General features: G+C 40.4%; 1 protein-coding gene across 1 annotated transcript; it reads left to right on the top strand.

Moving 5' to 3' along the window:
* Positions 1–132,215: 132,215 nt before the first annotated feature.
* Positions 132,216–282,750, top strand: LOC126145541 (cytochrome P450 6j1-like). Its single transcript, XM_049915565.1, has 7 exons — positions 132,216–132,340; positions 207,360–207,816; positions 242,164–242,288; positions 254,247–254,651; positions 268,982–269,191; positions 278,069–278,320; positions 280,511–282,750. The coding sequence occupies exons 1-7, from the start codon at positions 132,316–132,318 to the stop codon at positions 280,675–280,677; spliced, it is 1,641 nt and encodes a 546-aa protein (XP_049771522.1). The 5' UTR covers positions 132,216–132,315; the 3' UTR covers positions 280,678–282,750.
* The last annotated feature ends 5,608 nt before the right edge of the window (positions 282,751–288,358 follow it).

The raw sequence follows: 288,358 nt of genomic DNA, 5'->3' as shown, positions 1-288,358 counted from the left end.
GCGACAGCAATCAAAACATAAATAAATTGATGTCACGAGGTGACAAGATCTTTCCAACCATCCAAAAATTGCTGTGCATCCACAAATGACATTGTGGATTTGTCTGGGTGAAGAAGACATCGTGTATGACGAAAATTTATTTTTATTTCCCAACGTCTTGCAATCAATGCTGAACAGAAATGGCAAAGATAACGTAAAGTTCTACTGCGTGACACATTCAACTCTTTGATTTTTTGTGTCATGCAAGTGTGAAAAATATCCGCTGGCTGGGTAAACCAGCTATTGTTTGTTCCTTGGGAGAACACTCATGGGGGAACCTCTACGTATAAAATCTCGTCAAACAGCAGGTGTCATCAACTGACATAATGAACGTGGACTGCTCCAGGAGACGTACTGGATAGCCTTATGGTAAAAAAAAAAAAAAAAAAAAAAAAAAAAAAAACATACAGAACAAATAAAGTGACTGACATCCAAAAATCGGAAATCCAGGTTAGAGCTCTGCAATGACAAAAAATTTTATTTATTCCTACAGATGAATTACAAAAACTCTTACATTTATGGGAATATAGCGACTTACAGAACTACCGCAATAGTAATACATTATAAATTAATACATTTATTTTAAGACTACTTGTGAAGCAGCGCCCACAATATTCAACACGCTCTTATCTGTATTAATACGCTAGTATCCATAACTTCAGTCTACATCCACACCTGTACTCAGCAAAACGTTGTGAAGTGCATGGAACGTCCCATTATTCCACATATTAATGTTTCATCGAGTTCTATTTATGCACGGAGCTTTGGAAGAATAAATGATAAAATGCTTGTGTGCGAACTTCAGTCACTTTATTTTTGTCTTCAACGTACATACGGTAGCAAGTGGCAGAATTGTTAGTGTAGTCCTATCTACACTGTCCAGTCACATTAACGTGACCGCCCGTCAAAAGCCTGAATACTCACCTTTTGCGTCACGGATCGCTGCGAGACATGCATGAAGAGAGTCAGTGATGTTCTGGAAGGTACCTACAGGGATGTGGAGCTATTCCGATTATTGCTTTGGCCATCCATGCTAGGTTTCTCGGTTGAGGATCCACGGCGCGAACAGATTGATCGAGGTGGTCCCACATATTCCCAGTTGGGTTTGAATCCGGATAGTTTGGTGGCGATGAGAGTACGGCAAACTCATCCTGGCATTCTTCGAACCACTCAAGCACACTGCAAGCTATGTGACATGGTGCATTGTCCTGCTTGTAGATACCATCGCACCGCGGAAAAACCAAATGCATGTAATGGTGGGCATGGCCCCCATGGATAGATGCATAGTTGTTTTGATCCATTGTGCCATCCAGATCGAGCATGGCATGTCGTGAAAACATTCCCCAGACAATAGTGCTCCCACCTTATTTGATTTCAGACATTTCACGCCGTGCACGCCAACGGCCATCTCTTCGATGGAGCATAAAACGTGATTCATCCGAAAAGGTCACCTGTCGCCACTCAGTGGACGTCCAGTTGCAGTAGTGGCGTCCAGATTCCAGGCCTCGTCGCCGATGAACAGTAGTCAGCATGGGTCCTGAACCAGGCGCCTGCTAAGGCCGTCAGCACACGGACCGTGCTGTCGAACGTTAACGTCGGGCGTGTCAAGTTCAACGTGCTGCTGAACGCTCAGGAATGATGCGACTTGTGCATACGGTACTCGGGCCCCAACGTGGTAGACGCGATCGCAACGCACTCCAGCGGCAGTTGAGGGATGTTTCTAGTTCGTAAATCACACTGTTTACTGAACGGGCGCGCGTAAAATTCCCACGTTTGCTCTATTAAAACCCACATTTCCTCCATCGTCCACGAAAAGGAAAGTACAATGTCCAATCAATAAGGACACAAGCTTTTAAAAGTTCCATTACAAACAGTGCGGTATAAATTTGAAATACTTCTCTGCATAAGATAAACATTATTTCATCATTCCGACATTTTACTAAAACCCCAAGGTCAGTCTTACATGATCACTGTTCCTACCCAGTGGCAGAATCTTTGCAACATGTGAATTACGAAGCGTAAAAGAAAAAGGAGCAAAATATCTTTATACAAGTAGCGCAAGCTGTCCTGTAGATTAAGCCACTCGAACAAAGTCACCCCTCAAAAAAAGGTGAACTTATATTTACATAACATCAAATATTGTAGTACATACTTATATTAAACTAATAATAAAGTATGAGAACCTAATAAAAACGCGAATGTTACGAAATAAAATTTGTATGTGTTGGGACGCGAACCACTGTACGAAGAAAGATTTATAATCGAACAGAGACGCTACACATTACACTACACCACCAACAAATTCCTTGTAATCTATCACATTGTATTAGCGCTTGCTATAAACGTTAATCGTAGTTAATTAGGTTATTAATTGAAATATAACTATAACAAATTGTACCAAGAACAATTCGTTTTGGGTGGACCTTCTGTGTGTCGCTGCCTTCAAATAGCCTACTCTCATAATACGCAAGTTACAATAACTATTTTGCCACAAAAATGACGTTTCTTATTATTTTATTGGAACGAATCACACACCTAACAACGGATTTTCCAGTGATTCTCAATATGCTGGTGCTCAGAAACGGCATATATACATGTAGACTTAAAATGAATGCCAGTATGGCGCCTCACAGCTCTGTACTGTACGGCGTGCGTGTGACGTAGGTGGCGTTGTACCATCTCATTGGTCAACGCTCAGACGCACGCTCAGAATATCTGACATGCCAGATATTGCTCTGCACGTTCGGAAAGACTCCCGAACGTCCTATTCCACGCTATGACGTCAGAAACTCGGCACGCTCAACGCTCAACGTTCGGATGCACGGTCCGTGTGCCGACGGCTTAAGGAGCCAAAGACAGCAACTATCGCAGAAAGGTTAATAGTATTCCCATGGTTCATCCGGGCGGTCAGCTGCTCAACAGTTGAACGTCTATTCGCCGGTGCACATCTCCGCAGCAGCCGCTCATCCCTGTCATCTAAGGCCCCTGGTGCACCACAGTTCTCTCGATGCCGGTTTTGGGTAGCGCCACTTTGCCATACACGGTATACTTTAACCACGGCGGCACGCAAACAATTTACAAACCTAGACGATTCGGGAATGCTTCTATCCTTTGTCCGAAAGACAGTGATTACGCCCGTTTGGACTCAGATAAATCACTCCGTTTCCACATTATGACAACGACTTCACTGTTTCCCGTGTCTCTCCCGACACGCTTTATATACCGTCCACTGCTAGTGGTGCACCTGCCGTCTAAGAATGGTTATTACACCCGGACGTTGAACACAGGCCTTGGTCATGTCAATGTCACTGCACCCTATGCCTTGTTTAGTAATTGATTTTGAAACTATGTAAATCGGTTTTCGCGTGACTGCTAGCATGTCTGCCATCTCCAGGGTTTCAGTACTCTTCGTGAATTATACAAATCTCTGATTATTCGAGTTGTCCATATTTTTATACGCTCAATATCTCCTTTGAGTTCTATTTAGTATGAGACACACACGCTGCACTAATATTGTAGGACATGCCGCGAAAGTGTTTTGTAAGCTATCTCCTAACTGGGTTTTTCTCCGTATTCTATCAACGAAACAAAGTTTGTCTCCTGCTATACCGTGTCAAGATGTGATTCGATATTTATGCAGGTTTTTCTACATCTTATTTCGTGATAGGTAGCTGCACCATCTGCAATCGTCGGAAATTAGTTTTAACATTCTATACCAAGACATTAAAATAAAACAAAAAGTGTTCTAAAAGACTTCTCTAGTACACGCCTGAAGTTGCATCATCTGTCGACGATTCTTTGTCTAGGATAACAAGCAGAAGGAATTATAGTGCGGTCGTTGGGATTTACAATTTAATTATCCATTTTTATTAATAAATGTAACCGTGAACGCATCGGAGTACCCGACACCATGTTATAACCAAGGTTCAAATACACTTGGTGATAACATTTCACTTTCGGGTGTACTTACTGATAATTTGCAAGTAGAGAGAAAGAAAATATCAATGATGACTGGGAGTCTGACATTGCTTCGCTTATGATGTAATACACACAAAAGTTTTGCATCAGCTTTGTACCGCGAGTTCTCGAACCTGCACAGAAAATTGGAATAGAGATCAAAATAAACATCATTTCCGCCCTTTTTATTGCTCATAAAATCCACACATTGCATGTTCTACCGCCATACAGCGAGACCTTCGGAGGGGATGGTCCAGATTGTACACACCGGTACCTCTAATACCCAGCAGCACAGCACGTCCTCTTGCGTTAATGCATGCCTGTATTCGTCGTGGCATACTATCCGCAAGTTCATCAAGGCACTGTTGGTCCATATTCCCCTCTCCTTAATGCCGATTCGGCGTAGATCCGTCAGAGTGGTTGGTGGGTCACGTCGTTCATAAACAGCCCTCTTCAATCTATCACAAGCATGTTCAATAGGCTTCATATCTGAAGAACATGCTGGCCACTCTAGTCAAGCGATGTCGTTATCCTGAAGAAAGTCATTCTTAAGATGTGCACGATGGGGGAGCGAATTGTCGTTCATGAAGACGAATGCCTCACAGATATGCTGCCGATATGGTTTCACAATCGGTCGTAGGATGAAATTCACGTATCACATCCGTTATGGCGCCTTCCAAGACCACCAGGGACGTACGTCAGCCCCACAGAATGCCAGCCCCAAAACAGCAAGGAACCTCCACCTTTCTGCAGTCGCTGGACAGTGTGTCCAACGCGTTCAGCCTGACTGGGCTGCCTCCAGACACGACTCCGCTGATTGTCTGGACGAAGGTATATGCGACACTCATCGGTGAAGAGAACGTGATGCCAGTCCTGAACGGTCCATTCGGCATATTGTTGGACCCATCTGTACCGCACTGCATGGTGTCGTGGTTGCATAGATGCATCTCGCCATGGACGTCGGGAGTCAAGTTGCGCATCATGCAGCCTATTGCGCAGTTTTGAGTCGTAACACGGCGTCCTGTGGCTGCACGAAAAGCATTACTCAACATGGTGGCGTTGCTGTCAGGGTTCCTCGGAGCCATAATCAGTAGGTAGCGGTCATCCACTGCAATAGTAGCCCTTGGGTGGCCTGAGCGAGGCATGTCATTGACAGTTCCTGTCACTCTCTATCTGCTCCATGTCCGAACAACATCGCTTTGGCTCACTGCGAGACACCTGGACGCTTCCCTTGTTGAGAACCTTTCCTGGCACAAAGTAACAATGCGGACGCGATCGAATCGCGATATTGACCGTCTAAGCATGGTTGAACTACAGACAACACGAGTCGCGTACTTCCTTCCTGGTGGAATAACTGGAACTGAACGGCTGTTGGACCCCCTCCGTCTAATACTCGCTGCTCATGCATGGTTGTTTACATCTTTTGGCGGGTTTAGTGACATCTCTGAACAGTCAAAGAGACTGTGACTGTGATACAATATCCACAGCCAACGTCTATCTTCAGGAGTTCTGGTAACCGGGATGATGCAAAACTTTTTTTTTATTTGTATATATTGTAGCACTAGCGTCATAAGAAATATGGATGTAACTCATACTATCTTACGTACGAATTATGCTACTAAACATGAACTAAGAAATATTGACATTAACATAGATGACATTGCGAGGCTAATGAATCTACGATCAGAGCGTTTGTAAAGCAACTATATATTTTAGCGTCAAGCTGCGAGTAGCAGTTAATGTACGTTACAATAATGAGTTATAAAAATATTCAGCAACAGAAGTTGTCTGCACCGTATTTAATTACTGAATTGCACAACGTGAATGAAAAGGGCTATTTAGAAACGGCACTTTACAAACAAATAGGACTTGACTAGATTGTTGCCGTAGACGTCGTGTTTCAGTGGCAGATAAATAATTTTCATATTCTCCACTGTTCCTTCCGTTGTAGTGTTATATTAATTACTTCATAGTGACTAACCTCTTCCGGCATCTCCATTATATCCACACTCTAGGCATTTTTCCACATGTTTTTCCTCAATCATCACAAACGCACACAGCTATACATAGAGTACTCATCGCAGACTACTACTCTCGATACCGTTATGGTATCTAGCGCAGTTCTCTTACAGACATAATAAAATGTTTTACGTACTTTGTTTTTCATCGAACCTGGGTCTTCTGCACACTAGACAAATGAGCTTACCACTACGCCACCCTTGTACAGTGGCTTTGCACAATGCGCGCTTTACCGTAGGAGGGAGACGTGCTAGGGTTGTCCGTGTTGTGCAAATCCAGTGTGCAAGGGTGCATAGTACTCGCAGTTATCATATGTGCCTAGTCTGCGGGGGACCCATGTTCGAATCCCAGCCATGGTACAAATTTTCACTCGTGGCTTCGGTGTACATATATGGTAGTGGAAATATGTTATGAATCCGTTTTAAAAATCTTGTACTATATTTTGAACATGACAGAGATGCCGCCCAATAGAGTTCCATGACTGCTCAAGCCGATTCAGAGAGACCGTCGAACCGAGGCAGCAGGGGATACGTTAGGGCTGTATCAGACGAATGCAGATCACTTTTTTAGTCGCCTAATCATCATGGACGAGTCCTGGGTGTATCATTATGATCCCCACATAAGGGAGAAAAGCAATTAGAGGGAACATATGGACTCACTATCGTCGAGAAAAAATGGTTCAAATGGCTCTGAGCACTATGGGACTCAACTGCTGAGGTCATTAGTCCCCTAGAACTTAGAACTAGTTAAACCTAAATAACCTAAGGACAACACAAACATCCATGCCCGAGGCAGGATTCGAACCTGCGACCGTAGCGGTCTTGCGGTTCCAGACTGCAGCGCCTTTAACCGCACGGCCACTTCGGCCGGCTATCGTCGAGAAAGACAAAGGCTCAACCATTATCCAGCACGGTGATACTAAGTGTTTTGGGGACTGGTACGGTGTGTAGTGCTAAAATGTTATGCTACTCAGGGGCCAGTCATCAGAGGAGCATGCAACCGAAATTCCTGACGACGTTACGAGGGGCTGTCAAAAGTGAAGTGGAATGTTCCCCCCCCCCCCCCCCCAGCTCATTCTCTAGTATTAATTCAGCCCAGATATCCACTGCAGCAATAAAGTGATTTGCTGATACAGTTCATTAAAGGTGGCAGATTGCACGCCTACTAATTAAACACCTGCTTGTCACGGTGGCATTAGAATAGAAATGTGTCAACACGTAATATACGGGGTGATTCGCTTGATCTGTCATAAATATAAAAAGTTACATTTATCAAGTTAATATGTATGTTACCGGCATTGTGTAAAATCTCGATATTCTACAGAACACCAAGGTAACGTATAGAACGCCGGATTTTTTTTTTTTTGTCAAAATGTTGCATACTTTGCCTAGGCATTCTATACAATTCTTAGGCATTATGCAAAGTGACCAGTGTTGTCTACGCAAAAGTATTCAAATGGGGCAAGATGAGAAGTTTTTATTGGTTTATTGGCATTTGAAACTGAGAGAACAAAACTATGAAATAAGTCACAATATATTCTCAGCGGAAAACAATGAGAGTAGAACTGAGATTGAGGTAATAGTTACAGTAAGTACTCAATTTCGTCTTCATAAAAAATACATTACTATTGGAAATTTGACCTTCTGTATACATTCACGACTTACATAGGAATTCAAAGGGAATAATATTACCAGTAAACACAAAACAGGACTGGCATGACCTACTTGTTGCATCAGAGAAGGCCAGAGTGACATTTTGGATTGTACTTAATTTTCTTCTTCAAGCAATTCTGGCATTTCGTGTTGCACGTGCACCTGACGAATCCTTGGCCACTTCCTGTGGACTGATTGTCAGAAGTAGCTGCAGAGGCATTTCGTGATAAGGAATATCTTCAGTTCTAGTTAATTTGTTTGGACATACGATGAATTCTGATCTTACGTACAGCTGCTTCAAGATTCCTACAGCAGTTCCAAGTCGGTAAAAGCCATCTTCCAACACGTTCATAACATTTGCCAGCAGACTGCGCCTGTCACCTCGCCCTTTGTCGACATCGGGAACTGGAACTCGCACATGGCACCCAAAGGCACAGGAGGTTCTTTTTTGACAGAACCCCATTTTATTTTTTTATTTTTTTTTTTTGCCTGAATCTCAAGGTTCAATTTCGATTCCATTTTACTCTGGATAGTTATCACAAAAGTTGGAAAGAAAACCGTCGGTACATAGAAGGTAAGTGCGAAGAAACCATGGGTAACAGAAGAAATACTTTCAGCTGATCGATGAAAGAAGGAAGTAAAAATATTTTCTAGAAAATTCAGGAAATACAAGTCACTAAGGAATGAAATAAATAGGAAGTGCAGTGCGCAATTGCTGTATGAAAAATGTGAAGTAATCAAAAACGAAATGATTGTGGGAAGCACTAACTCAGCATATTAGAAAGGCCGAGCAACCGTTGTTGTAAAAAAAAAAAAAAAAGCAAGGGTGGTAACATTACAAGTGCAATGGGTATTTCACTATTACGTGCAGAGAAGTGAGAGGGAGAGAGAGAGAGCAGATAGGTGGAAAGAATACACTGAAGGCCTCTATGAGGGACAGGATTTGTCTGATGACGTGACAGAAGAGGGCCCTGCCCATAATGCTAGTAACTTTCTCCATTGGGGAGATATCCGGCGTCCTTGCTGGCCAATGTAGGGTTTGGCAAGCACGCCGACAAACAGCAGAAACTCTCGTCGTGTGCGGGCGGGCTTTATCTTGCTGAAATGTAAGCCCAGGATGACCCGGCAGACAAATGCATGAGTCTAAATGAGGCGAATGTGGATTATAATTCAGTTGCGGTATGGCTTTTCGTGTCGGGAGTCTCCCAAGAGATGCAGGGTTCGCCTTTGATGCAGCTCTTTTCATTTAAGCAGAGAATGGTTCAAATGGCTCTGAGCACTATGGGACAACATCTGAGGTCATCAGTCCCCTAGAACTTAGAACTACTTGAACCTAACTAACCTAAGGACATCACACACATCCATGCCCGATGCTGGATTCGAACCTGCGACCGTAGCAGTCGCGCGGTTCCGGATTAAGCAGAGAGGCTGCATCTTTAAGGAAATTTGATTCCTACATCTACATCTACATTTATAGTCCGCAAGCCACCCAACGGTGTGTGGCGGAGGGCACTTTACGTGCCATTGTCATTACCTCCCTTTTCTGTTCAAGTCGCGTATGGTTCGCGGGAAGAACGACTGTCTGAAAACCTCCGTGCGCGCTCGAATCTCTCTAATTTTATATTTGTGATCTCCTCGAGAGGTATAAGTAGGGGGTAGCAATACATTCGATACCTCATCCAGAAACGCACACTCTCGAAACCTGGGAAGAAACGAATTCGGAATGAACTGGCTGCGGCCCGTAGTAACAGACCAATCCCAGCATTTGCCTAAACTGAAAATGGGAAATAAACCACAGAAAACCATTGTCAAAGTTGTCGGCGAATTGATTCGAACCATTCGCCTCTCGGACCAGCGAATTCGCCTCAAGTCAACTCAGTGCCTCAATGCGCAGAGCCACCCCTGTGCGTCGAGAATTTGGAAAACTGATTGCTGTAATTTTTTTAAAAAAATGAAATAAAATGTATCACAACAAAAGATGGATTTCTGATATTCCATGTTTTCCTTTAATTGTGCATGTTCAATCATTTGATTATGCATGAATTCATGCATATTTTAAGATTTAATTGTGCATGGAATTCCAGGCTCAGTTATTATGGTAATAAAAGGGCGTAATTAGATTTTGGACGAAAGGAAACTCTTTTAGAAACGAACGAAATGTAGAACTTGCTGTCATCAAATACCCCTTTCGCTCTGTACGAACACTTCCCCGTCGTTCCGTATCGGAATAGGTTTTCATAATCTAGTACCACTCACGTGATCACATTGGGCGATATTTTGCCTTTTCACTACTAACAATAGAACTGTGAGCATTTTTTTTTTAAGAAATGCAGCTATCGCCGTTTGGGCGATAATTTTCTGATCGACGCGATTTTTGGGTGACACAAGCAAATCCAGATCTATTTTGAAACACAGATATCCATTTTAACATTATTTCGAATTATGCTTACTGCTCCGCTGTCTTGTGAAATTCTAAAATGTTGCAACCCTAAACTGCTAACAGTCTCCATATAAAGACTCCAGTGCTAACATTAAACTACTATAGATGGATAATCAGGCTATCAAAGTAGCTCGTACAAATTTTTCACTCGCCGTAGCGCTGGTGTACCCATCAAAATCGTTTTTACCCGCTTTCTTGTAATAAAGTTATTAGGAATCACAAATTATCACAACACATAGCACAAAACTATAAATTCCAGCACATTAAATTCAACTGCAAGTAGGACCGGTGGGCTTCTTGACTATCGACACTGCGTATCTTGTTTTTGTCGTATGACTGAAAATCAAAATATCTTTCAGTTTTACTACAAGAGAACTAAGTCGTGTGTTATTTCATTTGGAATATAGGGGAGTCCAAGGTTTTCCAAGCACTAAGACGTGGTGGAATGACAATGACAATAATAAACTGTGAATTTGTGGAAAAAGAGTTGAAAGGATGAGGATCTCTCTAACATCTTCTCCATCTTTGATGACCCTCATTTTGTTTATTCGCCATTCCCTAACATTCACGAACGCACTAACATCACTGTGCCACCGTTGGCTCCCGGGTTCCAGTACTTGAACAACATACCATAAACAGAATTCAATACACCAATAATAACACATCAAATGCAACAAACACTCCACAAAAAAGGCAACGCAATCTCTGGTCACGACCACATTACCTAGAATGCCGCCTCTTCTTTACAGTCACCCTAGAAACCCTTTAAACCATGTGCTCTCTCAACTATGGACTATCTCCAAGATCCAACGTTTCCTCAAACCACGCAACCCCCTACTGCTACCTCCTCCTACTGCCCTGTCTGTATCACGCCAGTGTTTAGCAAGGTCTTCGAATCCATCCACTCCCGACGCATCCATCAGCACCTGAACTAACACTTCCTCCTCTCCCTTAACTGGAGAGGCTTCCATCCCAGTTTTTCCTCTGACGACCAGCTCCTGCACCTCACCCATCTCCTATCCTACCATATCGACTATTGTAGATCCATAACTTTTTGTCTCCCTCAACCGTGGGAAAGCCTACACCGTTGTCTGGCGTTCTGATCTCTGATTCAAAATCCACACAGAAACACTTCCAGTTAACTATTTTCGCCTTATTGCATCCTTCCTATCTGATGACCCATCTTTTGTCACTATTAACAATACCAGTTCCTGTACATTCCATACTACTTCAAGAGTGCCTAAAAGCTCCGTCTCTCTCTTTTATCGCCTCTACACTGCTTATATGCCCAAACCATCTCCACCAGTCCACCTCCTTCAATATTCCGATGACACAACTTTCCATGTCCTCTACCCTACACTCCAGAAATGCCAACTTTCGTGCAAACCCACCTCAGTCAGTTTACCTCCTGGTGTAACCACTAGCTGCTCAACATTAACCCTTCCTAAACCCAGGCAATAATTATAGAACGAACCACCACATGAACCTTCCATTTCCATTACTTTCACCTCGGCACTTATAATCATTCTATTTAGTTAAATGACACACTAAAATATACTGAACAAGTCCTTGACTGGAAATTAAAAGGAAACATCACTTGCTGACCATCCATCAGAAACACCGCAACATACTAAAATACTAACTGGACGAATTTTGGTATTACACCCCTCCACTGCTCTACACACCTACTAAACCCTGATGCGACCCATCCTCTGCTATGCAAATGTTGTATGGATCTTCGCCACACCTTGCCAAGTCCTCGAACGCCATGCACTCTGTCACACTTTCCACATCCCTTTACCTTTCCCCACATGGATCGCCTATCATCTCATCAAATTCCCATCCCTCTTCGCCCACATGTAACACCTTTGCATCTCCTATATTACCTCCAAACTAGATGTCAATAGCTACATTGTCTCCTTCTGATCACCAATCCTGATATGCTGCCACGCCTTCACAAACACAACCCACTGTCACTACATCTACATAAGTTCCATATCTTACTCATAAACAACTTCAACCAGCTCCCTGTCCCAGACAATGAGATCTGCCCTGATATATGTCCCTCCTACTAACTTTAACTCTGCCTCTCTGTCCCAATCCACATCAGGGCTACTTCTTGCTTTCCCTCTCCATCCATCCCCATCCATTCCCTGTTAATATCACTACCCTACCCACACACCAAACTCTTCGTCACACGCTGTGTTTTCCATCTTCTGTCTTCCCACTATCTGCCCCCAACACGAAGCTTATCTCCATAGTTCTCTACCTAACAGACCCATGTCTTTTCTAGCCACACCGTTCAACCCTATGACACATTATCTCTTCTCCCGAAGTCCTCCTCTCCCGGTGTAAGTCCTTCAGATTTTAAGTTGAAGTGCAAATTTTTTTCTTAGAAGAATTTCTCCATTCTGTGATGTGCTTCTTAAATGTAATATTTTCGCTTCTTAGCTGTCTGACTTTTGATTTTTGTTTTAAAGAAGAAACCAATCGTAATTTTTTTTTATGAAGACGCCGACAAAATACATCCTACTCATAGTTTTTAAAACCATGTGTAACGCTTCTTCTTTAATAACATTTCCTCTCACTTTTCTCCTATCAAAAACATGCTCTTGGCTGAAAAGTGGCATATTGTACAGTTGATAGCCCATGCGCCACCCATTTGGGAAGAAATAATTTGTTGTTGTTTCTGTCTTCAGTCCAAAGGCTGGTTTGATGCAGTTCTCCATGCTATTCTATCCTGTGCAAGCCCGTTTATCTCCGAGTAACTGCTGCAACCTACATACTTCTGAATCTGCTTGCCATATTCATCTCTTGTCTCCCTCTACGATTTTTAGCCTCCGTACTTCCCTTCAATACTAAACTGGTGATCCCTTGACGTCTCAGAGTATGTCATATCAACTGATCATTCCAGCTAGTCAAGTTGTGCCACCAAATTCCTTTCTACTCATTTCTTTCCAGTGCCTCTTCATTATTTATATGATCAGCACATCTAATCTTCAGCGCTCTTCTGTAGCACCACATTTAAAAGGCCTCTATTCTCTTCTTGTCTATACTGTTTATCGTATATGTTTCACTTCCATACATGGCTACACTGCATAAAAATTCTTTCAGAAAAGACTTCCTAATACTTAAATTTATATTCGATGTTACCAATTTTCTCTTCTTCAGAAACATTTTTCTTGTCATTGACAGTTTATATTTCATATCCTGTCTTCTTCGGCTATCATCATTTATTTTGCAGCCCACGTAGCAAAACTCATCTACTATTTCAAGTGTCTCGTTTCCTAATCTAATTCTCTCATCATTCCATTACCCTTGTTTTGCTTTTTGATGTTTATTTTACATCCTCCTTTCCGTTCAACTGCTGTTCCATATCCTTTTCTGTCTCTGACAGAATTATAATGTCGTCGGAAAACCTCAAAGTTTTTGTTTCTTCTCCCTGGATTTTAATTTCTACTCCAAATTTTTCTTTGGTTTCCTTTCATGCTTGTGCAATGTACAGATTCAATAACATTGGGGATAGGCTACAATCCTTCCTCACATACTTCTCAACCACTGCTTCCCTTTCAAACCCCTCGACCCTTATAAGTCACGTCTGGTATCTGTACATGTTGTAAATAGCCTTTCGTCCCCGCTACCCTCAGAATTTCAGAGAGAGTACTCCAGTCAACATTGTCAAAAGCTTTCTCTAAATCTAAAAATGCTATAAATATAGGTTTGCCTCTTCTTAACCTCTTTTAATAGAAGTCGTAGAGTCACTATTGCCTTGCATGTTCGTACATTTCTCCGTAATCCAAACAGATCTTTCTCGATGTCGGCTCCTATCAATTCTTCTATTCTTTAATTTTATTTAACTTTAATTTTATATAACTTATTTTATTAACTTTTTGCAGTCATGACTTATTAAACTGACAGTCCGGTAATATTCAAACCTTTCAGCATCTGTTTTCATTGGAGTTGGAATTATTATATACGTCTTGAAGTCTGAAGGTATTTGTCTGTCTCATATATCTTGCACACCAGATAGAAGAGTTTTGTCAGGGTTGACTCTTCCGAAGCTACCAGTAAGTCTGACAGAATGTCGTTTACTCCTACGGCCTTGTTTCGATTTGAGGTTTTCAGTACGCTGTCACATTCTTCTCGCAGTATCATCTCTCCAACCTCACCTTCATCTACCTCCTCTTCCATTTCTACAATATTGCCTTCAAGTACATCCCCTCGTATGGAGCCTCTATATATTCTTTTCACCTTCCAGCTTCCCATTCTTCTTAGGACTGATTTTCCATCTGACCTACATTCATACAGCTCCTTCTCTTTTCGTCAAAGACCTCTGTAACTTTCCTGTAGGCGGTATTTATTTTACCCCTAGTGAAATATGCTCCTAAATTCTCACATTTGGCGTCTAGCTATTCCTGCTTAGCCATTATGCACTTCCTGTCAATCTCATTTTTTAGGTGTTTGCAATCCCTGGCGCCTGCTTCATATACTGCATTTTTATATTTTCTCTTATCATCAGTTAAATTCAATATCTCCTGTGTCATCCAAGGATTTCTACTAACTAGTAATTCTGACATAAAGTCACGCAGGAAGAGCGTCACCATATTGGAAATCAATAGGCGTACTGCGAAATTGCTGTTTTGATCACTAAATTAGAAGCCACCAGCAGATGTCCCAAGTACTTTATTTAAAGAGTTTCAGGTAGAACCCATCATCCGGCTGTCACGAACATCTTGGTGATCAGATATGTAAAGACAGTATATAACAAACGTTTTACTTGTTGCATATTGTCTTTATCTACCTGATCACCAAGATGTTCATGACAGCCTGAGAATGCGTCCTACCCGAAACACGTCAAATAAAGTCACTGGTTTATCAGGTGGTGGCTTCTTATTTAGTGCCCAGTATAGCGGTTGTACAGTACTCCTACTGATTTTTACTAGGCCTTGTCTTTTTACCTATTTGATTCTCTGCTACCTTCACTACTTCATATCTCAAACCTACCCGTTCAGCTTCTACCATATTTCTTTCCCATCTCTTGTCCACTTGTTCCTCTGAAACACTCAACAAACTTTGGTTCTTTCAATTTACCCCATCTCTTTAATTTCCTACCTCTTTGCCATTTCTTCAGTTGTAATGTACAGGTCACAACCAATTCATTGTGGTCAGAGTCCACATCTGCACCTAGAAATATCTTATAATTTAAAATATTATTTAGAAATCTCTGTCCTAGCATTCCATAATCAGTCTGAAACCTTCCGATGTCTCCAGGTCTCCTCCAAGCACACAATCTTCTTTCAGGATTCTTCAACCAAGAGTCAGCGATGATTAAACTATGCTCTGTGTAAATTTCTATCAGGTGGTTTCCTCTTTCGTTCTTTTCCATCTAGTTCATATTCACCCACTACTTTTATTTCTCTTCCTTTTCCTACTATCGTATTTCAGTTCCCATCACAAAGTTTCGTCTCCTTTTACTAACTGAATTACTTCTTTTATCTCATCAAGAATTTCTTCGACGTCTTTATCATCTGCGAAGCTAGTTGGCATATAAATTTGTACTACTGTCCTGGGTGTGAGCTTCGTGTCTATCTTCGCGAGACGGCCACTGTGGCCCAGCGGTTCTAGAGGCTTCAGTCCGGAACCGCGCTGCTGCAGGTTCGAATCCTGCTTCGAGCATGGATGTGTGTGATGTCCTTAGGTTAGTTAGGTTTAAGTAGTTGTAAGTCTAGGGGACTGATGACATCAGATGTTAAGTCCCATAGTTCTTAGAGCCATTTGAACCATTTTATCTTCGCGACTATAATGCGTTCACTGTGCTGTTCATAGTAGCTTACCCGCATTCCTATTTTCTTATTCGTTATTATACCTACACCATGCATTACCACTCTTTGATTTTGTATTTACAACATCGCGTTAACCTGACTTAAAGTACTGTTCTTCCTGTCACCGAAATTCACTAATTACCACTATATCCAAATTTAACCTATTCATTTCTTTTATTTAAATTTGCTAACCTACATGCCCGGTTAAGGGATCTCACATTCCATGCTATCGTCCGTAGATCGACAGTTTCTCCTGATGACGACATACCCTGAGAAGTCCCCGCCTGAAGATCAGAATGGGGGACCATTTTACGTCCGGAATATTTTAACCAAAAGGATGCCATTGTCATTTACCCATGCAGTACAGGTGCATGCCTTCGGGAAAAATTACGGTTGTAGTTTGCCCCTGATTTTAGACATTCGCAGTAGCAGCACATCAAGGCCGTTTTGGCTGGTGTTACAATACCAGATTGGTCAATCATCCAGACTGTTGCCCTAGTAGCTATTGGAAAGGCTGCTGCCCCTCTTTAGGAATCACACGTTCGCCTGGACTCTCAACAGGTACCCCTCCATTGTGGTTGCACCTACGGTATGGGCCATCTGTATCACTGAGCCTCGCATGTCTCCGCACCAGTGGCAAGCTCCATGTTCCCTGAGGAGGGAGGGGGGATGGGTTATGGAATAAAAAATTAGATGTAGATAAGTGTCAAGGAATTCATTTTTCATTCCTTATCCGATGGCAGTCTCATTTCTCAATTTGTTCGTATATTACTTTTGTTCCTGAAGTAGTGACGTACGCTGAAATTCCGAGTACAGTTAACTGTATTTTGTCTGCTTGTGACATTAACCGATTTTCGACCCCGGGTTTTAGCGTAAATTCCCTATCAGGCGTGGATAAATTGTTATGCATGGCTAGGTAGATACATTAACACAATAACGGCGACATTAATCGCCATAATTACCACAATACCCACTGACAAGCTATATTTCCGAATTAACAATTGCTTTTTACTCTTTTCACATACATAAATGCTACTGAAGCAGAATAATGAATAGCAGGAGTTAAATACGGATATACACTGCGATGATGTGATAGATACAATGGCTTCAAATGTAGCTGAGCATGAAATCTGCCTGATTATTTTCTGTCGCTGCATACAATTGTATCAAGTAAGTAAAATTCAGGTTATGATTAATTAAAATGTGAACTTAAAAAATAACAGCGCCATCTGGTTCCACTGCAAATCCACTCCTACGCGTCGCTGCTCGTGCAGTGAAGCACGTGATAATTATGTCCTCACTATTTTCCATTCATCAACAATTTTAGCTGCGTTCCAAGCTTTCATGCGTGTAAGTAATTTAGGCCATTAGCCGTAATTCGTAAAAGTGTGAATATATTTCATACAATATTAATGACGTGAAAGTAAGAGGATAATATTTAGCACTGTTCGATGTTCCCCACAATTTAATTCGCGAGGGTGTTGGAGCTTATCTGCCACTAATGAGGTAGTTGTCACTTAAGGTGTCATTTACATGTGAACCGTCGAATTTGAGAGTAATAATTCGCATACATGCTGACGCCATCGGATGGTGCTCTGCGTTAGATTAGCCATAACACTACTGCCATCCGTGCAACACATGGCATCTACGTTCTCATCTTTACATCTCCGTTCTTATCTTTACTTACGAGGATAGACTTAAAGTTAAGTATGACCTCAAAAAAAAGTTACCTAATTAATTTTTTTTTTCTGTACAAGTGTGTTTCTGCAGCACTGGAACACCCTGAAATTCCCACACCACAATTCTGCATCATGCCGCTTGAGCAGGGGTTCACAAAGGCTTCCTCTGATGGAGAACTTTTGAGAATCGTGTTACTTTGATGGAACACTTGTTTATTCTGAAGGATAGTAAAAGTTTAAAAAAAAGACACCAATTTGTTTTATTCAGTGATTATTTCAATTTTAAATCATAACTAGTAACACAAGAATTAAAATAAAATTTTAAAAAATGTCGGAAAAAACCGCCATGTTCCTGATAGTTTTTTTGTGAAGTACTTATTCACTCTCCGAGGAACACCAATGCTTCGCAGAACACAATTTGGGAAACACTGCAATAGAGCAGAGTTTCACCAATGTTTCTGAGTGCAATCACACGTTAGCTAGTAGTAGCCCCCCTCTCCCCACAACGATCGACATTAGTGCCTAACTATACAATGAAAAAGAACTTTCTTTGAACGATTTTGGCTTTTAATGACGAAAGATAAATGAATTATGATTTGTCAGTGTTTTAATAAACTTAATAAACCACGTGCTAATGAGTCAATGAGACTGTTAGTACTGATTCTTACTTTTTTTTAAAAAAAAAAAAGAATGAAGAATCCATTCTCAACGAATCGCGAGTGATGCCTACAACTCATTCTCATAAAAGAGAGCTAGGCATCCACATTGAGGGTAGTCTCTTGTTACAAGACATACTTCCGTTACATCACATCTTTCTGTAGGGATAATTGCTTCATTGCTTCACAAACGCCCTGCAGCCACATTTTAAAATTATAATACTTCTGCTCCGCTTCAGAGTTAATCACAAAAATAAAAAAAATCAAGACGTTATGATAAAGAAAGTGAAATGAATAAAAGTTTTGCTTTAAAATCGGGATATCTGGTTTTCGTGGTTAGTCATTAATAGTGTGACGTTAGCCCGTGTATCGGTGACAAAAGTTTGAATCGCCCATGCTGACGTGCATAAAAATGCGTACAACAAATTGTAAACGGACTTCATAATCATGAAAAGATAATTAAGGCAGGTTCTATGATTGATCCTGCGAATTTGCGTATAGGCTGCTAAAATGGCGGCCGATCAATTCCAACACCTTATCAAGACTTCACGTCGCCTCCTCTCAGATTGATGCTGATACAGATAAATACAGGTTAAGACAAGGTAGATGCAGTAGTTCGCTTTAAATAAGAGCCTCTCAAAGTTGAAGTGATATATTAACATTAAATACATAGACATTAAGAAAGCACACCTCCTATGAAAGCGTGCATCTACATCGGAAGCTAAGACAGAAAAGAATGAGAGAGACAAGATCCCTAGCTAAACAAACTAGAAACATTTGTTTCAACAGACATTCGTTCACATTTGGAGAGTCCCAGATAATGTTTACATAATATTCTTTCTACGTCGCATCGTTTCATCTTTGGAGCGGTCGGTTGTCCAATCAATTTAGAAAAGGGGTATCACAAAATCAACTAAGTTAAAATATGTGCACTATAACTGTGGTTTGTAAATTACTGGACTGATGGACTCCTTACTTCTGAAAGGGCAGAAATTGCAAGGCTTCGGGCTGCCAATGATTTGTATCTGAGCACTGTCACTGACAGTAACAATAATAATAATAGTAATATGTAAAGGAACCACGGCAGAGTAGTAGCTATTACACAGTAACTATTGTGTTGCGCCGTCAATTTCGTCCTTCATTGTTGTGAAAAAACACTGAAGCACAGCACTTTCCAAAATCTGAAGGTCTTGTACTGGGAGAGAAGGATTTTGGGAGCAGAAAATATGTTGTATACGGACGAGGGGTGTGGCTAGAAAAGATCTGGGTCTGTTAGGCAGGAACTATGGAGATAAGGTACGTGTTGGAGCTGATAGTGGGAAGACAGAAGATGGAAAAGACAGAGCGTGACGATGAGTTTGGTGTGTGGGTAGGGTAGTGATATCAACAGAGAAGGGATGGGGATGGATGGAGAGGGAAAACAAGAGAGTAGCCCAGATGTGGAGTGGGATAGATGTGGGAAAAGTTAAAGTTGGTAGGTGAGACATATATCGGGCCAGATCTCATTGTCTGGGACAGGGAGTTGGTTGAAGTTTTTTATGAGTAAGATATGGAACTTGTGTAGATGTAGTGACAGTGGGTTGTGTTTGTAAAGGTGTGGCAGCATGTGAGGATTGGTGAGCAGGAGACAATGGAGTTATTGAAATCTAATTTGGAGGTAATATAATAGATGCAAAGGTGTTACATGTGACCGAAGAGGGTTGGGAATTTGATGAGATGGTAGACCATCCATGTGGGGAAAGGTAAACAGTTGAAGAAAGTGTTACATAGTGCATGGCGTTCGAGGATTTGGCAAGGTGTGGCGAAGATCCATACAACATTTGCATAGCAGAGGATGGGTCGCGTCAGGACTTAGTAGGTGTGGAGAGTAGTGGAGAGATGTAATCCCAAAATTCGTCCATTTAGTAGTTTTAGTCTGTTGCGGGGTTTCTGATGGATCATTAGCAAGTGAGGTTTCCATTTTCGTTGCCAGTCAAGGGTTAGTTCAAGATGTTTTAGTGTGTCAGATAACTGGATACGATGATCGTAAGTGGTAAGCTAAAAGTCATGAAAACGGAAGGTGCAAGTGGTTCGTCCTATAATTATTGCCTGGACTTTGGAGGGTGCAGGTGGTTTGTCCTATAATTACTGCCTAGGTTTTCGAAGGGCTAATCTTGAGGAGCAATTGGTTACACCAGGAGGTAAACTGATTGAGATGGATTTGGAGGGGAAGTTGGCATTTCTGGAGTGTAGGGTAGAGGACAGGGAAAGTGTTGTCATCAGAATACTAAAGAAGATGGATTGGGGGAGATAGTTTGTTCATATCAGCAGTGTAGAGGAGATAAAGGAGGGGTAAGACGATGGAGCTTTTGGGCACTCCTGAAGTAAGATGGAAGGTACAGGAATTGGTATTGTTAATAGTGACAATAGTTGGACGATAAGATAGGAAGAATGTAATAAGGTGCAAATAGTCAACTGGAAGTGCTTATGTCTGGAGTCTGAAACAGAGACCAGATTTACGAGAGTTGAGCTGGTAGGGTAGGAGATGGATGAGGTGTAGGAGCTGGGCATCAGAGGAAAAATTGGGATGGAAGTCACACAAGTTAACAGGATGGAAGAAGTGTTAGCTCAGGTGCTGGTGGATATGTTGGGAGTTGATGAATTCAAAGACCTTGCTACAGCAAGCTCTGAGGTGGGTCAGATGGGGCAGTAGGAGAAGGTAGCAGTAAGGGGGTTGTGTGGTTTGAGTAAATGCAGGATTTAGGAAAATTTCACAGCTGAGAGTAGTAGTAACCTCTAGACATCATAATGGTGTAAAAAGTTGCTAGGGTGACTGTAAAGAAGAGGTGGCGTTCTTTGAGGTGTCAGTAGGTAATGCAGCGATGACCAGAGAATGTGTTGCCTTTTTGTGGAGTGTTTGTTGCATTTCATGTAATAAAATTGATTTACGGTTTGGAGGATGATTGTCATGAATTTGTTGATATCTCCAACAATGGGCATTGGATGGAGGGAACTGTTGAGGTGAATGGAGGTATCAAAGGGATGGACCAGGACAGTGAGTTCAGGTTTGGTGGGTTGAGGCTTGGCTTTGTATGTTGCAGAATAGGTGGGGTGGAAGTCTTTGCAGGTAGGAAGTGAAGCAAGGTCAGGGCACTGTTTAATAAACTGTGGGGACAAGTGGAGGGGGGAGGGGGGGGAGGTTCTCTCTTTAAGAAGATGATCTATGGTGGAGGCAGATTCAGTAAACACACAGATGGGGTGAGTGTGATCAAGGTCACTGTTGATCCAAAGGGCTTTATGGACTTCTAAATTCATTTCGGATCCTGCTTCCTGATTTATGAGCTCAAGGTCGACTTTGGTGATCACTGCAGTGAGGGTGGGGGGATCGCAGGGGGTTTGGGATTGTTTGGCATGGGGTGTGATGGTGAGAGGTTTTAAGGAGGCTTTGAGACCATAGGTGACATGAAGAATATTCGAGAGGAGATCGGGAACTTAAGTAATACCGAGTCTTTTTTGTGATGATTTATTGGATGTAGAAACTTGGTAGGTATGTTTTTTATTTCGAGGTTGAGGGGTTTGGGTTTGAGGAATTTTGTCTCTGGGATGGAAAGTATGAAGGTGTGGTAATAGGGCAAGATGCTGGAGGAGGAGGAGTTGTGTCCATATGGTGAGTGTTGTCAGGTTCACTTTGCCGTTTCTTAGGTGTGTAAGTGGGAGAGATGTCAGTTTTTTGATGTTTCGTTGGTTTCTCAACCGCTATTGGAAGGAAGTATGCTTGTGGGATGTGGGGTGGCGGGATGTGACGTTGTAGCGAGTTATCTGTGAGTTGTGCAGGTCCTTCAGCATGCCTTATGTTGGCTGGTGCAAAGAGGTTTGAGCAAGTGATGTTTCTGTTGTAATCTGTTGCAGCTATTGCTCAGCAGGCTGTTAAGCACGTGGCAATGGAGGATGTGCTGACTGGTGAGTCGTGACTGAAACAGAAAGGATAGGGAGAGATGGGGACATGGAGAGATGCGTGTGTTGCTGCCTTGGTGCAATACTGTAGGTAAGCGAGGACAGATGTAAAGGCTGGGTTAGAGGATGTGCTCCATGTGGGGCCAATGAGAGCAGGAAATGGGGAAGTATAGGTGATGACGTTGTGAATGATTCATGATTGCGGACAGTGATGAGTGACGTTAATGGTGTGGGCGATGCCGAATTTGCGCTAGTGTGACAGTGACGAACTGTGGTGGAGTTTTGGTCTATGAGAACGTCTCCGATGTGACTAGCTTGACAGCAGCGATGCCCGGGACGGTGTGGTGGTGATGACAGACAGAAGGAAGTGGGGGTGACGAGAAACAGATGGAACTGACAGCAGCGGCGGCGACGGTGGCGACAGCGGCGGAGGCAGCGGAAGAGTGGGTGATGGGAATCAACTGCGGTGGCGCAAGCGCGCGCTCGCGGGCGCGCGCGCGCGCGCACACACACAGAATAAGTCTTAAAAATGCAAATAAACTACACACACTAATAGGCACCGACGTGAAGCATAGCCGTTACCAATCTATGCAGAGCAGTAAGACAGATGACAGCAAACAATTGGTATAGTATCTGGTTAGGGAGCCAGTCTGTTCCAATGGTTGCCGAAAAAATACGTAACTTCTGTATGTAACACTTTGGTTGTCGCGCGATAGATGGCGCTGTAATCGACGAATAACATAAGTTCCAAAACTGCACTGTTTCGATGAAAATACATTGCATCAAAAATGAAAAACAGATTTATGTGATTAAGAATTCGTGGAGCTGTTTTGACACATTCATACGTCGATTATTTGACCTGATGTCACTGCATGCACGTCGTTCGTCACACGCTAAAACAAGTCCCTTCGTTACCTGACTGATGTCAATACTTTACTTAAGCAACAAATCCGACCTTATATTTTAAATTATGCAAATGAATACAGATCTTTTTACTATGTCAATCATTTTGTCAACAGCTGTTTCCAGTCTTATAATATGTTTTAAACTCGTAACTGTCATATGGCTGAAGAGCGGCGACTTGCATCCGCTGACAGCCAACCCCTCACCCACATGAGGCGAGGCGAATGAAATGAAAGTAAAGGAGAAAAAACCTGATTGCGTTGTTGGTTAGAATTCTCGCTATTATACACTGAAGCGTAAGAAAATTGGTATAGGAATGTGTATTGAAATACAGAGATATGTAAACAAGCAGAACGTGGCACTACAGTCGGCAAAGCCTAAGTAAGACAAGTGTCTGGCGCAGTTATTAGATCGGTTACTGTTGCTACAATGGCAGGTTATCAAGATTTACGTGAGTTTGAACGTGGTGTTATAGTCGGAGCACGAGCGACGGGACACAGCATCTACGAGGTAGCCATAAAGTGGGGAGTTTGCAATACGACCATTTCAGGAGTGTACCGTGAATATCAGGAATCCGGTAAAACATCAAACCTCCGACATCGCTGCGGCTGAAAAGGATCCTGCAAGAACGGGACCAACGACGACTGAAGAGAATCGTTCAACGTGACAGAAGTGGAACCCTTCCGCGAATAGCTGCAGATTTCAATGTTGGGCCACCAACAAATGTCAGCGTGAGAACCATTCAAGGAAACATCATCGATATGGGCTTTCGGAGCCTAAGGCCCACTCGCATACGTAGATGACTGCACGACACAAAGCTGTACTCCTCGCTGGGGTCCGTCATCACTGATATTGGACTGCTGGTGACTGGAAACATGTTGCCTGGTCGGGCGAGTCTCGTTTCAGATTGTATTGAGCTGGTGTACGTGTACGGGTATGGAGACAGCCACATGAATCCATGGACCTTGCATGTCAGCGGGGGACTGTTCAAGCTGGTGGAGGCTTTGTAATGGTGTGGGGCGTGCGCAGTCGTAGTGATATGGGACCCATGATACGTCTAGATACGACTCTGACAGGTGACACGTACGTAAGAATACTGTATGGTCACCTGCATTCTTTCATGTCCATTGTGGATTCCGACGGACTTTGGCAATTCCAGCAGGACAATGCGAGACTCCACACGTGCAGAATTGCTACAAAGTGGCTCCAGGTACACTCTTCTGAGTTTAAACACTTCCACTGGTCACCAAACTCCCCAGACTGAACGTTATTGAGCATATTTGGGATGCCTTGCAACGTGCTGTTCAGAAGAGATCTCCACCCCCTCGTACTCATAGATTTATGGACAGTCCTGCAGGATTCATGGTGTCAATTCGCTCGGGCACTACTTCAGAGATTAGTCGAATCCATGCCACATTGCGCTGCGGCACTTCTGCGTGCTCACGGGGGCCTTACGCGATATTATGCAGTTGTAACGTTCCTATGGCTCTTCATTGTGATAGAGAGATAACTGAAATTATTTACATTTACGTAGAAAGTGATAGGAATGCTGATAATGCTGTAATGCTTCATGCTCAATGTTTTCCAAACAGGGTGCGATGGTCTTCTTTTTGTCAGGTTTTTCGACGGTTCTCTACCGACGCAACTAAACCATCATGAAAAAGGAACTGTCGAAGATCGTTTGCTGGATAGAATAATGAAACTGCAACATTATCTTCAGTGATTCACAACAACCACATTAGCACTGTACTGTTAATTCGTGACTCGGGTATTAGACTACTGTTTGCCGAATTTTGAAACGTAGTAAATATATGTTTCATAAATATTTCCCTCCATCAGGAACTTCACTGCAAAGACTTCCGGTGGTCGCTTCACCAAACACAGAGAGATCCCAATTTCTTTGCCCATGTATTGGTTCTGACGATTCGACCTTCACGAACCATAGCATGATTAATCGACACAACATGTGTTATTGTAATATGGAGCATCCATATTTGGTACCCTAAGTTGAACATCAGCGCCAGTGGAGAACGAATTTTTAGTTGGGAATAACTGGTGACCAACTCATCGGTCCACTCTTCATCGATGGCAGCTTAAATGGTGATAAATATGGAACATTTTTGGAGGACGCCTTCCAGCATTGCTTTCAGACCTCCCCTTGCGACAAACAATGAGGTTTCAACATGATGGTTGTCCAGCACATTCTGCAGCAGCACGGAAATTATTACATCGCGTGTACAATCGTCGGAGTATCGAAAGAGATGGTCCAGTATCTTGGCCTGTAAGATCGCCAGATTTTATTTTGCCCTAATTTTGTTTGTGGGGTTACTTGAAGAGTGAAGTTCACAATGAAGTGCTGACAACGCGCGATAACGTCGTTCAGTGTATCACCAATGCATGTCACCAGGTTACATCAGAAACACTTCTCAGCTGTGTCGAATCACTCCATATGCGGATAAATAAGTACATCGAAGTGAGCGGCGAGGTTTCCAAGCACTTAGTTTTCGAGCACTTACGAACAAGCACCTCAATGGTGTGACGTGAGACGACATACCTCAAAGGAGCACACCGTTGGCGAAAGGACATACCTCAATCAAGCTTTTCTCACAATTACTAAAAACGTTTGGTTTTCTTTTTTATTTTTTTTTTTTTTTGATCCAATACGTTTTTCTCGAGATTTTACTGTTTTGGAACTTAATTCTGTCGATCAAAGCGCCATCTATCCCGCAACGTCAAAAATGTTACTTAAAAAGTTACGTATTTTTCGCATAGAATCCGAATCTACAATTAAAATAAAGTGTTCGTATTTAAGATTTGAAAGTTGTCTTCCGCCCCACCCCCCTCCGTGGGCGGGGCATCATAAAAATACCGAACACGTATTTTTTCGGTTTGTAATCGAATGCGTAGTTTTTGAGATATTTCGTTGTCTCAAGACAAAAAACTCATTTGTTGAAATAATCAGCAACAAGTTTCACAAAAGAAATTTCATTTCTCAACCGGTTTCAGGAACCTAATGCCCTTCCTCAGAAGATTTTAAATATCGCATTACTAGCGAGTGTCAGAAATAAGCAGGTGTGTGCAGCATATTATTTTGGTCATGTGAATCATGGTGACTGTACAAATATGGCACAAGGGAACCAAACAATAAGTGTAGACATCATGCCAGAACTGGAGCTAATTAACTAATGACGCTTGCAATAATATACATTTGTGCGACGACCCTTCTTGAAAACGGGAATGACGCAAACATTTTTCCAGTAACTTTGTAATCTTCGGTGCTTCAATTTTCTTACATATCGGCTCTGTAGAATCTCACAGGTATATCATCTGGTCCAAATACCTTTCCACTCCTGACCGCTTTTATTTGACTTTGTATTTGGCAGTCACTTACTTCAATATCTGCCATTTCAGCACTGATACGACTGTTAAAAGAAGAACCGTATTAACTACTTCCGCCGTGTAACAGTCTCGGAAGTCTGAATTCAGTATTTCGACATTCCCTCTGTCATTTTCCCTTTCCTGCCATTACAGTCATTGAGCAACTAAATAAACGATTTCGCTCCGCTTACTGACTTTAAGTAGGACTAAAATTTCTTATACTTATATGGGTATGGTGTCTGTTCTTTCGGACATGTCCGGAAGAACCATTGATGACCTGGAGCCATCTAGAACGAAATTAGAATTAATTTTTAATACCTTCAGCTGCTGACGGGCGTTGATATGTATCGACGGGGACAGGTGAAAATGTGTGCCCCGACCGGGACTCGAACCTGGAATCTCCTGCTTACATGACAGACGCTCTTATAGTTCGTTGCGTTTGGTCTGGGCGGACGACGCAAGACATCCGTTCAATTTGATCGTTGATTTCTCGACCCCGGTTTTTTTTTTTTTTTTTTCCAGAGAGCATGCAGCTCTCTGGCCGTACACGCTGAGCTACCACGCCGACATCCATCTGAGCCACCGAGGGCACAGAGGATAGTGCGACTGCAGGGACTATCTCCCGCACGCCTCCCGCGAGACCCACATTCTCACCTTGTATGTCCACACACTACATTCGTAGTTTCCCACCCCAACACACTCATTACTCGTGGAAGACATCCTTACCAAGTCCCGTAAGAGTTCGGGCAATATGTGTGCCTCCGCACAGAAGAAGAATGTAGTGGCTGGTATTATCAGAACTATATACGTATATGGATATGGTGTCTGTTCTTTCGAACATGTGAGTCGGTAAAACGCACCGCATAAGAACGTCGAAGCTACAACGGTAGACATCGCTGGGGCGTTCGCTCATTTATGGTGGTTAATACTTTTTGACCGCCTGAGTGACTTGGACTGCTCACGAGCGTTATGCAACTGCTCTAAGAACTCTTGCCAGAACAGACGAGCGACTATATCGTACGGAGGAGAGACCCTTCAAAAAGAAATATCCAAAGGCTGCTCACTGGGGTCCGTAAGTGGCCCTGTCTTCTGGACTCTGCTACGCAATACAAAGTTACAAAAGCTGCAGGGCAACGAAGCGGTCGTTGAAATAGTGGTATGTTCCGATGACTTGATGATTTCTGCTCCTGAAGGGAATCTCCACCTCTAAACTGGAAGAAAGATGTAACATAGTGCTTCAAAAATCACATCAGCAATGTCAAAGAGTTAAACTGTCTGTTGCACCAGAGAAGGCCAAGTGCGTGTTGTCCAAAAAGAAACTTTTTACGAGACACTATCAGTAAATAAGCAAGAAGTTCATAAAGAGAAGGTCCGTCAGTAGACACCTAGGGGCCTTTTTTGGGCGAGTGACAGAGGTACAGTGAAAATACTGAAGAAATAAACAAGATTTGCAGGAAAATGGAGAACGAAATTATTAGCCCAGTCGGCTATAAACTACCAATGTAAACAACGAGAATATTTCGTAATGCTATTCTATCTGCTACCATGGGATACTGTGCTAGAGTTATTCTCATAACACCGAAATAGGTAATTAAGAATACGGCATACTTCTTCATTTGATGGGAGTTTTTGGTCTTGCGTCAGTTGAGTTAATACTTGGGATATATCCACTCATCTCCAGGTACGATAAAAGCAGCGGTATATTGGCTCACGAAAGAAGAACGATATGAAACGCAGAATTTAATAAGAATAGGGGCCATAAACTAGCAGTAAATTCGCAATCAGAACATCCTTCTGTGTCGAAAACGATGAGGTTATGCGCAAACAGCAAGACACATTCATCGTTTTCTCCAAAACATAAAAAGACACTGGAAATGAGGCACCTAAATCCCTCAAGAGACCTGACACCCAGCTTGATGAGTAGTGGGGCTTATGTCCACTACTGGCATCGAATTCGACGAAGCCACACCAGAACATGCTACCTAGAGCTGACTGTTATAATTACGCCGATGTTGACATTAAATTGTCAAGGAAGGCTCTATGTCACAGATATATTGTCCAGCGAGAAATAATGGTAGGTTCTGACAGTTGTTTATTTAGTTATTTATTGCTGTTGCCATTTAAGAATGATCTGCCAACTTGTTACTAAGACAGGTGGTACTTTCACTACATGAAATTATACTTGTACAGAATGTGATACTTATTTGATATTTCTTATTTGTAATAGGGATTAGTAATACTGCAGCTTTAAAAACTTGTAGATATAAAAGTAATTAAGAAATGAAAACCTTAAAATTATCTGTTTATGAATATAAGATAGAAATTTAGGGAGATGGAAAGAGGTTATGACGTATTGTCACTTTAAGACGTATTACAAATTCAGAAAAAATTTCTAAAAAAACAAGAATCTTTCATTTAAGGAAGAGAAATCTTTCCTATTAGGAAAGACATAGATTTGTATTAGGGATCCCACCGCCTAGCTATCTCGCGTGTGAGGGCTCGGCAAATCATCGAGCCTGTCACATTCGAAGTATATCTTTAATACTCATTTGATACATTTATTTGCAGAGACTTGTATTACATAACTCTTATGTTACATTTGTTACAGGTCGTATGTGCTTTACACAAGGCCATAATCAGTACATTATTTCTATTTGTTGTGTGTATGGTTTTGCACTTTATCTAAATTTAATAACCAATTGCATCATTTCGTTACAGGTATTTTTACATAAGTTTAATAACAATTATAGCATTTAAATTACACTTACTACGCATGTGTTTCTTTATTTAGTCTTACCTTTATCTAGGTCTGTATATTAATCTCGCTGTTTGTATCTGTTTCGGTATCTGAGTCTATTTCTGTGTTTGTGTCTGTGTTATCCTCAGTCTCCTGTTCCCATGTTTGTGTGTTTCCTCTTATTTGTGTATGTGTTTGTCCTTTTCTACATCTACATCTACATGATTACTCTGCTATCCACAATAAAGTGCCTGGCAGTGGGTTCAATGAACCACCTTCAAGCTATCTCTCTACCGTTCCACTCTCGAACGCCACGCTGGAAAAACGAGCACTTAAATTTTTCTGTGCGAGCCCTGATTTCTCTTATTTTATCGTAATGATCATTTCTCCCTATGTAGGTGGGTGCCAACAGAATGTTTTCGCAATCGGAGCTGTCTCTCTACCGTTCCACTCTCGAACGCCACGCTGGAAAAACGAGCACTTAAATTTTTCTGTGCGAGCCCTGATTTCTCTTATTTTATCGTGATTGTCATTTCTCCCTATGTAGGTGGGTGCCAACAGAATGTTTTTGCAATCGGAGGAGAAAACTGGTGATTGAAATTTCATGAGAAGATCCCATCACAACGAAAAACGCCTTTGTTTTAATGATTGCCACTCCAATTCACGTATCTTGTCTGTGACACTATCTCCCCTATTTCGCGATAATACAAAACGATCTTGTTTGTATAATTCGTGTATCGTATGTCACACTTTATCGGTTGTGTCATTCAGTGTGTTCCAGTAGTCCAGCTGACGTAGGATTTGTCCTAAGTTGTCATACGCAGTTCGGGGTCGTATGTGCGTGTGAATCTGTCACAGCTTACAGTGACATGTTCAGTTCTTCGTGCTCCACAAGTGCACATGGGTGTTCGGCCGAGACCAAACTGATGGAGGTGTTTTTGGTATGGACCATGGCCCGTGAGGAAATGGATCATGCCACATGCGCAATCTGTATGTTTTAGCCTCAATCTGGACAATATCACGTAGGCCATTTCAAGAAAGGCGTGGATAGGGCTACGGGTCGTCGCAACGGAAGATCGAAGATCAACATAGCAAAGGCAGCTGAAGTCGACATCGCGGCAGGTGGACAGTCAACAGTACACCTTTGGTGATCGTAACTGCCACACCAGGGCGGAAGCGCAGGCGTGGGCCTTTGTCTCGCCACCTAAGCAGCCACGTCACTGTTGGGGTGAGGTCTGCCAGCACTGAGTGTGCTCCTCGTCGACAACTACGATGCTCCCTCGTGCCAGTGCGGTAATCGCTTGCAAGCAGAGGCTCAGCACACAACAAACATCAGAGGCAGATTCTACCACAACGCATTACTTGGTGTCCACCAAACTGGCACGTGTGCCTAAGGACAAGAGAGCGTTGGAGTGAATTGTGAAATGTGGCAGAAAGAAACTTTTGGTATTGTGGTTTATAATCTAATTCATTAGTTACGATGTATATTAGTGACAGGTAGAAGGTAACCAGGTCGTAAGTTAATAGTGGTGGCAGATATCTGATCTATATTAACTACATAGGAGACAATCTGAGTAGCCGTCTTAGATTGTTTGCAGATGATGCTGTCATTTACTGTCTTGTAAAGTCATCAGATGATCAAAACGACTTGCAAAATGATTTAGATAAGGTATCTGTATGGTATTAAAAGTGACAATTGACCCTGAATAAAGAAAAGTGCGAAGTTATTCACATGAGGACTAAAAGAAATCAACTAAATTTCGATTACGCGATAAGTTACACAAATCTGAGGGCTGTAAATTCAACCAAATATTTAGGGATTACAATTACAAATAACCTAAATTGGAACCATAACATAGATAATATTGTGGGTAGAGCAAACCAAAGACTGCGATTCATTGGCAGAATACTTAGATGGTGCAACAGGTCTACCAGACTGCTTACACTACGCCTGTCCGCCCTATTCTGGAGTACTGCTGTGCGGTGTGGGATCCGCATCAGGTGGGACTGAAGGATGACGTCGGAAAAGTACAAAGAAGGGCAGCTCGTTTTGTATTATCGCGAAATAGGGTAGACAGTGTCACAGACATGATACGTGAATTGTAGTGGCAATAATTAAAACAAAGGTGTTTTTCGTTGCGACGGGATCTCCTCATGAAATTTCCATCACCAGTTTTCTTTTCATATTGCGAAAACATTCTGTTGGCACCCACCTACATAGGGAGAAATGATCATCACGATAAAATAAGAGAAATCAGGGCTCGCACGGAAAAAATTAAGAGCTCGTTTTTCCCGCGTGTCGTTCAAGAGTGGAACAGTAGAGAGACAGCATGAAGGTGGTTCATTGAGCCCTCTGCCAGGCACTTTATTGTGAATAGCAGAGTAATCAGGTAGATGTAGATGTAGTTACGCGAAAGATAAGCGAAATTGGTGACCCGTTATGTGTACACCACGTGATTTCAAGTCTCCACAAAGCTATCAATGGACATTAATATGGATTGTGTCCATCCTTCTGCTTTACAACTGCTTCGACACGGCTGAGAGCTCTTTCAGTGAGGTGTCTGTGGAGGAGTGCCATCCTATTATCACTCAAGAGCCGAGATCAAAGAAGGTAGCGATGAAGGACGCTGGAGTTCGGAGCGAAGTCGCCGTTGTAACGTACCAAAAGTGTTCCACTGGACTCAGGTCGGGATTTTGTGCAGGCTAGTCCACTGCCTCACAGATTCCTCTTTATCACACAGTGCTTAGTCACACTGGCCGGTCGCGGTGGCCGTGCGGTTATAGGCGCTCCAGTCCGGAGCCGCGCTGCTGCTACGGTCGCAGGTTCGAATCCTGCCTCGGGCATGGATGTGTGTGATGTCCTTAGGTTAGTTAGGTTTAAGTAGTTCTAAGTTCTAGGGGACTGATGACCACAGCAGTTGAGTCCCATAGTGCTCAGAGCCATTTGAACCAATTTTTTAGTCACACTGACATTGTTATCGTCTCCGAACTGTTCCTCTACACAATGTTGTAAAATGTGTTCATATCCTTCTGCATTTAACAGTTTCTTAAGCGCAATAAGGGGACCACATCCTAACCACGAAAAACACCGCATACCATAACACCAAATCCTCCATACTTTATTATTGGCATTACACATGCTGGGAGGTACCGTCCTCCGTGCATTCGCCAAATCCAAACCCTTCCTTTTTTAAGCACACTGCCACTATTTGAGTGTAAATTCCTATCCTTTATTTCATACAATGTTTTATACAATCATAATTTCGGCTTTATAGCTATTCTCAAGTACATGTTGATGTCGATATGTTTCAAAACATCTGACCTGTCTTAGTGATGAAGTGGCCAGAAAAACATTTTTTGACAATGACATTAGACAGGTCCTATATACAGGGCGGTCCATTGGTCGTGACCGGGCCAATTATCCAACGAAATAAGCGTCAAACGAAAAAACTACAAAGAACGAAACTTGTCCAGCTCGAAGGGAGAAACCAGATGGCGCTATGGTTGGTCCGCTAGATGGCGCTGCCATAGGTCAAACGGATATCAACTGCGTTTTTTAAAATAGGAACCCCCATTTTTTATTACATATTCGTGTAGTACGTAAAGAAATATGAATGTTTTAGTTGGACCACTTTTTTCGCTTTGTGATAGATGGCGTTGTAATAGTCACAAACATATGGCTCACAATTTTAGGCGAATAGTTGGTAACAGGTAGGTTATTTAAATTAAAATGCAGAACGTAGGTACGGTTGAACATTTTATTTCGGTTGTTTCGATGTGATACATGCACCTTTGTGAACTTATCATTTCTGAGAAAGCATGCTGTTACAGCGTGATTACCTGTAAATACTACATTAATGCAAAAATGCTCAAAATGATGTCTGTCAACCTCAATGCATTTGGCAATACGTGTAACGACATTCCTCTCAACAGCGAGTAGTTCGCCTTCCGTAATGTTCGCACATGCATTGACAATGCGCTGACGCATGTTGTCAGGCTTTGTCGGTGCATCACGATAGCAAATATCCTTCAACTATCCCCACAGAAAGAAATCCGGGGACGTCAGATCCCGTGAACGTGCTTCGACGACCAATCCACCTGCCATGAAATATGCAATTCAATACCGCTTCAACCGCATGCGAGCTATCTGCCGGACATCCATCATGTTGGAAGTACTTCGTCATTCTGTCATGCAGTGAAACATCTTGTAGTAACAACGGTAGAACATTACGTAGGAAATCAGCATACATTGCACCATTTAGATTGCCATCGATAAAATGGGGGCCAATTATCCTACCTCCAAAATTCCGCACCATACATTAACCCGCCAAGGTCGCTGATTCCACTTGTCGCAGCCATCGTGGATGTTCCGTTGCCCGGTAGTGCATATTATGCCGGTTAAAGTTACCGCTGTTGGTGAATGACGCTTGGTCGCTAAATAGAACGCGTGCAAAAAATCGGTCATCGTCTCGTAATTTCTCTTGTGCCCAGTGGCAGAAATGTTCACTACGTTCAAAGTCGTCGCCATGCAATTCCTGGTTCGTAGAAATATGGTACGGGTGCAATCGATGTTGATGTAACATTCTCAACACCGACGTTTTTGAAATTCCCGACTCTCGCGCAATTTGTCTGCTACTGATGTGCGGATTAGCCGCGACAGCAGCTAAAACACCTGCTTGGGCATCATCATTTGTTGCAGGTCGTGGTTGACGTTTCACATCTACTGAACACTTCCTGTTTCCCTAAATAACGTAACTATCCGGCGAACGGTCCGTACACTTGGATGAAGTCGTCCAGGATACCGGGCAGCATACATAGCACACGCCCGTTGGGCATTTTGATCACAATAGCCATACATCAACACGATATCGACTTTTTCCGCAATTGGTAAACGGTCCATTTTAACACAGGTAATGTATCACGAAGTAAATACAGTCCGCACTGGCGGAATGTTACGTGATACCACGTACTTATGCATTTGTGACTACTACAGCGCCATCTATCACAAAGCGAAAAAAGTGGTCCAACTAAAACATTCATATTTCTTTACGTACTACACGACTATGTAATAAAAAATGGGGGTTATTATTTTTTAAAAACGCAGTTGATATCCGTTTGACCTAAGGCAGCGCCATCTAGCGGACAACCATAGCGTCATCTGGTTTCTCCCTTCGAGCTAGACGAGTTTCGTTCTTTGTAGTTTTTTCGTTTGATGTTTATTTCGTGAGATATTTGGCCCGGTGACTATCAATGGACCACCCTAACAATTCATAATGCACTTGAGTATGGCTGTAAAGCAGAAATCATGATTGTGTCAAACAAGTAAACTGTAACTTCCAGTCAAATGGCGAAACTTTCTTCTAAAAGTTTGTAAGTAGGCTGTTTATGTTTTCTTATTGGCAACGTTACGTAGCGCTCTGTATGAAAATCACTGGCTGTGCTGTGTGCAGTCTGTGGCTAGTTTGCATTGTTGTCTGCCATTGTAGTGTTGGGCAGCGGCAGCTGGATGTGAACAGCGCGTAGCGTTGCGCAGTTGGAGGTGAGCCGCCAGCAGTGGTGGATGTGGGGAGAGAAATGGCGCAGATTTGAAATTTGTAAGATTGGATGGCATGAACTGCTATATATATATATTATGATTATTAAGGTAAATACATTGTTTGTTCTCTATTAAAATCTTTCATTTGCTAACTATGCCTATCAGTAGTTAGTGCCTTCAGTAGTTTGAATCTTTTATTTAGCTGGCAGTAGTGGCGCTCGCCGTATTGCAGTAGTTCGAGTAACTGAGATTTTTGTGAGGTAAGTGATTTGTGAAAGGTATAGGTTAATGTTAGTCAGGGCCATTCTTTTGTAGGGATTTTTGAAAGTCAGATTGCGTTGCGCTAAAAAAATATTGTGTGTCAGTTTAAGCACAGTCTTGTATAATTGTTCTAAGGGGACGTTTCAAGTTCTATATGACCATGTGCCCCTTGAAGGAAGAACCAAACCCTTCCATCGGATTGCCGAAAGGTACAACGTGATTCGTCACTCCTTTCCAGTTATCCACTGTCCACTTTACACCAACTCAAACATCGCTTTGCACTGACTAGAGAAATGTGTTGCTTATGAAGAGCTGCTCAACTATTGTACCCAATTTTTTTTTAAATTCCTACGCACAGTCATTTGTTAGCTAGACTGCTAGTAGCACGTTTGAACTCAGGGGTGACTCTTTCCGCTGATTCCATACTATCGTTTACAACCACCCTCCATCAGTATGTGTCTGCTTGGTCATGGTTTAACAGTGGTTGTTCCTTTGCGTTTCCACTTCACATTCGCATCCTCGACAGTCGACTTGGGCAGCTTTAGAAGGGTTAAAAATCTCGCTGACAGATTTGTTACTCGGGTGACGCCCAATGACTAGTTCATCTTCTAAGTTACTGCTGTTATTGCTTCTCTACTGACACCACAATATTCCTCACCTTTTTCCATACTGAAGGGTCCGCCTCTGATGACATCTAGTGGTCAGTTCCGCTTTGCATAGGAATGTCAGGGTAATTTTCATCAGATAATGTGTGTTTCCCCGTTAGTCATGGCTAAGCTGTACTAATTACTTGTCATACCTTTCCTTTTGCTTGTAGATTCACTTGAAGGGGGGCTGCTCTCATAGTTATCTTTTGTAAATTTAATATAAGATTGAGTTATTTTCTAACATTCTGCGTGGTGTCTGTTTGTTCTAAGTCGTGTCTCCCTCCCACTTTCGCGCAACGACGCTCTGAGCGTGTTTTTTAGGGAACTGACTAGTTTGAACCTGGGACCTGTTGCTGGTAAAGAGACGCCAGACCACACATGACATGTAGAGTTCAGTGAGACTAGCGATGATATAATCAAATACTTAATGATTTCAGCGTCGGCTCCACTGCACTCCCTGTAAAAGAATCTTAATACTAATTAAATTTAGTGGAAGGGGTTCAAGGCTTTCCTATTTTTAGTTAGCTGTTAAAATAACGTCGAAAAAGCAGTTAAGTTTACCATTGGGACTTTTATTCTACTCACAAAACATTGTTTATAAATTGTACTACTGATAAAAGGAAATATTTTAATACAGGATGATAAAAACCAATTGCGTTCAACAAAAATGTGAACGAATATTCCCTGAATGGGTTTCCAAGTTCTTTAATGGATCGAAGGATGACCTATGCCATATCACATCTATAATCTAGGTTTAAATTAAGTTTCATAAAAGAGAAAACCATCAAAAATGGTCTACAGTGACCCTCAATTATCTTTAATTACTTATTTAACTTGTCGTAAATTACAGTGGCTGATGTGGCTTCTCAATAATTATATAACAGAACAATCATCGCGTTTCAGATTTTAACTTCAAGTAGCAAATGTGAATACCACGAAGTTTAATTGACGATCGACACTCGTATTACGTAAAAAGGGGATGTAACAGATGAGACTTCTGCAGTTATGAGTGAAGCCTTATGCGCTCTTATGCAGCATCGCGTGCGTTCATTACCTTGTTGGTGGTTAGGCAGCGTCAGGGGCGACTGGCGGCACAGCTCCACACACCTCGCCACCTCGGTAGCAACTCTCTCGAATTTGTCCTTACTACTGTTTACCGAAGTTGATTTAAGAAAAAGGTATCTGGCTGTGTTTTCAACTGACCAGTCAGCGTCTCAATGTTAAACTTAAGCTCCGCCAACAAAAATTCTGTCTATCCAATGAGAAGCATTATACTTTTTGTGGTGGGCCAATGTTTTTAATGTTTGCTATGTAACAGAGACAAGTATAGTCTCACACCAAAACTTGCAGCTGGCGTGGCCCTTTTAGTGTTATCGTAAGATCTACACTGTTCTTCTGGAGGGCTCTATCTTTTAACATGGGCTGGGGGATGGACCTTTTGGCGGTCGGTCGGTGATGCGGGTGTCCCCTCTCAGCTTCTGCTATCGTTTCTCCCCTCAGAACTGCGTCTGTTTCACGGTGGGAAGGTATGACATGCATTTAGACATTCTTGGGTTAGTCTGTGGTATTCCATTTGCTCACTCGTTGTTCGTATTACTTTGGTTAATTTAATGTCAGGATTTATTCAGAGCTATGTGACATATTGCCGGAGTTGCTATAATGTCAGGGTTTTCATGGAAGGTGTTGGATTTGCCTGACACCTTACAATTTATTTATGAGTGATGGAATTTATTTTTTTATGTTTTTTTATATCGTCCTGACTTGATCATTCGTTATAGCACGCCCCAACCTTCATCACGTACTACCAATCTCCTTGTTATTCAGACTGTAAATCTCTAAATTAAATGAAGTGCACTATTTGATTAAATTGACTGAAATACAGCTGAAATTCTGACCTAAACATTGAGGATCAATGAAAGCAGTGGGAGCCGGCCGCGGTGGACTCGCGGTTCTAGGCGCTCAGTCCGGAACCGCGGGACTGCTACGGTCGCAGGTTCGAATCCTGCCTCGGGCATGGATGTGTGTGATGTCCTTAGGTTAGTTAGGTTTAATTAGTTCTAAGTTCTAGGCGACTGATGACCTCAGAAGTTGAGTCGCATAGTGCTCAGAGCCATTTGAACCATTTGAAAGCAGTGGGGGTACATGCATTTGGCCAATGAAAGATTTTTTTTTTTCAAAACACCCAAGAAAATTATAAAAATAATTTTTTTATCACTGCGTACTGTACAGCTCCATTTGAAAGGAAAATACATCCTTATTCAGATCCAAATGAAATTTCAACTAACATGATAGTTTGGCTTTTTTTTTACCGTACATGATATTTCTTAGTGGCCTCACTAGCACACAAATTTAGTTTCAATTACATGCTCATTACCAAATGAATAGGAAATGGGAGATTTTGTACATTCAGACTTGCTTACTAACAAACCTACATGCAGTATGCCTTAGCATGTACTCATTCCAATTCAAAACGATTTTTTTGCAAAACTGTGCAACCTTCAGATAGCGGGTGAGTTACTTGCGCTTGTGGACAAAGCAAGGCTCTAATAAATACGTAGTAATCGGTGAGCGTACGCCACTGAAAGTAGGACAGGGCTAGGAACTGACTGTGTCACATGCAGACATTTAAAACTAATTACTCTTAACTCGTGCAAAAAGAAAGGGAATACACTGATTGATTTATTTTTTTTGATTACGCACAGCTACTGCACACTGTGGCGGCTAGTAATCAAACACGTGTATTACCGTACTGAAATTCGTGACCGCGTGGGTGCGTTTGCTTAGCAAACAGCAAAAAATGCTACAAGTTATTGAAATCAAACCCCCGAATATGCATTAAAGGAATAGTAATTTAGATCTGATACTGCCCCCCCCTCCTCCCCCCCCCCCACAGATACTACGTTAATATTTGTCTGTGTCCCGCACTGAAGAATACGGCCAAGTTCATCACAAACGAAAGCCCCAAAAAATATTGAAAAAAATTTATCGTACAGCTTATACTACACTTTGTCCCGAATTATTGCTGGAATGTTTATCGTGGATTTCACTGTAATAGGATAGAATCTGGCAACAAAATCGCAAACGAAAGTGAGGCCTCCACCACGTGTTCTAACCCCCAAGTTGTCATAAGTTCTTTAAACAGAAATACACGAAAATCTTATTGAACCCCCTTACAGGTTTGTTAACGCACTTCGTTTGCTTCGGAAAACTCACGCACACATAGTGAGCCTTTGTTGATAACCACACTTTTCATCGCTATAGTAATTTCGCGCCACAAACATTCTAAGTCCGAATCGACAAAGAAAAGACCGAAATTCTTGAACTGAACCCTATATAATTTACATCAGGTCATTCCTAAACGAAAACACAATTAATTTTCAAAAGCATGACCCCAAGTAGCGAGCCTAAAATTCTTAGTCTAACATTTCCTTTGCCATTCACACACGCTATCATCACTGGAGTTTTATATCCCTTCTTATGACTCAAGAATTGAAATTTACACTTTATATCTTTTGTCGTGGAGCATTGTGGTATTCATACTCAAATTAATTTCCAACAAAACACAAATGCACCACAATTTTTGAAACTGTTACCCATCTTTGTGCGATACTGCACAAGCTCCGTCCTCCAGCTCTGCCCCAGTCAGTGACCAAAAGCGCGCCAACCACTAATCGTTCCGCGACTTCAAAAGACAACCCTCCAGAGCGGGAAGACGCCCCTCTAGCTGTTGCCAACTTGACTGGTCTACCTGCTAACCGACACTATCTTTGACTCTCTAACAAGTGACAGTCATCTCACCCTCTCTCTACGGTTGGCACCGCGCACTACAAGTCACGTCTACCATACGAAACTACACCCGCAAAATTTGACTTACCCCATTCACACAAGTTCATTCACACGAACAGGATGGAATGGGAATGGTAATGTAAAAATTGTAATATGATAAAAATAGTAAGTCAGTACATTGTTTGCCACCATTCAGAATAGCCACAGGGCTGATTACCGTAATGTTCATTGAATATAACAGCTGGAGAAAATTAAGAAATTAGTTAAACGTCTGACTAAAGTTGTCAAATATCATTTTAACACACATGAAGCGGCAATTAAGCCACGCTTTGTTCAGCTTAATATGAAATAAATTCAAGTTGCCAGAAGCACCCATTTCCGTACTGGCACAGTTTATACTCTAGCACCCCTGAGCTCATTTGACGGCTTCCCCCAGTCTTACTTGGGCTCGTACGTCCCTCACGTCTTAACGATCTGTAAACCGAGACGCGACGCCACTAACGCGGCCTCGCCGTATTTCGGAGCTGTTGCACCATATACGACAGCCGCGGCGTCGGCGAAAGTCTTGAAGGACGTGCCGTGTTTGCAAATGGCGCTTGGTTTACTTCCACTTCTTGCCGCCCGGGCGAACTCATTTACAAGTTGACAGGAAAACTTTCGTTATTATCTCGCGCCAAAGGAAGATATCTGAGGAAAAGGGCGCACTCAGACAATGCCGCTACCCCACCAGGCTGGGCCGTGTTCTTCGGTGCGTGTTCTGATTTTTGCGTTTGGCAGAAAATCACACACTAGTGTAATTCAGTATGTGAGGCTTTCTTAATGGCTTTCATTCGGCTTTTTGCCGAAGATAAAACAGGGTGGCCAACGGGATGTAGTACATTTTCATTTGGTTATTATGAGGTCTAGCGTATATTTACATCAATATATCTCATAGATAACTGTCCTACGCACATTGCCATTATCGTCAAGTAAAACATAAGTTTACTTCTTAAAAAGTACGTCACATAAATGGCTTCCATCACTGTCGATGCAATGCTGAACACGCTCGCGTAGCTTCCGCATTACGCTCTCAGTCATTTCTTGAGGATTAGCCTTTATCTCTTCCCGGATTACAGCTTTCAACTAACCAGTTTTATGCAGTCACCGTGGAAAAACTTTGTTCTTGAAGTGACCGTACAGAAAAAAAAAACTGGGGCTGAAATATCAGATGGTCTCGCCGACCATGAGACATCACCAGATCGTGAGAGTAACTGACGTGGAAAATTTTACCTCAGTGGAGTTATTGGATACAGGCCATATGGGCTGTAGCACCATCTTGCTGAAACATTATCACATTTAGACGGAAACGTTCCTGCAGCTATGGAAAGAACAAATTGTTACTCACGAACGCATACTGCTCGGAATTGACACTCACTGGCCGGTCATTGTTGTCTTGAAAAACGTATGAGCCAACGATTCCATTGGACTATCCAGTACCACATCAGACGAAGACCTTCGGGTTGCCATGTGCCTTTCCATGAATGGGCTGTGTGCTTGTGTCCGATAAATTTCAGGAGGTTTGTTTTTGACAGACCCATTCAGATGAAACTTAACCTCATCATATGTCTAAAGATTTGTCAGAAATGTATCCTTCTCGTCGATTGTATCCAGTAATGTTGTGCAGAAGTGACGCCTACTCCCTTTATTTCCCGCTCATAACTTTTGAACCATTTGTAGCTTATAAGGATGAAACTGTTTCACAGTGCTCTGTAAAGATGTGCGAGAGATTTGAAACGTTCAGGAATGGCGACGGACACATCGCTGTGGATTTCGTCGTAAAGCTGCACGAACTCGACGGATATTTTCCGCCGTTCGAACTAACATTTCAGGTCCCTTATGCACAGAATTCGTCTTACGCCATTGTTTTGTCCACTTTGATATTGTCGTTAGGTCTGGAACGCGGAAATGGCCGTCTCTCCCGCAGCGCGTAGCGCGTTGGAAACACGCAACGATCTGCACACGACAGAACTCCTCCCTTCACTGCCTCAATACACAGCTGCACTGGTCGACGTTCCTACTGAACTTAATGGCATACTTTGTGGGTCCGATTAAATCCGGTAGACGGCACGAGCGTATCTGCATTCTAGCTGGCTGCCCAACTGAAAATGTACTATTTCACGTGGGCCACCCTCTATAAACTGCCCGATGAAGTTTTGAACCACCTACATGTCTACGAAGGTATGTGAGCTTAGATAAAAGCAGACCATCGCATAAGGGAAAGCTTTATGAAACTGAAAGGACAGCTTTTCTGTGAAAAAGAAACAAAACAATAACCAACGCAGAGGCAGTCTGTTCGAAAGTACGACTCTGTGGGATCAAAATCTGCCTACTGGTTAACACTGAAAACCATATTGCTCCGTTCCATGCGACACCATCAAAGACACCAACCACTTTCTCGAACGCCTGGAATCCCTACCCAGTCTGTTACCCCCGGAAACCATCCTTGTAACCACTGATGCCACTTCCTTATACACAAATATTCCGCATGTCCAGGGCCTCGCTGCGATGGAGCACTTTCTTTCACACCGATCACCTGCCACCCTACCTAAAACCTCTTTCCTCATTACCAAGCCAGCTTCATCCTGACCCACAACTTCTTCACTTTCGAAGGCCAGACATACCAACAATTAAAGGGAACAGCCATGGGTACCAGGATGGCCCCCTTGTACGCCAACCTATTCATGGGTCGCTTAGAGGAAGCCTTCTTGGTTACCCAGGCCTGCCAACCCAAAGTTTGGTACAGATTTATTGATGACATTTTCATGATCTGGACTCACAGTGAAGAAGAACTCCAGAATTTTCTCTCCAACCTCAACTCCTTTGGTTCCATCAGATTCACCTGGTCCTACTCTAAATCCCATGCCACTTTCCTTGACGTTGACCTCCACCTGTCCAATGGCCAGCTTCACATGTCCGTCCACATCAAACCCACCAACAAGCAACAGTACCTCCATTATGACAGCTGCCACCCATTCCACATCAAACGGTCCCTTCCCTACAGCCTAGGTCTTCGTGGCAAACGAACCTGCTCCAGTCCGGAATCCTTGAACCATTACACCAACAACCTGAAAACAGCTTTTGCATCCCGTAACTACCCTCCCGACCTGGTACAGAAGCAAATAACCAGAGCCACTTCCTCATCTCCTCAAACCCGGAACCTTCCACAGAAGAACCCCAAAAGTGCCCCACTTGTGACAGGATACTTTCCGCAACTGGATCAGATTCTGAATGTGGCTCTCCAGCAGGGATACGACTTCCTCAAATCCTGCCCTGAAATGAGATCCATCCTTCATGAAATCCTCCCCACTCCACCTAGAGTGTCTTTCCGCCATCTACCTAACCTTCGTAACCTCTTAGTTCATCCCTATGAAATCCCCAAACCACCTTCCCTACCCTCTGGCTCCTACCCTTGTAACCACCCCGGTGTAAAACCTGTCCCATGCACCCTCCCACCACCACCTACTCCAGTCCTGTAACCCGGAAGGTGTACACGATCAAAGGCAGAGCCACATGTGAAAGCACCCACGTGATTTCCCAACTGACCTGCCTACACTGTGAAGCGTTCTATGTGGGAATGACCAGCAACAAACTGTCCATTCGCATGAATGGACACAGGCAGACAGTGTTTGTTGGTAATGAGGATCACCCTGTGGCTAAACATGCCTTGGTGCACGGCCAGCACATCTTGGCACAGTGTTACACCGTCCGGGTTATCTGGATACTTCCCACTAACACCAACCTGTCAGAACTCCGGAGATGGGAACTTGCCCTTCAGCATATCCTCTCTTCTCGCTATCCGCCAGGCCTCAATCTCCGTTAATTTCTAATTTCAATTTGCCGCCGCTCATACCTCACCTGTCTTTCAACAACATCTTTGCCTCTGTACTTCTGCCTCCACTGACATCTCTGCCCAAACTCTTTGCCTTTACAAATGTCTGCTTGTGTCTGTGTATATGCGGATGGATATGTGTGTGTGTGTGTGCGAGTGTATACCTGTCCTTTTTTCCCCCTAAGGTAAGTCTTTCCGCTCCCGGGATTGGAATGACTCCTTACCCTCTCCCTTAAAACCCAAATCCTTTCGTCTTTCCCTCTCCTTCCCTCTTTCCTGACGACGCAACCGTTGGTTGCGAAAGCTTGAATTTTGTGTGATGTTTGTGTTTGTTTGTGTGTCTATCAACCTGCCAGCGCTTTTGTTTGGTAAGTCTCATCATCTTTCTTTATATATATATATATATATATATATATATATATATATATATATATATATATATATATATACGAAAGGATGTGGGTTTTAAGGGAGAGGGTAAGGAGTCATTCCAGTCCCGGGAGCGGAAAGACTTACCTTAGGGGGAAAAAAGGACAGGTATATACTCGCACACACACACATATCCATCCACACATACACAGACACAAGCAGACATTTGTAAAGGCAAAGAGTGCCTTTGCCTTTACAAATGTCTGCTTGTGTCTGTGTATGTGTGGATGGATATGTGTGATATATATCGACCTGCCAGCGCTTTTGTTTGGTAAGTCTCATCATCTTTCTTTTTAAATATATTTTTCCCACGTGGAATGTTTCCCTCTATTATATATATATATATATATATATATATATATATATATATATATATATATATATATATATATATATATATATAATACAGGCATGAGCTTGCAATAAATTTCACATTAGTTAACGTGAGAGCATTACAGTTTGTGTTGCTTTTATAATCTTAGATTAATTGTTCAACAATATCTCTACCTGAATGAACCTTACCATTCTTAACATGAGTTGGTACACATAACATACTCACCAAGAATATGGGAGTTACAAAGAAAAGAAACTCAAAAAATTTGTTTGTCAAGTTGGCTTTACACATATACAAATGCAATACTCCTTCAAGAATGTGGATACGTCCAGATTAAACAAAATGTAAATTGTAAACTGCACTGAATGATTCTCAATTGTAACAAATATGTTGAGTAATAAAAACACAGCTGCAACTTCAGGTGCAAATCTGTATATAAGTGGAAAAACAGTTATGTATAAAAATAAATAATCCCAAATCTAAGATGAAACTGTAATGAAAAATGTACTCACTAGAGTTAATTAATGATATACATAACATATAATGGGAAAATGCAGTGTTTGTAGTCAATCTCATGCAACAGATTCCCCACAAAAAGGCATATGTCCACAAGTACTAAGATATGGTAGAGACTGCTCCTGTAAAGTATCTGTTTGTGCTGAATGTACTTAATTATTAGTAACCAAAATTTTCTGATTTTATTTCTTTTAACTTGATTATACACAAACCTAACTTTACAATTCCTAATATCGGGTGGACGACACCAATAAAACAAGCTGACTGGGAATGGCCACGGACAACTGTAACTCTCAAAATTTGAGGCTGCTGGTGTTGAAACAAAAATGCCCCAACTAAGCAACTCATATAATGTAATTTTTATACTTCAAATGGCTTTCCTACAATAATTAATTTCTTACACATATTTTTATGTAATCATAGTCTGATATTAAATCTAGAAGCCCTTCATTAACATTAAGCAATATTGATTTGATTTTCTTCCAAAACTTGGACACATATTTTCATGTGTTTTAGGAACTTGAAATAAACTGATACACAAATCACAATTTACATATTTGTTCTTTAAAATGTACTTAACTGCAGTTTGCAACCATCCCAAAAATGTCAATGTCAGTTTGGTGTGGTGTACCACCTTTTGCTAAATTTGAACGCACTTCCATTGATGATTTTGTACAATGAAATTAAATGAAGACAGCTGTAGTTTTAATTATCAACTTATGGAGGTAGAAGATAAACCCGTAAATCATAATAATTGGAAAGTAAAATGCTCACACCAGATCACCATGTACTGTAATGCTGTCTCTAGTTCCTAACAAATTATTTGACCAAACTCATAATGGATGAGACGAGACATACTGATTGGTGAGACTACAGACTGCTCTTGAAAATTCAACAATAATCGAAGGAATATTTTGTAAATGCCCCGGGAAAAACAATGTAGGGCCTGTAGGTTCAGGAGATGAAAGATACCAGGAATTAATGCCCTATTACTACTATATTTGCCTTATTTAAAATACTATTCTGGAAACTGTTTAATAAAGAAAATATTAAAGTTTTAGATGAGAGTAGCACATTAGGCACAGGCTTTATGAAGTGCAAGTCTGCGCACAGGAAATAGTATACTTTGTAATGGCTTGCAGAAATATTGGATGAATCAGAGTACATTTGTGGCTTATTTACACATCTTTTTTGTTATTCAACTGTGTATGCCAAAGTGGGCTATAACAATGACTATAGTATGAAGAGCAAAACTGCAGATTTTATGAAACAGTATGTGGAAAAAGTAGTAAAGACAAAGCATAATACCAACAATACAGACACAAATATATGTATTCTAAATTTACACTAGCTAAGCATCCTGTTCCACATCAGTTCTGTAGCCATTCCTATTAATATCGGATATAAATTATTTGTTTCAGCAACTATCAACAATGTAATAAATTATACAAAGAAAACATTAGGTTAAGAATATTTATTTAGGGTAAGTTTAATACTGCGGTGATTTCAAGATTGCAGTCAACTAAGTGCAGTATCGGTGTTGTATGAAGTGATATCTTTCTCTCAGTTTGCTTTTGCTTGCAGTCTTGTGAAGTTGTATATTACTAATAATCTGCTAAAAGTGTACAAATCTTCAATAAATTGCTGTTATGTTTTACGTCATTTCCTCATTTGTGATTAGGTTAATAGTAAAGCTTAAACCCTATACTCATGAAATACCAACTAGAACATGTAAAAAATTTAATGACGGAATCAGCATCATCATTGGCACCAATAATGGGGACACCATCAATGCCACTTATTACAGCACATAAAGAAGAAAATACATTATTCTTCGCTCCAACCACTTCAGCTAAGACTACAGATGTAACATTGAGTTTCCAGAGCAATCTGGACTGGTAAAGTACTTTGGATCCTCTAAACATTGGTGATGTGAAACTTCCTCCATTTTGATCAACAAATGGTGAATTGTGGTTTCTTCAAATGGAGTAATTTTTGATAAACACCAAGTCCACAGCAACTTTGACAAATATGTGTGAGTGCTGTCAATGATCACATAAAAAACATTAATGATATGTTACTTGAGCTATCATATACTTGTGTGAACACTGTTTCTTGAAACATAAAAATTTGAAAAATCTGCTTTCATTGCATATTTATGTCCAACTGAAACCATCTGAAGTGCTGAGGAAACTGCATCTGTTTGGGCATAAGGATCTCTTGACAGAAACTGCATTATGCCTAACATGGCTTAACAAACTTTCTGCAAAAATATGATTCTGTACTGGCAGTGGATACTAATCTGCCATTGGCAGACCTAGCAAGGAAGGTCTAGTTACCTAGAAGATAATGATTTTAGTGACCAAATTTCTTCATCTTCCGAGAGCATCCCCATAACACGCATGCTGAAGAATGAAGGTGCTCCTAGCCTCAGAATATGCATGACAACCTCAGCAGATGCTACCAGTGCTGCATTGTGTGACTTTATGAGGAAGATGGCTGTAACTGCCACTAGCCAGCATCTCACATAGCAAAAGTCAGTGGCAGTTCACACACAGGTCAACACCTACAAACAAAACTCGTGTGCACAAAGAACAAAGGTTTGATAGCAGTACAATTGCTTCACATAAAAGACAAGTTGGGTCCACAAAAAGTTTGGACAAAATGCAAGCCAATGCACAGTACTACAAGATTACCCAAATGGGAATAATGAGCATTAGCAGATGTCCATGCTAGTTCTACAGATAAACACTGCCCTGGCAACTACAAAAACAATCACAGTGTACAGCACAACAACAATACAGTTGCATGCTAAGACATTCTAACTGGCTGTTTATTACAGACACAAATACCGGATGCAGATTCCTGGTAGATTCCAGTGCAGAAATTAGTGCTTGTTCCATGCCACAAGTGCTCTGAATCAAAATCAGCCACTCAAAATAACTGGACAGTAGCACACAATACCTGCATTAACATGTAAGATGAATGGGAGATTTAATTACATTTCTGCCCTACTTTCCACTGATGTGGAAGTTCCTCATTCTGATGTCAGCAGCTCGGTCATAGGAGCTGATTTCCTAAGATTTTCTAGTTGATGCCAGATTGGGTTACCAGCTCTTTAGTGAGTTCTGACATAAACAGTTTCCTACCTGTCATGTCAACCATGTCTGTTTGTAAGAAGTGTGTGGAGTCTGCTCTGGCCCATATGAAGATTTCTGTGATGTGTTCAGTGGATCCAAGAGTCTCATTCTTTAGCAAATGCAGACTACACACACATGTGGTGTGCGAAAAGCAAGCTGTTCCTTCCACTACAGCATCCATGACAAGCGAACTATGTGCCTTCTCCAGTGACACTATCTCTGCACAGTTATTGAATGAATTTCTTGCACTGAAAGGGCCAGTCAGTGGATGGGAAATATGCTGCCACACCATACAGCATCACATCAAGACCCCAGTCTGTATTTTGCTGTGCATATTATCCAACTCCAGAGACTCTTGCAGTAGCACAAAAAGAAATGAATGATGCCTCCGTGCTCAGGTCACGAGAGAGGTCATGCCAGACTTAGTGCTCTGGGCATCGGCGTTAGTTAAACTGCCAGTCAATTGCTTCCTCCTACCATAATCATGCAAGGATAAACTATGGTTGGCTAACCAGACATATGCAATTATTCAGCACCATCGCCTACTTTCCTTGGGCAGTGCAGCATCTGCTACTGAGGATGGCGACCCTCAGTAGCTTATACTTCCTCTGTCGGCTGGTAGAGGTTGGATGCAGGCTGAACTTGAGCAGTGTAATGAACTTCAGGCACCTCTGTGGCCAGCAATATGAACCACCAGTTATTTCTCACAGAAGTTTACTGACTGCAGCTGAGCCAGTGCAGAACCCCTCTCCACTTCCTTCTCTTGCTTTCGCAGGAGGGGTAGCGGTACCAGCTGCCCGCAACTGCCAACTACCCTGTGTGTTCCTAAACATTTCACACAGGTCACAGTAGGTGCCACAACTCACAAATGATCAGTGGCTGAGGACATTAAATTTGTATTGGTATTTGCAACTCAAAAAAATTAAAAATTTGATGAAAGTAGTAAAGACATTTGTACAGAAGATTCAAAAATGGACAAAAATAATGTTGGTAGGATAAAGGTTGAAATGAAAGAACTAAGAGAGAAATTTATTTGATAAACATTGTCGAAAAAATCTTGGATAAGAAAATAGAATCTACAGAAAACAGTTCCAAAATAGGTTAAGGAAACTGGTAAAAATGTGGAGGTAAATTTAAATAATGTTAGCAGAATTTGTAAAGCTAACAAAGGGGTAACAGTAAAAATATGTGAAGAGAGACTGTAAACTGTTGCTAATTTACATTATAATAATTTACAAGTATCAAAGATATTTTTTTCTGGCCATAGGATGAAGGTCAAAATGATCAATTTAAGTCAGCTGAAAGCAAATGTGTAGCCATTATGAAAAAGAAAATGGAATCAGTTAATGAGGATGCAGATTCTAAACTTATTCAAATTGAAAAGAAATTCAGAGAACACAAAATGTTAAACATGGTGTTTCTATGGCATTTAATGGAGCTTCTTTTGTTATTTATAACAAATTTAACAATTTGAACCATATGGTGATGTACTCTCCATTAGACAATTTAAGATCTGCCTGAAAATTGGAGTGATGAAGAGAAAATGTCTTTTCTGAGTGGTTTTTGAAAGAAGATTCTTATAGTTGTGCAGTTGAAGTTGTGCAGTCTTGTAGTTCATGGTAGGAGTTTAAGAAATTATTTTTGAATGAATATTGGTCTAGAGAATTTTAAGTGATATATATATATATATATATATATATATATATATATATATATATATATATATATAATAGAAGGAAACATTCCACGAAGGAAAAATATATCTAAAAACAAAGATGATGTGACTTACCAAATGAAAAACCAAATGAAAACCCACATCCTTTCGTCTTTCCCTCTCCTTCCCTCTTTCCTGATGAGGCAACAGTTTGTTGCGAAAGCTTGAATTTTGTGTGTATGTTTGTGTTCGTTTGTGTGTCTGTCGACCTGCCAGCACTTTCATTTGGTAAGTCACATCATCTTTGTTTTTAGATATATATATATATATATATATATATATATATATATATATATATATATATATATATATATATAAAAGATGATGAGACTTATCAAACAAAAGCGCTGGCAGGTCGATAGACACACAAACAAACACAAACATACACACAAAAATCAGCTTTCGCAACAAACTGTTGCCTCATCAGGAAAGAGGGAAGGAGAGGGAAAGACGAAAGGATGTGGGTTTCAAAGGAGAGGGTAAGGAGTCATTCCAGTCCCGGGAGCGGAAAGACTTACCTTAGGGGGAAAAAAGGACAGGTATACACTCGCACACACACACATATCCATCCGCATATACACAGACACAAGCAGACATTTGTAAAGGCAAAGAGTTTGGGCAGAGATGTCAGTCGGGACGGAAGTACAGAGGCAAAGATGATGTTGAAAGACAGGTGAGGTATGAGCGGCGGCAGATTGAAATTAGAAATTAGCGGAGATTGAGGCCTGGCGGATAGCGAGAAGAGAGGATATGCTGAAGGGCAAGTTCCCATCTCCGGAGTTCAGACAGGTTGGTGTTAGTGGGAAGTATCCAGATAACCCGGACAGTGTAACACTGTGCCAAGATGTGCTGGCCGTGCACCAAGGCATGTTTAGCCACAGGGTGATCCTCATTACCAACAAACACTGTCTGCCTGAGTCCATTCATGCGAATGGACAGTTTGTTGCTGGTCATTCCCACATAGAACGCTTCACAGTGTAGGCAGGTCAGTTGGGAAATCACGTGGGTGCTTTCACACGTGGCTCTGCCTTTGATCGTGTACACCTTCCGGGTTACAGGACTGGAATAGGTGGTGGTGGGAGGGTGCATGGGACAGGTTTTACACCGGGGGCGGTTACAGGGGTAGGAGCCAGAGGGTAGGGAAGGTGGTTTGGGGATTTCATGGGGATGAACTAAGAGGTTATGAAGGTTAGGTGGACGGCGGAAAGACACTCTTGGTGGAGTGGGGAGGATTTCATGAAGGATGGATCTCATTTCAGGGCAGGATTTGAGGAAGTCGTATCCCTGCTGGAGAGTCACATTCAGAATCTGATCCAGTCCCGGAAAGTATCCTGTCACAAGTGGGGCACTTTTGGGGTTCTTCTGTGGAAGGTTCCGGGTTTGAGGAGATGAGGAAGTGGCTCTGGTTATTTGCTTTATATATATATATATATATAGTTATAATAGAAGGAAACATTCCATGAAGGAAAAATATACCTAAAAACAAAGATGATGTGACTTACCAAATGAAAGTGCTGGCAGGTCGACAGACACACAAACGAACACAAACATACACACGAAATTCAAGCTTTCGCAACAAACTGTTGCCTCATCAGGAAAGAGGGAAGGAGAGGGAAAGACGAAAGGATGTGGGTTTTAAGGGAGAGGGTAAGGAGTCATTCCAGTCCCGGGAGCGGAAAGACTTACCTTATGGGGAAAAAAGGACGGGTATACACTCGCACACACACACATATCCATCCACACATATACAGACACAATATATATATATACTTTTTTTTTTTTTTTTTTTTTTTTTATGAGACGTTAGGTATGATCCAAGGGGAAGTACTATTGTAGGTTTTTGTCAGTTTTGGATTAATAAACTTAAATATTTGGAAAACAACTGGTTAGTGAATAAATAAGTATGGGATTACAAAATTAACTTCCTTGGAGGGTTTACGAGCTGCTTTTTCCTGCTCCTAGGAGTAATATCAATAATTTTCTGTACTATGCAGGAAAAGTAAAAAGGGTCAGGTCCACAGTACAAGATAGGAGTATAAATTTTAAAGATAAGAATTACCTGAGGTGTGATTTCGATATTACCACGAAAACAGGGTGAACAGAGTAGATTTTGGAAAGAATAGTGAAGGTCCAAGGAATAATTGTGTGGCCAGAAGTTTAAATGGAAATAAAAATGGCAGAAGGAATTCCAGTGTCAGAAGTGTTGGGGATAGTAGTAATTATGGACTCAATCATTTAAATTGGAAGCTCTCCAGTTCGGGTTTGCACTTGGGCAAGACATAGTAAAGAGCCATCTGTAAATAAATGCACTTTAGTTTCAGAACCTGTCAGTATTATTAGATATTGTAGGGTAAGTAAAGAACCTAAATCATTTAATATGGTAAGTAAAATTATTTCCAGTAGTATAAAACCTAAAATATCAATAGAAGTAGGTATAATAACAGAGCACATTAATTATTGAGGTCAAAAGTGTTTCAATTGTGCAGTCCACAGAATATTAAGAGAAGAAATGTCAGGATATCATGAAAAAGTGTAACAACTGTAAAAAGCAATGCAATTTAAGTGGGTTCCTTTATGGCTAAATAGTGCTAGTAGAAAAGAGCTCATTAGCCAACCCTTTTAAGGTAATGATATTGACAATAGTTCTGATTCAAATGCCAGTTTAAGTGGTGGCAAAAGCAGTGAAGAGTCAGGTAGTAGTGAAGAGTTGGAGAAAGCAGAGATATTTGAACTTGTCTGTGATAGTGAGAGTAATGTAAAAAGTAAAGAGAGAATAAATGAAGACCTAACATACTAATAGTACTAAAGACAAAAAGTTATGTTTTGAGATACAACAAGAAAACAATGTTGTATGATATATGAAATTAGCAAGCATGTCTTCATAGTATTAACAATTTATTATGACCCAGGAAATATAAACTGTACTGCAGTTCCACAGAAAATTGCATTTAATTGTCCAGAGAAAGAAAATTAAAACTTCAGGGCACAAAATGTCCCTTGAACATTGCCTTGCCCAGGCCAAATGGGCTATGTCCAACAGACATATCATACTATAATAATATCTTAATAAATGTAAACAATACAAAACAAAAATCATGAGTTTGCAATATCATTAGACAAATCATTAAAAAATGCTAGTGGTGATATGGTATAAAGGGTATCAAAGCAAGCAAATCCTTCTTTTTCAGCAGGTAATATTTTGCTCTACTGAACTCTGTGTAGGAATGAAAATGTCAGTAGTTTTGCCTTTCTTTAGGATGTTTACACTTTTCCACATTCACTGTCACTGAATGTTCTTTTGATGTGATTATTCCGGTTGAGATGATTATAATATGTGCAGGACAACTGATGTGTAGCTTTGTTGTGTTGATGATTATCAGCGGCAGCCTGGAAGTCAATAAAGCCCTTATCCTCCAATCTGGGAATGTTGAATTGTAAAGAAGGATTTACTGAAGTATTATTTCTTGTAAATCATCAGGTACATAATATAACTACTTTCTTGAACTTTTCTGTTAAGGCAAAGTTCTGTCACAAGAGAGGAAGCTGTAGCCTAAAACCAGACAGCTATGCTCTACACAATCAAGTGGGCCATGAGACACTATGAACACATACATGTACATATAAGTACATGGCTTTTTTGTCCACAGGAATTATCACTCCAAATCACAAGTTTCCTTTTGTTACCACTTCCACTAACAGTACTTTTAGTGCAAGTCAGGGTACGGAAGAGACATGACGCTATGTTGTTAGGTCCACAAGATCCTTCATCCACATATCACAAATACAGTATTGCCTCACTATTGTCATGAGCATGAACACAGAAGTTGTAACATGAAAGCTTGTGTAAGTATAACATAGTCAAGTGTGTGTAAGAGTTGGAACAAACAATACTTGTTATACATTGCTTTATGAGTAGTATATTGTCCTCAGTATATTCGGGGTTGTATGAATAACAGTTATGGCACAAAACTTGATCCATCTTCAGTTTATTGTTTAATATTACAATCCTCCTCCATGAAATACAAAATATATCCATGAATGTTTTACAGCAGGCTCTTAAATGACCACTCTTTCCATCAGGAACCAAATTGATGATGGCTGAACTCAGGTTCATTACATTTACCACTGAGTCAGCTGGAGACTGGTAGTATTTTTATTAAACCCATTATAAATATGCCTTCAGTGTTTCCTTTTGCTTATATAGGATGTGAAATAAATTTCTTCTTGTTTGATTTCACAAGGGCTTGCATGACAGACTACATCTATAGTTCAACTGAAATGCAGTAGGATATGGCTTTACTTTAGTTTCAAAATATATATAAAAACAGTTTCTTATTATGTTAAATACATCTGTATTGTACATGTTTCACTAAAATAAATACTTTAATGCATACATTCTACATTGTTTCCTGTCATGTTAGAGTCAAGCATATGAGGGCTGTTCAGAAAGTGAGGTCCAAACTATTGCAAAATGGAAACTACTGTGCATATTAAAAATGTTTTATTTGCAACAGTTAGCTACACCTTACAACTACTTTTCTACATAGTCACCAATCTGACTTAGACATTTGTTGTAGCATTGTACCACCTTTCCAATACACTCACCTGTGATGTCCACCAATTCTCTACACTGATCTACATCTCATTGTCTGTGCCAAAAGCTTGTCTTCATAGCCAGCGGTGGGCAGAGATGAAACTCAGGGAGAGCCATTTAAATGTTGTATTGTGGATGATTAGACAGCTCCCATCAAAAACCCTGCAAGAGCATCTTCATTTCCCTTGCAGATTGTAGCCAAGAATTGTCATGAAGAAGGAAATACATGACAGTTATGTTATGTGGGTTGCATGACATCATGCAAAATTTCTCACCAGGCCCTCATATTTGGTAGGAGATGCTATTTTCTAGGCATATTTATGTGCTCACTGTGCACCCAGAACTGAAAAGAGTAACATGACATGATTGATGGGCATACTAGACACTGCTCAACACATCTGAGCAAAGCTTTCTTGGATTTTCATTATGGTTTCCAGTTCATGCTCGATTGGACATTACTTTCTGGACAGTCCTCATCTTTCTGATAAGTATGGAACCATACAGCATATAAATAAAATGCATACCTGTTTTTTTTCCACATTTTGCTGGTACTGTTTTCCCAGAATACAAAATATATTCTGGCCCTTGAACTCACCTATGATAGTGTCCAGCTTTCACAAGTAAGCAATGTTTTAACACATTACTAGCATCATTTTGTTTTCCTACAGTGGAAGCATGACCACAACACAAAAAACTATATGGCAGCTATTATATTCACACATTAAACTGATATAATTCAATGTTGATTGTCAGGCACATTTAGACTGAAGAATACACAGCATTTGTTGGTCACTGTTGCGATTCATTACTTTCATCATATGATGAAGCATTTTTAGTATAATATACTTGCATGGATGTAGCACATTTAGAGTGAATAAAATCAATTTTGAAAGACATGGTACTTAGCTTGTTTAGAATATTAGATCTTCAGATGTCGTAAGTTAGTAGAGTAATAATGAAGATGAATTCAGGAATGATGAAGATTCAAGTAGGGAAGAGAGTCATGCTATTTGTCATTTCACTTTAACCGGAAATAAATTTGGTGCTCAGGATGGTAGTTTTTCTAGGGAGAGAATTAATGAGGGTTTGTTACACAAAGAAGACATTATGGTAGACAGTAATGAAGCATGGTATCCTGTAGTTATGACTAATACTCCAGATAGACCTGTGAAGTGTTTGCTGGACAATGACAGTGAATTAAATGGCATTTCATAGGTACTTTCTGAGTCATTTGAAAATAAGGAAGGAGTAGTGATCAAGCACATTTCAGAAGCTATACTGTAAGAGCTACTGGAAAAATATCCAAAAGTGTGAAGCAAGAGGTGTTATTGACTGTTGTATTGGCAGGGCAGTGCTTACAATATAATTTTTTGGGGATACTTGACCTCAGCATAGATGTTATTTTGGATACAGAACATAAATATTGATTCGACCAGTGGAAAATTTAGCTTTGTTTGTAATAAAAATTTATATGAAATTTCTTGTTTTGAAGAAATATCTACAGAAGTATATGGTGAGATGGATCTTCAATTAAAGTGTTTAACCACTGAAAGTGACACAGAGGAGTCTGAAGAATATAAAGTAGTATAAGAGATAAAGAAAAAAAATTGAGAGTATTGAAGGTATAAAAGCCAGTAAAATAAGAATCTAGAGAGTATGCTGCTTCAAAATAGCAGAGTATATCCAGACATACCTGACCTAGGGAAGCATTGTGAGTGTAAATTAAAATTTGTAAAATATGAACCGTTTTTGTGGACACCTTTTGTTATCCCATTTTCTAAGAAAGAAGCTGTGATGAAAGAAATTTTAAAAATGCTTGCATATGGAATTATTGAATGATCAAACAGTAGGTACAATAATTAATTGCTGGTTGTCAAGAAGAAAAATTTAGATGTTAGAATTGTTCCAGATGATATGGAGTTACATGAACTAGTCTTGACAGAAAATGACAGCCCATCTAATATAGACGAAATTTTACAAAAATTCCATGAAACTAGATTTTTAACTACTTTTGATGTAAGTTACCAGTATTGCAACATTTGTTTCCCAAAATAATATAGGTGTTGTGCCATAATACTTAGCAACAAAAATTTTATTATAAATGGTCACACTGAAAACATGTAGGAAGAATCATGTATTTATTAGAGAAATATAATTGTGACTTGTATAACAGACACAGTCTACTCATTTAAAACGTCACAGAGTCATTGCTTCATTGCTGAAAAAGAAAAAGTGAATTTTTATGGTTTTTGATAACATTTCTGAGATGGTCTCTTCTCTTGTTCTGATGACAGGGATGTGAACTGTACAAACCTCTTGATCTGTATGAGAAAATGGAATTGTATTTTGTGTAGCATACATGCAATATACAGTACAAAATATAAAAATGTTTTTCAGTTAGTTAATCACTGAATATTTCAATTCAAGCCAGTTCTGAACCAACATTACTTAGCAACATTAATATCCAGTTTGCTTCTGTGATAGCTAACATGGGAACATCTATTGATAGGAGGAGAGACCTAATAGCCCTTACAAGGATCACAGGAAAATAAAAGGTAAAAATTCTAACTTTGAAAAATTTACAGATAATGGACTGAGTGGTTGTGTCAACAAACTAATGTCCAAAGCTAAGCAAGATAGGCAACTCTTAGTATCATGTAAAAATAACATTTCAATTAATAATACATCATTTTCTTTTATATACAAACTTTTTCCTTGTAAGGTCATCCACAACCTTTTTATTATTTTACTAACTCATTGCATGTGGCAACTTTACAGGGCCTGTGCCTTTGACAATAGTCACATACTTATACGTGTTTCTAAGAGACTTATTATGTTTATAATAATGGATGTAAATTGTATTTCTGGTTACCTGCTAAAAAGAATAAGAGAAATAAGGAGAAAGAAGTATATGAAGGGAAAAACAGGGGAAACGAGGTTTTTACAGAATTGTAATACAAAGAATAAGCAATATTTGAAATGGCAAATTAAAAAGATGCCATCATTCAAGGTAAGACAAAGGCTTGGTATTTATTTGTATATAGTCAGTCAAATGATGTGCAATTAGATTCAACAGCAAGAATAGGCCAATGTAGTTTTTCTAGTAGCACCTTTCAGTAGTACATAGTATTCCATGTTAGCAACCTTTTACTACACAGAACACTCTCATAGTAAGTAGCAGCTATCTTATTGTGCATGAATCCCGCACCAAAAAGTTTCCACTGTAAAGAATAATTGCAACTCACAGTAATATTTTTGTGTATGAACATTAGTTTAGCTATTAAAAATGGAACCAACAAATAGTGAACAATTTAATGCAAATATTTTAAATAATCAGACTCAGGAAATAGTAAATATTAATGTGCCAATGCAGATAATTCACATGGTATGTCATCTGAATGATGACATTATTAATGGCAGTCACAATATGGATTTGACAGAAAATATACATGAGAGAATTTTCTGAGGTTATATTTCAAAGCAGCAGCAGACAGATTACCACCATACTCAACACCTGAAAGTATTTTTTCCCAGAGCAGTCATGAAAGAGGTATCGCAAGACAACAGGAAAATTCAATAGTCCTGTGTTGTGTGAACAGGGAATGTTTATGAGTGGGGCTGCATTACAAACATTAGGAAACAGTGTCTCAGCTGATGCAAACAGTTTGAATGGAATGATGCAATTCATATAGGATATGTTTCAAAAATTTGATCAAAAATTTAAAAGTCTTGATCAAAAATTTGATCATAGATCGAAAATGTGATCATAAATTTTCCCAAACATTAGAAGAACAAAAGAAAACTGCAGCTGGGTTAGATAAGCTAACTGCAAAACTAGACAGTTTGCAAACTATACAAGATGAATTAGCAAAAACTGTGATGAAAGTTCAGACAGAAGTTTCTGAACTGCAAACTGTTTGTCAAGATACAAAAACTGTCAGAGGAGGTTGGATATATAAAGCGTGAACAAAAACATGTTACAACCGATCTAAAGGAATGAAATGACTGTGTAGAATTAGGAATGTTTGACAGTGATACCACACTTGCACAAAAAATTGTAATACAGCATTGAACTTATTAATGAGATAGAAAGGCTGATGTCCAAGAAAGGAAAGAAAATAGTTGATAAAGTAGACATCAGTATGAAAAATGCAGTGTGACAGATTCATTTGCAATTGAATTCTGATACCCCTTGTCTCACTAGGGGTAACATAGATACTGCCTACAGGAAAATTAAAGAGACCTTTGGAGAGAAGAGAACCACTTGTATGAATATCAAGAGCTCAGATGGCAACCCAGTTCTAAGCAAAGAAGGGAAGGCAGAAAGGTGGAAGGAGTATATAGAGGGTTTATACAAGGGCGATGTACTTGAGGACAATATTATGGAAATGGAAGAGGATGTAGATGAAGACGAAATGGGAGATAAGATACTGCGTGAAGAGTTTGACAGAGCACTGAAAGACCTGAGTCGAAACAAGGCCCCGGGAGTAGACAACATTCCATTTGAACTACTGATGGCCTCGGGAGAGCCAGTCATGACAAAACTCTACCATCTGGTGAGCACGATGTATGAGACAGGCGAAATACCCTCAGACTTCAAGAAGAATATAATAATTCCAATCTCAAAGAAAGCAGGTGTTGACAGATGTGAAAATTACCGAACTATCAGTTTAATAAGTCACAGCTGCAAAATACTAACGCGAATTCTTTACAGACGAATGGAAAAACTGGTAGAAGCCGACCTCGGGGAAGATCAGTTTGGATTCCGTAGAAATGTTGGAACGCGTGAGGCAATACTGACCTTACGACTTATCTTAGAAGAAAGATTAAGAAAAGGCAAACCTACGTTTCTAGCATTTGTAGACTTAGAGAAAGCTTTTGACAATGTTAACTGGAATACTCTCTTTCAAATTCTGAAGGTGGCAGGGGTAAAATACAGGGAGCGAAAGGCTAGTTACAGTTTGTACAGAAACCAGATGGCAGTTATAAGAGTCGAGGGGCATGAAAGGGAAGCAGTGGTTGGGAAAGGAGTAAGACAGGGTTGTAGCCTCTCCCCGATGTTATTCAATCTGTATATTGAGCAAGCAGTAAAGGACACAAAAGAAAAATTTGGAGTAGGTATTAAAATTCATGGAGAAGAAGTAAAAACTTTGAGGTTCGCCGATGTCATTGTAATTCTGTCAGAGACCGGAAAGGACATGGAAGAGCAGTTGAACGGAATGGACAGTGTCTTGAAAGGAGGATATAAGATGAACATCAACAAAAGCAAAACGAGGATAATGGAATGTAGTCATATTAAGTCGGGTGATGCTGAGGGAATTAGATTAGGAAATGAGACACTTAAAGTAGTAAAGGAGTTTTGCTATTTAGGGAGTAAAATAACCAATGATGGTCGAAGTAGAGAGGATATAAAATGTAGACTGGCAATGGCAAGGAAAGCGTTTCTCAAGAAGAGGAATTTGTTAACATCGAGTATAGATTTAAGTGTCAGGAAGTCGTTTCTGAAAGTATTTGTATGGAGTGTAGCCATGTATGGAAGTGAAACATGGACGATAACTAGTTTGGACAAGAAGAGAATAGAAGCTTTCGAAATGTGGTGCTACAGAAGAATGCTGAAGATAAGGTGGGTAGATCACGTAACTAATGAGGAGGTATTGAATAGGGTTGGGGAGAAGAGAAGTTTGTGGCACAACTTGACTAGAAGAAGGGATCGGTTGGTAGGACATGTTTTGAGGCATCAAGGGATCACAAATTTAGCATTGGAGGGCAGTGTGGAGGGTAAAAATCGTAGAGGGAGACCAAGAGATGAATACACTAAGCAGATTCAGAAGGATGTAGGTTGCAGTAGATACTGGGAGATGAAGAAGCTTGCACAGGATAGAGTAGCATGGAGAGCTGCATCAAACCAGTCTCAGGACTGAAGACCACAACAACAACAACAACAACAACAAGTTTAAACAAATTAAATACAGAGGGTTTGCTAGGCAGATGACGGGATAAATCTCCATCCTTGCAGATTCATGTCATTAATGAGAGAAGTCCTGGCATATATAATCAGTTGCCACCTATACTGATAAACAAAACAAGTAGCCATGCACTATCACAAATGTCAAAGTTAGATTCATGGTGAACAGATTCTTATCTTTTGTTGATATTAGCTGATGAAAGCCTTTTGGAACACAGACAGTTTCAGATATTTACTTTTGAATTGAAAAATTTCTCCCAGTTGTATTCATAAGAGCATTTCTTGATGTACTGCCACATAGTTGGTCTGAACAACAAAAGATACGCTATGTAGTGTGGTTTACTGGCCTTGACTTGGGCTTTAGATGTAGGAGACCGATGTTAAATGTATGACCACTGGACACATTTTGGTTGACAGCTGTTTAGGAATGATTATGGTGGGAAATATTTGACCCACAATCATTCAAGGGTTAACAGGGAGAATTAAGAAAATATTTGGAAAAATATATTGACAAAACAAGATCTCTGAGCAAATGTATATCCCACATGGATGTACTGAAAATTTTGGAAAGGTGATTGCCACTAGATAGTTGAGAAAAGCTAGTCACTATAGCCTACTGGAGACAGACTTGGATTACTTTCTTTCCATATTGTACGCTGGTGATTTAATTTACAAGGACAGTCAAGACCAAGTCAATAACTCAGGAGGGCATACAATCACCCAATAACAGCAACAATAATGGTCATGTTTGGCATCTGTATGTGCTATCACAAGACAGTAGATACAGAAACAGTAACCATCAAGAAAATAATCATTACCAAAGAAAAGGAAATTGGAGATATTATCCTGGGTACCAACAACTCAATCATGATAAGAAAAATTGGTACAACCATTGGCAAGGTAATATAGATAATAGACAAAGAAATAATGAAACACATATGAGTACAGGCCAATGAATACTGTACCAATACAAGGCAGAGGTTAGAATATCTACCAAGATTTCCATAGCAACCAAGAAACAACCAGTACTTGTAGTGAAGGTGGTTGACAATAGTAACACTGCTCCACTGCCGCCAGCATTAAATTCCAATCAGTAATGGTAGGCCCTCCAACAGTAACTGATAAAAGTAGTGAGGGCATGTGAAATGAGCATATACATTTTTGAGACACGACCATGTTAAAGATATGAGAGATGAGTTGTATTCTGAAATGAGAGGTAATAGGGGTGGGCAGATGAACTGATACAGGCAATAATAAATGCAAAACTAGAAATTTATCTTACACATTATTTCTAACATGAGCACTTCAACAAATGTAATGTCAGTAACTTTATTCAAAGAAATCAAAAGAAATATATATGTAGCTATCTTACATATGCAAAACTGCAGAACTCTAACACTAATGGGTACCAATCACAAGTAGTGAAAACACTAGTACGTAATGTGTTAGGATAAATTATACTACAATTAGGTGTGATTTTCTTATCATCATAAAACTAATAGTCAACTGCCTTCTGGGTATGAATTCTTTCCAACAGCGTGGAGTGAAAATAGACTTAGGTAAAGACAAGTGTCATTTTAAAGTTGAAGATCATACAGTCTCTCTTGATATAGTCAAGATGAGGACAAGTCAAGAAACCAGTTAACATGAAACTGATTTACAATTCATTTTTCCAGATATATTTTCTTATATGAAACATGTTCTAATCATTCATCAAATACACCTACTGATCTGCGAGTTATGCAGGATAAGGTGCAACAGTCTCCTTGCCTATCTATAGTCCAAAGAAATGAATTAGTTGAACTACTCTTACAACACATGCACGTTTTTGAAAAACATCCTGCTAACATTATAGATTATGTGTATATGACAGAGGTGTACCTCCACCAAAACTTTTGTCATTCTTTGTATGCAAGGTAAGCATTGTGTAAAGAAATACAGAGAATAATAAATTTGGAAATAATTGAACTTTCATAGTAACAATATTGTAGCCCTCTATTGGCAACTGTGAAATTTAAAAAAATTTCCAGCACCCTGAAAGAAAAGTCACCTCAAAGCATTCTTAGGCTTAAAATCCTGTATCAAGAAGTTCTTGACAAATCAATTACTAAACAGTGACACTCTATTGAACCAATTGAGGAAGAACAATATGTGGTTGAGAACAACAAAATGCCAGAATGATTTTGATGCAATTAAAGAGGCCCTAGTCAATGGTAACTTGTTACATCATCTTGATATGAGCCAAGACTTTTGTCTAAGCAAGGATATATCATTACAGTGAGTGGGGGCATGCCTATTTCAAATCAGAAAAATTGATGGAAAATCTACAACATGTGTGATTAATTCTACAAGTAGCACCCTGACAGAATGTGAAAGATTTCATTCAGTAACAGAGCTCAAAACATTGGCAGTCATTTGGACATTTAGAAAATTTCAGTACTATTTATTGGGTAAGCATGCAATAGTGCTTTGCAATCGTCAAAACCTGTCCTTTCTACTAACCTGCAGACTGTTGCGAAGGAGTATTGTCCACTGGTGCCTTTTCTAGCAAGAATTCAGTTTTGAGATAGTATACATAGAAGTAGAGCAGAATATTATATCAGATGCACTTTCATGATTTCCACAAGTTGTATGTGAATTTGGCAAGTTTACAGAACAAACATACAATTTTTGCATTTTTATTATGTACAATGGCACCTACTGACTACTATATTACTTACGGATGTGTCAGAATATCAGTAAATTACAGGAGGAATATGCACACTGACTGAATGAAAAGCAGATACTACAAGAAGACAACAATGAAGATCTAGGTAAGTATTATACTCTGCACCAAAAAGTACTGTTTTATCACTGAACAACAGAGTCATCCTGGTGGTCCATATGTTTACCTGATGCATACGTCAGTGACTTTATCAAATACACCTAACACACTTGGGAACACTATTAGTTATCAAAGTGCACAGACAAGATCATTTTGTACTGTTATTTTCCTAATGTCCACTACAGTGTACATGGAGGTATAAGAAAATATGACATTTGTGAAAAGCTGAAACACGCAAATCAATCCAGTTCAACAGAACTACATTCAATTATTCCTGCTAAACATTGTTGGTGTCCCTAGATGAATCTGGCACACTAATGCAAATAGGCAAACATTTGTGTTGCTATTCGAAAGATAGAGAGACCATTGCAATGAGGATCATGTATTCACATGTAATGAAAGTATTACAAGTTGAGTGGTGCAAGGAATACCATACCATAGTGGAAAAGACAGAATGATGTGAGTTACATTGTCATCTCCTATATGGAGCCACATGTGTATAAACGTGTACATATCATAAATAGTTATTAGGTAAATGTTAAATTTCAGTTCTATACAGAACTTTAATTTTTGTTTCAAATGGCACATTTGCATCATATTTAAGCAAAATCTTTTTCCACTAGTAGTCTTTGTATCTATCTTATGTTGATTCTCATCTTATCCTTCTGATTCTGAAGAATAATTTAGAAAACAATGAAACTCATTGGAAAAAGTAAAGCGTTATGATTGCAACAAATGTTTATGAACAAATTTGTGTAATAAAATGAAATTCTGAGGATGTGTGAGAAGAGGCAAGTGAGACTGAATGTGCAGAGTGCATCAAAAGGATGATAGCCAATGCTATAAGGGAAACTACATCAACGTGAATTCCAGACATGTGGCATATTTATTGAACCAATTTCTTGCCAACAAATGCCGTGTCTTGTGTCATCTTCAGTTTTCACTGTGCCACAAGTGAACCATTGCAGGATCATGGGGAAGTAACTGAAAGGCACAGGACAAAATACTGTGCTTAGGTTGAGGGGACTGCTGCACACATTCACTTAGGTTACACTGAGAATTGACAATGCTGAGAATTCCAACAGTCAGCTCAAACAATGCAATAACATGAAGACCAAACTTGAAAACAATGTGGTTCAAAATATCATAACCAAAGTGTTTAAGTGACATGAACTGACCAAAACATAAACAAGTCAAACTAATCAAATATGACAAATAAGATTCAATAATAAAAACAGTGCTTGTTATAAGTCAGAATGAACATATGGATAATGATGAATACCTAATATTAAGTATTTTCTCTCACTGTATACAGTGCTTTGTATAATGTTACTTTCTGTACAAATAAGTTGTAGTTTTCAACTGGGCAAACACACAGCCCTCATCAGAAGAAAAATACAATAAATTGTAAATTGTTGATACCCTATCCTCTCCCCTGCCCCCAAAGTAATAGGTACCTCCCTGGAGAGTTTACATATATTACTCAAAGCTAAAAACCTGTGATTTTCAAAACCATATATGCAACCTGTGAATGTTATAACCATGATAACAACTACTACTGCCTGCTTTCAGATGCAAGAACTAATGAATGCACTTTCAGCAGACATGAGTGGAGGTAGATGTGATATTGCTTAGAAGGTGATACAAATTTTGTGAGAAAAGGTCATTCCAGAAATTTGTAAGAAGAAGTACATGTTTATTAGAGAAACATAATTACAATTTTATATAAGAAACACAATATAATCATTAAAATGTCAGAGAATCACTATAAGAAAATAAAAAATGATTCTTTATGATATTTATTTGTTACCTTTCTGAGGTGGTCTCTTCTCTTGTTCTGATGATAGAGATGTGAGCTGTACAAACCTGTTGCTTTGTGTGAGAAAATGGAATAGTTTTTGTATAGTTTACTTGCAAAATATACAGTATAAAATACATAAATATAAATATATAAATACATATGAAATATACAAATATTTTAATATATAAATATTTCAATCCAAGCCTGTTCCAAACCAACAATTTTTAGCAACATTAATGTCTGATTCACCTCCATTAGGGCTAACATGGGAACAACTGAAGAAAGGAGTGGCAACTCAACAGACCTTATAAAGATCACAAGAAACTAAGAGGTAAAAAGTCGAACTTTAAAATATAAAAGGACAATGGACTGAGTGATTGTATCAATGAACTAATATACAGAGCTTCTCAAGATGAACAACTCACCATAGTCTCATATTATTATGTAAAAATATCATTTCAATTAATAATACATAATTTCCTTTTACATATAAAAATTTTTCTTTGTAAGGCCAACCATCAACCTTTTTTATTATTTTATTAATTTTCTCCATGAACATGTTACCATTAATGTGTGGTGTCCTTTGGTTTAAATTTGTCTGTTTATGTTTTCATTGGGGCTCTTGATAAAGTTTATGGTGATGAATAGATTAACAAAGTAAGTGTTTATGTCAGTGATATATTGGTTGTTCATTCTGATTGGTTCAAGCATTACAAAATTCTGTATGAGGTGCTGAATGCTACTTACAGATGGAAATGAAATTAAAGTTAAATAAATCTCAGTTTTTCAAGAGTTAAATTTTATTTTTTGGCCCATAAGATTAGTGAATACAGGATAAACACTGACCCAGACAAACATAGCACTATTACACTTTTTATACCACCTAGAAATGAGAAAGAACTTATCTTTCTTGGGCCTATTTGGATATTATCAAAAATTCATAGCAGATCAGTCACCGAGGCATCCTTGTTTGAGCAATTTATTGAAAAATAGGCCTTGCATCTTCAACAATTGAATCTTGAGATTAGGCACATCAAAGGAGAAAATAATACTGTAGCTGATGTATTTTCGAGGATGCCAGCAGGAAGAAGGAATGGTAAAAGTAATGAGTGCAATGGAGGTCAGGTTAAATTATTTTATTTACAGGTAATAGAAGATGATAAATTAGCTAGACAAATTTGTAAACAGATGAGAAGAGAACAGAATGAAGATCCAGATTTAAGGCTAGCTAAGCAGTATTATGACTCAACTGAGGAACGAAAAGTAAGACAGCACTACACAATACTCACAAGATTACTTTCAGTGGGAAAACTTTAGGCAAACTGGAGTAGAAATTTCGCTTCCCAGGAAAAAATGTTGACATATTGATTGATTACTGTTTGGCCCTAGGTAAATTGTAGCCAAGATTCAGAAAAGTAATATTCAACAACTTATGGTAAAGAATAAACCCAAAGATTGGATGGGTGCAACAATAACAAAGGGTGAAAACTGCCAGGCTACCATCTAAAGGTCTAATGCTTTCAGTTATTCCTAATGAACCCAAAGGATTAATTGCTGCAGCTTCGTTAGGCCCCTTCCAGCAGCTACAGGAGGTTGTAGACATATTTGTGAAGTTTTAGACACATTTTCCAAACATGTCAAATTTTATCCCAGGAAGAGAACTAACACCAAACCTATAGTTGGAAAACTGGAATCTAGTTATTTTTACAGAATGGGGTATAAAAATTGCTTTTGTTAGATTATGGACCCTGATTTAATTCAGGAACAATACCAGAGAAGAAAAGTTGCTACTCACCATATAGCGGAGATGCTGAGTCACGATAGGCACAACAAAAAGATTCACACAATTATAGCTTTTGGTCATTAAGGCCTTTGTCAGCAGTAGACACACATACATACGTCTGCAGTCTCAGAGAGCTGAAACCACACTGCCAGTTCTCTGAGACTGCAGACATGTGTGCAAGTTGTGTTTGTGTGAGTGTGTGTGTGCATGTGTGTATGTGTGTCTGCTGCTGACAAAGGCCATAGTGGCCAAAAGCTATAATTATGTGAATCTTTTTGTTGTGCCTATCACGACTCCACATCTCCACTATATGGTGAGTAGCAACTTTCCTTCTCTGGTATTGTTACATTCCATCCTGGATTTTCCATTGTTTGATTTATTTCAGGAAGTTTTATGTATTGTGTGGGGATGCACAAAATTAACCACATAAAAATTTCACATATTTTCCACAATGTAATGTGAGTGAAAGGGTCATGAAGGAGATCAATGGCTTGTGTAGAACATACTGTGGTGAGGAACATTTAGTATGAGCCATTCACATTGATTAGTTTGAGTACATAATTAGTAATTTATGGTATGGATCCACTGGATTTGTCCCATGTAAATTTAAGTTCTGAGAAAACATTAAGGAAGGGGTTAAGTTTCTTGCCATTAGTGAATTAACACAGGATGTAAAGGTTAGACTGGCTAAAATATGATGAAAGAGTTGGCATCAGGGAGAAAGAAGATCTATGAGCCAAATGTAAAACTCACTAGTTTAATGTTGGAGATTTAATCTTAGTAAAAACAAAAGAACAGAGTAATAAAGTTAATGATGAAATACAGAAATTTTTCTCGTACATCATGGTCCATTCAAATTTATTAGAGTGCACATGATAGTGCCAATGAACTGGCTCATAAAAATGTAATGGAATATTTGGTTTAAAAATATAACTGACTTGAATTTTTATGTACAATCTGTACGATGTTTGACTATTGATCCACAGCAGTTTGAACTATTTCTAAATTTTGGTAATATAAATCTTCCTGAGAGAACAAAAAACATTTTAGGAAATGAATAAAATAATTAGGTAGGGGGTCTGCTGACCCTAGGCAGATTCACCCAATGGTTAATAGTCCCTTATTCTAACTGTGTGTTTACCTTCTTCATCTCTAGTACACTCTTATCTACTACTTTCCTGTCTTGGGTTCCATGGTCCCATCCCACCAGAGCTCTTCATTTTGTTCTATCCCATGGTCTATCCAGTTTCTGTTTACATTTCTTGAGCAACAGGAGCTCTTTCCACATATAGGGTTGTCCCAACTAGTTGACAATATTCTTTCTTGCTTTTGCTACCCTTCAAACAATTGTTATGCACCACTTTCATTGAAAGAATGAGAAGCAGAGACAAATTTTTGTGTGGCATATGTTCATATGCAGTGAGTAGATAGGTCATTGTCCTTGAGAAAATTCATGATGTATTATGTACCTAATTCCAAGTTGGGAGATGTTATTTTGTCATTGACCATTAATGAGACAAAAATCTTGCAAATTACATTAAAATTTGACTTTTGAGTTCAATAAGGTGAAATGTTATTTTGAGCTAAGGTACAAGGGGATGTGAAGAAGATTCCATTCTCTTGGCAACACTGTAAATATTTTCTATGTCTACATCTACATCTACATCCACACTCTGCAAACCAAAAAACAACCATGAAGTGTATGGAAGAAGGTACATCCCATTGTACAAGTTATTAGGTTTTCTTCCCATTCCATTCATGTATGGGGCATGGGAAGAATGATTGTCTGAATGCTGTAATTACTGTACACTTGTCCTCACAATCCCTATGTGAGTGATAACGGGGGGTTGTATATTCCTAGAATCATCATGTAAAGCTGGTTCTTGAAACTTCGTTAGTGGACTTTCTCAGGATACATTATGTCTATCTTCAAGAGTCTACCGCTTCAGTTTCTTCAGCAATACTGTAACACTCTTCTACAGGTCAAACAAACCTGACGTATTCATGCAGCTTTTCTCTGTAAGCATTCAACATCTTCTGTTAGACGTTTCTTCTTATGAGACCCACACACATGATCAATATTCTAGAATTTGTCACACAAGTGATTTGTAAGCTATGTCTTTGTAGACTGGTTGCTCTTCCCCTATATTCTGAGAAATAAACTGAAGTCTACCATCTTACCACCTGCTTTACCCACAAATGAGTCTATGGAATCATTCCATTTCATATCCCAACAAAGTGTTACACTCTGGTATTTGTGTGAGTTGGCCGATTCCAACTATGACTCATTGATATTATAGTCATATGACAGCTTCCCATGTCAACTTGAGAAAAATATATAATGTGCACTAGGTGTACAAGTGTGAAATGTGAATTTTTGTCTAAAAACATGTTAAATTTAAAAGAATGATAAATAGTGCTTCATTCAAAGTGTGCTCCATTGTTTATTATACATTTTCCCCATATTTTGTGTAATTTGTGAATATCATGCCAGAGAAATTTTCCCCGTTAGTTGCAGACTTTTCATTGAGCCATTTTTTCACATCTTCATACAAACCAAAGCACTGCTCAGCCAGTGCTGACCCATCAATGCAAACTAGTGGTAACTGGAAGGAGTCAGATCTGATGAGTAAGCCACATGGGGTAGAAATTCCGAGCCAAGTTTTTCCAACATGTCGCAAACTAATTTATGTGAAGAAGAAAAGTAACTCTGTGTTGCCTCTTTCAGTATTGTGGCCTTTTTTCAAGAAACAAACAGTTAAAATCAGTCAAATGTTGTTGGTAACATTCAGTATTAACTGTTTCCTCTGGTTTTAACAGCTCGTAATAGACCATGTCCTTCTGGTCCCACCAAACACAGAGCATCATTTTTCTACCAAAGCAATTCGGTCTTGCAGTCATTGTGGATGGTTTGCCTGAGCCTACCCATAATTCTTAAAATAAATCCACTTGTCATCCCTGTAACTATATGATGCAAAAATGATTTCCTTTTGTACCGAGCAAGCAAACTCTCACATATGTTTTTGCGCTTTTCCATTTTCCTGTTGTTCAACTCGTGGTATCCATCTACTGGTCTTCTGAATCTTTGCCATCTCTTATAGCTGGTTGGAAACAGCTTGTTGACTGATTTCTAATGGCTTGGCAAGCTGTTTTTGTATTTGCAAATCATCTTCATTCAACAATGCTTCCAGTTCCACATCTTCATATTCTTTAGGCAGTCTTCCACATTCCTTGCCTGCAACACTGAAGTCACTATTTTTGAAATGCTGGATCCATCATTCACATTTATCATGTAATGGAGCATGTACACCATAAGCTTCTCAAGGTAATCAATATGATTCAGCAGCAGTTTTTTTTTTTTCAAATTAAAACTAAAAATTAATGCTGTCTGTGAATGCTCTTTGTTTGGTATAAATTTCGACATATTGAACACAATAACACAACACTATGCACACACTTTTCCAATTTATCACTCATGCATGTCTGTCACTTGTTGATGACACAATAAAATGACACAGTGTCAAATCTTTATAGCACAAACCGCATCAGAATGACATACTTTGTCTGAAATCTGCATTTCATACTTTTACGCCTGGTATGTTGGTTACTAGGCCATAAGAAACATTTTCTTTTAATTTTAGTTATGATCAGTGCTGTTTTTTTGGGGGAACATTGGGGGATGCATACCCCTAAACTTTCTCATCGACAAAGTAATTTTTTTACGATGTTGAGAACTTGGAAAAGTGCCAAAGATTTATTTCAAGGACGTAAATTGTTTATTTGATTTTTTCGTGTTGGCAATTGCAATACGAACAATACCAGTGCAGTTTTTGGTGGGAAAAGAGATGTCATTGATTGTTTCAAGCATTTCGAAGCTGCGGCAACTGAATCGCTGGCAGCCAGTTTGACAAGCATGTAGTGCCATCGCCTGCTAATAGTGGGTGGTGGTAGTGCTAAACGGATATGCATAAGCTCAAACGCCGAGGTACCGATAGATGTCTCTACGGTCCCACTACTATGATGATTTTGATAACGTCATGGCTAAAAGCGTATGGTGGTATCCCATGCTTCAGTTATAAGTAATTTTCGCTGCATTATATCCAATGTTGGAGTACCCTCAAACTTTTTTTTAGAAAAAAAGCACTGGTTATGATAATTACTAGTGTGCTAAAGTATGGTATTTTGTTTGTTTTTCTTTGCACCATTTTCTTTTAATTTTAGTTATGGAAATTACTTGTATGCTTAAGTAGGGTAGTTTGTTTGTTCTTCTTTGTATGTACAACGTTGAGGGTCACCACGTTCAAGGATGCTGGTGTAAGTGATGGGACATTAACCCGCTGGGTGGACATGTGAAAGTCAGCTGGACATATTTACAACTAAATGTTTCAGTGGGAGATGTTTGTGCAAATGAACAGTCAGTTACTGGAAAAATTGTAACCATGTTGTTTTTCTGTGTTTTTTGTGCTTTCAGAAACAGCAGAGACTGAGTAATTTTAAAGAAAGGCTTAACAATGGAATATGTTTTTTTGTATGAAATACGATTTTCATATAGGTTTGAACATATTTTGAAATTTGTTTTCTTCTTAGTAATTTCTTTTTTATTGTCTGTATAATTTTGTAGCATTTACTAGTGGCCAGTTTTAGCATATGGTTGATTTACATATGAAATAATTTGAATTCATGTTTTCTGTCATTCTTGCCGAAATTTAAATTGATAATTTTCTAGACACTACATTCTGGCTGCAGCGGCTGGAGATAGTGGTGATGTGTATATGAGGCACGGCTGCTTTTGTGAATGTGTGTATTTATCTTCTTTTTTGAAAAAGGCTTTAGCTGAAAGCTTGATGTCTAACACCATTTCTGTTGTGTCTGACTGCTATTCAATGTGTCATCTTTACAGTGAGTAGCAATCTATCCTTTTCACAATATTGTTTCTAGACATTGGATTATATAGTCAGCTATTTGGCAATGTACGTCAACAGAACCCAGTAGGGGATTGTGTGACAAAGGAGGTGGGTTCTTCCCTTCTCTTATGTTTTTCTGCTCCCAGAAATATTGTCTTTCCTAAAGTTTATCTTGCTTTTGAAACATTTACCTCATGACAGGAGCCACTTTTCTAAAAACCTCAAGTGGTTATCTTGACTGGATTTCTCTGGAACTCACTGCTCAGATTCTCATTTCAAGTGTTCTAGTTCTGTTTGTATAATGAGGTCTCATTAGGGCATTGTTAATTAAACGTTACATTTACTTGACGTTAGCAGTGTAGTTTGAACATTTAAAAATTATGAGCTAATACTTATATTTGAGAAAGCAAACTACACTATTTAAAAGTTAAGCATTCTAACTTAACTGTAAAATATTTTAATTTGCCTAAAATATATTAATTTGGTGAAAACTAATCATCTTGCAGCAAAATTATTTTTGAAACTTCACCAAAATCACTGTTATATTCTGGACTTCAACTATATGCTCTTGTTACCTTAATTTTTCCTACAAATTGCCATACATTATTGATTAGTTAACTTAGTTACTAATTAATAGTGTCATGTAATTGAATATACTTTTCAATATGGCACTCAGCCATATGAACAAAGTGATTCACTCTGGAGTGAGGATAATAGATCCATGTATTTTTCTAAATTTCTGACTAGCAACATTTTCTATAACTCAGAATCATATTAGTTCTTGTAGTTCACAAAAAACAGTAAATTGCAACCTTTCAATGAGTAGTTGGACATCACCCAGAATGGCCAACCCATGGTCTGACAATGAACAAGTAACATCTGTGTTGGAGATACACTTGTTGTGGACTCACGCTACCATCATGAAACTTTTGCGTGTGAGAATACACATTCATGTCACCATGGAACTCAAGAACTTTAATATTTAATTACTTAAAAGTGATTTCCGCAACTTAAAATGATGTTTGAACAGAACTGTGTTGTAATTAGTAGGAGTGTGTGATGTAAATGTCATCAGACTTAACTATTGTTGTGCTTAGTGATTTACATTAAGTACTGACTTAAATGAACTCTGAAAGGCAATCATCTTTAATGAGTTACCAAATGACTGTGCCAGATGTGAACTGTGTCATTTTTAAATTAATTTGAACTGTTTAAATTTCCCACTATTGAACATTAATTTTACCACTGAATTGTGCATGCTGGCCTGAAGACTTGTGTCAATAATTAGCTTGTAATGTAATAAATGAACTTTGAATGGAATAAATTGTGTATGTTCATGTCATCTAAAATATGGTGTCATGTACATCATTCATGAACACTGTAACACATTCAATTGAACTTTCAGCTTTGAGGTGATCAAGATTGGTGCTACCCAGGTCAAGACTATGAAATTCAGGTCAGTTTCATTGCATGCTCGACACTGCACTAGAAATCATCCCTGTCTAATCCAACTAAATCAAGCATTTTTATTGAGCCATAGAATGTCACCACACTGTAAAAGAAAGGCACAGAGCATACATCACATAGAACCACTGTGAATATGAGCACAACTACTAGCACTTTTTTAACACACAGGAAAATAACTGTGAACACTACTCACATATGAGAGAAACTATACCAGATCTCTGACACAATAGGCAGAGGAGGATTTTAAGAAAAACAACCCAAGAGACCTCTGTAGGGGACCTCTGAAGCAGACAACTCTGTATGCAGCCCCCACTCTTCAGCTTTGTGGTGCCTATTGGAATCTTCATTTAAACAATAAAGACTGCACCAATACCTTTTCAGGGTATTTCAAAAATTTCCTCAATACAGAGGAATCTATAAAGAGACTTAACTTCCACGAGCTCCAGATTGCACACCACCAGCTAGGGATATTATCAAGAGCCTTAAGAATAGTAAGGCTTCATGTGCAAATGGAATAGTAGAGGACATGTGAAAATGTGCAGATGAACAATTTGTATAGAGCATCCACCAAATAATACAGACACATGGGTAACAGAAATGTTACCAGAAGGATGGACATCAGCTGTGAACCATCATCTTCACGGAAAGGGTAGTAAGACTGACCTTGACAACATGAGAGGCATATCTTTAATATCTGTCACCTAAGACTGCTACTAAATAGAGTCACCAACCAATTTGACTCCCAACTATGTGACCATCCTTACATGCTGGAGCCACAGCAGATACCCCTAGGTAATCACCCAAGCGGACTTTCAAAAGGCATATGATGCCATACTCATGCAGACTCTGATGTCCACACTATTAGGACTAGGCCTAGATGAGACCACCACATTAATCCAGACCATTATGATGAACACCACCTACAATGTTGACCTGCCTACTGTAGAAGATTATCAGGAAATGGACTGGCACACTGGGAACTATAATGAAGATTGAATTTGAGAAAGATAACTTCAGTGTGCCCATCCTAGCCTTTGCAGATGACCTTGTCTCGTTAACCATAATATATAGGAGGTTACTCACCAACAACAGAGAGAGTGAAGCACAGCAGCTTGGAGCAATGTGCCATGTGCCACACTATTGCCTAGGTTGGTATTAGCAGCCCTAAGACATAGGTTAGCTATACTTCCTAGCAGTTTGTGTTCTTCCCTCTGTAGTTGGGGAAGTATTCATCTGCCAGCAGTAAGGATATAGAAGGGAGAGTCAGCTCCTGCTTGGAGTCACTATGGAAGGCAGTCACTTGCACACTCAGGTGGAGTTTTTCTGCAAACTGTGAACACTCTTTGTTTGTACACACTGAGAAACTGTAGGCAGTAGTAGTGTGGATTCTGGAGGCAGTGCAGAGGGACTTTACAACAGTGATTATAATGTTTCAATTCAAGTTTGAGTCATGGAATGAATCCATGTATGCTTATGACTGAAATAAATACTGTGTCTTGGCATGGCCATATCACCATTTTCTAGCTACCGCACACAGATTAAGAATTAATTGATTCGGCCATATATTATGTCCTCTGGTGCTATATAATGATAGGCTTCACATGAGTGTACATCATTAATGAACAGCTGTATGTTTATGTTTAACCATTTCTACCAATTGGATGGATACTTTGTTGTTTTTCTGTAAATGTTCTGTAACTGTAGCCTTGTAAGATGGCACGTTGTTGATGTGCAGTCAGTTTATTAAACTCACACAAAGTGCTGCTATACTACCTGGCCATGTCAAGAATTCTTAGTTTCGTATTGATAACACTCAGATGTTTCAGGGTAGGCTGTGACCTTTCCTTATATATGTATTTACTGGTAGACTGAGGCTCCAGTACCAGCGTTATGTGACAGTGTTATTCTGATTGGAAATATCCAGACTCCTGCGAATGACAGTTTCTTTCCTAATTGGGAATGGCAACTATCCCTCTACAGGCATTTGACCTTATAAACACTGAAGGCTCACAAAAAGGATTGTCACCATAACAGGTGAACAGATAGAGGGAAATTCTCCAAGAAAAAAGGATCACCACAGTGAAATCAGATCTGGAGCAACTCAAAATTCCACAAGAAACAAAACAGGCTGGTCTGCATTCTGACATATCACTCCACATAGGGTATTCCCACTGTCTGTTACAAGCAAAAAGAGCATGGCAACCAGCAGACCGAAGTGGATAGAGGAGAGGCAGCATGCTCACAGCCAGAAAATGAAAACTTTCTGTGCTAAGTAGAAACAGAAGACACTTGTAAAGAATCAAAACAATCTCCATGGTCCTAAGTAGCCCAAATAAGAAGAAGAAGAAGAAGATGTCATTACTAATATGACAAAGCTAAGTGAAGTATGATAAGCACAATGGAACTTGGCACTTCACATAGACTGAGGAAGATGTAGGGACCAACTGTAAGTTATCTCCAATTTCCACATATACTAAACTTCAAGGACAGGCAGCATATAAAACAAGCATACATTTGTGTCTGTATTAGAGCAGAGGCTACACAGGGCATTAACAATTGCTTAAACGAATTTTTGTAAACTAAAATATAAATCCTGTTCTACTAATAGTGAAACACTATTACACAATGTTTATTAATTCCTCTACTTACGGCATACCTCGCAAGAAGTGCCAAATTATAGTGTTTTTATTGTAATGTAGTCAAGTTGTAATCAATAGTCAGTATTTTATAAAGAACAGTCACAAATTTTTCATCACTTTAGAGAATATAATATAATTAAGTGTGTTACTAGCACATTAGTTTTGAGGTACCTTCACTCTTGAAATGCGCAATTTCAGAGATGGCATGTCCATACAGTTCATAGGCCCGCTTATAGAGGCCACCTTGTTCAGTTCTCTGGTGCGATGTGATGAATCGCCAAAGAAACAGGATTAATAAAACAATCAAGAATGACTGCTCAGCCTATTCTGTAACCTGTAGTACTATTCTCCAGTCAACATGTTCAGTGGTACACACAACCTGTCCTTCATAGTATTTTACATGTTGCTCTGTATAATACTATGTTCCATAAATCGTGTTTGTTCTTGCTACACCAAACTTGGTAAAGAGTCAGGGTTACATTCTCCATGTGTTAGTGTCATTGCTTAGTCATCTGGCAAACTTCTTGATAGAAGAAATACTCCAATGTATCATTGCCCAGCAGCAAGCTTTCAGAGAACAAGAGTAGGCTCTTGCCACTGCTCTCAATCAAGTGGCATCTGCATGTTCACAGCAGGTTACTCTCCCATCAGTGCAACTGTAACCCTTTCGGAATTTGATGATTCAGCAGAACATTGGGACTCCTACTACAAGACATGGTAACACCAACATTTCCAGGTTTTTTGTGTGGGCAGTGCAAACCTGCATAGGCCTTTCTTTCTTTCCTGGCTTTTACCATGCATTTATCAGTTGTTGTGCCAACTTGTACCTTTGCAAGAACCAGCCAACCTGTCATTTGATGAAATGTGTGAGCTTCTCTCAACCTATTTCTGAGAAAGTATGCACCATTGCGATTCATGTGGAATTTTACTGTTTTCAGAAATGTCCAAACCAATCTTACAAAGCATGGGCTGCAGAATCACATAGGTTGAGCCATTGTAAATTTGTCACTAGTACTCCTCAACAATCCTACGCTGATCACATGGTGCATGCTGTATTTATTTGTCTGCTGAAATAGGGAATTCCATGAAAAGGTATTTCAGTTTGAGAAGCCAACACTTATGAATGTGCTCAGTAAGTAGTTCCATTCTTTTACATTCCTAACTCTGTCCGGAACATATTTTCCCCTTTTTTGTGCTATGATAAGAGTATTTTCCATGATGGTGGCTTTAATATATGAAAATTATGAGACACTTATTTGCATTAGGCACATGGTCAGGTTTATTTCATAACAAAGCATGTTCTCTATGTAAAACTCCCATACATGAGTCTGGTAGCCACAAAAATTAATCTAAAACAAAGAAAAAAAATACATCATTAATGCAGTGCTTAATTTAAAATTGTAGGCACCAGAACACACATCTTCAACTATACAACCCCACTGTGCCCCAGCAACAAAAATCATAAGTATTGAATTTGGAAACTTTTGATAAAACTTACAATGAGCAATTTTTTCTTATAATCAAAACAACAAAACTACAAGATATAATTTAAACAACAATTGCCATCGACTCCTTGTAGCAGTGTCACTTTGCTCTCTAGTTCTGCTCAATACATAATGCTGCAGCATCAAATTACAGTTACGTTGCAATGTAATACATGTGTACTATTTTAAATCTCCGGTGACTATTTCTTCCACAGAGTCTTTAAAAAATTCCATGGGAGGTTCCAGAATGACGTTCCAGGTGAAGTTAAGCTCCAGAATTAAGGAGACAGAAGCTTTGCACCCAGCAACACATGAAAGGACATCTGCTCTTTGATGAAGAATAATACACTCCTGGAAATTGAAATAAGAACACCGTGAATTCATTGTCCCAGGAAGGGGAAACTTTATTGACACATTCCTGGGGTCAGATACATCACATGATCACACTGACAGAACCACAGGCACATAGACACAGGCAACAGGGCATGCACAATGTCGGCACTAGTACAGTGTATATCCACCTTTCGCAGCAATGCAGGCTGCTATTCTCCCATGGAGACGATTGTAGAGATGCTGGATGTAGTCCTGTGGAACGGCTTGCCATGCCATTTCCACCTGGCGCCTCAGTTGGACCAGCGTTCGTGCTGGACGTGCAGACCGCGTGAGACGACGCTTCATCCAGTCCCAAACATGCTCAATGGGGGACAGATCCGGAGATCTTGCTGGCCAGGGTAGTTGACTTACACCTTCTAGAACACGTTGGGTGGCACGGGATACATGCGGACGTGCAGTGTCCTGTTGGAACAGCAAGTTCCCTTGCTGGTCTAGGAATGGTAGAACGATGGGTTCGATGACGGTTTGGATGTACCGTGCACTATTCAGTGTCCCCTCGACGATCACCAGTGGTGTACGGCCAATGTAGGAGATCGCTCCCCACACCATGATGCCGGGTGTTGGCCCTGTGTGCCTCGGTCGTATGCAGTCCTGATTGTGGCGCTCACCTGCACGGCGCCAAACACGCATACGACCATCATTGACACCAAGGCAGAAGCGACTCTCATCGCTGAAGACAACACGTCTCCATTCGTCCCTCCATTCACGCCTGTCGCGACACCACTGGAGGCGGGCTGCACGATGTTGGGGCGTGAGCGGAAGACGGCCTAACGGTGTGCGGGACCGTAGCCCAGCTTCATGGAGACGGTTGCGAATGGTCCTCGCCGATACCCCAGGAGCAACAGTGTCCCTAATTTGCTGGGAAGTGGTGGTGCGGTCCCCTACGGCACTGCGTAGGATCCTACGGTCTTGGCGTGCATCCGTGCGTCGCTGCGGTCCGGTCCCAGGTCGACGGGCACGTGCACCTTCCGCCGACCACCGACCACTGGCGACCACATCGATGTACTGTGGAGACCTCACGCACCACGTGTTGAGCAATTCGGCGGTACGTCCACCCGGCCTCCCGCATGCCCACTATACGCCCTCGCTCAAAGTCCGTCAACTGCACATACGGTTCACGTCCACGCTGTCGCGGCATGCTACCAGTGTTAAAGACTGCGATGGAGCTCTGTATGCCACGGCAAACTGGCTGACACTGACGGCGGCGGTGCACAAATGCTGCGCAGCTAGCGCCATTCTACGGCCAACACCACGGTTCCTGGTGTGTCCGCTGTGCCGTGCGTGTGATCATTGCTTGTACAGCCCTCTCGCAGTGTCCGGAGCAAGTATGGTGGGTCTGACACACCGGTGTCAATGTGTTCTTTTTTCCATTTCCAGGAGTGTAGTTTGAAAAGAAATTTATTTATTTATTTATTTACATTTTCTTTGCGTGGAGCCATTATAATGATGGCTTTTGCAAGCGTCAGACTTAATACTATGGTTATATTCATATTTTTAAAATACACTATATTCTGTAGCTGTTGCTTCTTATGTCTATTTTTTACATTTATCACATTACAACTGATATGCTAAAGGCTCATGGTACAATCACTATCTTAAAATTCATTGAAAGAATATAAACATATTTCTATTAGAAAAGATTTTAATTTTGTTTTAAAATCATTTCCTGTGTACGTTCTTAGAGTTTGGTAGCTTGTTATACCAAATCAAACCACTGATATATGGACTTCTATCAGTCATTTTTAACGTTGTTCTGTTACGGAAATAGTTACACTTGGTTCTAGTGTCGTGATCATGTACATCACTGCCCTTGATAGCTTCTGTTGGTTGACTTATAAAAAATACAACTATTTTGAAGATGTACAGAAAATATATTGTCAGATATTCATGCTGCACAAACACTTCACGACATGAATCTCTATGTCCCATCCCATGTATAAGTCTTATTGCTCTTTTCTGTAGTAGTAGGATTCTTTTTAAATGTACATCAGCTGAACAGCCCCATAGTTCAATTCCATAATTCAGGAAGGGGTAAAGTGTTCCATAATATACCAATTTCAGTGCTTGGCTAGGAACTATCTTTGCAAGCTGGCTGAGGATATATTTGGCACTACTGACATTTCCGCATGCAAAATTAATGTGGTATGTCCACCACAAATTTTCATCAACATATACACCCAGGAATTTACAGTTACTATTTTCTGTTGCAGAGATATTACATACACTATTCATATTGTTGTGATGAGAACTGCCTGTTTTAAATGTCAGTAGTTGAGATTTGGTGACATTTATCTTGAGCCCCTGATCATTGAAGTATTTTGTAGCTTCTGTTACACCACTAGTAGCAAGAGATTCTAGCTCTTTAGTTTTGCTTCCATAGAATAAGATTGATGTGTCATCTGCATAGCTTACAATATGGGAGTTAATGAGTTGTGCACTGTCATTAATGTATATAAGGAAGAGAAAGGGTCCAAGGATTGACCCTGTGGTACACCTTGTAATACAGGTTCACTGGTGGACTGGGAGTTCATGATTTTGTTATCTAGTTTGTATGACAATTTAGTGCTTTGCTTACGATTCAGCAGGTATGTGGTTAGAAGATTCATGGCTTGATCCCCAATAATGTAAGATTTTAGCTTTTTAAGAAGTACCCTATGGTTTACCGTACCAAATGCTATTGTCAGGTCCAAAAATATACCGGTAGTCTGCATCTTCTGTTCTAACAGACAGTAAACTTCATGGCTGAACTGTGTAACTACTGTGGTTGAACTTAGCTCTTTTCTGAAGCCATGCTGTGAATCTACAAGCAGTTTATGTTTTGTGAAAAAGGCACTTAGCTGAGAAAGGATAGTGCTTTCGAATATCTTACTAAAAGTTGGAATTAATGATATTGGTCTATATTTGAAGACTTCTTCCTTACTTCCCTTTTTATACACTAGTTTCACTACATTCATTTTTAGAACTGTTGGATACATGTTTTCTCTAATGCTGCAATTAATCAGATGAGTAAGAGGTTTAGAGATTTCTTTTAAGCATGCTTTAATAATAAACTAAAGAGATATAACTATGAACAGCAGAGCTATGAGTCTACATGCAAAGAAAGTAATAAGAGTGTGCCATAGTCAGCAAAATATATGTGAAATGGAAATCTGCACCATTTTGTATTGCAGTGGTCTGAGACAAGAAGAGGAATTCTACAACATTTTGGATATCAGTGGTTCAAGACAATCATCTCAGCAACACAAAGGCAACAGTTTGCAGCATCACACCACAGCATAACAACTGAAGTACCAGGTGATAGTGTTGTGGAGAATTGACCCAATAGTGCAGGGATCAAAGATTACAGTTTTGAGAATGTGACTAACAGAGAATCAGTAGACATGAATTATGTGTGAGTAAAACCTCATGCCACTGACAGAAAAATGGGAAGAACTAGAGGGAACTCCACTTAGCAGTAAAGCTGAAGAGCAGTCACCTCTAGGTAGCACTCAGTGGGATATGACGACACTACTGGAAGTGATAAGAGAAAATCAAGAGAAAAACCATCAAAGAAATACACTCCTGGAAATTGAAATAAGAACACCGTGAATTCATTGTCCCAGGAAGGGGAAACTTTATTGACACATTCCTGGGGTCAGATACATCACATGATCACACTGACAGAACCACAGGCACATAGACACAGGCAACAGAGCATGCACAATGTCGGCACTAGTACAGTGTATATCCACCTTTCGCAGCAATGCAGGCTGCTATTCTCCCATGAAGACGATCGTAGAGATGCTGGATGTAGTCCTGTGGAACGGCTTGCCATGCCATTTCCACCTGGCGCCTCAGTTGGACCAGCGTTCGTGCTGGACGTGCAGACCGCGTGAGACGACGCTTCATCCAGTCCCAAACATGCTCAATGGGGGACAGATCCGGAGATCTTGTTGGCCAGGGTAGTTGACTTACACCTTCTAGAACACGTTGGGTGGCACGGGATACATGCGGACGTGCATTGTCCTGTTGGAACAGCAAGTTCCCTTGCCGGTCTAGGAATGGTAGAACGATGGGTTCGATGACGGTTTGGATGTACCGTGCACTATTCAGTGTCCCCTCGACGATCATCAGTGGTGTACGGCCAGTGTAGGAGATCGCTCCCCACACCATGATGCCGGGTGTTGGCCCTGTGTGCCTCGGTCGTATGCAGTCCTGATTGTGGTGCTCACCTGCACGGCGCCAAACACGCATACGACCATCATTGGCACCAAGGCAGAAGCGACTCTCATCGCTGAAGACGACACGTCTCCATTCGTCCCTCCATTCACGCCTGTCGCGACACCACTGGAGGCGGGCTGCATGATGTTGGGGCGTGAGCGGAAGACGGCCTAACGGTGTGCGGGACCATAGCCCAGCTTCATGGAGACGGTTGCGAATGGTCCTCGCCGATACCCCAGGAGCAACAGTGTCCCTAATTTCCTGGGAAGTGGCGGTGCGGTCCCCTACGGCACTGCGTAGGATCCTACGGTCTTGGCGTGCATCCATGCGTCGCTGCGGTCCGGTCCCAGGTCGACGGGCACGTGCACCTTCCGCCGACCACCGACCACTGGCGACAACATCGATGTACTGTGGAGACCTCACGCACCACGTGTTGAGCAATTCGGCGGTACGTCCACCCGGCCTCCCGCATGCCCACTATATGCCCTCGCTCAAAGTCCGTCAACTGCACATACGGTTCACGTCCACGCTGTCGCGGCATGCTACCAGTGTTAAAGACTGCAATGGAGCTCCGTATGCCACGGCAAACTGGCTGACACTGACGGCGGCAGTGCACAAATGCTGCGCAGCTAGCGCCATTCGACGGCCAACACCGCGGTTCCCGGTGTGTCCGTTGTGCCGTGCGTGTGATCATTGCTTGTACAGCCCTCTCGCAGTGTCCGGAGCAAGTATGGTGGGTCTGACACACCGGTGTCAATGTGTTCTTTTTTCCATTTCCAGGAGTGTATATTAAAAACCAAAAATCAAGAAATATCATGAAAGAAACCATAAAACCTTGAGAGAGTTAAAGAAAGGTAATAGGAAAATGGGGAAGATGAGGCTGGAGAGGAAATGGCAATGATGTTTGAAGAGAGACAAGAAGATAATCGCAAAGACATATACAAAGACATGCAAGAGATACCTATTCTTACAGAGTATTCATTACCTGTGAAGTCACAACTAGAGGTTGTCCAGGAAACAGGGACAAATATTAAAGTTCTATAAAACACACAACATTTATTGAAAATGTAATTTTTTTTTTTTTTTACAAACACATTAAGTAACTTCTCCCATATTTTTATGAAAAACTATATTCTCCATATGATCACCCAAGGCCATGCAGCAATGAGCAATGCATTTATTGAAGTTCTCAGTGATGCATTCACAAACATCTGGTGGGATGCCATTAATAAGCCTTTTAATTTCATCGTTCAATTGGTGTATTGCTTGTGGTTTGTTCAGATACACTTTTGATTTCACAAATCCCCACAAAAAAAGTCACAAGATATAAGATTGCATGATCTAGCAGACCATTCCTGGTTCCCGCACAAAGAGATAACGAGGAAACTTTTCATTCAGCACAGCAATCGTTTCACGGGATGTGTGACATGTCACACCGTCCTGTTGAAACCAAAAATCATCATTTTCACCAACAAGAGGGAAAAGCTAATCAGAAAGCATGTTTTGTTAATGGTCACCATTCACAGTGACAGCAGCTCCCTCACCATTTTCAAGAAAGTATGGGCCAATCACTCTCCCGCCCAGAACCCACGCCACATAGTCTTCCATTGTAGATGCATCTTATCTTCCACTGTCATTTGGAAATTTTTGTTAACGCAAATTCTGCAATTCTGCTTATTGGCATACCCATTGAGATGGAAGTATGCCTCATCTGAGAAAATTATTCTTTTTGTGAAGTTCTTGTTTTCTGCTTGTCTAACCAAGATCTATTGAGCAAACCAATATCTCTTTCCATGATCTGCAGACTTCAACTCTTGTGTAAGTTTAGTCTTGTATGCATGGATTTTCAGATCTTTTGAAAGGATTTCATACCATGAACTTGGTGATAAATTCAATTGTTGAACTCATCGGCAACCCAATTTTCTAGGGCTTACAGACACATTGTCATGCACAGCAGCAACATTTTGAATGCGGTAGTCCTGTTTTTCTTAAAGTTTAAAACAGAACCCATGGTCTCAAACTTCCAGATCCACTTCTGAACTGATGATTAGGTTGAAGCAACACTGTGTATGAGTGTCACACATATTTCACCTGTGGTTGCCATGGGACTTTCACTGTTTTTGTAGTAACTTTTTATCACTTGGATGCATTGCTCATTTGTCATCTGTTCCATGACATAAATAAACATTGTACAACAATGCTCATGACACAATAGCCATGAGGCTACTAATGGAAAGGATTGCAGATAACAAACATGGAAAAACCATGGCTGCCAACTGTTATATGACAAAATGGTGCAAAATTCAAATTCCTTAGAAACACCAACTTGTTAACTGAGATAACTAACTTTGACCTTAACTTGTCATGCAGAATGGCAGATACTGTAGTGTTAGAAGGCAAAACATCTAGTACATACACAGATGATAACACTACTGTATTGGATGCTAACATTTTTGGTAAGGGTGCAGATGTCTTTTCAGGTGATAAGGAACATACTTCAGAGCAGAATATTCAAGAAGAGGATATGGAGTTCACTGTCACAGGAAAGTTCAAGAAAACTGTTACAAAACAAAAACAAGATTCATAAGAGAAATGTTTGAGTTTCATGAGATCGTGAGAAGAAAACTGAAGATATGCTTATTGGAAAGCAAGAAGTTTGAAAGGTAGGAGACGAGATACTGGCAGAAGTAAAGCTGTGAGACCGGGCGTGAGTCGTGCTTCGGTAGCTCAGATGGTAGAGCACTTGCCTGCGAAAGGCAAAGGTCCCGAGTTCGAGTCTCGGTCGGGCACACAGTTTTAATCTGCCAGGAAGTTTCAAGAAGAAGGAAGTTTGTCATACAAGAAGATGATGTTCTTAGATAAATGCAAGTCTAAAACCACAAAAGCTGAGAGTTAAAATTTTATTTGCAACAATCCATACTACCAGATATTACAAAATGCATGCAGAATTTCTAGAAAAGGAATTAGGAAGAAATCAGTATTTTGAAGTATGGTATAAAGAGAATAACTCTGAATACAGAGCAAGGCAATGGCTGACGCATCAAGTTCTTAGTGTTGTGTCTAGCCAATAATGAGAACTGTAAGGCAGATGTGAAGAAGATCAACACAAAGTGGAACAGAGAAGAAGCAATGGAAGTCAAGAGCAATTGCTAGCAAAGGGAACAAGAGAATGTGTGACTACCATTGCGAAGATGCGTAACTACGGTTCATCGACTTACGTATGGAAATGTAGGAAGAGATGGAATGACGGAAGTGCAATCTGCCAGTGTGCACAAACTGATGCCAAGAAGGATAAGCAGAGATGAAGTGACACGTAGTGATTTGATCTCTTACAAGTATGCAAAAATATTATGCAGTGGAATAGGAGAAGAAAAAATGAAAGAGAAGTCTGCATGATGGTTTGTGCCTATTATATGGCTGCAAGAAGTGTGAGTGGCACTTACAAATTAAAAAAACTGTCAAATATTTATGAATAAAGATTTGTCTCATAATTTTATATCATCTGTGTTCAATTACTGTATATATCTAAGGCTAGCAGCAATGTAGTCGATAATTGCAACAAACAGCGAAATTGTCTTTTTCTTTGGCATTTCGTAATTGCAACACTTATTTTTTAATTTCTTGTCAGGCTTACAGATATTGAGCCACACATTATTTACAAGTCTGAGGAGATGCTGAAACAACAGCAGAGGAGGCTATGGTGTTATGTAGCTCCTCCCTTCCACTTGGCCATGTTCACTGCAGCCTGAGGGGGTGGTGTGCTGCCCTTTGGATAGTCAGTGACCAAAACAATCCAAAACAATGTCCTCTGCCTGCTGCTGTAATACAAGAAATGGCAACTTTTGGAAGCGCTGATAACTATCTGGCTACAGCCACATTTGCATTTTTTGAAGCTGGACACTCAGCGTCAAAACAATCCACAATTATAGGCAGGCTGGAAGGGGCCACTGGTGGCCACAAACACACAGCATCTTTTTTCTGCCAAAGTCAGACAAGAAGGAACATCCTCGAGGTTAGACACTGGTCAGACAGGCCATGGCCCATTTCCCGGTGTCAACTGACATTGCTCACATTGCGCCCCCCCACTCAGCAGTCTGTACAACATATACAGTATACTGCATGTAGTGAAATGTGAAACTAAAGTTGTTTTGATTTGTGCAATGGACAAAATGGAACCTGATAGTGAATGTACAAATTTTGAAGTTTGTGTTTGACCTTTTTTACACAACATTCAAAATGCAGATAATAAAAACAGACAAAAAAAAGAAGAGATGGTTGTCTAGCGGTGACACCCAGTGTTATTAGTGAAGGCTGGGACAAGATGGACAAATAAAATAAAGAAGCTTTAGGTAACTGTAGTAAAGATATTTAATTATGGTAATAAATGCATAAAAAGATCTAAAAATACATTAAATTTAATATTTAGATTTTATGAAAGATATCAGGTAAATTACTTTAAGTAAGTACAAGAAGTCACGATATAGTTACTTTATTAATTTACAGAATATTAGAGATGTCTGTTATGCCAGCAGTCTTCTTTTACTCAGTAATATTTGTATAACACTTTTGCCTGGGTACAGAACATGCAGCAGAACAGAAATATTCAGCAAACTGATGTCTTGTTTGTGTTCCTTTCATGGTCCCTCCAGACCCCTGTGTCAGAATGCTGACCAAAGGATATGATAACATGTTCTCAAAGTTGTAAACATAGTTTCCCTCACAGAGTTGTGCAGTACACAAGTGGCCTCAACAATTATATCAACCAAATCGATAATGACTTCAATTGGATGGTGGAATATACGCCATCTATTGTACCAAACATACATTCTATGTATCCCTGGCACTTGACGAATGGTAGTTAAAAATTATTTTAATGTTAATCATATTCTTACCAATGTACAGTCATAGAATGTTTTCACACAGAACAATAGCTTCATCTCCCAGGAACATATATGGCTGCAGGGTGCAGGGGCGATTCTAGAAGTCAGTCAGGAGGGGGGGGGGGGGGGGGGGGGGGGGGGAATGGAATATCGCTTAACAAAAGGAGGATTGGGGTCCTCCATTGACAAATTGGTAAAATATGGTGTTGCTTAAAGTAGTTTTTGGTAACTGTTTTGGAGTTCAGAGTAAAAAATACATATTAATAAATAATAAGACACCCATTTTAAGTTAAATGATATATATGAAATGGTTTACATAGTAAGCTATTTGCCAGTCTTATTCTTTTGTTAAAATGTGTTTGAAATACATTGCAACCTATATTATTGATACATAATTATTCAAAAAATGATTGAATCTGTTGGAGTAATATATTCGCTGATTTCTGAAGTCATTTTATCCAGTGTAATATGACACTCCATGGGAGGGGGGGGGGGGGGGCGATAGACCCCATAGCACCCCCCTCCCCCACCTTGCCACTGCCCCTGTATGGTTGTAATTGACCAGATGTATTGCTTGGTAAGATGCCTCATTGTGGTAATAGTAAGTTATTGGAATACAGCTTCTTGCCAAAATTAGTAATTTTCAGGATGTTTGAATCTGCTTCGGATTCAAAGGCCCCAACATCTATATATCTGAAGCTGTAGTCTTCATCAGCTACTGCCATTAAAACTATTGAAAAATACTTCTTGTAATTGAAGTATTAACTGTTCAGTTCACATGGATTAATCACTCTAATGTACTTACTACCAACATATACCACGCAATGTGGAAAAATATCTTTTTTTTTAATATAAACTAATATTCAACCAATTTTCAACAGTTAATTGTTTCATGTACTGGCCTTGCATTGTTCCCCAGGTTGTTGAAGATGTCTCTCAAATAATCTTTGAAATTGTTGAACATCCAAGCAAAAATTAAACGTGTAGAGATGTAATGGAATTGCTAGTTGTGAGATACCTATGATGCAACATTTATAGTGGCATAAAAGTAGACCAAATATCTACATTAAGTGTTCTTTTAGGGAAGGATATGCAAAAAAATTGGAAGTGCATTGAGGATTTCCACGACAAAAATTTGAAACATCATGATGGCAAAAGCGAAGATCTATCAAAAGCCAGGAAACATTACATTTATCACAAAGAGCTGTTATTTCTCCTATCTCCACATGTAGAAAGACAGTGAGTATTGCACATTTGTAATGTTGGTAGATTTTTAGGATCCTATCCATAAGCAAATATCCTAAGAGGTTTGAGATAATTGCATTCTTTGAACAATTTTAAACTGGAGGGGAAATCAAATGATGAAGCAAATGCAGCCTCTCTTACAAAAATATATTGCACAGTCTTTATGAAATGCATAATATGAAATGGATAGAATAAGTTATAGCATCATTATATATAGATAATCCAATAAGACTCTTTATTTAATAAGCAATCTAAAAAAAGAACAGTAGACAGTTTGCTCAGTTGCTAAGATAATATCTTTGTGCGAATACCAGTATATCCTTCAATTTTAGTTGTATTGGTAACATATTGGTGGTTGCATGGGTGTAGCCAAGGGGGGGGGGGGGGGGCAGGGGGTTGTTTGTGGGTTTAACAACCCCCCCTCCAAAAAAAATGTTAAGAAGACAAAGGTTTTGAAGTGATCTTATAGTCAATTTCCAGAGTTTCCTAGTTCTCTCTGTGTGAGTGCCAGGACAGTTTATTACTGCCATTTTGTATTCCATTATAAATCTACTTTATTATTCTGTCTTGGAACCATTCTCCCCCTCCACCTCTAATGATAGTCCTGGCTACACATTTGGTTGCCATGGTACCAAGGTAGTATACATATAGGCCAATATATTTTACACACACATGTGTATATATAAAACAAATTATAAAATTTTACTGTGGACAATTAGTTTTATCTTTTTACCACAGGATGTCTGGGAATATGGCAGTTGACCTAACAGAAAGTATGCAAGACGCCAACAATAACACTGCATAACAAGAAGGAAACAGGCCAACATCTGCAATACTACATACTACATACTCTGCTCACAATGCTCAAAGGGTGAAGGAAAGTCTGTTTCTGAACAAATGGAAACACCACAATTTTGAATAAAGTTTCTTGGGCATGCTGCAAATGAGTTTGCAACAACCACAACCAAAGGAATCTAGAACTGATGATCCAGAAGAAACATTCTTGCTTTCACAAATGCCCCTTATTAAGAACTTTAGCCCAGCTGACATGATGGATTTTTGGTAGAAACATTTACAACTGATTCAGTCCTACACAATGCACAGCTGTCCAGAATTATATCTGCAACTGACAACCATTCATTCAACAAGCAGCACACCTACAATGCACTTCAAGGAAGAATCAATCCTGTCAATTTTTCCAAACTTTACTTATTTGAGTATCATTGATAGTTTTTGTTTGGCCCTTACACAATCCCACAGTTGAGTGTTTTTACCACTGATAGTGCTTGACATATTAGATAGCAGAGTTCCACATAATATAATAGACATCCTGTAGTACCAAAAAAACTTTTCAGGGCTTTCTTTAAGTTTGTTGTGTAGTAGATTTAATTTTCCTCTCTCTGATCTGTCTTCAACTAGTGGATGAATACAAAAGTGCCTTCTCTGTCTACATTGTCTCTGTCAAACCAGTAACAATGCAGCACACATTATTATTGCAAATTGTTTATTTAATACATTCGTTTCTATATTTCAAAGCTGTGACGTCATCCAGACACGTCTGAAATGCTACTGAGCCAGACATGGCCACATTCATATCTATGGATGTTAGGACACATTGTATTGAAGAAGGTACTATATAAGCAGCCGAGTGAGGTCACCACCAAATGAATTTTGAAGCTGCTTCATTTGACGCTGATCATCCTGCTTCAAAAAACGCAAGTGTGGCTGTAACCTTATGCAAAAAATCAAAATTTGTTGCTGTCTTCTGCAGAAAAGCCAGAATCAACTCTTATGTCCCCCCATCACTGAGTTTGTCTTTGCTAACAGTGTTGTGTGAAAAGTTGACATATCAGTTACACATGTGTTTGCCAGTGTATTGTTTCAACTGACTAATTTTCAACTTGAGTTTTTTGTGTTAAAATTGTTTCCAGTTTCAACTTTAAGTATTAGGTTCTTAAGCTATCTTTACCAAATTGTCTTATTATTATTTATTTAGATCCCTTAAATCCAATACAGGAAGACATTCACATGGATGCAGAATGTATCAGATTATTACAAATTGTACAAAAAGAACACATCAAACATCCTCTTGCAAGAGGAGATATAGATATAAGACAAAGTACACATTCATTGGCATGGACAAAATTACACTTAAAAAAATTAAAATAAAAGTAGATCTTAATAGCTACATAAAAACAGTAATGTTAACAAAGATTCCAACTATCATAATGCATAACAGTACATCAGATTTAATTAAAAGAAAACATCTATTAGATAATGTTTGAGTTGTTTTTTAAATTTGGGAAGCTCATGGACAAGTGGTTTCAGTCTTGGTGGGAGGGCATTGCACACATTGCCACTCATCTGATGGATTCCTTTTTGTACAATACTAAGGTTTTTTAATTCATAATGGAGATCCACCTTTCTCCTGGTATTGGGGTTATAGTATGATTCATGAGTTTTGTATAGCTGCTCATTTTTATCAATGAAACATGACAGGGAGCAGATATATTGACATGCAGTTGTTAGTATCCCTAATTTTCTAAGAAAGGTTGCTATAAGAATGTCTAGACTGGACTCAACTCATTATCCTAATAACTCTCTTTTGGGCTATGAATATCTTTTTGGAAAGTGGCTGATTACCTCAAACAACTATCCCATACAACAATAGTGCATAGAAGTAACTAAAATAAGCAGTTTTTGTGGTTTATTGGTCACAGACAGTGGAAATAATACAAATAGTAAATGTCGCTGAGCTAAGTTTTTTGAGAAGTTTTAAAATACGTTGAGACCATTTTAGATTGCTGTCAGTGTTCTAACTTTTAGTAACTCACTACCATTACATTTAATGTTTAATTGATCTTCTACTTTTTACTTACTTGGAAATGAATAAACTGGATCTTGTTAGCATTTAGTGATAACCCATTATTTTCAAACCAATGATGTACCTCATTAAAGACAATAATGGTCGATCGCTCAAGATTGTGGTTGAGGGTTTTGTTGGTGAGGATGGAGGTGACATCAGCAAAAGAGTAAAGTGAGTTTTAAGGCCAGTACACAAGGTAAGGTCATTAATAAAGTTGAGGAAGAGAGGGGGACCAAATACAGAGCCCTGAGGAACACCACAGCCAATAGAGCCCCAGCTAGAAGTCACATAGTGCCCCTCAGAGTTGTTCAACATGACCTGCTGCTTTCTTCCAGTTAGGTAGGATTTAATCCATGAGTCAGTTGATCCACTTATACCAAAATATTCAGCCTTTGCTAAGAGGATTTCATGGTTTAATACTATCAAAGTCCTTAGAAAGGTCTCAGAAGATACCAGCAGGAGATAATTTACTATTAAAAGATTCTAAGATTTGATGAGTGAAGGAGAAAATAGCTTGTTCCATTGATACACCCTGCTGAAATCCAAACTGGGTACCGTTTAATACCTTGTAATGAATGAGATGGTGAATAGGTCTTTTGTGAACCAATTTCTCAAGAATTTTACAAAAGTTTGTTAAAAGGAGATAGGCTGGTAGTTGGTAACATCAGTTTCATCACCTCTTTGTAAAGAGAGGTTTGACAACAGCATACTTTAGTCTCTCAAAAACAATCCCATGCTGGATGGATTCATTGAATATATGGCACAATATTTTGCTTATTGGCTTATAACATTCCTTCATTAATCTTTAAGAGATACAATCAGTGTCAACAGAATGTTTACTTTTCATCTCTCTAATTATGTTCATCTACTGTGACAGGAGACATTTTAATCTGCTTGGTTTTTTTTATTAATAGCTTTTTCAAGGGATAACACGGTTTCATTAACAGAACATGTTTTTCTAGTTGGGGCTGTTGATGCCAAAATGTGGTTGTTAAAAATTTCGGTAATTATTTCAACATTTTGATGAATGATATCATTTGTTTTAATTTCTATGGTGTTTTCTTTGTATCAAATTAACTGATATTCTTGAAGTTGATGGCACAGCATCCATCATAGATCTATAAATTCTTCTTTTTCTTATTTTTTCCAGTTTTATTATCACACAAGTAATGATATTTTCTTGATTCCTTCTACATACGGAGCAGCAGTTATCTAGGTATATAATGACATTCATCTTGCATAGGCTAATCAGTGCCTGAGCATTGAAGTATCATAATTGCTGAGAATAGGGAAATATGTTTGAATGGTTTGCCAATGATACCATTTTTTTCTGAGCAACTTGTACTCATAATTTCTGTAGACTTATTTCAAGATACATTTAAATGGGCTGCATTACATGTTTTGGCACCATTTTCATGCATGTCTGTGCATAAGAATTTCAGTATTGTTCTTGCTATTTAATCTAGTTATTTGACAAATTTTACTTTTATGTATGTTCATTGCCTGTTTATCACATATACGAACAAAATTGTAAAGACTGTAATTTTCAGTGTAGGGATGAGATAGCATGAAATGTGTGTGATATACCAGTTGTATTTCATTATAATAACTCAGGAGGAAACCATTGCTCGGTTGTTCATTGGGTATTTGTTTTGTGGGGATCTTGTTGCTGGGTCAATATTTTTGTGAGATTTCTATTTTCTTTTTGTTTGGATTTTTTTTAAAAAACTTCTTTCTAGGATTTTTGAAAAAACATTCTGCTTGGGAGATGTAAGGAGTATAGTCTTCTTTTATGTCATAATTTTCTAATATCCTTAGTTATTGCTGGCTTCTTGAACTTTCAGAGCCGACTGGACCTTTTCTCTGAGGGAGCATTATCTTGCTGTATAATGACAACAGAGCCCCAGTGCTAGTGATCACATGCCATCTTGGAGAGTCTGTGTTGAGCTCTTGCATGGATCATTCACATGCTGCCATGTCATGGATAGATGGTATGAATAATTTGGTAGGAAGATGAATAGGAATTAAAAGAGTTATATCACATCATAGAAGAAACATGGTTGAGTAATTCAATTATTTTACAGAAAGGCATGAGGGTTACTTATGAGATTTATGGCTGAAACAGTGTCAGCTTTGTGAATCAGTAGTTACTGTGAAGAAATATATAGTCGAATGTGAATGTGTAGGCTTCTGTGATCAGTGATTACCTGTTTAATTATTGTGGAAATGCAATGTGGCAATAGTAATTTCAGTGTAAGTAAGAACCAAGCATAAATATTAAATAAGACTGGCCAAGCAAAGGCATTGTTTGGGAAGTGTGTTACATGTATATGGGACAATAAAATATAGTAATTAGACTTGCACTGTTATTATTTCAAAACAAAATTTTCCATTGTTTAACTGAATAACTTTGATATTTTAAAAGTATAAAGGACATTCATATTAGGTGCAGGGTCAGGTTTATTTCACATGTAAGCATAGTCTCTATGTAAAGCTCAAATACTTGAGTCTGATAGCTCCTCAGATTAACCTAAAGCAAAAGAGGAAAGACATCATTAATGAGACAAGAGCTTTACAAGCTCTGTCTTTCAGATGAATTTATCCTAAAAAAGGCCTAGTGAAGAAACTATATGTTACTGGGATAGGATGAATACTGCTTTGGTCAGACTGGATGCTTCTGACAATCAACCATGCAAGTAGCATCTTAGCAGAAGATTTCAGATGTAATCCATGCTGTGTGTCTTGTGACAGAGTGTGGGGCAATGAAACAGTCCCAAGCTGAGTGATATTCCAAGATCTGCCTTAATACTTGGCACAGAAAATTTCATCTACAGTTCATCATGCTGCTCAGAGACTGACACGAAAATCCACACTACTGCAAGGAACATTCTCAGCAAAGTGCCTAATGTCATCCTCTGTATAATTAAGGTTATTGTTCAAACTGTCGTCTGCACTCCCTACTATTATTATGTCACTTTATTTTCCAAGATCATTCTCCAAAGAGCCTACATCACACAATTAGGTTCTCTGAAAAAAACAGTGCAAACAGTTTCCCTTTCCTGGGGCACATGTATCAAATGAAGACCTCTAGTGTCCAGTTCCAACAGTGTCTACACAATTCTGACTTACAAAAGCTTTCTTCTGCCTATAGCATTTATATTCTGGCAGAGTCTCATGCACAAATTTATCTACAGAATTCTGAAAGAGGGAGGAGGGGGGGGGGCATACAGGGTATAACGCAACAGACCAATATCACCCAACTGAAGAATATGATACATGCAATTAGTTCACATCATGATACACTTTCATTTTTCATAGCTACTCTTTCAGTTCTTATATACCTGATTTTATTCACAGTTCTTATTTTCTCAGCAACTGTAGTATACTCTGTGTCTCAGAAGAAAATTCAGTCATCAATTGCACCAATATTTTTATTTTGCTTTTCTGGTTTGAATAGATCAATCTGTCATCTCCAGAAGCTTAGTATTGGTTTAGCAGGTGTCAATATCTTCTTCACAGAAGTATTATTTTGATTTGATTTGATTTATTGCGCACCTGTTTTATCATGTACAATAATATGGGATTTGTCATATGTTACATACAGAAAAAATATGAATAACAACATATTACATAAAAAATATCAGTGAACAGTCTGAATTAAATAGATAGGCAAAAACAATTATAGCTTACATGATATAAATTTGTAACAATATAGGACACAAATCAATTACATATATTCTGTGTATAATGGACAGCGACAAGAAACAATGATTATAACACTCTATATTCACAAATTAATTAATTTTTGTGTGTACATAAAAGAGTCTACCCCACGACACAAGTTTGTATATGAGTGACTTATAAGATAGGTGAAGGCACACTATCTTTCTGAAGAATTCATGTATTAACTAACACTATAAAAACTGTTACTAATTAACATTCTTTTGAGTTCACTTTTAAAACTGCTCAGCTTTTAATTTTTGAAGGGAAGAGCACTATAGAGAATTGTTGGGTGATATATTGCACTCTTGTTGTACTAGGCTTTCTTATGCACTTCTCTGTGAAAGTCATTACTCTGTCTTGTTGTATAGTCATGGTACTCACTGTTTAAAGAAGAAAACTGGGGGTGAGACTTCAGAAAGCATATACTTTCATAGATGTAATTGGATGTAAGCGTCATGGTTTTATATTCCTTGAAAAATTCCCTACATGGATCTCTAGGTGCAGCTCCTTTTATGACCCTTATCGATCGTTTTTGAATAATGAAAGAGCGTTTTGCCTGACTTGAACTGTCCCAAAATATGACACCATATCGCAGAAATTTTTGAGCATTCTAAATACATAGCAACATTTACTTAATTTTTTATTGAGCACATCTATATGCTTGTCCCACTTTATATGCTCATCTAACCAAATTCCTAAGAATTTTGTATTTGGCGTTTGTAGTATATCCTGTTGGCCTAGCTTCACAGTTATATTGGGCTTCACATTATTTGAAACATGTCTGTAATTCATCCATAATGTTTTTTTCTCATTCACAAATAAACTGTTGTCCTGAACCTTTACTTGCTTCAACTGTTGATGTTTCGATTTTCCTGTTAAGGTCTGTCTCATTCTGAGCTTTGATAAAGAGACTTGTATCATCACAATCAGCTTGTGTTAAATAGTTTGGCAAGTCATTTATAAAGATCAAGAACAACAGGGGTCACAACACTGAACCTTGGGGCACCCTATAACTAACTTCCTTATAACCAGAAAAGTATGATTTTCCATCATGAACTATTTCTATTTTCTGGCATCTGCCAGATAAGTATGACTTAAACCATGCATGAGCAGTACCACGGACTCCATAGCAACTAAGTTTTTCGAGCAGTAGTTTATGATCAATAACGTTATGGGAGCCTTTATATTTAATGAAGTAACAGCTTTTTCATGAGATGAGAAAACATTTTATTTTCCAAGCACAGATCAAAAACTCACAAGAATAAACAACTCGTAACCAAGCCGACTACGGCAAAGATAAAAATCTGTCAGCTACAGCTTTCACCCTCTGTTTTTGGCGCAGTGGATAAATGACGTCACCACATCAGCCCCCCTCCTTTTGAAACCGGGTGCACCAGATATGTGGGGAAACTTGCACTTGATTTTTCTACCAGCTCTCGTGAAAACATCTGGTGCAGGCAATGGCTGCTCCTGTTCTGCACTTGCTGCTTCGTTGTCCTCTTCTGAAACCGAGGGCTCGGCAAGACTATCTGCTGTTTCTTTGGCCTCCACGTTTGAGGGTGATTTTGCAGAGCGAGGAAGGAGTGTACCCTCTTTGGTGTAAGCAGGCTTAAGCCGCTCAATTGAGACTGTCTCTTCTTTACCATCCTTATCGATTTTGAAGCTGTGGCTTCCTCTTGTGATTACCCTGTATGGTCCAGAGTAAGGCGAAACAAGCGGCGGGCGCACCGTATCATCCCTAAGCCACACGTGGGACGTTGCTTGCAGGTCTTTATGTACAAACACTCTCTGGTCACCATGTCTGACAGGGTTAGTGGGTTTGATGTTTCTCATTCTATCGCTGAGTTGTCTCGCGAATTGCGTGCATAGCTCAGGGGCGAATGTCTGTGTAGGTGCTGGAACGATAAATTCTCCAGGAACCCTCAATTGCTCGCCATAAACCAATTCTGCGGAAGAGCATTGTAAGTCCTCCTTCACGGCCGTTCTCAATCCGAGTAGGACCAGCGGTAGTGCTTCAGGCCATGACGTGGAACTACACATTAATGCAGCTTTGAGCGTGCGGTGTAGTCGTTCCACCATTCCATTACTAGATGGATGATAGCTTGTGGTGCGTAGGTGGTTGCACCCGCACAGTAGTAAAAGCTCATTGAAAAGTTGGCTTTCAAACTGCCTTCCGCGATCTGTTGTTATGTTTTGCGGAACGCCAAACCTGGAGAACCATGAATGCAACAGTGCTTTTATGAAGTAACAGCTTTTTCATGAGATGAGAAAACATTTTATTTTCCAAGCACAGATCAAAAACTCACAAGAATAAACAACTCGTAACCAAGCCGACTACGGCAAAGATAAAAATCTGTCAGCTACAGCTTTCACCCTCTGTTTTTGGCGCAGTGGATAAATGACGTCACCACATCAGCCCCCCTCCTTTTGAAACCGGGTGCACCAGATATGTGGGGAAACTTGCACTTGATTTTTCTACCAGCTCTCGTGAAAACATCTGGTGCAGGCAATGGCTGCTCCTGTTCTGCACTTGCTGCTTCGTTGTCCTCTTCTGAAACCGAGGGCTCGGCAAGACTATCTGCTGTTTCTTTGGCCTCCACGTTTGAGGGTGATTTTGCAGAGCGAGGAAGGAGTGTACCCTCTTTGGTGTAAGCAGGCTTAAGCCGCTCAATTGAGACTGTCTCTTCTTTACCATCCTTATCGATTTTGAAGCTGTGGCTTCCTCTTGTGATTACCCTGTATGGTCCAGAGTAAGGCGAAACAAGCGGCGGGCGCACCGTATCATCCCTAAGCCACACGTGGGACGTTGCTTGCAGGTCTTTATGTACAAACACTCTCTGGTCACCATGTCTGACAGGGTTAGTGGGTTTGATGTTTCTCATTCTATCGCTGAGTTGTCTCGCGAATTGCGTGCATAGCTCAGGGGCGAATGTCTGTGTAGGTGCTGGAACGATAAATTCTCCAGGAACCCTCAATTGCTCGCCATAAACCAATTCTGCGGAAGAGCATTGTAAGTCCTCCTTCACGGCCGTTCTCAATCCGAGTAGGACCAGCGGTAGTGCTTCAGGCCATGACGTGGAACTACACATTAATGCAGCTTTGAGCGTGCGGTGTAGTCGTTCCACCATTCCATTACTAGATGGATGATAGCTTGTGGTGCGTAGGTGGTTGCACCCGCACAGTAGTAAAAGCTCATTGAAAAGTTGGCTTTCAAACTGCCTTCCGCGATCTGTTGTTATGTTTTGCGGAACGCCAAACCTGGAGAACCATGAATGCAACAGTGCTTTTATGAAGTAACAGCTTTTTCATGAGATGAGAAAACATTTTATTTTCCAAGCACAGATCAAAAACTCACAAGAATAAACAACTCGTAACCAAGCCGACTACGGCAAAGATAAAAATCTGTCAGCTACAGCTTTCACCCTCTGTTTTTGGCGCAGTGGATAAATGACGTCACCACATCAGCCCCCCTCCTTTTGAAACCGGGTGCACCAGGTATTTGGGGAAACTTGCACTTGATTTTTCTACCAGCTCTCGTGAAAACATCTGGTGCAGGCAATGGCTGCTCCTGTTCTGCACTTGCTGCTTCGTTGTCCTCTTCTGAAACCGAGGGCTCGGCGAGACTATCTGCTGTTTCTTTGGCCTCCACGTTTGAGGGTGATTTTGCAGAGCGAGGAAGGAGTGTACCCTCTTCGGTGTAAAGGCCTGGCCAGACAGAATCCGGCCTGCCGCTGCGACGGACGGCGCAGCGGTGGGCCGGGCCCGTCAGCGGCCAGGGACGCCACACAGGCAACGGCCGGCCGCAGCGACTCTTGAGACGTCAGCTGTGTTACGCTGTGGAAGGGGCCGAACCCCATTATTAAGCTGGCATGCGTAGCGCGATTGTCTTGGCGTTAGACGATTTGGAATTCTCACTCAGGACGCGTTATCTTTGTGCGAGTTTATTTATTTATTTTAATTGCAGAAATGAGTAGCTCGCACTAGCGATACGAAATGGCACCAAGAAGAGATGTTGGGTGCACGACATTAATAGCAAGTGAGAAAGCTTAGGAGAATACCATCGTCTGTGTATTGATCTAAGAGTCTGACGAAGATAGGTTCTTCAAATATTTTCGTGTGTCGCGAGAATGTTTCGAGGAAATGCATCGCCTGATAAAAAGGTAGCACCGAGAAGTGCACAACGAACTGGAGAAAGCCAGTTGATACAAGGCACAGGCTAGCCATTTGTTTGAGGTACGTTTTACCGTTTGCGGCCTCTTTGTGCTTCAAACAGAAATCATATAAATTATTCCGTTTCAGTTTTGCTGTATCATATGAAAGGTTCGCCGGAAGAAAGTTCTATCTCACAACGTAGTTACGAGTGGAGTGATAAATTTATTTGCAGTGTTTACGAATACAGCAAACGATAGTAACATCTAGTTCCGTATGTCCCGCTAGGGAGACCTTTCTACTTAATAGATTGTTTTGTTCCATTGTATTCATACCATTGTCATTGAATTTAAACAAACATATCTTTGGTCGTTAACTTATCCATTCGTTCTATCGGCATAACAGATTTTAATCTTTTCCAGATACTTGACTACAGGCGACAGACACCAGACCATAGCTTTTTCTTTTCGGTTAGGACGTTCAACAGTCTCAGATATTGTGAAATAAGTGTGCCAGGCAATATGGACTGTTCTACAGCCCAAGTATTTATTTACATACTCCTACAACAGAGATGTGGAAGAAATCCGAAGGATTTCTAGAACTTTGGGGGTTTCCGGACTGTCTTGGAAGCATAGACGGAAAGCATATCATGTTAAAATGCCCGAAGGATAGTGGATCCCAGTTCTTCTGTTACGAACAGTTCTTTTCGCTAGTTCCCCTGGCGATCGTTGATCCATACTACGGAGTTTACAGTAGTTGATATTGGAAGTTATGGACGTCACAGTGACAACACTATTTCTGAGAATTCAGCTTTCTATCAAGAGTATATCGAGGGCAAAAGTATTCTACCTCCAAATCAGTATCGCGTGTATCATACAAAAGGTTGTATTCTTCCACCTCCTCTGTAAGTCTTTCTGTGTCCATGATGCATGCACTACGAGCTACAAGACAAAAACTGTCTCACGCCGCTGCTTCCAGTGTGACCGCAGAGCAGTTGAATGCGCCAACAGAGGCAAGCAGCCGCTCCGGCTTGCGGCGAATCTGTAATCTGTGACAACCCGGCGGCGGCCGGTGCGGCAGGCCGTATGCCGGTGCGTCAGAGCCGCACTCTGTGTGACCGCCGCCATTCAGTAACGAGCGATACAACAGTATCAATCCGAGTAGGACCAGCGGTAGTGCTTCAGGCCATGACGTGGAACTACACATTAATGCAGCTTTGAGCGTGCGGTGTAGTCGTTCCACCATTCCATTACTAGATGGATGATAGCTTGTGGTGCGTAGGTGGTTGCACCCGCACAGTAGTAAAAGCTCATTGAAAAGTTGGCTTTCAAACTGCCTTCCGCGATCTGTTGTTATGTTTTGCGGAACGCCAAACCTGGAGAACCATGAATGCAACAGTGCTTTTGCAATTTTTACCGACCACAAGCCATTAGTAGCTATATTTCAACGAGACACAGAGCCCAATTCACCACGTCTGTGCAGGCAAGTCGAGTACATTGCACAGTTCACAACTGACGTGCATCACATTTCAGGAAAAGACAACCTGGTCGCAGATTGCCTGTCTAGGAATTGTGCCAGTTTAAATTCAATTCGTTGGACCGAGTTAGCGTCTAAACAACGAGAAGATCCTTTCTTGCGCCATCTAATAGATAAAACAGAGAACTGCGCTGCAGATCAGACGTGTGTCTGTCCCAAATGTTCCAGACGGAATTTGGTGTGATGTAGCAAAAGGAAAGGAGCGACCTTACATACCAGAACAATATCGTCGCGAGATTTATAGTGCACTACGTAACCTATCACATCCAGGAGTACGAGCTACAGCCAAGTTAGTTTCCTCCAAAGTAGTGTGGCCTGGAATACAAAACGATTGTCGTGCATGGGCGTGTGCATGGCTAACATGCCAGCGTAATAAAATCAGCAGACATGTCTTTGCACCTATTGCTGACTTCCCGACACCATCTGCAAGATTTTCACATATACATGTGGACATTGTGGGCCCGCTATCATGCTCTTCAGAACAACGCTATTTGCTCACAATCATTGATCGTTTCACCAGGTGGCCAGAAGTAGTTGTAATACAAGACGTTTATGTGGCGTCTGTTGCAAAAGCACTGTTGCATTCATTGTTCTCCAGGTTTGGCGTTCCGCAAAACATAACAACAGATCGCGGAAGGCAGTTTGAAAGCCAACTTTTCAATGAACTTTTACTACTGTGCGGGTGCGACCACCTTCGCACCACAAGCTATCATCCATCTAGTAATGGAATGGTGGAACGACTACACCGCACGCTCAAAGCATCATCCCTAAGCCACACGTGGGACGTTGCTTGCAGGTCTTTATGTACCAACACTCTCCGGTCAGAAACTTCGGTTAAGGTGTTTGCGATAGTGTCTGCCTTTTCTGCTAAGACTTGCAAAGGTAAGTCTGTTTCTGCTGCAATGACGGCACGGATGTTGGCAGGAAGTTTACGAAGCCATATTAGACGTAAAGACTCTTCAGGTAGGAGTTCCGGGCCGGCTAATGTACGTAACGCTTTGAGTACTTGTGACGGAGTCTTGTCGCCCAAACCTTCGTATTCGAAAATTTTTTGTAGTCGCAAATCTGGTGACAACGTATAATGCTGTATGAGAGCTTCCTTTAGTACAAAGTAATTTTGTTGCGACAAGGTTTCTTCTACTTGCTCTATAACTTCTAAATTCAGATGTGAAACCACTATATTAAATTTGTCAATGTTGTTAGACACCCCACGCTGCCGAAATATGCATTCAGCCTGCGTAAACCAAAGCTGGGGCGCGCGTCGGCCAGAACGCGGAAAGCTTAACATTTCCGTGTCGCGCGTAGGTACTCCCATCTTTTGCGTAAACATCTTTCGTTCCGTTTTGTGGCGAATCAAAGGGCGTGGACCGCGATCCTTGGTCGAACAGACTGTAGTCTTCAATCGTGATTCCACTGCCCCATGCTTTTGTCTCTGAATTCATTATTCTCGTCGGTATATATATTTTCTTTATGCTTCTGCTACGATTTTTCGGGGTCACCACTATGGGAGCCTTTATATTTTATGAAGTAACAGCTTTTTCATGAGATGAGAAAACATTTTATTTTCCATGCACAGATCAAAAACTCACAAGAATAAACAACTCGTAACCAAGCCGACTACGGCAAAGATAAAAATCTGTCAGCTACAGCTTTCACCCGCTGTTTTTGGCGCAGTGGATAAATGACGTCGCCACAACGTCAAAGGCCTTTGATAAATCTAAAAAGGCCCCACAATTTACTTCATTAATATCAATGGACTTTAGAACAAGTTTTAGAAAGTTGTATATAGCTGTTTCAGTTGATCTATTCCTTTGAAAGTCATTTTGTCCATTGACCAATATTCTACATTTTTTTAGGAAAGTAGTGAGTCTTCCATACATTACTTTTTCTATAATTTTTGAAAAACAAGATAACATTGATAAAGGCCTGTAGTTTTTTACATCATAACAATCCCCATTTTTGTATAATGGTTTTATAATTGCTTGTTTCAGCTTTCTAGGGAAAGTGCCAGTACTGAAAGATGCATTAATTATATCTAGAAGAAGAGGAGTGATATATCTGCTGTGTTTAATGATTTTGTCTGGAATGCCATGGGTGCCACAGGATAATTTTTTTTTAGTTTGCTGATGGCATTCTCTACCTCATGTACTGTTGCAGGATACAAAAAAATAGTTTTGGGATTCAATGTGATGTTATGACTGATGTCTGTACTACTTTGGGTTCGTATGAGGTATTGAACAACACTTGTAAAATGACAGTTGAATATATTGGCAATGTGTAATGGATCATTTATAGTTTTGTCCTCAGTTTTAATAACAATGTTGTTTCTTACTTTGCTTCTTCCTAAGTTACTATTGATCACTTTCCAAACTGATTTCATTTTTTGTTTCCATTATTTCTACTGATATATGAATCATTATTTAACTTTTTTGCTGCAGTAATTACTTTCTTGTATAATTTCCTATAACACTTAACACATTGTTTCAAAGTGGGATTTTGCCTTGCTTATTTACTTAACATTCTGAGTTGCTCTCCAGATTTTCTTATGCCCTGTGTTATCCATGTGTTAATTTTGCCTTTTACTTTTATTTTCTTAAGGGGAAAAGCAATTTCGAAGTTATGTTTGTAATCAGCTAGAAACGCCTCAAACTTCATGTCTATACTATCATGTTTATCTAGATCCCAACTTGTATTTTTTAACAAGGAATTAAAAACCCTAATGTTGTCCTCATTAATACATCTCCTGTGGATGTGTTTCTCACTTGGCCTAGAGTTTTTACAGAGTACATTATTTATACTAAGTTTTAGTGCTTTATGATCAGAAAATCCAGCATCAATCACTTCTACAACATTGTCTAGTTTATGTCAGTCAAGAAATATTTGGTCTATTATTGTTTCACATTCTTTCCATGTCTAGTGTATTCAAAAGTAGTTGGTGCTAAATTATGCGAACAAAAGCCATTGGTCAGTTTTGTAAGATTTAAACAGTTTATTTTAAAGTTGACATTGAAATCTCCAAGTATAATAATGCTTTCTGTAGAATGTCTTAACTCAGTAAAAAGACTTTCAACACTGTCCAAAAATTCCATAAAGTTGCCTGATGGGGAACGGTATACACACACAATAATTATTTTAAGGTCTGTAAGTTTGCCATGACATATTCAGAACCAGACGTATTGTATGTGATTATCATAAACTCAGATTGACAGATTGATGATTTATAGTAAATGGAACACATTAAAATACATAGTCAAGTTGTTCATAATTAACACATATAACATATACATTTTTGAACATGTCATGGCATTATGCTGCTGTGAAGAAGATATTGACATTTGTTGAACCAATATTGACTTTCTGAAGATGACAGATTAATATTTTGAAACCAGAAAAGCAAAATAAAAATATCTGCACAACTGACAACTGAATTTTATTCTTAAATTTTATGTTGCTTCATGGTATTACATTAGAGCTGTTCAGTTATGTTCACTTACCTTTAATGATTCTTTTATTTACATTCATCATTCTATAAATGATATGATAATCAGATGAAATAGTAATATTGGTATGTCAGAAAATGAATTTCAGTGGGCCATAATTCACATGATTTTAATTAACATTAATTTGGAAAAAGCTAAAATTCTTGGAAAGATGTTCATTCCCATTAATATTCTAATTATTGTGGATAAATGTCAAAAACCATATACAATAAGAGAAAATTGAGAAAATATTAAAATAAGGTATATATGAAAGGTCTTGTAATTTCATCAAAAAATGTAAAATAATAATAAAAAATCAGAATTGTAATAATGTTAATTTAAAATGTGAAGCAAATTTTAACAGAGGCCTTGTAGTGAAATTACTTGAGTTATTAAATTTTAATTTCAACACAATCTTAACAAAGGAGTGAACACTGTGAGATTGTCAAGAAATTATAAAATTGATTGTGGTTGTAACAACAGGGTTCTGTCTGCTTAGTCTTTTGGGGGGAGTTAGTGAATCAGAGTTAGTGTGTTACAAAGGGTCATTGTTAATAAATGAAGAATATTAAAGATTGAACAGTTGGATGATTGTTTATTAAGTAAAATCCTTGCAGTCAGAAAAGAATATGAGATAATAGAAAAAATAACATCACTTCAAGACTTCAGCAGCAACAGGAATGATGTATGCATATGACCAATGACCATCACCTATGAATCAACAAGATAGGTAACTAATTATTTAGATGAAATTATCTGTTGCAAAATATTTTTTATTATGTTGAAAAACCAAGATATTATAATGTGACTTTTTGCAAATAATTATTATTTTTAGCTAGAATTTTGATTTACTTTCTTCCACATTGTGAGCAGGAGCATTGCATTGCCAAGGAGATATAAGTTACATATGCCAACCAGGTTACTTCATGCTTCCATGCTTTTCTCATCAGTGTAAATGGATTCTGCTACATTTCATTTAACAATGCCACTAATTCATTCATTTATAACTAACTTCAGTTATGTTGATGATCATGAGTCATTAAACTATCACATCAACAAATAATTTACTATCATCAGCATACGTCAGAGAATATGAGACAAGGAAGACCCATTACGAGGAGAAGTGAAACAACAGGATGGAAGTGTGGAAAAGCCACAAGCAAAAGAAAATGTAAAATAAAATATAAATGTGAAGGAATCTCACTTACACATAACTAACCAAAAATGAGTGAGATTAAACAACAAAAATGAATAGCTTTTATATGTACAAATTGTAATGGAATTTGTCAGTGCTGTTATTTTTGTCATGTATTGTAGAATACATAATAACCAACTGAATCGAATTAATAATTCATATTTATTAGTAACCTGATGGCGTAAACTAGTATTATTTTATAAATAGAAATAAAACCTGGCGCGACATGAGATCTGATTCTCAGAAAACATAATTATTTTCCATGTAACCAAATTATAACACTGAAGAGCTCCGGAAAACCCTGTCTTTACAATGTTAAAATATCGCTTATAAATTACGTGTTTTCTCACAAAGTATTTGGGCTAGGAAGTTGAATTATTACAGGTTATTTATTGGAGTATTGACTACAACCTAGTGCAGGGATTTTTAAAAATTTGAAATCATTTGTTAGGGATTTAATTTTTTCTATTGCAATGAAAATTCGCTATTTTTGCCATTTTTATTTGCAAATTCAACAATATACAGGTTTTTGGAAAAAGTCTGTTACATTATGCAGAAAAAACTGTGCAACATTTCCTGAAAATCTGAAGCCAATTTGTTTGGTAGATCCTGAGAAAATGTAATTTCTATGAAAAAATAAAACTTTTGGGAATCAAGCGACAAAGTTTGGATTACCTTTTTAGTGAATTCCAGGCCCACAGGATAGATGATCTTCATCTTCTGCAAACTCCTCCTACAGCTTCCTCTCCGTCCTCCTCCTTTTTACTCTGGCTTGTATTTCTAGGCTATTTACAGTCATCAGCAGGCTGAAGACATTCCTTGTCTACAGCAAGCATTGTCCATACTGTGTCAAAACCTGTCTTCATTTCCGTATTTCGAAATACTTTGCACCTTACAATGTTTCCATTATGAAAGTAGCAATAGCGCCATGCACGCCAAAGTGAAGTGTGTCTATTGCATCAAACACAGTCTTGGTGATCCTTGACCATATAACACTATTTACACTTGTATTGGGGTTTTGAGTTTTTCCATGAACACACTTATCAACAGTTCAGGCGCTGATAATCTCTGAAAATAGGTTTTATCACCTCCATTACCGCTTGAGGCAGACTATGTTTATAAGTGCATACTACACCAGTTCGTAAGGCCTTACTGAACTTACACCAACTGTTTTCTTCTTTGGGACACAAATAATGATGAAGACTTTCATTGGTTAAAAAAGTATTTAAAAAAAGAGCCCAAAGAGCCTTCTTCATTTCATTGACACTGTGTGTGTTTTGCCTAATAGCCATTCTGTAATAGTTCTGTATTTTGTTAATTACACTGTCAGTTAACCTTACCTTCCCATCCAATCTTTTACCATCACTCAGTTTTTGTTTTTTGTGTGAAGCTTTCAGTCACTGAAGTCTTGACCCCATTTGATTCTGCAAAATAAAAACCAACTTTTGCAGGCAAATTGTAATTCAGAATTAGAAGAGATGGAAGGTCACTATTACTTGACATTCCCAAAATCTTGCTTAAAAACAAAATATGGGTTGCACTAGGGAAAATGGTTCTTCACTGAGAATATGTATATTTTATTTCTTTTGATGAAAACATTTTTGCATGATATAATCGTAATTAAACTATGTACTTCCATGCTGTCTTGATGTTAACAAAGTTCTGAGGTTAAGTAATGTCTTCCTGAAACCTTTCTACTGGAATATTTATTTTACTCTTTGCTTGCAAATATTACAGATTTTGAGTCAGATATATTTTACGTTTTGTCCTGTAAAGTTTCATAGAAAGATGAACTAGATGTAATTTAATGCAATTTGCAGCACAATTATGCTTTCTTAACCAAATTTGGATTTATCTCAAAAATACTATACCATTATGAAATGGGTTTTACAGTTACTTGCAATTAAATATTTTCAAGAAATGATGTTATTTTATGTATTTTATGATTTCTGGGTTGTCTTGTTACATGGGAAGGTTTGTACTTGACTTTTGAACTACTAGGGGAACTCTTGTGATGTATCCGTGGGGTTTGAATTTGCTTTAAAAGTTAATGAGAGGCAACTCAGACATAGTAGTCACTGTTGTCACATTGTAGATTCACAATCAGCGTATGATTTATTATGGAAGAACTGAAATACTTTCAAAGTCCTATTATGAATGAAAGCTTTTCAGGTAAGATTTCATATATGTTAAGTACTTTGAAATAGTTGCCCCAACAATATTATGCAATGAATGACATTTAAGAAAGAAAACTGTTTTGCAGACCACATAGATAATCCAGCTTTTGAAAATTGTAATAAATGAAAGCTAACACTAATTTTGTAAGTAAACTTTATTAATGATAATAATACTCTGAGAAATTGTGAACATGTATTACAATTGATTATTGACTGAATGATGATAGACTATGATAAGAATATTTTTGATAATAGTGAGCTTTAGGTTGAGAACTATGTTGTGATATTGTGTTAAAGTAGGATCTTCATGAGGTACTGATGAATGTTTATAAGAGAGGAAATACGATGCTGTATAAGATGGAGATAGCTAAATTTAGTGAACTGTCTTCTGAGGTGTGTTATGTTCATTTATGTCAAAGAGTATATGTTGGTGTTTGGAAATGTGCTGAGAGTTCATTATATGGTTACTGTGGCTCTGATGCTTGAGAGAAAAGTTAACTGAAAACACCTAAAGAATTTTGTGATAAAATATATCTTGACAAAACAGAAATAATGGGAAAGTAGAGGAGTTTGTTATAAAAAATATTTATTGTGTCAGACGTTGCTGACTATCATTTTATACCACCATAATGTCAAGCAAAGGTATGACTATTTAAAAAGAGTAAGGTGTAATCATAATTGAATAAAGATACTTGAAACTGATTTTCTACATCTTACAAAAATATTTGAAACTATTCTTCTCCTGTAAACAATTTTTCTATTGTGATACTATGTCACAAAATCTCATAACCAAAAAGAAATGGAAAATATAACTTTGTGTGTTATTCTAATTTTGCTTTTGTGTTTGTCAGTAATTACTTGTGCCACTTATGGATTATTCTACTACGAAATGTCGTACAATTAGTTAGAATGAATTGCTTTACACACAATGCATAGCAAATTATTTAAATTATTTTCATATTTTACTTTATTTTCTTAGTAATGTAGGCATCATGATATTTTTGTGTAGAAATTTGTTAGTTATGCTATTTTATCTAATTAAATGAAGCATCAATAATAATATTATGTTACTGTTGAAGAAGTACAAAAAACATAATATGTATTTGAATTTTATTTATTTAGTTCATGGTGCATGAACTTAAATTAATGTGAATTTCACAAATTTCTTTGTACACCTTATGAAAAGAAAAATTTAAATTTCACTTTGTTTTGTGTATTGTACTACTAGTAGTAACTTTGTCATTTAGTATAAAATTTGGGTAACTTAAAGATAGGAGATATTTTGGATATGATGCAATTAGAAGTAAAAAAAATTATTCACTTTGCCAATTCAAATTTATTGATATTGTTATTTATGTAGTATTACCATTGTAACACTTGCACACATTACATACACTTTGCTCATCAAAGAATTTAATTATTTCTACATTTTCCCAAATTTGAACTTTGGCCAGTTCCATTATTTTGGTCTCATAATTTTGCTCATATTTATTTGGGTACAAAATGATTGTTAAGGTACTGTAATGGAACTGTTCAGTGCTGTAAGTATTATCACATGTTGTAAGATGCCATATCATATTAAGTTGATGATGCATTCCAACAGAATCAAGTTCATAATTTGCATTTGTTAAATCTGATAATATAAATAACTCTTATATTTTTGGAAATAGAAATACAACCTGGTACTGACATGAGATGTGATTTTCAGAAAACATAATTATTTTCATGCTTTCTGTTTAATTTGAAATTTCGTCATATTTGAAATTACTAGTATTATTCAAAAATTTGTTCTGACAATATTTCTAAAAGAAGTATTAAAATACATGTGAAACTTTTTGGATGTAAAAGATCGATATATTATTAGATTGCTGGAGTGCAACTTCTTGTATCATTGCCGGCCGGGGTGGCCGAGTGGTTCTAGGCCCTACAGTCTGGAACCGCGATACCGCTACAGTTGCGGGTTAGAATCCTGCTACGGGCATGGATGTGTGTGATGTCCTTAGGTCGGTTAGGTTTAAGTAGTTCTACGTTCCAGGGGCTGATGACCTCAGAAGTTGTGTTCCATAGTGCTCAGAGCCCTTTGAACCATTTTGTATCATTGTTCTTGTTAATTTGCATAACAAGTATTCATGAGATAAATGGCATGAGGAGTAGTTGGTCCATTTTTGGAGTCACCAGTTGTCTGACGTTCAACTTGTACTGTTATAATTTATTACGTACCTTATGTGGAAACAATAAACAGACAGAAGAACAAAATTACGGTATGCTGCAGTGCACTTATGAAGCCCAATAATACTGCCTAAAAGTAAGAATGCTAATTTCAGTGAGCAATGTTTTCAACGAACCACAGAGTCAGTGAGTAGCAACAAGAATTGGTACTGAGTGACTACTTTTAGTCTATTTATTAGCCGCATATACCTAGCAATGTAAGCTAGAAAGCTTACAATGTACTTGCTCTGAACTTTACATTTCAATTGTTCTGTATAATACCGGTAGCTAGAGGGGATGGTTGGCTCAGAATGTATTCTGGTAATAAAAATTTAGGTATCCAGCCCAGCAAACTTCAGTTACATCAGTTTCATGTACATGATGGCACAATAGACCCAAATGTCAATAATTATAGGAATCCAGTACGGCACAAATATGGTTTAATATAATCGTCATGTTTAGAGCAGGAAATTATCATTTCTTAAAATATGTAGGCCCTAAAGTATACAGAAACACAAACTTTGTGGAGATGTATGGTATGGTATGCATTTAAATATTCGTGGTAGAAAGTTCCTGAGCTCTAAAATAAATAAAATGGTTCAAATTATGAGCACAAATAAAGATGTTATGAAGAAAATGGAGAAGTGAGTTCACTGGTAATGGAAATATAACAATAAACAGCAACAGAAGCCCCAGCACCACCAACTGCTGTATCAACAGCAGCAGTAGTCAAATTAGATATTACAAAGCTGTATGAGTGGAGGCACCACAAGTAAGATGTCAGCTCACTCATTCCAGACATCCACCACCACAATTAGAAACTGAAAGCAATGCAACAGAAGAGGCAGCACCGTAGATAAGGAAGCACTACACTTGGTCCAGATATCCACCAATGCTATTGGACACTGGAATCAATGTAGCTTGAGAGGGGGAACCACAAAAAGAGGTGGCAACCCACTCTGTCCAGCCATCCACCTGCATAGCATGAGAATTTTTTGTGATCCCATATGAAAAGTGTGCCATAAATTGTCTTACCAATAATTAATAAATAAAAAAAGAGGAGCAATCAGGTGTAAAGGTAAGCAACAAAGTAAAGAAGCCAACCTCAAAATTCATTCTGTTTCACCAAAATAAGCAATTGCTATCAAGTGAAATTAGCGAGATGGAAATAATGTTATCAGATGAACTGAAAGAAATCTCAGTTGTAAGTGCTTGTGAACACTGGTTAACAGAAGATTCTTTGGCACTTACAAGACAAGAAGATATTAACCTCTCATCAGTTTTCTGCAGGTAAATCTTCACTCATGGAGGAACTTGTACTACATATACCACTTAAGAAAACCCATCACACACTATTCCTTCAAGAGGTGTAAGAATGACTGGCAGTAACTCTGGACATTTTGTAGTGATTCATTGAATATTACATTTAGGAGTTTATTCTAGCTGATGCATGCCCTAATGTCTGGTGTTGACAATTTGAGTAAAATATAAAAATTTAATTAAGCTTATTTAAAAATAAAAAATATTCACAATTCAATAATTTCAGTGAAATACAAATTACAATGAAGAGCAAAAAAAAAAAAAAAAAAAAAAGAAACTGGTATGCTTGCCTAATATCATGTAGGGTCCCCGCGAGCATGCAAAAGTGCTGCAGCATGATGTGGCATGGACTCGACTAATGTTTGAAGTAGTGCTGGAGGGGACTGACATCTTGAAGCCTGCAAAGCTGTCCTTAAATCTATAAGAGTATAAGGGGGTGGAGACCTCTTCTGAACAGCACGCTGCAAGGCATCCCAGATATGCTCAATAATGTTCATGTTTGGGGAGTTTGGTGGTCAGCGGAAGTTTTTAACTCAGAACAGTGTTCCTGGAGCAATTCTGTAGCAATTCTGGAAGTGTGGGGTGTCGCATTGTCCTGCTGGAATTGCCAAAGTCCGTCGGAATCCACAATGGACATGAAAGAATGCAGGTTATCATACAGTATTCTTACGTACGTGTCACCTGTCAGAGTCGTATCTAAACGTATCAGGGTTCCCATATCACTCCGACTGCATACGCCCCACACCAGTACAGAGTGTCCACCACCTTGAACAGTCCCCTGCTGACATCCAGGGTCCATGGGTTCATGAGGTTGTCTCCATACCTGTACATGTCCATCCGCTCAATACAGTTTGAAATGAGACTCATACGACCAGGCAACATGTTTCCAGTCATCAGCAGTCGAATGTCATTGTTGATGGGCCCAGGCGAGGCATAAAGCTTTGTGTCATGCAGTTATCAAGGGTACATGAGTGGGCCTTCTGCTCCGAAAGCCCATATCGATGATGTTTCATTGAATGGTTCGCACGCTGACATTTTTGTCTGACTGTACGCTCAAAAGCTTCAACCCCTGAAGTCTGCAAAGTGGTATTTACATCTTTTTCAGTACAGGTACACCGCCGACCTTGAAGATAAAAAAGGCAGATTCTGCGACAGTCTTGATCAGTCAGTACTGGCTTTCGCTGACCTTGTTTCTTCATACCGCTTGCAGACTTCCCCACACCATACTTTGTAACGCCTCCATCCAACCTTTTTGCCATTTCTGCATATGTATAACCGTCTTCATGAAGTGCTAATTGCTCCTTTTTACTCGATGGCAATTCAGCTCATTTCGGTACTGGGAACGTTGTTTTCAATAATGTCTTCTGTTTCAAAGTGTGTAGAATTAATGCCACTAACGTACATTATTCAGAAACTTTCGGCTAAAAACAAGATTGCACTTGTTCAGCATCCTCCACAGCCTAGTCATCGGGCTTAGCTCTGTGTTTCTTCCTCTTCACAAAGATTAATATCGGGTTGAAGATTTGATACTGTGGAGGAGATGTAAGTAGAATTATAAATGGTACTAAACATTCTAAGAAAGACAGACTTCCAGGATACATTTCAAAAGTGGTAGGAACGTTGGTATCTTTGTATTCGCTCCCAAGGAGACTACATTGAAAGTGGTGGAGCAGAATAAGAATTATGTAAGGCGTATTTATTGTAATTAAAATATCTCGTGATCTTTTAGATAGCACCTCGTATTTACTTCTCTTATCCAAAGGACTGTGTGCACATGAAATTGCATCCGATTTTATGAATTATCTCATACAAGCACTCTCTGATAGATCATTGATAAAGAAAAGACGCAAAATATTCAAACACACCTACGAGATATTCCACAAGGCACATTTTTCCCAAGTCTTGCTAAATACATTCATAATGGACTTCTCTGACGTCATAAGTACAGCGTACCGCTTCTACATTACGCTGATGAACTCTCTATTTAAAAACAGAGTGAAATGTCAGCATAGAGTCTGCTTAAAATAGACCAGTAGGTGGCTAAATTATTCTCGTACTTAGTTAGAGGTTAATGAAGTATGGATATCGAATAGTTAATGTTTCGTAGTCGTACTTGCTGTGCACTGGATATCTGAGAGCCGCACTCTGAAAATAGGACCGTAACTTTAATATTCAGACAGTGTTCAATATTCTCAATTTTTATACTGTCAACCGTTTCGGTTTTATGATAATGGAATTTTAAGTTATTTCCCCATGCTCGCAGAAAAATAATAATGAAGTAAATACGTGTAGGGTTCGTCTTTTCGCAAGTACGGGTACACAATTATTGTTTTGTTTTAAATATTCAATCACGTCTCACCACAATTGTGGTATCCTTAACGGGGTTTCTTCCTTTTATTCTTTTCTGAAATACGTACATAAAGATTTTATTTAGGTTAGTAAATATGTTACATCAGACTTTGTTGTTACATATGTAATACTTTACATTGTGTGTGACAGTCATGTGGCTGCCAACCAAAATCAGCCACAGGTCTAAAATAATATACCATTTCATCAGCATGTTAGGGCACCGTTTGAATTGAACTACCGTATCGATAAAATACAACGTTCAAAAACGTATACTCTGGTAAAATCGTGTCGTATAGGCCCTACCACATTTTTAGGCTTACCACTGCTGCGTTTATCTTTCCCTGAGCTGTGGCTGGTTTCTGTTTGTCTGCCAAATATGTTTTTGTTGTTGTTTGTGTGACCCTTGGAAACTGAAAAAATTTATGAGAATGGAGAACTATTTGGTGTGGTATATTATTTACGGATTATGTTTAGTATGTTAACAGCGTTTATTCACATTTTCTCCTGCTTATTGGTGAACTCTGGATCTTATTATGTTTCTGTCGCTTGGACACTGGTTTCACTGCACAAACTACGTTTTTTTCACGTGAAGTGAATAAGGTTTTAAAGTTGAGAAATATACAACAATCATTCGCTAATAATTAATGTGTGTATTGCTGATTTAGTTTTCAACAACTGTGTTAGAAACTTGCTACGAAGGCAAAGAGAGCTTCAGTGCAAATTTACACGTAGCGAAGTTTCACACTGAACGAAGCGGAACCGAGCGAGGTGGCGCAGTGGTTAGACACTGGACTCGCATTCGGGAGGACGACGGTTCAATCCCGCGTCCGGCCATCCTGATTTAGGTTTTCCGTGATTTCCCTAAATCGCTCCAGGCAAATGCCGGGATGGTTCCTTTCAAAGGGCACGGCCGACTTCCTTCCCCGTCCTTCCCTAATCCGACGAGACCGATGACCTCGCTGTCTGGTCTCCTTCCCCGAAACAACCAACCAACCAACGAAGCGGAAATTAGCATAAGGAGAGTCTTGCCTGAAGCTGTCAACGAATTCGAAAATAAAATTCAGTCTACCGACTTGACAGAAAATCCTAAGAAGTTTCCGTCTTACTTTAAATCAGTAAATGTTTCAAAGCCATCCGTCCAGACACTCTGTGACCAGTATGGCATCGACATCGAAACGGATTATAAAACAAAGGAGGCCGAAATACTAAACTTTTTTCTCCAAAACTGAGCTAGGTCGCACTGTAGTTTCTCCTCCAAATCGTCGCACGAACGTCAAAATGACAGACAACGAAATAAGTGGCCATGAGATCGCTCAATCGGGGAAAGGTCACTGAAACTGATTCACTGTCCATATGTTTGCTGTGCTGTGCTGTAGAACGCTGGAGGAGCGAAGCATTCCTAATGACTGGAAAAACGCACTATTTCCGTTTTCAGGAACGGTCGTCGAACAGACGCACGAATATCTGTGGGGTCGATCTTTTGCAGAATTTCGGAACATGTTTTGCGCTCGTATATTGTGACATTTATAGAGACCGAAAAAGTCATCTGTAAGAATCAACATGTGTTCTGCAAACAAAGATCTCGTGAAATCCAGCTCGCTCTTTTCGTCTCTGAGACCCAGAAATAAGTAGATACTAGCGCCCATGTTGATGCTGTGTCCCTCGACTTCCGTAAGGCGTTCGATACAGTTTCGTACTGCTCCCTAATGAACAAAATATATGAGTATCATATCAGCGGTGTGATTGGATTGCTGAGTTTCTAGGAAACAGAACAAAGCATGAAACTTCCTGACAGATTAAAGACCGAGACTCTAACTCCGGATCTTTGTCCTTGCTTTTGCCCTCGGTAGAGCACTTGCCCGCGGAAAATAAAGGTCCCGAGTTCGAGTCTCGGTCCGGTACACAATTTTAATCTTCCAGGAAGTTTTATATCAGCACACACTCCACTGCAGAGTGAAAATTTCATTCTGGAAACATCCTCCAGGCTGTGGCGTAGCCATGTCCCCGCAATAGCCTTTCTTTCAGGAGTGCTAGTTCTGCAAGGTTCGCAGGAGAGCTTCTGTGAGGTTTGGAAGGTAGAAGACGAGGTACTGGCAGGTAAGCTGTGAGGAGGGTTCGTGAGTCGTGCCTGGGTAGCTCAGTTGGTAGAGCACTTGCCCGCGAAAGGCATAGGTCCCGAGTTCAAGTCTCGGCCTGGAAATTTGTCGTAAGTTCCTATGGGACGAAACTGCCGAGGTCATTGGACCATAGGCTAACACACTACTTAATCCAACTTAAACTAACTTAAGCTAAGGACAACACACACATCCATACCCGAGGGAGGACTCGACCCTCCGACGGGGGAAGCCATGTGAACCGTGGCAAGATGGGCCAGGCACATGCTTTTAATCTGCCAGGAAGTTTCAAATCAGCGCAAACTCCACTGCAGAGTGAAAGTTTCATTCTGAGAACACAGCATGTTATTCTCAACAGAGACATCTTCAGATATAAAACTGACATCGGGCGTACCCCAATGGAGTGTTATAGGGAAATTGTATTTCACGTGATGAGCTAGTAGGTAAGTTCGGAAGGTCCATGACGTTCTTCGCAGAAGATGCTGTTGAATACATAGAAGTCGCAACGCTAGAAAAACTGTAGCGAAAGACATACAGAGAATCGACGCTTGGTGCAGGGATTGGCACTTGATCTCTGACCTAAGGAACGTAAAGTATTGTGAGTAAATTGTCACACAGACGCAGTATCGTTGGACTCCACTATTACAGAATAATCACTGAAAACAGTTATAGAAACAATATATCTAGGTGTATGCGCAAGGACAGCAGCGAGTTTCGTTACAGGTTCACTTAGCAAGTGCCTAAGTGTATAGACAGCCAATTCCAGAGGCAGATGCTGCAAGAGAGACGTTCTGCATCACGGTATGGTTTACTATTAAAGTTCCGACAGCGTAGGTTCCTTGAAGAGTCAGCTAATATGTTGCTTCTTCCTGTATATTTCTCGCGGAAAGCCCATGATAGTAAAATCAGATAGATTCGAGCTCACATGGAAGCTTACCAACAATCGTTTTTCCAGTGAACCATTCGCTCCTGGAATAGGATACGGGGGAAGTGACAGTGGTACACAAAGCACCCTCCGCTATACACCGAAAAATGGCGTGCGGAGTACTAATGTAAATGTACACTGAAGCGGCAAAGAAACTGGATTAGATATGTGTATTCAAATGCAGAGATATCTAAACAGGCAGAATACGGCGCTGCGGTCGGTAACGCCTATACGACAAGTGACGCGCAGTCGTTAGATAAGTTACTGGTGCTGCAATGGCAGGTTATCAAGATTTAAATGAGTGTGATTGTGGTGTTATAGTCAGCGCATAAGCCATGGGACAAAGCATATCCGAGGCAGCAATGAAATGGGGATTTTCTCGTACGAAAATTTCACGAGTGTACCGTGGATATCAGGAATACGGTAAAACACCAAATCTCCGACGTCACTGTGGCCGGAAAAAGATCCTGCAGGAACGGAACCAACGACGACTGAAGAGAATCGTTCAGGGCGACAGAAGTGCAACCCTTCCGAAAATTGCTGCAGATTTCAATGCTGGGCCATCAACGAAAGTCAGCGTGCGAACCATTCAACGAAACATCATCAGTAGGCCCACTCCTGTACCCTTGACGGCTGCACGACACAAAGCTTTACGCCTTGCCTGGACCGCCAACACCGGCATTGGACTGTTGGTGACTGGAAACATGTTCCCGGGTCGGACGAGTCTCGTTTCAAATTGTATCGAGCGGATGGACGTGTACAAGTATAGAGATAACCTCATGAATCCATGTCAGCAGGGGACTGTTCAAGCAGGGGGAGGCTCTGTAATGGTGTGGAGCGTATTCAGTTGAAGTGATATGGAACCCCTGATATGTCTAGATACGACTCTGATAGGTGACACGTACGTAAGCATCCTGTCTGATCACCTGCATCCATTCGTGTCCATTGTGCATTCCGACGGACTTGGACAATTTCAGCAGGACAAGGCGACACCCTACACGTCCAAAATGGCTAAAAAGTGGCTCCAGAAACACTATTCTGAGTTTAAACACTTCCGCTGGCTCCCAAACTCCCCAGACATACACATTATTGAACATATCTGGGATGCCTTGCAACTTGCTTTTCAGAAGAGATCTCCACCCTCTCGTACACTTACGGATTTATGGACAGCCCTGGAGGATTAATGGTGTCAGTTCCTTCCAGCGCTACTTCAGACATTAGTGGCGTCCATGCGATGTCGTGTTGCGCCACTTTTGCATGTTCGCGGGGGCCCTATACGATATTAGGCAGGAGTACCAGTTTATTTCTACCCCCATGCCCCATGGACCTTGCCGTTGTGGGGAGGCTTGCGTGCCTCAGCGATACGGATGGCCGTACCGTAGGTGCAACCACAACGGAGGGGTATCTGTTGAGAGGCCAGACAAACGTGTGGTTCCTGAAGAGGGGCAGCAGCCTTTTCACTAGTTGCAGGGGCAACAGTCTGGATGATTGACTGATCTGGCCTTGCAACACTAACCAAAACGGCCTTGCTGTGCTGGTACTGCGAACGGCTGAAAGCAAGGGGAAACTACAACCGTAATTTTCCCCGAGGGCGTGCAGCTTTACTGTATGGTTAAATGATGATGGCGTCCTCTTGGGTAAAATATTCCGGAGGTAAAACAGTCCCCCAAACGGATCTCCGGGCGGGGACTACTCAGGAGGACGTCGTTATCAGGAGAAAGAAAACTGGCGTTCTACGGATTGGAGCGTGGAATGTCAGATCCCTTAATCGGGCAGGTAGGTTAGAAAATTTAAAAAGGGAAATGGATAGATTAAAGTTAGATATAGTGGGAATTAGTGAAGTTCGGTGGCAGGAGGAACAAGACTTTTGGTCAGGTGAAAACAGGGTTATAAATACAAAATCAAACAGGGGTAATGCAGGAGTAGGTTTAATGATGAATAAAAAAATAGGAGTGCGGGTAAGCTACTACCAACAGCATAGTGAATGCATTATTGTGGCCAAGATAGACACGAAGCCCATGCCTACTACAGTAGTACAAGTTTATATGCCGACTAGCTCTGCAGATGAAGAAATTGATGACATGTATGATGAGATAAAAGAAATTATTCAGGTAGTGAAGGGAGACGAAAATTTAATAGTCATGGGTGACTGGAATTCGAGAGTAGTAAAAGGGAGAGAAGGAAACATAGTGGGTGAATATGGATTGGGGGAGAGAAATGAAAGAGGAAGCCGTTTGGTAGAATTTTGCACAGAGCATAACTTAATCATAGCTAATCATAGCTTGGTTCAAGAATCATAAAAGAAGGTTGTATACATGGAAGAATCCTGGAGATGCTAGAAGGTATCAGATAGATTACATAATGGTAAGACAGAGATTTAGGAACCAGGTTTTAAATTGTAAGACATTTCCAGGGGCAGATGTGGACTCTGACCACAATCTATTGGTTATGAACTGTAGGTTAAAACTGAAGAAACTGCAAAAAGGTGGGAATTTAAGGAGATGGGACCTGGATAAACTGACTAAACCAGAGGTTTCAGGAAGAGCATAAGGGAACAATTGACATGAATGGGGGAAAGAAATACAGTAGAAGAAGAATGGGTAGCTCTGAGGGATGAAGTAGTGAAGGCAGCAGAGGATGAAGTAGGTAAAAAGACGAGGGCTAGTAGAAATCCTTGGGTAACAGAAGAAATATTGAATTTAATTGATGAAAGGAGAAAATATAAAAACGCAGTAAATGAAGCAGGCAAAAAGGAATACAAACGTCTCAAAAATGAGATCGTCAGGGAAGTGAAACATGGACGATAAATAGTTTGGACAAGAAGGGTATAGAAGCTTTCGAAATGTGGTGTTACAGAAGAATGCTGAAGATTAGATGGGTAGATCACATAACTAATGAGGAGGTATTGAATAGAATTGGGAAGAGGAGTTTGTGGCACAACTTGACAAGAAGAAGGGACCGGTTGGTAGGACATGTTCTGAGGCATTAAGGGATCACAAATTTAGCGTTGGAGGGCAGCGTGGAGGGTAAAAATCGTAGAGGGAGACCAAGAGATGAATACACTAAGCAGATTCAGAAGGACGTAGGTTGCAGTAGGTACTGGGAGATGAAGAAGTTTGCACAGTATAGAGTAGCATGGAGAGCTGCATCAAACCAGTCTCAGGACTGAAGACAACAACAACAACAACAACAACCAATTTCTTTGGCTCTACCGTGCACATATACATTCATATGCTTCAGATACACTGAGGTGACAGAAGTCATGGGACAGCGATATGCATACATATGACTGTAGTATCGCGTATACAAGGTATAAAGGGCTGTGCACTGGCGGAGCCGTCATTTATACACAGGTGATTCATGTGAAAAGATTCCCAACGTGATTGTGCCGCACGACACGGATTAACAGACTTTGAAAGCTGAATGGTAGTTGGGGCTACAAGCATGGGACATTCTGTTTCAGAAATCGTTAGGGAATTCAGTTTTCCGAGGTCCACTGTTTCAAGACTGAGCCAAGAATACCAAAATTTAGGAGTTAGCTCTCGCCATGGACAATGCTGTGGCCGACGGCCTCCACTTAATGACCGAAAGCAGGTCCTTGGCGAAGAGATGTCAGAGGCTAGCAGACAAGCAACGCTGTGTTAAATAACCGCATAAATCAATATGGAGGTCATATGACGAATATATCTGTTAAGACAGTGCGGCGAAATTTGACGTTAATGATCTGTGGCAGCAGACGACCGACGCGAGTACCTTTGTTAAAGGCACAACATCGCCTGCACGGCGTCTCTTGCGCTTGTGACCACATCGGTTGGACCCTAGATGACTGGACAACCGTGGCCTGATCAAATGAATCCCGATAGCAGTTGGTAAGAACTCATGGTAAGGTTTGAGAGTGGTGCAAACCACACGAAGTTGTAAATCCAGGCTGTCAACAAGGCGTTGAAGAAGCTTTTGGTGGCTCCATAATGGTATGGGCTGCGTTTACGTGGAATGACTGGGACATCTGGTCTAATTGAACCAATCACTGACTGGATATGATTACGTTCAGCTACTCAGAGACCATTTTAAGCCATTCATGGACTTCATGTTCCCAAACAAAGATGGAATTTTCACCAGACCACAATTTTCACTGTTACCCTGAAGAACATTCTGGACAAACCGAGCGAATGATTTGGCCACCCAGATCGCCTGACATGAATCCCATCGAATATATATAGTACATAATCTAGAGGGCAATCCTGCACCAGCAATACTTTGGCTATTATGGACGTCTGTAGAGGCAGCATGGCTGAGTATTTCTGCAGGGGACTTCCAGCGATTTGTTGAGTCCATGCCACGTCGAGTTGCTGCACTCCGCCGGATGGAAGGAGGTCCGACACGATATTAGGAGGTATCAAAAATGGTTCAAATGGCTCTGAGCACTACGGGACTTAACATCTGTGGTCATCAGTCCCCTAGAGCTTAGAACTACTTAAACCTAACTAACCTAAGGACATCACACACATCCATGCCCGAGGCAGGATTCGAACCTGCGACTGTAGCAGTCGCGCGATTCCGGACTGAGCGCCTAGAACCGCGAGACCACCGCGGCCGGCTTAGGAGGTATCCCATGACTTTTGTCACCTCAGTGTGTAGCTCTTTAAGAATTGTTTCCTTGTAGTCGAGGAGACACTGTTGGACGTAAGTGCTGTTCTTTACTGGATAAGTGATTCTTTTGGTTGAACTATTCTAACTTTAACATCATTGTTATCGAGAGGAACTACAAGGTATACAGTGGTTTTAGTGAGCTTGGAAAGCCACAGCAGTGACACTTATGCAGTGTCACATGAAACTGGAATCAGTCTGTAAATTTTTATTTGGTTGTACTGTATTTTTAATTTAAATTAAATGGCGTTGCTTGTAAGAGACCTTCTCAGATTGTACATAAAAAAGCAGTGAAGGTAATCCGCGTCAACGAACAATCGGCGGAGCGGAGCGAGGAGCCATTCTCTGTTCCATTTTAAGAGGAATTCTTACACAGTCATAGTCACAATCCACCTTCAACCCTACCTGTTAATCAGCAAGCGTTATCACGCGCCTACTGATGCTCCCACGCCGTGTCGTAAAGGCGGACTCTCGGTACGGCACATCAGTCACACCGCTTATGAGATAAGGTGCGTGTTTTACATGCTGGTACACGATGACACAGCTCGGACGCATTTCTCTCTTCCGTATACACATTGTGACGCCTACTAAGAAGTTTCAAAGCCCCCGCCGGAAGCAGTCGGTTTGAAACAACTCGTAGGGCGCATAAGGAGCAATAGTCCAGGTAGGACTACAGCCTATTTTTATCCTTTTTTTTTTTCAGAACTATTGAAAGCTATGTTGAGGAAGAGGTTACCTACGGTTAATTTTTGCCGACAGTATAACTCTTTTGGGGCCTTTAGGTTTCCTCTGTTTCTTTGGTTCTATGCATACACTAGTGTCTTTAGCTGAGGGTCGTAACATAAATGTTACAGCATTCTATTTGGAGGTAGCCTAAGGGAATTCTAGACTTTGCACTTATGTTCAGATTCTGGTAGAAGTAGGAATTCTGGTCGCCAACGTACGGACAGAAGGCATAGTTCCTCCGAACCAGGCTATGGGCCGAGGTTGTTACTTAACGTATACACTCCTCCACACTTTTTCGGTCACCCTTATTTATTTATTGTATTATTACGTTTTCTAATGAATATTTTCAGACACTTAATAAACTTTGAATCCAATTACTTCAGAACATCGTAGAAATGTTCGTAATTATTATGTGCCTTGGTTTGTTGAACAAGAGCCATGTTTCCGTATTCGGGATAGTTTTCTTGGAGGCATTGTCCTAGTAGGAGGTAAAACTGTTTCCCAAACTTAAGCCTGCCTTCAGTGTATCAACATCGTTACGTCTTTTGTTCTCCAGGCAACGAATTGCAGATTTCTGACTTAAACGGAATTCATAAATCTCTATGTATACGTAAAAAGCAATGTCCTGATTGACTGACTGATTGACCCATCATGCCCAGCCCAAACCTCTAAGGACAGAAAGTCGAAATTTGGAGAAAGTGTGGATCTTGTACCGCAAGCGTCGTTTAAGACGGGATTTTTCGAAATTCTAACCCTAAGAGGGTGAAGCCAGACCTACGAAAATTGGTATTTGGTTTCTCGGTCAGACATAAAGAAATATGTGTTTCAGCATTTTTGGAAATTTAGCCCCATGGGCATGAAATAGTGGGTAAAAGCTTTTTTTGAAAATACAAGGGCAGTTCAATAAGTAATGCAACACATTTTTTTTCTGAAACAGGGGTTGTTTTATTCAGTATTGAAATACACCAGGTTATTCCCCAATCTTTTAGCTACACAACACTATTTTTCAACGTAATCTCCATTCAATGCTACGGCGTTACGCCACCTTGAAATGAGGGCCTGTATGCCTGCACGGTACCATTCCACTGGTCGATGTCGGAGCCAACGTCGTACTGCATCAATAACTTCTTCATCATCCGCGTAGTGCCTCCCACGGATTGCGTCCTTCATTGGGCCTAACATATGGAAATCTGACGGTGCGAGATCGGGGCTGTAGGGTGCATGAGGAAGAACAGTCCACTGAAGTTTTGTGAGCTCCTCTCGGGTGCGAAGACTTGTGTGAGGTCTTGCGTTGTCATGAAGAAGGAGAAGTTCGTTCAGATTTTTGTGCCTACGAACACGCTGAAGTCGTTTCTTCAATTTCTGAAGAGTAGCACAATACACTTCAGAGTTGATCGTTTGACCATGGGGAAGGACATCGAACAGAATAACCCCTTCAGCGTCCCAGAAGACTGTAACCATGACTTTACCGGCTGAGGGTATGGCTTTAAACTTTTTCTTGGTATGGGAGTGGGTGTGGCGCCACTCCATTGATTGCCGTTTTGTTTCAGGTTCGAAGTGATGAACCCATGTTTCATCACCTGTAACAATCTTTGACAAGAAATTGTCACCCTCAGCCACATGACGAGCAAGCAATTCCACACAGATGGTTCTCCTTTGCTCTTTATGGTGTTCGGTTAGACAACGAGGGACCCAGCGGGAACAAACCTTTGAATATCCCAACTGGTGAACAATTGTGACAGCACTACCAACAGAGATGTCAAGTTGAGCACTGAGTTGTTTGATGGTGATCCGTCGATCATCTCGAACGAGTGTGTTCCCACGCTCCGCCATTGCAGGAGTCACAGCTGTGCACGGCCGGCCCGCACGCGGGAGATCAGACAGTCTTGCTTGACCTTGCGGCGATGATGACACACGCTTTGCCCAACGACTCACCGTGCTTTTGTTCACTGCCAGATCACCGTAGACATTCTGCAAGCGCCTATGAATATCTGAGATGCCCTGGTTTTCCGCCAAAAGAAACTCGATCACTGCCCGTTGTTTGCAACGCACATCCGTTACAGACGCCAGTTTAGCAGCTCCGTACAGTGCTGCCACCTGTCGGAAGTCAATGAAACTATACGAGACGAAGCGGGAATGTTTGAAAATATTCCACAAGAAATTTCCGGTTTTTTCAACCAAAATTGGCTTACTTATTGAACTGCCCTCGTATATCGTTATTAAAGAACTGCTAAAGTAGAGCATTGGTATTTGGCTTCACGGTTACAAATACAAAAACACGTGTGTGGAAATTGAACCCCTCAGGGGATGAAATAGGCGGTGAGATTTTTCATGAAAATATTTTATTATGAAAGCATTTTTAACACTAAATCTGTGAAAGTTAAAACATGGCTTCTCAGTTAGAAATAAAAAATACGTATTTCACTTTTTTTGAAATTCAACCCCCAATGAGGTGAAATAGGTGGTGAAACGTTTTACGAAAATATTTCATTGCGAATGCGTTTTTAAAGCTACATCTTTGAAAATTGGAGTTTGGCTTCCTGGTTATGAAAAAAGACGTGTTTCCCTCTTTTTGGAAATTCAACCCCCCTCCCCCCCCCCCCCCCCAAAGGTGGTGAAATACGTTCAGACTGACTCGCAGACTCATCATCGCCCAGTCCAAACTGCTACAGATAGAGACTTGTAGTTTGGAGATGATGTTGATCTTGTACTTAGCCATCGCTTCAGAAGGCATAGCCGAAATTACAGTCCTAAGCAGGTGAAATAGGATGATGAAAGGGTTTTTGAAAGTATGTCGCTATTACGGGAATTTTGAAGCTAGAACTACGAAAACAAAACAAAAAATACGTGTTTCAGCATTTTTGGAAATTCGACTACTAAGGGGGTAAAATAGTCGATGAAAGTTTTTCCGAAAATAAATGATTGCCAATGAACTACTAAAGGATCTTTAAGGCTACATCTATGACAATTGGTATTTGACTTCTCGGTTAGAAATAAAAAAAATCGTCTTCCAGTGTTCCTGGAAATTCAGCCCTAAGGAAGTGCAATAGGAGATGAAAATTTTTAAGAAAGTATTTCATTACATTAAAAAAATTTTAAAGCTAAATTTATGAAAACTGGTATTTCACTTATCGGTTACATATATAGAAATATTTGTTATGGTACGACAGCTGCAATGGAAATATCTCCACAAGAACCCAAAAGGGTTAATAAAAACTTTGGCCTCCAGCTACCAGAATCGCTTTTTGGTCAGAAGTACATTCGGAAAAATTTATGCTTACATAGCCTTAATTAGCGTGAAAAGCTTAGCTGTTGCAATTTGTGAACAACTTAAAAATTCGATTAAATAAAAACATAAAACATCTCTGCAGGCCGTACTATCAACGCGAGCGACGCAGCGGGCGCTAAGCCAGTACATACATAAAAGGCTGACTGACATTAACTGACTCGAACAACGCCCAGCCAAAACCGTTAAGGATAGAAACTTGAAATGTGCCGATGGTGTTGATGTTCTACTGTAAGCGTCACTTAAGAAGGGGTTTTTCGAAATTCCACCCCTAAGAGGGTGAAACACGGGAAAAAAGGTTTTTCCAAAACATGTTGCTATTAAGGCAATTTTGCAGCTAGACCTACAAAAATTGATATTTGGTTTCTCGGGCAGAAATGACGAAAAACTTGTTTCAGTATTTTTACAAATTTAACCCGTATGAAGGTAAAATATTGGGTAAAAGTTTTTTAAAATAAATCGTTATTAATTAACTACTTAAGTATTTTTAAAGGTACATCTATGAAAACTGGTATTTGCCTTCCGGGTTAGAAATTTTAAATAAAATACTTGTTTCAGTGGTCTTAGAAACTCAGCATCCTAAGGGAGTGAAATAGGGGATGAAAAGTTTTATGAAATTATTTCATTATGAAAGCATTTTCAAAGCTAAATCTATGAAAAATAGTATTTGGCTTCTGTGTTAAAAATTTAAAAAAATACGTGTTTCATTGTTTTTAGAAATTCAATCCCTAAAGGAGTGAAATAGGAGATCAAAATTTTTAAGAAAATATTTCGTTATATTAAAAACTTTTTAGAGCTAAATCTATGAAAACTGGTATTCCACTTCTCGGTTCGCCGGCCGCGGTGGTCTAGCGGTTCTGGCGCTGCAGTCCGGAACCGCGGGACTGCTACGGTCGCAGGTTCGAATCCTGCCTGGGGCATGGGTGTGTGTGATGTCCTTAGGTTAGTTAGGTTTAACTAGTTCTAAGTTCTAGGGGACTTATGACCTAAGATGTTGAGTCCCATAGTGCTCAGAGCCATTTGAACCCACTTCTCGGTTCGATACAAAGAAATATGTGTTATGGGATGAAATTTTCTTTGGAAACACCACCACAAGGAGCCAAAAGGCGTGATTATCGGACTCTAACTACCAGATTCACTTTTTGATCAGAAGTACGTTCGGAAAAGACCATGTTTCTATGGCCTTAATCAGCGTGAAAAGTTTAGAAGGTGTTGCAATTTGTGAGCATAAAAATTCGATAAAAGAAATAGCACTGTTAGGCCATACAGTCTACGCGAGCGAAGCAGTGCGTGCTAAGATAGTAGATATTTGGACTCTTACTCCAAATTAGTCAACTTGTCTTCTTGTACCAGATGGTGTGTCTCCGATCACCTACAAAGCCGCATGCTTATGTCGTTAAGACGAGCAAAAATCGTGTTCCCAGTAGTTTCCGGCATAATTCCGACATTCAGTGGAAATTTCCATGTGCTTCTTTCCTTTTCCTCACTAATCCATGCTTGTATTCGAGCTAAATGCTCATGACATCCTTCTGACTTCCACATATTTCTCATTGTTCCCAGTGATACCTTTAGACTCTTTCGAATAATGCAGTAGCTACTTTTGGGTCTCTGGGTGCAGAATGATCTCCCCCTTTTCTGTTGTCATCTTCTTCATTTTCCTCTTCATTTATGATCTTCTACATGCAATCGCGTAAACTGTCCAGAGCTCTCAACCTTCACCTGTTGATTAATGTAGTAGAAATATGACTTCCCTCCGCGGTTCCGTTTTTCATCTCCACATTGTGTGTGTGAGTACATCTGTCTGTCAAGAACTCAAGGAAGGAGAAACACGTAACATAGTCATCTTGAATTGTGTATTCACCACTGAATCTACGAAGTCTGAATTTTAGTAAAGCCAGATAATTAACCATTTCAGTTACAACTCAAGCGGTTAATCAAATGGTTCAAATGGCTCTAAGCACTATGGAACTTAACATTTTATGTCATCAGTCCCCTAGAATTTAGAACTACTTAAACCTAACTAACCTAAGGACATCACACACATCCATGCCCGAGGCAGGATTCGAACCTGCGACCGTAGCAGCAGCGCGGTTCCGGACTGAAGCGCCTAGAACCGCTGGGCGTCAGCGGCCGGCAGCGGTTAATCATCTGACAACTATTAAGCTCAGTTGTAGATATCCTTCTAACCAAATCTTATTCGTATTTTAGCTTTATTAAACACACGCTAATGTTAATCGCTTATATTCAGCAAATTTCGTGGAGGCGACTTTTCTGAGCTAATACTTCTGCCATGTCTGAGCAGAGACTCTTACTGACGATCTTTGTGCGAAATGATACGACCGCGTAATCCAGAAAATATTATCCACTAAGTCCTTTGTGAAAAGTCTGAAACGTCTTAGTTTCTCGTACCGTCGATTTCGATATCGTTAGTGAAGGGAACTAGCATTGTTCGAGAATTCTTGTACACGATATCGGCCAAGGTCTTTACAAAAGAACTGCCTCGCTGTCCACTTAAATGGTTTGGAAAAACTCAGTGAAAATCTAGATCACGACTACCGAACTCTCCTTCTTCCGATAGGGTCCAGGATCTCAACTACTGGATCTGCTCGCATTTTGGAGACTCCTGCTTGCTGCAGAATGCACTGTGAAAGCTGTCGGTTGCTCGAACCCTTTTATGAGTGATGTCTTTCCCATAGAACTTGCGTTTTTAGGGATGACTATTTTCCATACTGGAGGGCCAGACCTCGATTGTAACAGTAGTCATGAAATCCAGCTGAGTCCTACCCTCCAAGTTCGTTTCAAATTAACCGTATGTGACACATCTGAAACGCCACCACCTATCGACGCAGGTGTAGAAGCTACGTCCTACACGTCCATGCCGTCCTTTGTGACCGAGAGGTTCTAGGCGCTTCAGACCGGAACCGCGCTGCTGCTACGGTCGCAGGTTCGAATCCTGCCTTGGGCATGGTTGTGTGTGATGTCCTTAGGTTAGTTAGGTTTAAATAGTTCTAAGTCTAGGGGACTGATGACTTCAGATGTTAAGTCCCATAGTGCTTAGAGTCATTTGAACCATTTTGAACGTCCATGCCACAACGCACTGCAGTGTTTATCACGGAAAACACGAAGCAGTATGTTATTCACTTGAGACAAACAAGGGAGAAGACATTGATAACAACGCTTCAAAGTATCTAAACTCATCGGCGGAAATACCAACCAAACGATAACTCAAGGCAATGTGTAGAAACAGTGACACTGCAGATATACCATGAGAATTTCGGAAAAACGTCATCCAGACAATCCGGAAGATAGGAGGCGAATGCAATGAAGTTGCTGACAAGAATAATATGCAGAAGAATGGGAGATATCACTGAGCATCTGTTAGATGACGATCAGTATGGCTTCGGGAAATGTAAAGACACCAGAGTGGAACTTCTGATGCGTTTGACAATGTAAGCATGACTTTAGGAAAGTCTAAACGTTCATAGGATTTGTGTACCTAAAAAACGCGCTCGACAACACAAAATATTTTAAATTCTCAGGAAAATAGATGTAAAGTAGGCTGTAGCAAAATGAGTAATATACTACATGAAAAAGAAACAAGAACGACGGCGGAGAGGGGGGGGGGGGGGGAGGAGGGTGGCATAAGAATAGAGGAAAAGAGAGAAGTACTCGGATTAAAAAGGATTCAAGGCTTGAATGTAGTGTTTCTCCGTTAATGTGCAACCTGTACATCGAAGAAACAATTACAAAAATAAAGTAAAGGTTCAGGGGTAAGATTAAAACCTAGGGTGAAGCGATATTAATAATACAATTCTCTGATGGCATTTCTGTGCTTGATGAAAGTGAGGAAGAATTAAGGAGCTGCCGGACAGCATAATCTAATGAGCACGAGTTGACAAAATTCATGGAATAGCGCGATGTACACATACAGATGGCGGTAGTATCGCGTACACAAGGTACAAAAGGGCAGTGCATTGGTGAGCTGCCATTCGTACTCAGGCTACTCACATAAAAAGGCTTCTGGCGTGATTATGGCCACGCGACGGATATTAACAGACTTTGAACGCGAAATGGTAATTCGAGCCAGACGCATGGGACATTCAATTTTGAAAATTGTTAGGAAAGTCAATGTTCCGACATCCACAGTGCCAAGAGCGTGCCGAAAATACCACATTTCAGGCATTATCTCTTACCACGGGCAACGCGGTGGCCGACGGCCTTCACTTAACGACCTAGAGCTGCTGTATTTGCCTAGAGCTGTCAGTGCTAACACATAAGCAAAATGTATCTGTTACGACATTGAGGCGAAATTTGGCGTTAATGGGCTAGGACAGCAGACGACCGACCCGAGTGCCTTTATTAACAGCACGACATCGCCTGCAGCTCCTCTCCAAGGCGGGTCGGTTGGACCCTAGACGACTGGAAAACCGTGACCTGGTCATATGAGCTCCGATTTCAGTTGATAAGAGCTAATGATAGGGTTCGAGTGTGGCGCAGACCCCACGAAGCCATGACCCATGTCGTGTCACCGCCAGACACCACACTTGCTAGGTGGTAGCCTCTAAATCGGCCGCGGTCCGTTAGTATACGTCGGACCCGCGTGTCGCCACTATCAGTGATTGCAGACCGAGCGCCGCCACACGGCAGATCTAGTCTAGAGCAGGGCTTCACAACATACGTGCTCGCGGAGCAAGCTGTGAGCAGCAAGGCGCGACCACGGAGCAGCGCGAGCACGCTACCCCCACTACCGGACCAGAGCGGAGAGTGGGGAAAGTCACGTGGGGCACACAACAGCTGCCGCCAGTCAATGTAAATCCGCGGCCACCTGCAGGGATATCACTCACGAATTATTACTGCGAAAAATGAAACAAATAAAGGAGAATGTACACACGCCACATAATTTTATTAGCTTCGTGTATGCCTCTACATTCGCATTAATTTGTGAACTGTTACACAATAAAAGGTGTCACTGAAGTGTGGGATTCTCGGTTATCTTGTACTTTTTGCCCTTTACAAATACGTCTATGTTCGGAGTAATTGTTCTTGTGCATTTTAGGCGCAGCGTGCAGTTTAAATTTCGATCAGACAATGCGTTTCTCAGGCGCGTCTTGTTACATTTCATTGCAGAGAACAGTTGTTCACAAACATATGTGGAACCGAACATTATTATTGCAGCCGCCAGTTTGTGCAAACGAGGAAATCTATCCTGAGGGAAGTGTCTGTAGAATTCCAAAATGTTTTTCTTGTTCTGAAATTTGTCTCTGTATTCTCTGTCACACTGCAGGTCAATAATTTCTTGCTGCAGCTCAGGACGAATCTCTTAAATATTCGCTGAATATGGAGAGAACAGATCAAAATCACTGTCTAGTGCTGTCAGATCTTGAAAGCGCTGATCAACTAAACTATGTGAATAACGTTCACAGTCTTTGTGAACATCTTGCATGGATGATAATTTAGGAAAATGAGCTAGGTTTCCTGTTTCCAGCTGACTCACCCAAAGTGTCAATTTCATTTTAATATCTCGTATTCGATCTATGAAATGAGTAATTAGCAGATCTTTACCTTGTAGTAAAATGTTCAAAGCATTCAGATGGCTAGTTAAATCTGCTAAGAACGCGAGATCACAATCAACCGTGCGCGCGTATTTCCCCTCCCTCCCTACTCCGCGACCTTGCACCTGCTCGCGAGCACGTGCCTGAGCAGACGCGAGTACTCGCGCTCTAAACCGGCCAGTTGTTAAGCCCTGGTCTAGAGAGACTCCCTAGCACTCGCCCCAGTTGTACAGCCGACTTTGCTAGCGATGGTTCACTGTCTACATACGCTCTCATTTTCAGAGACGACAGTTTAGCATAGCCATCGGCTACGTCATTTGCTACGACCGAGCAAGGCGCCATATTCAGTTACTATAATGCTTATCTTCAAGAATGTATTCTGAACAGTTAATATTGTGAATCATGTACCGCCAAGAGCGACGTTCATCATTAATGGATTAAAGTTAAGTATCAAACTAATTTCGTCCGCTTTCTGAATTTTCATTCCTTGACATGTTCCAGACCTCACGTCAGTATAGTTCTACCCTCCGCACGCCAGCCTGCGTGAGCTAAAACGCGTGTATTTCGGCCTCCACTCGTAACACGGTGTTGGCTCTACAGCTAACACAAAACCCCAAGTTGTCAAGAAGGCAACTATGGAATCTGGTGGTGGCTCCATAACGGTGTGGGATGTGTTTACATGGGATGGCGTTGGTCCTCTGCTCCAACTGAACTGATCGTAGACTGGAAATGGCTTGGAGACCATTTGCTGCCATTCATGGACTTTATGTTAAAAAACAACGATGCAATTTTTATGGATAACAAGTATGCGCCTTGTCACATGGCCACAATTATTTGCGACTGGTTTGAAGAAAATTCTAAACAGTTCGACCGAATGATTTGGCCACCCAGCGAATATTTATGGGACATAATCGAGAGGAAATTTCATGCGCAACTCCTGTACCAGCAACACTTCCGCAATTATGGACGGCTATAGAGGCAATATGGCTCAGTATTTCTGCAGGGAACTTCCAGCGACTTGTTGAGTCCATGCCACGTCTATTTGCTGTATTACGATAGGAAAAAGTAGGTCCGACATGATATTAGGAGGTATCCAGTGTCTTCTGTCACCTTAGCGTATATAGTGCGTGCAAACCAAAGAAAGACGAAAAGTTATGGCATGTGTCGGAAATGAGATAAGCGATAAACTCTCGCTTCCTAATAGAAGAAACGAAAGAATTCTATCACCTTGGCAGCAAAATAACAAATGATTGACGAAACAAGGAGGATATAAGTGGCCGGCAGTCACAAGAAATGAGGCCATTCCTCGCTAAAAAATATCTGCTTGTATCAGCCGTTGGTCGCAAATTGACGAATAAACTTCTGTGTGTACGTCTGAAGTACAGAATTGTATGGAAGTGAATCATGGGCTGTAGGAAAACTGGAAGAAAAGAAAATCCATGCGTCTGGGATGTGGTGTTACAGAAGAATAGTACAAATTAAATGTGTTCTCCACGGCTGCAAGGACAAATCTCCTCCCTGCCAGTGATTCCTCCTGTCATCAAGGAATGTAGATCGGATGATAATCTCTAAGAAGATCGAAACAGGTTATATAAAAAATAAAAATTAACAGCTTAAATGTGATCACGACTGTGCTTATCAGATAAGTTATGATGTTAACAGATCGCTGTTTTTCCTGGAACAATGTTGCAAAAAACTTACGATTATCTTCATTCAAAGTTTAAAAAAGCCTGTTAGCTGCCTCAGATACAGCAATGCTCACTTAAGCAGGCTTAAATTCATAGAGAAATGTTATTCTGACATAAATATCAGTTTGCTCGTGTAGCTATTAAGCTATCATTGGAGATAAACAACAGCTGTTTAATATGACGGAAAAAGCAGCATTAAAAAAAAGTTATATTCCTTTTATGTTGTGCTGAGAAGGCACAGGTGGTTTTTAGCACTCTACTGATACTTTATTCTTAATACAGTTTCTAACAGCCGCTTCTCTTTATTAATACATTATTTGAGTTGTTCGGCATGCAAGGAGGGTCTTCTTCAGATTAAGATCTCTGGAGCACGATCAAACAGCGAATGATTGATTACAGCGGAACTTTCGCTCAGATGAAGTCATTGATTAAATTTAGAAACTTGTGAAAATAGAGATTACGGTTAACACCAGAGTGAATAGAATTTATAGGAGGCATTTGCTGTCACATACACAATTTGTGTTTCGGCCTATTGTGATTCCTTATCAAGATAGCAGCACTTACCAAACTAATCCTTCAGATTCCGTAACAGAGTTGTTTCTTTGCTCTCGTTTCGACGACAGGTAGAGTGCACTCGACTGTGTGTACTTGCTGTGACATTTCCCGCTCAAGGGCGTAGCATTCACGCGAGACGGATCTGGAAAAGCCGTCAGGACTGCAGTAGTGCCACGGTCACCATTTCGTAGCGTGATGGCGACGTCGATGTCCAGCAATGGTACGTTTACGGCTTCAGATACTATTCAGCAACACCAAACATATTTGAAGAGAGAGTTATAGTTATTTCATTCCATGGAGAGCTCCTTAGAACGTCTGTGTTGCGGCTTCTACATTGCAATAACAACTGGCATAGCGTAGCACCTTGAGCCTAAGGTACTTGAGTTGCCAGACTGATATTTGTACAATAGATAATACACTGTTCACCTACTACAGTGGCCATCAAACTATTAGTCAAAAGAGTCAATACCCACAGTACAACGATTGAAATATCTTTTGAGAGACTAATTTTTTAAAACTGAAACTATATAGCTAAGTACATTGTTATTAACTTAATTAGGGTATTCCTAAGCTAACGTTGCTAAAGATATCCTCTTATTGAGATACTGTCGTTGATATCGCCCCTTTTCAACTCTCCCATCCACATTCGCCTTGCATACTTATTTCGTCTATCTCCTTTCGTTCATCTTCTCTGTATGTCGAAACCATCTCAATATACTTTTCTCGATACTAGACAATATACCTTCTTTCACTCCATAATGCTCCCTAAAATTAACTTCATAAACTTTACTTGTACTTTAACTTAGATTTAAACTTTAGGTACAATGTATAAAATTTGATATCATACTTAATAATGACATTATTTCTTATGGAATTAAAATGTGAAGTATCTATAAAATTAAATCATGACACTGACTGACAAAAACTAATGTGAACAATGTCCTCAAATCTCCTAGGAAAGTTTAGGTAGGTCAGCTTTGTATGTTGTAGTTTTTTATTTTAGGCGCCATTCCAAGTTCTCATCAATAAAACTTCTCAGTTTAGTCTTGATAAGGTTAATTTTTTCAATTGATTGTTCGCAGGACTATATAAACGTAAATACAGAGAGAAGAGAAAATCTAGTTTTTTCAACTGATTTTGAGTCTGGAACACCATTCCTGGTGTTAAAAATCAACATACGTTCGCTTCAGAGCGCTCGCCTGAAGATAATGACGTGCAACATAGCCAGATGCGAGTAGAATTCGCGCCCGGAGGGCTCCGTAAAACTTAGTCGTATATGTAGATACTTCATCCATTCCAGAAATCGAGGATCTCAATGATTTTTGCGACACTGGTACTAACAAGGGGTCCCAGGGATTACAAGACTTTCGAGACTACTTTATTGTAAAGTTTGAGGTCGGGTAACGAATGAAAAAAGAAATATTTTGTTCGTCTGATATAATTACAAATTAACGATTTTCTTGTTCTTTTCCTATACTTATACTGTGAAATATTTCTTCTTGCTAAATTTCGTGTACCCTATAGGTTTTAATGAGTGAGTTTGCGATATTCAAAGTATATGACATAAATGGACGTATCTTTTGACTGCATTGACTTAGAAGCTTAACATTTTTTGTCTACCAAAGAGCTGCAGTCCTCAGTATGTGACATAAATTTCTACCTGATACGGCTGCCCGTTCCTGAGAAAAAGGGGTCTTCACAGATGGACAGACAACAGACAATCTGATAAAAAATCACAATTTATTTTCGTGTGATATAATTACAAATTAAGAATTCTGGGATTTTTTACTTTATTTTTACAGTGAAAACCTGCTTGTTTCATGATTCTAAACCAACGGAAAGTACCCTATAGGATTTATTGAGTGAGTTAGCAAGTATCAAAATACGTTACATAAGTGGCCATATCTTTTGACAGCATTGACTTAGAAGCAAACGTTTATTACACCGTCAGGAGACCTTACACCTTAGTATATGGAATAATTTTCAGTCTGGTATGTCTATCCATTCCTGAGCAAAAGAGCTTTTAAAGAATGGAGGACGGAAAGACAGAGAGACAATCTCATAACAAAAGAGAAAAAAAGTTCTCGTATGATATAACTACATATTAACAACCTTCGGATTTTTTCCTTTGGTTGTTGTATGAAAGCTTGCTTCTTGACAAATTTCGCGATTCTAGGTCAACAGGAAGTAGCCTGTAGGCTTTGATAAATGAGTTTGACACTATCAACACTGTGACACAAATGGCTGTATCCAGAATGAGATTTTCACTCTGCAGCGGAGTGTGCGCTGATATGAAACTTCCTGGCAGATTAAAACTGCGTGCCAGACCGAGACTCGAACTCAAGACCTTTGCCTTTCGCGGGCAAGTGCTCTACCATCTGAGCTACCCAAGCACGACTCACGCCCCGTCCTCGCAGCTTTACTTCTGCCAGTACATCGTCTCCCACTTTCCAAACTTTACAGAAGCTCTCCTGCGAACCAGGGTCGTGAGTCGTGCTTGGTAGCTCAGATGGTAAAATATTGCCGGCACGGTAGCTCAGCGTGTTCGGTCAGAGAGCCGATTGGCCTCTGTAATAAAAAAACTGAGTGGAAGGATCAACCACCGAACTTGATCAGGATGTCTTGCTACGTCCGCAACGACCAAACACAACGATCAATAACGAACAAAATGAAAAAAAAAAAGAAAAAAAAAAGATGGTAGAGCACTTGTCCGCGAAAGGCAAAGGTCCCGAGTTCGAGTCTCGGTCCAGCACACAATTTTAATCTGCCAGGAAGTTTCATATCAGCGCACACTCCGCTGCAGAGTGAAACTTTCATTCTGGAAACATCCCCCAAGCTGTGGCTAAGCCATGTCTCCGCAATATCCTTTCTTTCTTTCAAGGTTCGCAGGAGAGCTTCTGTAAAGTTTGGAAAGTGGGAGTCGAGGTACTGGCGGAAGTAAAGCTATGAGGAGGGGCCGTGAGTCGTGCTTGGGTAGCTCAGGTGGTAGAGCTCTTGCCCGCGAAAGTCAAGGGTCCCGAGTTCGAGTCTCGGTTCAGCACACAGTTTTAATCTGCCAGGAAGTTTCGAATGGCTGTATCCTTTGATTGCATCGACTTTGAAGCTTTTCTAGTTTACATCGCCAAGGGACAGTAAATCTTAATATGTAACATAAATTTCAGCTTGATACGTTCACCCGTTCCTGAGCGAAAGGGTTTTGAAGCGTTGGACAAACAGACAGACGGACAACAAAGTGGACCCATACGGTTTCCGTTTTTACCGACTGAGGGACGGAATCCTAAAAATAAGGAAATTAGACACATCTACAAGTAATTTACTAATTACTACACAAGCTTATATTTCTTTGTCACTATCATCGTCTGTTTCACTTGTTCCAGACTCAGAGTTGTAATTAAATCGCTTTCGAAGCGTGGTTTTTACCACACTTCACGAGAAACAATTCCACCCTCTTCATCGGAAGAGACATTCCTTCCATTGCTTCGTTTTACATGACCTTCAGCACTTTAAAAATTACCTCACGCACCTGACCTTCGAGGCACTATGCTCCAGATTATTTCAAGATGTTATCACAAGCAGCAAAAGTGGTGTGGGTGGCAGTGAGTGCACGAGATCGTCTGGTATCCCAGCCCGGCGACTTTAAAAGCCCGCCCGAAGGTATAGATCTCGATAATAGCCGCTAGAAGTCACTGCTATAATCTGCGGGCGTCGCTGTCGCCACTACAGCGCTGTCTACAGAAACACGCCCATGTTGCCGGCCAATCAGCGGCCGCGGCTGCCCTTTAAAGCCAGCACTGCAACCGGTCACAAGGGGAGGCCACGGCGTTTGCAACGCGGATTTCCTCTAAACTTCGTACACTCATAGTACTCCACGAGGACAACAACATGTGCAAGCAGTAGCGCGTACTTCTCAAGCGTTACTGAGAAAATCGCAGGATAATTTCGGTCGTCGTATATACAGGGCTATTACAAATGATTGAAGCGATTTCATAAATTCACTGTAGCTCCATTCATTGACATATGGTCACGACACACTACAGATACGTAGAAAAACTCATAAAGTTTTGTTCGGCTGAGAGCGCAGTGAGAAAAATGGCGACAGGAGCCGAGAAAGCGTATGTCGTGCTTGAAATGCACTCACATCAGTCAGTCATAACAGTGCAACGACACTTCAGGACGAAGTTCAACAAAGATCCACCAACTGCTAACTCCATTCGGCGACGGTATGCGCAGTTTAAAGCTTCTGGATGCCTCTGTAAGGGGAAATCAACGGGTCGGCCTGCAGTGAGCGAAGAAACGGTTGAACGCGTGCGGGCAAGTTTCACGCGTAGCCCGCGGAAGTCGACGAATAAAGCAAGCAGGGAGCTAAACGTACCACAGCCGACGGTTTGGAAAATCTTACGGAAAAGGCTAAAGCAGAAGCCTTGCCGTTTACAATTGCTACAAGCCCTGACACCCGATGACAAAGTCAAACGCTTTGAATTTTCGGCGCGGTTGCAACAGCTCATGGAAGAGGATGCGTTCAATGCGAAACTTGTTTTCAGTGATGAAGCAACATTTTTTCCTAATGGTGAAGTGAACAGACACAATGTGCGAATCTGGGCGGTAGAGAATCCTCACGCATTCGTGCAGCAAATTCGCAATTCACCAAAAGTTAACGTGTTTTGTGCAATCTCACGGCTTAAAGTTTACGGCCCCTTTTTCTTCTGCGAAAAAAACGTTACAGGACACGTGTATCTGGACATGTTGGAAAATTGGCTCATGCCACAACTGGAGACCGACTGCGCCGACTTCATCTATCAACAGGATGGTGCTCCACCGCACTTCCATCACGATGTTCGGCATTTCTTAAACAGGAGATTGGAAAACCGATGGATCGGGCGTGGTGGAGATCACGATCAGCAATTCATGTCATGGCCTCCACGCTCTCCCGACTTAACCCCATGCGATTTCTTTCTGTGGGGTTATGTGAAAGATTCAGTGTTTAAACCTCCTCTACCAAGAAACGTGCCAGAACTGCGAGCTCGCATCAACGATGCTTTCGAACTCATTGATGCTGCGCCGAGTGTGGGAGGAACTTGATTATCGGCTTAATGTCTGCCGAATCACTAAAGGGGCACATATCGAAAATTTGTGAATGCCTAAAAAAACTTTTTGAGTTTTTGTATGTGTGTGCAAAGCATTGTGAAAATATCTCAAATAATAAAGTTATTGTAGAGCTGTGAAATCGCTTCAATCATTTGTAATAACCCTGTATATCTGTGCGTGGCCATTTTAACCACGAAGCGGCTGCAGCCGAGTGGTGACGGCACGGTAGCTCAGCGTCTTCGGGCAGTGTGGCGGTTGGCCTCTGTAATAAAAAAAACTGAGTGGAAGGATCCACAAAACGAACTTGAACGGATGTCACTGTGACGTCCGCAACGACCAAACAAAAAAAAAGCGTGTTAGGTGAGCGCGTTAGCTTCCCTTTCTAACAGAAAAAACTGAGCAAACGGATGAACGAACTAACTGAACGGCTACCATCGGACTCCGCGCTGAACAAATCCAGCGAACAATATAGAAAGAAATGTATTTTTTTTAAGTGTTTAGCGTTCAAGCCGCTGGATCGAGTTCCGTTCGTCAGTTTTTTTTTTTATTTTCAACACAGTCATTTTCTTTAATGTTTATATTACAATTGAAACAATGGGAAAAATACGTGTAGCTTTTATTAAATTTACAATGTTATTTGGCAGTCTACTAATGTTTATTATCACAAATAATGTAACATTCATAACTATCGACTAGTAAACGACCAAAAGCATAAAGTGATACTGAAAATGTATGCTTGTTCGTGTCTTCAAAACTGTTCGTATTTAATCGAAAGAGAACGAGAAATTGCTTCTCGGAAGGCCCTATTAAAATACACTCGTTACCGCATAACCAATTATCAGCGCCGATTTTTAAGGAACTACTGCGTTATGCATGGTTTGCTTCCAAACTATCGTCTGAAAGAGAAGTTTTTGAAAATGTTAACAAGGTTTGTTTTTCCACAGAAAACGTCAAAAGACCTTGCGTATGCGGTGCCGTTTAACTTTATGTTTTCCATGTTTTTACGAAAAATACCATCCTGCAACTTGTACTGGTAATGTCGAAAGCGACGAATAATTGTACATCTTTCGAAAGCCGTCTGTGCCGGTCAAAACTTGGACGTAACGAGTCGTTTCGGGTTCCTCCCAGGTATAAGGGATATCTGAAATCACGGACAAGCATACATTTTCTGTGTGACTTTATGCATTTGGTCGTTTACTAGTCGATAGTTATGATTACTACATTATTTGTGATAATAAAAATTAGTAGACTGCCAAATAACATTGTAACTTTAATAAAATTTCATCCGATTAAACGTATTTTCCCCATTATATCAGGTGTAATATAAATAATAAAGAAAATGACTGTGTTGAAAATAAAAATAAAAACTGACGAACGGAACTCGATCCAGCGATACAGCGGCCTGAACGCTAAACACTAAAAAAAATACATATTGTTCGTTGAATTTCTTCAGGGCGGACGTCCGATGATATCTGTTCAGTTTGTTCGATGATCCAGTCGCTCAGTTTATTTATCATAAAGGGTAACTAACGCTCTGACCGAACACACTTTTTGTTTCGTTATTGATCGTTGTGTTTGGTCGTTGCGGACGTCGCAAGACATCCTGTTCAAGTTCGGTGGTTGATCGTTCCTCTCAGTTATTTATTACAGAGGCCAACCGGATCTCTGACCGAACACGGTGAGCTACCGTGCCGGCACCACTTCGCTGCACCCGCTTTATAGTTAAAATACAGATATATATTCGACAACCGAAATTATCTTGCGATATTCTCAGTACGCGCTACTGCTTACACATTTTGTTGTCCTCATGGAGTACTACGATTGTGCGAAGTTTGCAGTAAATCCGCGTACCAAACGTCGTGGCCTCCCCTTGTCAGTCACGTGAACTTTCACCGTCGGAGCGTGGTATGGGGCTTGAAATCCCACCGCCGCACCTTCAAAGTGCACACCGTTGGTGTCTTTGGAATGGCATCACTGTCGAATGGAACAGTTTTACCATCCACAAACACAATAAGACCGTGAGCAACCGGTGAAGCTGTACTTCAACCTCCCACAAAAAGAAAAAAGAGAGAGAGAGAGAGAGCTCAGTCAGTCAGCTGCGATTTCACTGTGTGTTTTCATCACGCTGCACATCGTTGTTTTGTTTCTGGTTCCACCTTTAAGTTACTGATCTTGGCGTACGCGGTGGACTTGTTTTTCCACGGTGTCGCCACCATTGTTCGTCTTCTGTTGTCTGTCTATTTGCATTCAGCGATTCGCTATCGACGCCTTCCGGCCCGTTGGCCAATAGCCGCAAGTTCGTGACTTGTTTCTGGTCTTGCGATTATAGTCTGATTCCCGAGAGAGAATGGCGGTTTCACCTGCACACACCGTCTAACGCCAGTTTTTCAAAATAGACACAGCCAGGCCAAAAACCGACTTCTGTGCCTGGGACACGAAGTTTCAGTCGCACTGAACTTTCCCGCCAGCACTTGGTATTTCGTAGAAGAGTCACACCCACGGGGCCAAAGAGATCCATATGGCTCGTAAGCTGCCGTTTCCTGACCAATCAGCAAGAATATTGCGATCATCCCTAATCCTGAAAAAGATTACGTTTCGATCACCTATGAAATACATCGACGAGCCAAAATATGATGACCACAGGTTAGCAGAGGTTCTGCGTCAAGTGCATTCGTTAAGTCCTTAGTAGGTTTCCGGAAGTATGTCTATACACAGGTGATTCAATTCCCGTAAATTACGGGCTTGTGGTCTGTGGGCTCGGAGCAGGCGCCCATTAGAGCTCCACCGGGTACAGATCAGCAGAATATGGCGTTCAAGATATCAGTATAAGTCCACTATCATGCTCTCAAACCATTCTAGCAAGATAGTGGCCTTATGACACGGACAATTATCCTGCTGAATGACGCCATCACATAAACATGTGGTCCACAGTAATATTCATGTAGTCCAGAGCCGTTATGGTTCCTTCGATTACCACTACAGGTCTCAAGGAAACCCAGGTGAATGTCCCCACCCCCGACCCTCAGTCATAGCATACTCCCACCAGCCTGCGTTCGTAATGTGGTATGTGATTAGAACAGCCGTTCGCCTCGATAATGCCGTATCATGATTCATTCAATCAGGCATCACCTTCTATAGAACCACAGTCCAATCTTGATGATCGCGTGCCCACGCACATCATAGTTTATATTGTCGTTAGGTCAATGTGGAAGCATGGACATATGCTATGTCTGCATTGGACTCCATATTAAACGATTAAGTCTGAAAAGCATGCTCCGATACACTTGGGCCTGGGTCACTATTGTACTTTGTCAACAGATCTTCCCAGTCCTGCCTTACAGACCTCTACAATACATGAGGAGACAACGCATATATGCTGTTCTTTTCTGCAACAGTAATGCAAACTACTTATAAAAAAAAAAGTTCAAATGTATGTGAATTCCTAAGGGACCATACTGCTGAGATCATCGGTCCCTAGATTTACACACTACTTATGCTAAGAACAACACACACGCCCATGCCCAAGAGAGGACTCGAACCTCCGGCGAGAGGGAAACTGTTTTTCAGGATTGGTTGGAATCACTTATAAAGAAAGGGAATGAGATGGTAATTACGAGGGGCGTTCAGTAAGTAATGTGACTATTTTTTTCTGAAAGCAGTTTGGTTTTATTCGGGAGTCCAAAACACCACAGTACTTCCCACTCTTTTGGCTACAAAATCCTGTTTTTCAACATAATCTCCGTTCTATACGACGGCCTTAAGCCACCTTACTGGGAGGACCTGTATGCCTGCATTACACCACTCTGCTGGTCGACGTCGGAGCCATTGTCTTCCTGAATCAGTAAACTCTCCATCATCCAAGTAGTGATTCCTGCAGAGTGCATCCTTCATTGGGCCAATCAGAGGAATTCGGAAGGTGCGAGATCCGGGCTGTAGGCTGGATGAGGAAAACAGTCCAAAGAACTCTCGTGAGATCCTCTTGGGTGTGCAGACTTGTGTGAGGTTCAAATGGCTCTGAGCACTATAGGATTTAACATCTGAGGTCATCAGTCCCCTAGAACTTAGAACTACTTAAATCTAACTAACCTAAGGACATCACACACATCCATGCCCGAGGCAGGATTCGAACCTGCGACTGTAGCGGTCGCCCGATTTCAGACTGAAGCGCCTAGAACCGCTTGGCCACTTCGGCCGGCCCTTGTGTGAGGCCTAGCGTTGTCATGGAGAAGGAGAAGTTCGTTTGCATTTTTGTGATGACGAACACGTTGAAGTCGTTTCTTCGATTTCCTGAGGATAACACAATATACTTAAGAATTGATCGTTGCGCCATGAGGGAGGCCATCAGACGGAATAACCCCTTCAGAGTCTCAGAAGACCATCGCCATGACTTTACTGGCTGAGGGTGTGGCTTTGAACTTTTTCTTCGAAGGGGATGTGGTGTGCACCACTCCATGGATTGCCGTTTCGTTTATAGTTCGAACCGATGAACTCATGTTTTATTGCCGTTGATGATGTTCGGCAAAAAATTGTCACAGTAAGCCTTATAACGCACAAGCAATTCCGCACAGCTAGTTCTTCATTGCTGTTTATGGTCTGTTAGACAGCGAGGAACCCAGCAGGCACACAATGTTGAGTACCCCAACTGGTGGACGAGTGTGTCAGTACTACCAACAGAGACGTAAATTTGAACAGCGAGTTTAACTGTTATCACCTCGAATGAGTGTGTCCTAACATACCAACCCTGCAGGAGTCACAGATGTGTGCGGCCGGCCAGCACGTGGGAGTAGGACAGGTTTGCACGACCTTGGTGCTGTGTTGACAGACGTCTTGCCCAACGGCTCACCGCGTTTTTGTTCACTGACAGGTCTCCGTAAACATTCTGTAAGTGCCTATGAGTATCTCCGATGCTCCGGTTTCCCGCCATCAGAAACTCAGTTAAAGCAATCTGCTTGGAACGCACTTCCGTTACAGACGCCATTTTGAAGGTTACGTACAGCGTCGCCATCTATCGGAAAATCGCGAAGCTATAGGGACTCAAGTGGGAATATTCCACGATGTTACGCAACAAATTCCGCATTTTTTTCAACCGAAATTGTCGGAGAAAACAAATGTTGCATTACTTATTGAACGCCTCTCATAGCTCTTTTGAGCAAACTGTAACATCAGTTTTATTAAATTCTACAATACTTGTCTGCTTTTAGCGTGGGATGGCCGACGGACAATGATTGCGCTGGAGTGGAGTCCAGAAGGAAGACCTCCAGACTGATGGAACAGAGATCTGCAGACGATCGCTGCAGTCAGTGTGCTGAATATCGACAAAAACTGTTCCTCACGGAAGCAGAGGTCACAGACTTACCTTAGTTCAGTACTTGAAGAGACCAGATCATTTAATAACAGAAATGGTTGTTGTTGTTGTTGATGATGATGATATTTAAGAAGTAACAATGCTGTCTTTTGTAAAAACGGATTAAACATACTACTGAGAATTGTTAGAGAAAGAGGAGCACAGTAATGGCCCCAGGCTTGAGAAGGAGCATCTCGAAAACGGCGAAACTCGTCGGCTATTCGCGTGCCAGTCTTATGAGCATCTTTGATAAGTTGTGTAGGACACTGAAGCCATGAGTAGATGAGAAGTCCTTGGACTTCCATGCCTCGTCACAGAACCTCGAGATCGGTGGCTTTCTCGCTCTATAAAGTATGACAGGTGGCGATCTGTGGCTTATCTGTCTGCGGAATAAAATGTTAGTGTAGGCATAAGTGTTTTGGAGCACTCCGTTCGTTGCACATTGTTGAACGTGGGGCTTCGCAGCAAATGACCCCTCATGTTGATCCAACGACATCGTCCGTTACGATTGCAGTGAGCGCGGGATAATCTAGATTGCACCATGGATCAATATGCAAACGTGTTGTTTGATAGGATGATTTACGTTTCTTGTTACACCAGGCAGAGGATCGTGTCCGGATATGGCAAATGGCAGTTCAAAACATTGCTCCGCACTATACACAGAGTCTGGTGGAACCTATATTACGATACGTGGATTTTCAGGTGGACCTCCATGTGAAAAGTGGTAGTAATCGGAGGCACCATGACAGCTATAAATTACATGTTGCTGCAAACTACCTAGATCCCATCTTCCTCTACAGCGACGGCATCTTCTGGCATGATAAGTGTCCACATCACAATAGTAGAACCGCAGGACAGTGATATGAGGAACTTCATAGTGTACTCACGTTGATGTCTCCGAAATCAAATTTGCAACTGGGAGGAACACGTGCGGGACACCTGAAAACTCCAATATCTATTTTATGGGATCTGCGTGAGCTGCGTACAGGTACCTAGTGTTATACAGGGGTGAAACCAGATGGCGCTATGGTTGGCCCGCTAGATGGCGCTGCCATAGGTCAAACGGATATCAACTGCGTTTTTTTTTAAATAGAAACCCCCATTTTTTATTACGTATTCGTGTAGTACGTAAAGAAATATGAATGTTTTAGTTGGACCACTTTTTTCGATTTGTGATAGATGGCGCTGTAATAGTCACAAATGCATAAGTACGTGGTATCACGTAACATTCCGCCAGTGCGGACTGTATTTACTTCGTGATACATTACCTATGGACCGTTTACCAATTGCGGAAAAAGTCGATATTGTGTTGAGGTATGGCTATTATGATCAAAATGCCCAACGGGCGTGTGCTATGTATGCTGCTCGGTATCCTGGACGAGCTGCAACAAATGATGATGCCCAAGTAGGTGTTTTAGCTGGTGTCGCAGCTAATCCGCACATCAGTAGCAGACAAATTGCGCGAGAATCGCGAATCTCAAAAACGTCGGTATTGAGAAGGCTACATCAACATCTATTGCACCCGTACCACATTTCTATGCACCAAGAATTGCAAGACGACGACTTTGAACGTCGTGTACAGTTCTGCCACTGGGCACAAGAGAAATTACGGGACGATGACAGATTTTTTGCACGTGTTCTATTTAGCGACGAAGCGTCATTCACCAATAGCGGTAACGTAAACCGGCATAACATGCACTACTGGGCAACGGAAAATCCACGATGGCTGCGACAAGTGGAACATCAGCGACCTTGGCGGGTTAATGTATGGTGCGGCATTATGGGAGGAAGGATAATTGGCCCCCATTTTATCAATGACAATCTAAATGGTGCAATGTATGCTGATTTCCTACGTAATGTTCTACCGATGTTACTACAAGCTGTTTCACTACATGAGAGAATGGCGATGTACTTCCAACATGATGGATGTCAGGCACATAGCTCGCGTGCGGTTGAAGCGGTATTGAATAGCTATTTTATGACAGGTGGATTGGTCGTCGAAGCACTATACCATGGCCCGCACGTTCACCGGATCTGACGTCCCCGGATTTCTTTCTGTGGGGAAAGTTGAAGGATATTTGCCATCGTGATCCACCGACAACGCCTGACAACATGCGTCAGCGCATTGTCAATGCATGTGCGAACATTACGGAAGGCGAACTACCCGCTGTTGAGAGAATGTCGTTACACGTATTGCCAAATGCCTTGAGGTTGACGGACATCATTTTGAGCATTTATTGATTTAATGTGTTATTTACAGGTAATCACGCTGTAACAGCATGCGGTCTCAGAAATGATAAGTTCACAAAGGTTCATGTATCACATTGGAACAACCGAAATAAAATGTTCAACGTACCTACGTTCTGTATTTCAATTTAAAAAGCCTACCTGTTACCAACTGTTCGTCTAAAATTGTTAGCCATGTGTTTGTGATTATTACAGCGCCATCTATCACAAAGCGAAAAAAGTGGTCCAGCTAAAACATTCATGAAACTTCCTGTCAGATTAAAACTGTGTGCCGGACCGAGACTCGAACTCGGGACCTGCGAGGATGGGGCGTGAGTCGTGCTTGGGTAGCTCAGTTGTTAGAGCACTTGCCCGCGAAAGGCAAAGATCCCGAGTTCGAGTCTCAGTCCAGCACACAGTTTTAATCTCCCAGGAAGTTTCATATCAGCGCACACTCCGCTGAAGAGTGAAAATCTCATTCTTAAAACAATCATATTTCTTTATGTACTACACGAATATGTAATAAAAAAATGGGGGTTCCTATTTTTTAAAAAACGCAGTTGATATCCGTTTGACCTATGGCAGTGTCATCTAGCAGGCCACCATAGCGCCATCTGGTTTCCCCCTTCAAGCTAGACAAGTTTCGTTCTTTGTAGTTTTTTCGTTTGACGCTTATTTCGTGAGATATTTGTCCCGGTCACGATCAATGGACCACCCTGTATATGTCATAAAAGTACCAAGGACTTGTCGAATACATACCATGCGCTGTTAAGTTGGTGTTTGTTGTGTTTTGGCCCAGTTGTGTATGAAGTTTGTTGTAAACTTCTCTAAACGATAGCGGTGGCCTAGAAATCCGCATCCAGGATCGTCATACAACAATATGAGCCTCTGTTTTTAGCAATGCACTCACATCGAAACCAGCGGTTATTTCATCTCACTAGTTTCATTAGTTCAACCAGTCGCCTGAATACCTCAGAATCGTGGCTGCAGGCGTCATTCGTGCCGGCATTAGCAACAAATCGCAGCTGACTGCATGCTTCCTGTGCACTAAGTAGCTTCCAGCAGAGTCCACACCTCGTTTGAGACCCAACCTTATTCCCATTTGGTGCTTCATCACCTGCCTAACGCTTGCGCACCCAATGACCAGCAGACACATAATTCCTCTTGTCCGGACTTTTCAGTGAGGTCAGCCCTAGCCCCAAATAGACGAGGTGTCCCGTCTTGTCTCATTTTTATTCTCAGCAATGAGCAAGACGTCAGACCTGTTTTTGAGATATACGGGGACAGCTATGCGGCACTATCCACCTTCGTCTTTCCCACAAAACTTAACGATTATCCTGTGGTTTGTCATTCACGACCAGACTAATGTGAACTCACCTGCTCGAATGTACCATAAGGTGCTGTCACAGCAGGAATCCTAGGCGATGCTAGAGCTTTTGCTGCAGGTGGCTCCGCATTACCGAGCCTTGGGCAGCAATCTGAAGCTTGTCGATCTTGGCCAGCAGAGTTTCCGGCTGGTTTCAGGCGGTCGCCAAGTACCCCTGCAACTGCATATACACACAGCCCCTATACACATTAACCTATATTCGTATATTGTCAAGCCGAAACCACACCAAGTCAAATCGAAAGTAGGGTCGTCAATGAAGTACAACATTTAGAACTGACATATATACAGGACAGAACTGTGCTCCTGGATGCAGAAAGTAGCTATTTATACAAATGTCGAATAGTCCAGAGTCCTAGAATTTATATATACATCGAATATTCCAGAATATGGAAACATTCCAAATATAAATATTTCAGTTATCTTCCAGAAACAATAAATATTACCAATAATTGCTGGTAGTCGAGTTTCAACTGGCGACCAACAGCGCACTAGCCAGCTATGCTAACCACGACGGCCGGCCAGAGTGGCCGAGCGGTTCTAGGCGCTACAGTCTAAAACCGCGCGACCGCTGCGGTCGCAGGTTCGAATCCTGCCTCGGGCATGGATATGTGTGAAGTCCTTAGGTTAGTTAGGTTTAGGTAGTTCTAAGTTCTAGGGGACTGATGACCTCAGAAGTTAAGTCCCATAGTGCTCAGAGCCATTTGAACCATTTTAACCACGACGCCGGACTAAATGTACCATAGCTCGCAACATTGCTCCTTCTTCTGAAGAAACAGGGACCCACTGCTTCGGAAGTTCTCATTGAAGCCGATAATTGCACCCTGAAGCTAGATTTAGTCAGTGGTCTTCTGTACGACAGCGCTGACGGCTGCTTGCTTTCTAGTCGTGTCGTTACATCCTCTTCGCTTTGATGAGCTTCGAAGGTACCCCCTCCCGTCGAAGCATCTCGATCGTCGAATGGTCCTTATTTTCCTTGAACCTCTTTATTGTCGATCTCTGCCTCTGGACTGTAGGAGAGCTTCACACAGAGGACATTGATGATATCTCTGCGCTTTTGACTTCTTGATAAATTTCCAAACAGTTCCCTCAACTTCAGACGTCACTTCCGACAAGTGACAAAGGATACGATATGGCACAAAGAAGCCCTTTAGCAACTTTTTTCCCACTTTCTGTGTAGGAGTAAAAATCCGGAAGTCTCTCAGCTGTATCTAACTGGCTGGTGCTTGGCGTTGTAATGCTCTCAGTCTTTCTCCTTGGCGTCGATGTCCATATGATAACCAGCTGCCTTGCTTCTTTATTCTTGGTGATGTGTTTCACAGATGAAATGGAAACAGTGTTTCCTGTGGCGTTTCAGCCTCACGATTACGGGGCAAAAGTAACGGTGTGTAATCTGCAGTGTCTTGCTCTGCTGTGTAGTATGTGAATGTCACGGCAGGCAGTACTGGATCCCAGGCTCTCTGTACGACTTCAACATATATACGAGAGTGTATCTACCAAAGTCTTATGAAGCTTTCTGTGAGGCCATGCATCTGTGGATGGTAGGCAGTTGTCATTCTGTGGGTGATGTTGCAACCTGAAATTATCTCTGATACTCGTCTCGAGTGAAAAACTTCTTCATGATGGGAGATCACCTCAGGGTGCTGCGTGCCTTAAATGTCTTCTATGAGGAACACTGCCACTTCTGGAACTTCGGCACCGCTTTAGTGACAACGTAGCAGGTGAGGTGGTCAACGCAGCGTATAATCTTTCGCTTCCCTTTTTCCGAATTCGGGAAGATCGCCTGCACGTCAATTCCAGTTCGGCGGGAAGGCGCTGCTGCAGACGGGATTGGCACAGACGTCTTGGAGATAATTTCTGAACATGCTCCTGTCATTGGCATTCCACACAGTGACTCATATAGTATCTACAGGATTGAAAGATACCAAGTCAGTGATACCCTGATTTGGTCTATTGTCTTCATGAATCGCATATGATCGTATACTGGAGCGTCTGGAAGCGCTTCAGAATAGCTACCAGTAAATGAGCAGGGATGATGACCCATCATTTCTGCCCCCATTGGATCATAGTTCCTCTTCTACAGTGCCCTGTTCATTAATTGTAATCCTCCTGTGATTGGTCCCTTCTTCTTCAAGGCTTCTTTGGTTCTCAGTAATGCTTGATCTTTCCTCTTTTCAGCAGCTACATTATTTAGTGCAGCGATGACAGTGATCTCGTTCATGCTGCTGTGTACTACCAAAGGATTCCTTGAAAGACAGTCTTCATCCTTGTGTCTGTGTCCACATTTGTATATCACTGTCACACTGTATTCCTGAAACCTCAGTGTCCACCTCAACAGCCGATCCAACAGATCCTTCAAGCCAGCCAGCCAGCATAAAGAATGACGATTCATCACAACGGTGAAAGGTTTGCCGTATAAATACGGCTCGAACTTGTTGATCGCGCTAACAACTCCAAGGTTCCCTTTGTCGGTTGTAGTGTAGTTCTTCTCAGATCTGGAGAGTACTCCTGAAACATAAGCTATCATCTTTTCAGCGTTTTCCTGATTTTGTACTAGAGCTTCCCCTATGCCAACACTGGTTTGGTTTGAAGTTCTGTCTCAACGTCCTCATTACACAATGTTAGAAATGGTGAAGCTGTTAGCACCCCCTTACGGACAACGAAACTTCTTTCTTTCGTCTCGCTCCAGCAATATTTTCCGTCTCCCTGCAGTAGTTACTGCAAGGAACATGTCTTGGTATACAAGTTCGTTATGAATTGCCACTTGTACGAGTATAAACTGAGAAAACTTCTCACATCAAGAATGTACCGAGGAATTGAAAAATGTGTTACTTCTCTTATTTTCTGTATTCAGATGAAAAACAGCCGACCAGTTGCAAAGGATAAAGTAATCTTTACCTAGGTTTCAATAGGTTTAAACCTATCTTCTTCAGAAGACGGCAGTATTACATTAACATGGCATGTTAATGTAATACTGCCGTCTTCTGAAGAAGATAGGTTTAAACCTATTGAAACCTAGGTAAAGATTACTTTATCCTTTGCAACTGGTCGGCTGTTTTTCATCTGATTACGTGGAACCGTTGCTGTTACGCAGCTATGTTTAAAATAATATTTTCTGTATTGTGATGGACTCCTTCGCCATTCACTAGGTGCACCAAGATTTGTATTTTTTGAGAGAAGAAGAGACACTTTCTGGGATTCGGGTAGAGCCCAGCAGTTTGAACGCACTTCAATACCGTTGTCAGTAAGCTAGGATGTTCTTCAAACGTCTTCAAGAAAACGACAGTGTTCTCCAGACAGCAAAGACATGTCGTCCATTTAAGATGTTGCAGGTTGTCCGACATACGTTCGAAGGTGGCTGGATGATTACATAGCCCAAAAGGTATAACTTTAAACTCCTAGCGACTGTCAGTAGTTTTGAAGGCAGTCCTTTCTCCATCAGCCTCGTCAACCTTGATTTGCTTATAGCCTTTCTGTATGTCTGTAGTTGAGAAATATTTTTTTCCTTTCAAGCAGTCCAGGACGTCATCAGTGCACTGCAATGCATAAACATTTATCCTAGTGATTTTGTTCAATCGTCGCTAATGGACATAGAAATGCCATGCACCACTCTTCTTCTTCACAATGACTACTGGAGAGGACCAAGGACTCTAATGGTGTCATCTTGCATCATCTTCTCCACTCCTTCCTGGATTATCTGTCATTCAGCTGGCGACAATCTATATGAGTGCTTGGTAGTTGGTGAAGATTCTCAGTGTTTGTAAGGTGTTTTATCACGACCACTTAAATCCCATCTGGATCTGGAGGCATCCGCATATTATTCAGGAATGGTTATTACTCACCGACGGTGTTCCTTGGTCAGGCCGGATCCTATTGTCAGTTCGATAATAGCTTCCTCCGCTGTGCTGTCTGCGGTGGAAGCGGAGACCGATTCTTTGTCGACCCTTGCTAGAGTGACTGCTCGAGACAATTAGTGATCCAACGTTTTCCTTGTCCCCCCCCCCCCCCCCCCCAATGCGTATGATCGTCGCTGGCATGTAGACTTCCTTTGCGAGCCTGAATAGCCTTTTGTAATCGAAGGGTGTTTCACAGTTTAATTCTGCATCTCGACTGACGATTCGAACTCGCCTCGTTAATGATGGCAGGAATGGAAACGTCTTCAATGTAAACAAGCGCTCAGAGCAATCTTCGGTAAGCGTCCTTGTTGGAATGTTGGAATAGCTTTGTTAAACTGGAGCTGTGATCTTCCACACTGTGAAATTCGAAATGCTGTGCTCTGTCATTGTTAGTTCTTGTTGACTGGACGTATTTTTCACTGCGACCTTCAGCACAATCACTTTCATGTCGCAGAAGATAATCTTCTTTAGCTGATGACCAAAAGCATTCGACATTACGGAAAAGAAGCAGCTGTGTCGACTGCTAACCGAACTGATTGGCCGTCGATGATGACTGCAATGCGATTTCCTGTATCTTGAAAATAACATCCATGGAGGGTTGTCATCCGTGGTGGCCTCACGTTCATAGATGGACACCTCAGTTTTCTTGACGTTAGCAGCTAGGCAATCAGCTAGTACGTTTGTACAGCGATGGAGAACGGCTATGGCATAGGAGGGAGCGACATCGTCCAGGGCATGGGGATGAGCTTTGGTCCTGTGATGGACCTGTAACCGGCTACTGTTGACTGGTGTGAACAGGGCCGTTGTGATGGTTGACGTCTTGCAGCGTAATAGTTGTCGAATACTCGTCTTCTTTCTCTGTAGTAGCGCGGATGTCTGTTTTGTTGCAGGGTGTTTTGTTTCCTGCAGGGGTTGGTTGTATCTGCATTGGTCGGATGCGAGGCTGAGATTTGCCGGCGGCGATTGTGTTCGATTCTTCATGGCGCATTCGAATGGTTGTGGAGATTGGTACCGAAGTTGATACAATTCTTGTTCAACATTCTCTATTACCTCCTAACATATGAAGTCGACTTTCATGGCCGCTATCTCTTGTGCACTCAGTCGGATAGTTCTGGCGGCCATAAAATCTTGTCGAATAGAGTACATAATGATTTCCTCTAACTAACATAGGGACCACACTCGGGAGCCGATCATACCCCTTTAGTCAGACACTTTTTCTACATCTACATCTATATCCATACTCCGCAAGCCACCTGGCGGTGTGTGGCGGAGGATACCTTGAGTACCTCTATCGGTTCTCACTTCTATTCCAGTGTCGTATTGTTCGTTGTATTTCCTCAAAAATGGTTCAAATGGCTCTGAGTACTATGGGACTCAACTTCTGAGGTCATCAGTCCCCTAGAACTTAGAACTACTTAAACCTAACTAACATCAGGACAATACACACATCCATTCCCGAGGCAGGATTCGAACCTGCGACCGTAGCGGTCTCGCGGTTCCAGATGTAGCGCCTAGAACCGCACGGCCACTCCGGCCGGCTTGTATTTCCTCGATATGCCGGCACCGCTTGTTGAATTCTTGTTATGATATCCTTTACTGGAAGAGCATGATATATCTCTTCTGTGACTCCTTTAAAGGAATGTGAAATTTTGTCACCCGCTGTCATATTCGGATTCAGAATTTGCAAAAGGTCAACACATTCTGTATATATGACTGTATCATTTCGCCATCATGTTGGGCCCCATTCTTCACTTATTCTTCTGCTAAGCGGACTTGCTGTCGACCGTCACCAAACTCTTTCTTCAGCTCGGCCTGTAATTTGTCACTTCTATTGAGCTTTCTACGTTGCTCTCGAACCACTGCTGGACTGTGCCATTCAAGTATACATACCATGTTACCCCACCTGTTTTCTTTGGCGACTCGGTCGAATCTTTTCAGCCATTTCGCCGAGTCCTGACCAGCGTCTCCGGAAAACAATGATGGATGCATGAAGTGCAGCTGACTTACTGCTGCTTTCTAATCCATCTTTTTGAATATACGCATCTTGGGTGCGACGTGCTGTTTGTACTCCGGCCCATGTCAGTGTAGGCCGACAGCTTTTACATTGCCCAATTGGAGCCACGTTGATGGAAATCTCTTGAAGTACCAAACAATGGCACGTCAGAATCTCACTAATCCCGAATCCGAAAGCAGGGTCGTCAATGACGCACAGCAGAAGTGAAAGCACGTTTATCACTGACACCAGAAATGAACTGCACTCCTGCAGAGAGAGCGCAGGTCTCTATACAAACTTCGAATATTCCAGAATGCTAGTGTTTATATATACCTCGAATATTTCAGAATACAGAAACGTTGCAAACATTAGATATTTCAAAAACCTTCCAGAAATGATAAATATTAAATAATAAACAATTTTTGAGGTTGGATTTGAACTGGTTACCCACAGCAGCACGCCGAGCAGCGACGCTCCCCACACATCACACTACCTGCGTCATTGCTCACGGCAATATACAGGGTGTTTATAAATTAATATCGAGGTTTTAACGCTTTATAATACTTTTTATATTAAACTTACAGTTATAAATGATATGTCTAATGAAAGAGCAACTCAAACAGTTTTACCAAGAACCTCATAAATGTTCAATGTGAGCACCATTTGCCACACGGCACTCATCAAGTCTATAGCCCAGTTCTTCCCAAACATTGATAAGTGTGTCTTCAGTGATTGTAGCAACAGCTGCGTCAATCCGGTTTCTTTATTCAGGGAGGTCTGCTGGTAGCGGAGGGACGTGCACACGACCCTTGATGAAGCCCCAAAAGTAAAAATCGCATGGCGTTAGGTCGAGTGAACGTGGGGGCCATGCAAAGCAAGCCCTGTCATTGGGCCCCTGGCAGCCTATCCAGCGCTCAGCTACAGACTTTATGTGTGCCGTGAGACAAATGGTGCTCACATTGAACATTTATAAGGTTCATGGTAAAACTGTTTGAATTGCTCTTTCATTTGACATATCATTTATAACTGTAAGTTAAATGTAATAAATATTATAAAGCGTTAAAACCCCGATATTCATCTTTAAACACAGTGTATATGAAATATAATTCTAACTATGACACAAACAGTTGCTATATACAATCTTAGTATCTGCTGCTGCACAACTCCTATATCACAAAGTCAGCAAACGCGACATTAACACTGGAAAAATTGATCCGCACGACACAGCACAGATAAGCGCACAGTTATTATTCATTTCATCAGAGAAGCATGTAAATGCCGTATTCAGAGTAAACAAAGGGACCGCGCCAGCTCGTCATTACCGATTTCATCCAAATTTATGGTGTATGCAAGGACTGACTAAAAATGGAAGTGTCAGAAGCGGGAGCTCCAGACGGCGTAGCGCTTAGAAAAAAATAGCATTTTTGGCGCGGAACAGGCCAGGCCTGAGCCATTAGGTTGGCCGATTTTCTAGGCAGAGGTTGACGCAACGGCAAGATTACTGAGCGGTAATCTGAAGGTCTTGGTATCGAGTCTCTAGGTAGAATCTATTTCTATCTTCAGTTTTTACGTCACTTACACTAGAAGTAAACCGAAATAATGGTAACTCTGTTTCTTAATAAATTCGCCAAAGGGATGGAAAGGAAAGGTAAGGTAAATTTGGACTTGCACCACTACATCCAGGACGGAATTGTAAGACGTGCACGAGAAATGCGAATGTAAAATTAGGTACCTTAATTATTTTGCAGTTGATGATTTACATGTGTTGGGGAGATATTAATCGTAAAAATAAGGGAAGCAATAATTTTCTCGGCATCTTGCAAACCTTTTAAACATCACATTTTTAAATCACATTGTTTTTTTAAGTTTCCATAGAAAAAGAAACATGATTCTCATTCATAAAAGGTTCTCTCTCCCAGTTTGTCAGCACACCACGCATAACGAAATCCTGTACGCTTTTTCAATCCCTTCCTGGAAATTTATCTGCAATGCTAAATCTTCCTTTACTTTTCTTTTTCAAACCTTTTATGGAAACTTTAATAAATACAATATATTGAGTATAAGTTCGTCTTATATGATGTGCATGTAACGTAAATACTGAAAATAAAAAAGGGATTCGAGCCCAAGGCCCTGAACTGTTTCCGCAGCACCAAGCGCTGCTTGGAAACTACGCTAAGTAAATGGCTCAGGCCTCTCCCGAGCTGCGCCAAAATGGCTGTTTTTTCTAAAAGCCTGGCCATCTGCCGCTCCCATTTCTATCTCTTTCAATTCTGCTCAAGCCCTGCACAAACCACAAAATTTGGACGAAATCGGCGATGACGAGTAGGCTGCTAGCGGCTGCTCTCGCTTCAGCTACTGGAGCACTACAACAATAACAGACGTTGAATCGTGCCATGTTTTTGCAAGGTCTCACCTAAACTGGCGACGCACCCTTTTCGTGGCCGCTTCACGCAACGTTTCACCTTGCGTAAATGGAAAGACTAGACAGCCGTCTCGCGAAACAGCCTCGGTCAGTTGTCGTGATACAGTTGTGTGAAGCCGTCACGTGAAACCAGTCTCGTGTAGGGTAAACACACGTTTAGAGTGCGTTGTTTATGAAAGTGGTGGCACACAGAAGTGTGTATGTGTATGAAACTGAAGTGACTGGAGGGCATGGGACTGCACTGCTGGCGGAAGCACAATTGAGACAGTGCCTACCAGGCTCTATGGAAGTAAACAACTATTAATTTTTGTATCAAATATTCTCGGACTTCTTGCCGCGTCATTCGGGGTGAAACCTCGAGCTTTCGACTATTACTACCATTGCCTTCGTCAGGAGCAGCTGACTGTTTTGATTGCTACTGTAGTGGGCTTATATAGCCCATGGAGGACTTCTGATTGGTCGGCAATTAAATCATGCTGCCATGGGTGGCGTTAACGTCTGCCCTGGTGGCGCCACCGCTAACTTATGCACTATGCATTGTGCCGAATTTCTCTCCTGTTCTCTACGTCAAGAGCTCGCTTCTAAGCACCACTTAGATTATAGTCGCTGTTGCAGTTGAAGTTGTTCTCGTACATTCCTGTTTCTCCCGCGCTTTAATGACAGGATTCCAGTACATAAAAGCAAGAGGCAAAATTTTTGTTCCATCAAACAGTGTTTTGTGTTTATTTGTGAGCCTATGCTCAGCAACTGCAGATTTCTCAGGTTCCCCGTTTTTATTGTGCCGTTGATGCTCTGCACAGAGGTCGGTAACGGTACGGAAGAACTGATCAAAGTAGTTGCTTCAGCACTCACAAGGGATATAACAAAACCCAGAGATCCTGAGGCCGGTCCTTAACTGGGACATTTAATCTTCTTAGGAGGTCGGAAAATATGTCTTATTCCTCGTCTTCCCATGATTCGGTCTGTTTTGCAAGACACAGCTCCGCAGAAAGGGAAGTGCACAATCGGTGGCTCATAACATGAATCTTCTTCTTTTTCTTTTGCCTCTGTCCTGCATCTGCGCGGGTTCAGTATGATTGTTATTGGATCTGGCATGAAGACTGGCCGGCACACCGCTCCTCGTCGTTAATCAGATGGTCGGATTCGATCTGGGGTCACAGCAACGGCCCCAATCTCAGAAACGGTGTGCTAACAAGCGCTGCTATCCGTTCAGTATTTTCACCTTTCCGATATTATTAATCAAATAAAATTCTTGAGATGGACGGCAGACACAAATATTGCAGTATCATTGTACATTATACAGAGCTATTAAAAATGATTGAAGCGATTTCATAATTTCACTGTAGCTCCATTCATTGACATATGGTCACGACACACTACAGATACGTAGAAAAACTCATAAAGTTTTGTTCGGCTGAAGCCGCACTTCAGGTTTCTGCCGCCAGAGCGCTCGAGAGCGCAGTGAGACAAAATGGCGACAGGAGCCGAGAAAGCGTATGTCGTGCTTGAAATGCACTCACATCAGTCAGTCATAACAGTGCAACGACACTTCAGAACGAAGTTCAACAAAGATCCATCAACTGCTAACTCCATTCGGCGATGGTATGCGCAGTTTAAAGCTTCTGGATGCCTCTGTAAGGGGAAATCAACGGGTCGGCCTGCAGTGAGCGAAGAAACGGTTGAACGCGTGCGGGCAAGTTTCACGCGTAGCCCGCGGAAAATTGGCTCATGTCACAACTGGAGACCGACAGCGCCGACTTCATCTTTCAACAGGATGGTGCTCCACCGCACTTCCATCATGATGTTCGGCATTTCTTAAACAGGAGATTGGAAAACCGATGGATCGGTCGTGGTGGAGATCATGATCAGCAATTCATGTCATGGCCTCCACGCTCTCCCGACTTAACCCCATGCGATTTCTTTCTGTGGGGTTATGTGAAAGATTCATTGTTTAAACTTCCTCTACCAATAAACGTGCCAGAACTGCGAGCTCGCATCAACGATGCTTTCGAACTCATTGATGGGGACATGCTGCGCCGAGTGTGGGAGGAACTTGATTATCGGCTTGATGTCTGCCGAATCATTAAAGGGGCACATATCGAACATTTGTGAATGCCTAAAAAAACTTTTTGAGTTTTTGTATGTGTGTGCAAAGCATTGTGAAAATATCTCAAATAATAAAGTTATTGTAGAGCTGTGAAATCGCTTCAATCATTTGTAATAACCCTGTATGTTGGTGGTGAATCGCACCAATGCTAGGCACTTCCTGGTCTGTTCTGTTCGCAAATAGAAAGAGCCTTTGCTCGCCTGCGTGGTTCTTGTGGTTCAGTCTAGGAATAGACAACAGAAAAAGAAGGGAAATCATGCCTTACCGTCCCGTCAACAACTATGTCGAGCACAAACTCTACCGTGTCCTCATCAGAGAATTATGCTGTGATTTTCCTCGTGCAATTTATGGAAACCAAAACCACAGGAAACCTAATCTAGATCCATCTAGGGGCAATGCAATTAGATGTTAAGAAAATATTAGTGCTAGAGTTTTTTTATGGAAATCACAGCCGAAAATCGAACATGGTTCATTTGCAATATTTAGCTACAGCTTCCAGCTGCTTCTCTACACAGTCGCAGCTTCGACTTCAATATTTGTTGTAGCGTGGTACCAATGTTCCAATACCCTCGTCATAGAAGGCAGCCCGCCTGTGCTAGCCAATTCTCTATGTTGGTCTGCAGCTCGTTGTCTGTCGCGAAATGTTGCCCTCCTTTCCAGCGATTAATGTGAGCAAGCAGATGGACATCAGAGGGAGCCAAGTCCCGGTTTGGAACTGTGAAACTGCCGTAGGCTAGAGTAGACTACCATGCGTAGGCGTAGACTGTGGTTGGTCAGTTAAGTTCATAACCGCATTACCTGTACGTTACGTATGTTGCATACCTATCGGGTGTCATGTTATTTCAATCGTGTTGCTTGCGTATGCATCTCTTACTAGATTTCCCTAGAAACATGAAGCTGTGAACCATCTAGAAACTAAGTGAGGATATAGAAAAGGCTCTGTAACATATGGAACATTTTTGTTCTACTTAGTCATCCTCCAGTCTGTTAATTAAAAATAACCAGTTTTTACAGCAAAATTGAAACTGTGAATGTTAATAATTCTCGATTTATACGAAAATTGTCGATTTGTAACATGAAAAAGAGGGATGATGTAGCAAAAATTATAAAAAAAAGTACGTATTTACCATATAGCAATAGGAAACACGATTTCCTAAAAAAAAGGTAAAATTAAAAAAACCCAAAACAAAAATATTTCAAACATCGCTTCAATACTTCGTCGAGCTTATATGCAACATGTTTCTGTTATTCATATACAACTTTTGCACTTACCTGTTGTTGTTGTTGTGGTCTTCAGTCCTGAGACTGGTTTGATGCAGCTCTCCATGCTACTCTATCCTGTGCAAGCTTCTTCATCTCCCAGTACCTACTGCAACCTACATCCTTCTGAATCTGCTTAGTGTATTGATCTCTTGGTCTCCCTCTACGATTTTTACCCTCCACGCTGCCCTCCAATGCTAAATTTGTGATCCCTCGATGCCTCAAAACATGTCCTACCAACCGATCCCTTCTTCTAGTCAAGTTGTGCCACAAACTTCTCTTCTCCCCAATCCTATTCAATACCTCCTCATTAGTTATGTGATCTACCCACCTTATCTTCAGCATTCTTCTGTAGCACCACATTTCGAAAGCTTCTATTCTCTTCTTGTCCAAACTAGTTATCGTCCATGTCTCACTTCCATACATGGCTACACTCCATACAAATACTTTCAGAAACGACTTCCTGACACCTAAATCTATATTCGGTGTTAACAAATTTCTCTTCTTGAGAAACGCTTTCCTTGCCATTGCCAGTCTACATTTTATATCCTCTCTACTTCGACCATCATCGGTTATTTTACTCCCTAAATAGCAAAACTCCTTTACTACTTTAAGTGTCTCATTTCCTAATCTAATTCCCTCAGCATCACCAGACTTAATTTGACTACATTCCATTATCCTCGTTTTGCTTTTGTTGATGTTCATCTTATATCCTCCTTTCAAGACACTGTCCATTCCGTTCAACTGCTCTTGCAAGTCCTTTGCTGTCTCTGACAGAATTACAATGTCATCGGCGAACCTCAAAGTTTTTACTTCTTCTCCATGAATTTTAATACCTACTCCGAATTTTTCTTTTGTTTCCTTTACTGCTTGCTCAATATACAGATTGAATAACATCGGGGAGAGGCTACAACCCTGTCTCACTCCTTTCCCAACCACTGCTTCCCTTTCATGCCCCTCGACTCTTATAACTGCCATCTGGTTTCTGTACAAATTGTAAATAGCCTTTCGCTCCCTGTATTTTACCCCTGCCACCTTTAGAATTTGAAAGAGAGTATTCCAGTCAACATTGTCAAAAGCTTTCTCTAAGTCTACAAATGCTAGAAACGTAGGTTTGCCTTTTCTTAATCTTTCTTCCAAGATAAGTCGTAAGGTCAGTATTGCCTCACGTGTTCCAACATTTCTACGGAATCCAAACTGATCTTCCCCGAGGTCGGCTTCTACCAGTTTTTCCATTCGTCTGTAAAGAATTCGCGTTAGTATTTTGCAGCTGTGACTTATTAAACTGATAGTTCGGTAACTTTCACATCTGTCAACACCTGCTTTCTTTGGGATTGGAATTATTATATTCTTCTTAAAGTCTGAGGGTATTTCGCCTGTCTCATACATCGTGCTCACCAGATGGTAGAGTTTTGTCATGACTGGCTCTCCTGAGGCCATCAGTAGTTCTAATGGAATGTTGTCTACTCCTGGGGCCTTGTTTTGACTCAGGTCTTTCAGTGCTCTGTCAAACTCTTCACGCAGTATCTTATCTCCCATTTCATCTTCAGATACATCCTCTTCCATTTCCATAATATTGTCCTCAAGTGCATGGCCCTTGTATAAACCCTCTATATACTCCTTCCACCTTTCTTACCTGTTATAACAGGAAATTCCTGCATTTTATCAAGATGAAGAACGCTCTGTTGTGTACAAAATAACAACAATAATTACATGGCAAAATTTTAAACATGGCTGCGAACAGCAACTGTGTAAATCTGAAGAGGTTGAAAAAATCAGGCAAACAGTTACAAAACAAAGGTTTATTACCCGTTGACCTAGGTTTCGATATTTCTAAAACTATCTTCTACAGAAGGATTGCGCCTTGTTGCATCACAAGATGGTACATTAGATTAGCTGAAGCTGAGCGGCTCTTGTCATATATAAAATTGACAAAACAAGAATCATCCAAAGCCATTCTTTCTAAAGCGGGCTGTAGTGGTTAATAAAAAAAGAAAAGAGAGAAGAAAAGAAAAAGAAAAAGGTTGAAAATGTGGGAAGAAATGGTGAATAAAAAGGGGGTTTTAAAATCGTAAATGACCGTGAAAAAAGGAAAGAATGAAATGCAAATCGGACTTCGTATTACTGAAAAGCTATAGTTGGTATGGTCCTTGTGGCGTTTTTGAGCAAAAGTTAAACCACTTTCCACTACAAAACTTACTGAAAAGAAACAGAGAATAACAGAATGTAACTGACAGGGGGAAGTGGCGTAGATGAGAGATCATCCTTTACCAGGTTAACTTGTCTTCTTTCGGGCGGCGTCCAGGTCTTCAAAAATCTCCTTCATTTCTGCGTGAAAAGTCTGCTCCGAAATCTTGCAGTAGTCAAGGAATCACTAATTTATACCAATTAAAATCATCTTGATACTGTATGCAATTTAATTTACTTTGCTACTTCCATCCTCCGAATTTCTTAACAACTTCCACAACGTGTCTACACATTAAAATCAGATCAAAACTAGCTAATAAGTTTTTTTAACGTCTTCATCAGATCACGTCTGCCTTAAGCTTCGGCTATCAAGAGACCATTAAGAAACGAATAGAAAACAAAACAAAGAGTTACAATTTTAGTAGTTTCTCTGCCGTCGAGCGCTCATACCGCTGCGACGGGATATTTTTTATCTGAGGGAACGAGTGTAGCGCGGCGAAATTCAAAGTCCGGCTACAGGGCTATATGTAATCTGGCTGCTAACTAAAGCCATGGCTTGGGATAGTTCTTGTTTTGTCAATTTTATATATGACAAGTGTTGTATAGCTAGAGAAGGCCGAAATGCACGCGTTAAACTCAAGCAGGCGGGCGTGAGGTCTGAAACAGGATACGTAATGAATGCTATAAAGAAAAGTACGTAGCTTCTGGAATACTTAACTTTAATCCACATTTGTAGAACATTGCTCTTGATGATACAGAAGTATTATAGCAATTGAATACGGCGCCTTGCTAGGTCGTAGCAACTGTAGCTGAAGGCTATGTTAACTATCGTCTCGGCAAATGAGAGCGTAATTCTCAGTGAACCATGGCTAGCAACGTCGGCTGTACAACTGGGGCGAGTGCTAGTACGTCTCTCTAGACCTGCCGTGTGGTGGCGCTAGGTCTGCAATTACTGACAGTGGCGACACGCGGGTCCGTCGTATACTAGCGGACCGCGGCCGATTTAAAAGCTACCACCTATCAAGTGTGGTGTCTGGCGGTGGCACCACAACAAGAATCGCTCGGCTTCAACTAATCTAATGTACGTCATATGATGCAACAAGACCAACTCCTTCTGAAGAAGATATTTTTAGAAATAACGAAACCTATATCAAAGGCTAGTAAATCTTTGTTTTGCAACTGGTTTGTTGATTTTTTCAACCTCTTCATGACTACATGGATTTTTTATGTGTGTGCGCAAAAAAACAGACGAACGAAAAAGCAAAGAGAAGTCGTCGCTCTCAGTTTCTCTCTCTCACTCATTCATTTATGTTTCTTTGCCTACCGATCCTACCAGTACTTCTGGCAAAGTACCATTTACTACATCATTTACGTACTGTATCAAAACTACCAAACCATAGTTTAGGTACAATGCAACTTAATCCGGATTGTGTGCTAAGGGACCAAATTCCTATTCACTTATTCTGAATTTCCCTTCGTAGACGTTGAAAATCACATTGCAGTGATGGTCGTGCCACGTTCTATGAATTCCACCAATCCCCAGAACAAAGTAGTATACTCTTTCTGATGGAGAAGGTTCGCTCGCACTTCTTTGGTTTACTCGGGGAATGAGACTACACCCACTGTTTGGATTGCTCTTTTGTTTCTTCATTTTCGTGTCTCGTCTCCTACGATGGGTTTGTTCAAAAACTCTTTTGCTTCACCGTAGCGCCTCTGAAGAAACGTTAAGGTGGCGCCCATTCATTGTATTTTGCGTTGATCGGACAGCACCTTAGAAACATATGTCTCACAGAGTTTTGCGGTGTTGAGTCCCTCGCTAAAGATGGAATAAAGAGCTGACCCTGAAATTCCGGAAAACGAATAACTCAACAAAGAAATTGTGAACTGACGATTTTCTCGAATCGCCTGATGCGCTCGCTAAACAAGATCATTGGCTGACACACACCTACTGTTCTTCCACCTGCTGACTGCGCTCTCAAAACTGACAAGTGCAACGTGACTTGATCGACAGGCATAGTGGAGACACTGCGCAACACAGATGCGAAAAGCTTCATCAGATTTTCATTGTGGTTTTAATTTCGCAACCGATCGCAATTTGAAAAAAGATAGCTCTCGTAATAACATCAATGTGAAACGTAGCCACGAATGGCAGCGTCAGAATGAAACTGAAAGACAAACAGTTGTAAGTGAGACGTACGAACCGGCTAGCGATGGCAAAATGTGTTTTCAGCTAAGACACAGCCACTGAAGAAACCTAGCCGCTCGATGTCGCTCGCTACATAATGAGACTACACATATTCATGCATAAACAAAAATTTCATTTTTGTCTGTGACAATGGACAACATTATACGTGAAATAGACTAAATTAACAGTTCCAGCCCCCAGTCCGACAAAGGTCCTCGGTAGGTTTCTCATGGTCATCAGGAGTAACCTGAACTGGAAATACCCTCCTAATGATGGCCAATTGGGGCTTCCTCTGACCCACTCCCAGGTGGCTGAAAAAATGAAAGCCCGCCCTCTCTTACGAGTTGGAAACGAAAATTAAAAAAATGTTATAAATTATAAAATTGCACCTCTCGAGGGACTACCCGTCTCGTCAGCTCCGTGTGCCACAGGGATCACGCTCTTGTGGGATCGCTTCTGCCTTAACGCTCGCCTTTTTTATGCCAAGGCGAAGCAGTCTACCAGCAGGTTCACACAGGTCGTGGGCCATCAAGTGCACCACTGGCTGACCACTCGTTGGCCTGACTTGCTGCAGTAATGAAACACCTCCGAAGCAACCAGAGGATGACCTACTTCCACACGCCAAATCACAAGTCATGTTGGGCCATCTCCCGTCAGTCTCCCAACCAACCAAGTTTCATTAGAATAGCATTGAATAGTATTGGCTTGCTTTGTCTGCATCCTCCCCCCCCTCCCCCCGCATCAGCATCAGCACTCCAGGCAGTCGACATCGGAAATTCACAGTTCATGGTTCTCTGGGCTTAACGCCGACCACTACATGGTCACTCAATCAAAGTTCCATTCGCCGAGTGCACATTGCACTCGGGGCTTTATGCTGGCCACTGTCGTGGCCCACTAGTTGGCCTGTTGCGTCGAATACTGCGTCCAAACTGCGGAGTCATCGCGAGGGGATCAACTAGAGACTACGTCCAAGTACGTCAGTAATATTCCAGTAGGACAGACATGGCCAGCCTTATCGATAGGCCTCGTACCTTCAAAGAAACAATGACTGTGCATTGTGTCATTTATATAAGATTAGGACTGTCTTTTGGTTGTATTATTACTGAATCGCCATTATGTTCAAGTTGCTGGATATGTTTTCTATCTCTGGGCGCTTCTGTTCATTAGTAGTGTGCATAACACACAACGGGACCTAACACATCGAAAGGAGCGTACAAGACATCGATAAAAACAATGGCTCAGGAAGAGTACTAGGCACGTTAAACAAGGTTAGGTGGGTACACAGACTCCAGAGTTACTGATATCAGATAGTGTCTCCCGTTCTAATGGTAGTTAAGATCGCGGGTGGCGTGTAGCTGGGAAAAGAATTTTAAAAAGTAGGTGAACTTGAAGATGATCTTGAAGTGCAGAAACGTCACGAAATTATAAACGTGTTCATATTATAATTTACAAATATGTTTATCAAGTCAGTTTGAGTTGATTAACACGTCAAGAAAACATAATATGTACACATGCACAGTGTGACGATGTGTTTTGTACCTGAAGTTGGCATGAAAGACCGAACCGCTTGTAAAATGAAAATAACCTAGGAACTGTCGGTGCATAGGAGTTTCAGACAGTGCTGACATTTGTTCGCTAACACGTCTGCAACGAAGTCGCATATCTGATCTAATATTCTGGACGAACATATTTTGAAAAGTAATTCTTTCATTGTAAGCAGAGTGTCTATAGACGTGAAAGTACGTGCCAAGTTGAAATTCAAAGCCCCTCGCGGGCGGCTCCCAATCAATTGCGCCATTCGGGCATACCTTAAAAATCCACTTAAGTTTCCCCTATTCATGTGATCATCCTTCTTTTGTTAAAAAAAAAGACAGCAGGGGAGAACGATCTCAAAGCGAATATAAATGTGTAGGCGTTCGCGGCCAGAGTCAGTTGACATAAAGTTGTCTAAGAATCGTGCCGCGTCATAATGTAAAAAAAATTTATACAGGGGGAACCAAAGTTTCAGCAACGGTTACAGTGGCCTTCTTCTTCAAAGCTTTTCAAAAACTGAGAAATCTTTGTCAACCTAAGCTCCGTTATTTACAGGTCTCTAGATCTCATATAGGCCTGCAAATACACTATCCAATCAAAAGTATCTGGACACCTGATACGGATATCAGTATGTGATACGTCCACCCTTCGCCTTCACGACGGCTTGAACGCTATTGGGCACACTTTCAGTGAGGTGAGTGAATCTCTGTGTGGAATGACAGCCGAAACCAGAGAAGGTGGTGACGGACGCTGAGGCTTCGTGCGGTGTTCTGTTTCATCCCAGAGGGTTCCATTGAGTTTAGGTCCGGACTCTGCGCAAGCCAGTCTGTTTCACAAATGTCATTCTCCACAAAGCATTGCCTCACAGGTACCTCTTTTCTGAGAGGGTGCGTTGACATGTTGACACAAACAGTCATTGTCTCCGAATTTTTCCTCTCTGTACACAACACACAATGTTATAAAATGTGTTCATATGCTAGCGCGTTACCATTTTCTTAAGCACCATAAGGAGACCACGCCATAACCGCGAATAATACCCCCATACCGTAACTCAACCTCCTCTGCAGCTCACTTTGGCACTGGACACGATGACAGATAACGTTTTCCAGGCATTCGATAAATCGAAACCAATCTATCGGATTGCCACTGGGTGCTGCGGGGTTCATCATAAAGATTCACTGGTTTCCAGCCATACACTCTCCAGTGGCGACGCCCTTTACAACACCTTAAGCGTCGCTTATCATTGACTACAGAAATATGTGGGTTAGGAGGAGCTGGTCGACCAGTATTCCCCATTCTTGATAACTCCCTACACACAGTCACTATGCCAGCTGGACTGCTAGTAGCACTTCGGCACTTACGAGCTTTCCCCAGATTTAATGCGATTTTTTGCAGTTGCCCTCTGCAATTCTCTTCGGTCCCAGGTAGTCAGTACATGAGGTCTGCCTTGTCTGGGTTAGGCTGTAGCTGCCGGCCGCTGTGACCGAGCGGTTCTAGGCGCTTCAGTCTGGAACCCCCGATTGCTACGGTCGCAGGTTCGAATCCTGCCTCAGGCATGGATATGTGTGATGTCCTTAGGTTAGTTAGGTTTAAGTAGTTCTAAGTTCTAGGGGACTGATGACCTCAGATGTTAAGTCCCATAGTGCTCAGAGCCATTTGGACCATCTGACAATCACATCACTAACAGTCGACTTGGGCAGTTTTAGAGGGGTTGAAGTGTCCGCGATGGATTTGTTACTCAGGTGACATCCAATGATTGGTCCATGTTTGAAGTCACTGAGCTGTCCTGAAGACCCATTCTGCTGTTACTGCTTCCCTACTGACAACACATTGTTGCCCCATCTCCTTTCGTACTGATGCGTCCGCCTCTCGTGACTTCCAATGGCCAATTCTGCATTACACAAAGATGTCGTGTTGTTTTTGATCAGATAGGTACATGGTGTTTCACACAATCTATTCCTGCAAAATCTGTGTTTAATTTAGAAAGAAGAGCTGTTAGGTCTCCAGAAACATATAGTGGGTATTTCCAAGCTAGAGTTTCCGTTGACAGGAAGTAACTGAATGTTAAACTCATTTTTCTCTTGATCTGTTCGCACACATCCAAAAATCGAAGTTATCCTGCTGTTTTTGATTGACAAGTATATCATGTTCAAGAGAAATCAGCAATACTGAGACAAGTATTTTTGTAGCAGACTTAAAAACCATTTGGACTGTTGGACATTCCTCGTTAATTAACGATGAATAATGATACGAACTTGAAACATGAACCACTCAAGACGAAATTACAGTAGTCTGTTATAAAGTAAGTCATTCATTAGTCGCCTCAGCAACAGGAAAGGCCGATGCAAAAATAGAATTTAAAATTTCGCCTAATAAAAAATTAGCTGACATTGCTTCCTACATAACGAAGATACGTAATACACGATTTTGTAACACTCTTGTCTGATATTGAATTTCAGATATGACTTATCACACACCGCTTCTATCAGGAACGGATGCTGATAGACGGAACGTGATATGTGTCTCGTATTTTAACGATAAGATTAAAGCATTGTATAGCGAAGAAACGTCGCTGGGTTCAGGTGTTTAGTACCGAGTTAGGCTCGATTTGTTCATGGTGGAATAAGAAAACATTATAGGTATCTCTCATTTTACTATCGTCCCTCTCTGCACTTAGGTAAGTAATGAAGTATGCTAATGTCGACGATGAAATCTAAAGTTATTGCGTAATATATCTTGAGTTTACTTTTGTTTCTGTATGACTGTAGTTGAAAATATTGGCAAGATCTGTAAATAAGCTTCCTTAACGCTTGCGAATTTTACTAAACTGCACCGTCTTCTAAAAATCGTTTTTAAATAGCTTACTACTCAGTTTTCACGATTATTGTTCGTATTATTTTTAGAGTGATCTACAGGCATCACACGCATTTTTTAAATTCTGTTCAAAGTATGAAACACTCTATCTTCCATAAATCAAAGATAATAAACAAAAATGGCAATAACTCAAAACGTCACGCATTGAACATCAGATGAAGGCTAGAATAAACTAAATAAAATAAGCTTAGGAATATAACATACACCGTCCGCTCATGATTTTATTCCTGGCGTATATGTGACGTCAGTGCAGTAACTACGGTGGTGGTCAACTAACAACAGTAAACGACAGATGAGCATGCGGCCATTCAGTTGTTGAGCAGGCAGTGTTAAGTAGTGGACATGCGGCAGTAGGTTGCCCACGCTGTTGTATCTCAAATGCCAATAGAGCAACATATTTAAATCAAGTGTTCAAGACACTCTTCATAACGTTTTGAAGAAGAGGAAAGCGGCTGCAAATATTGTATCGCACATCTTCATTCCCAAAGACAAACAACGGCACGCGGACGCCTCCCGCTACTTGACTGAAATGCAAAGCAGAAATTCAGATGAAGGGTCACCGATTTGACGACATAACTCACATTCAAACCAATGTGACACGAGAGTTGAGGAACATACCAAAAGAAGGAATACACTTGTTGTATCTGGGATTCACAGTCATAAAAATTTTTTTTTAAGGACATCATCTTTACGCCAGTGATTGTTATAAGTTTTTATTACAATATTGCAATTTCGGCATTAGGCCATTATCAAGTGCTGATATTAGAGCTTTAAGCCATGTCAACGTAATATGTCAGCTTACCTTACGTAGACATGGCTTAAAGCTATAATATCAGCACTTTGTAATGACCTAACCCCGAAATTGCAATAGTGTAATAAAAACGTATAACAGTCACTGGCGTAAAGATGATATCTTTCATACCACAAGAAGGAGTTTCTGATAGTTTCTGAGCGTTGTACTCAAGTGAGGGGAAAACTGTGTAGAACACCTGAAGTATTAAACCACCATCTTATCTCTGTTTTTCATTAATCCAGACTCGAAACTTTTTGGTCTGGAGGGATACAGTATACGTAATGGTTAAACAAAAATTAGATGACTTATAATGTTATGAATCGAATTTATCTGAAAATCTGCCTGCTGCATCCAACAGTTCGACTCCACTAGCGAAAATGGTTCAAATGGCTCTAAGCACTATGGGGCTTAATATCTGAGGTCATCAGTCCCCTAGACTTAGAACTACTTAAACCTAACTAACCTAAGGACATCACACACATCCCTGCCCGAGGCAGGATTTGAACCTGCGACCGCAGCAGCAGCGCGGTTCCGGACTGAAGTGCGTAGAACCGCTCGTCCACAGCAGCCGGCGACTCCACTTGCAGAAACTCCGGCAGCGTGAATTTGTTTGCTCCCCAGGTGTGCACAGCATGGTCGTTTTATAGCTAGTTCATCTTACTTTAAAACAAAGTGCAGAGTCAATTGCAACTTTGCATAGTGTAAAAAGACCACTTTGCAATGCCAATCTCTGTCATTAACACTCGTTATCGGTCACGGATGAAGCGATTGGGAAGAGAACAGACGCGTTCAACATTTTACAATAAATGAGCTTGGTGCGAATGATGTCCGCCACGGTAAGGCGTTATTCCAGTTGTCAATCTTCGCATCAAGTGATAATAATCTTCAAGATAGACTGCATTTCATAATAATTTTCTAGCAAATTTGCTTACCGCTGTGTCACCCGAGAAGTGCCTTAGCGAGCTAATACAGCTGTCTGGCACGTCTGCAGTAAACCTAGTGAACAATACTGGACCTGTCGTACCTAGACCGATGTGCCAAGACTTTATGGTTACTGCCCACTCGATACTGAATGCCGCCTTGTGGCATTCCGTGCACGTGACGCGGCGAGGATGGTGTATAATCACAGCAGAGGCGAATGGGAAAGCATTACAGTGACGATATGGTCCGGTATTTCAGATTAACACATATGCTAAAGGACTCAGTCATCTTTTACAGTTTCTGTTATTGTAATGTTTTACTCAATCGTACTAAGTTTTCTACGAGGGTCACTCCAAAAGAAATGCACACTATTTTTTTTTAAATCCATCTTTTATTCTACATGTTTGATAGTTTTACAGTGTGTAGATACATCCTTTAGGAACAATATTTTCATTTCTCCACATAATTTCCATCCCTCTCAACTGCCTTTCGCCATCTTGGAACCAGCGCCTATATACCAGCACGGTAAAATTCTGGACCAACCTGTTGGAGCCACTGTTTGGCAGCGTGCACAAGGGAGTCATCATCTTCAAACCTTGTTCCACGAAGAGAGTCTTTCAGTTTCCCAAAGAGATGATAGTCACAGATTAGATTAGATTAGATTAGATTAATACTAGTTCCATGGATCATGAATACGACACTTCGTAATGATGTGGAACGAGTCGAATTTTCCAATACATGACATAATTAGGTTAATTTAACAACATGCTTAAGTTAATATAACAACTTTATTTTTTGTGTGTTTTTTTATTTTTCTTTATTTTTTATTTTTTTATTTTTTAATAATTTTTTTTCTTAATTTATATCTAAAAATTCCTCTATGGAGTAGAAGGAGTTGTCATTCAGAAATTCTTTTAATTTCTTCTTAAATACTTGTTGGTTATCTGTCAGACTTTTGATACTATTTGGTAAGTGACCAAAGACTTTAGTGCCAGTATAATTCACCCCATTCTGTGCCAAAGTTAGATTTAATCTTGAATAGTGAAGATCGTCCTTTCTCCTAGTATTGTAGTTATGCACACTGCTATTACTTTTGAATTGGGTTTGGTTGTTAATAACAAATTTCATAAGAGAGTATATATACTGAGAAGCTACTGTGAATATCCCTAGATCCTTAAATAAATGTCTGCAGGATGATCTTGGGTGGACTCCAGCATGGTGCCAGGTCAGGACTGTAAGGCGTGTGTTTCAGTGTTGTCCATTCGAGTTTTGTGATCGCTTCCATGGTTTTTTGACTGACATGTGGCCGTTAATTGTCGTGCAACAGCAAAACATCCTGCTTTTGCCGATGTAGTCGAACACGACTCAGTCGAGCTTGAAGTTTCTTCAGTGTCGTCACATGTTGTTGTGGTCTTCAGTCCCGAGACTGGTTTGATGCAGCTCTCCATGCTACTCTATCCTGTGCCAGCTTCTTCATCTCCCAGTACCTACTGCAACCTACATCCTTCTGAATCTGCTTAGTGTATTCATCTCTTGGTCTCCCCCTACGATTTTTACCCTCCACGCTGCCCTCCAATGCTAAATTTGTGATACTTTGATGCCTCAGAACATGTCCTACCAACCGGTCCCTTCTTCTGGTCAAGTTGTGCCACAAACTTCTCTTCTCCCCAATTCTATTCAATACCTCCTCATTAGTTATGTGATCTACCCATCTAATCTTCAGCATTCTTCTGTAGCACCACATTTCGAAAGCTTCTATTCTCTTCTTGTCCAAACTATTTACCGTCCATGTTCGTCACATATGCATCAGAATTTATGGTGGTTCCACTTGGCATGATGTCCACAAGGAAGAGTCCTTTGGAATCGAAAAACGCCGTAGCCATAAATTTTCCAGCAGGTGTGGTTTTGATTTTTTTTCTTGGGTGAATTGGTATGATGCCACTCCATTGATTGCCTCTTCGTCTCTGGTGAAAAATGATGGAGCCATGTTTCATCACCTATCACAATTCTTCCAAGAAATTCATCTCCACCATTCTCGTACTGTTCCAAAACTTCTCTGCATACCATTTTTCTTGTTTCTTTGTTAGCCGCTGTCAACATCCTGGGAACCCACCTGGCACAAACCTTTTTTAACACCAACACTTTCAGTATTCTGCAAACACTTCCTTCCCCTATCCCAACGTAGCATGACAATTCGTTCACTGTAATGCGTGTGTCAGCAGTCACCAGTTCGTTAACTCTCTGCTTATTGTCTAGAGTGTGTGCAGTACGAGGCCTGCCGCTGAGAGGACAATCCTCAGTACTGCCGTGCCCGCTTTTATCACGTAACCTGCTTGCCCACCGACTAACTGTACTGCGATCGACAGCAGCATCTCCATACACCTTTTTCGACCTCTTGTGGATGTTTCCCACTGTCTCGTTTTCACAGCACAGGAATTCTATGACAGCACGTTGCTACTGACGAACGTCAAGTTTAGCAGCCATCTTGAAGACATGCTGTGATGGCGCCACTCACGGGAACAGGTTGAACTAAGTCTGAAAGCAAGTGGGAAGGATGTATCTACACACTGTAAAATTTTCACACATGCAGAATTAAAACTGTATTTTTACAAAAATAGTGTGCATGTGTTTTGGAGTGACCTTCATATCAAAAAGTGACTTATAAAACTCAACTCGTCAAGAGGACGTTTGTTTTACATTTTTTCCCTTTTAAATTTTTCACTGTTTAGAAGTTTTTATTTGTTTTAATGGAAGAGAAAAACATCCTAATTCATTCGCTTTAAGGAACTTGTCATTGAACGCATAACTGGACAAAAAAATTGTGGTATAACGGTGAAGTGCGTGTCGGGAAACCGGAATGTCTTGGGTCGGATCCCAGTCGGGCGGCGATTATTTTCAGTCTCCCTTTAACACAGCTTTCACCTCTCAAAGACGTGGTGATTGGCCAGGAACCACATGTACTTTCGGGTTCCACGTTAAAGTGTAGGTCCGCTTTCCTCAATACGATAACTGGGGTAGATTAAGGAAACTCAAGTCGCCGAAGACGCGTCCGATTGACTGATATGCGCCGCGTGGGATTAGCCGAGCGGTCTGAGGCGCTTCAGTCATGGACTGTGTGGCTGGTTCCGGCGGAGGTTCGAGTCCTCCCTCGGGCATGGGTGTGTGTGTTTGTCCTTAGGATAATTTAGGTTAAGTAGTGTGTAAGCTTAGGGACTGATGACCTTAGCAGTTAAGTCCCATAAGATTTCACACACATCTGAACATCATCTGACTGATTTGCACCAGTTGCCGAATAACATGAAATTATTTTTGTTATTGTTAATTATTATTATTATTATTACAGAGTACAATGCTGGTGCAGGCACAAGTGTTTCAGAGCACACCTTCAGCACACATAGCTGATTATGGAGCTCTGCAGCAGATGACCACTATAACATACCGTGTTGACCCAATGACATTGTCACTTAGATTGTACTGGGCACAGGGCCGTCGAGATGGCACCTTGAATTAATGTTAACTTGCCATCTGGTCAGATGATTCGTGTTTTTGGTCGTACCATGTCGACAGTCGAGTCCGGATTCGCAGTCATCCAGGTGAACGGATGCTCGAAAATAGTAGGGTAAAATTCGTTCTGTGTCACTTTTGATATCAAATTGGTACGAAAATTAATTAAATTGTGACACATGATTGATTTATGACCTTAACCTATTTTTCATATAACCCCTCCCCCTCCTGCTCCTCCTAACCTTAACCTATTGTTCTGCTAATTGATTTATGACCCTCCTGAGGATAATCCGTCCTCCTGAAAGAACTGCACCCCTCCCGCTTCCCTTCCCCCTCCCTCATTCCTGTACGAAATCCCTTCACTGATACAAGCGCACCTTTGATGTCAAATTAATTGACGAACTGAGTAAATCGATAAATTAAATAATCCCTCCTCCTCTGGGAATTCCCACAGCGCCCCTCACTTCCCCCACCTGGAAATTGATGGAAAAAAGACCCAGCCTGTGCTCCAGCACATGAAGGATTTCATGACACGAAACTCAGATCAGTGTCAATTACACACAAATAGGTATATTTTTTATTTGCAAAATTCAATTTGCTGGGATTGGATCTCTCTTTTATTTGGCAAGAAAAGCTTATCAAGCCCTGTTGTTTGGAAGATGCAGGTCTTGTAAAATACATCGAGAAGAAGTAATTAAATAGATCGCATTTTCCTGGCCATGCAAGGACTATCGTCATGAAGCACTCACTGCATGTAATTACAGTGTTATTTTCCGATCACATCTTCGCACCGACTGCAAGGCAGACGTGCCTGCCACCTCGCATACTCCCACAAATGCAGGTTGGGAGAGAGGCCTACACACAATGCCTAGTCACGCGGCGCGCAGACCGGAAGTCGTGCTAATGACCGAACAGTGCATTAGGTGTCGGCAGCTCTTTGATATTGATACCTGAGAAATTCCTGTCTAATCACAAGCTCTCTGCTCTCTTTCTCTCTCTCTCTCTCTCTCTCTCTCTCTCTCTCTCTCTCAAGTGGCTGCATTCTGCCCAGTGAGCGTCTGACGTGTACTGCACTAACCCCATTTTTTGTCTTGAACAAGGCAGTAGTTACCTGGTAAACCCCCAGCTGTGAGTGTCTTTCAAATATTCCAACACCCCATCACACTGACTGAATAATTGATTAAATCGGTATCCTTTGTGTGTGGGCAGTTTTTGCTTTCATGCTAATGGTATATCTGCTGGATTCGGCCCCGCAACTGCCTGGTTTCCAAACACTCCACTTACACCTTGTGGATTTTTTCCCTTGCCTCCTATTAGTCACTTGGAAGGAAGTCCATTACATTGAAGGTAGCTGAAAATTTCAAATTTCAGTTCAGTTGCATGCTATGTCCTTAAACAGTCTGCAGAGGGGGTGAACTGGTGTGTGTGTGTGTGTATGTGTGTGTGTGTGTGTGTGTGTGAACACTCGCAATGCCTGAATCATAAAAAATAAACTGAACAATCAGAAATTTGATGTTGCGATTGGGTTTTTAAAGCACTGTATAATTCTATACAATCCCTAAACTGATTATTTCAGCTACAACAGGATGAAGAATGAGGAGAAAGGAAGAGGACGGGGGAGGAGGAGGAGGAGGAGGAAAGGTCTACCACTTTCAAATGTTTCAAATGTCTCTGAGCACTATGGGACTGAACATCTGAAGTCATCAGTCCCCTAGAACTTAGAACTACTTAAACCTAACTAACCTAAGGACATTACATACATCCATGGCCGAGGCAGGATTCGAACCTGCGACCGTAGCGGTTGCGTGGTTCCAGACTGAAGCGCCTAGAACCGCTCGGCCACCCCAGCTGGCGGTCTACCCTGTGATTGGATAGTAACAACAACAACGAATAACACCTCCATCTTTCTGCTGCAAGACAGAGTCCACCGGACTGTACTGAGAAGCAGTAAACACCACATACTTAAGCCACATTCCATTCCATAGTAGTATTTGAGTGGTTAGATGTTGGAGATCACTGAAACTCTCACGCATCCCATGAGCTCATGTCCCAACGCCCAATGTCCACAAGCAGTGCACCATTCACAGAGATATAGAAAATAGAGCAAATGCACTGCAGCTGTAGAATATGCGGTTGGAGGTGATAGATGCATCTGAGTACAGTGCTATACTATACTGTCCGCCTAATGTGCTATTCTGTCTCCTGCATGAGAATGTTACTCATGGACTGATTGCCTCCCTCCATCCAATTGACATCTAGCACACAAAATAGCGTGACTGGGGTGGTCATGCATTGTCATTGTGGATCCTTAGAGTATAAGAGGACGTATGATAGGCTCAGCAGGATGCTTTGAATGGTTGTTACTACTGAGGGATCTAGGCAATCTTGTTACAAATATTGGTAATGTAAATTATATAGGAGATGTTATGCTCTGTAGCAGGATGAGTCTAAATGTGCTCACGCTTGCTGAAAAACCGTTTTGCAAAGTGCGTTTCACTATTTGCAGGGCTGTAGCACTGTCGAAAATTACGTTGAAACCGAGTCTTCAGTATTGATAATATGTGCGCCAAGTCTCTATGTGCATGTATGTAGAGCTGTCAGCAGTGGATGGTTGTGGTTCGGACACATAGCTTGCTTACTGTTTATAAATGACGCTGCCGGGGAGATGCACTCAGTAGGTAGGGAGAGAGAGAAGGAAAACTCTTATGGCCCAAGATGCTATCTGCAGTCGACGCACTGTCAACTAACAAATAACTTATTATGTGGGTATTACAAATAAATACCTAAAAGCTACATTTTGTAGATGTCCTGAGTGGGTTTTGAGTACATATCAGTTTGAAGATATAAACAGAGATAACGAAGCACATCTGGTAAGCAATAAGAGCATATACTTACGAGAAAAAATTGAGCAGCAAAAGAAATCAACTTTGCCCACATGTCAGCTCCCTGTTTTAGATCCCTACATGATGAAATGAAAGTCAAATGAGAGTGTAGAACTGTTTCCTGACTTTGAGTTTCCATCAAGTGCAGCACTACACGAGTCTACAGACAAGCTCTCTGATGGGTCAGAGTAGTACACGGAACTGTTTCCAGACTTCAAGTTCACAATACGTCCGTCATCTGCACCACTCACTGAGCCTCATATACAGTAGTTACAAATCGACTGTTACTGTACTTTTTATGCTCGTTCTATCCAAAACGCATGCATGTGGATCATTAGGAAGAGAGGAAGTGAGGATTTTTTAGTAAGTTGGTGTGTAAGACACGCAAATATACTTGTAGGGAGTCAAACGACACATGGGTATATCAGCAATATGAAGAAAGATTAAAAATGACGTAAAGTCGGTAAAATTCGAGGAAAACCTGGTATAATCACGAAAAATTGATATGAAAAACGAAAATCGAGAGAAATACGACGAACTCGCAAAAACCTAGCAAAATTACAGAAATTGACTGTCATCACAAAACCATGAAATGAACACTGACCGAAATCTGGAAGAGAGTGGACTGATGCTCCATATACTGGGTGATCAAAAAGTCAGTATAAATTTGAAAACTGAATAAATCACGGAACAATGTAGATAGAGAGCTACAAATTGACACACATGCTTGGAATGACATGGCGTTTTATTAGAACCAAAAAAATACAAAAGTTCAAAAAATGTCCGACAGATGGCGCTCATACGATCAGAATAGCAATAATTAGCATAACAAAGTAAGACAAAGCAAAGGTGATGTTATTTACTGGAAATGCTCAATATGTGTAGCATCATTCCTCAACAATAGCTGTAGTCGAGCAATAATGTTGTGAGCAGCACTGTAAAACATGTCCGGAGTTATGGTGAGGCATTGGCGTCGGATGTTGTTTTTCAGCATCCCTAGAGATGGCGGTCGATCACTTGCTACTTCAGGTAACTCCAAAGCCAATAATCGCACTGACTGAGGTCTGGGAACCTGGGAGGCCACGCATGACGAAAGTGGCGGCTGAGCACACGATCATCACCAAACAACGCGCGCAAGAGATCTTTCACGCGTCTAGCAATATGGGGTGGAGCGCCATCCTGCATAAACATCGTACGTTCCAGCAGGTGTTTATCAGCCAGGCTGGGGATGATGCGATTCTGTAACATATCGGCGTACCTCTCACCCGTCACGGTAGCAGTTACAAAACCAGAATCACGCATTTGCTCGAAGAAAAATGGCCCGATAATGGTAGATGTGGTAAATCCAACTATGACTTTCTCATAGTGCAATGGAGTTTCCACGACAGTTCTAGGATTTTCGGTAGCCCAAATTCTGCAGTTGTGAGTGTTGATAGACCCTCGGAGCATGAAATGAGCTTCGTCGGTCCACAACACGTTACTCAACCAATCGTCATCTTCCGCCATCTTTTGAAACGCCCACACCGCAAATGCCCTCCGCTTCACTAAATCGCCAGGTGCCGATGGATTTTGTACGGATAGCATCGGAGGGTACGCCTAAGTGCCAACCAAACAGTAGTGTATGGAATGCCGGTGCGACGTGCGACTGCACGAGCGCTGACTTCCCCGTGCATAGACGAACCCGCTACAGTCTCCATTTCTTCCTGAACTGTCTCAGCAGCATTGCGCCTTGTGCTCGGTCGGCCACTACGGGGTCTATCGTCTAAACAACCCGTGGCTTCGAACTTCGAAATCATTCTCGCCACAGCTGCATTTGTCAACGTACCTTTATCCGTTCGAATCCCCTTCCTATGGCGATAGGATCGTAACGCTGAACTAGCACATTCCCCATTCTGCTTCACTAAAAGCGCCTTTTCAAACGTCAACATGCTGCGACTGCTGGCGCATCTGATTCTCTCTCTCATTACAGCTCCTTTTATACACGATTGTCATGCGCAGTCATTGACGTTTTGCTGTCCAGCGTCATCTGTCGGACATTTTGTGAACTTTATTTTTTTCTTGGTTCTAATAAAACCCCATGTCATTCCAAGCATGTGTGTCAATTTTTACCTCTCTATCTACATTATTCCGTGGTTCATTAAGTTTTCAAATTTATACTGACTTTTTGATCACCCTGTACACACCTTGATAGTGCAAAGAAGAGGCATTCTAGAGACATGGTGTCAAGATAAAACAGTCATATTATCCCGCACATGAGCAATACAACCTAACATCGGACCATGACTCGTGTCTACCAGGGGTGGTGGAAAACTGCGATAAGACTGTTACATCTCATCTGGCTACCGATAGTGGTGTTTATTTCTTCATAAGATGTCACTGTTTTCTTCGTATGCATTTTTGGCTGCCAATGATCATTTTATATGACTGTTGTGAACATACAGGGTGACAATTATTGAACTATATTAAAAGAAGCGTAAATTAGTTACTATTTACGCTGTGCATACACTTTATTCAAAATGCAAACGTCACTACAGATATTCGGATTTAGGTTATGACATATTCGATATGCCTGCCATCATTGGCGATGATGTGGCGCAGATGCATAGCGAAATTCTGCATGAGCTGCTGAAGTGTCGAAACATCGATGCTATCAATGACCTCCTGAATGGCTGTTTTCAGCTCAGCAATGGTTTTGGCTTTATTGCTGTACACCTTGTCTTTAATATAGCCCCACAAAAAGGAGTCGCATGTGTTTAGATCCGGAGAATATAGCGGTAAATCGAGGACCATGCCAGTGGCCTCTTGGTACCGCAGAGCCAGAATGCGGTCCCAAAAGTGCTCCTCCAGGACATCAAACACCCTCCTGCTTCGATGGAATCCAGTTCCGTCCGTCCGTCTTGCATGAACCAAACTTGTCGAAATCATGGTCATTTTGGATAATGGAGATGAAATCATCTTCCAAAACATTCATGTATGTTCGGTAGTCACCGTGCCGTCAAGGAATATCGCACCGATTATTCCGTGACTTGACATTGGACACCACACAGTCACTTGTTGCGAAAATCGGATTCTTAGTCCCTCAAATGCACCAATTTTGCTTATTGACGAACCCATCCAAATGAAAGTGGGCTTCGTCGCTAAACCAAACCATACATGCACACACTAAGTCCCATCATGCCCCGCAGCCAATCATGCAGTTTGAACGTCCTAACGCAAATCTTCCAGTAGTTATAACGATTTTATTTTATGTCGTCCAATAATCGTCACCCTGTATCATGACTTCCGAACCGTAATTGGACTTGAATGCCGGCCGCGGTGGTCTAGCTGTTCTGGCGCTGCAGTCCGGAACCGCGGGACTGCTACGGTCGCAGGTTCGAATCCTGCCTCGGGCATGGGTGTGTGTGATGTCCTTAGGTTAGTTAGGTTTAAGTAGTTCTAAGTTCTAGGGGACTTATGCCCTCAGATGTTGAGTCCCATAGTGCTCAGAGCCATTTGAACCATTTGGACTTGAATTTCGTAAACAGCAGGCGTCATAACCTCTGCAAACCTAAGCAGTGTTTGTGTTACAAAGAATCGATGTTTTCTTTGGTGTGACAACGTAGTAGTATTATCATCACTTTACAGTTTCTCACCGTAGTTTATTGAAGAGAAACTTGCAGGGAGAATGTGTCGTGAGCTGGAAGTAAATTTCTTACATTGGAATATTAACAACGTTGCTTTCCGCATGGCTAATAGGTGAGAAACTGCACAGCTCTAGCATTAAGGTGTGTTCAAGTGCAGAATCGTGTAGCCCTTGGAATGTGTTTACGTTCTATCATAATTTCTCTCTTTCCGACACTTTCTTGGTACGGACCCTAAACACTAAACAATATTTCAAATTTTTTAGCACAATTGATTTATGTTTCAGACTCCTTTTCTAAGTAGTAACAGGGGTATCAGAGGTACTGCAAACGTTGTATATACATTTGCATGACAGTTGTATGTGAAAGAGAGTTAGTGCAGTGTTGTGTGTAATTTCACATGTCAAGCGCAGCTGCTATGCATTTGTCTATTTCCTGATTAAACATAGCTGTTTCGTGCATTTTCCGTTGATGACGATCATTTTATAGGACTGATGCGAGCACAGCATAACTTCTGAACCTTAATATGGTGTGAAGGGTGGGCGTTGTATACCTCCAGAAAGCTGTACAGAGCATGTATCACCAAGAAACTGTGTTATTTCTTTGGTGTAGAAGATAGTAGTTTTATCATCTTAAAGTTTCTCGCCATAGAGAGTGAGATACAAAATACTTGGAGCGGATGTATGTAAGGTGCTGGAAATATATTTCCACATGAGTAATACATCAGAAAAGCATACTGCCGTAACATTATACTGTGTTTAAGAGCAGAACCCTGTAGCCTTCGTGTGTTTGTGTTCTATGATCATTTCCGTCTTTCCAGTACCTTCTTGGTAGACCCGGGAACTGATAAGATGAGTGATTTATGTAAAGTGTTCCAAACTCCATCCGTCTGGAACACATCATGCATAAACCACGTGTTTCTTCTGCCTCTTAACCGTCAGTTATATCACCACAACACTGTCAAATGTTTCGGGCTCATGGGCTCATATCTGTTATACATCAATAAGGGGTGTTAATCATTTGCCGGCCGCAGTGGCCGAGCAGTTCTAGGCGCTTCAGTCCTGAACGGCGCCGCTGCTACGGTGGCAGCTTCGAATCCTGCCTCGGGCATAGCTGTGTGTGATGTCCTTAGGTTCGTTAGGTTTAAGTAGTTCTAAGTCTAGGGGACTGATGACCTCTGATTTTAAGTCCCATAGTGCTTAGAGCCATTTGAACCATTTTGCTAATTTTTTCAGTAAGCATTCACCTAGAGAGATCATTTGTACTTGGATGGGTGTTGTGAGTACGACTGGTACGGAACAGTTTTTGCTGGTTGGTAGTTACGATACTGGGATGAGAATGCCAGTCTGTGTCACTGGAGTGGTTCAGTTGTGCTAGTGTGGAACACATATTATGCCCTTTCAAAAGCAGAATATCGGAGTGTATTGATTACCTCTTACATTTTCCACATGTTGGAATGTCTTCCACATTTTTTTAATGAGGAACATCACCTCTGACTTATTTTCTACCACCCTGTGTGCGTTGTGGGAGCAGCTTACCTTACCCTGTGTAATGTCCAGCTTTCTGTGAAAGCCAATAGATCAAAACCTGTTAATGTCAGTTTAGCACCTGACGCAGAGCTCGAAGTCATGGTAGAAAATGGCTCTCAGCACTATGGGACTTAACAGCTGTGGTCATCAGTCCCCTAGAACTTAGAACTACTTAAACGTAACTAACCTAAGGACATCACACACATCCATGCCCGTGGCAGGATTCGAACCTGCGACCGTAGCGGTCACGCGGTTCCAGACTGAAGCGCCGGCCGGCGGAAGTCATGGTAGAAAAGAAAAGAAAATGTATGGCACTGTACACAGATGTTGTCATAACAATGCTTGAGTGTGTTATGGCGAAAACCAGTGCTTGTAATCACTAAAGGAAATCTCCTTAGGATTCCGCGGAAACGAGTGGTTTAATGGAAAGACTTGATTCCAAATCACACACAGAATTTCTACCAGAAAGCATAATACTACAGATCTGAAAAGTGAGTCTATTGGTCATAGGATTTTGTAAGTTTCTTATGACTTCAGTTTGGAGTTGCATTTTTAAGTGATTCCTCAATAGCATTCTAGTGTATGTGATCATTCTCAATCAACCATCAACCTCCCTTGCCTATAACCCCATGATACTGCAGAACCTCTGTTACACCGTCTACATGGCATCGAGATAGAATGCATTACAAATACTGTTTGTTAGCATGAGGAATATCTAGCAGCCGGCCAAGGTGGCCGAGCGGTTCTAGCCGCTTCAGTCCAGAGCCGCGCGACTGCTACGGTCGCAGGTTCGAATCCAGCCTCAGGCATGGATGTGTGTATTATACGTAGTAGGGTTAGTTAGGTCTGCCAGGAAGTTTCTTATAAAGTATATGTTGGGATGTAAATTACTATATACAGTCGTAAGGATGGTATGGAATTGATGTCTAAAACTGAGATTTCAACGCATCAATAGCCGTAAGGGGAATGAAATATTTTCGTGGAAAATCGTGTCCAGTCATAAGACAGATATACCAGGTGATCAGAAAGCCAGTATAAATTTGAAAACTTAATAAACCACGGAATAATGTAGATAGAGAGGTAAAAATTGACACACATGCTTGGAATGACATGGGGTTTTATTAGAATAAAAAAAAAAACGAAGTATTGCTAGACGCGTGAAAGATGTCTTGCGCGCGTCGTTTGGTGATGATCGTGTGCTCAGCCGCCATTTTCGTCATGCTTGGCCTCCCAGGTCCCCAGACCTCAGTCCTTGCGATTATTGTCTTTGGGGTTACCTGAAGTCGCAAGTGTATTGTGATCGACCGACAACTCTAGGGATGCTGAAAGACAACATCCGACGCGAATGCCTCACCGTAACTCCGGACATGCTTTACAGTGCTGTTCACAACATTATTCCTCGACTACAGCTATTGTTGAGGAATGATGGTGGACATATTGAGCATTTCCTGTAAAGAACGTCATCTTTGCTTTGTCTTACTTTGTTATGCTAATTATTGCTATCTGATCAGATGAAGCGCCATCTGTCGGACATTTTTTGAACGTTTGTATTTTTTTGGTTCTAATAAAACCCCATGTCACACCAAGCATGTGTGTCAATTTGTACCTCTCTATCTACATTATTCCGTGATTTATTCAGTTTTCAAATTTATACTGACTTTTTGATCACCCGGTAGATTAACGTGGGCAAATGATATTTCCATAGCCACAGCTGCTGTGAGGAGGTATTTCGGATACTTCGCTGATTGTCGAATGCCACGAGATTGAGGCTGCAATCGTAATATTTAATTGTAATTACACTGATAAATATGTGGATGGTTTCCTAGGACGACTCTGCCAGCTGTGTGGATATGTGGCAGAGGTAGCCAATGACCAGAACAAACTGACATTTCCGGCTTAAGGTGGGAGCCATCACTGAGTCTCCCAAACCAATCTGGCGGGGAACTGGGATGCAGTTGACCTAAACGTGTCACCATCCTACTACTCTGTATGTGTTGGTCAGCCTTCATGATCGCATTTATGGCGAATATCCTCAGATTTTTACGTGGATGTTTGAGGAAGTGCAATATCGATCATTGACAAGTGTTTGTGCCGGATGTGTTGAGAACATCCGGATTCCTACCACTCCAGTCATCCTGGACACCCTCCATGGCCGGACGGTTCTCTCCGGCGAGCCGAGTCCTGCTGCAGACCTGGGGCGACCACTGAGACACATGCCCATGGCAGCAACTAGCAGTGCGCCAGTGCACGACACCTGGCCTGGGGCACTGCATGTGGACATCTCAACATGAGTGCTTGGGATGTGCGAGTGTCTCAGGGATCAAACATCTAACCATGACAATTATTCCTACGGAATGGAATGTGGTTTAAGTGCATGGTGTTTACTGCTTCTCAGTACAGTCTCGTGAACTCTGTCTTGCAGCAGAAAGGTTGGGGTGGTGTTCGTTGTTGTTACTATCCAGTCATGTTGTGGACCCTTCCCCATGCTCCTTCTCCTCCTCCGTCCTCCTCATTCTTCGCCCTGGTGTAGCTGAGAGAATATGTTTAGGGATTATATAGGATTATATAGTGCTTTAAAAACCCAACTACAACATCAGATTCCACTTGATCAAGTTATTGTTTCCAATAGCGGTGCCGGCCGGAGTGGCCGAGCGGTTCTAGGCGCTACAGTCTGGAACCGCTCGGCCGCTACGGTTGCAGGTTTGAATCCTGCCTCGGGCATGGATGTGTGTGATGTCCTTAGGTTAGTTAGGTTTAAGTAGTTCTAAGTTCTAGGGGACTGATGACCTCAGAAGTTAAGTCCCATAGTGCTCAGAGCCATTTGAACCATTTGAACCAATAGCGGTACTTTGCTCATCCACACACCAGCCCATCCCCTCTGCAGGTTGTTTAAGGACGTAGCATGCAATGGAGCTGAAATTTGACATTTTCATCTACCTCCAACATAATGGACTTCCTGCCAAATGACCGTAGTGTGCCAGTATTCACCAAAAGAAATCAAGGGAAAAAAATTCGAAAGAGGTAAGAGTAGGATTTGGAAACGGGGCAGTGGCGAGATCGAATCACATCAAATATACCAGTCATAGTAGCCACCATTAGCATGCAAGCAAAAACTGCCTGCACAGGAAAGGGTATTAATTTAATTAGCTAGTCAATCAATCTGACAGAGTGATGGGAATATTTCAAAGACACCCACAGCTGGGGATTTATCAGGTAGTCACTACTTTGTTCAAGACAAAAGAGGGATTAGTGAGGTACACGACAGATGCTCAGAGAGAGCATGTGTTTCGACAGGAATTTTTCAGGTATCAGTATCAAAGAGATGCCACCACCTAATGCTTTATTCGAGGATTAGTGCGACTTCCGTCTGCGCACCGCATGAGCCAGTACTTTGAGAGGCCCGCCGGCCGATGTGGCCGTGCGGTTAAAGGCGCTTCAGTCTGGAACCGCGTGACCGCTACGGTCGCAGGTTCGAATCCTGCCTCGGGCATGGATGTGTGTGATGTCCTTAGGTTAGTTAGGTTTAATTAGTTCTACGTTCTAGGCGACTGATGACCTCAGAAGTTAAGTCGCATAGTGCTCAGAGCCATTTGAACCATTTTTTTGAGAGGCCCTCTCTCCTAACCTGCGCATGTGGAACATGCGAGGTAGCCGGCATGTCTGCCGTATAGTTGGTGTGAAGATATGATCAGAAATTTTTTTTTACAATGTAATTACATGTGGTGAGCGCTTCATGACAGTATTCCTTGCGTGATAGGAAAGAAAATGAACTAATTAATTACTTCGTTTGGATGTATTTTAAAAGACCAGCATCTTCCGAAACAATAATGATAATCTTTTCTTGCCAAATGAAAGAGAGATGTGTAATTGAAATTCATTTGAATTTCGTGTCATGAGACCCTTCCTCTACAGCACAGACTGAGTCTTTTCCCCACCAATTTCCATGTGAGGAAGGGGAAGAAAGCTGGAGGATTCCACAGAGAAGAAGTGGTTAATTAATTTATCGTTTTAATTAATTAATCAATTAATTTTATATCAAAGAAGTGCTTGTATTGGCGAGCGGATTGCCCTGAGGGGTGGGATAGGTGGAGGGAGGGTTTTAAGATGGGGTCATAAATCAGTTAACAGAAGCAGAAGAATAGATTGCTTATCAGTTTGATGTCCCTACTATTCTCAAAGCATGAAATGCGCCACAAACACAGTCTGTTAGAGGCAGTTTGACTCTCTGGGGGATATTCACCTGGGCTTCCGTAGGACCTGTGGTAGTAATCGAAGAAGCCATGGCTGGGTGTGGACTACGAGAACATTTTTGTGGACCACTTGCATCCCTTTATGCTAGATGTCTTACCCAATGGCGATGGCATCTTCCAGCAGCATAACTGTCTGTGTCGAAAGTCCATAATCGTGTTACATTGCTTTGAGGAGCATAATAATGAACTCACAGTGATGTCCTAGCCACCAAATTCGCCTGGTCTGAACCTGATGGGGCTGCTACCGAAGACAAACTGGCACGCCACACAGTATGGCGGCTTTGTTGTGTTCCAAAGGTTAACCAACTCACCATTAACCAGGTGATTATGATGTTTTGGCTCGTCAATGTATGTAGGATAGGAACAGAGAGACCTCAATCTTGTGTTGCAGAAAACTCATGAAGTGAACAGGGCAAATCACGTCTAGTGAGTGCAGGAACCACTTGCTCTAAATCTCCCGAAGAAATCAATAATGCCTTCATAGTGTATGCGTGTATTTCTTGTAAACAGAGTGTAGTCTTTTAGTGAAATCTCTTGGTGAAACCCAAAACATAATCCAACAATAATGCATTTTTGTATAATGCTTTTTAGGGCAAATTCCTGTTTCGTTTGTTAGTTAGTTAGTTACATGTTCCGTAGATTATCTAATGCTTCTTTAATCGAAATGTTTTACTGCCTACCGACTTTTAACCAAAAATTCGTCAATGGAATAGAAGTAGTTGTCCAGGAGAAATGATTTTAAATTCGATTTAAAACTAGCTTCGTTACCTGTCAGACAATTTATGTTATTGGGCAAATGATCGAAATTTTTGTTGTTGTATGTTGCACTCCTTCCTGAGTCACTGATAACTTTAACAATGGGCAATAAATGTTATTTGTCCCTGTATTGTTCTAGGAAGGACATCACTATTCTCAAATTATGATGGATCATTTATGACGAATTATATTAGCGAATATATGTGTTGTAACGGCTCAGTTAAAATGTGTAGCTCATTGAAGAGGTACGTACATGAGTCCATAGGTGAACACAACATATTAGACTTACATCTCACTTTTTTGCAATCAACAGTTGCTTTCTAAATGATGACTGACCCCAGAAAATTATTTCGCAACACATTGTTATTATTATTATTATTATTAGCTTTTAGAGGAAATATGTAAAATATGTCAGGAGGTTGATACGTTTGTTTACAAGATTAGCAGTTATAAGTTGAGCAAAAATAGCTGAACTTAATTTTTTGAGAAGGTCGGTAATATGCTTCTTCCAGTTCAAATTTTTATCAATACGTATACCCGAGAATTTGGGTCATTCTATCCTATTTACTGACTCCTGCTCATGTGCTGCATCAACTGTTGCTATGACTATTTGTTGTATAGAACTGAAAGCACTGTCTTTTTTTCATAATTTAGGGAGCGTCTATTTTCAGAGAACCAGTTAATAATTGTTTGGAAAATATCATTTACTAACTCTTATGTTGGTTTCTCTCTAATGGGATTTATTGTAACACTAGTATCGTCTGCAAAAAGTACCCAATTTGATTGCTGATGTTAAGTGGAAGGTCATTCACGTATGAAAGGAATAGGATTCGATATCAAGCAACTCTTATCGACGACGAATGTGTCACAAGGTGCCGTTCAAATCTTTGGTAACGGTTCCGAGAAGCAGGAATCGTTCAACGTGGGCCAATACAAGCCCGATCAAGAAACATGATGAAATCCAACGCCATCTGCAAAACAACAATATCTGCAGAGTTTTACTCTTTCTGCAGGAGCTGCGGTTTTTCGACAGTGTGTATTGGAAGCTATGAATATTTCTGTCTGTATGCCAGACGTGTGGTAGTGAAGAGGCGATCCAATTACTGCTGTCGCCGACTCGAGACTGTGTGATCAATTGAATTCTCCGTTGTTTTCATAAATCAAACACAGACTGCGACCATTCGATCTATTCCTAGTAGAATACTTCAGAAGGAAAACCCTTTATTCCCCATAACCTAAATTATTACGCAAAAAACGTGGTTCGTTTTGATGTAACATAACACAGACTTTTGGCTACTAAGCGAAATTGCTTGAGATTGTTCGTCTCTATCTATTTGTACTTAATTTGTCAGCTTTCTTCATATGATCCAGTTTTTCGTATTTGGTTTCTCTTTTAGAAATTATCCGCAAAATTACTAAAAGGGACGATCAAAAAGTTTCCGCTCGAATCCGTTCAGTACATCGGTATGTCAATAGGGAAAAACTGCCGTGAGCATTGAGGCAATCATCCCACCAACGCACCGGGTTGAAGACACCCGTTTCTTGAAACACTATCTTCTGCACATCTTCGCCAGACAGGACTCAATACCGTTTTTTAAGGGACTGTAGGCGAGACAATCGCTTATGGAGAGATCAGTAATACAGGGCGAGTGCTCGAGTGACTCCCACCTGAGTCGGCGTAGCTTCCGCCGGCGCCTCGTGTCGAATCGCGACCAGCACACAACTTGCCGCAACATTCCACAACGGTGGTTTTCGACAAATATACTGCCCCACGCACATTCTTCATTCTGCGTTGGATATTCACCAGTGACTGTTCTTCGGCAGCCAAGAAAAGAATAACAGAGAGTTGATCCTACACTCATGCTCATAAATTAAGGATAATTCCAGAATGTGGTGCCACACAATGTGGCACTACACAAAACTGGAGCTAATACCATAGGCACGTAGGGAACACACACGACACAGATCTGTAAGTCCGCGGTATTGGTGATATGTTGAGAAAACCCGAGTGCTACAAAACTCCACTGTTTCCTGCGCATGTACCCTGACATCAATACGGGATATGATCACCATGCACACGTACACAGGCCGCACAACGGGTTGGCATACTCTGGATCAGCTGCTGCAGCTGCTGGGCTATAGCCTTGCAATCTTGCACCAGTGCCTGTCGGAGTTGCTGAAGTGTCCTAGGGGTTTGAAGACGTGTAGCGATACGTCGACCGAGAGCATCCCAGACGTGCTCGATGGGGTTTAGGTCTGGAGAACAGGCAGGCCACTCCATTCACCTGATATCTCAAGGTACCCCTCCACGATGGCAGCTCGGTGGGGCCGTGCGTTATATCCATTAGGAGGAAGGTGGGACCCACTGTACCCCAGAAAAGGAGGACCTACTGGTGCAAAATGACGTCCTGATACACCTGACATGATACAGTTCCTTTGTCAAAGACATGCAGGGGTGTACGTGCACTAATCATAATCCCACCTCACACCATCAAACCACGACCTCCATACAGGTTCCTTTCAACGGCATTAAGGAGCTGGTCTCTGGTTCCTGGTTCATGCCAGGTGAAAACCCGGTGAGAATCACTGTTCAGACTATACCTGGATTCGTCCGTGAACATAATCTGGGACCACTGTTCCAATGAACATGTACTGTGTTCTTGACACCAGGCTTTACGGGCTCTCCTGTGACCAGGAGTCAATGGAATGCACCTTGCAGGTCTCCGGGCGAATAATCCATGTCTATTCAGTCGTCTGTAGACTGTATGTCTGGAGACAACTGTTCCAGTGGCAGCAGTAAGGTCCCGAGCAAGGCTACCTGCAGTATTCCGTAGCCGTCTGCGGGCACTGATGGTGATATCTCGGTCTTCTTGTGGTGTTGTACACTGTGGACGTCCCGTACTGTAGCCCGTGGACACGTTTCCTGTCTGCTGGAATCGTTGCCATAATCTTGAGACCACACTTCGTGGCACACGGAGGGCCCGTGCTACGACCTGCTGTGTTTGACCAGCCTCCACTCACCCTAATATTCTACCCCTCATAACATCATCAATATGTGTTCTTTGAGCCATTTTCAACACACAGTCACCATTAGCACCATTATCATGTCTGAAAACGTCTGCACACTTACTCGCTGCACCGTACTCTGACATGCACCAACACATACATCTCTGCGTATGTGGACTGCTGCCAGCGCCACCGTGCGACGACCGCAGGTCAAATGCACCGCATGGTCATACCCCTAGGTGATTTAAACCCGCAAACCGCCCACCAGAGCGTTGTTTCACCGTGTATCAGCATTATCCTTAATTTATGAGCGTGAGTGTATTTGGACGCATTTGGTAAAAACGTCACTACAGTTCACTTTTCCGCATTACCGCACGTACGTCAGAAATACACGAAAGCCACACCGATGCCTTACCTACACGACGTTGCTTATGTACCCCCATCCGAGTCACGCGCAATTACGCTGCAGCAACGCTCTCAAACGGAGACTTTTCACAGTTTCTCTGAAGAGCATTCTGAAGTAACTGAAGCATGACTGTCGATGTACAAGATCGAAATACGTCTATATTGGTAAACTGTTTCATCCGGATAACTTCATTCTAACTAATATTAACCAGTAAAACATTAAGGGAGGAGTACGGCCAGGGTGCAGTCTCTCACTCACTCTATTTAACATGTATAATGTAGAAAGAAAAATGCTCCTATCAAAGCACAAAAATGCGAATATATCCTGTGCAGAGTTATGAATGTAAAAGAAGGGAACTATACTTTCGACTTATGTAGCAGCTTCAAAGACATTTAAATCGGAACATCTTGACTTTTTTGTACTTTTTAGTAGTACCCATGTCATGTTACATAATGTATCGTATCATGCAAAGTTACATGATGCATGACCTTATGTCTTATAACATGAGACACGACATCATGTCACTCTAACACGGCATTTGTCACGTCGTGCTGTATGACACAACGTGTCATTTAAGTTTAGGGTGCATGCATCACCACTCTGGGATACTTTCTATTATAGGTGCACTCCCACTTCGGATACTTGCTATTCTGAATGCACCCCAGTCCCTGGAAGCACAAAAATTTTGGTCTGTTTGTTCTTACACTCCTCACCACACACGTAATTGGGGGTGGGTTTGGGGGTAAAATGGTCCACTCGGGGAAAGAATCAACCCCCTCACGTAGAAATCAAAAAATTGTTTTATCGTCCCTCCAGGTATGAACCCAACCCAGAAATTTTATGCCCCCAGAAAAACATTCTTAGCTATATGACGTAATATATTGCTTACTATGACTGGTGATTTTTCCTGGATTTTAGGTACGCAATCAGGGACCTACAAATCGCAAGATGCAGATGTGCCAACGCTTTGCAGCTAAGAGAGCTCACTGCACCGGGGAAGTAGAAAAGCGCGGATATGTCAAGATGTTTTTATTTAAATCTCTTTGAAGCTGCCAGATAAGTCGAGAAGCCAGATCTCTTCTTTTACCTCCCTCGCTCTACCCAGGACAAATTCGCCATTATTTTGTGCTATGCTAGGAGCATCCTTTATTCCGGTTCCCAGGTTTTATTCTACTATACTTTTGACATTAGACCGCCATAGCTTGTTAACTGATGTACATTTTTGTTCACTCGGGCGACGACTGATTCGGTATAAGTCTTTTTATTGTCGTTCTACCCATGTTGTTTATGTGGTGACAATGGATGAAACTTTCACAAAACAACAGGACGACCATTAATTATATGTATATGTATTTGTCTACCTTCTTAGAAAATTTGAACGGATTCGCACAAGTCTGAAACACAGAAGCGACGGACGTAAAAATGCTCACAAAAGATGTGTTTTTTGCACGTAAAATCCGAATGAAACTAGATTTTTGAAAGTGAGCTTCCAATTTCATCGTGGAAGTACGTTTTTTGTTTGTTTGATTCAGTTTAAATCGTGCGCATTCATTTCACGTAAGAATGAATTTTACGTGCTACATTTAGCTCGACTTTAAATCATCGTATCGCGACAACGGATAAAAATTATTGGTATTTTTTTTTTACTTTATCTATTTATCTAACTTCGCCAAAGTTTGAACTGATTCTTATCAATTTGAAGTGCAGAAAAGGCGCGCTTCGAAAACCTCTCAGAAAAACGTGTTTTGTGCTTCTTTTAGCACGTAAAATCCGTACGGTAATCATACAAACTGTGCCATTAGCTGACCACGAAGTTCAGCCCTATTAAAATATTTTGCAAAAAGAATTAATCGATTCGCACAATTTGCGTGGGTGCTACTTCTAGTTCTTTATAAAACACTTGCTTAATCTACTGTAATATATCTACAGTAAGATAGATGTTCGAATGGCTATATTAATGGGTGCTGGTCCGAAACTAAACCAAAGACATTCCACCCATGTTTCTAGCTCGAATAGGAACAGAGACCCAAACACCAAATTGGGATTGTGTGCGCTGCCTTTTCACAGATATTTATTACAGCGCTTCCGTCGTGTAACAGTTGTCGACATTGCTGGACAACGGAAAAATCTCGTATTTAAATACTTTAGTCCTTGCTTGTGGCCAAATAATTTTACCACAGACGGAAGACGATTGACAGTTTGCTCTGCATCGCTTGGGCTTAATAAGCACACTCCATAGCCTGAAAATGTCAGAAAATAAAACCAAATGTATGGATTTTAAAGGAAAATATCCATTACTGTCTAAAAGAATGGTAAATGGAAAAGCAGTTGAACAGGTATCTCACTTTCTGCTATTAGGATGTGATACATATTATGAATATGATAAAGATATCTCCAATAAGTTAAGCAAGTTTCAAATGGCATGTAGCACTATAGATAAAACATTAGCCAACAAAACCGGAAAGATAAAAAGACAATTTTCTACAAAGTAATTGGAGCACCTATGTTCACTTACGGAAGTGAGACTTGGACAATAAAAACGACAGCTAGATGGATGAAATTTTTAGGGAAACTAAAAAGATGTACACTGAGAAATCAAATAAACAATTCCGAAATCAGAAAAGAATTAAATAAATTGTGATGGATGAAATAATAGAACGCTAGATAACAAAATGAAAGGAACCTTTTGAAAGAATGGGGACTGAAAGGATAATCAGACTTGTAACACACTGAAGGTCTAAACGAAAGAGAGATGCAAGGAGACCAAGGAAAAGATGGCTTTTGTATAAACTTAACAGGCTATAGGCCTACTCCTTAAAGTGAATAAGAAGAAGAAGAAGAATGAAGAACAAGAAAACGTTGCTACAAATGCGAGTTTAAATTACGAGGTGCTTTGCCCTGACAAATCCCAGTCAAAACACTGCATTTTAATATATACAGGGTCTCTCTCCCAAGAATTGTCAGGTGCATTTTCTCTGGTGTTTCGACAGCTGTTTGCAGTTTCGTTTTTGCATTTCGTGTCTGGAGTCAGGCCAAGCAAACAGTGCTAATCAGGCCTTTCATGCGACGCCCACTCTCGATGTGAGACGTCGATTTGTTTCTCGTTACAAGCGAAATGATTTTTAGAGCGGAATTTCACATGACCATTCAACAGAGAAACCCCATTTTTATCTAGTGCGATATCTGTTTTATCGATATGTATCAACGGTGACAGTGCAACTCGAAGAACAACCAGTGCTCCATCAGCAACAGCTCTGCCCTGGCCCGCGCCGGCTGCTGCCGTCAAGCATGTAGCGCTACTGAGTCGCTGCTGGACTGCTTATATTCTTCGTGTTTTACTGTACCTGTTAATACATATCGATAAAACGAATTTGGGAGTACTCTATCGAATGCGCACGCGACTTAAAACTAATTTTCTCTGTAACGGGAAACAAACCGACTCCTTCTTAGACACTGGTTGTCAGATGGAAGACGTGACTAGCAGTAATTGTATGGGCTGACTTCAGCTAAACAATGCAAAAAAAGAAACTGTAGATATCTGGGGAAACGCCAGAGAAAATGCGCCTGACCACCTTTAGGAGAGGCACGTGGTATACAGCGTCTATCACCTAAAAATTTGTTCCACAAATATTGCGTAAATGCAAAGTGCAATTCAAGTGCGGTTTCCACAGAATCGATTGGTAGTCAGGGGCCCGTATTGTTATCCAATAAAGAGATCGTAATAATACTTAGAAAGTGAATTTTTGTGTAAACATGCACATTTTTAACTGTAACAATGGCTATTGGCGTTAACAAACTAAAAGTAGGGTGAATTAGAACGTCAGTGGTGTTTATTGCAGGATTCCAGTGCCAGTCATTTACTAGATATCCCATTTTTAAAAGTTTCCACGCCGATACTTGTTTGTGCCATTCAACCTGCGTAGTCAAATGGTTCAAATGGCTCTGAGCACTATGGGACTTAACATCTGAGGTCATCAGTCCCCTAGAACGTAGAACTAGTTAAACCTAACTAACCTAAGGGCATCACACACATCCATGCCCGAGGCAGAATTCGAACCTGCGACCGTAGCGGTCGCGCGGTTCCAGACTGAAGCGCCTAGAACCGCTCGGCCACGCCGGCCGGCTGCGTAGTCGCTTGGTACGTTATTATTACGTTTGCTTACAGTGTGCTTGCGTGTTCTTTGAGTGAACTGCCGCTTGCTAGTCAGTGTAAGACAGTCGAGACAGCAGGTCGCGTGTGGACGATGGAATTTACCAGTGTAGAAAAAGCCGACATGCTCGTGATGTATGGAGGATCAATGCAGTTCGTTATTGTACGGTGTATGCGGCAGGATATCCCAATAGATGTCAACCATCTCGGCAATTATTTATCAACCTCTTCTACCAGTTACGTGAAAGTGGTAGTGTAACATCTAGGCAACGTAACAGAAGAAAGCAAGTGACAACAGAAGAGGAGAAATTATTGTTCTTCCTACTTTTGCAATTCATCCGCCCGTTACCCCCCGCGCAATCGCACGAGGAAGTGGTATGAATCAGGCAAGTGTCCTACTCACTCTCCATAGACATAGGTTCCATCCTTATCACATCTGTCTGCAATCCTACAATAAACTCCACTAACATTCTAATTTACCTTCATTTTAGTTCGTTAATGTCATGAAAGGAGGCTGTATACATGGAAGAAGCCTGGAGATACTGACAGGTTTCAGATAGATTATATAATGGTAAGACAGAGATTTAGGAACCAGGTTTTAAATTGTAAGACATTTCCTGGGGCAGATGTAGATTCTGACCACAATCTATTGGTTATGAACTGCAGATTGAAACTGAAGAAACTGCAAAAAGGTGGGAATTTAAGGAGATGGGACCTGGATAAACTGAAAGAACCAGAGGTTGTAGAGGGTTTCAGGGAGAGCATTAGGGAACAATTGACAGGAATGGGGGAAAGAAATACAGTAGAAGAAGAATGGGTAGCTCTGAGGGATGAAGTGGTGAAGGCAGCAGACGATCAAGTAGGTAAAAAGACGCGGGCTAACAGAAATCCTTGGGTAACAGAAGAAATATTGAATTTAATTGATGAAAGGAGAAAATATAAAAATGCAGTAAATGAAGCAGGCAAAAAGGAATACAAACGTCTCAAAAATGAAATTGACAGGAAGTGCAAAATGGCTAAGCAGGGATGGCTAGAGGACAAATGTAAGGATGTAGAGGCTTGTCTCACTAGGGGTAAGATAGATACTGCCTACAGGAAAATTAAAGAGACCTTTGGAGAGAAGAGAACCACTTGTATGAATATCAAGAGTTCAGATGGCAACCCAGTTCTAAGCAAAGAAGGGAAAGCAGAAAGGTGGAAGGAGTATATAGAGGGCTTATACAAGGGCGAGGTACTTGAGGACAATATTATGGAAATGGAAGAGGATGTAGATGAAGATGAAATGGGAGATAAGATACTGCGTGAAGAGTTTGACAGAGCACTGAAAGACCTGAGTCAAAACAAGGCCCCGGGAGTAGACAACATTCCATTAGAACTACTGATGGCCTCAGGAGAGCCAGTCATGACAAAACTCTACCATCTGGTGAGCACGATGTATGAGACAGGCGAAATACCCTCAGACTTTAAGAAGAATATAATAATTCCAATCCCAAAGAAAGCAGGTGTTGACAGATGTGAAAGTTACCGAACTATCAGTTTAATAAGTCACAGCTGCAAAATACTAACGCGAATTCTTTACAGACGAATGGAAAAACTGGTAGAAGCCGACCTCCGGGAAGATCAGTTTGGATTCCGTAGAAATGTTGGAACACGTGAGGCAATACTGACCTTACGACTTATCTTGGAAGAAAGATTAAGAAAAGGCAAACCTACGTTTCTAGCATTTGTAGACTTAGAGAAAGCTTTTGACAATGTTGACTGGAATACTCTCTTTCAAATTCTGAAGGTGGCAGGGGTAAAATACAGGGAGCGAAAGGCTATTTACAGTTTGTACAGAAACCAGATGGCAGTTATAAGAGTCGAGGGGCATGAAAGGGAAGCAGTGGTTGGGAAGGGAGTGAGACAGGGTTGTAGCCTCTCCCCAATGTTATTCAATCTGTATATTGAGCAAGCAGTAAAGGAAACAAAAGAAAAATTCGGAGTAGGTATTAAAATTCATGGAGAAGAAGTAAAAACTTTGAGGTTCGCCGATGACATTGTAATTCTATCAGAGACAGCAAAGGACTTGGAAGAGCAGTTGAACGGAATGGACAGTGTCTTGAAAGGAGGATATAAGATGAACATCAACAAAAGCAAAACGAGGATAATGGAATGTAGTCAAATTAAGTCGGATGATGCTGAGGGAATTAGATTAGGAAATGAGACACTTAAAGTAGTAAAGGAGTTTTGCTATTTAGGGAGTAAAATAACCGATGATGGTCGAAGTAGAGAGGATATAAAATGTAGACTGGCAATGGCAAGGAAAGCGTTTCTCAAGAAGAGAAATTTGTTAACATCTAATATAGATTTAGGTGTCAGGAAGTCGTTTCTGAAAGTATTTGTATGGAGTGTAGCCATGTATGGAAGTGAGACATGGACGATAACTAGTTTGGACAAGAAGAGAATAGAAGCTTTCGAAATGTGGTGCTACAGAAGAATGCTGAAGATAAGGTGGGTAGATCACGTAACTAATGAGGAGGTATTGAATAGGATTGGGGAGAAGAGAAGTTTGTGGCACAACTTGACTAGAAGAAGGGATCGGTTGGTAGGACATGTTCTGAGGCATCGAGGGATCACAAATTTAGCATTGGAGGGCAGCGTGGAGGGTAAAAATCGTAGAGGGAGACCAAGAGATCAATACACTAAGCAGATTCAGAAGGATGTAGGTTGCAGTAGGTACTGGGAGATGAAGAAGCTTGCACAGGATAGAGTAGCATGGAGAGCTGCATCAAACCAGTCTCAGGACTGAAGACCACAACAACAACAACAATGTCAGTAGGCATTGTTCCATTTAAAAACAGTATGTTCGCACAAAAGGTACAGTCTCTAAACATTATTACAATCTGTTTATTGGCTAACAAAAAAATGGTTCAAATGGCTGTAAGCACTATGGGACTTAACATCTGAGGTCATCAGTCTCCTAGATTTAGAACTACTTAAACCTAACTAACCTAAGGACATCAAACACATCCATGCCCGAGGCAGGATTCGAATTTGCGCCCGTAGCAACAGCGCGGCTCCGGACTGAAGCGCCTAGAACTGCTCGGCCACAATGGCCGGCTATTAGCTAACAATATAATAATTCCAATCCCAAAGAAAGCAGGTGCTGACAGATGTGAAAATTACCGAACAATCAGTTTAATAAGCCACAGTTGCAAAGTACTAACACGAATTCTTTACAGACGAATGGAAAAACTAGTAGAAGCCGACCTCGGGAAAGATCAGTTTGGATTCCGTAGAAATACTGGAACACGTGAGGCAATACTGACCTTACGACTTATCTTAGAAGAAAGATTAAGGAAAGGCATACCTACGTTTCTAGCATTTGTAGACTTAGAGAAAGCTTTTGACAATATAGACTGGAATACTCTCTTTCATATTCTAAAGGTGGCAGGGGAAAAATACAAGGAGCGAAAGGCTATTTACAATTTGTACAGAAACCAGATGGCAGTTATAAGAGTCGACGGACATGAAAGGGAAGCAGTGGTTGGGAAGGGAGTAAGACAGGGTTGTAGCCTCTCCCCGATGTTATTCAATCTGTATATTGAGCAAGCAGTAAAGGAAACAAAAGAAAAATTTGGAGTAGGTATTAAAATCCATGGAGAAGAAAAAAAACTTTGAGGTTCGCCGATGACATTGTAATTCTGTCAGAGACAGCGAAGGACTTGGAAGAGCAGTTGAACGGAATGGATGGTGTCTTGAAGGGAGGATATAATATGAACATCAACAAAAGCAAAACGAGGATAATGGAATGTAGTCGAATTAAGTCGGGTGATGCTGAGGGAATTAGATTAGGAAATGAGACACTTAAAGTAGGAAAGGAGTTTTGCTATTTGGGGAGCAAAATAACTGATGATGGTCGAAGTAGAGAGGATATAAAATGTAGACTGGCAATGGCAAGGAAAGCGTTTCTGAAGAAGAGAAATTTGTTAACATCGAGTATAGATTTAAGTGTCAGGAAGTCATTTCTGAAAGTATTTGTATGGAGTGTAGCCATGTATGGAAGTGAAACATGGACGGTAAATAGTTTGGACAAGAAGAGAATAGAAGCTTTTGAAATGTGGTGCTACAGAAGAATGCTGAAGATTAGATGGGTAGATCACATAACTAATGAGGAAGTATTGAATAGGATTGGGGAGAAGAGAAGTTTGTGGCACAACTTGACCAGAAGAAGGGATCGGTTGGTAGGACATGTTCTGAGGCATCAAGGGATCACCAATTTAGTATTGGAGGGCAGCGTGGAGGGTAAAAATCGTAGGGGGAGACCAAGAGATGAATACACTAAGCAGATTCAGAAGGATGTAGGCTGCAGTAGGTATTGGGAGATGAAGAAGCTTGCACAGGATAGAATAGCATGGAGAGCTGCATCAAACCAGTCTCAGGACTGAAGACCACAACAACACATGAGTCCATGACTACCAATTTATTCTATGAAAACCGCAGATTAATAGTACTTTCCGTTTCCGCAATATTTGTGTTGCAATTTTTAGGTAATTCACCTTGTATATAGGGTGTTTCACAATTCCTAACACAGTCTTCAGGCGTAGTAAAGGGGACTTAGTAGATAACATTTTGATAAGGAACCCACGCCCGGAAAATTAGTGTTTGGATGTGAAATATGTTGACGACTGGATTACTTTCAACCCTCCCGCTTCACGGTGCACACAGTGTCGACACTCAGCTCTGCCCTGTGTACTCTACAGGAGCCGATTACTCGTCGTCGGACTCCCCTCTGTGTGACGAAAGACGTCCTCTTCAAAGCCCGGAATGCGGTGCTCCGTGGAGCGCCACAGACAAACGTCATAGTTTGCGAAAGTACCAGTTTTCGTAGTCGTTTTTGTAGTCGGATGAAAAAGGTATTCGATGTCATAATTACAACAGCGATTGACGACAGCCCCGTCTTTTCAGTTCGTGTGCATTCAGTGAAGTGGGAGATTTGAAAGTGGTGCGTAACTTTGAACTTGTTTTATATCCAAATGCTGCATTTCCGTACATGTGCTACTTATGAAAGATGTACCTACTGAGTCCCTTCGACTTAACCCCCACCCCCAATAAAACATCCTACATGTACTATATTATGTTTCACTTTCATTTTGACATTTTTTAAAATTATTTCGTTTTGGTATGTTTTACTCTTAAATCCAGATGTCAACCAGGTTAAATCAATATATTAAAAACATGATGTGCAAGTAAACGGAACTGACAATCTTAGATGAGCCCTGAACGGTATTTTCGTCCACTGAATCATACGGAAAACTGGTCTTCAGTGACTAGGGTATTTTAGAAACATTCCTTTGATTCATGAGACAGCAAATCTGGTGTAAGGCTTGTTTAACGCCATAGAAATGACGTCACAAACCACAATAACAAAAGAAGCCGCCTCACATTAAGGTGGACAGTTGCGAACAGTTGTGGCAAGTTCGCAGTTAACAAGGCCAGTTACAAGCAGTGATGATTCGGTTCCATTAAATAGCATGCTGCAACACTGACTTTTCCGTGTAGAAGTGGAATAATATGTCATTGTTCTGTACTGGACGATTATAAACGAACATCATACAACGTTTTATTTTGTTATTTATAAATTTAAAATCATCTCAAATATAAAATGAAACTATGGATCAGCAAACTTGGACGAACTAATCACTACAAGGTACGTACTCGTATATAGTCATTCCATGTCGCTGACATGCATAAGTAGCTGCTAGGAGTTAACCAGTCGTAAATCCTTTTGGCATCAAACATATGACTGTGGCAGGAAGAGAACCCTCTACCAGCGAAATTAATTGTTGTTGTGAGGTGACTTTTTCGCAAGCATCAGTTGTACAGCTTTTAAGCATATTGTCATATCGCTCGCTTAGTTGTGGAGTATCTTTGCGGGCAGCCGCGTCTGTAGAGAGTCGAGCGCGGGACACGGGACTGCTATGTTGTGAAGTGTGTAGCTCTGCATGTAAGAAGCATTGTTAGTATTCAGGTTGAAGTGTTGCTACAAGTGCTATTACAGTAAAGTGATTAAATATGGAAGTAATTCAGAGGAAAGTGCGTCAAGATGTAATCAAAAAAGGAGCAGTGCCGCCGATAACGTATTTGTGTATCCTCTCGTTGCGTGTCGCACAGTATCAATTATCCGCGCCGTGTTCGGTCTCCCAGAATGAACTGATGTGAATCAATAGAAATTAGTTACCATAAAAGAGTGCAGTCAAGTGCCAGTGTCTTGTAGCGAGCGTGAGGACGTGCGTTCGATCATCGCGTTCCGCATCATCAACAACCAGCCGCGCCGCGACGGTTACGCGCACGCTCGTACAAGTGAGAACCGAGAACTGAAAAATTAGCTTTACGAACAGTGTTATATCATTACTAGTGACAAGGAGGACTATTACCAGATATCTCTATGTGTGACGAGCGTAAGAACTTTCGTTCGATCATTCGGCTTACGCATCATCAACCATCACCCGCGTCGTGTCGGTTACGCGTACGCTCGTCCGAATGATCTTTGGACTGTTAATCATCAAGATTGTTAATTGGCATAAACATTTACGATTTAGAGTGTAATCAGTGCAACCTGTGGTTTCCATATCGTCTCAGAATATAGATTTTCATACCAGACATAGGACAGTGTTGTGTTCTAACCTTGAGTGGCTCCCCTAAACCCGCTTGCATATTTCGATAGATAATTTCAGGTAAGCCAACAGCAGTTTGGAGCAGGACAGTACGACCGCCGCGAGATTACCAGGTACATAGTGTGGACAGGGCGAACGGTCAAGGAACGACAACCACGTTAACGGTCCCCCACCCCCATTCGTACTCTCGGGCGTGTTACAAGCTTTGTCACAGAACCAAATGGCGCTAGACAACAGCTATCGCGAAAATAGACTGCAACACACATTAGCCGTAACTTACTTCGGTTTATTGATAGAAGCTATTATAGTGCATGATCCAGTCACTTTCATGTGACTTCCCCTTATGTTCGACATCAATGTGCATCAATCACTCACACAAGGCAGGTGGCAGCATTAGCTGTGGTGGATATATAAAGCGTGTCGGGGGGACATAGAACAAAGTGCAGTCGTCGTCGCAATGCGGAAACGGAGCGATTTATCTGTCATCCAAAAGGGCATGACAGTTGGTTTTCGGGCCAGCGGTTGAAGCATTTCCTCAAGGGCCAAGTTCGTAAATTAGTCGTGTGCCGTCGTGGTTAGTGTACCGTGCATGACAAACTGGCGCTATCCAAAATCAGCTCCAAGGCAACTGTGGTGCACCATTGACCACAGATGACTGATTCAGCGAACGTTGCTGCGTATGGGCCTCAACAGGAGGTACCTGCTTCATGCACCCATATTGACAGCCATTCATCTGCGACTAACAAAACTGGGCGTCGACTGAGTGGCGACAGGTAGCTTTTTCAGATGAATCATGTCTTGTGTTCCATCGGACAGACGGCCTTGGCGTGTACGGCGTGAAACGCCTGAAAGCATAACCTGAAAAGGAAGGGTCCAGGCCAGAGGAGGAAATGTTATGGTATGGGAAATGTTTTCGTGGCATTCCCTGTGTGATTTCGTTATCCTGCAAGGCACAACGGGTCAACATGGGTATTCATCTATCCTTGGGGATAATTTCCTTCACTATATGCATCTTCCAGCATGATAATGCAATATGTCACACATCTCGCATTGTACGTTCATGGCTCAGAGAGCACGAAATGAGCTAACCGTACTCCCTTGGCCGCCAAACGCCCTCCGGATTTAAACTCAGTCGAGAGTCTGTGGGACCACCTCGATCGGTCTGTTCGCGCCATGGATTCTCAGCTGAGAAACCTAGCGCAGATGGCTACGGAGTTGGAGTTGGCATGGCTCCACATACCTCCCATAACCTCATTGACTCTCTTTCCATACGTCTGCGCTGCAAAAGATGGCTATTCAGGTCTTCGACCAGTGGTCACATTAACCTGACTGGACCGCGTATTTCGCAGTAACGCATTGTATGAACGTCCTGTACGTTGTACTCGAATGAGGGGAGACTATATAGAACACCTGAAGCATTAAAATCATCACCCTAACGTTTCCCTATTTTTCATTAATTCAGACTCAAAATATTTTTGACCGATTGGGTACATTGTTCTAGTCTTATCAGGCCTACTTTCCAACTTACTCCTTTAAGTTCTTTCATACTTTGCTGAAGTCCATCTGCTATGGAGTAAAACAATACAGCGCGATCAACAAATCGACAGCGCTTCAATATACACCATGGTCCATCCGCCAGAATCTACTCTAAGCATATCGGTTCAAGTAACTTTAGACGCGCATGGCATATGTTTCCGTCAGTCGATAGTGAAAATCAGCGTGCGTTAAACTTTTCTGAACCAGGAAAGACCTGTCCACTAGCATGCCCGATTTATTGATCGGCTGGGTGACAAAGATGGAAAATCAAACGATCAGAAGCTTCTAAAATGTGGTGTTACAGGAGACTGTTGAAACTCAGGTGGACAGATCAAATAAGGAACGATGAAGTTCTGCAACATAACAAGAACAAAATACTTGTACGGTAATAAAGAATATGATGAACCGAAGACAGAATGGTTGGGCTCGCACTAAGACGTAAGTCATAGCTCAGAGAAATTGACCAAAACGCACACAATAGTACAGATAAGCGTGGATTTTCAAGCGGTAGCATGTGTATGCATTTCTTCTAAAAATGAGACAGAAATAATGGCGGAGAAAATGGTAGATACACCAGTTAATAAGTGCAAGGACAAGTGAAAGATCAATACGTTAGGTTTTGAAAAATCTGGAATCAAGTCCATCGAAATTCTGAACCTGCACGACTTTGATAGGTTACAGTTATTTAAATACATATTATGTAACAATGTCGTTCATGATAATACTTCAAGTAGTTAAAGGCTTTTAGTTGCTTTAATGTACGTAGGCCTACAAGTGTGAAATGAAACATACTCTCCGTTTTATTCAAGCGGCCGACTAAAATCAGCACTTTCTCGGTCAGTCACGCTTAACTGTATGCGTGGCCCCTTCGCCGATTACCATCGGCCGATAATTTTGTGTTTTGCTACAGATATTACTATCGCTCGAGATTTCGATCGGCCATGCTTTCACCTCTGAACAACGTTCTTGTAACAAACGATACTGTGATCAGCCGACTGAAAAATCGTTCATGCCTCAAACCACCTTTGTCGTTTCTATGACAAACAATATGTGTATGACAAGGTTAGCTCAAATGAAATTATATGATTCCAGAGACCTTTTCAAGTCTCCCAGACATCTATGACGTATATATGCAGACTAAATCGATGAATTTGTACTAAGACCGGGTTTCGAACCCCGGCCCCCTGCTCACTATATGTATGGGCTAACCACAACACCACTCTGGCATAGTGGCCTTGCACCCCTGCACAGGCTAATCTAGCACTGCTCTCTGAGGTGTGAATGGCACAGGCTAGCCTGTGCAGTTGTGCAATGTTGGTTTAGTGGTTAGCTTATCTGCCTAATGAGCAAGAGACTCAGGTTCGAATCCCAGTCTTGGTACAAATTTTCATTCATCGCTCATCGCTTCAGACTGCATATAGGGTTAGTTTAGTTTCTAACAACTGACAGACAGTTAGTAATGCAGCAACTCAGTCGCCAGTTTCTTGGTGGGCAGAAAATAACGTGTAAATACATACCTGTACCGAACAAGTCCCTTGGTATTACCAAAGCTATGTCCCCAAATGAGTACCTCTGGCCACCGCTCGTAATAGTGCACAGAAACATGGTCACTCGAAGCATAAGCAATAACATACTTTTAACATTAACAGCTCCGCTACAATTAAAACAACTTTTCTTTTCTTAAGGTGCTTGTTTCGGGATACTAGTTCCATCTTGAGGCCAAATATGCTAAGACACACCGCGGAACATAGTATTTAAGAAGAGTCATGTACTTTCGTAGGTCGGTATCTTCCACAAGAATGAAGACAGAGACTTAGAGCGACTTTTAACTTACGCATCAAAACTAAATGCTTAACTCGGCGCCAATTGTAAGTTTTGGTTCATGTGATTACTAGCAGTTGTCTCCGTGATGCAGCTAGCACTCTCAAAAAAATGGTTCAAATGGCTCTGAGCACTATGGGACTTAACATCTATGGTCATCAGTCCCATAGAACTTACAACTACTGAAACCTAACTAACCTAAGGACATCGCACAACACCCGGCCATCACAAGGCAGAGAAAATCCCTGACCCTGCCGGGAATCGAACCCGGGAACCCGTGCGTGGGAAGCGAGAACGCTACCGCAAGACCACGAGATGCTGGCCTAGCGCTCTCGCTCGCTCGTTCATAATCTAATGTGCGTCATATTGAGATGGCAATAACAGATCAACAAAAGGTGTTTTGCGTTGACAAGTGCAATTTAGTTAGAACCGCAACAAGGCCTTTTTCGTCTGGAATACGGCATTGCACCTCCTACTGCTCAGTATATTCCAGGATGCCATCAGCAATTCCCGGACGTTGGTCGTTTATGTAAGGGAAAATCCATATGTCAGTCAATGTGCTCCTTCAAGGGGCAGAGCACATTCAGTAGAGTATCACACGTACTCCACAAAAATCTACTCGTTGTGCCAGCCGCAAGTTACGCATTTATAATGTATCAGCGTGTTTATGTTTCAAAACGTTCAAGAGTCGATTGCTACAAGCGCTACACGATGGTGGTAAACAACGTATAGAGTTTTGTCAATTCATTTTGGGAGTGGAGGTGGAAGAAAACAATTTCCTTTCACATTTGATGTTCAGTGATGGGAAAAGTGAACCGCGCCAATGTAAAAATATGGGGCACACAGCAGTTACAGGTAGCAGTCAAGCATGAGAGAGGCTCTCTACGAACATCGTGTGTTTTGCTACGTTTCCCGAGAAAAAGAAAAGAAATTTACAGCTCCCCCTTGTTTGCAAAATAAAAAAAGGATTTAAGCCGTCGTCTCACGGTAAATGAAAACGCACGTGGACGATATGCTGGTGACGTCACAATGTGGAATTCCACGTTCCACTACACCGCGGAGCGTGAAATAAAGAATCTGGCATGTCAGATTTGTGCCTCTTGGAGAGAAACGTGGCCAGTGAGATGCGAAATTCTGTTCACTTCACAAGCAGAACTTACGAGGCGCCATATTAAATGGCGTTGAACGCCATTTTTGTGCATTTTCTTTATCATAGATTACGTGGTATGAATACAAGTTGTTTCAAAGCATCAGCAAACTGAGTATATCTCGAAATGCGTCGTTTTAGCTGTGATTTATTGTAATAAAGTGACAGCCTGGCTCTTCCGTTTCGTGCTGCAGTGAATGATGAGAGGTGAGCACCGTATGAATAGTAAGTCAGTTGTCAGTCAGAATGCTCGGTCGTAATTGCTTGCGGTTTGTAATCAACTATTATTTTATTCTATTAGTTTAAAATTTAGCCATATCGTCGGGATTATCTGCAAAATAAGACATACAAATAAACTACTGCAATGAAGAGCATAAATACATCTCAGGTTACACTATACGTCAGTCTACTACGCCAATTACAGTTTTGTGTTGAGTTTCGTTGGCTTCGCCAGCTCTAAACAAAACAGTCACATTCCAACTTAACCTCATTCTCGGGCTTCATTACAGGTCAGGCTTTCAGCACACCTAGTCATCTTTCCGCTCTCCATACCGAAACCAAATGTAACGAATTCGCATGTTTAGCAGAAATAAATCATTACAATGAGTGATTATCATTAATTACCGAAAAGTGAATCACGACTTGTCTCGTTCATTATGCATCACTCATCGTACAGTTTCCAGCAGCATCACATTACGGAAGAACCGGGTACAACGTAACTGCACCTTAGCACTTCCTGTAATTGCATTTTTAGTGTTATAACTTCTCTGTTGTGAAAGTATACCGTTTCAAAGCTACAGTACAATGATGATCTGTTAAAATCGTGTCTTTTTGCTCAAATCACGACATCTGTAGACACTGAGTCCTGGTTGCTATGTCGAAGTTACAGCATAGTTGATAGCAATGCGAGTTGTGTGCAGTGAAGAGAAAGATAGCAGGTTTGCGTCCACCTTCTTCAAAAAAAATTTCAAACTTTGGTTTTTACAGATTCTGGGTCACTTTTATAAATTTAATAGAAATATTGTCTGCAGTAGTCGGTGTTATTTATCGTAAATAATATATTTGCTGCAATTCTTGTTGCAAAGGCCAACGACTGAAATCTTAACGTAACAACCTGTCTATGCCAAAGATTAGACACAAGTTACACACTGGAAGTTTTTTCTATTACAAAACTTTTTGTGAAACATATGTACCTGTCTCTTCGTTTGACGGACTGCCTCATCTTGTGTCTTGCCGGTAAGTATCTTTCTCAGTGATGGTGAGCAGCTTCGAAAACGTCTCCTCTGTCATTCAAATGAAATTATGAAACGAATCTCGATATTGAAATCTATGTGATGTACGTTACTTCAGAGTGATGGCAGTCAATGTAACGACAAAACCATGGGTATTATGCATGCGCAAACTGACATTACACAGTATACTTGGACCACATTCAACTTCAAACCGAAAATTGGATGAAGATTCGATTGAGTTGAGGAATAACTTCTACTAGTATGCATCTCAGATCGTTGTACAGCATCATGTAGTGCTCCTCTGCCAGGAGTTCGCTGTTGAAGCCATCGACGAGTCCAGAATCTTCTTTGCGTTTTTCTCCGCTATTCCTCGACAGTTGCTAAAAGAGTTAACGCAGCTATGTCCATTTTCGTAAATAAACTGTGTGATGTATGCGCCAGATGCAGCCGGGAACTGCCACTGGAGACTACCAACATGGAAAATCACGATGAGAAGCACGTTGTGTTCCGAGAGATGTAGCAGGCCGTTTCAGAGCATGCAGCAGCCATGACGGACACCATGTCCGGCATGCTTCGCGATGAGAAACGCGTCCCGTGTGAGAACGGCTTTAGAATCACATGGTTCAAATGGCTCTGAGCACTATGCGACTTAAGTTCTGAGGTCATCAGTCGCCTAGAACTTAGAACTAATTAAACCTAACTAACCTAAGGACACCACACACATCCATGCCCGAGGCAGGATTCGAACCTGCGACCGGAGCGGTCGCTCGGTTCCAGACTGTAGCGCCTAGAACCGCACGGCCACTCCGACCGGCTTAGAATCACATACCTGCATATATTACAGATGTGACTTTTTCCACCATTGCGAGAACTTGCTGAAAATTTCATTTTTCTGCAATACGGAGCACCACTAAACAGGTACCTGCATGTAAAACGTTTCTTAACAATGAGCTGGACCGGCCATTCCACATTGTCCTCCAATGACATTTGATGACACGGTATTTGATTTTCTTTTTGGTGTGTCTACGAAAAATTCCTGTTAATCCGATGAGATCCTATTTAAATACTCCCTGGTTGCTGTGAAATCAGATTTAATACACATCAGCTGTATGTGGATGTGGAAGACCTCAAAAGAGTCTTTTTAAACTGGTATGCAGTTTTACTTCTTTTTCCTCTTACGTGGCACGTAACACACCTCTTTGTAACATTCTTGTTATACTCACCAAAGGCCTTACCGTAGTGGTAACACCGGTTCCCGTAAGATCACTGAAGTTAAGTTCTTCAGGCTTGGCTAGCATTTGGATGGGTCATCGTTCGGGCATGCCGAGCGCTGTTGGAAAACTGGGTGCACTCAGCCCTTATGAGGTCAATTGAGGAGCTACTTGATTGAGAAGTAGTGGCTCCGGTCGAAAACTGACAACGGTCGGGAGAGCGGTGTGCTACTACATGCCCCTCCATATCCTCATCCAATGACGCCTATCGCCTGAGGATGACACGGCGGTCGTTCGGTACCATTATCGTCACCACTATCTATTTTCTTCGCCTTGTTAGTTGTTTACTAATGTCAGCTACCGCACGATACACATGGGATGTGCTTCGTTTTAGAATACATTCAATAGCCTGCTTAGCTGGGTGGTAACGTGCTTGCCTCCTACGCAAGTGGGCCCGGGTTCGATTCCCGGGCGGGTTGGAGATTTTCTCCGCTCGGGGACTGGGTGTTGTGTTGTCCTCATCATCATTTCATCATCATCACCGGTGCGCAAGTCGCCCAATGTGCTGTCGACTGAAATAAGACTTGCACTTGGCGGCCGCCCTAACCTGGATGGGGCCTCCCGGCCACGGGTGCCAAACGCTCATTTCCATTTACCTATAAGCTGAACTCCATGCATTCGATGGTGAAGCCCACATATGCAAGCGGAGCTCTTCATAGGATTTAACTAAAAATGTCCAAATGTGTATGAAATCTTATGGGACTTAACTGCTAAGGTCATCAGTCCCTAAGCTTACACACTACTTAACCTAAATTATCCTAAGGACAAAAGCACACACCCGTGCCCGAGGGAGGACTCGAACCTCCGCCGGGCCCAGCCGCACAGTCCATGACTACAGCGTCTTAGACCGCGATTTAACTAAAGCTCGTCATTTTATACAACTGGGCTAACTGTACAGCAACTTCTGGTAAACTGCGTCACCGCAAATCATATCATTTGTGAAAGATAAATGAAAAACTTGATCCTAAAGGTAATTGTAAAAAGTACTCCAATGTTATGTTTGAGGGCGTATAGAAAATATACCCGTTTAAAAACAGACGGTTCTCAAGAAAAATAAAACTCTGTAGTTCTAAAGTAAATTTAAATTTACCCCAAAGTTTTATCTTCAGTCGGATGGAAGATATAGTTGTACGAAATCTGATGAATTGTTTGTAGCAACCTGCACATGAAGCAGATTTCAATGATTTTGAGAAATAATCGTTTTTGTGTGAATTATTACTTGTTGAACATTCCTACGATGTCTCATGCTTTTTCCTGTTGCAGGATACGTCTTCAAGACGCCATTTCATATAGTCGACCGTCCAGTTTTTCAGCACCACCCAAAGATGGGAGTATTGACGGATGCACTGTGGCCTGACCTGTGCTTCCTCCTTTTCGCCTTTTGGACTATGGCCTACGTATACGCTTCGCGGCATTTCAACTTCTGGATCAAGCAAGATGTTCCTTACATAAAGCCCCTGCCTTTTCTTGGTAACTTTTCGGACATTGTCCTGTCGCGCTTGAGTGTGGCCCAGCTGCTCAAGAAAGTATACGAGGAACACAGGCACCAGCAGTATGTGGGCATGTTTGCCTTCGATCAGCCGTTCCTTCTCGTGCGTGACCGTCGTCTGGTGAAGCACATCTTGAGCAGCAAAGTCTCAGGCGCCTGGGAGTGGAGCAGTGTTGATTGTGACCGGTGTCCTCTGGGACCCAGAAACATATTTGGCGCGAGTGACGAGCGGTAAGTGTACTAATTATCGTTCATAGACTGCTAAAAACATTAAAAACATTGCCACAAAGCATAAGCTTGTTTATGTGACGCCTTTACAAAAATTCACTCTTAAATATTTCTATCAACACCTTAACCACTCAACTTCTTAAAGAGCTTTCAGTCCAGATCCCCAGTTCTTTCGCCCTATACGGGGTGTTACAAAAAGGTACGGCCAAACTTTCCCCGTGCTAACCCATACATCAAATGGGCATCTGCCAACTCCGCCTTTGTAAACATTGCACTGACTGCAAAACCACGTTCGTGACGAACACTAACCTGTTGATGCTACGTACTGATGTGCTTGATGCTAGTACTGCAGAGCAATGAGTCGCATGTCAACACAAGCACCGAAGTCAACATTACCTTCCTTCAATTGGGCCAACTGGCGGTGAATCGAGGAAGTACAGTACATACTGATGAAACAAAAATGAGCTCTAACATGGAAATTAAGCGTTTCCGGACACATGTCCACATAACATCTTTTCTTTATTTGTGTGTGAGGAATGTTTCCTGAAAGTTTGGCCGTACCTTTTTGTAACACCCTGTATTACATCTGTTGCCTCTTAATAACCTCCAGACCCCAACAGTTCTTCTCACTCGTCCCCCTTCCACAAGGCAAACTCTCAGGAAAACTGTGACAGACAGCACTGCTCGGGAGAAGCTGAAATGAAGAGCTATCATCATTGCGGATTTCCCATCCTCGTACAACAGTACTGCAAACTGTTACTTTCATCCAAGAATTTACTTAGCTGACTGGTAACTCTTTTAACGACTGAAGAACAACTATGTACGATTACTCTACACAAATAATTTATGTAATAACGTAATTATAAATGACTAACAAATGTGGAGACGCACACTGAGGTGACAAACGTCATGGGATAGAGATATGCACGCACGCAGATGGCGTTAGCATCGCTGCACAAGGTATCACAGAGTAGTGCATCGGCGGAGCTGCAATTGTACTCAGGTGATTCATGTGAAAAAGTTTCCGACGTGATTATGGCCGCACAACTGGAATTAACAGATTTTTAACGCGGAATAGCAGTTGAGGCTAGACGGATGGGACATTCTGTTTCGGAAATCGTTAGGGAATGCTATATCCCGAGATCCACAGTGTCAAGAGTTTGGCGAGAGTACACAATTGCAGGCATTATCTCTCACCACAGCCTTCACTTAATGACCGTGAACATCGGCGCTCGCGTACAGTTTTCAGTGCTAACAGACATCTACATCTACATGAATACTCGGCAAATCGCATTCAAGTGCCTGGCAGAGGGTTCATCGAACCACCTTCACAATTCCCTATTATTCCAATTTCGTATAGCGCGCGGAAGGAATGAACACCTATATCTTTCCGTACGAGCTCTGATTTCCCTTATTTTATCGTGCTGATTGTTCCTCCGTATGTAAGTCGGTGTCAATAAAATATTTTCACATTCCGAGGAGAAAGTTGGTGATTTTAATTTCTAGAGAAGATTCCGTCGCAACGAAAAAGCCTTTCTTTTAATCATGTCCAGACCAAATCCTGTATCATTTCTGTGAAATCTCTCCCATATTTCGCGATAATACAAAACGTGCTGCCTTTCTTTGAACTTTTTCAACGTACTCCGTCAGTCTTATCACAGCGCGCAGCGGTATTCTAAAAGAGACGAACAAGCGTAGTGTGGGCAGTCTCCTTAGTAGGTCTGTTACGTTTTCTAAATGTCCTTCCAATAAACGCAGTCTTTGGTTAGCCTCCCCCAGAACAATTTCTGTGTGTTCCTTTCAATTTAAGTTGTTCGTAATTGTAATACCTAGGTATTTAGTTGAATTTACGGCTTTTAGATTAGACTGATTTATCGTGTAACCGACGTTTAACGAGTTCCTTTTAGCACTCATGTGGATGACCTCATACTTTTCTTTATTTAGCGTCAACTGTCACTTTTCGCACCATTCAGATATCTTTTCTAAATCGTTTTTTCAGTTTGTTTTGATCTTCTGATTACTTAGTGTGACCTGTGCAACTTTCCAGTCTTTGGGTACTGATCTTTTGTCGAGCGAACGGTTGTATATGATTGTTAAGTATGGAGCTAATGCATCAGCATTCTCCGAAAGGAACCTAATTGGTATACAGTCTGGACCAGAAGACTTACTATTATTAAGTGATTTAAGTTGCTTCACTACTCCGAGGATACTGTTCTCGATTAGAATTCTTGAATGTTTACTTCGTTTTCTCTTGTGAAGGCATTTCGGAAAGCTGTGTTTAGTAATTCTGCTTTGGTAGCATTGTCTTAGATAGTCTCTCCATTGCTATCGCGCAGAGAAGGCATTGATTGTTTCTTGCCGCTAACATACCGGGTGATCAAAAAGTCAGTATAAATTTGAAAACTAAATAATTCACGGAATAATGTAGATAGAGAGGTACAAATTGACAAACATGCTTGGAATGATATGGGGTTTTATTAGAACCAAAAAATACAAAAGTTCAAAAAATGCCCGACAGGTGGCGCTTCATCTGATCAGAATAGCAATAATTAGCATAACAAAGTAAGACAAAGCGAAGATGATGTTCTTTACAGGAAATGCTCAATATGTCCACCATCATTCCTCAACAATAGCTGTAGTCGAGGAATAATGTTGTGAACAGCACTGTAAAGCATGTCCGGAATTGTGCTGAGGCATTGGCGTCGCATGTTGTCTCTCAGAGATACACGATACACTTGCGACTTCAGGTAACCCCAAAGCCAATAATCGCACGGACTGAGGCCTGGGGACCTGGGAGGCCAAGCATGGCGAAAGTGGCGGCTGAGCACACGATCATCACCAAACGACGCGCGCAAGAGATCTTCACGCGTCTAGCAATATGGGGTGGAGCGCCATCCTGCATAAACATCGTACGTTCCCGCAGGTCAGCAGGTGTTTATCAGCCAGGCTGGGGATGATGCGATTCTGTAACATATCGGCGTACCTCTAACCCGTGACGGTAGCAGGTACAAAACCAGAATCGCGTGTTTCCTCGAAGAAAAGAGGCCCGATAACGGTTTGTTTTTCTAATAAAACCCCATGTCATTCCAAGCATGTGTGTCAATTTTTACCTCTCTGTCTACATTATTCCGTGGTTTATTAAGTTTTCAAATTTATACTGACTTTTTGATCACCCGGTACTTCACATACGACAAGAATCTCTTTGGATTTTCTGCCAGGTTTCGAGACAAAGTTTCGTTGTGGAGGCTGTTATACGCATATCGCATTGAAGTCCGCGCTAAATTTCGAGCTTCTGTAAAAGATCGCCAATCTTGAGGATTTTGCGTCTGTTTAAATTTGACATGTTTGTTTCTGCAACAGTGTTCCAACCCGTTTTGTGTACCAAGGAGGATCAGCTCCGTCGTTTGTCAATTAATTTGGTATAAATCTCTCAATTGCTGCCGCTACTATTTCTTTGAATTTAAGCCACATCTGGTTCACACTTTATTATTAATTTGGAATGAGTGGAGATTGTCTCTTAGGAACGTGTCAAGTGAATTTTTATCTGCCTTTTTGAATGGGTATATTTTTCGCTTAAAGCGAAGTAACCACAGAAATCAATATGGGACGTACGACGAACGTATCCGTTAATGCAGTGCGGCGAAATTTGGCGTTAATGGATCGTGGCAGCAGACGATCGACGCGAGTGCATTTGCTATCAGAACGACATCACCTGCAGCGCCTCTCCTGGGCTCGTGACCATATCGGTTTGGATCCTAGGCGACTTGAAAACAGTGGCCTGGTCAGATAAGTCTCCATTTCAATTGGTAAGAACGGATGATAGGGTCCGAGTGTGGCGCAAACCCCAAGAAGCCAATGAACCCAGGTTGTCAACAAGGCCTGTGCGAGTTGGAGGTGGCTCCATAATGGTGTGGGCTGTGTTTAAATGGACTGGACTGGGTCCTCTGCTCCAACTCAACCAATCACTGACTGGAAATGGTTATGTTCGGCTACTTCGAGACCATCTGCAGCTGTTCATGGGCTTCATGTTTCCGAACAACGATGAATCTTTATGGATGACCGTGTGCCATGTCACTGACCACAATTGTTCGTGACAGGTTTGCAGAACATTCTGAACAGTTTCAAGCGAATGATTTGGCCGCTCAAATCGCACGATACGCGTCCCGTAGAACATTTAAGGGACATACGGTAATCGAGGGTTCAGTTTGTGCACAAAAGCCTGCACCGGCAACACTGCCGTAACTATGGACGGCTATAGAGGCAGCATGGCTCAGTATTTCTACAGGGGATCTTCAACGAGATGCTGATTCCATACCACGTCGAGTTACTGAGCTAAGCCGGGCAAAAGGAAGGTCCGACACAATTTTACGAGCTATACCATGATTTTTGTCACCTCAGTTTAATGTTATAGATCATGAAGAGATTAATACAACAATTACGTGTACATAGTGTAGCAGGAATACTTTTTTACAATCTTTAGAGAGATATTCCTTCGAGAAAATAATTAAAAAGGCTCTTTATATATCTAAAGATCGTTTTGTTTTTTGGATTATTGGTGAAAGTTTAAGTTCAACGCATTTTGAAAAGACGTAATACTCTCTGACCAAAACTCAATAATTCACATTTAGTATCAGTCTTCTCATACAAATACGTGGGTGTAACAAATTGCAGGGATATGAAATGGAATTATCTCATAGGCTCAGTAATAGGTAAGGCAGGTGACAGGTTCGACTTCACTGGTAGGATACTGGGAAAATGCAAGCATCAACAAAGGAGACTCCTTGCAAAACACCTGTGGACCTGTGCTAGAACATTGCTTAAATTTGTGTGACTCATGCCAAATAGGTCTAAAAATGGTTCAAATGGCTCTGAGCACTATGGGACTTAACTTCTGAGGTCATCAGTCCCCTAGAACTTAGAACTACTTACACCTAACTAACCTAAGGACATCACACACATCTATGCCTGAGGCAAGACTCGAACCTGCAACTGTAGCGGTCACGCGGTTCCAGACTGTAGTGCCTAGAACCACTCGGCCACTCCGGCCGGCGCCAAATAGGTTTAAAAGAGGATGTTGAACATATATACTGCCTGTCAAAAAAAAGTGAAGCACCCAGAAGACATTGTGGGTTGGCAAAGTAACTTCATACACGTGCATACCATTAGTGGATATGTTGACGTTTAAAGTAGAGATGGGGGATCCGCTCTTGAACTAATTCATAGAGTTGAATCTTTCAAAGGAGTGAACAATCAGTGATTCAGAAAAAAAGAACGGTAGCTCCAAACGTTTCCCACGGCAGAGAGAGAGAGAGAGAGAGAGAGAGAGAGAGAGAGAGACGGAGCATATCAGCAGCGCCTCTGCTGGTCAGAGCACAGTGCACGCCACACAACACAGCCAGCGCCGGCCTCTGCCCTGCTTCTACCTTGGCTGCCTGCATTGTGCAGTGCCCCATTGGATTTTGTGTTTCACATATGCCGTGCTGTCTCTGTGCGTCCTCTGCCGCGTGCAGTGAGTGTCTGGCGCAGCTTAACTTGGCATCGCACTCTGTCGGCGATCGTTTCAGTCGCACGTCCTGCCCTCTGGGCAGTTGATGCGAGCAACAGGACAGTGAGCCACCTAGCGGATAACATAGGAACTACTTGCAACAACCTGCTCGCAAGGGAACGGACGATTTGTCTCGGAGCGGGTGAGTTCACCGCTCCCCCCCACCCTCGGAACTCGCCCGCTCAACGCTCACCCCACCGTCTTGACTCTAGCCAGAGCGTAGAGCAAAGCGACTCAGGTGTCACTCTGGTCTCTGCGGTCTCAGCTCACGCAGTAATACAGCTCGCGGCTCGACCTGCTCGACTCAGCACCTCTGCATCGGAGTTCGTCCCTACTGGATATTGTTCTTCGTAGTAATACCGCTATGTATATTACATTATTATGTTATGTATACATCAATTGTTTTTATTTTATTTTTATTTGTTAAACTGATTAGATTAGGTTCCTGATGACTCCTCTTACTATAGGATTTTTATTATGGACACTCGAATTTACGCTTTAATTACGAGCAAACCGATAAACGTATCGCAAAATGTGATACACCAATATTTTCCTTGTTTTATTCTGCGTAAGGCTATATGCAGCACTTTCGTTTTACAGTCAAATTTATATATTTTTTTCTTATTCTGGTACGGATTTTGCGATTTTAGGCATCTTCGGAAGGAAACGTTCACTTTAAAAATATATGGCTTGCGATGTATTTGTATGAGGTTAATGAAATTTTAATACATTATAGCCAAATATATTGTTAATGTAAATCTCAAGTTACAACATTTTCCGATCACCCAAAAAACCACAATAGTGCAAAATAAATCAATAATCAAAAACTTTGTCATATCGTGGAAATTTCAATAAACAATACAAAATTCTTACTCATTATCTGTGTTACTTCAAAATAGGATCAAATAAGATCAAAATACAGGTATAGTACTGGAATAAACCAAGTTTAAAGGGCAATGTGCCTTCCATTTATTTTCTATTGTAAATGAGTGGTGAGTCATGAAAAAGAGCTAATTCATTTCAGGGAGTGAACAGTTCTGATCCAATCTCTGAAAAGAACAGTTTTGCCCATCTTTAGTTTAAAGTTGCATTTCTCTACGACATGGAGAATGGCCAGGAGAGTGCATTACGGTTGTTCGTGTTTACTGTTGTCATCAGGCTTGGTAGGATTTCTGCAGTCAGCAAATTTATTTTCAATTAACACAGATATTACTTTAAATGAAGACAGCAAGTTGCATTAAAATTTAATTTGTACAATCAGTTTGAATTATGACCAACCTACAAGTTCGCTCTAACATATTATTTAACATGGATCATATTCATTTAGTAAATGATGATTTATAAATATCACAAAGAAACTTTTGTCAAGCGTTGTCCTAAATATGAAATGTGTTACAGCTTTTCCATTATGTAACCATTGGTGTGGAATGTCTTGTTCTTCATCATTTTCTACCAGCAGTAAGTACAATAGTAAATTGTGATCATTGATTCGAGAAACATGCATTTACTTTCACAGACTGTTCACGACTGAACTGCAGGGTACTGGCTCATGATGTCATCAGGCAACACCTCCAATAAAGTACTTTAACTTCTGTTTTCTCCATACTGTAGTGAGATGTGGCTTCCCTTCCAATGTTAAAAACAATTTCAATATTCTAGCTACATTTGGTACACAACAACATGTCACCCAAAGTGAGCCTACTGTAAAGTAACCGGCAACCACATTTTTCACTGCAAACCCTTCAAATTCTATGCTGCAGAGTACTAGTAAATTAAGTATACAGTAATTACAACCAATATAAAAAAAAATTGACACCTCATTGTCGAGCTGAGATATGAAATTAAAAAATATGAAAGAAATCAATTTTGTGGACCAAATAGTTCCCTTAAAAACAAGTGATACCATATATATATATATATATATATATATATATTGATTTCTTTCATATTTTTTAATTTCATATCTCAGCTCGACTTAAAAACAAGTGATACCATATATATATATATATATATATATATATATATATATATATATATGGTATCACTTGTTTTTAAGTCGAGCTGAGATATGAAATTAAAAAATATGAAAGAAATCAATTTTGTGGACCAAATAGTTCCCTTAAAAACAAGTGATACCATATATATATATATATATATATATATATATATATATATATATATATATATATATATGGTATCACTTGTTTTTAAGGGAACTATTTGGTCCACAAAATTGATTTCTTTCATATTTTTTAATTTCATATCTCAGCTCGACAATGAGGTGTCAATTTTTTTTTATATTGGTTGTAATTACTGTATACTTAATTTACTAGTACTCTGCAGCATAGAATTTGAAGGGTTTGCAGTGAAAAATGTGGTTGCCGGTTACTTTACAGTAGGCTCATATATATATATATATACCATAGTGAACCAAACAAGCAAATGTGTAACAAGTCATTTTTAATTTTTTGAAGGAAAGGAAGAACATCTATTGAAAAACTATTTCCAGGAATTTATGTAGCTTTGCTTCATTTACACACAGTAGTTTTCACAGTTTAATGAGCTTTTATTGTTTACAGTACAAAAGTCGGAAAACTCATTTTTCACATGTACTACTAATCGGTAGCTTTATGGGAACCACTCATTAGTTTTCTTTGTGGTCTTTTTCTCTATTTCTGACTTTAACAGTACCTACATCAAAGAACTGTTTACTTGTAGGTAAGCCTAGCAGCTAAAAAACACAATTAATAAAAATAACAAAGCATCTCATTTCCAACACAGTAGACTTCATGCATGTGCAGTGAATTTTGGTGCATGGATTGCAACTGAGTTTCTATTCTGTATTCTCTCTATTCTGTGATATTTTAATTGGAAACCAGGGACAGATACCCAAATATTTTTGTTTTGGGCATCATATGAAAGCTAATGTCTCTTATTTGAGCCAGACATATTCCAGGATTCCAAAGCAGTTGGTAAGGGATAATGCAAATCTTATTATCACATTCAAACAGGGCAATGTACGAACCAACATAATTTTCAATAAATATGTTAACATATGTGGGGAGTGCTGAAATCACCTGCTGTGTGGGTTTCTGGTGATTGATAGAATGAGGAAATTGAATGAAGGTCCATATAGGCAAAACTTCCAAACGTTTCTACTTAAAATATAGTGTACTGATATTTATTAATTAATTAATTTATTTATTTTGATCCAACATCAACTGTTTACAAAAAAAGGTTTTTTTGTTCCAGTCTTCTGGATAAGTCAGAGCCTTACTTACTAGGGTTACATATTATTGGCTGGCACTTTTATCTACACAACTTTTTCTAAATTTAGTTGAGAGAACAGAGTTACATATATGGACTATATATAAAAAAATTGTTATTGCCATACTTAGATTAAGGAATCTACAGTTTGTAACACAGTATTCATATCTGACATTCAAATATTTACAGTTTGTGACACAGTCTAAGATCTGAGATTACATATATTTTTAGATAGATGGTCTTCCATCATACGAGTGTACTAAATCTAGAAACTCATCTATTGAATATATAGGATTGTTTAGGAGCCATAATTTTAATTTCATTTTTAGTTTTGTAATGGGCAATTTGGAGATGTTATGATGGAAGCAATTCAGTAGTTTTATGTCTGGATATGTCTCGTAAAGTGTTGTTCTATGAGAGATGATGTGGGGTCTCTCTCTCTACCTCTAGTGTTGTGATCGTGTATTTCTTTATTAAGTGTTTTGTTACTGTTTACTGCCATAATGATTATCTTCAGCACATACAGGTTATGAACAGTTAGTATCTTAAATTCTTTAAACAAATTTCTGCAGGACTCCCTGTCACATTTCTTTCCCATAATTCTAAGTGCCTTCTTTTGTACGGTAAGTACACTTTTCATATGTTACTGTATCAGTATACTGTAGACTGTGCAAATTCACATGCATGTCATACCCTGATTCTGAGAGTGAGAAGCATAGGCCAAACATATGTATATACGTAGATAGAAAAATTGAGACGCTTAACACAAAATTGATGGAACTGAGAAGTCTTATTGAGGCAGTAACTATAAAAGGTGAGATACTGAATGACAGAGTTGAAGAAGTCAGTGCAATACTGACTGATGCACTATGTTTTATCATGACAATAGATATGACATAGTCTCACAGTATAAATTATATGTTGTCTCAAAACCAGATTAGTATATGACAGCATGTCAACAAATTGTATAGATATTCAGGCAAGAAAGGCTATTTGGCAGAAATTGTGATTCGTAAAATTAGGACAGTTGCAAAATAATAGTCTTTCTTAGAAACTTTTAAACCAATAACTGAAACTGTGGATGGAGCCAGAAGAACAGAAGGAGAAGAAGAGGAGGAGGATGAATTAGAAGGAAACACTGTTACAAGTTACAGTAATAAACATAGTGATAGAGAGTGAGACGTTATACATGGTGTCAGCAGGGATGAGCCATATATGTTTGGTAGCCACTCTATATGTTTAACGAAGAATACAATACAGGTTGGGAACCTAAAATTTGAGAGAACATAAGAGCTACTACTCTTCAAAACTTTAAGTCCTGAAATCAACCAAAAGATAAGCAAATTTATGTATAAATATTATGTATGACTAATGCACATAGGGAAGACAATGACCCAAAAGGACAAATGAAATGCTGTAAAAGTAAGAAATACAACAACACTATTAAACTTGCTGTAAAAGGTAAATATGTTGCAGGCAACAGCATTGACACTCAGTGGAATAGAGTGAACACCCTACCTCTGGAGTATATTTGTACTATAATGACTCAAACAAAATTCATAGAATAGCTGTAACTGCTCACAACATCAGCCACAGCAGGGAATACAGCTCACACAAATGAAATCACATCAGTCCCTCCAGAACTTTGACAAAGACATATCATTGAGTAACTATGCAGACACTCGTTCATGAGCCCCATAAAAGGGAAAGAAATTGGAAACAGAATAAACTTGGCCAACACATCTGCAAGTGTAGTAGTTGGTAAGCAGCTGCCAGGGTAACAGTCTTTTCAGTGGAAAATTATCATATCCATTGATGTAATAAAATAAATAAAAAATTCTCCAACTCTAAAACTATGTATAATTATTGGCTATCCACTACATTATCAAGACAACAATTTATTTTGTCTGTGAACCTTGAGCCTTCGTTTTTAACAAATGTCTTAAGTTCAGAATTTTCCCTGTATCATTAAAAATTTCAAAAGTTACAGCACTTTCTGAAAAAGGAAACACAAATCTCCCGCAAAATTACTGACCAGTCTAAATAGTTCCTGTAATTACCAAAACATTTAAAACTCTTATATGCAATCAATCAAGTGAAGTGAATTTTGAAGAAAACCACCTCCTTGATTTGGTTACAGATGAGGAAAAAATACCACTTCAACAGTTCTTGACAGTATAAACCAGATAAACACTGCTTTTGAAAACAGGTATAAAGCCTCACTTGTTTTATGTGACCTCAGTAAGGCCTTTGATTGTATCCCTTGTGAATTATTGCTTGCAAAACTTAAAAAAAAATATATATATCTAAGTGAGAAACAGACATTCTCTAACGAAAATGGTAGAAACAGTGGTACCACAGGGATCATTGCTTGAACCATTATTTTTCATAATTGCCATCAGTGATTTGCCATATCTTGTTCCTCGATCTGTGGTCTGCTAAGCAGATGACACAATGATAATTGCAACTCACTAGGACACATCAGCATTACAACAAATGTCACAGGAAACAAGACACAGCATCAGCAACTAGAACAGTTAAACTTTTATTTTTCCACACTGGCTCCAAATTAGTTGGGGAGAACACATTAACCACATTTGCAAAAGAATTTCAAGGGTACCATAGGTAATGTGAAATCTGAGAGATTTGGTTACTCCTAACTATTTAAGATTGACATGTTTTGGACTGATCCAGTCTCACATTTCTTATGGACTGTTAGTATGGGACCACTCTACACATATAGGTGATGTACTGAAGGTACAAAAAAGTGTCATAAGATAAATGTGTGGGCTGGACCAACAGATCACTGTCAACGTCTGTTTAGAAAACTCAATATACTTACAACTATAAATCTGTATATACATGTATCAACACTATACATTTAAACAAGCATCAAATACTTTCATATAAGAGGAGATATGCACTAGTACAACACCAGAGGAAAAATTAAAATTGGTACTCCAAGACACAGACTAGTCAAAACAGCCCACTCATTCACACTCAGCTCCCTAAAAATCTTTAACAAATTACGAGCCTCAGCATGGTCCATGCCTTCTAAATTATTTCGGCCGGAGTGGCCAAGTGGTTCTAGGCGCTACAGTCTGGAACCGCGCGACCGCTACAGTCGCAGATTCGAATCTTGCCTCAAGCATGGATGTGTGTGATGTCCTTAGGTTAGTTAGGTTTAATTATTTCTAAGTTCTAGGGGACTGATGACCTCAGAAGTTAATAATTTAGAAGGCAATTGTACAACTGGCTGGCTGAAAATCCATTTTATAATATAATAGAATTTTGCAATGAAAAAAATGTGAACATGTGTTAAAAATTAAAATATGTGGTTAAATATTTGTAGTTGTGTGGGTAATTCAGTATAAAGACTTGTAATTGTGCATATAATTAAGTATAAGTATCTGTGATTGAGCATGTAATAAAGTTTACCAAACATATGTTAAAACTTAAAGTGCACAGTTAACATCTGTAGTTGTGATATAACTAAACATATCAGTATTATGTATAAGACATAAAGCCTATTCCATTATGTTAATGGTCAATGGCAAATGAAGATGAATAAAACACAACAGTTGGGTCAACATCCACAATTTTGTATATAAACAGGACACATAATCCTCATACTATGCAGTAGTGTGACATGAGTGCTGGAAAGCACACCAGAGATGATGGTAGTATTCTCAGTAAGTTAACAGTTTAATTTCATGTCCCTGGATAGAACTACTGTGGACCTGGAACAAAGCTGAGAAAGCATCCAGCGTATGGTAACAAGGAAGTTAATATACTTCCGCCGTTGCTGATAGGTGGTGACAATGGTAAGCAGCAGTTGAAAGAAACTGATCATAGACATCAGGCAGTTAGCTTGGACCTCAGTCAGCATAACATCATTCAAACATTAGTCAATTTGTGTCTGCATCATAAAGTTGTTCTTGATTGAAAATGTCAGTTTACAAGCCTAAGTCTTGTAATTTGTGGGAGGTTTTACTGTTTTGTTTCAATATAAAGAAAACAGCACCTGAGTCTCATCAAATGCTCTCACATATATATGGTAAGTACGCTATTAGTGAAAGAACATGTCATGAGTGGTTACAATGCTTCAAGAATGGTGATTTTAATGTCATAGACTGGCATACTGGTGGAAGAGAGAATGTTTTCAAAAATGCAGAATTGGAGACATTGCTGAGTGAAGACTCCCATCAAACTCAAGAAGAATTGGTGAAATTAGTGGGAGTGACACAGCAAGACATTTAAAAATGTCTCAAGGCTATGGGCATGTTTCAGAAAGAAGGAACTTGGGTCCCGTGTGATCTGAAACCAAGAGACGTTGAACGGTGTTTGTGTGTTTGTGAACAGTTGCTTCAGAGGCAAAAACGGAAGGGATTTCTGCATCGCATTGTGACTGGGGACAAAAAATGTATTTATTATGATAACCCTAAATGCAAAAAATCATGGGGATATCCCAGCAATGCTTCCACATTGATGGCCAAACTGAATATTCATGGCTCCCAGATCATGCTCTGCATTTGGTGGGACCAGCTCGGCGTCATGTACTATGAGATGTTACAACCAAGTGAAACAATCACAGGCACTCATTATCAAACACAATTTAATGTATTTGAGAGGCACAATAAAGTGATTTTGCAGCATGACAACACTTGACCCCACGTTGCAAAAGAGATCAAAATGTACTTGGGAATGTTAAAATTGGAAGTCCTACCCCACCCACCGTATTCTACAGACATTTCTCCCTCTGACTATCACCTGTTTAGATCAATGGCACATGGCCTGGCTGACTAACACTTCTGATTTCATGACGAAGTCACAAATTGGATCGATTGGTGGATCACTTCAAGAGATGAACAATTTTTTCAACGCGGGATTCATACACTGCCCGAAAGATGGGAGAAAGTAGTGCCCAGCAATGGAAAAAACTTTGAATGATACATGTGTATCCAATTTGTTTCATTAAAGCCTCAATGGTTGGGGGAAAATGGCAGAAGCTAAGTTGTACACCTTGTACATCTAGAAGGTGCTAAAGTTGTGGAAATACCTCCTTGTTCATATGATATTGATGATGTTAACGCATAAATAAGACATTTTGTACATGTAAATATTAATATGTTTTAAATGGAGACAAAAACAATAGAAGAAATGGTTCAAATGGCTCTGAGCACTATGGGACTCAACTGCTGAGGTCATTAGTCCCCTAGAACTTAGAACTAGTTAAACCTAACTAACCTAAGGACATCACAAACATCCATGCCCGAGGCAGGATTCGAACCTGCGACCGTAGCGGTCTTGCGGTTCCAGACTGCAGCGCCTTTAACCGCACGGCCACTTCGGCCCGCTAAACAATAGAAGAGACAGTAGACTTTAGGCATGGAGATTCTAATGGATCACTACTAGGTTTCTTGAGGAGCCAAGTGTTGAAGTAAGTTTGTGATGAAATTTACAAGACAAATCAACAAGTGGATAGTCAACCTGTTAGTATGATCTTTGTTGAGTGTAATATTTCTATGAATATGTACTTTAATCAATGGTTAATATATGGAATCTATAGATTTTTTCTACAATGAGTCCAGGTTACAAAATTATTGATGTGCCTAGCAGTCCAGTTTACCTCATTCAGACATTAGACCATCTACAGTTGAATATCATAGATCAGAATGGGAATCTACTTAGTTTTCATGGTGAGAAAATTATAAGACACCTTCATCTGAAGCAGCAGCATGGGTATAAATACTCCCTTTTGTTAGAAAAGTTCCAGGACAGGTTTTCTTGAAAATAGAAAACTGCACTTACCAAGTAATGGTCCTAGCTCCTATTGAAGTGGTCCCCTTGGCTATCAATACACAGTTGCCAACATTTCTGGAGGTCTTTCAAGCAAGCAGGGAAATTTTCAGCTGTGATTCTTGTAAGCTCATTTGTCAAAGCCCATTGTATATCTATGATATCTTGACGAAGATTTCCATCCAGTTGCCTTTTCACTCACAGAAACAAGAAAATATCGCAATGTGTGAGGTCAGGCGGATATGGGGTGGCAATAACAGAATGTCTGGCCAGATACCTGGTAACAGATAAAGCTGTATGGGATCTTGTATTGTCATGCAGCAAGAACCAGTCCTTAGGATTCTACAAACCATGGCAGTAATGTCAAGTCGCTGTCGCAAACATTTCAAGGCTTCAATGTAAAAAGTTTGGTTCCTGTTCAACCTGGAGGAACTAATCATTTACTATCAAAGAATGAGATCAACATTGTCTTTGTTCTCAAACGTTGTCATTTTATTTTTTTCACAGCTGGTGATCCAGGGCTCTGCCATTCAGCACTTTGACATTTTATGTAACGGTCAGACTGGTAGCATCAGTTTTCATCCCCAGTGACAATCTTTGACAGAAATGTAGCACCATCTGGCTCCATTCATCATCTTTCCTCTTTCTGTTCATCTATTAGTGTGTGAGGGACAAGTTTTGCATAAGTGTCCGTTTCCCTAAATCTTTCCATAAAATCTTATGATTCAAATTAAGCTCTTCTGATACTGCACACACAGTTACATGACAGTCCTCTTGCAATAGCTGCCTTACACATTCCATGTTTGCCTCAGTATGTGCTGTAGATGAGTGACCAGCTCTGGGATTGTCTTGCAGTGAATCTCTGCCTTCACAAAACCTTTCATGTCACTAGAAAACATGTCTTCTTGAAAGTGCCTCACCTGTGTATGCTTGCCTAATTATTGCCCATGTTTCACTTTGGGCTTTCCTGTGCTTAATGCAGAACTTAATGTTCATTCTTTGCTCACAATCAGCATCCATTGTGTCACCATAATTAATATGCCAAGAAATGAAACAGTGTGTTGCTAAGTACAGCCCTGCTACCTAGTGAGTTTGGGAGGAAACATGGCCAAGGTCATTTCAAGAATGCACACATACCAGGTAACATAACAACAGCATTTGTTCCTTTTTAGTATTGAACTCAGAAATATAAAAACCTGTCCTATAACTTTCCTGACAAAGGGAGTGCAATGCACACAGTTATTGTAACACCACTTCTCAAAGGAATAAGAACATGACAACATGTGAGAATTGTGAGTTTTTTAAATTGATAGGACTGAAACCTTTCAAAAACTTAAAATGTGCATCTCCACATCAACTTTGAACCTGAATGCATTAGGTAATGAAAGATGGTTCATGGATGAATTGACGGATGTTCACTGTAGTGCCTGTATTCTGCACAAAATGTTAACAGGCTTCTTTGAGGTTAATAAACACATCATATGAATGCCAAACAGGAACTGATTACAGTTTGATGTGCTATGGACAATAGCTCATGCATTCCAGGAGTGGACAAGAAAATAAAATTATGCTGGATAAATTGGTGTGGATAGTGCCTCTTATATCAGTATCAGATAAAGAGGACCTGAAACATTTACATTTGTTGAATGCAGGTACACAGTTACCATTAACTTTCTGATCATGAGAACTTTACAAGTGCCCAACCTTTCTAGTGACATCCAGACAAACATGGACAATTCAGACATCTGTTGAACTGGAAACATTTTGATTTACTATTCCCGAAGTGCAAAAGACAGGAGGGGAATCCAAAATAAAGTTCAAGCGTATTTGGCAGCTGTAAGCTAACAAGTGCTGGAGTGTACCTAAAATACAAGTATTTTCCATATGATAGCTTACAATTCAACTAGGATACTGACAATATCAATTATTGTACAATGCATATGCAAAGTTTTGCTCTTCTTACTATGAGGGCAATAAATTGGGATGCACGCTCAGTCTTAAGAATTAGCAGCCACAGTTGTGACCAACTGCTTGAAGCAAAATGCGGTAGTGAAATCTGGAACTGTAGACATATGCATTGATTTTCAGCCATCACAAAGTGCCCTCCAGGCACAGTACTGTATGCATTATTACTGCACAAATGCACAAATCAACTACTCCCTTTTCACAGGAATTGTACAATGTATAGTGTAAATGTAGAGGTATTGCACAATTTGCAACATATTTCATAATGACATCTCACAGTGCAAACATCATTGTAGATGTACAGGGATTTTACAATGAGTTGAACAAATTGTGTTTAAATGTATGTTATTTACTGTTTCCCAATGCTGGACAAGTATTAACAAAGTATTCCACAACTGTTACTTTGCCCAGACTGTTTAGTACAGTTCACCCTGCTATATTTCTCAAACTATTGCATGGCTGACTCAATATCATCATTGAAAATGGTGAAATGATGCAGGAGCATCACATGAAAACACAGTGACATCACTCCAAACCTGTGATCATAGAGACAGGGTACCTTACATCAAATGCTGTGAAAAAGTGTTGTGGCTGTGTGATATCTCCAATTTATTTTATTTAGCGTATGGCAAGTACAAATCACTTTTATAGAGAAATAAGCTGCTACAATAACTTTATAACTTTGGCACTACAAACAAGACATAAGGAATTAAATACAGTTATGTCATGAACAACATATATATAATTACAAATTAACATTTAGGTTTTTAATATATTGAACTGCACTTTGAGTCACATCCAGGAAGTCCATTGTTTGACCTGAGTAGGCTCTCAGAGGGCACTCTGCAATGATGTGCTGGATCATCTGCTTCTCAGTGCTGCAGTCGCACTTTGGGGATGGTGCTCTTCCCCATTTGTGTAGAGAGTCCGCATATCGACCATGGCCCGTCCTGATCCTGTTGAGGAGATGTCTCCAAGAGTGTATCAATAAGCAATCTTGAAGAACACAACCACCCTCCAGTTGAAAGACTGAAACAAATGTATAATGACAACAGCAGCAATTATATGTGTGTTCCAGAAAATGTACAAATACCTTTAAGTTAGATTATCAATAAATGGTATTGTCTTTTCAAACTATGTATATTTATTTGCAACTGTTTCTATCATCACATACTGCCTATGTAATTCATCAAGGATGGGAGATATAATTTTAGACATCTCATCTATAAGATATCAAAAGCAGCAGTAGTCAATGGTTGCTTGCAACCAGGTTCTCATGAAAGTCTCTCTGTATATGGTACTTAAAAGCTACAACCATTTACTCTGTGAACTGATGTACATTCCTCATTCAGGAAATGAATTTTTCTTCTTCTTCTCCAACTCCTTCTCTATGTCCGACCACTCTGGGTTCTCAATAAGTGATATTGTCTTTTAAAAGCGTGTATTTATTCATTCATCACTTATAGGATGAGTATTCAAGCTATGCATAGCTACAGACATCCACCACTCCCTCAAGTGTTCAGACAATGTGCCACAAGGCTTGCTTACACCAGCAACACACATCTCAAGTTCAAAGGGACATAGCATGACACATATATATGCAGCACATGAAGGAACAAAACATCTGTGAAAAATTGTAACATATGTACACCAAGGCCAGTGGGGTGTCCCACCAAGATCCTGTTGCTGAGGTGTGCAGAAAAAAAAAAGATGCACTCATGTGCACAGCAGGTGATATAACACAAGTCAGTACACACATGCTGCCTCATCTGTAATTAAACTGAGCTAATCAGCTCCTGTTCCAATTCAGTATGAGCATTGATTACTGTATCAATATGAAGCATCAGTCTGACTTTGTTAGTGGTAATGACACCAGTAAGCAAGTCCATTTGTTGTGTATTGTCGACATTGACAATTTGGTTCCAACCATATCATCACTACTCTTCAACAATCAAACAATGTCTTCCCTCAAAGAAAGTTTGGGGGAAGGTGGTAATGATCTGAATACTGTAATACATGATCGAGATTCACAATTCTCAGTCCAAAGTTCTTGGAGTTTTGCTCTGATCGTGGAGACTGGATATGTAAGTAATATCTAGTCTTCTTCAGATAATTTTATGCTTGCATGCAATATTCACTATGTGTTTTTGTTCTGAATGCACTTGATGGGAACATAGTCACACATGTAAATGCCAATTGGACCATAAAATATTGGAATATACATGTAATATGCTGAATGATGATGAGTAGTTAAAATAACTTACTGGTGTTGGTGAACCACAATATAAGTATCAGAAATTATTATAATTATTAATGACAGATGTATATGTCTATTATGTGTGTGTGTGATACTTATCAGTCTTGCTTTTTATTCCTTTTTATATGAGTATTGGCATTTTATGGAGGAGGACTTGCAACTCTTTGGCCAGAACAGAGTATGAAGCACTCATCATCATCCCAGCCCAAACTATCAAACTGATCCCCTCAAACACCTTGTGCAATCCCACCACCCCAGCCTGGACTGCCAAACTGGCATCTGTAAACACCACAGACACTGTCATTGGGGTCACCCTGGTGTGGAGTGTTACATAAGCTGTGCTTTGCAGTTGACCACATTGCCACCATCATGGTAGTACCCTGGGACTAGCGACATCAGTCCAATTGTCCACCTTGTTAATGAACACCAGGTACATGGCGCAATGCAGTCTACTGCTCTGTAGTTGCTGGTATTTTCGGGAATAGGATCTTGCGATCCTGCATTAATAACCCTAGTGTGGGGTATTGAGATCTGGCTCCCTTCCTTTATACTTGCTGAACAGTGTTGGAAAGAGAACTCCCTGAACTCAATAATGACCTGCAGTATCCCACCATCAGATGCAAAGCAGTTCTGCACTGTGAGTTGTCACACCCCCAGAGAAGGCATTAATCTTGAGGAAATATGGTGTGATATCAGGGAGTGACTCAGTTATGGAGTGATAAGGAACTTTTATGGACAGCATCACACTGAGCTGTTTTTCCAAAGTGCAGGAAAGAGGCTCTGGTAAGGTGCTCAGCCATGTACCCCATCTTGATGTGCACTAGGATGTCTTTGATCCATTTAATAGGGGTTCCAGTTTCATCTCTCTTCCAAAAGAAATTGCTGGTAGAAGGGCATGTATTAATGTTCAGAAGACCAGAAAGGGGAATAAATAATGCTTTATGTGGTCGCTTCTGGTGTGCAATAGAACAATAGAAATTACCCAAAATGTGCAAGTGCCAAGCACACCAAGCATTGAGGGTGGGCAGGCCGGGGGGAGAGGGGGAGGGGGTTATGAGGTACATACTGCACTGCAGTTGAAAGTCAGTTGAGAGGGACTGAAACTGCACACGCGTGCAGGATACACTGTTTCATTGGTTTAAAAATTGTGTGTAGATCATCTTATTTTAAAGTTCAAAAAATTCTCTGAAAATTATTTTCACTGCTGTGTATAAGTCAACCTTTATTAATTTTACAAAAATGTACATATGCACCTTTAAAGCTCATAAGACAATTATTTTCAGTTATATAAGCACAAAAGAAATGAAAAAACATTTTTAATAAAACCATTTTATGAAACTTCCTGGCAGATTAAAGCTGTGTGCCGGACCGAGACTCAAACTCGGGAATCCAAGTTCGAGTCTCAGTCCGGCACACAGTTTTAATCTGCCAGGAAGTTTCATATCAGCACACACTCCACTGTAGAGTGAAAATTTCATTCTAAAACCATTTTATATTTTTTTTATTATTTTGATAAGAACCTAATCCCTACAAATGATCAGAGGAGATGAATTTAATTTGAAAAAATATATATATATATAAAAGTAAGTTAATTATTACTCACAATGCGCTGTTACATCTGCATTGCACACATCTTTTCTGCAAGAATAGATGCATTTATATATCAGCCATAAAATTCAGTATCAAACTGCAATGTAAAAAAACAGGAATCTGTGGGCCAAACATTTCAAGGTGAGTTCTGAGGTGGCCAGTCAAACACACGCTGGCTGTGGCTGGCAGCTGTTACTGCATGGAGAGGCGGAATCAGGTGAGAAGGATGCAGAAATTGCTGTGTTACAACACCCTCTCTGCAGGTCTTAGTTGGTGGGTTGGTGGTCTGGGGTGGTCTGGTGGGGGTGGAGATTCCTTTGCACCCTGCAGGTGAGACTTACCTGCCCACCTTATGGACTCCAACAGCGGTGCCACATGGTGAAAAGTTAATTGATCTACCCCATCAACATGCTGCATGCAGCCTCACTGCTCAGTGCATCTTGCCAACAGTGACTCGGGCATGTGAACACTACCTGTGGTATGTTTATATGCATTTGAACCATAGGATTGGGTTGGGGTGGGACAAACAGTTGCTTTCTATATGGTTTCAATTCATCTTGTATAGCATTCAATCCAATAAGTGCCACAACATACATTGAAATACCATCCATGAATTCTGTTTCAGCGGACTTCGTAGTTCTAATTTCTTCATATTTACACTGTTCTCATGCAAATAGTCCACAAAATCATAGTTTGCAGCTCTTACTTATGGATGACAGCATGTTAGTCTGTCTATAGCAATCGTTAATGCACAGTATACATCACTGAAATTCACAACACTTTCCTGTTTTATGTAAATGTATGTGTTCCCTGAATTTAATTAAAGCACATCTTCTAAAGACGTATCAACTATTGAAATCTTCCTCCCAAACGTATGAACATTATTTGGTGGGTGAGATGGATTGAGATGCTGCCATCTTCTTCTGTACTCAATCCCTCATAGTGCTCAGACAGTTCCACTTTAGCACCAAAATGTTTAACATTTTCTAGCGAAATTACTACTTCAGAGTAACTGTCAGGTGCAAGGTCTATATTCACATGTTTAGATCCACTAACACTCAAATTATATGTGTTGGCAAATAACAGTACTCTTAAGGGACTTAGCTGAGGCTCTTTGAGTTGAGAAAACTCCAGTGGCTATGCACAATAGTCAAATGATAGCAGGTGTGATAAACCTGGAAGGCTATCTGTGTGTTGCTGCTGTATTTCAGCTGGGGTCCATTGCGCTGCTGGAAGAAGAATAAAAATAAGTATAATCAAACATATTAATAGCAGTAATTACATTAATGATTGGTCAATAAATATTTCCTTTCAGTCTCCTCCTACTTTTTAGCTGATGTCTGCTATAGAGCCCCATGATGGTTCTTTCAGTACTGCATATGGACATCAAATGATCACTATTGGGTGAGATCAAAGTCGAGGTGGGAGAGGGGAGGGGTGAGAGTGACCTTGACATGAGCCAACAGTGACCTTGGATATGACATGCACAGTTGCATCAGCTGTAATATGACACCAAAGGTCATACGCAGGTTGGCTTGTACCAGCAGTGATACCCTCTACTAATATGTACCTACAGGACAAGTGGCCCATAACTGAAAATGTGTCTTGATGATCTCTCTAATGGTGAATGAATCTGGATTAGCCCCAATTCAGATGCCTATGAGCATACTCCCAAGAAGGAGATGAAAATGAGAAAAAGATTGACTAACCAACAAGAGGGTGGCATTCTATGAGTTGGGGTGTGGTATGTCAGAAGTCTAAATGTAATAGGGACACTAGAAAATCTGAAAAGAGAGGTGCAAACCTCAGGCTAGATTTAGTGGAAAGAAGATAAAATTTCTCATTAAATGAGTACACACTAATATAAAGTAATATCAACATCAGGAGAAATGGTGAAATTTGAATAGAATTCATCATGAACAGGAAGGTAGCTAGGGTAGGTAGTAAGTTACTGTAACAGTGATAGGATTATTCTCATCACAATCAACAGCAACCAGTACCAACAGCTATAGTTCAGGTAACTTATATCTACATCTACATATATTCTCTGCAAACCACCATGAGGTGCACAGCAGAGGGTATATCTCATTGTGCCAGTTGTTAGGGTTTTTTTCTGGTTCCATTCATGTATGAAGCATGGGAAGAATGATTGTTTGAATGCCTCTGTACATGCAGTAATTGTTCTAATCTTATCCTAATGATACCTATGTGAGTGATACATTGGTGATTTTAGTATATTCCTAGAGTCGTCATTTAGATCTGGTTCTTGAAATTTTGTTAATAGATTTTTCATGGGATACTGTACATCTACTCATGAATCTTCCAGCTCAGATCCTTCAGTATCTTTATGACTCTCTTCCATGGATGAAATAAGCATGTCACCATTCATGTTGCCCTTCTCTGTATACATTCAGTATCCCCTGTCAGTACTATTTGGTACAGTCTCACACACTGAAGCAATATTCTAGAACCAGTCCCATGAGTGAATTGTAAATAATCTCCTTTGTAGACTGAGTGCACTTTCCCAGAATTCTATTGATAACTGAAATCTGCACCTGCTTTACCCATGGCTGAAGCTATGTTATTTCATTTCATTTCATATTCCTGAAAAGTGTTATACCCAGGTATTTGTATGATTTGGCTGATTCCAACAGTGACTCATTGATATTATAGTCATAGTATACTACTTTTTTTCATTTTATGAAGTGCACAGTTTTACATTTGTGAACAATTAAAGCAAGTCTTATCAAGATTTGACTGTATATTTATGCAACTTCTTTCAGATACTAATTCATTATAGATAACTGCATCATCTCCAAAAAGTCTGAGGTTACTACTAATATTGTCTGCAAGGTCATTAATACACAACATCAACAGCAAAGGTCCCAACATACTTCTCTGGAGCAGATGTGAAGTTACTTCTGCATCTGACAATGACTCTCTATCCAAGATGACATGCTGCATTGTCCCTACCAAAAAGTCCTCAATCCAGTAACAAATTTCACTTGACACCTCATATGATTGTATTTTTCACACTAAGCATAGGTGTGGCACTCCATCAAATGCTTTCCAGAAATCAAAGAATACATCTAACTGTCTGCTTTGATCCAACGCTATCATTACATCAAATGTCAGGTTTCAAGTGGTTCAAATGGCTCTGAGCACTATGCGACTTAACTTCTAAGGTCATCAGTCGCCTAGAACTTAGAATTATTTAAACCTAACTAACCTAAGGACATCACACACATCCATGCCCAAGGCAGGATTCAAACCTGCGACCATAGCAGTCGCTTGGCTCCAGACTGTAGCACCTAGAACCGCATGGCCACTCCGGCCGGCTCAGCTTGCACATGATTGATTTTTTCACAATCCATAGTAGAGGAGGTCATTCTGATCAAGATACCTCATTATGTTTGAGTTCATGTTCTAAGGTAGTACAACAAATTGATGTCAAGGATAGTGGATGGAAGTTTTGTGGATCATTTCTACTACCCTTCTTGTAGACAGGTGTGACCTGTGCTTTTTCCGAGAACTGAACATGGTTTTTTGTTTGAGGGATCTACGATAGATTATAGTTAGAAGAGAGATTAACTCAGCCACAAATTCAGTATACAATCTCACAGGTATTCCATCGGGCCTTGGAGCTTTGTTCAATTTTAATGATTTCAGCTTTTTCTCAAGTTGTACATCATGACATCACAAGCAGAAGAGGAAGAGGTATAAAAAGTATATGAAGACACTGAAGGGGTAATTTAGTATGTAAAGAGAGATGAAACTCTAATAATCATGGGAGCTGGGATGCTGTAGTAGGGGAGGAACTACAAGGCAAGCTACAGCAGAATATGGGCTTTGTAGTCGCAATGATGGAGAAGAAAGACTATTTCAGTTATGCGATAAAATCCTGCTAGTAACAGCTAACACACCATTAAAACGTCACAAGAGAAGGACGCATACTTGGGGAGGGCTTATAGACAGGAGAAGTTTCCAGCTAAACCAAAGCTTAGTGAGACAGAGACTCCAAATTAGGTAGTGGATAATAAGGTATACTCAGGAGCAGATATACACTACTGGCCATTAAAATTGCTACACCATGAAGATGACGTGCTACAGACACAAAATTTAACCAACAGGAAGAAGATGCTGTGATATGCAAATGATTAGCTTTTCAGAGCATTCACACAAAGTTGGCACTGGTGGCAACACCTACAACGTGCTGACATGAGGAAAGTTTCCAACCGATTTCTCACATACAAACAGCAGTTGACTGGCGTTGCCTGGTGAAATGTTGTTGTGATGCCTCGTGTAAGGAGGAGAAATGCATACCATCACGTTTCCAACTTTGATAAAGGTCAGGTTGTAGCCCATTGTGATTGCGGTTTCTCGTATCGCGACATTGCTGCTCGCGTTGGTCGAGATCCAGTGACTGTTAGCAGAATATTGAATTGGTGGGTTCAGGAAGGTAATACGGAATGCCATGCTGGATCCCTACGGCCTCATACCACTAGCTGTTGAGATGACAGGCATCTTATCTGCATGGCTGTAACAGATCGTGTAGCCACGTCTCGATCCCTAAATCAACAGATGGGGTCGTTTGCAAGACAACAACCATCTGCATGAAAGTTCAATGACGTTTGCAGCAGCATGGACTATCAGCTCGGAGACCATGGCTGCTGTTACCCTTGATGCTGCATCACAGACAGGAGTGCCTGCGTTGGTGTACTCAATGACGAACCTGGGTGCATGAATGGCAAAACATCATTTTTTCAGATGGATCCAGGTTCTGTTTACAGCATCATGATGGTTGCATCCATGTTTAGTGACATCGTGGTGAACACACATTGGAAGTGTGTATTCGTCATCACCATACTGGCGTATCACCTGGCGTGATGGTATAGGGTGCCATTGGTTACACGTCTCGGTTACCTCTTGTTCGCATTGACGGCACTTTGAACAGTGGACGTTACATTTCAGATGTGTTACGACCCATGGCTCTATCCTTCATTCGATCCCTGCGAAACCCTACATTTCAGCAGGATAATGCATGACCGCATGTTGCAGGTCCTGTACGGGCCTTTCTGGATACAGAAAATGTTCGACTGCTGCCCTGGCCAGCACATTCTCCAGATCTCTCACCAATTGAAAACGTCTGGTCAATGGTGGCCGAGCAACTGGCTCGTCACAATACACCAGTCACCACTCTTGATGAAATGTGGTATCGTGTTGAAGCTGCATGGGCAGCTGTACCTGTACACGCCATCCAAGCTCTGTTTGACTCAATTCCCAGGTGTATCAAGGCCATTATTACGGCCAGACGTGGATGTTCCAGGTACTGATTTCTCAGGATCTAGGCACCTAAATTGCGTGAAAATGTAATCACATGTCAGTTATAGTATAATATATTTGTCTAATGAATACCTGTTTATCATATGCATTTTTTCTTGGTGTAGCAATTTTAATGGCCAGTAGTGTAGATTCAGATCACAATTTAGTAATAATGAAAAGTAGCCTGAAGTTTAAGAGAATCATTCAGAAAAATAAATGTGAAAAGAAGATGGGTACTGAATTATTAAGGAATGATGATGTACATTTGAAGGTCGCTAAGGTAGTAGACACTCCAATAAGAAATACTACAGTAGGCTGTTCAGTTTAAGAGGAATGGACATCTCTAAAAAGAGCAACCACTAAAGTTGGAAATCAAATATAGGTAGGGCTACAAGGAAGGTAACTGCAAAGAAATCTTGGGTCACAGAAGAAATTCTTCATTTGATCAACGAAAGCCAGGAACACAGCAGAGTAAATCACTCAAAACGAAGTGAATAGGAAGTGCAAGGAAGCTAAACTAAAACAGCTACAGCAAAAATGTGAAGAAATTGAAAAAGGAGTAATAGTCCAAAAGACAGATACAGCCCACAGAAAAGTCAAACCAACTTTCAGTGAAGTTAAAAGCAAAGCCATCAATATTAAGAGTGCAAGAGTAATTCTGCTGTAAAATGCAGACAAGACAGCAGATAAGTGAAAAGAGTACATTGAAGGCCTTTATGAGAGGAGGAACTGTCCGATGAAGTGGTAGAAGAAGAAATGGGAGTTGGTATGAAAGATATGGGGTATCTAGTGTTAGAGTCAGAATTTAATAGAATTGTAGAAGACCTGGAATAAAATAAGGTGGAATGCATAGGTAACATTCTTCCAGAATTTCTGAAGTAACTGGGGGAGTGGCAACCAAATAACTATTTAAGTTGATGAGCAGAATTGATGAAAATGTAGGTTTACCAACAGACTTTCAGCGAAATTTCATCCAGACAGTCCCAAAGATAGCAATGGCAGATAAGCATGAAAACTGTCTAACAATCACTTTAACAGCTCATGGTTCAAAGTTGCTAACACAAATAATACATAGAAGAATGGAAAAGAAAACTGAGGATCTGTTGGATGATGATCATTTCGGCTTTTGGAAAGTTAAAGGGACCAGAGAGCAATTCAGAAAAATCGAGACACGTTTATAGGATATGTTGACCTGGAAAAAGCATTTGACAGTATAAAATGGTGAAATACTGTTTAAAATCAGAGTAAGCTAGAGGGAAAGATAGATAGTAAACAATATGTACAAGAACCAAGAGAGAATAATAAGATTGGAAGACCGAGAACAAAGTGCTCGAATTGAAAATGGGGGGTATGACAGGGATGCAGTCTTTTGCCCCTACGATTCCATTTTTACAGTGAAGAGAAATGATGGAAATAAAAGAAATGTTCATGAGTGGGATTAAAATTCAGGATGAAAGGCTATCAATGGTTTTGCTATTCTCAGTGAAGGTCAAGAAGAATTACAGGATCTACTGAATGAATGAACAGTCTAATGAATACAGAATATGTATTAGGATTAAATCAAAGAAAGACAAAAGTAATGAGACATAGCTGAAATGAGATTATCAATAAACTTCACATCAGAGTTGATGGCCACAAAGTAGATGAAGTTAAGGAATTCTGCTACCTAGAATTGAAAATAACATATGATGGACAAAGTAAGAAGGACACAAAATAATGAAGTAGCACACACAAAGAGGGCATTTCCAACTTAAAGAAGTCTACTATTATCCACTAGTGTCCTTTATTTAAGGACAAAATTTCTAGGAATGTCTATTTGGAGTGCAGCATTGTATGGAAGTTAATCATGAACTATGAGAAAACAGAAAAGAAGACAACTGAAGCATTTGGAAATTGGATGGACTGATAGGAAATGAGGAGACTCTAAACAGAATCAGCAAGGAAAGCAACATATGGAGAACACTGACAAGTAGAAGGAACAGGGTGATAGGACATGTGTTACAACTTCAATGTACAACTTTCATGGTAGTTGAGGAAGCTACAGAGGGTAAAAACTGTAGGAGAAGGCAGATATGGGAATACATCCATCAAATGATTAAGAATGTTCCAAGCAGGTGCTATTCTGAGATTAAGAGGTGGGCACCAGACAGAAACTTCTCAAGTCCATGTGACTCACTGCATATTCCTCACACCCTCAGTCGTCTTTAATTATTAACAGATTTTGAGATTCATACATCACATACATGCTGAATTTACCCCCTCCCTTACTCTGATAACAAAATAAATGAAAATATGAAAATAATAATGACCAAGAACTGAAAACATTAATTACAATTTGAAAACTCGCAATCAGTCATTAACTAATTTATACTGTTGAGCAAAAAATACTATTAATTAAGTATTTAGCAACAAAGTGTTTAGTTTAAGTTATCCTTTAACTATTTAGAAAAATATATTAATGTGTTAGGATGGTGCTTTCAATGGGAAGTTTTATAATGTAGGTAGTAGATAATTTTGAATAACTCCAAAATTATCAGAAGTATGGAGCTGAACCTCATACAGAAGTTAACTATTGTTTTTTTTAAGGTTACTGAAATTTCTTAGCAGTCAGCAGATGGGAAATGACTTTATTTATTTACTGGTTGGTATGTAATTTAAATTACCTACAAAAAGTACTAGGCCTCCAACTGGCAGGCACAAAGATGACAGATCACAATTTTTCAGTGTGGGAATGCATTCTGTAGGGTATGGAACCATTTAGAAGAATCTTACAATTTCCTAATCATCAATACATATTGCTACACCGCATTTTAGCAACATATTGTCATTTTTTTCACATAGTCACCATCATTTGCATGCATGTTGCCAAGAGCCTGTACGCCACACTCATAAAAACCTGAAATATCTGAGGTGAGCTACTGTGCTATGCTTTGATGACAGATATCTGCATCCAGGAGAGTTGGCCACATAATCCATCTTTCACAGGTTCAAAGAGTAAGGTACTGGATAAGAACTGTAAGGTGGGTGTGGTAAGACAGTCCATCCAAATTTGGCAATTAGTTCCAAGGTTGTAAAACTGTTGAAGGGCCTGGAGTTGTCAAGTGGTAAGCAGATGTTTGTCTCCTTCAAGAGCCAGGATATGGAAATTGGGGTCTTTAGACCAGTCAGTTTAATCTTGCAGCATTTGAACTGACAGTTGTTTTAGGCTACAAGACATAAAAAAACGACACCCTGCTATTTCAGAGTACACCAGAGTACTGTATACATCACTTCACTTGCAGATAGCTGTGCCTTTAACTTATTCTTTGTCAAACAATTTGCACATTGCTACACATTGGATGTTTTTTGGGTTCCAGATCATTGTCGTGACACTCTGCTGATGATGGTATTCAGAAAATTGTCACTTTAAGCCTTGCATTGGTCCACGAGGTTCAGACAGATTTCCATTTGATGAAATTTTTGGTCTTGTATAAGTGTTTGTGGGATCGTATTGCACACAATGTGCAGTTAGCATGGTTGTGAGCATCTTGTCTAAGCCATTACAGCTGATATTCAGCTGTACACAATTCCTTGGTCATAGTCCAGTGGCAACGGATGAGTTGATTGAGATACTGTTTATTATGAGGGACAGCAGATTAGCATGGTTGCACACCCTTTTCTTCACTACTGAAACACTCTACCCACCATGTCACATTACTCACATCAAGTGTATCATCTCCATATACTTTTAACAAGTGTCAATGGATTTCAATGCTTGTAATTTCTTGAGAAGTGAGGGATTCTGTGACAGATCTCTATTTTACATGTAGCTTGAAATCAGACACCATTTTTGGAATCTTTCCCTGATGCTACTATCTCTCAGAGGAAAATGAAACCTACAGGATATTATTGGCAAAATTCAAAAATTAGTAGTACAACAACACAACCTGGCTCAGACACTCAAAGCTAACACAAAAATATAGGCGTATTAGTTTCATAATGACATTTGTATTCAAGTTAAATTCATGGCCATGGCTATGGAGATACTATATAAATATTACACCAAGAAGCACTTGTATTCTAATCCAAATAAGACAGTTGTACTAGGAAGCAATGAAACTGGTGGCTAGGAGGGGATGTTTAGTTATCCCAGTCCTCATCTTCCCTTCACTTGTGACAGCCAATGTGATGTCTCTGGCCCAGTCTGGCTTGATTTTTGACTCCAAGCAGACAATGTAGCAGCAGTCTCCTTTTTGCCTCAAGTGTTGTCCTGGTGGTACCATAACAAGCAGTGAATATCAGACAACAAAGAAATAGTGTAGTAGCGAAGAATAAGAGGATCTTCATTTTTATTCAACTTTTTAAATTATGAGTATGTATGTTGTATTTTGTGAATTATATGTGTGCTTTTGTAATAACAAACAAGCAATTGATAAATTTGTTAACTGAAATTAAATGACTGTATTAGCTAGCCACATTAAGCTCCAGTACTAATTATTTAAGCTTATAAATAAGCTTACCCTTGTAATGTTACCAGCTATCACTGCCACAGGAAAACCTATAGTTTATAATTTTCTGTGTTACTTCTATGAAATAAATGACACAGTTGATCACAAACTTGATAAAAATAATAGTTATGTGTTACTAAAATAGAGAATGATGCTCATCTTCCATGTTAATTTTCACATTGACAATGAGGATTACCATCTCTTTGCTGCAGCCTCTGTCCATTTCTTCTTCTTTAAGTGCCTCATTCTTCAACACTGGTGATCAATAGCATGACCTTTTGTTTGTCAAAAATGGTTCAAATGGCTCTAAGCACTATGGGACTTAACAGATGGTCAACAGTCGCCTAGACTTAGAACTACCTAAACCTAACTAATCAAAGGACATCACACACAGCCATGCCCAAGGCAGGATTCGAACCTGTGACCATAGCAGCAGCATGGTTCTGGACTAAAGCACCTAGAACTGCTCGGCCACAGTGGCCGGCTGTTGTTTGTCCATGGCTTTTCTGAACACTGATTATGTGATCAGTCCAAACCATTTACTTAAGTTCCTTAATCAGTAGGTCCCAAACCAAGTCTTTCAGCAATCTTTTCTTGAAGTATTAGTTGCAACAGGCTGCATTTGTTGTTGCACATTATGTAGCCAAAGTTTGCAAGGTTTCTTTTCTTGATAGTATTGAGAATTTCTAAATCTTTGTTTGTATGCCACAGTAGTGCCACATTTGTGACTTTATCTGTCCATGGTGTATTTAATATCTTTGACATGTCCACATTTCAAATGCCTCTAGTTTCTTAACCTATACCGCAGTACGCGTCAGTGATTCAACTCCATGGTGTAGGATGCTGAACATTTAGCATCAATAAGTAATATTTATGTCATGACTAGTCAGAACTTCCTTCACATTGAGAAAAGTCCTAGTTATTATTGATTAGATACCTCAGGTATTTATATGATACAAACATTTTGATCTTGTCATTAGTGAGTGTAAAAGTTCCCTGAATTTCATCTCAGTTTCTGCTGACAACCATCTGTTTTGTCTTCTTAATATTTAAATGTAGCTCCATGAGATTTCTCTCTTCGGTATCAGTGTTTTGCAGTTCTTCTAAACTGGTTGCAAGTAAGATAGTGTCATCAGCATCTCTGATATTGTTGATGATAATTCCATGAACCACCACTCCTTGATACATTCCATCAAGAGAATCATGGAAAATCTTTTCAGAACAGATGTTGAAAAGAAATGGGGAGAGAATGCAGCTCTGGTGAACTCCTTTCAGAATCAGTACTACTGAGAGTTGAAAAATGACATGCAAACCAACACTTTGTTTCCAATAGAGATTTCCACTCAATCAGATTTCATAACCATCCAGCTATGGTTCACTTAAGGTGTGCATCAGTTTGACAAACTGAATAATTTCAAAAGCTCCTTCTAATTGAGAAACAAACATAAGTGCTAATGTAGCCCTAAGCATTGTGATATCACTGAATCAATATGTGAAGACTGAGTAATGCTTCCCAAGTCCCAAAACCAATCCTGAATCTGACTTAGAGTCTCCAATGTTCTCCTCATTTTTACAGTACATTGTCAAATGCACTATTTTAATGAATAACTTGAGGATATGACTCACTAAACTGACCATTCTATAGTCACTGAAGCACTCTGGAGTGGACTTTTTTTGGAGGTGGTGCAAACATTGATTTGAGCTAGTCATATAGTATGAGTCTGCTTCAACAGATACTTTTGAACAGACCGACTAGCAATCAACTTAACTACTTATCCATGAGTAGCTTTAGTACTTCAGTGTGGGTTTTGTCAGGACCTGAAGCCCTCCCATTCTTTGATATTGTTATGTCATGCATGCTCTACTTCTGCTCTTGTGATATCCAAATCATCACTCTCCCAGACACCAAGATCAACACTTCTGTTGTCCCTGAAATGATTTTCAAAGTATTAATTCCACTCATCCAGTTTCTCTCCAGTACAAAGGACGACGCTGCCACCTTTCTTTATAAGGAACCCATTTCCTCTGCTGTTTCAAATTCTTCCTGCTTACCATACTTTCTTGTACTTGTAAATGAGTCGTACTGTGCATTCAGTTTTTCTATTTAACTTCAAGCACTTGAAAGAGGTACCTTTGTGTTATGTATTTCCTTCCATATTATTTTCTGCAATTCTCTGTGTGTTACCGAGTCTTCATTGTTGAAGGCACTTCCATGAACAATCAGTTGTAGGTCCCCATTTGTCATCCAAGTCTTGTTTTTCTTCCTTTCTGTGTCCTTTAGTTTTTCTTGGTTCATTTCATTCACTGTAGATGTGGCTTGGTTTCAAGTGTCTTTGACATTGTTTATATTTATGTTTGGCTGGATGTAATCCAGTCTCAGTATTGGAACTTGGGACTTATAGCTCACAGTTCAACTGCTTTGTTGTGCTGGGGTACATTTTTTCATCTTTGTATCCCTTGTGGTTAGCAAAAGGTTGTGCTCAGAGTTAATATTGGCACCAGGATATGTTTTCAAACTTCTTATGGAACTTTGGAATCATTTGTTGATGAGGATGTATTGATTCTTGACATTTTTGTCAATGTTTGAGGTTTTGTGTAGAGCCAACATGGAAACAACTAAAATGAGTGTTCACTGTTTTGAACTTGTTGTACTGGCATAAATGGACCAGCTTATCACCTCGATCACTGCCAGTCCCTAAAGCAAAATTACCTACTATATCAGGGTGCCATCCATGGCTTACCTTGACACTGAAATCGCCCATCAGCATGGTAATCTCAGTTGATTTGCTGAAAGACAAGGCTGTCTTGGCTTGGTTGTAAAAGTTTGGATGTTATCATATGGTACATCACAATTTGGGGCATATACCTGGATGAAACACAGCATAATGGGTTTTGCACTGAATAATTCTTTTTGTAAGAAAATGATCCTATCAAACACAGGTACAAATTTCTTGACAGCTGCTTTGATAAAAGAGTGTACTATGAACCCTTCCCCATTGAAATGGTATGGATGATTGTTGCCTGCATTATACACTCAAAAGCCATTAATGTTACATTTTCCCAAATTATACCATTACATCTAACTGATCCAAGGATGTCAACTTTCAGTCTTTCCAACTCTCTGATGGCACTGTGAATCTTCCCACTTTTAAAGAAGCTGTGGACATTTCTAGCTGCTATTCTTCTCGTGACTGGCCCTGAGGTTCTTAGCATCCCTTGCCCATTAGAATGCTGATGGGAATTGTGGGCCTTGGCTTTAAATTTTCCAGACACACTAAAGTTCTTTTTTTCTGAGGAATAAGTATGAATTGGTTTCCCACTGTCTTCCTCACATAGTATTGAGACAACTTAGGACACTATGGCTGTACTCCGAAATGTATGTCACAACACCAGACCAGCTAATATCTTGACTGGCACCAATGTACACTAATAGCAAAGCTGCTGCTCTCCACCACTAAGCTGCTGCCTTCCACCATTATGGATTCCGGTGGGATTTCCTCTACTGAGGAAAGATATCCCTGAAGATAAGATTAGTGAATGAAAATGAAAGGCACCCTCAGACCTCGCATACTAATACTATCAGGGTCAAGAAAGCTACAGTAGGCCAAAAGAGACTGATAGGAAATATAAGGGTCCATGTGGTTGCTGCCCATATACTCCCAAGAAGGGAGCCCCTTAGAGAGGACTACTCTTTGTCTGGTTACTCTCCTAGTGACAAGACTGGCATGGATGATACAACCATGAGCATAGCTCCAACCAACATAGCTCTGTGGACCATTGAGACACACAAATCCTTTAACATTCTAATTATCTGACAAACACACAACTTTTAATTTGATTGAAATACTATATAGTTTTCCAAACAACACAGCATTTTGTTCTGTATCAAATGAGTTGCCTTCATGCAGTGGTTGTGTAGACGTAGCCACTCCACTATAAATATATTTTTATCAATCAAAACCAGGACTCTTTTGTTGATATTACAATTTTAGTAAAGTTACAATTACTCTTGACAGGATGAAGACCTACACTTTTGTAAATTTGCTCAGCCTAACTATAGAGTAAATCAACTCATTATATTATAAGTTTGCTTACTGCATGTTTTCTGTAATTTTCAGTTGGAGAGTAACAAGAAGCAGATTAATACCCACATTTACAGTTGATGAAATGAAACAAATGTATCATCTCCTAAATGAAATTGCCATAGATTTTGTGTCTTCATTTGAGACAAGTGTTTTAGCAGGTATTAAAAACCTTTGATAGTAGCTAAACAGTAAACTAATCTTTCAGTTTTTTGCTGGAAATAACAGTTACACAGCTACACATGTTTATTTATGTATTTATTTGCTCACAGCTAGTTTCAGGATCACAGCACCATTCTCAAACACACATTTGCCTTTAACTGTGGAAACTGTTATTTCCAAGAACAATTACTTTAACAACTATGGACCCACACATAAAAATCTTCCTTATAATATAAAGGAGTAGATCATGAATTATTTAATCAAAATGTAATGTAAAAATTAATACATATAATTTTCATGACAGATGAGATGCATCATCTTACAAGCAGTCAAAACTACTAGAGCAGGACTGACAAGCATGAAAATTTAAAATATGTTTAAATCTCTAGCCTTCAGAATTTATTCCTTCATTAGTTAATCAAACATTACCAGATTCTAGCAAGGGCACGGATATTTCTCTGGTGGATTCTGCAAAACCCACTAGCCACACATGTGGGATTTAACTCACACTTCTTGGAACTGGTGATCCCTCCATGTCAGGTGGACACACATATATGGATCAGTGTGACAGGCAAAATAAGAAAGTCCATGAGTTTTCAGGTGATAGTAAATGTTAGTTGCTACAAGTGTAGCGAAGGAATGGACCAATTATCACAATGAAAAGCTACAATTGTACAGTGAAATACCTTGTTTGTGGGAATTGGCCTGTTGCAAAAATCCACTCATGTTTGACCAGCTATTGGGTTAAAGAAAGTAAAATTGTTAAGGAAAGTAAAACTGCCCCAACCCTGGACAGGAAATAATATTGCCATATTATTATTTATTGATTAATAAATTCTGAAAACTAGAGATTAAACATAATTTTTAAAAAACAAGGTTCATTATTGTTTATTGTTTCATTTAATTCAGGAAAAGTGCATCTTTATAGATAATTAATATATCAGCAAAAATAATGAATATTCATTTTCGGAAGTATAAAGTAACTAGATAGATACGAAATTTATTAACCAGGTGGCAGCAGGAGAACATACACATACAAATGTTAATGAAACTGGATAGCTTCCAGTGTCACAGGCACCTTCTTCTGCCAGAAGGGTTGAAGGGGAAGAAAGAGGGATGAAGAAATGGACTGATGAGGTTTAGGAAATATGGAAAGCTGGGAAAAGTTGCCCTGAACTCCAGTCATGTGAAACTTACTGGCTGGAATGAGGAGAAAAGACTGATTGCTGACTAGATTTTAGATTTGGAAACCTGAGAGCTTAGACAGTGTACTAACAAAGCACTGTATAAGAGTTAATAAGAGTGGAAAGCTAAGTGTGTTATGAGTGGGGGGAGGGGAGGGGGGAATAGACAGATTAGAAAATAACAGAAAATGAAAAGCAAATGAAGAAAAGAATAATTACAGAGAAGAAATGGAGAGACTGACGAAATTAACATAAATTAAGGCCAGGTGGGTAGCGAGAACCTAGGACATGTAATATCAGTTCTCACCTGCAGAGTTATGAGAAGCTAGTGTCTGGGGGAAGAATCCAAATGGTATGTGTGGTAAAAAAAGGCACCAAGGTCATGACTGTCATGTTGTAAAGCATGCTCTCCAACAGGATATTGTGTGTTGCCAGTGTACCACTCTGTCTATGTCCATTCATTGTGACTGATAACTTGATGGTAGCCATACAAATGTAAAAGGCTGAACGCTGTTTACATAACAACTGGTACACAACATGTGTCATTTCACAGATGGCTCTCCCTTTGATAGTGTATGTTTTGCCTGTTACAGGACTGTATAGGTGATAGTAGAAGGGTTCATGAGGCACGTCTTACAGTGGAGATAGTCACAAGGATAGGAACCATAGGGTAGGGAACTGGGTGCAGAAGAGGTGGGGTTGGTGGAGGGGGCAACAGAAATCTATTCTATGTGTGGTGGGCAAAATGTCAGGCAGAATGGAACTCACTTTAGGGCATGATTTTAGTAAGTCAAAGTAGTCTTTTTTCATTATTTTCATACATCTTTTTTTTACATTTTTCGGATATTTTTCCTTGCTTGTCTTCCTTTTTCCTCTCCTTTTTCTCCCTTCTGCTTCATTTTTGCTGCTCTCACCATCTCTAACACTCCAAACCCTCTCCTCTCTTAGTTTGATGAATCCCATCACATGTTATATTCAGTCCTTTAGAAAACATGTTTATCACTGGGAGTTACCTTCAAAGGCCTAACATTGAATGTCTCTGTTTCTGTATGTAATCCTACTCTATACCAGCCCCTCTTACTGTTTCAAATATAGCAGTCTCCTGCACTTACCCAGCTAAACTGTGACCTATATGCCTCATCTGCTAATTTACACTCCACTACACTTCTCTCCTTCTACAAAATCCTGCAGTTATGTATCACTCACATTTCTTTTGATGGTATCATCTGTGAAGGCACCATCAAACTGCAACAACCAGCCAGACTTCACCTTAAAAAGCTATCCCAACTTCTGATGAACTACCTCAACAGTGGTGTTTCCCCTTCCCAACCCTCTCCAGCTTACAAGACAGCCACACCATTAAGTACCACTCCTCTCCTAAAGACCAAGCTTGGCCAACCTTCCACCCTATACCACTACCTCACAGAGCAATGACAACTCATGATCACAAGAAACAGCCTCATCAGTGTAGTGTTCTCAACCTCTAATCTAAAGCACTATCCCCTCCCGAATTATCTGTATTATCCAAGGGTCTCACTTTCGGCCCTAAACCTGCATTTAACCATGTTGCTTTGATGAAGAACCTACTTTCCTTCACACATATTGTCACCTGGAAATATCATTTTGAAACCAAATCCCAAAACGTTACCAACAGCAAATCAGACATTGAACCAGGTCTTGAAAGTTCTGATCGTGATCCAAATTTGATCCACCATCACTATCTCAAAATCATCTCTCAAAGCCTTGCAAGAATTCCTAATATCCAGCATTGCTTCACAACCCTTTCTCAGGTCCCTACAACATGACCCTTACCTGTCCTCTGCAGAACTGCAGGCTCTTTGTTCCATAAAAACATGTGTCTATCAGCACCTTTCTAGTGGACAAGAGATCTACCACTGTGGTATTTGACCAATGGGAGTGTGTAAACGAGAGTCTACATGAGCTGTCTGACACCTCTACATACAGCATCTGCCAACAAGATCCCATCCTTGTGATTCCAGCTGATCTACACTCCCTCCTTAAAAACTCAGAACATTCACAAGGACTAACACCTCAATCCACAGAACTTCTTACCCCACCCAAACCACACACCCCCACTTTTAACTTCTTCCTAAGATATACAAACCAAATAACCCTGGCTGTCCCATAGTTGCTGGTTTCAAAGCATCTGCTTAACACTTGCAACCTACAATACAAAGACTTATTCTTTATTAAAGACAGCAACCATTTCCTAGACCATCTGAAATATGTGCCCATCCCACTCCCATCACACAACTTACTTGTCACCATTGATGCCACCTCCCTCTATATCAACCTCCCCCATGTACATGGTCTGTCTGCTGCTGAGTGTTAGCTCAGCTAGTGCTCATCTGATTCCAAACTTACAACATTCTTCCTTCTCGCCTTAATCAACTTAACACTTACCAGTAGCTACTTTATCTTTAAGTGGCATACATACAAACAGATCAGCATACAGTCATGGGAACCAGGATAACTCCTTCCTATGCCAACATTTTCATGGGTTGCTTGGAGGTGGCTTTCCTGGGATCTATAAGCTTTCAGCCCCTAATCCAGTTTAGGTACAATGATGACAACTTTGTCATAGGGGCTCACGGTGAGGCTAACCTACTAAAATTTTTTGAAACTCTAAATAATTCTCCCACTTAAATTTCAGATGGTCCTATTCTGAACTCAATGCTACTTGCCTTGATGTTGACCTCATTCCCACTGAGAGCCAGCTACACACTTCTGTTCACATTACACTTACCACACAAAGCAGAAGAGGAAGTGTGCTGACTGCCCACGCATTAACACAGGTAGCATAGGACAGATGGTGTGCCATGCACTGCAAGCAGCATTGTGTCTTGAGTCTTGTCTTGGTGCATTTCTATATGACTGTGTACTTTGTGTGCTTATTTTGTGCATTTGCTTGCAGTGCTGTGTTGAAATGTGAAGAGCTGCAGTCTTTGTTATAACTTCTGTTTACTCACATTCTATTTACTCATATTTATATCTACAACTACACTTTGCAAAACATTGTGAGGTGCATGGCTGAGGGTATGTCCCACTGTACTAGTTATTAGGGTTTCTCCCTGTTCCATTCAAGTAAGAAGCGCAGGAAGAATTTTCGAATGCCTTTGTGCATGCAGTAATTATTCTAATCTTATTCTCACGAACCCTATGCCAGCAATATGTAGGGTGTTTTAGTATATCCCTAGGGTAATCATTTAAAGATGGTTCCTGAGACTTTGTTAATAGACTGTCTCAGGATAGGTTATGTCTGCCTTCAAAAGTCTTCCATTGCAGTTCTTTCAGCATCTCTGTGAGACTCTCCCACAGATTAAGCAAACCTGTGACCATTCATGCTGCCCTTCTCAGTATAAATTCAATAACCCTTTTAGTCCTATCTGGCACTGGTCCCACAGACTTGAGCAATATTGTAGAACCAGTCACACAAGTGATTTGTAAGCAATCTCTTTTGTAGACTGGTTGCACTTCCCCCGTATTCTACCAATAAACTGAAGACTACCACCTACTTTACCCATGACTGAGCCTGTGCTGTCATTCCATTTCGTATCCCTACATAGCAATACACCCAGGTATTTGTATGAGTTGGCCAATTCCAACAGCGACTCATTGATATTATAGCCATAGGATAGTATATCTTTTTTTGTTTTGTAAAGTGCAAAATTTTACATATCTGAACATTTAGAGCAAGTTGCCAATCTCTGCATCACGTTGAAATCTTATCAAAAACTGACTGAACATTTATGCAGCTTCTCTCAGATAGTACTTCATTGTAGATAACTACAAAAGGCCTGATTTTACTATTAATATTGCCTCAAGGTCATCAATATAAAACATGAACAGCAAGGGTCCTAACACAACTAAAGTTACTTCTACATCTGATGACGATTCTCCATCCAAGATAAAATTCTGTGTCCTCTCTACCAAAAATTTCTCAATCCAGTCACAAATTTCAATTGATACCCCATATAATTGTATTTTGACAATAAGCACAGGTGCAGTACTGAGTCAAATGCTTTTCAGAAATCAACAGACACAGCGTCTACCTAGCTTCATTGATCCAAAGTTTTCAGTATGTCATGCAAGAAAAGTGTGAGATGGGTTTCACATTTAAATGAGAAGAAGAGGGGGGAAAAAGTTCACATGTTAGTTCCAGTGTACAGATCCAGTTACAGAGAAAGTAAAGGCACATATGTTTCAGATATCTAAAAGATGGAATAGAATTTTTAAAATCACTGAAAGCTGTTCTTCCAAAATACAGAGATCTGACTCCAAATTGATTAGTGTGTGGTTCAGGTTTCTTCAAAGAACTTTGTACAAAAATGGAAATGTTTATCATCAGCCTCAAACAAGTTGAAATTCCAGGACAAAAAGCGAGTCTCTAAAAGTCAGAGTTGTCCCCAGCTTCCTTGTTTACTGTCACATCTATTTAAAATATTACACAAAAGAAAATTTACCAGTAAAACACTTGCATAAAGCCCAGGATATTGTAAACCAGAAAAAGTTGTGATCTGTGCCACTGTTTCTTCAGTGGGGGAAAATATACAGAATGAATCAATGCCAGACGCAGCAGAAGTTTCAGCAAAAACAACACAGAACTGTAAGAAACTGGAAATTGTGTGATTATGTAATAAACTGAGAACAGAGATTGCCAAAATAAATCTAATGCAAAAGCAGCTCACAGATTAAAAACATAAGATGACTGTATGAGGCCTTCTACAATCTATATCATTCTAAACTCAGTAAGAATCAAAGTTGACACCGAGTGAGATGGCACATGTGGTTGGCACCCTAGACTCGCATTCGAGAGGACAACGGTTCAAACCCACGTCGGGCCATCCTGATTTAGGTTTTCCGTGATTTCCCCAAATTGCTTTAAGCAAATGCCAGGATGGTTCCTTTGAAAGGGCACAGCTGACTTCCTTCCCCATCCTTCCCTAATCTACTGGGACTGCTGATCTCACTGTGATTAATGTTGGCACAATATGAAGGAAATGGTAATGATAAGTAAAGAAGTCTGCAGTATGATAACATGTTTACTTTTGACACCCTACTTTTAAAAACTAAGTAGCCAAAAGGATGTAGATATTGTTTGTAGCATGGACTGTTGCCACTTTCTTAGCAAACAACTCAGAAATTTATTGAACTGTTTCAAAGAGACATACATAATTAATACGCATTCAGTGGAAGCAACTAGGAATTATTACAAAATCAAAATAAATGCATAGTCATGCCGATTTTTCATGAAAATAAGGTCCAAGAAAAACTGCAGTTTAGTTATAGCTGGCTGATAGTTGATGATTTCGTTAATTTAGGGAAATATTCTACAGACAATTGTAAGAGTAAGCTTTCAAATCTTGCTCTTCTGCTCCACAGCACGATTCAACTTTTGCAGTGTATGTAAGTCACAACACTACTTCAGGTGACATTGTGTCACAGACACTGATTCAAGTGATTATCCAACTTGGGCAAGCCAGAACAAGAATTATTGCATTCACTTCTGATGACAATCAACCAAATAAAAAAGTTTGGTGGTGTCTATAAATTGGTGGCATAAAAAAATAACATGTTCTATAACAGATCCACCTGACAAAATCAGAAGAACGTGGATGTTTTCAGACACCATTCATGTAATAAAGTGTGTAAGAAATAATTTTTGTGATAAAATAAATGTCCATCTTAATGACAAGTGTATCATTTATAACTTTATCGACAAACTGATCACAAGGGTAATTGCCCTGAATTCAAGAAAAGTGAAAGTTTGCCACAATTTAACTTGAACTCAGTTGCATCCGGCACCACTTCAATTAAAGAACGTATATCAGCTCTACATTGTTCAGTAGCTCAGTAGCCAAAAGCACAATATTCTTGAGGGAAAAATAAGCTACAAGAAATTAAACTGATTACTCATTACACAAAGTCCTCAAAAAATGTCAAAGTATGCTTGAAAACTAATTTAAACTATCTGGCATCACTGTTCACTGAGGTATGTTAATTAAATCCACTTGTTTTTCATTTCATTGCATAACATCCTGTTTGTGAATAGTGCTTCATGTGTTGCAATTGCTGCAAAAGTTGTGCTTCCTTGGGTCACAAGTGGAGCAACTGACATCTCACAGTGGAAGTGGTCAATTAGAGGAGTCAGAACACTTTCTCTTCTACTCAGTATGCACCTACTAACAAACAACATACTTGCATTTTGACAGATGCCATCCCTGCCATTTGAAGCATTCCGTTTCATACAGCCTTGACATTTGAGGGAAACATATTTGTTTAGATGTAGACTCATTACAGCAATACACCAACATTCTCATCTCAGCCTTCACTGGAAGTAACTACCCCACCAGGCTAGTTCAGTAGCAGATTTCATGGGCCACCACATCCAATCCTGATACTGCTGATCCCTCCATTAAATAACTTAGGAGTAATCAAAATATCCACAGGTGTACTGCCCATCTACAGTGTTCAATGGGCACAATATTTCGGCGATCATACATGTCGCCATCATCAGGTGAACTGACGGACTGAGCTACTGTGAACGTGCCGGCATGGAGATCCGTACGCTATGGCTGCTCAGGAGGAACTGGGTTCGGTTGCAGCAGCGGCCGATTTAAATACCCTCTGCCCGCGGCGCGCTCACTCCGCCGTCCAAGCCCCGCGCCACGGTCGCGCGGTGGAACAGATTGTGACAGCGTCTGAGGTGACGTCGGTGTGATGGCTCTCTTCGCCATGGTCGTCACAACTATACATTTGCTCGATTTATTCTTGATTAACCCAATCGCTGGTTCCCAAGCCTTGCTACGATTATAGCCACAGTCACGGTTTATGAGGTCATCATTGGCGCAAATTTCGATGGCCTCTCTAACAACGCTGTCCCAGTATCTTGACATCTGTACCAGGATCCTTGTGCGTTCATACTCCATAGCATGATTTTCCAACAAACAATGTTCAGTGACCGCCGAGTGTGCCTCTGGTGTTCACAGCATCGATCCTCGATGGTACGCATCGTCTGACCAATATACGACTTGCCACATTGACACGGAATCTGGTACACGCCAGCCTTCCTCAAACCGAGGTCATCTTTGGCGCTCCCCACCAGTGCACAAGCTTTATTCGGAGGACAAAACACAGTTCTGACCTGGTGTTTCTTCAAAATGCAGGCGATTTTCCCTGAGAGTGCACCTGTATATGGAATAAACGCAGTGCCTACCTCCTCCCTCGTGATTTCATCCATCTCCACAGGTTGTGCTGTAGTGGTTTGGCGGAGAGCACGTTGAATCTGTCACTCTGAGTACCCATTTTTTCGAAATACAGTTCTCAGATGTTCCAATTCCTGGGGTAGACTCTCTGCATCAGAGATAGTGCGTGCCCTATGTATTAGAGTTTTAAGTACCCCATTCCTCTGTGAAGGGTGGTGGCAGCTGTCTGCGTGCAAATACAGATCAGTGTGCAATGTCTTCCGATACACCCCATGACCTAGGGTGCCGTCAGCCCTTCTCTTGACCAAGACTTCAAGGAAAGGTGATTTACCCTCTGTTTCAGTCTCCATAGTGAAATTGATGTTGGGGTGTGTGGAGTTTAGATGTGTAAGGAAGTCAAGGAGTTTATCCATACAATGTGGCCAGATGACGAACGTGTCGTCCACGTAACAGAAAAAGCAAGTAGGTTTCCATTTGGATGACGACAGGGCTTCCTCCTCGAAGTCCTCCATGTACAAATTCGCTACCACCGGTGAGAGTGGCTACCCATGGCGACTCCCTCCGTTTGTTCATAGTATTCTCAATTAAAAAGAAAATACGTGGAAGTCAAGACATGCCTAAAAAGTTCAGTGGTCTTCTCGTCAAACTTCTGACTAACTTCTAGAATTGATTAGTCAGAAGTTTGTCGTATATTGGTCAGATGATGCGTACCGTCATGGATCAATGCCATGAACACCAGAGGCACACTCGACTGATGTATCCGAGCAAGTCGGTGGTCGCTGAACATTGTTCGTCGGAAAATCACACTATGGAGTATGAACGCACGAGGATCCTGGTACAGACATTGAGATACTGGGACAGCGTTGTTAGAGAGGCCATCAAAATTTGCACCAATGATGACCTCATAAACCGTGACTGTGGCTATAATCTTAGCAAGGCTTGGGAACCAGCAATTGGGTTAATCAAGAGTAAATCGAGCAAACGTATAGTTGTGACGACTACGGCGGACAGAGCCATCACACTGACGTCACCTCAGATGCCGTCGCAATCTGTTCCAACGCGCGACCGTGGCACGGGGCGCGGATGGCAGAGTGAGCGCGCCGCGGGCGGAGGGTATTTAAATCGGCCGCCGCTGCGACCAAACCCAGTTCTTCCTGAGCAGCCATAGTGTACGGATCTCTATGCCGGCACATTCACAGGAGCTCAGTCCATCAGTTCACCTGATGATGGCGACATGTATGATCGCCGAAATATTGTGCCCGTTGGACACTGTAGACTGACAGTACACCCGTGGATATTTTGATTATCAAATACGCTGGGAGAAACTCAAGAATCACAACTTAGAAATACTCTCTTGTCACACCATATTATTCTGGTCTTGAATGTACTAATCAGCTGCTTCGACTAGGCTATGACTTCCTAAAATCATGTCCTGAAATGAAGTCCATTCTGCCCACCACACCTACAATAGCTTTCTGTTGCCACCCCCCCCCCCCCCCCTCCCAGTATCCACAATGTCCTGGTCATATTGTATGCTCCTTCTGCACCCATTTCCCTACCCTATTGCTCCTACCCCTGTCACTGGCCCCACTGTAAGACTTGCCTTACACACCTTTGTACCACCTCCTATATCATTCCTGTAACTGACGAAACATATACTATCAAAGAGAGATGATGATGTTTGGTTTGGTTTGGTTTGTGAGGCGCTCAACTGCACAGTTATCAGCACCTGTACAGATTCCCAACCTTTGCTCAGTCCAGTCTTGCCACTTTCATGAATGATGATGAAATGATGAGGACAACACAAACACCCAGTCATCTCAAGGCAGTTTAAAATCCCTGACCCCACCGGGAATTGAACCCGGGACCCTGTGCTTGGGAAATGAGAACACGACCTCAAGACCACAAGCTGAGAGCCACCTGTGAAATGACACATGTTGTGTACCAGTTGTTATGTGAACACTGTTTGGCCTTTTACATTGGTATGGCTACCACCAAGTTTATTAGTCAGAATGACTGGACATAGGCAGATGGTGTACTCTGGCAATACACAATATCCTATTGTAGAGAATGCTCTACAACATGACAGTCATGTCTTTAGTGCCTGTTTTACCACTTGTGCCTTCTAGATTCTTCCCCCAGACACTAACTTCTCAGAACTCTGCAGGTAGGAGCTGGCATTATATGTCCTAGGTTCTGACCACCAGTCATGCCTTAATTTATGTTAATTTATTCAGTCTTCATTTTTTCTCAGTAATTATTCCTTTGTTCACTCCCTTTTTATTTTCTATACCTTTTATTTTCTAACCTGTCTATTCCCCCTCCACCCCATCAGTCACACATACAATATACTTAGCTTTCTGCTCTTATTAACTCTAGTATGATATTTCATCAACAATCTCTATCTTGCATATTACCCTATCTTCCACCTCTAAGCTCCCAGGCTTTCAGATATCTAAGTTCTCACATTTTCAAATCTCATCTGCTGCAGTCATTCTCATCCCATCCAGAAAGTCCCCTCCTGACCCAGGGTTCAGGCTCTCTTTCCCAAACTCTCCACTTTTTCTAAACCTCATCAGCCCTTTTTCTTCATCTCTCTTCCTTCCTCTTCAGCCCTTGTAGCAGAAGAAGGAGCCACTGTCTCCAAAAGCTGCAAATTTACTAAACCTTTTTAAGTGTGTGTTATCCTGTGGCCACTTAGTGAGAAGATTTTTTATCTATTCAGTTACATTAATATTTTATTATTTAAATAGCAATTAATAAATTAACAATCATAAGTGTTGTCAAAAGTTAACTGTAGTTACAGAGTGATGCCAGCTTCCTAACAGTTATAGATTACCTAACATTATTGTTTCTGTAACTAGTGCACAAGATGTGTCCAGAAAGGTATGCAGTTATTTTTTTCTGGGGCTCCAAAGTCATGGTTCATATGCAATAATGTCTTAAATAATTTTTGCTATGGATATGATTGCACTATTTTTCATGCAGAATTTGTAGTCAAGATAATATTTTTTTACCCTGGAATATGCAAGTCAGTGAATCTGAATGCAACAGCAGTTTGTAAATTTTGAAATAGATCATTTTCAAACCTCTGTGATAATATTAAAAAAGGAGAAATGGCAAACTGTGGGTGGTCAAGAGACAACCCAATCAGTAAATTCTTCCAGGGAAAAAGTGCACAGCTGAATCTGGACTGATGTCAGAGGAATTACTGTTGTGATATAATTATTCAATGTTGGATGCACCAGGAATGTGTCCATGACCAAGAGAGAGTGCCCTGTAAAAAATTAAATCAAAAAGGTTGTCATTTTTGTGTTATGGAATGTCAAGGTGAAAAACTGCTACTTTCTCATGAACATATTTTTTGTCCATCAGATATTCTTGGTTATTAAAAAGACGATTGTTAAATATGTCACAACTTCATCATGCAAAGAGGGGCTTAGAAATAGACAGTGATGTTTTCTCTCCTTGCTACTGTTGCTATTTTATGTGTACATGTTTCTCTTATATCCAAACTGGCACTAATTCCTAATGTTGTAAATCTCAGGAAAGCCTGTGAAGGTGCAAGAAACATTGACAGAACATAAAGCACATAAACTTTCCAAGTGTATATTTGGAGCCCATGGTAATACACAGAATGTTCCACAATCCATTTTGAATTCTCACCTTTTTGATAACAGAAGACCTTCGGTCATCCAAGGAATAAAACATGCTGCCACTTTTGTCATGCCTTTTATTATGAAGCCTTTTGAAAGCAATGATGGGGATACAGGATTTGAATCAGAATTGGGTAAAACCATTGCAGACAATTTTTCAAATCGTGAAAAACATGGTTTAACACAAGATGTCTTCCTGGAGCTTCTGATCCAAATAAAAAATAGGAGACATGTTTCTAATGTGAATGAGCCAACTAGGAGAAGGAAGCAAACTGAAAGCTACTCAAGGAATTCCAGTAAGTAGACTTTGATCTAAAAACCTGTCATATTGGACTTCTACAAACTGTTAATTTATTTTATAAGTGACTTGTGTTCTTTATACTTCCTGCCCTCTTTAACATCTGTGAAACCGTTTTCATGACACTGAATGCTTTGTAATTTTAATAACTGTAGAAATATGTAACACTCAATAGAAACACACTCATAATGCAAAGAATACAAAATTACACTAACATTTCTGTAAATTGTAACACCAAGAATGATACGAGGTTTGGAACTTAAATAGTGGCAACCATTTATTCACAACCAATACAAAAGAGCTACATTCTGTTGATGGTATGAATGGAGCTGTCTACCGCCTGTCAAATCTCTGGAACAGTTCTGAAATGAATGCCATGAAATGGTTCCTTCATCTTCAGAATTAAATCAAAGTCACAAGGACGTAAGTCTGGGGATGGTACAGTACTTCCCAGTCCCATCGACCAAAAAGAGCTGCCACAGCTTGCGTTGTATGTGCACATGCAATGTCGTGCAAAATGATGGGTGGGTTGCGCAGGAAGTGTCGCTGTTTCTTTCGAAAAGCTGGCCACAGGTGATGCTCCATAAACAAACAGTATTACTGTGCATTAACAGTCTGCTGTGGAGGAATGTAATGCGTTAGGATAACACCATCACAGTCATACATGAGAATCACCACAACTTACCGCTCCATTCACACCATCAACAGAACAGTCTCTGCTAATGGTTCACTATGCCTTCCACATCACTGGCAATGGGTTCTACACAATGCTGGTGACTACTTTGAATGACAGTAACAGGTGCAAACATGTAACTCTTTTGTATCGGTTGTGAATAAATAGTTGCCACTACATAAGTTACAACCCCCGTAAATGTGACTCAAATTAATGTTACACCACAGATTAAATAGGACATACTTGACAGTATACAACTGGGTAGGATTCTGGAACTGTATAAGCATTCTTCAGTCTGTAGAATATTTCTGATGTACTGACAGTCCTCAATAAGCAGGAGTCAATATCACATATACTACCAGCTGACATTCCAAACTGCCACAAGTACTATCCATTCACTATGCTGTCTAATAATGCTGGCTACTACACTGAGGTCACCTTATAATTATTTAATCCATATGTGATCCATCCTTGCAGAATAGGTGGAAGTCTGTAGCATACAAAAACATAACATTTTTGCCACACAGTGTTCCTGTGTGGGTTTCCTGAGTTTATTGCAGTCTGAGACAATGGTGGCTTCAGGACAGAGGGAGCTCATCAGATCGTACCCATGCCATCAGCCGATCCCTCAGAGGATAATGTCAAATTACTCAAGCATCCAGCTCCAGCTTCAGTAGCTCTACACTATTTGCAATACTCTGGTTTGAAGCCAACTCTAAGGGTGATAAACTGTACACTTTGTTATAGTCATACAAATAAGAAGGCAGCCGTCTGGTCACATTGTGTGGTCCAGTACCCACTTGTCACAATGTAAACCTCTTTTCCTTCCACTGGCTCCATACACACAACATTGTAGCAGCAGCAATTCCTTTATAAGACAGCTGTCAAACCATTTCCCAGAGTTCAGTATCTCTACACATTCAGGACTCATCTACATGCTGGCATTTCAACCTTTGAATTCTAAAAAGTTATGTCAACACTGGCTTTCACAATTTAATTTTGACAGCTCTTCACTGGATGGGCTTGGTGTAATACTGGCCTACTCAGCTGCTGAGTACATTCCATTTCTCTGCTATCTTCCTACCTTGCTGCATGACCTACAAGTTAGTATTTATTTAGAGTGTTGTTTCAGGGTGTTGAAGTTTTCACAAATATTTTTGTATATGCACAAAATTGAAAACATGTTGAAAATTTGGAACAGCCTACATAATTTCAAAATTAAAAATAGATTCTCCAGAAAGTGAATTCTGTTGATTAATACTGATAACACTGTGGTTTTGTTGATTTTTGTGCAACTATAATTTGGAAGTTGTTGTTTTAAATGCAGTTATATCATTTTATTGTAATTGTGAGCTATGTATGAACTCCGAGAGGTTGTGATAAAAATGAACAGAAGTGAAACAACTGCCATTGGCACATAAAAATTAGTAAGATGTTTATTCATCTACAGATCATTTTACAATGCTGTTGGACTGCACAGTTTAACATGACAATAAAAACATAATCAAACATTCACAGTTCCACTCATGCAAACAAATTACTTACAATCTAGTATGAAAAGGATTCATATGTTGTGTATAATGGTCTTTTATACATTTATACCTTCTTTCAACTGAGTGATAATGTCATAAATAATGTTTCAATTGTCATTCCCTTCTCATCACTAGCACTGCATACACCACGCACACTGCACATACTTCATCCACACTTTCATCTGACCCAAGGACCATTACATTCTTCAGGCTTCCCATGGGTCCCTTTGAAAAACTGTGTCAGCAATGCTCCTTAATGAAGGAGGGATTGATCTCAGGAAGATGAAAGGAGATTAGTATTATCTTTCACTGATCTTAGGAAACAATTTTCCAGTATGTGCATTATACTTTGAAAGTATATTGTGGAAAACAAAGGTGTTCTTTTGTTTATTTGTATTGCACTTTTTCCTCCTTTGTATTATCAGCATTATCATTTACTTTATGGTTGGTACATTATTTAAGGGGTATAAGCAAACTGCCCTTGCTATCAGTAAGTTTTTGTTTCTCCTTGATCATGTTACTTGATTCCCTTATTCCCACGTGGAATGTTTCCCTCTATTATATACATATACACTCCTGGAAATTGAAATAAGAACACCGTGAATTCATTGTCCCAGGAAGGGGAAACTTTATTGACACATTCCTGGGGTCAGATACATCACATGATCACACTGACAGAACCACAGGCACATAGACACAGGCAACAGAGCATGCACAATGTCGGCACTAGTACATTGTATATCCACCTTTCGCAGCAATGCAGGCTGCTATTCTCCCATGGAGACGATCGTAGAGATGCTGGATGTAGTCCTGTGGAACGGCTTGCCATGCCATTTCCACCTGGCGCCTCAGTTGGACCAGCGTTCGTGCTGGACATGCAGACTGCGTGAGACGACGCTTCATCCAGTCCCAAACATGCTCAATGGGGGACAGATCTGGAGATCTTGCTGGCCAGGGTAGTTGACTTAGACCTTCTAGAGCACGTTGGGTGGCACGGGATACATGCGGACGTGCATTGTCCTGTTGGAACATCAAGTTCCCTTGCCGGTCTAGGAATGGTAGAACGATGGGTTCGATGACGGTTTGGATGTACCGTGCACTATTCAGTGTCCCCTCGACGATCACCAGTGGTGTACGGCCAGTGTAGGAGATTGCTCCCCACACCATGATGCCGGGTGTTGGCCCTGTGTGCCTTGGTCGTATGCAGTTCTGATTGTGGCGCTCACCTGCACGGCACCAAACACGCATACGACCATCATTGGCACCAAGGCAGAAGCGACTCTCATCGCTGAAGACGACACGTCTCCATTCGTCCCTCCATTCACGCCTGTCGCGACACCACTGGAGGCGGGCTGTACGATGTTGGGGCGTGAGCGGAAGATGGCCTAATGGTGTGCGGGGCCGTAGCCCAGCTTCATGGAGACGGTTGCGAATGGTCCTCGCCGATACCCCAGGAGCAACAATGTCCCTAATTTGCTGGGAAGTGGAGGTGCGGACCCCTACGGCACTGCGTAGGATCCTACGGTCTTGGCTTGCATCCGTGCGTCGCTGCGGTCCGGTCCCAGGTCGACGGGCACGTGCACCTTCCACCTACCACTGGCGACAACATCGATGTACTGTGGAGACCTCACGCCCCACGTGTTGAGCAATTCGGCGGTATGTCCACCCGGCCTCCCGCATGCCCACTATACGCCCTCGCTCAAAGTCCGTCAACTGCACATACGGTTCACGTCCACGCTGTCGCGGCATGCTACCAGTGTTAAAGACTGCGATGGAGCTCCGTATGCCACGGCAAACTGGCTGCCACTGATGGCGGCAGTGCACAAATGCTGCGCAGCTAGCGCCATTCGACGGCCAACACCGCGGTTCCTGGTGTGTCCGCTGTGCCGTGCATGTGATCATTGCTTGTACAGCCCTCTCGCAGTGTCCGGAGCAAGTATGGTGGGTCTGACACACCGGTGTCAATGTGTTCTTTTTTCCATTTCCAGGAGTGTATATTTTGCATATGTAAGATATGCCAAGTCTGTCTATGCAGTTAGAATTTCCAACTCATTTAGTACAAGCCATATTATTGTTTATGAGGGAACAAAATGCTGATGATACTCACTTTGTTAGTAGCTTGACATGCATTTCACTTATATCTTTGCCTCTGCACTTCTGCCTCGACTGACATCTCTGCCCAAACTCTTTGTCTTTAAATATGTCTGCTTGTGTCTGTATATGTGTGGATGGATATGTGTGTGTGTGCGCGAATGTATACCCATCCTTTTTTCCCCCTAAGGTAAGTCTTTCCGCTCCCGGGACTGGAATGACTCCTTACCCTCTCCCTTAAAACCCACATCCTTCCGTCTTTCCCTCTCCTTCCCTCTTTCCTGATGAGGCAACAGTTTGTTGCGAAAGCTTGAATTTTGTGTGTATGTTTGTGTTCGTTTGTGTGTCTGTCGGCCTGCCAGCGCTTTCATTTGGTGAGTCACATCATCTTTGTTTTTTATATATATGCCAAGTCTGTGTATGCAGTTAGAATTTCCAACTCGTTTAGTACAAGCCATATTATTGTTCATGAGGGAACAATATGCTGATGATACTCGTTTTGTTAGTAGCTTGACACTCATTTCACTTAAGCTAGTAGTGAACTTATGCTTGTTACATAATCTGTAGAATTGTCCTATACACGATTGTTTCCTCTGTCTAAGATAAAATTCATGTTGTTTGGTTTTTGTATTTTAATTGTTGGCCTATTGCATTTGGACGTATTGTATATGTTGCTGAGGAATCCACATTCTTTCTCTATTGGATATTTTGATATTTTGTCTATGATTATAACATTCCTGTCATTGGGGAGAAGAAATGTCTCTATATGTAACACTGTATGGAACATTTAGAGCAAGCTGCCATTTAGCACACAAATTAGAAATTTTGTCTAAATATCTTGTATCCTCCCACAGTCACTCAACAATGACCCAATTTTGTGTACCACAGCATCACCAGCAAACAGCTGTAGGTTGCTTCTCACCCTGTCTGTCAGATCATTTATCTGTATAGAGAATAACAGTGGTCCTGTCACACTTCCCTGAGGCACTCCCAGTGTCACCCCTATCTCCAATGAACACTCACCGACGAGGGAAATGTACTATGTTCTATTACATCAGAACTCTTTGAGCCTCCTGCATATCTGGGAACATATTCCGTATGCTCATACATATGTTGACAGTCTGCAGTGGGGCATCATTTCAAATGCTTTCTGAAAATTTTAAGAATATGAAGTCTGCCTATTGCCCTTCATCCATGGTTTGCAGGGTATCTTAATGGATAGTTGAGTTTCACAGGAGTGATGCTTTCTCCTGCCCCAGCAAATTATAATGAACTGCTGCAAAAAGAAGAGCCTGTTCTTTCATGTAATCTCCATAGAATTCCATGGGTATCACATTCAGACCAGTCGTCTTTCTGCTGTTGAGCAACTTTAGGTGATTTTCTATTCCATGATCATTTAACTCAAAAGTTGCCATTTTGGCATTTGTGTTATGACTGAGAGGAGGAGTGGTATTATGATTTACTGCAGGGAAACAATTTAATAAGACTGAATTCAACATTTTGCCTTTCTATCTGTTATCTTCCATTTCAGTGCCAGCATGGTCATTGAGTGTATGATTCCAATCTGCTTTCTGATTTTATATAAGATCAGTATGTTTGAGGAGTTTTGATCAGATTCACAGGCAAAATTTTTTGTTTGAATTCACTGAATCCTTCTCACATTTCTCTCTTTATACTCATTTTGTTTTTGTCCAGCTTTTGCCAACAAGGTTTTTACTTCACTGAAATCTATAATGAAGCTCTATTGGCTTTCATGGCAGGTTTCTAACATGGCTACTTAGCCACAGTGGGTATTTCCCATCACTTACAATCCTGACCAACTCAATATGGTACAATATGGCAGGTCTAATCAAAAAATGGGAACACATGTTGGGATATCAACACTTAAATTATAGATTGCTACTCACCATAAAGAGGACACACTAATTTGCAGACAGGCACAATGAAAAGATTGTCACACATTTAGCTTTCTGTCGAAGTCTTCTTCTTCCAAAAAAAAAAAAAAAAAAAAAAAAAAAAAAAAAAAAAAAAAAAAAAAAAAAAAAAAACAAAAAACAACAACACATACACATACATATACATCTACATTTGTTTACACAAGCAATCACACCTCAAGCACACATGACTGCCATCTCTGGCAGCATGGACCTGAATGCAACTAACATGTGGAACAAAAGCAGCAATCTGAAGGTGGCAGGAAGGGGAAGGGATAGCAGGGTATGGGAGAGAAGAGTACTTTGTAGTTGAGCATGCAGGCATTAGATGGAGGCATGACAAGATGTACAGTAACCTAATATTACCACACCCTTACCCAACAGTTTCCACCCCCTCTATCCTACCACCTCCCCCCTAGTAATGTGAATGAATGTTTATTTCCTTTTCTGGAGAAGGCTTTGGCCAAAAGCCAAACATATAACAGCCTTTTCCTTGTGCCTGTCTGCAAATCAGTGTTTCATCTTTACAGTGAGTAGCAATGTATCCTGTTTCTCACATGTAGGTACAAGGCATATTGCACAACATTTTTGAATCTTATCATTTTGTGCTCCATATCTTTATACTGAGAGGTGAATATTTGATACTGACTGCTCTTTAATTTGTTTCCTGTCACTCTTGCTACGTAACATATTTTCGCATTGTTCTTAATAATCCTTGTCATACCTTTAGTCATTGATGCTCCAACTGTCTTATAGTCATGGATTCCCTCCTCTAAAAGTTCAAGTCTGGTAGTTACTAGGAGGTCTAATACATGTTCCTTGCAATGAATTCCCCAATTTCACTGGTGGACATTAAAACTGCAACACCATGTAGACACCATACAACAAATGTCAAATTGAAATTAAAGGTACAAGTGTGCAATGCAAATGGTTGGCATTTCAGAGCAACTTCATGAAGTAAGAGTATCACCATCTATATTCTTTTTATAAGAACTGGATGCAGGAGTGGCTCCATGTGTCTGCCACTGTAAGTCCCAGTTCTGCATATAGCATCAAGATGAACATATCCATGTGCGAAGGCTCCAAGAAGAAAGTACATTGCCAGATTGCATTTGTTATTGTCATACAGCCCCAGCACCTGGTGTGATGGTTTAGTGTACCATTGGGTACCAACACACCTACCTTTGTTTCACGTGTGCCTTACGTTACAGGTCCTGAGAAAATGCAAGATGATATGTTTGCTATATAGTCCTGATCTGCCTCAATAGAGACAGTGTATGATTGTTTCCTGGACCAGCTCATTCTCCAGGATCTTGTGCACTGAAGGAAGGAAGGAAGGATGGAAGACTGGGTTTAACATTCTGTTGAAATCAGAGTTGTTAAAGATCGAGCACAAAGTTGGATTGTGCCAAAAAGTATGGAGACGGAAATTGGGCCCACCCTTTTGAAGGAACCATCCTGGCATTTGACTGGAGCAATTTAGGGAAATTATGGAAAACCTAAATCTGGATGACTGGACACAGATTTGAGTCATCGTCCTCCTGATGCAAGTTTAGTGTGCTAACCACTGCGCCACCTCACTCAGTGTGTGCACTAACAACATCCAATTATGGGTCACCAAGAGCCTTGCACACCACCAAATGCCAGCCATTATGAATTACAAACTGTGGAATATAGCTGAAGCAGTGCGGAATACGTCATCAGTTCATGTATCAGCCAAGCTTAAGTTCTTCTTGATCAATAGCCATTGTTGTTGCCAGATGGGGCAATTCTGTTTCTATATTTCTCGCTCTGTACATCCCATCACCAACAAATTTACTTGTGTATTCTTCCTACTATACTGCGTAAAACTAAAAAATAAAAACCTCATTATATGCTATCCTTACTGCTGTTGCAGTTTCTATAGTCAGTAAATAATTGAAATATTTTTCAGAAAAAAAATTGAGAACAATCTCACATGAATCCTGTCTCTGGTACCAGTTTTAGTCCTATGACTCTCCCATTCTGTTGTTGTTGTGGTCTTCAGTCCAAAGACTGGTTTGGTGCAGCTCTCCATGCCACCTTATACTGTGCAAGCCACTTCATCTTTGAGTAACTACTGCAACCTACATCCTTCTGAATCTGCTTAGTGTATTCATCTCTTGGTCTCTCTAGATGATTTTTACCGTCCACACTTCCCTCCAACACCAAATTGGTGGTATTGTAGTGCCTCAAGAATTTTGGTGTAAATTCTAGAAACAGTCGACCTTCAACAGTCTCCAACACCCGATATTATAGGTACGAGTGCGGGAGAGTGAGAAAGTTTCTACTGATCCACCTGTTTCTATGTGCAAATTGGAAGTTTGTTATCAGAAGACCGTAAGAAGGGTGAGTCACTGACGGCAACATGTGTTTGCCACCAGCACCACAGAAGACGTGATGAAAACTCAGGAAATAATTATGTAGTATTCTTTGAGTTGTTAGTGTCTGTGTTGATTGTAAAAAAAGACTAATGAACAATTGAATATAGATTTCTATACACATTCATATATTGGACTCACTGGGGACTAGAGACTTTATCTTACTTCACGTCTTAGCTCTGGATGAGACAGGGCACATGTGATGTCCATAAATTATTGGATTTTTACATCCTATGATATTGTACTTGTGTTTATCGAGTCTGATGTTTAAAGAGACCAGTTGACTTACCAGCGTTTACTTACTTATGTGAAAAAGAGTAAAGGTTGCTTTGTGTTGAGAGTTGAAAATGTACCATGAATGAAATGAAAGTGTCCCACGAGTACACAAATTATTTCAAGAATAGAGAAGTAGCTTAATAAATTCCTGTAACCCACTATAGTCTTTGGAGAAGAAGCTTTTGGGAGATCGATGTAACTGATTACCTAGAGAAGAGGATCGGCTGCACACAACATGCAAGTCAACTGTGAGAGACATGTGAGTCTTGCACTCCAGTACCACACTGTCTCATGTTGTCCAAAAAACATTAGAATACCTTGATGGCTCAGAATGTGTCCTACCAACTGATCCCTTCTTCTAGTCAAACTGTGCCACAAATTCCTCTTCTCCCTAATTCAGTACTTCCTTATTAGTTACACGATCTACCCATCCAATCTTCAGCAGTCTTCTACAACACCACATTTCAAAAGCTTCTGTTCTCTTCTTGTCTAAACTGTTTATCATCCATGTTTCACTTCCATATGTGGCAACACTCCATACAAATACTTTCAGAAAACTCTTCCTGACACTTAAATCTATACTCAAAGTTAAAAATTTCTCTTCTTCATAAATGCTTTCCTTGCCAATGCCAGTCTACATTTTACATCCTCCCTTCTTCAACCATCATCAGGTATTTTGCTACCCAAATAACAAAAGTCATCTACTACTTTAAGTGTCTCATTTCCTAATCTAATTCCCCTCAACATCACCTGATTTAATTTGACTACATTCCATTATCCTTGCTTTGCTTTTGTTGATGTTTATATCTCATATTCTCTTTTCAAGACACCGTTCATTCCGTTCAACTGCTCTTCAAGGTCCTGTCATCATCAAACCTCAAGGTTTTTATTTCTCTTCCCTGAATTTTAATTCTGATTCCAAATTTTTCTTTTGTTTCTTTTACTGCTTGCTCAATATACAGATTGAATAACATGTGGGATAAGCTATAACTCTATCTCACTCTGTTCTCAACCACTGCTTCCCTTTCATGCCCCTTGACTCTTATAACTGCCATCTGGTTTCTGTAAAAATTGTAAATTGCCTTTCACTCCCTGTATTTTACCCCTGCCACCTTCAGAATTTGAAAGAAAGAATTCCAGTCAACATTGTCAAAAGCTTTCTCTAAATCTACAAATGCTATAAATATAGGTTTGCCTTTCCTTAACCTAGCTTCTAAGATAAGTTATAGGGTCAGTATTGCCTCAAGTGTTCCTACATTTCTATGGAATCCAAACTGATCTTCCCCTAGGTCGGCTTCTACCAGTTTTTCCATTTGTCTGTAAAGAATTTGTGTTAGTTTTTGCAGCCGTGACTTACTAACTGATAGTTAGGTAATTTTCACACCTGTCAGCACCTGCTTTCATTGGAATTGTAATTACTATGTTCTTCTTGAAGTCTGAGGGTATTTTGCCTGTTCCACCAAATGTAAGGGGTTTGTCATGACTCTCTCTCCCAAGGCTATCAGTAGTTCTAATGGAATGTTGTCTATTCCCAGGGCCTTGTTTCAACTTAGGTCTTTCAGTGCTCTGTTAAATTCTTCATGCAGTATCATACCTCCTATCTCATCTTCATCTATGTTATCTTCCATTTCCAAAATATTGCCCTCAAGTACATCGCCCTCTATATACTCCTTCCACCTCTCTGCTTTCCCTTCTTTGCTTAGGACTGGTTTTCCATCAGAGCTCTTGATATTCATACAGGTGGTTCTCTTTTCTCCAAAGGTGGCTCAAATGGCTCTGAGCACTAAGGGGGGTAACTGCTGTGATCATCAGTCACCTTCTCCAAAGGTCTCTTTAAATTTCCTGTAAGTGGCATCTATCTTACACCTAGTGATATATGCTTCTAGATCCTTATTTTTGTCCTCTAGCCATTCCTGCTTAGCCATTTTGCACTACCTGTCCATCTCATTTTTGAGACATTTGTATTCCTCTTTGCCTGCTTCATTTACTGCATTTTTATACTTTCTCCTTTCATCAATTAAATTCAACATATCTTGTGTTACCCAAGATTTTCAACTAGCCCTTGTCTTTTTACCTACTTGATCCTCTGCCACCTTCACTATTTCATCTCTCAAAGCTACCCATTCTTCTTCTACTGTATTCCTTTCCCCTGTTCTTGTCAATTGTTCCCTAATGCTCCCTCTGAAAATCTCTAAAAACCTCTGGTTCTTTCAGTTTATCCAGGCTCCATCTCCTTAAATTCCTACCTTGTTGCAGTTTTTCAGTTTTAATCTACAGTTCATAACCAATAAATTGTCGTCAGGGTCCTCATCTGCCCCTGGAAATGTCTTACAGTTTAAAACCTGGTTCCTAAATCTTTTTCTTGCCGTTATATAATAAATCTGAAACTTTATGGTGTCTCCAGGCCTCTTCCACATAGACAACCTCGTTTCATGATTCTTAAACCAAGTTTTGGCTGTGATTAAGTTATACTCTCTGCAAAATTCTACCAGGCAGCTTTCATTCCTTACACCCAGTCCATATTCACCTACTACTTTTCCTTCTCTTCCTTTTCTTACTATTGAATTCCAGTCTCCCATGACTATTAAATTTTCATCTTTCTTTAAGTATCAGAATAATTTATCTTTTGTTGCATCAAACATTTCTTCAATCTCTTCATCATCTATGGAGCTAGGTGGCATAAAAAATTGTACTACTGTGGTAGGCATGGACTTCATGCCTATCTTGGCTACAACAACACTTTCACTGTGGTATTTGTAGTAGCCTCTGTATTCATCCGACGAGAAGTCCCTTTCTTCCTGTTACCAAACTTCACTAATTCCCACTATATCTAATTTCAACCTATCCATTTTCCTTTTAAAATTTTCTATGCTATGTGCCAGATTAAGGGATCTGACACCCCACGCTCCAATCCATAGAACACCAATTTTGTTTCTGCTGTTAATGACATCCTCCTGAATAGTCCCTGCTGGGAAATCTGAATGGGGGACTATTTTACCTCCAGAATATTTTACCCAAGATGACACTATCATCATTTAACCATACAGTAAAGCTGCAGGCCTGGGGAAAAATTACAGCTGTAGTATCGCCTTGTTTGCAGCTGTTCACAGTACCAGCACAGCAAGGCAGTTTCAGTTGATGTTGCAAGGCCAGTTCAATCAAATATCCAGACTGTTGTCCCTACAGCTACTGAAAAGTCTGCTGCCCCTCTTCAGGAACCACACATGTGTCTGGCCTCTCAACAGATACCCCTCCATTATGGCAAGACCAGTACAGCTGTCTGTATCGCTGAAGCATGCAAGAAGCTCCCCAACCAACACTGAGGTCCATGATTCATGGAAGGGGGGGGGGGATGGGGGTCTCCCATTTTATAGCTGATAAACTGAAGCTTTCTGCTGCTGCAGTAGCATGATCTGGAAACTTATTTGCAGAATTCTCAAAGTTTCCCAGTTCACTCTGCCACTGCAACTCCTGAAATGCATGACCACTATTTCTGACCCACCTTTGATGCTTATCCTTACCCAGGATATTTCACATTCGGAATCTGTAATAACCTCAAGGTATACTATAGAATTATTTACAGTAATAAATACACTACCACCATTGGCAGGCTAGAGTGAATTTAAGAATTCAACATTATTCATTTCTAGTTCCAGTCAGCTTTCAGTTCCGAACACCATGTGGTCATTGTTACCTTTAATACATGGAACAATCCTGTAGTTGATTTACACCATATTAAAATTTTCTTGTACTGATCTGTAAGGATGAAATCTTTTTTCTGAGAACAATGTGGCTAAGCTTTCTATTATTATCAAGTAAGTTATCATTGACTCTGCTGAGGAGCTTCTCTAAGCCTAAAAAAATATATGTGCATTCCACACACACTCCTTATGAGGGGGAGACCTGAGTAGAGTTCTTCACCTAATAGCATAGGTCAAAATATCCGCATCTAAGATCATCATATAATTATCTGAACCATTGGTTTAAACCTATGACTTAGTTCTAAACCAGAGGGCTGTGACTGATTCTAGGCACAATTCTACAAATAGTGGGTTGTGCTTTGACCCCATGAGCACCAATTCACCCAACTGTCTAAAGGAACTGAGGACAGCCTCACAACACAAATGTCAAGCATTATCCATGTTGACATGAATGCGCCCAATGCATTCAATAGCTGTCATCAGATCCTCCTTCACATCTCAGATGAGATGTACCAATGAACTTACATAGTGCACACTACCCTTCCTTCATGAACTGCCTGCTGTTTCCTTGTGGCATCCATTACCCACCTAAGTTTGAAGCTCCCAATAATTGACATATCAACCATCTGTGCTTGTCTGGACTTGATAAGAAAATCTTACATTGCCTCTATCTCCTAACCTGCTCACTGATCTTTCATTTTTTCATCACACCTTCAGAAGCCCACTACTATTGATGGAACAAGTGACATGTGTTGGCAGCACATTTTACTTAATTATGGCATTCTGAACTAAGTGTGAAATCTGCAGTTCACAATTTATGGTTTTGCATAGGTTGTGTCACTATAGGTGGATATCCACTAATGAATTTGATATGTTTAGTTCATGCTAGGACCTTGAAGTGCCTTTGTTGGGAGAATGGCAGCATTTCTGGGTGTTTTTCTTATTACATAGCTCACAGATTCATGCTCAGAAACAATACGCACAGACTGTCTTCCATCTTGCATTGTCACCCCAGTCTCACAGCAGTGGAGTCAAACCTGAAAATAAAACAATATTGTTACAAGCACCTACTTTAAGCACTTGGTGCATTCTTTTTCTTGGTTCCTAAATCATTTAAACAATTCTTAGTTTTTGATAATGAAAAGAATTGTTGATGGGGAAATGACAAATATCTTGGTTAACCGATGTTACAGTATGGTAAACGTTTGCACATGGTGCAGTTAAGGTACCCAGCACAATGATCAGTTAGTGACCATACATACTAATTTAAACTGTTATTTTATTGCACCTTTTGTACATTTTAAATTGTTTTCCTTGCTCTGCACATTGATTCACAAAAGTGATCCCACAACAGAAATGACACATGTGATAACATTATGTAACTCCAGGCCATGTGTTGCTATAATGTAATGTGTATCATTACAGCCTCATGACTGCAGTTCAATTTTGGGGCCAACTAATATTCTATATCTACATCTAATATTCATCTCTAAAAATGTTGTTGTGGGCTTATTGTGTATGAAGTGTTCATTGTGACTAATTGAATTGTACTTTTTCTCTTTCTACTTAAGTCCACACTGCTGATTTCCTCTATATATGTGAACAGTTTATTAAGTTTTAATAGTATATTGATATATGTTGGCATTTCATTTGCTCACATGCCTTTTGCAATTTTCCAACTATTATTTATTAATAATTTTCTTCTTCTGCCTACATTTGCAGAGCCTGAAGAACATCAATTAGTGGGCCTGGACTGTCTGTCTCTATTGGAAGACTTCAGTATATCATTTCACATAATTAATTTCACACTGTATCACTTGGCGCTCAATCAAGAACTGCAGTCAAGTGTGAGGACAGAAGTTCAAAAATATAACACTTCACCTACATATGAGACTGTGGTCAGTATGAAGCAACTGGATATGATTGTAAAAGGTACTGCCAATTCTCTTCTCTTAGAGCAATAGCTCAAGTTTTAACAAATAAGAACAACTTTGAGATTTTACTATAACAATGCTCTTAAAAAAGAGCTCATTCTCTCTACTACCTTAAATAGCATTTGGAAGGTTAATAAATGGAACAAGAGGAAGAGCAAGACCCAGAAGTAGGTGGAGAGATAACATCTGGGAAGACACGACTAGGATGAACACAAACAGTTCACTCAAGAAAAGAAAATGAAAGAGGCTTGTTGAACAGGCATATGGTTGATAAGGGCCTTGCCACTTGTAAATAATAATAAATAACATGGAAATTAAAACTGGGACATTTGGATTTTTGGAGTCTTCCTGCATAAGAAGAAACTTAGTGAGGTGACACAGTAGTAAGACATTGGGCTCTTATTTGGGAAGACGGTAGTCTAAATCCCTTTTGGGCCATTGAGATTTATTTTTTATGTTGTTTCCCCTAAATCATTAAGGTCAATTCCTGCATGTCGTGCATGATGGCTATAGTCATGTATGTACTTCAGTTGACAATTAGGTTTAAAATACCATTGTATTTCATTGCACATCCTCGAACAAAGATTATCATTACAACTATAGCAAATACAGAGAATCTGCAACTGTGTTTAAATTGAAATTTATCATTTATTTCACAGTATCTGCTGTACATTTATTTTTATGATGACTAATTTTGATCAGTATTTCAACATTTTGAGAGGGAAAGTTGATACTCATCATATAGTGGAAATGCTGAGTTGCAGAAAGGCACAACTAAAAGACTCACAATTATAGCTTTTGGCCATTGAGGCCTTCATCAACAATAGACATCTATAGAATAATAGAAATCTATAGAACAGAATCTATAGAATAATAGAAATCCAATATCTATTGTTGACAAAGGCCTTAATGGCAGAAAGCTATAATTGTGAGAGTCATTTTGTTGTGGCTATCAGTGACTCAGCACCTCTGCTATATGGTGAGCACCAACTTCTTTCTCATAATATTGTTTCATTCCATCCTAGATTTTCCATTGTTTGATCAATATTTGTTCATCAGTTTTATACTTCCATTGTTTTACACTTGTATTATTTTACTGTTAATTTTATTTTACATTCTGTAATTTTATCGTAAGTTTATCTTTTTTAAACAAGTTACACAAAAAAATTATTCACTGCATGTAAATCAGTTACACTCATGTGAGCCTTCTCAGTCTTTCTTCCTGTCATCTCTTGCCTACCCATTTTCCCTTACTCTTTCTCCCCAACCATCACCCCCTGCCATTTATGTATTTATATGGTGTGATCAAAAAGCAAAGGAAATATTTTAATTTCACAGGGTTTATATGCCTGATTTTCAGAAAAAGAAAATCCTGTTGGTGCACCTGTTCCTGATGTATGTTTGCATTTTCAGCTGTCTTGAATATTTAAGATGTTTTTGGCAGTTAAAATGATTATATGTGCTTCTGAGAGCTTGGCGAATTTTCACTTTAAAAAAATATGGATCAAAGAATTTATATTAAATTTTTATTGAAAAATGAAATGAAATGCACCGCGACATTCAAAATGTTAACTGTGGCTTTTGGCAGGTCTACTTTGAGTAAGATCAGAGTTTAATGTGGTATAACATTCAAAGAGGGTCGAGAAGATGTTGAAGATGACAACCAACCTGCCATAGCGCAACAATTACTGATGACAATGTTGAAGAAGTAAAGAAAACAGTTCTGGAAAATCAGTGAATCACCATCAGAGAGGTTTCTGATGATGTTGGCATATCCTCATGCCAAGCAGTTTTCTTGGAAGTTTTGGCCATGAAATGTGTAACAGCAAAGTTTGTTCCAAAATTATTGAATTTTAACCGAAAACAATGTTGTGTAGACATCACTCAGGCATTGCAAATGAAGATGACAACAATCCAGAACTTCTAAAGAAGGATATAGCAATGAAGGCCCAGTCATCTCAATAGAAACTTCCTGAAGAGCCAAAACCGAAAAAGTTCAACATGTCAATCACATATAGAGGTTCTTCTCACTCTTTTATTCAATTACAATGGGATAGTGCAATATGAGTTCCTGCCTTATGGTTGTATAGTCAGTAAGGAATACTACCTGGAAGTTAAGCACTGTTTGTGTCAAGCAATGCAAAGAAAATGACCAGAATGTGGCAAAACCACTTGTGAAAATTGCATTAGGATAATGCTCCTGCTCACATCTCAATGCTTCTTCATGATTTTTTTCACAAAAAACAAAACCATTATGTGAATCCCCTTGTTTTTATGAATAAGTAAATCTTGATGGTAAATTAAATGAAATTATTGATTAGTGATTTAATTCATTAATGCTTTATGGCAGATGCTGCAAAAAAATTAAGATAACAAAAATTAGCAGTCAAAGTCCAGACTCTAGAATGGATTATTACAAAATCTGCAACAGAATATATCACTTTGATGTTAATTATTGAGGAAGATAATTAGTTTTAGGTAATTTAAAATCCTTTACAGGAAAGTTGGAATGTTTAACTTTCAAATAGTGTAGGTCACTCTTCTCAAATATAAATATTAGCTCATAGGTCTTTGCATGTAATGAACTGTAATTATAACTTCAGTTAACAGTAACTTTTAATTAACAGTTGCCTAGTGGCAGTGGACCTTTCCACAAATATTGTACCCATCACCAAAACTTTCATATGTTACCATAAATAGTACTAACCCACATATTTCAGATGTTTTCTCTTTCATTACTTCTGCTGCTGCACAACCCTTTTATAGATTTCATGCTTGCTGGTTACTTCAGATCTTTAACAATACTTTTAAGTACTTCCACATTTTTGTATTCTGATTCCTGTTCTGTTTCACATTTACATTGCCTTTTGGCTGGAAGAAATTTATTATGACTGGCACAAAATTCTCCTTATTATTACTATACACATAAACCAAAAATAATATGTCATAAAACTTAGCAAAATGTATCCAATGAGTATTGCGTATGCTTCCATCCTCTTATATTTCTTACCTCATCATTAATCCAGTATAAACTAATACCACAAAATAAACTTTACTCATACACATTCCTATAGCTAAGATCACACGAATGTTGAAGACAATTACTGGTCAACTTCAAAGAGGTTGAGTGATTCAGAAAAGAGCAAGAATGAAATCAGACAGTGAACCCATACTTATTGGTGTTTTTACAGTTAATTTGACCCGCTGCCCATCTAACTAGTTTTGAATTACTAAATGAACTTCCACATTTACTCTATAAAACATTTGGCAGATTAATACAAACACAACAAAATTTCTGAACATTTGACCTCCACCAAAGACAAAAGCAATGAACATTACATCTACTTTAACAGCTGCCCTCTATACATTCATCCTGAACATTACTCTTTGCATTTTTACACTGAAACTCATTTTTTGAAAACTGTCTACTTTGCTGTCAATATTAAAATTTCTTTCCAATGGCACATTCCTTTTCAGTTTTACTGACACTTATATCTTTGCATGAGCTACCCAAAAATACAGTTAAATCTTACACATTCCTATTTTTCTCATACATAATACATAAATTTCATTACACTTTTCTTTCAACCAAACAGGATAAACTATTTTACACAAAATTCCCAATTTTTTCCACACTGAATCAGTAAATAGTCCACCTCTGCTGTCTATCCAAGCTCTTCCATTTCACTGATGAAGTCATCCACTTGTAAGGTATGTGACCATTCAGAGGTGGCATGTAGTAATTCCATGGAAACGTATTGATCACTAAATACTTTATATATATGATGTGCTTCAAGTAATCATCTTCACATAACTGTGGCCAAAATAAACACAAAATACAAAATTAGGAAAGCTTATAAATAAATACTACAACATCAATGAAACATCATGAACAAAAGTAAACATTGAGTATAAGTACTTAGGATATATAGCGTGAGTCAAAAAGGACAAACATCATGAACAAAAGTAAACATTGAGTATAAGTACTTAGGATATATAGGGTGAGTCAAAAAGGACTGTAAAACTTAGAAATTATATAGAAATTTATTGAGGTAACTTACAGAATTGTTAGATGTGTCATGTTTTAGCAAAAAACCTGAAGTTTGACATAAAAGCTTCAAGTGTCATTTTGGCTTAATGTAACTACAATTTGTGATGTGGCAAACATCCCATCGGTAATCAATTTCTTCCCACACTTGTTGCACCAAACTAGGCTTAAATTGTGCAATGGCAGCATAGATTTGATTTTCTAGGTGGACTAAATTGTCTGGTAGGGGAGGAACATACATTACAGTCCTTAACGAAACCCCAGAAAAAGAAATCCAGTAGTGTGAAGTCTGAGGAGCAAGGTGGCCATGCAATTGGCCCTTCACGGACATTTTAATTGAGTAAGATGGTGGGCACTCCTGGTGGTGGAATGGGGTAGTGATGCACTTTGTGAATCAAACTTGAGGTTGTGTGCTACAAAATATCTACTGATACTGTAAGTTATCTCAATAAATTTCTATATCATTCCAAAACCTGATCATAAATAACTAATTTTGTAACCTTGTTAGGATGGACTGGAGATAGATAGTGGTAGGGGAGGGAAGGGGGGAGGGGGGAAGGACTAAGGTCAGGGAAGAAGCAGATAAGGCAGAAGTAGGATATGGCAGGCATCGAGAGGAAAACAGGCAAGGTATGGTGGGGGGAGAGAGAGGGCAGGGGCAGGAATAAGAAATTGGAAGGAAAGGTAGCATGACGGGACAGGGAGGGAGGAATGTTATACCAATGATATATTTTCACTGAATTGTATATAATAAACATAATAACACTTAAAATTATATTAAAACATAACAGGTATGTCTTTTCCAGTAGATAACTTCCCAGATACATTTTTTTTTATCTGTATGACAGACAGGGATCAATATATAAAAACATGACTATATATTGGTACATAGCACTTTTCCAAGTACATAACCATTTTTTATCAATATGACAAGCAACTTCTCCATTGGTTAAGTGACATGTAATGCACCCTTTGATTAGGAACAATATTTAAAAATGGACCAATAGGCCAAAACCTCGTGAATATGTTTATAAGTATAGTATCATTGAAGATGTTACTGGGAGGCGGATTAGTGTCAAGGTCTGGTGTGCTGGCCCTTCTGTGGATGGTTTTTAAGGTGGTTTTCCATCTGCCTTGGTGAATGCGGGCTGGTTCCCCTTATTCCACCTCAATTCCACTATGTCAGTGATTGCTGTCCAAACACTGTTTCTAAGTACGTGTACACCATAATTTCTCTGCCACGCATTGGAGTTACACTCATCTGTTGTGAGACATTCCCAGGGCTGGGGGGGGGGGGGGGGCGGAGGGGGGGGGAGAGAGGGGGGCGGGTTGCCCACTGGGGGCTGAACCACATAACAACCCTGGGTTCAGTGTGGGGTGGCAGTGAGGTGAGTGGACTGCTGTAGCCTGTTGTGGGGTTGTGTACCACTAAAAGCTATGGCAGGGATGAAGCCTCTCTGTCATTTCTAGATCCCCATTCAATACAATACAATGTAACTTTTACTACACATGTTCTCATGCACTGCCTTAAAATTCATATCATGTTGTTTCATGAACTGCACCAATTATAAATTCACATACTCTTTCCCCAGACTCTTGCCGTTCTTCCTGATACTCGTTATATGGCTCTTGCTTAATGTTAATTTGTTTTATCAACTTGGAACTGTCTGCCAGTTTTACACAATTGCAGTCAATGGGTGAAGCTCTTGGAATTTCATCTGTAATTTGACTAGTATTAGCCTCATCATAAGAAGTTAGGTCTACCTGTATCTAAACCCATTCTTTCAAGTTCTTGTTTAATTACTACTTTATACTCACCTTCAGAGTTAAATTTCTCCATTCTGTCCCTAAGTACATGGTCTTTCTCATATCCAACCACTCCTAAAACACTGCCCTTTGTCATACTATTACTTATTTTTACTAAAAATCTCTGGTAATCAAATACAATGTCAGTTTACCTTTCTAAGTTTCCAAATGAGTTGTGATTGCTGTCATGTCATCTGATAGATATGTTACACATATTACCGGATTGTCTCAGCTATACTGCTTTGTTGACATGTGATATACTCTGCACTGATTGGCTGATGATGATGTCAGGCAGTCCTGCTCTGCCATTGGTCAAATTTTTTTCTCTGTATAATGGCACCAACTTCTGTTTATACTTCAAACAACACAATTTTGCACTTTCCAAAAATGGATGGTGCTCTTTCCTATCCACAGTTCAACAGTGTTAGTTCATTTGTGACACTCTAAAATGTTTACGCTGTCCAAAAGTCACTTCACGACTCTTCATAAATATACTGTCCAAAAAATAGTTCTCTGCTTTGCCAAATTTTGCAAAGCATATGAGTCCTAACTGTGCCAGGGTGGAAAAATCTTCACCCAATAAGGGCACCATACATGACAGAACTGATCTGAATTCCATAGTCTCAGCCTCAGTAGCACAAGTCTTCTTTGCCTTGAAGCTGAAACTAAATGATTGCAGGATGGTGTTTGCTCACTGAATAACATGACACTGTATTTTAGATAAGATGAACACACACATTTTATTCTGTTCAAAGAGCATTTATTAATTATATCAACCAGTTGTTACACTAACCAACAATTTATTAGTACAAGTTTACAGGACAGCCCACAAGCGGTGGGATAGTTTTCAATTGTGGCACAAAAAAACAATTCACATTTATCTAAAAATGGCACATTTCACATTTACCCTAGTCCTTTAGTGATTTGTCAATGATGATTATACTCGGAGTAGTTCATTTAAGTGAGTCCATCACACAAGTCAATGAGTCCAACAACAGTTCACTCCAAAACGTTTAATGGTTTTCTTTCTTGGTGAATGATTTCATGCAATGAACTTTCACAGGCCAAAACAGTGTGCCAGATTGAAAATGTGAGGCAATACTCACAAATGGTAGCTGACCCACATTCTGCCTCAATCTAACTCACAATAGTTCATCAAGGATATTTAACACAGTGAGCTAGAAATAAAAGATTTCAAGTCTTGAAAAATCCTCAAGATTGTGAGAAAGCAACTCTATGAAACAACCATTCTCTAACCTAACAGTGCTAGCCTGGCAGAGTTCATGAAGGAGTCTCTGTGAAGTTAGAAACTGAAGAAAACAAATAGCTGCAGAATCAATTGCAAGAATAATGTCCATGAAGATCAGTTTCTGGGTTTATTTCAAATCAGGCAAATATTTTTGCCTGTCCAGGAAATTTTAGCTTGACAAATATTTCTCCAGAGGTAGAAGTTCAACTCCCAAAATCCTATTTGTCTGTGGGAAAATTTCCATGATTAAACCTACCATATTTTACTTCCAGTTGTAAATGAGAGAATACCATCAGATTAGTCTTCAAAAACCTTCTCTGAAGTTTCATCTGGAGGGGCTTGATGATTCTACAAGTGATGACCTGGAGTGTGGGCAGGAGGACTGCAACACTAATATGCTTTCTACACACACAAAAAAAGAGGATAAACCATGTAAAGAAAATAACTATATTGCAGTCAGTTATAACAGACAACTCTGCCTAGACAAAATTGTTGGTTCTGTCACAAAAGATGGAATCATAATTATAATTCATGTCATTGGGTTCCTGTGCTATTCCTTGACCTGATAAAATTGCATACCATAATTATAAATAAGAACAAGGAATTTTGAATATTGTACCATCTGTCTCCACTAAAATCTGGCTTTCAGCTTACAAATCCATATTGTGGTAAATATTTTTAAGATGAGGGCTGTACTGAAAGCTGAAAGCTAAGTCCCAAACAACAGTGGAATGGTCAAGTGCTGTGCTATCATGCTCAGGATTGATATTTTCACTGCAGAAATGAATTCTTCACTAAACCATTTTTGACTATGCTGCCGGCAAATGAACACTGACCTTTCATATAAAATGTGAAATTAATATATTATCACTTTTTTACTCTATAATAGGTTCATCTATACCTATCTTCATTCATCATAATTCGGCATTTTCCAGTTTTATTATAATGGTGCTTATACATTGAGAAATGTGACAAGCATCATGCTGCCTTGGGTAATATGGTAGTGAACCAAAGCCAGATTACAACCACATACTGGATTAATAACCATTGATCTGATACACCAGCCAGTCTTTGTGTGGTTTTGAGGCAGTGTTTTTCTCTTCCCTGGCAAACGCTTGACTGATTCTTGATTTCCATCATAGAAATATAACATAGGAACTGTTAAAATTTGAAAACTTGCAGTACAAGCCTGTGTTTCAAAATAACGAAGGAACCTATTGCCCATTCAACATATATCTCACATAGTGACTATGATGGTAAAATTAGACACATCTGATCTTAGACAGAGTGATGCTAACAGTTTTTCTTTTCATCTACCTCTTGGAATGGCATAGGAGAAAAGGAAGGGGGGGGGGGGGGCAATAGGGCTCATGGTAAGTCTCCCTTGACCTGTGGTTCTGGGTGACTTTTGCATGACTCCCCCCATTTCTTAAAACTTAGCAGTCCTTTTTCTTCAACCCTTTCCCTACCTTTTCAACACTTCTGCTAGATAGATCAGCCACTGGTTCCAAACGCTTACCCGTTTGCTTGACTTTTATGTGTTTGTGTTTTCTTCTGCTGTTGCTTGGTGATCATATTTTTTTTCTACACAATTATATTATATTATATTTAGAAAACATAACTCAGTTGATGCACCTTCTTCTTCTTCTTTCTCAATAGCTCAAATGAGAAAATATAGATAAGATGAATATTAAAATGACAGTATGTGATCATCAAATTTATTTATTGTAATCTTGTATTACTAAAATTATAACAATACTACATTATTACAGAGACATTGCGCATGTATCCTGTCTTTGGCTTTTTGGGGTGTAAGACTACAGCAGACTGCAAATTGCCTGGAACTGATGTAACAATCCCTGCTGACACATGGGTTGCAGTTTCTGTTTGGGGGCAGCATATGGATACAGCATTTCATCCTAATTCAACTACTTACAACCCTGAACGCTTTTCTGAGAAAGATAAACTGCATATTGAAGAATATACATACATGCCATTTGGAGTCAGGAAGAATAATGATACAGGTACGTATAGACTGCTATGTGAAATCTGGGAAGTGCGGCATTTTAGATTCACATGTAGTAGTAGGAGCAGCAGCAGCGGGTTTATTCATCCATAGATCTCTTTTTACAAGGATATAAGACATGTTAAAGTATTTACAAGTTTAGATCAATTTAAAATAAGCTAATTCATAGACACATATATTTACAGACTTCTAGTTAGAGACAATCTATAGATTTACTCCTGGTATACAATACTTTTTTTTACAAATAACTTATTAAATAATGTAATGCAACATTGTTCACTCATATCTCACTATAAGTCAATGCACACACTATACACACATTGTTTTATAACACTTCATTCACTGCAAAAACTCACACTCACTCTCACACTCACACTCACACTCACACTCACACTCACACTCACTCTCACTCTCACTCTCACTCACTCACACACTCTCTCTCTCTCTCTCTCTCTCTCTCTCTCTCTCTGGAGATCTCTGGGCCACTTTCTGCACCGCAACTTCCCATTTACTGTCCTGAAAAACTGAGTCAGCATCCCTCCATAATGAGTGAGATGTTGAGCTCAGAAAGAAGTGTTAGTATGGAATGTTGAATGTTTTATAATCATTATTATTATTACTATTATTATCATTATTTGAATAACATTTTTTGTCAAACCCCTACTCTGTTTTATCTAAGTAATTCTTCAATGTATAAAATGTATTGCATAACAGGTACTTTTTAGCTGCCTTTTTAAATAAATGTATTTTTGCAATTTCTTTAATCTCTTCTAGTAATTTATTGTACGGTTTTATTCCTTGGTAGAAAATGCTGTTTTGAGTTTTATGTTTATTTTTTCTTGGTTTATGTAAGTTGAGTCTATCTCTTGTTGCATGGTCATGGACAGAGCTGTTTGTGCAGTAATTACCAATGTTATTTTATATGTGTACAACTGACTGGTAAATGTATTCACATGGAGCAGTTAAAATCCCCAGTGTTTTGAACAGATCTTTACAATGAGCTCAACTAGTATTTTTGGTTATTATTCTTATGGCTCTTTTCCACAGTTTGAAAATTATGTTCATATTTTGTGCGTTTGTTCCCCAAAAAAGAATGCCATAGCTAAGAATTGAGTGCACACATGAATAATATGAAACTAAAAGACACTGCATGTTACACACTGATGACACGATTCTAAGGGCATAACATGCTGATGATGTTCTGTTTGCAAGTACCTTTGTATGTTCACACCACTTCAACTGAGAATCAATATTTATTCCTAGAAATTTTGCATTTGTTACACAGTCTATAGAGGTGCCATCTACATTTAATTTAACATTGTCATTTTTCCTCTTCAAACTGAAATTCATGTCATTGGTTTTCTTTATGTTCAATGTCACTTTATTGCTTATTGACCAATCATAAACTTCCTTGAGAGTTTCATTTGCTTTCTCGGCACTCGTGTTTTCTTGTTTTCTCAGTGACTATAATATTGCTGTCATCAGTGAAGAGAATTTTTTCACCAGAAGTAACAATCAGATAGTACATAGTTGGTGTAAATATCAATCATTTAAGCAGACAACACCAAAACTGTTTCATCACTATCCTATCCTTTGTCACTATGGCTTCTCTCATTTATATTCCTTTTACAAATAGGTCACCCTCACTTTAGGTGTTTCCCATACATACTCTGTTGAATTTTAATATATGCTGTTATTGGGAATACTATAGTTACTTTTATCATACATTTACCATAGCTATCAGTTAATATACCTGATATCTTGTCATGTGTTCAACATCTCCACACCTGTGACCGAATATTCACTTTGTTTCAATGCTAAGTGGAGCTGCTACTCATTCTACCCCTTCTTTCATTTCTTGCTCACTGCTTTTATTTTGTCTCTTTATCAAACTGTTTGTTGTTGCATCTTATGATGATTTTTATATTTAATTTGTTGTTATGAGGTACTGTTCCACTTAGTTACACAAAATATGGATATCAATCAAACATAAGCCAGCCACATAGCACATGAACAGATTTAGCTGTTTCAAATAATTGTTTACTGGTTATGCAGTACAACTCTAGTTTATTTATTTTGTATAAACTATTAACATCAATAGCATGCAAAATGCTCTGAGAGGAACTAGATAAAATTAAGTCAGTTATTCAGACTATGCAAATTACAATTACTTCCATTCATTTTGCAGGAATTATGTTGGGTCTAATGCACAGTAAAATTGCTCTTGTGCATGTTTTATCAAAGTACTCCATCGATATCTGTGAAGAAACTCCAGAAATACTGAATCTCAACAGCACATACTTCTTAAGAAATGCAGCCAATGGGATTCCTCTCAAATTAAGGAAAATCTGTTGAGATCTCGGTCATAATGGACAAAATCCTCAACACTGAATGCAAGTGTGATTCTAAGATGAGTGTTTCCACAAAAAAAACTGTGAAAAGAATTTCCATCATGGACACTGGAGTGGAATTGTTTAGTGAAGTCAAGAAGGGCTGGTTGTTGAAATTCTGAAGAAAAAAGTAACTTACTGTCGACAACCGTGCAGGAAGTTTGAAACTACAGTTGTGACTATGTATATTAATGTTGTTGACAAACTGTGTGTGTTCTACATTCTCACCCAATTCATCAATCTATTGTGGGATTCCTTCCTTCCGTCCTTCCTTCCTTCCTTCCTTCCTTCCTTCCACCTCCTCCTCCTCCTCCACCACCACCTTCTTCATCTTCTTCTTCTTCTTCTTCTTCTTCTTCTTCCACCAAAAAAATTGGAAAGTTTTCTTTTGTGGACAAAGAACAGTGTAATCCAATCTAGGAGCAGACTCAGTAATATGGCAGGAGTTAAGGAAACCAGTACAAAGTCTTTCTGCACTATGTTCAAAATTATATTATTGTATTGTATTGGTTCTCTAACATACAGTAGCAGTATGTGCATCACATACTGGACAAGTTTAGCTACATACAAGGAAAGTACGAACATATAAGATCAAGGCAATCAGATAGCTGCAGTATTTCTAGGCGCCTGAAAAGAATTTGACTCAGTAACATATCCAACCCTATAAATGAGAGTGCAAACCTGTGAGGTATCAACCAAAATTTATGACTGAATTGAGGATTTCTTTGTACTGAGGGCCCAATGTAGCAGCAGCTTGAGGCATGCCTCAAGAAAGCATGTTGTGACACTTACTGTTCACAGCATACATTAACAGCCTGGCAGACAATATTAACTGCAACCTCACATTGTTTGCAGATGATGCAGTCAACCATAATTAAATCTAAATGAAAAAGGCTGCACAAATATTCAGTCAGATCTCAAAAGAACTTTGAAGTGGTGCAAAGATTGGCAACATGCTTTAAATATTCATAAATGTAAAACTGTGCACTTCATGAAATACGAAAAAGTAATATACTATGACTACAATATCAATTATTCACAACTGGATTTAGTCATCTCATACAAATACCTAAGTGTACCAGTTTGTCAGGATATGAAAGGCAATTATCACATAGGCTCAGTCACATGTCAAGCAGCCGACACTTCCATTCACTGGTAGAATACTGTGAAATGCAATCAGTCTACAAAGAAGAGTGCTTCCAACACACTCGTGCATCCCATCTTAGAATGTTACTTAAGTGTGTGGGACCCACACCAAATAGAACTAATAGTAGATATTAAGAAGCGGTATAAAGTCGCACAACTGTCTGAACCATGTGAAGGGGCCAAAGCTTAGAGGTAGACATTAACTATCTCATAAAAACCTATACATGACACTGCAGTGAGGTACCACTTTTCCCTAAGCCTGATGTAGAGGCAGTATGGATATCTTTTGACATAATAAACATAAATGAAAGTGTATGGAACTCACAAAATGGCCCTGTACTGTAACAACATGCTGTAAATGGTAGCTGCCAGTAGTCATCAGTTTAACAAATGGTGCTCATCTAAGTTACCCTGCTAAACTTGAGAAAGACTTACTTTGTCACTGTAGAGGAGAGCAATGCATAGTCTCACACTTGGGCATCTAAAACTAAACTAATTGCCCCATCAGTTATTTACCCTACTAGAAAAGTATTATTGTAGCTACTTCAAGACCACTCAATATCATCACCTGCTTCCATAAGAATAATTTACTTTTAAAAGATTTTTAAAGCATTTTCAATACAGAATGAGATCAAAAAAGAGTGGTTCTCGACTTTTAATCTTTAATTTACATGTGAAACCTGAAATTATAACCAATCAGTTGGCAGAAACATCCTCAAGTTCCACTAACACTTCCTGAATATCTGGACTGTATTTCCTGGAATCCATGGTCAAAATCAAGTGCAAATTTTAATGGACACAGACCCCCCCCCCTCCCCCCCAAAAAATCTTTTGTTTCATACAGTAATTTTCTTACAAATTTTATTTGAAAGTGTCCTTAGTCTGTTGTTGATCGGAGCTTCACTTGTTTCTTGATTAAAGTACCGTCAACTGGGGCTACATCGGCCCAATTATTTGCAATTTCTAGTTTAGTTCTGTAATATTTCGAATAAATCTGTAACAATAATTTCACAAAAAAATTGTTTTATTTAACAGATATTTACTCAACTATTACATCACATTAACGCCTTCTGCAGACCTTTTTGGTAACTGATTTTATGTTTTCAAAAAGTGGGCCAATTTTGTACCAAAGTGGAGCTACTTTGTCCCAATAAATTTTTTTCCTAATTAATAACACTTTTCATCGTTTTGGGTCAATTGTACATCTGATTATAGGGAATTGTGATAGTACAGCAACAAAACATAGCAATATTTCAAGGAATTTTAGTTTGTTTCCAAGAAAATTCTGAATCGAACAAATCCATTACCTGTACATGCATACAACAAATATTATTGCTACACATTACAAAATTAATTAAAATGTTTAAACAAAACAGTGGGATGCTTTACACTATATCTGATATAAACTGTCTAACTCAGGCACTTGAAAAAATCCCCTCTTGGAAAGCAGTTATGGGGAGGAAATTTTTCTTGCAAGAGATGACCACAGATATGTCATTATGTCTTTCTTGTGGGGCCACTTCCAGCATTTCTTACTTTTCTCCATGCAGTCCACTGTAGGGCCTTCCAGAAGGTCTATTTTTAGGATCACTCCAGGGTATTCTTGTTCATCATAAATAACTGTCACAAAGTCACCCATTTTTACAATAGTCGACAAATCCTCTCTTGGTAATATAGGGTGAGTCGTATGTGTAGACTCTTGCTGCTCACAGATTTCTCCCTCAGAAATTTCCAAGTCTGGTAATGAATCATGAATGCTGAAATTATCAGACTCTGACTCTGAAGATTCAAAGGCCTCTATTATTTTTCTTCCCTTCTTTTTCGGAATAGAACTGCCATCACTCGAAACAGAGGCAATTGTACCTGAAGTTAGGGGTGAATCATTCAAGTCTTATGGGCAGATACTTTTTCCTGGTGGAACATTTAATTTCCTGCGTCTCCTCTTTTCTACTCGTGTCTTACATTAATTCCTTTTCTGAATCAGATGCTGTATGAAAGTGTTGCTGACATCCTCTACTGCAACTTCCTCATTTGGCAAAGAATTCAAAACAGCATTTCTATCAAAGGGATGTATTCCACATTTACGGAAGCCAGAAATTAAATTTTTTGCCTTTCCACTGTGTTCCATCTCTGACATTAGTTTCCTCAAAAGTTGTGGGAACACATCTTTTGGCAGCACTTCACGTTTCTTTCCACCTGGAGAGTCCTTCCACTGTCTCAAAATATGTCTCCAAGCTTTCTTCATTGGAGCAAAATCTGCTACATCCAGAGGCCGTGTGAGGTGGGTGGAGCTACGAGGGAGAAACACAAATCTAATGTTATTTTCCTGACACTGTTGTAGGATTTCTGGATTAATGTGAGTAGACAATTTGTCACCAAACACTAATTTCATGTCTTGCTGTTTGTTGAGTCTTGGTAGCAAAAGAACCCTAAACCAGTCCTCAAATGTTGCACCATCAAACCATCCATGTTTAGTGTGATTGTAATGGCATCCTACTGGACCACCTTCAGTCCATATTGTCCACAGATTCTCAACTCGATAGACAACATATGGTGGTACCAGCTCTCCCACAGCATTCCCACGCAGCATTATAGACGTTGAAGTTTTTGAGCTATTCATGATTTTCTCCACATATTTAATGTGGTCAAAATACTCATTAATGACAGTCTTGTGAATTGCTGCTCTCACACGTTTGATATTGCTACAAAATCATGTGGTTAGTTCTTTATGCCTTCTAAGGATTTAATAAATTCGTAACCAGGCAGATTGTCTTTGAAGCAGTTGATCACAATGCCTTTCTTGTCCAAATAGCTTTCAATAACAAATCTAAGATCAGTTTGAACAAGTGGGAAGCCAAATTCAGCCATTTTACTGATGTGATCCACAAACATTTTCTCCTCCTCAGGGCTGAATGTTATTGGGTGACCATGTTTGTTACTAAATTTCCCTTTCAGTTTATTCTTTAACGTGCTTCTTGGAATTCCATATGTATTTGCAGCAGTTCTCTGACTTTTTCGACCTGACCCAGTTTCTTCCAAACACTTTTCAAGATCTACTTTTGTATAATTTCCGTAATTTCTCGCCCCAATCTTCCTTTTATATAGACAAACCATAATTATAATCTGAAATTAAAAAAAAGAAAAACAAAACATTGAAAAACAGACCTAAGACAAGTTGAGAACCTAAAGCTAATTTACCTGGGGCTACTTTGGCCCGGGACAAAGTAGCCCCAAAAATGGTGCCAAGTAGCTCACAATTTAATCATTTCCAAATTAACCATGAACTACAAAGAAGTAATCAACCTTATCATCTCAGTGTAAGAGTAAATGCCTTGGAGGATAAACTGTCTACTTACCAAATTTTTCTCGCTTGTGATAGTAAGTCTACAATGCAAAGTAGGAACAGAACAAAAATCTTACTTCTTTGTTGCAGTCAGAAAATGACAATACTGCACTCTGGTGGGCATTGTGGGAAGTTTTTGCGACATCACAAAAGGTAGCAGGTGCTGCCACCTATGATGTAGTATAAGTACTAAGAGCAATTGTTGATGTGTTTGCACACACTGAAAAATCAAAAACTTTATTTTCGTTGTGGGTCAATTAGTCTCGCAAGGGCCAATGTAGTAGTGGAAACCTCCTTATCTTCTGAGAAAAAAATTTAGTTACCCTTGTCTAAAATCTAACGGTGCCCCATACTTGTTTGCCAGGCCATGCCACCCTTGTCTAAAATCGAATGGTGCCCCATACTTGTTGGCCAGACCATGCCTAACAGGATATTCAGTCTGGCCAATACCAGCACTTGTTTTATTAATACTCTAACATTTCTTCTCTATCTGCATTTCCAGAGGCACCCATTACCCTAAAAACTTGAACTCATATCAGTGAAAGCATAGGACACCTTTTGTTCTTAATTTTAAATAAGTTGGAGCAATTATACTCAAGTTGCTTGTTGAGTCAAGTACAATATCTTATTCTCTCATCTACAGGTCTAGACACCACCGGGTTAGGGTTTACAGGCTACACACACTATAATTGACATAATTGTCTTTACAGAATTCAGCATCTGGATATGAGTAGATACTATTTAAGATAATTCTCATTTATGGTCCTGCCTCACTAATTCGATTCGACCCACAGTGATCGAAACATCTAACTGCATTAAAAAAGCATGCAGCTGAGACAGAACATTAAATGAGAATTACTTAAATGTTCCCAGAATACATCTTTCACCTTCTTGTATTTCCACTGTTAGCCACTGACTATTTTTGAAATTTTACGAACCAAACACAGTCCCTTAAGTCAGTCAGTCAGTCAGTCAATCTCTCTCTCTCTCTCTCTCTCTCTCTCTCTCTCTCTCTCGCACACACACACACACACACACACATACACACACACACTACTTTTTGTATTTAAATGTATTCTTATCTGATTCTGAATTATATCCATTTGTCTTTACTTTCAATTTAGGCCTCTTATGTCTATTAGACTTTATTTTCGTTATTATCCTGGCCTTCTAAAGTGCCTAAATGTTCTATGAATTCCAACAGTAAATAAATCTTTTGTTCTAGTCCCTATCAACTAATTAAGACTTCAACTCGATGCACATAAATGCCTCTGCCAACATACTTAGCTCTGTTTAAATAACACTTCGTGAATCCTGATGATTCCAACACTTCCAATCTGAATTTGTTTTTAAGAACAATACCTAGATTCTGTTCAATTCTGAAAATTTTCCTACGTTTTTAATTTTGCCATTATCAGTACTCCCAATTGAGCAGCTGCTCCCTTCCAATATTTTATCATGAAGTCTATCTCCTCTTCCACTGATTTCAAATAAAGGTAAGATGCTCCTACAAGCCTTCAAAAAGAATAGCAAAGAATATTAATTACCAAAATGTGTGAAAAATTGAAAATTACCACCTAGATCTCCTCCTAACTAAAATTTAAATTCTGCCAAAATTCAGTTCGTATTGGCATCCAGCCATTTCAATACATCCCCACCCCACAAAAAAAAACAATTACATTTGAACAATAACTGACATTTTAACAACAGCAAGAACCAAATCAAGTGTAGCAAGAAATTATTGTAGTACTAAACACATTCTTCAATTCAAAAATCAAGATTGTGTGAAAACAGCCTTTAGTAACAATGGAACATTGAATTTGGATTTTTACCTCATTGTGGAGAGAATGGCAGAACTTCTTGTCTTATTATTACCTTTAATGGTTCAACATAACCGGGATGAACTGCACATGCTTCATTTTTTTCGAATTAGTCATTAGAGAAAAACAGCTGCATGACATCACACCTCACAGGTGGGAAGTCACCACTGTAACCACATACACATATCAGACATCTGGAGCACATGAATAATGAATGTCTGTTTCTTGAAAATTAACTGAAAAAATGTATCATATCTGAATTTTATTGTTTCTCCAAATGTGGCATTTGCAACTAAGTGTGGGAGTTATTTCAGAGAACATCCAATATTTGTTTAACATACAAGGACAGAAAATCTTAAGTATGATCATTTTGACATATGCAGAACAGGAAAACTATTGGAACAAATGCCTCAGAATTCTAACTCTGACATCCATGGACATTTCCTCAAAGTATTTGTGACTGATAACATCAGAGTAAATGCTCAGGTCTAAAGGAAACAACAACATTCTTCTGGTAGTGTATCCCTGCTGAATGAACTATCTCATCAATGCTTTAGCATTTAAATTTCCTAAATAGGCTTAAATGTTTTCACAGATTTATGTCCACTTACAGATAATTCTGTCAGATTATGATACAGCCCCAACTCCCAGTTCCAAAGCTTTACCACCAGGAAATCTTAAGTACCACTATAGTTGACTAATGTATCAGGCTCTGCTTCGACTGTCTATTTCTACTGCTATAAATCCACACATTTATGAAACTGTTGAACCATTCTGTATAGGCATTTGTGTTGGTCATTTTCTCTCTTTACTTGTATCAAAGGGAAATTAACTTGACAAAAGTAAAAAATTATGTGACAGACTTGCTGTATGGTACTTACACTTAGGAGGCAAAAAATTAGTGCTGCTGTTAAACGCACATCAAAGCAGATGTAATAAAATCTCAACTTTTGGATCAATCAGTTCCTTCAAAGACGGGTTGCAAATGATTAAAAAAGATTAGCACATCACTCAGACCCCATGGCAAGGGGGATCACCTGTAGTGAGCAGGAGGGTTTCTCCAATTTCTCCCTCACTACAGGTGGGTCCATCTCGTCCTTGGGTCAGAGTGACCTACCCCTCCCTCCTCTCCCGTTAAGGAACTAATGGTAATGGAAGCTAGGACTGTATGGTCACTTTTTCTTTTTTGTTTATCAATGAACTGTATCAAACATTTCTCCTCCTGAAAGTAAGCACTGGCCACATATTCTCTACTTCACTATCACATTCACAGTTCATGCACCAATGACTACTCCTATTCCATCAACTTCTTCCACAATGAGGGCTACTCTCCACTC

This window comes from Schistocerca cancellata, chromosome 2 (assembly GCF_023864275.1).
Source record: "Schistocerca cancellata isolate TAMUIC-IGC-003103 chromosome 2, iqSchCanc2.1, whole genome shotgun sequence".
NCBI classification, from domain to species: domain Eukaryota; kingdom Metazoa; phylum Arthropoda; class Insecta; order Orthoptera; family Acrididae; genus Schistocerca; species Schistocerca cancellata.
Note: the sequence above shows the minus strand (reverse complement) of the source record. Positions and strands in the feature narration are given on the sequence as shown.

Coding starts and splice junctions, on each gene's coding strand:
- LOC126145541 (XM_049915565.1), top strand. CDS start 132,316: ATGGCGACGTCGATGTCCAGCAATG. Junction 207,817..242,163: donor TTTGGCGCGAGTGACGAGCG/GTAAGTGTACTA, acceptor TGTAATTTTCAG/TTGGAGAGTAACAAGAAGCA. Junction 278,321..280,510: donor CAGGAAGAATAATGATACAG/GTACGTATAGAC, acceptor TTCATTTTGCAG/GAATTATGTTGGGTCTAATG.